Raw genomic sequence first — 283994 nt, 5'->3', positions numbered from 1 at the left:
AGTTATGTGGGGCTTCTCTGTGTGTGTGTGTGCAGGCGCATGGAAGATTTTGTGAGATTTTCTGTCTACAGTGTATGTGCCAAGGACAGTCTGAAGCTCCCTACAGAATGAAAAGCAAATTCTTGGACTGGGAATCTTCTCGCTGTATTTTCTTAATTCTTTTTAATGATTCCTGTGCTAATAGTCCTGGCTTGAGCTGCAATCATACTGATAAATAGGGCTGAACAGCATGCTGTGAGCTTATTGGGGGGTAGGGGTTGCGGCAGAGCAAAAAGATGAGTGTGATGCAGATGGAGAACAGGGTATCTAGTTAGAGCTGGCAACCATGGATTCGTACCCTCTGGGCACTGAGGAACAGCAGATGACCTGCACGAGAAGCCCGATGGTGGCTCCCAGCTCTGGGCACAACTGAAGCTTGACTTTCTGTAGCTTAAAGCTGAGGAAAATCGGGGAGGGGGGAAGGGCTTGTTTTTGGATGTGTCCTTTGCCAACTTTCATAAATACAGGAAGTTTCAGAAACGCCCTTGCAGCAGGAGAGCCAGCTGACCTCCAGCACTAAGGGATGGTCATGCACACAATTCTACAGGTAAAGGAAACAGGTCTGGGCTCTGGCCCAACCTCCTTGTAAAAAAAGCATTTAAACCACCCCACCTGTCCCCCTGCACGCAGTCTGCGAAACAACTTCTCTCCCTCTGCTGTTAGACCCTGATGGCTGTTCTCTGTGTGGACGCAGTGCATATACAACATCTATGTACAAAGCAAAGCAACTTGACCTCCAGAATAGCTTTCAGCCAGGCAAACTGGACTTGGTAAGAAATAATCAGTTACCAGCAGCTGGGCTGATTTTATTCAACAGATTCCTAATGCTGTTACAATTCTGGGAGTTAGGGGTTTGTGAAAGGGTTTGAAACATCTGTGGGAACTCTGTAGCCATGTGCTTAAATGTTGCATAGCATACACAGCGGGCTAATGAGCTCCATAAAGGATCTCCAGAGACTGTATCCATCCTCCCCATACTGCAGGTTTCAGGCTACTTTTTAGTCTTGCTTTGCTGTCAGCTCTGGTACAAATCCCCATGATATACAAAGTGTGCAGTAGCTTCAAGCGGCTGCGAGCACATGATCCTCTTCCCCACTCATTGTTTCTGTTTAGCAGCTGGACTAATAGCAGGCCATTTACCTTGGTCCTTCCCATCCCTGCTTTAGCGTGCAGCTGCGCGGCCACCACGCAGGAGGCACAGGAGGCTGTGCTTATGCCAGCCAGCAGCAGAGCGCTGGCTTCCTGGAAGGGGGAAAATAGCCATGGTCCCTTGTCTGTTTCAAGACCCAAATGTTAACACAGAGGACAAAGAGGGTTTGAGAATCTCCTGTAGCATAACATTTGAGAAAAAGCCATATTCCAGTGGTTAGGCTGAAAAAATGTTTCCCTTCAACTGTTCTTTGTTAACATTTTTCTGCTCCATCTCAAAAACGAATAACATGGGAGATGCCAGTGCTAAAGATAGGCTAGTGTTTATCTCCAAGCAGTTACAATTCAGGCAAAAGGGTGAAAAGCCAGGGTGTTTTAGTTCTGTCCTGGAGAGGCCCTCCTGAATGCAGCTGGAAAAATAAAGCTCCCTTCCAGTCTTCCTGTGCTGCTAATTTTGAAGGTTTCTCTTGCAGCGGGTTTTAGCATCATGGCCATCTATCCTGTAAGGATTGCAGGAAGACCTATTAAATTCACTTTATTGAGGGTAATGACTATATCAAAGGGTTTTAAGTCTGTCACCCACTACCTAGGCTTGAGATGTGGGTTGTGCATTTCCTTTCAGCAATTCACAGCTTAAAAGCATCCAGCAGATGCCACTTACAGTGGTGCTCCGCATGGTAGTGAGTAGGCACGAGCATTCTGCGTCTGCACAGGAAGGAGCTGAGAGCCACACGCTCATGGCGCAGAAAGACAGGTCTCAGGGCAGAGGGGAGACTGAGCACCCCAGGGTGGCCTTCAGCCCTATTTCTCCTTATCACAGGAAATCACACAGCAGAATGTGTCTTCAATGGGACCTGCAGTTTATTCTGATATCACTTCATGTGTAAATCATCCTATCCTCTGCAGCAAGAGGAGCATCTGGTGGGGTGAGTAAAAGCTTGAACTTGAAAGCAATTCTTTCATTGTCTTCCTGGTTTTGTCCAGTCCCCTTCGAGATCGTCGGCATTTTTCCCCTTTGCACGTGTTGAAATGCTGCATTAATTTAAAGCTACTCGTGCTGGTGTGGTGGGTCTGTACCTCTACTTCTTCTGTTGTTGGCCTGACAAGTGTAGAGGGTATCTGTATGGTGCAGTATCATCACTCTCCTAGCATCAGGGGGAAAAAAAAAAATCGTCTCTGTGCATCTTATGGACAAGCTTTTTCAGCTTTTTCTCCAAAACATCTTACTTAAATTCAACTTAGTAATTCCTGGGGGATTTCTGGTTGCAATTTAGTGTCTACTTCAAGGGACTGAGCACAGTCTCCTCTCCTTCTGCTGTTGGATGACCTCTCTCATCTCTGAGTTTCCAGTGACCCACCAGGGATTCTTCAGAGTGTAGCTGTTATCAGGAACAAATGGGAGAAGGTGCTTGTGATTCCTGCAGGTTTCTGTGCTGGGATCCTGAGAACCCGTTTGCTTTAGGAGCTGGTTTATGACGACATGTCTCCTGACCCTTACCAGTGCTGTGGGTCTGATTCTGCAAGAGCGTGATGGACAGACTGCGGGACACGGCCCTGGGTAAGGAACACCACATGACCGCTGTTATCTAACCTCCAGAGTAACAGCAGAACCATAGGACAAACCACAAAACCTATTTAATTGTTATGCTGACCCTGAATAAATTGCTGCGTAACAGAGGCCGACAGGCGAGCTCTATCAAATCTGGTTGCTGTGGTTTTTCAAACGTTAACGTTAGCCGTGCCAGCGGTTTGCTGGCTGCCCTCTGCGGGGTTGTAGCTCCCTGGCAGCGTGTGGCCCTCAGCCTTTGTGGCCCCTGGCCTTAGGTGTGGGCTTTTGAAGCCACCACCAGAAATTAGCATGGCTCTCCAGGCTGCTTTTAGCCATTTTTGAACCTCAGCTCCTGTCGCATGGCTCAGCCTGAGCAGTCTTTTGTACATGGGGCCTGCATTTCTGTGGGGAAAAAAAACTTTGGGGAGGTGCAGATAGCCTGAAGTCCCTGAGCAGAGCTCAGGCTGTCTGTGCAGTGATGCACCAGCGCCCTAGATTTGCAGTTTAGCTTCTCACAGCCATCTTAAACAGAGCGTGCAAGCTGTGCACAGTGCTTCAGCAAGCCTGGCTTCTAACTTTAGGGCTATTTCTTAAGCTGTCAAGGTGCAAGATTACATCCTGAGCAGAAAATAATCAGGTGTCCAGTAATAACACAAGTAAGAGGAACTCATCTTCTCCTCAAGTAGGAGGCCATTGCACAGTATGGAGAGGTTGCCAGGTCAACCCTGCAGGCTTTATCAAGAAGTAGTACATGGTCTTCCACTTGAGTAGCCACCTGAAGTCAGGTGGCTGAACTTGGGGGAATTAATTAACTGTGGGAACAAATTAATTCCCAAACAGCATCTCATCACATGTACATGCATGTGTCTCCCTGTGGCTGGTCTATCTACTCTAGAGTGAGGGCTGCTAACAGAGCAGCCCAGCTCTTGACTGTAGAGCAAAGCACCTCCAGATATTTATTGACAGTGCAATTAGTTTAACTGGTACCAGGGGAGAAGGAAATACTTCCTGCATAACCAATAACTGCGGTGTCAGAGTCGTGTAACCGTTATTTGTGCCAGAACATCAGCTTTAAGACGATTAAACATGTCAGCTTGGTAATTATGCACTTATGACTACAGTGTTAGCAAATGCCATGGCATGTTACAAATACCATGGGGTCAGATCCCGATTTTGGCTGCACTGGTGTCAAACTGGCTTTGGTCCAGCTGTGCTCTGGAATTTATCTGGATTTGCCCCTTGAGTATTCATGCTATTTGCTGATGTTGCTGAGCATGTTTCTGGACTGGCTTGAAATGTCCAAGCCATTGCTCCCCTGCTCTGTGACACCCAGGATACTCTGAGGCTTCATGCAACATTGCACAAGTTTAAGCATCCTTGTGCTTTAGAAGCAGTGTGGATGATATGCCCTTGCCTGGTTGGGTCATCTGTTCCCTGCTCCTAGATAGAGTGGGAGCTGGTGGCAGTGATGGGCAGAGGCTGGGGGAGCTGGAGCAAGAGGGGAGGAGGCTTTTCTTTTGGCTCCTCTGTGAGTCCATACCAATATGAAACTGCGGAAGACTTTCTTTGAAACCAAACTGAGGTTTGCCTGGGTCTGATTTCAAATGAAATAAGATCTACCATGATAATTTACGACTCTGTCCAGAACAGAGATTCTTTGTTTGGAAATATTTGCATTGAAAAAGTTGAAGTTTTTTATTAGGATCTGGTGAAAGGGAAGTTTTCTTCCTTGGCTTGATTTAAAACTCTGTTGTGGAAGATTTTTTATTTTTTTTCTTCGCTGTGAAGAAAATGACCTTTCTTGGGCAGGAGGGAAGAAGACTGGCAAGAAGGGAGAGAGGGAGGGAGAGAACACAGCTTGCTTGTGAAATGGCTCTTGGCTAATACAAAACCATGTGAAGGATGTTTATATGCTTGTTACTTTTAATCTTGGGTTCTGGCAAGTCAGTGTTTTCCCTTTGAGAAGTATTTGGAGGTCCTGACCGTAATCATTAAAGATCCATTTCAGTCTCTTTTCACAACAACCTCTGATGTCTGAGGGAGCCTGCACTCTGCTGACTTGAATATTTCAGGGGAAATTCAGGGAGGTAATGTGGTTTTTCCACTGTTCCTTATGTAAAAGCAAACAGAAGGAAAGCAGCATCGGAAGCATAGGTTATTGCTCGTGCTTACTGTTAAACATTTGCTGTTACGCTGTGTTGGATGCATTTCAACTGCGTGTGGTTGGCATTTATCACCTGGGAATGCATGCAGAGGGCTTTCATCAGATGTGGTACCATGGTGACCCGCACAGCTCCAGGGTACTCTGTGCTTTGAAGGCAGGCTGGATGGTCAGGTTTTGAAGGAGTGAAAAAGATGCAGAAGCATCAAAACCTGGAAGGACACAGCTCTGTCACTTCCTAGAGAGGCAGCTGAATTAGGATTGCTTGGGAATGGAGCTGCTGGAGCAGAACCAAATGGTGCAGGGAGAAGGGAGAGGCAGGAAGGAAAGAAAGAAAAAGAAAGAAGACAAAAACACTCAGCCTTAGAGTGAATTTGGATGTGGCCTGCCTGCCTAAGAAGGCAAACAAGAGAGCCTGGTTTTAATCAGCTTCCATTAGTAGCACCCTGAGTTTACACACCCTTGGGATCCAACAGAATGAGTTGAAGTTTTGCCTGCTTTTTCTAGTTCTGAAGCATATTGACATTTTTATGTGACATTTTTGTTTGTTTCCCAAAATAAAAATGAGAGTTATCGACCAACTCCTCCTTTTCCCAGAAAATCAACCCGAAATGGCCAATCCACTAGCTTTAGGAGTTTAGTTATTCATTTTATGGTTGTGTCTATGTGTGTGTGTACTCCTGGATAAAATGTTCCTATGTATTTTTACCATACGGATGAAGCAAGGAAGCAGGCAAAGCAGGGGAAGTGGCAGGATCGCTGAAATTTCTACTTCGTTTTAGATGCGAAGGTGCTCTGGGGCTCAGAGCAGGGTGCTGGCAGCTGGCGCTCCTGCTTGTTAGGGGTCAGAAAACAGTCTTGTGCTCGCAGGGAGAGGTGGAGAGTTAGGGGAATGAGTGCCGTTCCTGATGCTCTTGGTGCACTGCATGGCCCTGCACAAGCTGCTTCTCTCTGGAGCTCAGTTTCCCTGCAGGAGAGCGGACAGTTGATGAGGCTTGGTGTGTGAATCCCTGCAGGTGGAGGTCTGTCACTTTGCAGCCACGGGAGATGCGTTTGGTTGATGAATGGAGAGGACTTGGATTTATTCAGGGGACAAATGCCCAGCAGTGTAATGTCATGGTTTATAAAACTTACAGCTGTCTGGTGAGATCACCTGTGCCAAAGAAGGAGACTCTGCTTTGCCGGAGAGCCCCACGCAGAGCCTGAGCCCCGCTGGTCCAGACTGCCTGTGTCACCCATCAGAGGCTGCGTGCAGCCCCTGGCTGACCAAAGGCACCTGCGCTTCAGGGACATGGACACACACAGACTTTCTGCTGCTCAGAAGATACTTCTGGGAACTGGGGAGGAAAAAGTGTCCTGCCACTTGCTGGTGATCTGTGCTAGGGTTTCAGGACAAGAAAGCTGATGAATGGTATTTACACATTACTGGGCTTCTCTGGTGTCCCATCCTTTTGCTCAGGAACCGGAGCCTGGTGGCTCTCCTCCTCCTGCCGTGCCGGGATCCCATAGCATTTCTCCATTAGAAAAGGGCTTATTTTGTCAGCATGAATGTGAGTCTGGATTAGGGAAAAAAAGAGGGCTTCACATGAGCATCTGAGAGAAGAGGGTGGGTGGCATTGTGTCTGAGCTGAAATGTGGTTGTTTCAGGAACTGAGTGGGAAGGAGCTGAGCAGTAGGACATCAAAGTACGTGATGGCTGAGTAGGTCAGCCAGAAAAGAAGCAACACTTTATCTGGAAGAAATACCTGAGCTAAACAACATAGCTAAGTAAATAGTGCCAGCAAGTCCTTACAGGCAGAGATGTCATGCCTCTGTAGGACCAGCATATGACTAGGGTGGCAAAAGTGAGCACCCAGAGGGGATACTGAAATGGGCGAGCTGTTCTGATGGAGAGAGTGTACAAAGGTAACCAACAAAGCAATAACAAGAAATTTCACCTAACCTCATTACAGACCCAGTAAATATTACAAAAGGGCATGATGGTGATGCTATGTGTTGTTGGTACTATAAACAGTGCTTTCCTAGAGCAAAAAGTCTGAGCACCTACAAGCCTCAGGGAGCTCTTGATTTAGCTCAAGGAGTATACAGATGCAACGAGAAGGCACTTTGTAATAGAGATAATCAAGCCTTCAAATATCATGGTTCTGTAGGGTGAAACTCTTCCTCCCCCCCTCCTCTACTACAAAGCCTTAGCTTCAAGGATGAAAATTAAAAGAAGTCAAAAGAGTAAAAAAGGCTTGCAGATATCTAGGCCCTGGATATTAGGAGTCCATGATAAATTTAACTACCAGAAAGACTTTTCAAAAAGAATAAAAATAGCTAGCATAGTTAAATACTAGATTAAAGAATATTATTAGAAGTAAAAAGATATCCTGCAAAAAGCATAAGTCATGTCCAAAGGGGGAAAACAGAAAGGATCATAAATACTGGGATGTTAAATGTGAAATCATAATAAGACATGCTTAAAAAAAGATCTTGAAGAATGGCTTGTAAAAGGCTAGAAGCTTCTGCTATAAGCTTTTGCAAACACATTGAAAAAAAGAAGCTCTCTAGAAAGTCTTTGGCCCTCTGGCTGAACAGAGACTAAAGTGAATACTCAAGGAGGATAAGGCAATGTCAGAAAAGCTAAGTCCACTCTGCAACACTGTAAATGATGTATACTTGACTATATATTCAATATGAAGTGTTTGAAAGCAGCAATTATTGGTGGTGAAAGGTGCTGGAGTCACTGGGGATAGTCTCCAGTCAACTTGCTACTCAGGAACGATTAAGTGATGAGAATGATGACAATGACCAGGAAAGAAATCGAGAGCAAAACAAAAATCCTAATCTGACAGCTGTCTAAAATGACAGTGCTCTGGTATCTTGAATATTCTGTTTAGGTCTAGTTCATTTATTTTTTTTTAAAGGTATCTATATTTACTGCTGTTTAACAGAAATGTAAGAGAGTTGTTTGTCTGGGAAGAAAAATCAGAAGATAGGAGGCAGATGCAGGAATTAATGAAGAATTTGTGAAGATCAGTGAGAAGCTTCTTAATTGTTTCTGACAATACAAGAGCCGAAGCAGCATACAAGTTATTGGAAAGTAGTTTTAAGACAAACAAAAGGAAATACTTTTCTTGTGCAATGAATAACAGAATCGCACAATTCACTGTCAGAGGATGTTGTGGATGCCAAAAGGACTAGCCCACTCAAAATGGAATTAGGCAAATTCCTAGGAGACATGTTTATGCAGAGCTAGTAATGATCGCATGGGGGACAGTGGCTCCCCAAACCACAGGTGTCCAAAGCCAGGCAGGCACTCCCAGGTGATGCACTGGTGCTTCCCTGCAGCCTGTGCACATGGCCGTGGTTGCAACCAGGATGAGGGACCTTTATCTGACCAGCCACAGCCTCTGGGCACCCCTGGGCTGCTGCCCAGCTGTGCTGGCTGCCTGAGCTGCTCTGGGGCAAAGTCCAGCTCCAGTCCTGTCCCGAGTGCGACCCCACAGCTGCCTGTCTGGGCAGAGCAAGAGCAGGACAGGGGTGCTGATCCCCTGCCAATGCTCCCGAGGCAGGTCTGGGCTGGGGCAGTCCTCATGGCTGTCATTGAGCAACAGCCCCTTCCCCATGCAGCCCCAGGTCTCCAGCAGCAAGCAAGCACTGGTGTGGTCCCTCCAAGAGCATTATTGATACCTGCCACAGATAGAGGAGTTTGGGGTTGTAGTGTTTGCTGCATAGATGCTGTGTTATGCCCGAGGTTGAGGGAAGGTTTTGTTAGGAGCCAGGCAGGCCCCTCCAAGGCTTGCTGCACTGACCAGCCAGCTGGCAGGGCATCAGCGCAGGTGGGCTGAGGCGAGAGGCTTCGTGTCCCTGTGCAGTCCCTCTCTGCCCTACAGCGATACTGTGCCCAGTGCATACATTTGTGTGTGTGGTGTGTGTGCTGACTGCGTTGGTTGGTTTCAAGTGGTTGGAAATTCAGCTTTATAAGCAGAAAACAAAGATCTCTGTCCTTGTCCTCCCATGTCTGTGTCCATATGGACGTGAGCTTTATCTCCTATCCTGTGCTCAATTCCTGCGTAGGCACTTGGAGACTTATCTTAAAGTGAGCATCAGCACCACCTCCAGAACATATCTAAATAAAGCAGAAGTTGAGTGCCAACATATGGTTCCTTTCCAAATGCCATGTTGGTCCCACTAGAGAAAATGGTTATTTTCACAGGCTGTAGGGTTAACATTTCAGGGGGCATGATTAGAAAATTGGGCCAAATTTTGCAATGACTAAGTAACTCCACTCAATAAATGGAATTATACTGAGTGAGGAATAAATCACCCCAGAAATCTGGCTTAGGGTTTGTTGCTGGAGCCCAGACAACAATAACAGGTAGACTGGGACTGTATGTGAAAAGCTGGGATTGTGCTTTTCCCCTGCTGTTACCAAATGTGCAGTGTCTATTTTTATCGAGTATGTTCCTAGCTCACGTACAATGGGCTGAAAGCTCTTGTCACGGTGTGATGCCCCCACTTCCTACACAAACAAACTCATACACATGTGCAAGGTCTTGGCTGATCCTCACAGCCTGGTTTGACGTGCTTCCTGCTGCTTATCTGCTGGGCTTGACCAGGCCAGTGAAACTCTGGAGAGGGTCCCAGTGTTGCTGTGCCTAATGGACTCTCCTGCCCAGAGCTTTCCAAGTCCTCTCCTTGCTTGGCTCCCCCAGGAGACCTGTGCCTGCTGTTCCTCAGGCTTTAGCAGAGACTTGTGGTCTCAGAGGACCGGGACCATCTGAGCAGGAGGCAGGCTGAAGAGGAAGGCTGCCACTGTTGCAGTGGTCCCTGGCACACCAGGGGCAGGATTCTCTACAGAAACCACTGGGGCCAGGAGGTCTTGCTGACTTTCTTGCAAGAACTGTTTGCTCTGACAGGTCCTTCAGGCTTTTTTTTTTTTTTTTAATACTGTTCAGATAAAAAAAAACCAAACACTGTTAAAGCAAGGAAACGTCAGGGCTCCCTTGCCCATCCACTGGCTCTTGGGAGCCATCTGGATCTTGCCCATTCTTAAGGCTTCTGTGGCCTGAGGCCTGCTGCCATGTCCTCTGTGAACATCTTGAGACCATGATGGACCTGAGGGGCATAAGGAAAACTGGCCAGGCCAGACTGCAGTGAGCTTGTTCCTCTGGACTTTGCTGGGCTCACTGCAGGCCAGGAGCTATGTGCCAAGCTCCTCCCAAGCTGCTCCAGTTCAGCCCCTGCACATCAGCAGGGCTGTGTGAAGAGAAGGGCTCAGGACTCAGGACTTTTGGAGACCATTTTCTCACACCTCCTGCCATTGTGTCCTTGTGAAACACCAGATTTGGGTCATTAAAGGAGTATACGCTGTCCAGCCCACAGAAAGCGGCCTCTTTCAGCTGTGATCCTCGAAATATAAATACGGTTGACATAATGTTTAGCTCAGCCTTCTCCAAGTACATTTTGTTTTGTGCAGCTCTGGTTTGTTAGTGTTCTCAGCTGAACAAAACCTGCCCCAAGGAAGCAGTGCCGAGCCTTCCGAGCAGAGCACCTCTTCCCACCGCATCCATCACACAATGTTCTGCTCTTTCTCGCCATTGTCCCAAAGTGAACAAACTTCACAGAAAGGTGTAACTCTACCCAGTGTTTGCACTGCCTGCCTGCTTCTCCCCAATCTTCCCTGAGCTTGCAATGCTGATTTACAGCCCAGTGACTGCCTGTCTCCATAACCCCAGCGGATTCACGTTTTCCGTTTGCTATCTCTCTTGGCCTGATGCATGCTCAAGTGGGACAGCTGTCAGACTTGGCCTCCTTCTTAGCAGCTTGTAAGGACACCACAGTTCTCAAAACAAGTGTTTTTTTTACCATCTCTCTCTGCTTGTTGGTGGCACTGATCTGAAAGCAGCTCTCATTGATGTGTCCTGGCTACCTCACACTTTGGCCAACATCTTCCATCATACCTAACGCGGTGAGAGCATCACAAAGGCAGCTTGGGTGAGGGATGCCTGTGCTCTGGAGAGGGGTAAGGCTTCTCTCCCCATCTCCAGCCTCATTTCACGATTCCCCTGATGCAGCCTCAGTCAGAATCAAGCCTGCCACTTACTTAACCTTGTGCGTGCCTGTGAAAGCCTCTACATCATGCTTGATGTATTATGGAGATCTCTCCTTCTATCTCTGACTGCCACACCACATAGATGAATTAATTAAAAATATGAATAAGTAAGTATTTCCTGACAAAATGCTGTGGGTTTTTTTTTTTTTTGGTCAGGAAATTACTTGTTTATTTTTTCTGCTGTCTTGATTCTTCTTTGCCCAGCTTAAATACTTGCTTTTGATTAAAACTGGAAAAATCTGATTTTGCCTGTTCTGTGTAGCTTGGGGGCCTGACACTGCCCTTCTCTCTGCTGGGTTGGGTGAGGGTATCTCCCCCTGGCCCTGGGGATCCATGGGGATGCACAGGGCTGGTGAGGCAGTGCTCCCAGGAAGGGTGCTGGTGAGGTAGGGGGGTGGCAGAACATTTTGGGGGGGCCAGGGCAGAAAGGCAGCAGGAGATGCGCAAGTGACAGCTAAAGCCAAATTTTCAAAATGTTCTGCTTTTGTTTCTTTCACCAGAGAGAGTGACATTTTCAGGAAGGGACTGCTTTCGCCACTTTTTCTGTCTAATTGCTGCTGTTGATTTCAGGCCTGGTGAACAGAGCTGGGTGTGATGGCAGAGGGCTGGGAGAAAATGTGTGCAGCCACACCGTACAGCCACACATCAGCAGAGGCCGCGGGCTGAGGTAACTTTTTCAGTCGCTCCTGAAAGAACTGTTCAAGCACTTCTGTCAGAGTCTTCAGACTTGAAAAAACACTGTTAAGGCTTTTTATTTCATGCTGCTGTAACAGAAAAGTGTTAGGGCTCCCTTATTGGCAAAAGGCAGGGGGGCTGATGCCTTACGGGAGGCTGTGTGAGCGCAGGAGCAGCCCGTGGCACAAGCACTTGTCTGTCCTGAGGGTGCACGTTGCTTGCTCATGAACTGCTGGGCCACAGTTCCCGTTAGTGTCTTCCAGTGCAGACATCTAAGCCCAGTGTGCCTCAGCCCTACCTGCCTTTGGGGATGCTTTAACCTGATTAAAACTCAGGAAAAACTCTGACCTTTCTGTGTTGCTCATCTAGCATAGTTAATACAGTCCCAGCCCCAGCTGCTCTCAAGCGTTACAACTCCTTGGAGACTGTCCAGCCACCCGCAAACACACCCGAACACCCACCTGGACACAGACCTTGTAAAACACGGGAAACAACCTACCACAAAGCGCTCTCAGTTAGTTTATCCATGATTTACAGATGCGTGTGCTAAACACAAACCCAGCACATCACATGCACCTCCTGCTCAAGCACACCAAACACAAACCCACAGCTTTGTTTACCCTGGCACTGCAGGTGTATACTGAATGCAAAATGTGTCCTCATGGCACAGGGTTTGTCTTTCAAAGAATACAACTGTCCAAAGTGGCCAGTAAAAGATGAGCTGGACAAGCAGCTCCATGAGAGAAGTTGCAGAGGCCGAGGCTGCCTCCAGCCCAGCTTTGCTGCTGGGTGGCTGTCCTGCTGGAGCTGCTTCAGCTGGCCCCTGCTGCAGTGAGAGCTGCCAGCTGAACACAAAGACTCCTTGTAGTCTGGGGCTGCTGTGGCCAGACCGAACCGCTGAGAAAACTGTTGCGTCAATATTTACCCGAACCACACGCACAGCTCCACACGCTGTCCAGAAGTGTGTGCGCTTAGCTTATGCCCTGCACGCCGAATTGCATGTGTTTCTGTGTGTAAATCCAGAAGAGCATGTGTGCCCTATGCAGCACACATCAAGCTACATGCAAGCTGCAACCTCGCACTGCACATCTCACTGAAAACCTCTCTGTGTGGAGGAAACCACAGTCTCTGGCACTGGCTGAAAGACAGGAGTGGCAAGGCTCTTGGGGATGGCCAGTGTGTAGAAGGCAGACCTCAAACTGAAATGCCGCCAGTATTTTAGAGATGGGACTCTATGACACTTTGGTGGCTAACAGGTGTGTGGAAAATAGCCTCTGGTTTCTCAGTCTCTGAATACCGCATATGCCTCCACTAGTAAGTGACAATTAGCGTAGGATTAGCTGGCCAGCCATGGTGAAGTGACAACCAGAGGGCAAAGGTGGTTGCCATTAATGGCAGGAGCCCTGAGAGGCTCTTCTGACAAGTCAAAACCAGCCCTTGGCTTGCTGAGAAGGGGCCTATGAATAACACACAACACAAGCGCTTGTTGTCCTTAAAACGGAAAGCTGTAAAAAGAGCACAAATAGCCCTCAAATCATGACTGCTTGTTCTTGGCTTGTGCTCACTGTGTTTCAGCTGCAGTCTCACAAGGACTTACCCTAAGGCTCTGGTTTAATGTCTCTCCAGGCTGGCTGGGAGAGAAGGGAGTTTCTAGGGGTCTTCTTTTGTGCTGGGAGTTTGCAGTGACCATGTAATAAACTGAGGGATTCAAGTGGGTTTTGCTGAGACACAGCATCCCGAGTGGGCTGAGCTCCTGCTCGCTCAGCTGCTTATTACTGTTACGTCTGACAAGGCTGAGGCAGGAGGTCAGGGCTTTTCACATCACGCTTGTGAGCCAAGGTTTCACCCCAGGCTCCTCATACTTCAGCTACATGCTGCAGCAGGGGAAGGACAAGCAAGTCAAGGACAAGGCTGAGTGTGCAGGGGGCTCTTAGTAGCCTTCTCAGCCCTGGAGGAAAACTGGAGGTGTGAGTGAATGCATTTAAGGCTCTTGAGCTGGAAAATAAAGAACAGGAACCTCAAATGTATTGTTTTTAGCACAATCACCTGTGTACTGCTCTGCTTCTCTCCCATGAAACAAAGTCAGAGCAGCTTTATCTTATGGTATTTTGGGGTACTGATGGTTGGTGCTCAAATATTTGAGGTTGGAAGGGCCAGGTGAGGGAAGTGGTATTTGTTCCCCCCAAAACTGACCATTTTGAGAAGGTTTCTTGCTGGAGGCCACTTGAAGGTATCAGAGCTGTCTTTTCCTTTCTGTCTCCCATCAGGAAGGCTGAGGCAGAAAAACAAAGTATAAGATTAAAGGAAGATAGGGGTGAATGTTACAAAGACTGGGATTGTGGGAATCTTTGTTGACAATTGGTACCCAGCAATGCTGAGCCTGTGACAAGCTGTGGAAGCTGGTACTGCTCTAGATCCTAGGGAAGCCACAAGCGACACTGTGAAAAAAGGTGATGCCCGATAACATCAGGCCATGGAAGAACTAGGAAGGGCAGGCTGGGCCCTGGAAGTCTTGCTGTACAGATGGACAGCATGGTAATAGACGTGCAAGTGTCCTCTGTTACCTGCTTCACCCTTGGTCACAATGCTGAGCCTGCTTCAAGACCCACTTTGTGCTCCCCACGCTTTCTGAGGTGTATGTATCTGAGCTGAGGTCAGGCTTCCTTTGCAGTAAGCTCTCCGGGGACAAGGAATGGCAAATGAAATCCAAAAGATAAATGGTGCTTGTTAATCCTTTCTGTGTGTCCCAGCGACCTGGCTTTGTTGTTTAATGGCTGGCAGCTCTCCCTCTGTGCAATGTTCCCTGGAGACCAAACGTATAAACCCTCAGCTCCTCACATATCTGGTTCCAGCAGACGGGGATCCAAAAAGGCTTTTAGAAGAGGGATTTCTGTTCGCTTGCCGATTATCGATTGGTGCAAAGAACAAAATGCTCTCCATGCAGTGGTAGCCCACATATCTTTGTATCTTTAGCAATAAAACCAAATACTGGCTTCTGAAGCACAAAAGCGCAGCCAGGACACTGCATGGCAGACCTATGGCTGCTGCTTCTCACTGGGGCCTTGCTTCAGACTCCTAACGAGGAGGTCAGCAGAGAGGCTTTTGTGATGGGATGAGGGATGTGGTTAACGGTTTTTCTTGGTTCTGCCAGAGTCTATGCATGCGTGGGAAGCACGGCTCCCCCTCCCTGCCCGCATGCTTCCTTTCCCAGGAGACTTGAGCCTGACCGTGGCAATGGACGCACTTGATGCACCTTGGTGTCCTGCCTGCTGGGCATGAACCTGGGGGAGCAGGCTGGGGCTGGGTGCAGTTCTTCCACGAGTCTGATCCAGGGCTTTTCTCCTAAGTAGGAAGCCAATCATGTAAACAACTCCCAGGAGGTGCTGATATTTAGCAAAGAGGCAATGCAGTCTGAAGCACATCACACTCTCCATGGGGGACCAGCCTGCAGTAGAAGAGCTTTGCTCTGGACTGGTGTGACAGGAGGTCCAAGACAGGATGGATCTATCCATGGACCAGTAAAACCTTCAGGTAAGGCAGTCATCTGTTTGGACCGGTGGACCTTGCCTGTATAACCAGCAAAGGGGAATTGTACTGCACATTAGGGATGTATTCTGTATAATCTTGGCAAGCTCTCCTACACATCAGCGTGAGGTACATGAGTGGGCAGTGGTTGTGCCCACAGCTGTGCAGAGTGGCAGAAGCTTTCAGTGTGGTTCTGGGGCTCTACAGACCTCTTAGGGCTACTGTGGTCAAAGGAGAGTGGCTCTTGCTTCCCCTGGACTGACTGGCAGGGCTGTGACAGAGCCATGCTGCAGGTGTGGGACACTCCAGCTTGCTCAGCTCTGGGTGGGTTTATTACTTAGGGCATAGCCTCAGAAAACAGGATCCCAGAACCAGCTGGGTCCAGGAGCTGTTATTTAGTAATTTAATGCAATATTTAGGATAGATCTATATTAATTTTATGTATGTGTTTTTTAAAAAATACATTTTCCTTTTTATTTTATTTATGCATTTTCCATTTGGGTATCTGCTTAGTTCAGGCAGTGAAGTTAGTCATGTCAATACCAGATATTGAATCTGTTGTACTGCCAGAGCTCAGAGGGAAAAGCTAAGGCTGAACATCCACCCCAAAGCCAGCACTCCCTAGCTCTGAAGGCTTAAACCCAAAGAGGACCCACCATGTCTTTAGGATTCTGTACCCAACATTAAAGTGTTGCAATCATTCCAGCTTAAACCTATAGATGCTCAGCTAGTGATGGCAATCAAGTTTCTGGCTGCCTGCCCAACAGTGCTGGCTGAAGTCTCAGAGAGGACTGGCCTGACCCCATAACTGTCCTCAGGCCAGGTCTCCTAGAATAGACCTCAGATAAATGTCCCTAAACAATGGCATCTGTATGCCATTTTATATGCCTGTCCAGCGGACAGAGCATTAACCTTTGGAGGGACAGAAATGAACGGTTGTGCCCAGTCCTTACTCTGGGGAATAAACCTGGTCCCCCCCACATCCTGGAGGGCAGTGTAGCTGAAGGTGACTGCAGAGCCCCTGGCTCCAGCTCTGTGGCCAGATTTGTCACCCTACGCAGGGTCTCAGGCTTCACGGTCCTGAAGTGAGAGACCTGCTGCTCTCAGCCCAGAGGCTGCCACCTAAGCCCTTCTCTTGGCCACTCCTGCTAGCTACTTTAGCTGACTTCCAGCTTGCTCTGCTGCTACCCTAACAACCTCCCTGTCTTGTAAAGTAAGCCCTGGGAACCTAATTCTAGACTGTGCCTGTCTGTGGATGGGAAGACACCTTGGAGCTCGGCATTGCCATGCAACTGGGCTACTGGTGAGCGTAGCCCTGCTTGCTGCTAACTGTGCAACCGTGTCTTAGCGCAGCAGCAGCCTGTGGGGAGCTGGTGGTGAGGCAGGCAGTGCACAACTATTTAAGCCTTTCATGGCTGCTCAAAGCATCACAGAGGAGGGAGATGATTTCAAAAACAGCTCCAGATCCTGGACCTCATAAGCATATCAAGAGGTGTTTATGACACCGGGCCTGGTCTCAGCCAATGGAGGTCTATGGCATACACCTTATAGGAAATGTAGTATTGAGGAAGGGTACAGGGCTTTGAATTGTCCTTTGAGATTTATAATCGGGTTGACTTTTTAAAAGCAATTCTTCTGGTGCGTTTAATACCGTGGGCACATGGAGGGCTCAAGAGGCCTAAGGCAAAAGCGAGGATTGCTCTTTAGATGCAGGCTTAGCAGAGCAGTATCCTGATGTAACAAGATCAAGCACCTGGTTCACTTCTGCATAGAGGACTTGGAGGCAATCAGCCCTGGTTGCCCCTGCCTGCTCAACCATAACTCCAGGCTGGGAAAGACATGAATTAAGTGCAGAAAAATGTTGAGACTAAACGAAGAATGCATTTTGGTTCCTTTTTCTTGTTTCCAGATACAGCCTGCATCCTGTTGGGTGCAACTAGGTCAATAGTCTCAAGCACTTTTCTGTACACAGGAGGACTAGAAACATGTTTTCTTTTCTGAGCAGAAACTGAGTCTTATGCAAAGCCAAAGGCTGGGATTTAAAGATAGTGTCTTGACCTATCAGAATAAAATCCCAAGCAACAGGGGGTTGGATGAAGTGCCAGACAGGAGTGTTTTGGGGTCAGTGGGATGAAAGGAAAGGGTTTGCTCTTCTGCAGCACAGCTGTTGGTAATGAGCCAGAAGTCTTGCACTTGGAGTTTGCACGCCTGTTGCAAGGCCTACACCTTCCACATCTCTGCCGCACAGCACCATGCCTTCTTTCCCACTCTGCAACTGCTCCCAAGGGGTCTCTGAGGATGCCACACAAGTCCCGTGCTGGAGAAGTCCTGGCAGAAGTCATCCCTTCAGCTGCAGCCCTGCACTGGTATTGCTCCCCTATGTTGTGGATTCGTCCCCTGTTGTGCACCTAATGTGGTCCTGTCTGATGTCCTGGAGAAGGAGGTACTTGCAGGGCTGTTGAAGGAGCCACGTGTGCTGTGACTTCGCGCTTTGCACCAGGGGCTGCTGCCTCTTCCTATGGGGCACCCATGTTTGCTGTCCCTTTGCCCTTGGGAGCCAGTGTTCCAGGGCTGCCTGGCAGCTGCACCCAGAAATTTTGCTCTTTCAGCAAAATTGGGGTGTGCATTGCAGGGATGTCTTTGCCCCTAAGCTGACTTACTGCCAGCAAGTGCATGTATAGACCTCGCTATATATAAACAAGCAGGGTCAGAGATCTATTTTTAGCCTATCTCAAAATATTTCCCTTGCTGTGCATTTCTTGCCACCAATTTCTAGTCCTGTCTCCATGCTGCAAAAACCCTTGTGAGGTGAGTGAGGTCTGTCAGCCCCGGGATCAGAGTGGGGGGACTGGGGAGAAAACTTTGCTATGGAACATCACCCAGCACCAGGCCCTGCCATGACCACAAGCTGAGGTGGGCACTAGTGCTAAAATGTTCCTTTGACATTTCAGGTGAGGAAGTCTCCAGGACAATTTTTAGCATTTAGAGCCAATGGCCCTGTAAAATGAAAGCCCAGCAGCTCAACTGTACTGGAGCCAGCTGTGGGTGCAGGCAGGGAGTGTTGGGAAGAGTTGAGCACCATGGGACACTTGTCCCACCACCATAAGTCCCTCCTGCAGTACTGGGTAGAGGTAGTTTTGTCCTCTCCAGGGCTGAGCTTTGCTTTCTCTCATAGCTGGTAGGGTTGGGGAGTACAGGGGAAGAGCAGCTCACTTATCTTGTGCCAGTAAGTGATGTGTTTGGTGCTGTGTGGTGGCTTCTCTCATGCCTCAAACATTTTCTGAGAGCCGTCATGGCAGTAACAGATGAAGTGCTGCTTCTGGGCTGTGGACCAGGGTTTTTTTTGGGGAATTTGCTCTCCTCTCCATGTTGTCCTTCCATCTTCCCGAAGCCAGGCTGCCTTTGGAGGTGTTTACAGTACAGCTGGTGTGTCACTGCTGCTGTTTAACCTGGTGACAGGAGGTGGCTGACCTAAAGCTGGAGAGGGAATGTTTTTGTAGAGGGAAACAAGCATAAAAGGGAGGGTTTGTCTGCAGGTGGCATGGGAAGGGGATGCAGGGGCCTGTGAGAGGGCAGAGGGAGAGGACCCTGGGGGCTGTGACTAGCCTTGCAGTGACAGCTCTTTCCCTCAGCTGCATGCTCTGCCTGCTGCCACGGACCCTTTCCCTGGCTCCCCGGGGTGCTGGTTCAGAGGACGCACATCCAGCCTGCTCCGGGAAGGCATAGCGGTGCCTCTCAGTCATCTCTCCTGCTTCTGCCGCTTGCTTTGGCCACCACTGACAGACATCCCTAAGGGGTGGTTTGCTTGGAAGGGCTCCAGGCTGCAAAGGGTTCCCATGCCCCATTGCTTTGCCATGCCATTGTAAGTTACAGTGAAGCTGCTGAGCTGGGGCAGCTGTTGGCGTGTATGTGCTGCAGCCCAGGATGAGCTGATCATTTTACCCTCTTTCATCACGGGTGATGCTTGATTCCATTTGCCTTGCAATAGTCCTGGCTCGTCCTGTGCACGTGGCTCGTTACTCATGGAAACTCCTGTCACTGTAACTCAGCTCTGCGTCTCAGCTCTTGCAATTTGACTGTATATCTGCTATTTGAGGATCTTTTTTCTTGCTATCTTGGCTCCTGGAAGCCTCTGGTCTGCCAAAAATCTCTGCTTTTGCTTTTATAACACTTTCCACACTTCCTGTCCATGGAAAGAAAAAGCTTGAAAATGGGATTCCAGTATTCTCAGTAGGCTGGGGAAAGAGAAGGGAAATGCATCAACTATTGAAAAATAACCATGACTTTCTAGCAGCTTCATATCAGAAAAAGTCTATTTGGGAACATAGGGGCCTCACTGAAAGAGAAACACCACAGCTTTTTTCTCATGGTGGTGGCTGGTAGTCTTCAGGCTAGAGTCAATTTGTGTTAGTCAGGCGTCACAAGTTATTTGTTGTTTGGGTTTTTTTAATGTGTGATAATCTTGCCCTTGAGAAGCTTTTCCTGGAAGCTCCGTCATGAAAATGGGGTGCCACAATATAATTTTAGTTTGTCTGCCTATTACCACTGCTCTTATTTACATGACCAGCTATTTTTAGTGCCAGTCACAACGCAGTTTATTAATGGTGATGTGAAACCTCAGTGTCACATTTTTCTCAGCTAAACAGTAAGAAGCAGCAGCAGCAAGTGCTCTCCTCCAGGAGTGGAAAATACATGTGGAAATCACGCAGCCCCAGTAGATCCAATGGCCATGGCAGCAACACTTAAAGTAAGTTTGTGGACTGCTCTGAGAGCTGCTCAGGTCCATAGTTACACACCAACTTTAGGAACTGACAAAAATGTCAATGAGGGCGATGTAACATGGGTCTAATGTTAAAAATGCTATAGCTTGGTCACAACTAGAAAAATTATGGATGTTAGAGTGATACAAGAGCATAACAGCAATAATAGTGCTAAGGGAGAAATCTCTAGGTCAAGACTGAAGCAGGCTCCGTGGGTTTGAAATATCTGAGGCAGCAAATACCTTCTATCAGATGAAAAACTTTTGATCACAGCTCCTTTGGAAGACATGCCTTAGCTTACCGTCAATATTTATCACAATGGATGTCAAGCAGTTTTTGAAACAACCCTTTATATTTACCCAAGTTATGGACCATGCCTTTTTGTAAGTTTATTCCAGTTAACTGAAAAGCAATGGCAAACTAACAGCATTTTGTATTTCTTAATCTTTACACAGGGGTTAATGTGCATCTCTAAGGTGGAAGACCGGATGTTACATCTGCTTTTCATCTGGGCCATGATTTCCTGGCCTTTGAGTACATGCGTGACAATATACTATTTTACTGCTCACCTGCCTGTGTCCATTTAAAAAAAAAAATAAAAAAGATATTTCAACTCAGAAAGCCTGTTTGGAAGGAACCTAGTCGATCAGTCAATGGAGCAGAGGACTGTGAACTCCAGTGCAAAGATCCACAAGCTGCAAATCTATTTCAAAAGGAGGACTGTGCACAGGATCATTTCAGCAATATATGGAGGAGGAAGGTAAGGATTATGATGATGCATGAAGAGAACAACTAATTTATTACAAGTTCCTTACAGTTACCCATGATGCTTTCAAGGCAAAATATTGTACATTCATTTATGATTCATTATATACTCAGGTATAATTTGTAAATTCCTTCTGTGTAATATGAATCTCTTTTTGACTAATAAAAATGTAAAGCAGAAGTCTTTCAATGCAAAAATATATTTACACGGAGACAGGAGGCTGTTGCTATTAAGCAGTAGTAAGCTTGCCACCTTAGGTGCAGTATTAGTGTCAGCAATAACTAAATTTTTTGTTCATGGCTTGCTGATTACTAGAAAGAATATCAAGTAGGAGAAGAAAAGGCTGGTCATGTCGGCTTGCTACAGTTCCCTGTAGCCTAGAGTCTGGAGAGGGTGTAAAACTGGGGAAGACAGTAAAGCTCTTGATTCATGGTGTACCTTAAAGCAGGTTTGCCACGGAGTCTAGAAGAGCACATGAGAATTTCCTGCCTGCACCCTGCATCCCTCCCACCAGAGATCACGGCGCACTTCCTGCTCACAGCGCTTTTATTTCAAAACTAATTCAGACCTATAACATAGAGGACCAAAAGTTGCAACAACTTTGAGGTGCTGCAGGAGCAGGACGTGAGAGATTAAGAGCATCCCTGGTGTCCTCGGTCCCTGCTGCAGCAGGGAATTTCTGAATCCTGAGGTGATTCTAAGAAACAGGCGGTAACCCACTTCACTGTGAAGCCCAGATATTGCTCTGTGCAGTGACGCTGTGACCTGTGACAAGGTGCACTAACCTTACTCTCAGGAGGCTGGGAAGAGTTAATGAGCAGTTTATTGATGTTGTAACAGGCACCTGGGCTACAAGCTGGGGAGACCTGTGGTGCTGACAAGGTGGGGACACAGACCAACCATCTCAGCAGACGAAGGCGGGATCTCCATCTTTCTCTTTTTAGGCCTGTCTGGGATCTGGTGGGGTTGTACCATCTCAGAAGCATTAATTTGGAGAGCTGGGCTGTAACAGCTAACCCTAGTGACAGCAAAAGCTCCTGCATTTGCGGTGGTCATTGGGCCCAGAGACTCGGTCTGCTCCCAGCGCAATGCGTGGCGGAACTCCCACCACTGTTATACAGCACTGGGATGAGCTTTTGGAAATCCTGCCCTACCACTGCCACCAGGCTTATCTTCTAAGACCAAAAGCTCCATTTTTTTTTCACTTTGCACCTGGTTCCTAGCAGCCTCAGGTCACCTCTTCCTCCTGGTTCACCTATTTGATTGCATTTAGTGATTAAAAATGGTAGTGGGGAATTGGCACTTCCCTTCTGTTAACTCTGGCATCTCCCTCAATTCCAGCTAGCTGTCAAGGGAAAATATGGATTTCTAAAAGATTCGGAGCAGGATCATTTGGGCAAAAAAGATGGCCAGCACCTAGCTCCTGATGTATCAGCTTTTTGTGGTCAGCAGGGAATCCGTGCTCTCTGATGGACATGCTGGCCAAACCCCAGACTTTCTGGGTCTGTATCACAAGGTGTGTGGAGAATGGATAAAGAACCAGAGGAATGTCGAGTTTGAATTTTGACCAGGCCTTGTTTGCTGCTCCCATCGACAGTGCCCCAAGTGCTAATTATAATCTTATTTTGCTTTGGTCAGGGCAAATGAGAAAGTGGGGTGAAACCCAAAAATAAGCAGCCCTTAGAATAGCCCTCTCCACATCTTCCTGCTAATGGCATCTCTGAAGAAGACTGCTTGTTCCCCTTCAGACAAGCTTTCGGAGGCTATTTTAATCCATTTTTAGTTGCAAATAGCATTTATCAGAGTAAGAGTGGGCTGGTCGCCAGCTCCTTCAGATCTTTGACAGCCTGGAGGGGAAAGTCTCTGGAAAATAACTGAGTGCACTTCTACTGCATGTTCCCCTGCCCAGGGGATTCTGGGGACAGAACAAGGAAACGTTCATTTGATGGAGCAGAGCCCAGGAACCAGTGCTTTGCTAAAACCAGAGATTACCCTGTCATCAACAATTGTTCCCAGGAATCGGAGCTCTTGTTCCTATCGTCCATGTGGGTGTTTTCAGATTCAATTTAGCAATCACTAGAAGGCAAGAAGCAAGGTTGGCAGAAAGGTTGCAGAGCCACTCATTTCTGAGTCACTGCTTAGAACATGATCTCGGCTAATTGTGTCCAAAAATCCTTGCTGACAGTCATCTCATGGCCACGCGGTGGTCACTAGTGAGTTCACAATTGTCACCAAGTTCATAGACTGTTCAAAGTTATATTTTAGAAAATGCCACATGTAATGCTAATTGGCATTCTCAGGGAGGCAGGCGAGGAGCAGGCCATGGATATTAAATTCCCCCTTTCCCTGAAGGCAGTTTGATGACAGGCAGTATCGGGGTAGCTTGCCCTACTGCTCTGTCTCAGCGATCTTTCAGGCTCTGGGGTTGTTGTCTTTCACCAGTTCTAAATCAATTTTAAAATATCTTAGGAGTAATATGTGTGGTGGCCTACTGCATGATTTCCCTGGGCAAGGGGTGACAGGCAAGAGAGACAGAGCCGACGGAAGGATGGACAGTGGCACAAGAGATCTTGGGGCCTGCTGTAGGATAACATAGGAGAACTTTAGGAAAATATTGCTACATTCTTGATGTCTTGCTGCCTTCCAGCATTTGTCAGAGTGACTTTGAAGACCATTTGATCCGGTCTTGATCTATTTATATCTCTTGTGTTCAAAAGCACACATCTGAAACGCAAATCAGAAGGAGTTCATGAGCAAGTACTATGCAGAAGGCTTGTTGTGTGTGTGATACCTGAGGCAGTCTTGGATCCACAATCCCAGCCAAACATCAGCATAACAGTGATAAATTCTTTGCTGCACTGAGGGAAGTTGTTGCACTTCACCAAGAATACAACAGTACCCGTTCATTTTTCCCTCTTTCCTGCCTCCTGAGACCCAACTATATATTTTCTCTGATGTGCAGAATTCATGGGTTTTGCCAGTTACAATAAACATTTCAGGATGATATGGGAAATGACACAATTCTGCTAAGTTCTGGTTTCTTTATTCTTTAAAAGGGTAAAGCCTGGTAGTAATAGAACTGATTGGATATGTTAATGTATAGATAGAAACAAGCCTTTAAGAAATATTATGCAATTTTATTATCCCTATCTGATTTCACTGGCTTTGTAATAGGAAAGGAGACTCAGCAGGAGGCAAGTTGGTAGCACACATTTCTAATTATCACAAGTCTGAAGGCTGACTAGACCATCTTTGTGGCTTCTATTGACCTCCTTCAGTGCACTGTCAGGGTCCTGTGACTTGTGTATTTGTTGCCTGAAAAATGCCAATAAACGTGATTTACCAGTTGCGTGACATCCTTTCAGTGCCTGTAGGGCTGTTACACTTTTCCAACGAAATACAGCTCCTTTAGCTTGTTTGTGTAAGGGTCCCAGCAAAACCAGAATGGCAGCCCTGACCTACCAGATCCTGTCAATTCTGTTTCACTTCCTGTTTCCACAGATGCATTTGGCTGTCAAGTGAGGAAGTCTTTAAACTTTGCTGTGGGAAGAATATAGGATGATTCACTCTGCTATAGCAAGTTGGGATGCTTCTGCTCACTGCCTTCAGACTAATTCATTTATCATGAAGGTGGAAGAGTTTTGTTCTGTTGAATGTCACCACACTCGTTTTCCTTGCCTGGGCTTCCCTTGTTATTTCTAGATGGATCTTTGATGGAAAAACCAGATCTGCCTCCTCTAAATGCATGGCTGTGTGATGATGCTGCAGTCCCGGTTGGGAAACCCCAGCAGCATTTTCCCTTGCACTCCCCCAGGCACTGCACCACGGCAGCACGCCCAGGGCACAGCAGGGCCCAGGCTGCTGAGGGCAACCAGAGTAGTGGGGCCAGTACCTGCAGTCCCATGGAGGGGGCAGCTGCTCCTGGCTCACTGCCCTGTTCTCTTGGCTGCTTCCCACCTTGGTGCCTTGCATGTTGTGCCAGCTGGAGCCTTGGGAAGTTGCTGCTGATTTACTGGTTTCATAAATATCCCTGGTGCAAATGGAGAGGAAAGTGTCTCCATCTCAGGTAGGGCTGGTGCAAAGAGTTCCAGAGAGCAGTCCACACGGTTGCAAGAAAAGCTGGAAAGGCCATTTGTGGTTCTAGCAACAGGTTTGAGTCACAGAGTCCCTTCCACCCATGCACTCCTGCATTCACAGCCTGAAGTGCCAACTGCTTTGTCACAACTATTCCTCCTCAATACAGAGACGGATTTACTCTGATGTAGGTTTGCCATGGAGGTCAGTTTTGGTATGTGTGATATGTAGTAAAGCTTGGGCACCCTTGACTTGTGGTGTTGACAGCACCACAGTGCTTTCAACAGCAGAATAACCCCATCTTTTTCATCTTGGCTCAGCTGTAGTCTCTCACCTGTATTTTCAGGGATAGGTGCTGCTCCTCACCTTGATGGAGGCATTTAGGACACTGAACGTATGTAGTGTATTTAACATTTGTAGTTAAAGGAGGTTTACATCTCTGCACATCTAAAAGTGATAGCTGATGAACTAAAACTGAGTACGTGTGGGAAAACTCTTTATAGGCCAAATGAGACGGGGATGAGCTTTGCCAGAGTTCACCCTTGACCACATCATCTTCTGCAGAAGGTCACTGCCTCTGTTGTTGTGTTGAGGAAATGCTGAGGGAAGACTGTGAGAAGGAAGGACGAAGCAAACAGTGACTTAAGGAAAAAGGGGAGAGAAAACCAGAAATGAGGCTTGAAGACAGGGGACTGATGGAGAATGTCAGCTCTTTACACTCACGGGGTCACAGAAACAAAGGGGAGGTCTTACCTGAGCAACCAAAGTAGTGGTGTCTGCGTATCTGAGGGTTGAATTTGGGATTTCTTTTTGCAAATGCACTTAAGGTTTGGTTTTGGAGAAACTGACTGCTCATGGCTTGGATAGGCATACTCTTTGCTGTGTACAAAGACTGGATGGCCAAGCCCAAAGAGTGGTGGTGAATGGAGTTAAATCCAGTTGGCGGCCAGTCACAGGTGGTGTTCCCCAGTATTGGGGCCACTCCTATTTAATAACTTTATCAATGATCTGGACAAGAGGATCAAGTGCACCCTCAGTAAGTTTCTAATTCTGTGATTCTCCGACACTTGCATAAAACCAGGGGCAGAACTTGTCTTAAAAGTCTCGCATTGCAGTCTGGCAAGCAAAGATTCCTCACTGTCATTTCGCGTAATTCTCTTGGTAGAAGTCAATTCCCAAGGCATAGCCAGTACACAGTGTGTGTGTGTACTGGGGGTAGCAGTACAGAAATGAGTAAGCAAAAGACTGATCTTGCCCTGATCCCAGAGTGCTCGAACATGCTGTCCTGGCAGTCGGCATGCATCAGAGATGGGGGACAAGCTTTGCTTTTTCCCTGCCAGGTCAGAGCTGCCTTTAGCATCTACTTTCCCACCGTCTCCCCCTCTGCCCTCTTGTACAGGGCACTTGGACAGAAGACTGTTTTGGATGGGCTTCAAGGGACTTTTTAAGGCTGTGGGCTTTTCCCTTTATAGCTGCAATTTGCTGGTAAAACTTGTCTGAATTATGCAGGCTTTTTACAGTGAAACAGGTTCAAGAACCTCTATTTTTAGTCCAGCTCTAAACAAGTGCAAGAATTACTGCCTGCTCCTCCCGCATTCCTCTGTGGCCCTCTCCCTCACCAGGGTTGTCAGCTTTCTGTGCCAGGTAGTTGTTCAGTGGCAGGAACAGTCAGAGAAATGGGACCATTGAGTCTCAAAGAAATCATAACCTACTTTTCCAGCATCAGAAAAAACTAATCAATCCTCTTAATTTGCCAAAACAATCTGTTGTGCCATTAACTAGCAAGTCCAGGCTGCTCTTGGAACAGAGGCTGAAAAGCATGCAGGCTTTTAGAAGATTGTTGACCAGGAGAGAGCACGAAGTAAATGTAGCCGCATAATACAGGAGTATTGAGGGGGGTGTGTGTGTGTTTACATAGTGATGTATTTGTGCATGATATATTGCAGACATTTAAAATGTACATTCCTTGATGGGAAGAGCTGTACTTGAGAAACGGTTTGCTATCATAACAAGGACTCTAGCTGACCTGTGGCTATGTTAACTGTGGTAAAGTTCCTTACTCCAATATCTGTTTATATAAAGCATGTATGTGCTCTCCCTCTGTTTTATATACAAATTCATATGGCATCCATCCCAGCAAGCTTACGTTCTAAGGTTAGCACTAATGGATGCTGATTGTGGCGTGGGTGGGAATGAATGGAAAGCACACAAGAGCCCCCCCTCATGAGAGACAGCGATTGCCATGAGCCTGTGGTGCTAATCCCTACCCACATTGCCCCTCCTCATTTGACACCAGCTCCAGTGGGTATCAAGCAACCCTGCAGCACCCCTAGAGCCACTGCCCTAGGGAGAGTCCTGTGAAGCAGGAATGGTGGGCTAGACTTCAGAAAGGCTGAGGTTGCCTCTGTACCATGCACACCTGTGTCCCATCCCAACCTTAACCCACCTGTTGTCTCTTCAAGGGCTGAAGGAAACAAAGGCCCTGCTGCAACTGGTTGGCTGGTGCAGCTTCCTTATATAAACCCCCTCGGAGAGAGGATTTTGTAGGCTTTGTGAAAGCCATGAAAGCAGCTCCAGCCTCCCTTCTTGGCCTGGGGATGGCTGTCCTTTGATGTGCAGGAAATGTGTAGCCATCTTGCAAAGCCAGTTTGCTACTTGCTTGGCTTCCCACTGCTGGCTTCATGGTTGAAGCTGCCCAGGCTGCTGCTGCTCCACTGGGCAGACTCCCACGGGTGAGGACGGCAGCTTGAGAGTCGGTAAGTCTCAGGCAGAGGGGTGCTTGGCTTTGGCTGGCTGGACTGTGCCCAGGGCTCCTATGTGTCTGTTGTCACTTGATGTAATTTGAACCCTCGTGGTCTAACAAGTTCTGAAGTCCAGGCAGAGAGGCTCTCAAAGCAAGCATAGCAGGGCCTGTGGAGAGCTGGTCTCAGGGGGAACTCCCTCCTTTTCCGGGGATAGGGGGGTTTTAACATGTGGAGGAAGGTGACACACTTCCTGAGAAGCTACGGCATTCAGTTCTTTTCTTTGTGTGCAAATTAGGAAAAAATATGTGGAGTTGAGTAGGTAAAACCTGTAACTGGCAGACCAGCTTTGTTTTCTGTCCCCAGAAGACTGCTGAGAGTCCAGCCCAGGCCCTGTCCTCTCTTCTGCAGGGAACCTGCAAAAGGCTTGCCTCCTGTGGCCGGCTCTCTTCTTGTGCCTCCCTCTGCCTTTGCCAGGCTCACAAGCAGCTCCAAGGGTGTGAAAGGACAGGACCACCTTTTCCTCCAGCTGCCGCAGCCATGCTCTGGGATGGGAAAGCAACAGGTATTGGCAGGGTGGAGCAACCCTGCCCCAGACCAGCTTGACACAGCGCAGCCTCCTGGGCTGGAAGTCCCGGGGCTGAGTCCTGTGCGGACAGTTGCCTCTCTGCTTCCTGCAGAGCAGCACTGAGGCATCCATTGCTGCTTTTCTGCTCAAAATCTATTCATCTGCAGGCTGAAATGAGAACCAGCTGGTGGTTGTTTGGGATTTAGTTTAGAAAAAAACCATCTTCTGTAAAGTGTTATTCTGTTTTGAGTTTCTGTTTCCTTTCCCATCTGTCCACGAAGCTGGGTTTGTAAATCTCCCACCGTCTGTGTGTCTTCACTCGTGGCATGGCTGCTCTGCTCTGGGTCCCAGCGTGGCTCCAGTGAGGAGTGTTTCTCCCCGGGCTGTGTGCAGGGGGGGCTTACCCAACTAACAAACAAAGAGTTTGTGCATGTTTTCATCTGCTTGTAGTTTCCCTCCTCCTGAGTTTCCTAGATTTGAGTGAACCCAGAAATCTCAATGCAAAACACCACTGAAACACCATCTGGTTTCACATCAAAACAGCACGCTTCCCAGCCATTTCTCTGCCAGCTCACTTGACTATCCCTTGCAGCCTGTAACTGTGAGTTGTCACTGGCCCCAGCACAAAGTGGATGGTTTGGTGGTATTCTGCACCCACAAAGATGCAAAACCACAAGGCCAGCTCTCGAAAACTGGGCAGAGTGTACCCAAAGACATTTAGCAATCTCTGGACTCTAAGTTTTTCACCTTTCTTGGTTTTCTGTGTTTGTTTTTATGAGAGTACAAAACTCTACCTCATTTGTTTGAAAGGAGAGGCCAGATGCTGCTCTCAATTGCATCAAAATTAATCTGGATTTACTTCATTTTGAATTTACACTCAAGTTTTGCAGAAAAGGAATACATCTCTGTTATTTTTTGTTTTCTACAAATATCCTTTCTTTTTCCCTTCAGTTGTTGGCAGTTTCCTGAAGGATTTTCTCACTGGATTTTTCATCTTTATTAAAGAAATTGTGGCTTTTAAAAATAAGATTTCACTTTCTTTTGTAACTTCTAATAGTAATTAAAATCTCTTCTGTAACACAGCACAATCTGCTCTGTCTTTCAGCATTTTCAGAGGTTTTTGCCATTCTTCCTAGGCACTTCTCATATTTCCAAGACCAGAGAGAACTTTATGATTATCTGTTCTGACAATGAATCTCACCCAATAATTTCTGCTTCAATGTTTTATTTAGTTTTCAGTTCAAGACCTCAGATTGTGCAAGTTGTAGCCCATCCCTGGGTAAATTGTTCTAATAGTTAATGGTTTTTGTTAAACAGTGTTCCCTGTAATCCATCTGAATTTGCTTGGCTTCTCTTTTCAACCACTGCATCAAATTATATTCCTGTTTTTTTCTCTCTGCCTGATTAAAGAGCCCTAATCTTAATCATTTCTTCTTGTGCTGGTAATTATAGACAGTGCTCAAGTCATCTTTTGACCTTCTGTTGGATAAACTTGGATTGACCTTCTTAAGTTTCTTTCTAGAAGTATGTTTTCCAGATGCTGAGTTTTTCTTGAAGCTCTTTCCTGAACTCTTGACAATTTGTGTTGTTTTGAACTGTGAACACTGACATACAACCACACATCTCTCTTTCGATGTAGTGTAGTAGTTTCTGATGCTGTTTCCACGGCGCTGTATGCTGAGGTCATGCCACCTCTCTGCTATTACGTGACATTCTCCTGCTTGTATTTCCAAGAATCACATCTGTCCTAGCAACAGTATCATGTTAAGTTTCACTGACTATGTACAATGACCCTTGAGTACAGTAAGGTTTGTATCATCCTTTACAGAGACACTGCTTTGCAAGAGACTGTCTTCCACTGTACACATGCAACCGTCACCATCCTTTGCTGCCATATGAATGATCCCAATTTGGACACCTTACCAGCATATTGTGTAAATTAATTTGTCATGCTGGACAGTCTTCTAGGTGGGCCTGTACAGCTGAGGATGCTCCTTGTCTTTCTGAGCCTGCCATTTCTATATCATTCTTAACGCCGCCTGCTCCTATGAGCAATACTAACTTTGCAGATTGCTGGTTTTATCTGGGAATGACAAGGGAAGGTGTAAAATGCCTCCTGATGTAAGCATACTGATACAGTTATCTACATAAACCAGTGATCTCATGAAATATGGAACCAAGTATGTTTTAATAAGTTCCCACAAAAAGATACACACCTTTCCCAGAGAGAAAGGTGAGTCCCTGTCTCTGGAGAAATAAACACTGAACCAGACAAGTCCCTGAGCAGCCTGACCACCTAATCACACTTGTTTGGGGCAGCAGCTTGGATGAAAAGACTTCCAGAGGTCCCTTCCAACCCCATTTTTGTCTGTAATTATATAATTATGTGACTAATTAGGTTACTATTTTTGATAATTGTTACTGTTCTCTACAGTCACCTTTCTGGATTTCACCCTGCTCCAATGGCAGGTTAACTGGAATAGGCCCCACAGATATAAATATCTTTTATACCAACATCTGCTTAAATAACTCTGTATTTATGGATGAAACAGAAAACACTTCATTATCAGGCATTCCTGCTCAAGCCAAATACTTAAACAAGCATGCTGGTAAAAGACAGCTTTCTCCACAGGCTGACGGTGTTACAGAGGGTGTCTGCTGCGAGGTGTGTTTCTTGGGGACATGGCTGGCACTGGGGTGCCAGCAGAGAGTAGCCGGAGACTTCTCTCTTGCTCTCTCGCCAAATGGAGGCGACTGGAGCCTGTGGCCGGGCTCCTGCCATCCCTGGAGCCGACCTACTGGCCTGGTAGTCTCCAGGAGAGGTCACTCCTGTCTGCCAGAACTTGCCAGCACCGGACAGGGAGCTGCCTCCTCCCAGAGCATGTCCTTACCCTTGCCTCCACGGTGTGCAGCAGAACAGTAGGAAGGAAAATCATCTCTTGAAGGCGGAGGAAGGTGCTGCTCCTTTTCTCCCGTCTGCCTTTCCCATCCTGGATGCCTCCAGCAATATTAGGAATGTCAGGCACGTGACTGGCCAGTGGTTTCAATCAAACCCATTTGGTCAGGTTCATTTTAATAACGGAGTATTTCCAAATCTTCCTGCTTTTGATTTCTTCACTCTGATCACAGTTGCCTTCCCAAATACTGTAAATAGGCATTCATTCTCAAACTCCTGTTTTATTCCAATGCTTAATGGTAACTTGTAACCAAACACCGCTGTAGAATCTAATCTCTGAAGATCACCTAGTCCTTCCACCCACTCAGAGCAGGACCAGCTTCAAAGCCACCTTGGGTTGCTCAGGGCTGTATCTGGTTGATTACTGAATGTCTCCATGAACAGCAGTTTCACAGCCTGTCCAAGCGCTTGTTGCGCTGCCTGACCACCCTCCTCAGGATTTGGTTTTTTGGCTTAACACCCAAGGGAAATTCCCTTGCTCTGACCTGTGCTGACTGCATTTTATCCTCTTGTTTCAGCCTTTATTGAGATCTTCTATCCTATTCCCATTCAAACTGTCCCTTCCATTTCCCAGATCAGTCTTGCTGCCCTTCCCGAAGTGCCTAAATTAACAAGGGCCAAGTGTGTACTCGCTGGACTCGAGGGAGTCTGGGAGCACTGCAGCTCTGCAAGCATGCTTCATGTTGAGAAATGTGTTCTGGTGCTGGGGAAGCATGGTGGCAGGAGGTAGCTGGGACCCCTGGCATCTCCCAGCGGGGTCTCTGGGGCTGTGTTTGTGCAGCCCTTCACCCACCTTCGTGATACAGCCCCTGCTTTGCTGCTGCTGCCTGAGCCAAGTGGTTGTGCTCCAGCTGCCCTCCCCATTTGTTTTCCTCCTTCTGGGTTCAGTTGTTTTGCATCTGTGAGGTTGAGTGGGTGGTGTGTAGTATCGGTACGCTCTGTTCTTTTGGTGGGTTTAGTTTAGTCTGTGTGCTTAAATGCAGGTTGTGCTTTGCAAAAGGGACATAACCGTCATCGAATGGCATCATCCATCTAAATGCCTGGTTTAGCTTTTACACCGGAAAATCTGACAAGATACAAACTGACATCTTCTTTTCTTCATCTGGGTAGGGAAGTCATGATGTTTTTTCAAGGAAATCTTTATTTGAAGCTCTGAAAATGTATAAACAAGTAGATTCTTCCTCTGCTTTCCTTTGTCAGACTGTCAAAAATTTCTCAGGCCACCCTGGGTTTTGGTTTTCACTTGTTATTCCTTCTTTTGGATGACAACAGAGAAATGAGTTGACAGGCAGTGGTGTCTGAGGCAGTTGCTCTGGGGGGAGGAGTGCTCATCCTTAAAGAAAACTTTGCTGTGGTTTTGTTAAGGCTGGATCAGTGACCCTGCCGCAGAGTGATGGTGACTTTCATCCAGGGGTATTTATATTGCTAAAAGACACCAAATGCCTAAAACACCTGCACTCTGGGATTGCCTTTTGTGGCTGAAAATGTGTGCATGGGTTTTATCCAAGGGATATAGACTATGTTTAAACCTGTACACATGAGCATGTGCTGACTTATAAAGTCAGTCTCCTGCCAACAGCACAAATAGTATATAGCTTTCCAGACACCTAAGTGTAGGTCCATACCTTTATTCTGCTCTCACACTTTTATTTCAGCCCTGTAAAGTGTCGAGCTAGTAAAAGGGCAGGCTCAAGCCCAAGGTTGCTCATCAGTTTGTTTCGTTTGAAGGCTGGGGGAGCCGAGGGCTGTGTGGTCTTTGACTTTCAGGATCAGGCTTTAGCAAATCACAGCAGCTAACAAGAGGGAAGCAGGAGGATATGCCTAGGACTTGCATGGTTATATTGTGTTAATTTGAGTTTAAAATAGCCAAGGCTAAGAACCAGTGGCTGGTGGTGGTTGTACTGGTGTGTAATGTGTCTGTGCTGGCTGGAGGTGGGGCTGGAGACAATAGTCAGTGGGGAAAGGGGTTTTGCTGGTTTTTCAAGAAAGGAGCAGGGAGAGCTTAGCCATGAGATGGAGAGTGCTTGACTCAAGTGTAACTGGTCCCTATGAATCAAAAATACATGTAATGAGTTGGAAAAGATACAGGCTCTGAAAAGAGAGGAGGAGGGTGGGGAGTATCAGAATATGAGGGCAGTCAAAATGGGATGAGAAAGTAGGAGAGGAAAAGCTGGAGTGGTATGGACACCCTGCAAAGTGGGAGGTCAGGATGGTGAAAAATTTCCCGTGTTGCTTGTTGAAACTTCTGGCAACTTCCACATTCTAAATATTAGTTGTGCATTCAGACACAAGGGGACATGCAAGAAAGCTCAGGTTTGAGAGTTTTGACTTGTCTACTTCCCTCGTCCCTTCTACTTGTCCTTCCTTCATCTTTTAGCCTCACGCTATGGCTGAACAAAGCTGGAGGTTTCCAAACTGCTACGCACAAGTCCCATGTGGAGTAGAGAGCAGGGGGGAGCCGTGGTACCGGGCAGCCACTTTGCCTGCTGACTCCCATCCTTGTTCCCATGGGAGGACCCATTGTTGCCATGAGGTGCGTGAGAACGCAGGCAGGCTGGAGCATGCCAGGCATCCTCTGATCCAGGCAGCGGCCGATCAGTTATGTGCGTGAGAAACTGGTGACTGAGAAAGGGTGGGAGAGTTGTGGGGATGGATATGGGGGGAGGGGTGCACTGTGTGGCCTTGGTTGCTTGAGGTAGCCAGGGAAGTGCTCAGCAAGGTGCTGTCTACACTGCCTTGCCAATATCCACAACAGATGCCAGGGGATCAGAGACATGGCCATTCTGCTGACCTTCAGCATCCCTTATGGAACTATGTATGGGTAGGAATAAAAGCCAAAGGCACACATGTTCTCCTGCAGTGGATATGAAGTCATGGAGAAATGTTCTGTAGCCTCATATGAAGGTTACCTGGCAGCTGTTTGACTGCATTTTATCCCTGCAGAGGTGGGTGTTGGGATGAAATTCAAAAGGCAGAATAAAGCTCTATTAAGCACCTCCCCGTGGAGCTGCCTTGCCTGTCCTGGAGGTCCTGCGTATGCTACATTCTGCTGAGCCCAGGCTGCATGGGGAAGGGGAGACCAGTGTGTCGCATCTAATGTCCTCCAGAGTCTGTACAGGCAGCCTAGTCTTGCACCCTGGATGTAATGGCAGCTATATAGTAGAAGGTTCTTTAAAGGGGCACCCCTGTTCTCTTGGACCCACCATCAAACAGGACTGCCTTCCTGTAATGCTCAGGTGAATCTTTCACGGGCTTTATTCTTTCTGTGCATGAAGAGACACCTTCCTGGTGCGGACTCACAGCTGGCTGCAGTTCACAGCATGCATCAGCCTGTTATTGTTGTGACACTGCTCATGTATTTCCTCCTCTCATCCATTGCCTTTCTAAGGGGAAGCTGTGATAATGACAGAAATTCTCGTACTTTGTCACAGAAATTGGGTATAATTGCTCCATTTCAGCAGCTTTAAGAAGTGCAGCAAGGGAACAGGCTGGGTTCTTTCTTAAGGCATCAGTCATCTGAAGCATTTGGTAGATGGCACATTGGGGCTGGGAAATGACTCAACCGTCTTTGTTAAAAGCAGTCTTTGGGCTCTGGGAATAAAATTAGAGGGAGGGAGCTGGGGGAGGGGGGTGTGGGAGGGGAAAGGAGACTTGAGCAACAAACAGACACTATGTTCTGTGCCACTGTTGTAGCATGAGAGTTTCCTCTCACCAGAGCTGTATCTGAATCATGCCTCCAGTCAAGAAGCTATTATTCATCAGCCAGTCTCCCCACAGTGTAAAGACCAAGGTGTCCCAGACTGGAGAGTGGCTGGTGGGCACAGCTGGGCTCAGCGCAGCCATACTGCCGCTGTCAGCAGCACAGGGCTGCCAGGCTGCAGCTTCGTGCATGGCTGCTAATAGTGCCACTTCTGCAAGGGTGCTGGGGAGAGCCCAGGCCCCTGTCCTAGACCTCTGGGGTCCCTCAGAGAGGTGTGGGTAGGTAAGCACTCTGACACCTACCTAGGTCCCATATACTTCTTGCTTTCAGCTTAGTGTTGAGATCTCAGCAGAACCCAAACTTCTTGCCACAGCCTGAGCCAAGCTGGGCTGTTAGTAAAAGAGAGACTGAGGGGCATGAAGATTGCTATGAACATGCACAGTCTGATTAAACTAGCTCCCTGTACTCAACTGACATGGTGTACAGGAGCCAGGGTGGCCTTCAGGCAAGCCTTCTGCCCACAGCCAGGAACACCTCCCTGCTGGTGTGCTGCTGAGCTGCCTGGATGGGCTGCAGCCTTGCCCTCCTGTCACAACACTGGAAACATCCAGCTAGAGATAATCCTAGCCGGGAGCCATGTCTCTTCCTGGCTGGCTCACAGAAACGTTGTTGAGTTGGTCCTGCCTGTCTGTGAGTCTTTGCAGGTCTTGTGTGACAAACTGCTGATGGCAAAACAAGCTGCTTCTTGGTGGGCATAGCAGGGACTGGCTTTGTTTGTTTTTCCTGCTGCCAAGGCCTTGCTTATCTAACCTCCATTTCAGTCCTGTTCTGCATGGAAATATTTTTATTTGTACAGCTGGGGCAGAGGCCCTTTTTGTTTTAACTCTTCTAAGCTTGAACTTGTGGAAAAGAAAATCTCTCGTGGCAGCTGTCTGTCTTCTGCTGGATGAAACATGGTGCCTGATACAGGGATTGTACAGATGGGTGCAGGTCAATAAAGCCTGCTGTTACCTGGTCAGTAATGGGCCATGGTAATGCCTTCGGTGCAAGTAATACTTCAGTGCATCTAGTACAGCTAATCCAGGCCTTCTTGGTCCAAAAGTCACCCCCATGACAGCTTGAAGCACCCATCCAGAGGCTTCAAGCCTGATACAAGCCAACAGCAAGAAACAATCCCTGCTCCAAAGAGCACTCGAAGTTGTAAGTGCTACCGCATTGAAGCACTCTTTCGCGAGCACACTGATGTGATCTCAGAATGGGTCTGGAGCTCATCTCCTAGGGTGTCACATGCTTGGCACATGCTTGATTTTCTAGGTTAGTCTGCAGGCAGGCTGGGGGCTGTCCGTGAGTGGGCAGGTCATCGAACAGGCTGTGCTCATAGCTGTTCTCATACCACATGTGAAGATGTAGCCATGTATCTAGGAGGCCCTATCACTTTGTCCTGCTGCTTCTACCTTTACTCTGGGTACCAGCACCCCTGATTGCCAGTAATGACTATTGTGAGAGTGGGGACCTGATGTCTTCCTGCACTGATGTGATCTCTTTGATCATGAGAACCAAGGTGACTGTTTTTTCTAAGTTAATTGAGAATTCAGATGTCTGCAGAGCATCTTATGCCTCTTAAGCTGCCTGCCACAGTGTGAGAGCTCAACGGCCCTGATACTGTGGCTGTTCCAAGTACTGTGCGTTCCTAGATGGCACTGCAAAAGGAAGCAGAAATAAATTTCTAATATATTGCTTCTTCTTATAGTTTCTCAATGCACTAGCTTGTGTTTTTATTTAAATACTCCAGGCTCTAGGTTTGCTTTGTTCAGCACAGTCTGTTTGACACAAGGAAAGTCAGTCATTAGCGGTTAAGTGGAAAAAAAAGCTACGTTTTTCTTTCTTCTCTGTCCTGTGCTTTTATGGCCTGCCCAGGTGCCTGTTTCCAAAACAAAGTTATCTCTGTGGCTCCCCTCTGAAAAGCATCTACATATGCTAGGTTATGGCTCTGCAGTAATTAATGAGGAGTTGCAGAGCTGTCAATGCTGTCCGTTTAGTGTGGCCCAGTGTGTTTCTAAGTACCACAACAAACCGGTTAAGGGAGCACATGTGTATGATTTGCTGCAGCTGATGCTACCGGTGACAGAATTAAACCATCCATCTGCATGCTCAAAGGATCTGCATTGATAAGGTCCTAATGACAGCTCTCATGTAGCCTGTATGATGAGAAACTGTAATTTTTTGAGCGAGCAGAACTGAATAGAGCTTGTTAGGAATGTTTCAACAAAGATGATGCAGTTTGGAAATGTGCGTGTGCTGAAGCAGAAATGTTTCTCTGAAACATATGTGGTTTGACAAACTTTGTCAGTTGTCTGTTGGGTAACTTGCCTGTTGTATCATATGTTCAATCTTGGAGCTGCACAGAAACATAGCTTCAAAGGTTTGCCCTGTAGTCAGTCCTACCCTCCTCTGGCTGGCTGAGATGTGACTTCTTTTGCCCTGTAGAACCTGGTAACTCAGCTATTGAGCGAAACTGATGTGATGCTTCACTTTCATTGTTGCTTACTCCCAAATAGATTTGCTGTCCATATTCAGTGTTGCACAGCCATGATACTGGGGAGAAAAAACCCACCCTACTCTGGTAATCCTACTTAACAGCTACTGAAGCCCTGGGCTACATCTAATATTTTGGAAACACCATGTACCACTGTTTCTGAAATGAAATTTTACAGCATTTCTGTTTCACAGGAAACTTATAAACCCTTTTTATGCCTATCTGAAATTACATTTCAAGCTATTGAAAATTTCTACAGAAGGGGAATCCTGTTATTCATCTAAGCTAAGATTTGACTTCCACCTTACTGTTACTGAGATTTTGAGAGTAGATGTGGCTGGAGACATTGTGGCAACCACTACACTCCTAGGTAATGGTTGCTTTTAGTGCTGTATAAAATACAATGTATTCTGAGGTTTACTTGCACAGGGGCTCTGGAGGCTTGTTCAGTGGAGATTAACTGCAGAATGTGTTTGGCCATTTGAAAAACTCTTTGCAAGAAGGAGAACTGTTTTACAGACTCTGATAAGATATTGCTGTGTTCTGCCTTTACAGGATGGGTTTGAGGCTCAACAGCAGCAACAACAAAAAAAGTTAGTATTTTCTACATTCAGGAGACATTACTGTCTTGGGAATTTGGCCACAGGTATATTTAGGGCTTAAAAAAAGCCCACCCCAGAGAACCCTAACCTCTAGGGAAGTTTAACTGTTGACTAAAGAGATCCTATGACCCAAATTCTATGGAGTCTTATCCTATTGCAGACTGAAATCAAAACTGAAATATTACAACTCTAAAGCCATGGGATGCCTACCACCTTTATTTCCAAATGGCTCCACAGGATATTGAAATTATACTAGCTGTGGGATGCTCAGTTTCTCTGTGCTGCAATTTTGCTGCCCATAAGTAAACAGAGACTGAGATCTTAATGAGGTGAATTCCAGGAACTGCAATCCTGCAAGATAAATGCAAAACTCACCCACATCCATCCATATTTACCTTCTAGATCAAATCTCAGGTCACACTGGCAGGAAGGTGTTAAGGATTAAAGTCCCAACCTAGGGACAGGCCAACTGGTTTTGAGTCAGCTGCTCTGCCATCAGTTTTATGTGCAAATCTGGGCAAACAGTTTTATTTCACCTGTTAATGGCTCCTCATTTTCAAAGCAGGGGCAGTAGTACCTCGCAGGGCTGGGAGTACAGTACAGCTTTTGAGACACTTGGCCATTACTGGTTTGGAAGTACAATAAATCTACCTGTTCACCTGATTATACAGATGGCAAAGGCAACATGGCGAGCTGGCTTTGTCTGCAGCTGTGCTAGAAATGATGGACTAGTCAGTCTAGTCTGGGAATAACATGTGCTGATGCCACATCCCTGCTTTGGCCATCCTGTTGCTGTCTCTGCTATGCTTGGCTTTGCATCTGGGATACTGAGGAGTTCCACCTAGGGAAGTAACTGGAGGTAAAAAGCTCTAGTTTCTCTCTTTCACCAGCTGCAATTTTTTCTAGAAGTGTTTCAGATTAGCTCAGTCATTAGACTCTAATTCCTTCAAAAAAAAAGTTTGTATACAGACAACATGCTGATGCTTGTCACTTGACTTGGTTGCATAGCACTTCCCATGACCCCAGTAAGATATTTTGGAAAGAATATTAAAACAAGGGTAAACTGGCCCTGAAGGAGAGTGTGTTCAGTAAGTGTGTATTGCAAGCACTTACGTCAGGGAAGCTAGAAATCTGTGCAGAAGTTTTCTCTCCCCAAAAAACTTGTCATGAGGTAATCTTCTGAGGTGCTGACTGCTGACACGGAAGGACCTTGATGCTGTTTATGCAACCTCTGATTAGCCTTCCCTCTGGTATTTACAGCACCCTTGTTGATCCCATGTATCAGTGGAACAGAGGAGGCTTTGCTGTCATCTTTTTGGGAGCATTGCACAGCTACCTGGTATGCACAGGTTAGGGCTCTGACACACAGTTGTTTTGCCTATTCAAAAGTTACTGACAAAGCTGCATGTGGCCAACAAAATGTGTGTCCCTCTTGGCCACTGACCAAAGGAAAGAATAATTAATGCAGAGCTATGAGAGAAAGAAAACCCAGAAGTATGTGCATGTTCCTTTTCTGCTCCATCTTAGGAGATTTTGGTTTATTTTTTCCAAAGACTGCAGTACCTCATTGCTCAAAGTGATTGATTAGTTTAGGTAAAAAATAAGCAGATTGTTTCAGCTCTCTATGCCTGAAATTCAGACTGACCTATTTTTGGTGTGTTTCCGAAACAAGATGTTTCATGTTGTTCAGGCTGGGATCTTAAGCAGAACTGGCTACCAGTTGCTGTCAGAGTTCTACTACTCACTAGGTCAGAAGAACCTTTGGTGTGGGAGACATGTCCAAGCCTCCTTCTGCAGATAGCCAGGTGTTTCAGCTACCAGGCTGTTGTGCTATGCTGTCTCCATTACGTTTTGTTGTAGAAATGGTGGGATGGCTTCAAGAGAGAAGCCTGAAAGAGGTAGGCAGCATATCTGACAGTTTGGTTGCTGGGACCCCCTAATGGGAAGGGTAACGGGGGCAGATAGAAGTACATGAACTAGGGATTACCTCATCCATGATGAACAACCAGTACCAGAGCTACTCTGCGCTGGGTAATAAGGCCCTCTAACCATCTCCACTGAAGCTCTTCTACTTCATTTCCAATAACTGCTGAGGCCAGAGTAAGTGTGGTCCCACAGCCAGCTGTTTAGTGCAGCCCACGCAGCACCACTGTCCTTCTGCAGCCCAGGGAAGAGACTCTGCTCCTGTGGGAATACAGCCATTTTGCCTGATTCCTTTGGCTTTTGTAGAAAATGGCCCCCAAGGGAAATTATTTGTTTTCCACCTAATAAACCATTTAACTTAATCTGAAGCTTAATGTTTTCAACTTTCCAGATATTCCAAAATATGTCACTCTCAGGGGGACCTGCAACAACATTTCCTTTTTTTTTTTTCCCCTTCCCCCCACTGTTCCATGACAGAACAAAATTAATTAATTAGTGCCTCAGGCGCCCTTCTCTCTTGCTAAAGGCAAGGCAGTGGAAGTGTGGCAGCGCTCTCTCCCCTTCTCCGTGCAGCCAGCCATGCACAATGCACTCAGGCTGAGGGAAGTGCTGTGCCTGGGGGGAGCGGTACGGGGCACCCCAGGGCTAGCTCAGGGCACCCCAGGGCTAGCTCGTGTCTGGGAGGGTGAGTCACACCCACCTGTTTGCTTCTTGGTGAAAAAGTCGTCCTGGAAAATGAGAGGCGAGTAGTTCATAGGTTCAGAGCTGTCCTCAGGCAAAGGGGTGAATGTCACAACACCATCTGTCCTTGGGGCACCTTCCTCTCTACCCACTGACAGACAAACCTCTCAGTTCACATGCCCTGGGGCTGCTAAGGTGTTGCTTCTTCTGAGTTATCTGTCTTGCTTGAACAGCATTGGGGATCACAGTTCCTGCTGTCATGACAGTGACCTTCCTCCAGGAGCCAAAGGAGGTGTCCAAGGAAGGACATGGTGATGTCAGTGGCCTCAGTTACTTTCCTCCCCCTGCAGCCGCTGCCTCTGACTCTTATTTTCCCAGCAACCCTGCCTGCAGGTGTGATGCCTGTGTGTTATGGGGATACCTTCACCTCTGCCTCCAACTTCAAATCCGTGCTTTTACTCATCAGCCTTTTCTCTCCTAATCTGTTATTCGGCCTATGATAATGCCCCTGTCTTCCTCACAGAGGCTAGATGAGGGGGAGGAGGAACAAGCTGTCTTCTAGCAACGCAGGAACATAAAGCTGCAGCCGCAATTGCAGTTACCAAGTGCATAAAAGCCGTAATTTCTTTGCCAGTGCACAGTCCCCATCCAGACAAAGCCTCTGCAAAGCCCTGCTGGCAACCGCCCCAGCCAGAGAGACATCTGTGCAGCACAGCCCTACAGGGGTGTAGAGTAGAAGGGATGATACATCTCTACTCTGCAATTAAGGCTCTCATTTTGTCATTTTTATTCCCTTCTTGTGGAGTCTAGCAAAACGCTTTGCTTCTTCCCATCTCCCACCCCCGCTGCAGTGCTATACAGTGCTTGGGTGCTCCTTCCCTGCTCTGTGGAGCAGCTGCCACCACATCCCGCTGTCCTCAGCCACTCTAGCAGGGCTGGGTGACCTGCCACTCTGCCTGCCTTATGAATGATGGCACTTCTTGCTTTCCCAACCACTGTTCAGCACAGGACCCTGCTGCTGGGAAACCCATGTGTGCAGCCCCGCTCTGAGGCATGCTGCAGAGGCTTAAGTATAGTTCTTTGCCTCGTGCATTCAGACAGGCTGCCCAGACCTTTCCCCACTTTTTGTTATTTTAATTTTTTTTTTAATGAATCCTCTCTTTCTATGTCTGTGATTATAAAGTCCTGGTTTCAGCTGGGATAGTTAACTTTCTTCTTAGTAGTTACTACAGTGCTGTATTTTGGCTATGATGTGAGAGCAATGTTGATAACGTGCTGATGTTTCTAGTTGTTGCTGGGTGATGTTTATACTAAATTAAGGACTTCTTGGTTTCCTGGGTCCTGTCAGTGGAGAGGGCTGGAGGGGCACAGGAAACTGGGAGGGGACACAGCCAGGACAGGTGACCCAAGCTAGCCAAAGAGGTATTCCATACCATATGATGTCATGCTGAGTATATAAACTGGGGGAAGAAGAAGGAAGGTGGGGACATTTGGCATTATGGTATTTGTCTTCCCGAGTAACCGTTGTGTGCGACGGAGCCCTGCTGTCCTGGGGATGGCCGAACACCTGCCTGCCTGTGGGAAGTAGTGGATGAACTCCTTGCTTTGCTTTGCTGCATGCATGGCTTTTGCTTTACCTATTAAATTGTTCTTATCTCAACCCTCGAGTTTTACATTCCTTTCTGATCCTCCTTCCCATCCCTCTGGGTGGGGGGGGAGTGAGCAAGCGGCTGCGTGGTGCTTGGTTGCTGGCCGGGGTTAAACCACAACAAGTACTCTGCTGCAGACCCCACACCATAATCACTCAGCCTGGCCAGCCCCTTCTCTTCCACCTAACGCTGTGCTGCCAGGGCGCTCCAAAGTGCTAAACTCTGAGCAGATGGACCGAACTGCTCAGCTGTTTGGATACACACACAGGCTGCTTTTGAAATGTTACTGGTCTGGTGTGATTCAGAGATTTCACAGAGACTGAAATCTGGGCAGACCCTGGGAAGAAGTCAGACCTGCTGCACTTCGCTGTCCCATTACACCAATGTGTGTTGCGGGTTTTCTCTCCTCTCATCTGAGAGATGGTGGTGTACATCCTTCCTCTGGTGTACTCGCATGCAAAGATCATCCCCAAGCAAAGGTGTATTTCTCAGTGTCCTAAACAAGGAGTCACCAGGCAGAATGAGTCACTAGTGTAATTTTCCATAGTTTAATCTAAACTTTTAGGGCCTGATCTCATTATTGTTGCATACAAGTGGATTCTTCCTGCGTGCTGAAATCAGCAGGATTACTTGTGTCACTTGGGTGGAAAGTTTTTAAAAAAACACAGGTTTTTTTAGGTCAGGGTTCAGTTACTGGAGGGAAGACCAGGAAGAAGTGCTGGACAGGTAAACAGAGCTGCCTTCATGCATCAGGTGATGAAAGCTGCCCTGTGTCATGTATACTTTTATGTTACTTAAGCACTTGAGTGGTTTAGTAACTCTGGTGAGCTCCAGGCTGCAGCTGATGGCCTGGCATGGGGTGTGGTGGAGAGGTGGGATGCAGTAGGCAAATATGAATAGCTATGCCTCTTGTGGAAACATGCGGTTTTTTGTAGAGCGGGCAGTTGGATGCAGTGCTGTTCTTTACACTTTTTTCCCAATAAATCCTTGCTCAAGAAACAAAACTTCCCCAGACCATCAGAGCTAAGTACTCCAGAAAAAAGCATTTAGGGCTTTGAAACTACCCAAGGACCTGACATCCTTTCCTCATGTGCCACAAAATGGATATCTGTTATTTCCCAGAATCACAGAACATTCCTTTTCCCTCCTGTCCCTTCTGCTAAAACAAACCCAGTCCCTCTTGCAGGATTTCTTAGTATCTTGGTCAGTCTAACTTGAAAAATAATCTTGTACTGAAGCTTTCAGACCTAGTGTTACATGATTTTTCTTTAGTCACATCTTTATTTTTTTTCTTTCTAGTTAAGTCCTTTTCACATGCATAAAAAATCTTCTGCTTATTTTTTCCATGTTTGCAACTTACTATCATATCTGTTTTGTCTCTCAGCCAAGTGGCAGAGACAGCTCAGTCCTCTCTCTCCTGTCTGCTTCCCCCCTCTGAATTCCCACTTTGACAATGTCTTACTGGTAACGTGCTACTCATAACTGAGTGAGAGTGTCCCAGAGAACATTGCAGAATCACAGAACAGTTTGGTTTGGAAGTGGACCTTAAAGAGCATCTAGTTCCAACCCCCGGCCATGGGCAGGGACACCTGCCAGTAGACCAGGTTGCCCAGAGCCCCATCCAGCCTGGCCTTGAACACTGCCAGGGATGGGGCATCCACAGCTTCTCTGGGCAGCCTGTGCCAATGTCTCACCATGCTCAGAGTAAAGAATTCCTTTCCAATATCTAATCTAAATCTACCTTCTTTCAGTTTAAAGCCATTCCCCCTTGTCCTATCACTACATGCCCCTGTAAAAAGTCCCTCTCCAGCCTGTATTTGTGCTTGAGGTTGCCCTGAATCAGGTGCAGGACCTTGCCCTTGGCCTTGCGGAACTTCATGAGGTTGGCACTGCCCCACCTCTCAAGCTTGTCAAGGTCCCTCTGGACGGCATCCCTTCCCTCCAGCATGTCAGATGCACCACTCAGCTTGCTGTTGTCTGCAGACTTGCTGAGGGTGCACTCCATTCCACTGTCCATGTCACTGACAAAGATTTTAAACAGCAATGGTCCCAGTACTAACCCCTGGGAAATGCCGCTTGTTACTGGTCTCCACTCGGACATCAAGCCATTGTCCGCAACTCTTTGAGTGTTACCATCCAGCCAATTCCTTATCCACCTAGCGGTCCATCTGTCAAATCCGTGTCCCTCCAGTCTTGTGGATGTCTTGTGGGACAACATCAAAAGCTTTGCACAAGTCCAGTGTCACCCACAAGTCCAAGATCACCCACAGATCTTAACCAGAAGGATTGTCCCTTCTCTCCTTCAAGTCATGAAGCATCTTCTCATATTCTGTCAAAAAAAAATCTTTTGCAGAATAGCATCCCTCCCCCTGCAATTTGATTTTTTCAGTATTAGCTGAGGAAGGCTTTGACCCTACCAGATCTAGAGCACAAGACCCCTGGGAACAGCAAATCGGGTCCTGGACCCCTGCTGCACTTGTACCAGAGCACTGGCAAGTCAGGTTGGCTACTGTGTTCCCCAGTGAGCTCTGTCCTACTTCCTTTCATTCCTTTATCCCTTTTTCTATGTTCCTTTTCTCATGGCAAGAGCAGTTCAGCCCCTTTTTCTTGAGTCAGTAACTTCTCTTTTTTTTTTTTTTAAGTTCAGTTCAGTCTTCCCACGCTGCAGAGATTTTTTTTCCATGCCAGTTGTGATATCACACTGTATGGAGAACTTTCTTTTCCTGTAACCCCTGAAAGTGCGGTTCAAAATGATAGCTTATATTCAAATGTTTTGAGAAAGCATATAACAATAGAAAACTAACAAATGATTACCAGAGGCTTCAATGTTCTAATTTTCAAAGCAATTAATTGAGTAGGTCGAGAATATGCCTGCCCCACTTTTTCATTTTCCACTTTCCTTATGTCCTATTTCTGTAGCTTTTAATCCTCATAATAGCTAATCCTTTGGGAGTAAGGATGAATCCCTTGAAACTTGTTGTGTACTTCGAAGGCCTGCAGTAGTTTCTCCCTTTGCAAGCTCTAGCTTTACCTAACTGCGTCATCTGTGTGAATATTTTCCCTGGCAGCCTCTGTAACCCATAGGACCTCTCAGATTGTTATTTGCGGTAGAAAGTGTTTGAGTTTAGAGGCTGTGTTTCAGATCGAATGAGTGTTGTTAACTGAGGCACATGGGTGATGAATAAGAATTGCCCTTGCACATCATCCCAGCTATTTACAAGCACTGATTGGTGTTTTCTGTGAGGCAGCAGCAACACATAGGTGAAATCCAGAGGAGAGGAGAAGGCAAGGAGAGCAGAAGCTGAACAGAGGACAGGCTGGGTCATGAAGAATAGACCAGAAAAGAGAAAAATTTTCCCACCCAGTTTAGCACAGAGTGAACGAGGGATGACAAGGGGGGTGAGCAGCCGGCCAAGCTCCTCTTCCCAGGTCTACAGGTGGTGCCTGGGGCTTGGCAGGTCCCCTGGGGACAGCAGCTGACACTGCTTCCTCTTTGGCTCTCTGTAGACTCACAGCTGGAAAAATCTCATGGGCTCCTCAGGCTTCATCTGCTCTCTGTTTGTAGTGTGATATGCTCTGCAGGGCCATACGTGCAATGCACCCATTGAAACTCAGAGTCTCTACAGACCAAACGTCCCTTGAGACGCAGCGTGCTGCACTACATGGGATGGGCATAGAGCTGCCACCTCCTGCCAGAACCTCTGCTGGCTCAGACGTGCCCTGGAAATGCAAAATCTGGGGTCAGGGGTTCATTATGGCTGTAGGTTTAAAAATGTTTGGTCTTCTCAGTGTCTGGTGTCTTCAGGGATCTGACATAGAGCTGTGAAACTGTATGTGGTGCATTACCTTCTCCAATATTTACCAGGCTATAGAATGCTAAAAGTCTTAGAGGAAAGCTTGTTGACGCAGTTGTATCTGGAAGGGGCCTTTTGGGCAGATCTTCCTTGCTTCTTATCAAATCAAGACTTTCAGGTGCCTGTCCAAACCGTAACCTGAAATTCCAGGTCAAAGCCTGCCTCGCAACCCAGCCCACCCATGGAAATGGGAGCAAAATTCCCAACACCTCTGGCTGCCTCAGCTGCCTGGATATTTACTGAGTTCTCCTACTCAAAGTCCTCTGAGAAAAAAACTGGCTCCAGATCTCTCCGCTGTGCACATTTTTTCCTCTCAAAACAGCCAGGCTTGATCAAAGCATAACCCAGATTGACAAAGCACTTGCGAAGTTGAGCAGACCTGGCCTCCACCGCAGTCTGTAATGAAACCCCAAACCAGTGGTGCCTCGCCTGGTTCCAGGCTGGGTTTTGCTCAGCTGCTGGGTTCAAAGCAGCCTAAGCCGGTTGGGTTTAATTGCTACAGACACGGTATTCTGTGCAGTGGGACACAAAGCGGAAAACAGGCTTTCACCCTCTTGTACTCTCAACAAACACGAGAGGAGTCTGGTGTCTCCAAAGGGAAAAGGTTTGGATGGGAGTCTCAGGGAATTTGCAGGGGAAATTCTGGTGGAGCTGGGTTTGCACAGAGGCCAAACACATTTCTGGTGCAAGGCTGTTGACGTCAGTGCCCCATGCCTTGTTCAGCGTCAGATCCTCATTCGTATTTTCTCCTGAGCTCATACGGCCTGGCATCTGTTTTGTGCTTTTGTTATTGCAGCTGTTTGCTGCTCTGGCTGCTTTAATAATTTCCCTGGTCCCTGGAAAACCCACCCGCAAGCCCATTTCTAGAGCTCTGTGATTGCTCTGTTAAACACACGCTTCCCAGATTGGCTCCCTCTCACCAGACTAATTTATCTGACTAATTATCCCCTTTGCTGGTGCTAGTTTGTCATGAATGCAGAAATTTGGTCATTACAATTTCTTCTATTCTTGAAAATTCCAAAGTCATTGAATAATGATGAATAGAAAAAGCCTTTTGTTAATTAAAATTCAGCAGTGAATAGTGGCAGCCCCTCTGATGGACCTGGCATGTGAGGCTGTCTTTTCCCAAAATGTGAGGCTGCAGCAGCAGAAATTCGGCTGCTTCAGGGAATTCAGGTGGAAGGCTGCCCCATTGTCAAGTGCTGCAGCAGGTACCACTCACAGGTGCTTTTCTGAGCGAAATACTGGTGAATTCCTGGGAGATTTTCCAGTGGCGAAATGGAGGAAAACTACTGGGACCTAGAAAGGAAAAAATAATTGCCCTTAGTGGAAGTGATTTAAAAAAGGAAATGCCGACCAGCACCTTCTCAGTGCAGTGTCTGTCAGTCCAGCAGGGCTCAAGCACAGGAATTGCTGCAGTGGCTTAGACCAAGGGGCTCATCACTGTGCCCAGCCTTCATCGCTTCAGAGGGCAGCATAAAATGCTATTACAATGGACACTGGGTAGCACCACGTTAATAACCATGTTTAACTGTGCAGAATGCTTCTGCTGTTTGCATAAATCTCCACTGGATTTTTTGCATTCCCACAAGCACTTTGTCTCAAGCAAGTTCTCAGGACAAGGGCCATGTCTTTCAAATTCCTGTGGAGCCATCTGTGCAACTGTGCTCTGCACACCATAACTCAAAACATTTTTCTTCAGCCCTATCTGTTTCACTAGCGAGTAGCAAGCTCCGTGGTTGGGTGGACAGTTTTGTGCTTAGTGCTTCTTTAGCTGGGTGCTATCTGGATCTTACAGTTTAAATTGAGGTTGTTAGGTATGCCTAAATGATCTCTTCTACAGTTATGCTTATGTCTGCCCTCTCATGTTACCACTTACCTGCTTTCTTTGTCTTCTAAAAGAACCATTTCTTTGGATCCCTCTCTATGTATATGGATAATTTTCCGATCTTTCTAGTGCCTTCCTAATTTTCTGTTTTGTTTTGGATGTCTCTTAAAAAAAAAAAACAACAAACAAACCAAAAAAACCCCCACGACACCTGAACACAGTTATTTCAGAGGATAAACTATTATCACTCCTAGAATTCCATTATATTCTCAGTACTACCTTTGTGATCTTTTCAGCATGCCTTAAGATTGATTTGGTTTGACCACTGCTGAAACTTGAACAATATTTTTACTGAATCTTTTCTAAGTGATTTAGTACCATTTTTAGAACACCAGTGAAGACAGTTTACCTAGTCTTCCACTGCTTGGTTCTCTCTGCAAGTTAGGACCTTCTGAGACTCTTACAATTGCCTTTTCTTGATGTCAGGGGTAAACAATGCGAACCCTAGTTCAGATACTTCTATGCTGAAAATGACTGCTTATGCCAGATTTCCACTTGCTCTGTTTTTGCTGAAATGGGTGTTTTGAATTTATCTGGATAAACATTCCTATCCTAATAGCACCTAATTATGGGGAAATGGGGAAAAAAACCTACCAGCACCTATTATGCATCTCTGAGAGCAATTCAGACATTCCTCCTTTCTAGAAGTAACATGGCTACAGTAATATTTTGGTTTCATGGAAAGTAAGTTAAAGTTGTAATTCCCCAAAAGAACATAACACATTGACTCAAAGTCCATGAAAACATTGTTATCTTAGGACATGCCTGGAATGAAAGCAGATCCTTTTGCTTCTGTCACCTCCTTGACCCCTTCTTGAGGCCACAGTGATCAGGTTCTCACCTGGTGCTGTTTAGTGGCAGATCTTAATCATATTCTTAGGAACACCCAGAAACACCACGACAGCTGCTGTCTCATTGACCACATCAGAAAAAAAGTTAAATTTGAAAGAGAGATCAAGTTAATTGCCTTCTGATCTGTAAAAGAAAGGTTGCATTCTTTTCGACTTGCTTTAAACATGTCGGTTTAAAAGAGATCATTTTATTATTAAAGTCAATCCATTAGCTCTGGGGCTTCTCTTGGTAGGTCTCTGTTAGCTTTCTTCTCCAATATTGTGTGAGATACAAAATGACTTTTGCTCAAAATACTTCCTGTGGTTAACTGTACAGAGGACCTGTGAATCCAAAATCAGCCAGTGGTGTGAAAAAAGACCAGTGAGACATGGTTGTGCAGAAATGAAGAGAATTAATATGAATGGAAGATTTCCCATAAAAGGCTGCACATTCTTTCCTGCTTATTTCCATTTGTCTCCCTGGCAGGTTTGAGATTATTCTGGGACATACAGCTTTTTCACATTCTTTTCAGAGTATATCTCTGTCCTTCCTCCACCTCCTTCCCCCCACCTCTAAATATTTGTTTGAGTTAAAGCTGGACACAGCAGGAGAGAGATTTGGGTTCCCCCCTCGTCTTCCCCTCTGATCTCTCATCTCTTATTTATGTCTGTAAATGTTTTGTTTTATTTGATGCACATTTGCCAGAGAAATGTTGGGCCCAGCTCCAGACAGTCTCATTTCCCTCTTCCATCTTGAGACATTCCAGACCTGAACAGCATGAGCTTGCACAGCTTAATATTTAGGAGAAAGCAATGAAGCTGCGTCACCCAAAAGCTCTGAATATACCTTAGAATAAAAAGATTATTTAGCATGTGCAGAAAAAGATGTATCTCACCTTTTCTACAAAAGTCTTGGAGCAGAGTGGGAAAGGCCTAAACTTAAGCTATCAGTCATTGTAATCAACATACCATCTCTCATGAATCTCATATCACAGGTAAGGTACCACCATACTCAACTCATTTCTAACCCCAGATCACTGAAAGATCACAGTGTGGTGGTGACTTCTCAATCCAGTTAGGTCCCAGACCCCTCTCAGCCCAGATCATCTTCTTTCACTGAAGATCAGCATCTTTGTGTTTCTTCACCTCGTTCCTCTTTTAATCTTTCAGTACTTTCTATGAACATGGAGAGAAAGTACAGCAAAGCACACCTCACTTGGAGCACAGGCACTGTGCTGCTCATCTTTGCTGAGACAAATGTCACTTACTGCCATGAGTTCTGAATCCAGCACCAGTGACTTTGTCTGCAAAGGTTTCAGAGATTTCTAAACCTCTCAGAAGTTGGTGCAGAAGTTTGCCAGAGGTTACTGCAACCTGTAGGAGTGATGGTCTTCAACAGAGGAGTAAAGCAGATAGCTAGGAGGGACTGACTGTGTTACTGACACTGTTGCACCTAATTTTAACAAGCTGTGAACTGGAACACAAAGTCTGAAAAAAGTACCAGATGTTTGGAGTAGCTTCTGGACATTAGCACCTGCACAAATCGAGCCCCAAGCCTTCACATTGGACATGTCCATGAAAGCAGCTCTTTCTCATCTATTGCCACGTGCCCTGGATGTGATGGCAATAGAGGAAATTGAAAGCAAATGGGATTCTGGAGAAAGAGGTCCAGTTTATCTTCAGTGATGCTTCAGTAACTCCACATGAAGACTTCTTCTTGTCCACATGAGCAAGACAAGACAAAGACTAGCTGCCTCTATGTGCCTGCCCTGCCTGGTGGTGGTTACGGCATGCTACAACTTCCAGTTGCCTCCTGCCCATCATAAAGGCTTTTAGTGCTTCTCTAGCCAATTAAGGACAACACTGCCTTTAATCAGTTGCCTGTCAGCTGGCACAAGGCCTTGAAGTGGTTTGGGAAAGGGAGGACAAACACTGCACACCTGCTCCCAGCCTCTGCCCGAGACATGCTCAGCAACATCAGGTGCTCCTGTTCTGTTTGTTTCTGGGTTACAAGTGAGTATTCAAACAGGGCTACTACTTACATAGAAACACACTATCTTTGCATCAGCCCGGGCCCAACATTTGACTCGTTAGCTCATCAGTCTTACGGGAAATGTCTGAAGCCTGGTCACACATACATATTCCCAGTGGATGAGAGGGAGGGAGAGCTAAGCCAACAGTTTGAGTGTAAGTAGGAGAGAAAGTGAACCGGCTCTGCATTGCTAATGTCTGGATTCTTCCATCAACCTTATGACTGATTTTGCTTTTCTTAAAGCCCCAGCTCCATGGAAATCAGTGTTTGTTTATTTGTATTTAAACGATACATTCCTAGCTCTTGTGTTTGTAGTGTGAAGCTAGAAGTGGAGGGAATCTAAACTCACCAACATCCTGAAAAAAACACCAGATTTATTATTTCTCAAACATTGGAGCTTTAAGGCAAGTCTCCTGAAAAAGGGGAAGACAGGATGGCTGTTCTTGAATTTTTTCTAACTCAATATATTGATAATAAAATCTTTGGCAGAAAACAAATGCTGGTTATAATTTCTGGTTTTATTAATTGGAATGGGGGATACACAGACCTCAGGGAATTACATATTTTGGTGTATATTAATTCACACATTTTTCTTTTAACTGAGCAGCTGATGGAGAAAAATTATGAAAGCTGTAATAAAACTTCTTTTCTTCCTCCCATCTTGCAAATTGTTCTGTAAATAACTACAGTTGGTTTTGGACCAGAGACCAGACCTTGACTGCTTAATCAGTGGATCACCTGTGCTTTTTCCCCAGCATCACTTGGGAGCATCTGGTGCATTCTCCATGTGAGACAGGCATGTGGCTTGTGCCTGGGTTTGGATGGGAGACAGCAATGATCTCTCACTCTTCCCCCAAAGGTCTGCAGCACAAAAGAGTGCCTGGTGAGACAACACGACTAAGAGGTGACTCCTGCTTTAGTGCAGCAGGTCTTCTACACCGGTGCCTTCTGCTTCTGGAGACATGTAAGTGACAGACAAAGCTGCCTCCTGGGTACCAAGCAACCGCTGCCATTTAGCAAAGTCTGAAAGGTTGGTAATGCAGATGAGATTTTGAGTGCTTTAAAACTAGCTACTAGTAGTAAAGCAGCTTAATATTAGCTTAAACAGACTGATGTTTTCTGAAAGAGGCATCCTGTCTGGAAAGAGGTTGGAAGCATGCTAACGAAGAGAGCTGGTTTGGAGATCTGTGCTGCCTCTCTGAATGTAACTATACTCTGATTTCTCTCTTTTGCGTATTTGAATTTAGTGAAGTTTAAGGATTTTCATGGAAATAGAGTGGATGAAATCCCATCCATCAGACTGAAGCAGTCTGGGCACAGGCAGAACATACTTGCTTGTATGCTGCCTCTGCTTGCCAAAAATATTTCTTGCTTCCAGTTGGAAAGAGGCAGGTTTCCTTGTGGGACAAACAGCCTGCTTCATTTGAGACCTCTGGGCCAGCAACAGACTTCAATGGTTCTTCTGTGAGGTATTCATCATTTCTAAATAACTGGCTTGAAATTTAACTAATTTCCTTTATAAAAGTTACTGAAATTTTGGTCACTTTTGAACCAAAGCAGTTCTAGTCAAACTGAAAAAGGGGGAAGCAGAGGGAAGAAAGATGGTGATAATGCACACATTTCAAAGGAAAGGTTTCTGTGTGTCTTCCTTGACAGTTAGCCTGTTCAGTTGCAATGGATCCAAAACTGCAGAGGAGAAGGGTTAAAGGGACATGAACTACATCTGGCCAGTAAGATAAATTCTTAAGGATAGACTCAGATTTGGATTCAATTAAAGCAAAGCCTCCTAAGGGTGGGCAAGATACTCCTGGAGCGTACAGGACAGACTGAGAGGGTACGAAATTGTGAATGTGATGTGAGGGCTCTTTGTAAGTTTTGATAGTATTGCAGGAGAGATCATGTTTCCTCTCTCCCACCTGTCCTTGATTTACAAAGGATGAAGGCTGCTACTACAGCCTTAGTTATAGACACCTGACTCAAGCTCAAGCCAAGCAGCTCACATATTTAACACTAGTGATCTCCATTTCCTTTCCTGTGTCAGCGAGGGTGGTGATGGTCCTGGACACGTTCCAGTAGTCTGAATGGGAGGTTTGGGTGGAACGGGCCTCTGCTCAGCTTCTGCTTTGCAACTCCCATGGCACAAAAGCAGTTCCCTTTCTGAAGTCTTGCTAGGTGCATTGAAGACTTAGAGACCGAAAAAAAATTTCTTTCATCTCCTGCAGTCACCCACCAGTTTTCAAGCTGTGCAACAATGGCAGGGTGGCATGGGGAAAGTCCTTTGTCACCTGAGCATGACATGCCCCTTTTCTGGCTGTATTCAGGGCATGAGTACCCCGACTCAGTTCACTGGCACCACGCTTACCTACTATTTAAAAAACATTACTTAAAAAACCAGAGCTGATTCTTTTGCTCCCACCCTGTATCATATTTGCAAAATGACATCAACACATCGTCTCAGAGACTGGATTTTGGCAGTCTTGAGAGATCCTGCAAAGGGTGCTGGGCCTCAGCTTCCCAGAGACATATTAGCTTTGGAAGAAGGGGTCTCAGGCTCTGGGATGGGAATTTGCTGTGACAGTCTCAGGTCAGGGGGTGATCTCTGCAGAAACCCTCTAGTCTTTACAAATCTGAAGCTAGGGGCTGGAAAACATAGTTAGCACTGGCATTCTTCAAGGTGCTGAGATCTGATTTCTATTGACATCTGGACCAGTGAGTAAGCTACTGAACAGTCTGTCACTTGAAGATCTAGAAGTATTTTCTTAAATATTTTTAGAACCTTTTGTGAAGTTCCCTAGAATGAATCACTGTTTAGCAATAGCTCAGTAAACAAAATACAGTTAAAACGACTGAACACAGTACAATTTGAACCGAGATTGAGTTCTTAAAGAAAAGGTTTGCCAACACCTGTGAAACAAACTCTGTTCTTTTCCTTAATGCAATAAAACACCTGTCAGCCTCTGAGGAATCAGATTTTCAGAAATTTCTAGCAATAGCTGGGAATTCTGAATGTTCTCTTCCACCCAGAAGGCCTGCACACAATGATTGATAACCAGTGCACATGCTGCTCTTTAAATACCGCAAGGAAGGCACGTGACCCTAACCAAGGGCGCAAGGACATGGCCTCTGATTGGGAAAACCTTGCAAAGGTGGGGGTGTGTGATTCTCACACGTGCTTTTCTGGGAGCTCCTTGATGCAATCTCAGTCTAATGAACAAACCTGACAAAGTAAATAAACAAAAGAGAGCACTTCCTCAGCCTTTTTGCCAGTTATAACTGCAGCTGTGCCCGGGGTCATAAGGCAAAATCTGACGGACTGTCTGCCAGCCCATTTCTATTTCTGCTAGCAAAGTCCACAGGTAAGAGCAAAATATTAGTATCTCACTCCAACTATGTTTTGCTTCAGTTGTAAGGTATGGGGAAACATTTTTGTTTGATTTAGACAATGCATATAGTTCATTCCTGGGGTATCCCAGTTCTGATAGGTGATGAGGCTGCTGTCATCTTAAACTCAGAGAAGACAGACAGCATCTCTTATTGGTACTTCTCTGCACATTTTTATTGTGATGAGTGACAAATCACTGAATTGCCCTGTGCCTCTCTCAAATGTAAGGTAGGAGCAAACTGTATGACTGTGTTGTAAGGTTACAGTCATCAACACATGTGGAGGCATCTGCTTGTTCTACAGTAGAAAACAAGATTGAGATGACCAACAGCTATATTTTTTAAAGTATTTTTTTTTTCCTCTGCCAACTTTTTCGGAACTGGACCAGCACAGCGAGATGACTGTTAGTCGGCTCACCATTATTTGGCTGGCAGGGGAGAATAGCTGGATGGAGGAACTGCAGGCTGGACCCAACAATTTCAGGACCAGCAGAACTAATTAGCTTTGTGGCAGTCCTTCTGGATGGGTCTGCACCACTGTAATGCAGGGAGTGAGAAGAAACAGTGGAGTATGGCAGACATAATGATGTCAGACCCGGCATTGCGTGGATGTGGTTGTTCTGCTTTGAAGACTGGGTTGGCTCAGGACCAGTGTTGGAGGCAACGGACCCCTGACAGATTGGAGCTGGCTTTGTGTAGCATTGCTCGGCACACGGCACAATCCTAGGATTGCTCAGGCACTGCTTAGATACATGTTAAGTTTGCTTGATGAAGTCTGGCATTGAGGGAACTAGCTGAGACAGCTGCAGAAGTGTTAGGAATTATTTCTGAGATCTCATTAGAAATGGATGAAATCCAAAAATGTAGGAAATAGTCTTTGAAGAAAGGAGGGGAAGAGGTGAAAAGAACTGGGTACTAGTCACCCCAGTTCCAATTCCTGGAAAAAATGAAACAAATGAACCACACATAAGCATATAGAAGATAACAAGGCGATAAGTGGCAGCATGCAGGCCTGCCAAGAAGAAATCCTATCAGAGCAGTCTGGCCTCTCTTTTTTTCTGACAGAGCAACCAACCAGGGAAGAAAAAGAGAGACGTCCTATGTTCTGACTTGGGTAAGGTTTTCCATACTCCTTCACATGATACTTGAAAGCCAGCTATGGACATACACCCTAGGTGAAACTCGTGGCATATGGGTGCACAGCCCCATGGAAAAGCCTATCTGCTGAGCAGCGCTCACAGCTTTGCAACGAACAGGGAGGGAGCAGTGAGGAGACCGCAAGGTCTCTCCCCGGTCAGCCCTGCCATTAATGGCTGCACAGGTGCAATGGAGTCCATGCCAGATAGGCAGCAGGGACAAGAGAAATCGCTCAATGAGAAGAAAAGATGTGCCAGGCAGCCATGGTAGAAACAAAGCTAGTGGCAGCACCTGCACACCTTTTTTGACCGTTTCTGCCTTATTTTACTCTCCAAGTGCTAATGGCAGGTTGTACAACTGTGAGGAGGAGGATCATCTCCCCAGCTTCAACTTCAGTGTCTGGGGGCCACCAGCTTTAAAGGGATTTCAGGTTCTGGTTCTGAGTCCATGTGGGAAATTGGAAGGATTTTCATTCTTGGGAGAACTGACTTCCATCCCGACTACTTCCATGTTTCTTTCCCTGACCACTTCTTTTTCATCCATATACTTCTCTGAAGGGAAGATAGACTCTTAGCAGCATTGACAAATATCTACTTAAAGGTACCAGATCCTTGTGCTGTTCTAACTTGTGGTTGTCTCCTTTCCAGGCAGCAATCAATCCAATGGGGTTGTTTGAATTTAGATGTTAGTGTAAAATTGCTGCTAGCCTTACTTCAAAATTTATTTCAGGCAGCTCAAAAACCTCCCTGTCGTTTACTCCCTTGCACAGCCAGCCAGCAATGCTTTCCCCACTCTGTTCTCAGGAAGTTTGCATTAAAATAGTATTTAAAAATTGGATTTTCTTCTCTGAGCCACATTGAGTACAGATAAACATAGCATAGTTGGATGAGGCACCAAAGAGTTGTACAGCTCAGGCAGCTGGTGATACCCTGTTCAGCAGGACTGACGTTGTCCCACAGAGTCTCAGGTTATTTCCTGAGTGTCCTGGTAGTTACACAAGGACAATCAATGCTGCTGGGAGCAATTATTGACTTAAGGGCAACATCACTGAAGATCTTCACAAGATGGGGAGAATGAGGGAAGGAGAACAGAAAGGTCTCCAGCTCTCATGAACTGACTGCAAAGCAAAGCTTAAAAGAAAAAAAAAAAAAAGGAAAAGATAGACAGCACTGACAATATGGTATGTGAAGGGACTGTTCCCTTTTGGATATTATACTTGGTTCAGGAAAGCAGAAGCTGGGTGCAGCTGAGCTGGATGGGTACACAGCCAAGCAGTGATGTGAGTTTTGTGGCCTCGGCCTCAAACACAAGGCTACCAGTAAATGTTAGCATCATTTATTATTCTCAGGCCTGGCAGAGCAGAAAAGAAGGTCAGGATGAGGACGATGATCTGCTGTCAGTGCAGTGAGGCCAGAGCAGAATAGCTGCAGGGCTCCGGCATGTTAGGCTTGAGTTGCACTGGCAGAGCGCTGTAAAAATCAAGGACACCCGCAGCAGTGGGTGCTGCAGGCCAGTGTTACAGCTCTGTGGGAAAGTCTTCTTCATGTACATGATTCCCCACTGTATATAAATACTTAATTTCTTCTATAATTGCAAAAAACTACGCTGACTCTTGTTGCTGGTTACAAAAGACTCGGTGTGAATAAACAGGTCTTGCTGGGAGCGTGTTAGAAGTATCCTGCTTGGCTTTTAGTCGTGATACAGGAAACAAGATCCCAGTTTCAGATCATGTAGTTATTTCAGGCAGAAGCGGTGTGAACTCCTTATTATTATACATGAAAATACAAAAGAATTCTCACCCATGATTTTATCTAGAAATTTAATCCTGGCTGTTTTCTGTATCCAACCAAACATGGAAGGTCTGTGTGTCTATCTTTAGCATCAGATAAGGGCAGCTGGCCTGCTCTTTCCCTTGCTTTTGGCTTTTCTCTTTTAAGGCAAATGTGAGAGATCCTGAATACATCTGTCTTAAAACTAAAGGAACAAAAAACCTTATGGCAATTGAAGGGCACCATCCAGCCAGCCACAGAGAGGGAAATGGTTTGATACCTGATTTTGTTGTCATTAGTTGGGGAATTTTATCTCTTGTATTTACCTCAGTGTGTTAGCGTGTCCTGATTTTGTCGAGCAATATAGCAACACATATCTCCCTGCAGGTTATTGCTGTGTTCCTGAGCATATTAGTTACTGTCTTAATGTCTCTTTCAGGATGAAGGATAATACCATCAAAACCAATAACTTTCTGTGATTAAAAACAGTAACTTTATCTTATCAAGCTGAGATTTTTGTGATCTGCAGATGTGAGTTTGGAGGCCACAAAAGGGGCTGAGGCATTCTTGGCTTGGTGTCTGTGGGTTCTGAAATGACCTGCATGGTTTTCTGGCAGCAGAGAGGGAGAAAACATTTGCATGTCTCCTTGCAAAGAACTCGGAGCACAGACCAGAGCCAGCAATGGCCAAACAAGAAAGAAACCAGACAAAAATGCATGACTGGCTAATATAAACAGCATGTCAAGAGGGAAGCAACCCTGAGTGCTCATTTTCCAGCCAAAGCCAGTACCCCTCCTTCTCCTCTACTCTCTTCAATGTATTTTTTCCCTGCAGTCCTCTTCCAGCATCAGTGACCATGAAGAAGTTGCCACACTGTGTGTCCTTCATGGTGAAGCCTCTCAAGGATTCTTTCTCTAGGGCAATGCAACATCTCTGTGCTTAGTAAGGGAAGGTTTCAACCAGCCCTGCAAGGAAATTAAATGTACGTGTGAATCTGCAAGTGATGAGTGCCTTTGCTTGCCTTGGCCATGAGGTGCCTGGCAAACCTTAACAGAAGGACGCACAGGATGTGAAGCACTGCAAGAACTTTCTCTACACATAGTATGACAAGTGTCAGTGTCATGTGGACAGTTAAATTTATTTGCCCTAATAGACACATTGGGTTTGACTTCTTGCCTGGGGCATCAGCCACTGTTACTTCACCCTGAAGAAGCAAACACAGACCCTGTCACTCCCTAGCTAATTGTGGTGTGCTCATCAGTTTAGCAGAACTGCAATTCGTGCCTGCTCTGAAATTTGTCACCGTTTCACCTGTAGCATGGACACTTACAATTTCTGTGAGTTGTGACTGAGTATTATGGCAACTGCATCTACAGGAATTTAGGTATCTTTGGAAAAGAGAATCAGTCTCTCTTCATTTTAGTCCTGTCCAGGCATGAAATTGCAGAAGTAGGCTTGGCCATAGGAATCTGGATCCATTCCCCTTCCTGAATCCTTCTGACATACAAACTTAGACACTCAGATTCACTTTATCTCTGCTTGTTATTAGTCACAGAGTTAGCCAGTACTTAAAACACCCCCAACCCAGTCACCACTTCCTACTCCAGGGAATACCATTAACTAGTTGTATGAGGTGAGCAAGCAGGCCTGGCTCTTAGCAAAGTAATTTGCACAAAGCAGGAAAAACAATTTCTCAGTTGTTTGTGTGGATGTTACACTGACCGTGAGAGTGGAAAACACTCGACACTCCCAATAGCTCCCTCTGCCCACAATGGGCCATGCCTTGTGGGTCTGCCCAGACTTTCACAGAAAAGGCAATGTGCTGTTTAATCAGTTACAAAACTGATACTTAAAAACCCCCAAGAAGTCAGTCCCAGAAAATCTAGGTGCTTAATAACAAAACTCTTCTTGTCTTGGGCAGTTTTCTTTGTTCAGATCTGGTTTACAAAAAGCTTTCTGAAGACTGTCCTACTGTACTCTGTGGACTTTACTGTAAAGTACCTTAAATAACCCTTTGGGCATGCGTTGGGAGCATGAGTCCCTCAGACACTTTTGCTTCTCTTCTCTCATGTCCATGTGCTAAAGATGCTTGTTAAAATGATGTCCTAATTTAACAGGGCGAGCTGTATCCCCCTCTGCCTGCCAATGCTGGAAGAAACCTAAGTAAGAGCATCTGTAATGGTTGTTGGGTCTTGTGAGATGTAAACTCATCTCCAAAGAAACAGAGGTGGACGAATCAGTAGTGAGTTAGGAAGGAAGATGCTGGTGCATACGAGATCCTGCCTTAGTTTTGATTCAGGTGTTTTATTTCGGTTGTCATTTTGTGGTTTTCAGGGGCTGGGCTGAGAGTTTTTGCAGGACAATTGGGTGGATAATCAATATTACTAATAAGATTCATATATCAGTAACTCTGTGAAGCAGAAAGGGTGTTTTCCAGCCCTTCACTACAATGGTCAGGTTTTGAAGAACGTAAAAACAAATGCTGCTTGCTGGCTTCAGCTGCTCAGTGCCCCTGGGCGATCCGGGGAATGAGGTGCAGAACAGTGCCTGGGGATGGTCTTCCACACCACCTCTGGCCAGGGCATCAGCCCAGATCCAAAGAAACTAACAGAATTAAGAGAGTTTCATTTTCTTGTGGTTTATCCAGTAACATGTCAACATCTCTTATTTATACTATCTACTAAGCTAGAGAGATATAAGAGTGTCTTTGTCTCAATGGTCATTTTGGACTTTAATTTCCAAGCTGCGATTATTACAAAGAATTGTCACCCGTGTCACCTCTTGGGGACTAGATCCGAGGCCGCCCAACTCACCTCGCTCCCAGCGGTAGGAAACAGGCGGCCGGTGGCTGCGGGCTCGGTCACGGCGCTGCTGGGCCTGAAGGCAGCAGGCGCGGCCCGGGGGGCGCCGTCCTCAGCGGGGAGCCACGTACGGGCCTTCTGGAACACGGGCCTGCCGGGCAGCCCACCCCCGCTTAGATGCCTCGCCGGTGCGTTCCCGGCCCGCCCGTGCCCCTGCCCGCCCGTGGGTTTCCACACCGGAGCCGGTGGCGGCGCCGCGCAGCCTGCGCCGGCGGGACGGCGGTGGCCGGGGCTGGAGCACCCTCTGCAGGGACCTGCCTCCCATCGGCGCCGGCGGGCGGGGGGCTGCCGGGGACCCCGGTCCCGCCGCCTCTCCGCCCACACGGGCGAGGCGGGTGCCAGGCAAAAGGCCAGAGAGGTTTCCTTGGCAAAGCTTCCCTCGGGGGTGTCGGCAGCGGGGCTGCGGCGTGCCGCTCCGCTGGGGGTGCCGGTTCCTTGGGAGGGGGGCCCAGAGCAGGCTGGTTGTGGAGATGCTGACCCCTTATCAGCCACCCTCTTTGCAGCATGAAGGCCTCTCTAATTTTAAGCCCTTTAAAAAAAAATTATTATTAAAACCAAAGCTGCTGTAGTTAGAACAAAAGAATTTATTGTTACCATCTGACATTTAATTGAGTCGCAAGGCCTCCGTTTGCTTTTGTGAAAGTTCTTCCTACCAAACCCACCATGATAGTTGTCATGTTGCCCGGCTGAAGGCCTGATATTCAATGGACTCCTTCCGCTCAGCCTGCAAATGTGCTGTAGACACAAATTTCAGCTTCCAGGGCTTTCAATTCAGTGCCATCTGGGACCATGATGTTGAGCTGGACTCAAAATTTAATGAAAATTTATTCTGAATATCATTGCTTATGGGCACTGGCTGGAGAGCACAGTCCCCTGCTCTCATGGCCTGAAATGTCCAGGGCAAACACTGTTGTCTAATATTTAGCTGTCATCAACTAGTTACATCAATGACTTAGAGACCTAGATTATTATACAGTATTAATAAAATAATGAAGCTTAACACCATTTTTAAAGCAAATATTTTCAGGATCACATGTCACGGCTTGTTAGAAAGGGAATTGTGATACATGGTTTCTTCAGGGAAGGAATGCCCTGTTAACTGCAGCACTCGGCTGTCATCTGCCAAGATGAAACTAAGGCATGAAATTCTCGGAGAATAAGGAAGGTACTCTGCGACAGCATTCGGTTTGCATTCCTGAGCATGCTTCATGAAAAGGAAAGGTAGAGAGGAGCTTTTGTCAAATGAGTGTTAAAAGAACTGGCCTGTCTTAGATCCATCAGATTAGGCGGCACCTACACTTATGTCACTGAAATGGGTGTACAAACTACTTCAGAAAACAAAGTCTTCCTTTTAGGTTTTGCAGTTCTCAGCGACTTGCACTGTGCACATTTCAACACCATCACTTCTTGCACTTTGGGAACACAGCCCCTATTTTCCTTCTTTTCCATCTGAATTGGAAAAGCAGCTCAAACAATTATCTCAGCAATATTAACTGCATGTGATATGCTTGTTCTGTGCCATGCATGCCTGACATGATTGCAAGGCAAGCTCTTAATTTCATTTAAAAAATCAACTTTCCACTTGATGTGGCACAAAAAGGTAGAAACAACTGAACCATGAACAACAGTTCAAGATTTATTATTATTATTATTATTATTTTATATAATGAATCTAGGTTCCATCCCTGTTAATGCTTGTATTTTGAAAGAGTAGCTCTTCCCCAAGCCAGGGCATATGTTGAGTTACTTTTGAGAATTCTCTGCTGCTGCCTGGCTAAGTTATGGCCCCTCAGGTATAACAGGCTGCAGCCTGGCTCTCAGGCTTCTTTGAAAAGCTTTTTAAAAAGACTATGCCGTGCTGCCTTTAATCTATTTATATTTACTATTAAACTTCTGTCATCAATGGCTCTATTCATTGTTGCCTGGTCTTTGGGTACTCCACTCCCAGTCAGTCTGAATGTCCTTATATAATTAAATCTGTATTTGTAAAACAGAGCGCACCGTTCCCATGAAAAACCCTAAGAAAGTAAAAGCACAACTTTCTTATGAGGGTATGGAAGTACAAACTCTAGTTAAGCAGACCACAGAGGAAAAAATCCAACTATCTGATAAGTTATTAGGAAAGGTAGTATCATTTTTAAAGCTAAGTCTTGTCTTGTCCCTGCCCGCCCACCCCCCTCCCTTGACAGTATTCAAAGTATTTCACAAAGTATAATGAAGATCAAGATTTCTATTTCCATATCACAGACTGAGAAATGGAATCATAGAGGCCGTGAATGATTTATGAAAATCCAGAGGGAAGTTACTAAGAGTTGGATAAAAGCCCCCACAGTGCTATGATGAAGAAGAGCTTTTGATCTAAAAGGAGAATCGCAAACCTAGCGTGTGCTTCACAGCCCGTACGCTAGCTGGGAGAACCGTGATACAGGATACCGGCATGCTGTGGTTTTTTTCTGTTTTTCTCATAAATTACTGGGTTTTGTTCACACCCCCTGCCTTAGGGCTCAGTCCTTATCCTGCCAGGCTCCGGTCCAGACTGAAATTCTCAAGCGGATGGGCCACAGCACAGCACGCACTGCCCTGCAGTGCAGTTTGAGGCCACCTTCGCGGCTGATGCAGCAGGACAACTCCGAGAAGACTCGAGTTCTGCGAATAGAGATCCCTGTAGGGAATTTGACTTGGTCACGTAGAAGGAAAGTAAGAAATCCTGTATTTACTCTCTAGTCCGCCACCCCATTCAGGGATGTAGCAGAGGATGGGGTGTACTTGGAAGGATCTGAACCATGATAGGGAGTGGTAAGTAGAGGAGTGAACTGATACAATATCTGGCCCCTTCGTACCCGCTGCTTGCTAAACTCTCTGGGTGTAGGAGGGAAGACAGCCAAATTTTACTGTGAGGGTGCTGGGGCACTGGCACAGGTTGCCCAGAGCAGCTGTGGCTGCCCCATCCCTGGCGGTGTTCAAGGCCAGGCTGGATGGGGCTTTGAGCAACCTGGTCTAGTGGCAGGTGTCCCTGCCCGTGGCCGGGGGCCTGGAACTAGATGCTCTTTAAGGTCCCTGCCGACCCAGGCCGTTCTGATTCAATGAAACGGGACACACAAGCCCCTCGCTGGTGTGCAGGGACCCGCCGCCAAGCCTGCCCCAGTGACCCGGGGGGGCTGCCGGAGGCAGCCGCCGACACCGGCTGATACCGCACACCCCGCAGCTCCGGCCAGGCCGGGCCCGCGGCCCCGCCAGTGCGCCGGGCCGGGGCAGCAGCCTCGCGGGGCAGCGCGGCAGGGCTCTGCCTCTTCCCCGGCCGCCCCGGGCGCAGGGGGCGGCGCTGCCCCGCCAGCACAGCTCCCGGGGGCCCCGCCTGGCCCTGGGCCAGGCCCGGGGGGGCCGCGGGCGAGGCCGTGCCGAGCCGTGCCTGGCAGTGCCGGGCGGGCCAGCGGTGCCGGCGCGGCCGGGCGCCTCCCCCGGGCGGCGCGGGGCGGTGCCGCGCTGCCGTGTCGCCGGGGCGGGGCGGGGCGGGGCGGGGCGGGCGCCGCGCGGAGCCAGCGCGGCCCCGGCAGCGCGGGGAGCGCCTGGCACGGACTAAAGTTATCCCGGAATAAGGCTGCGCGCATGTGCGTCACCCCGGATGTGAACATGCCGGCTCGGCTCCGCGCTAGCTCGCTCCGCCCGGCTCCAGCGGATGGGCTAAGCCGCGCCGAGCCGTGCCGAGCCGCGCCGAGCCGTGCCGGCGGCCGTACAGCCCGCTAGGGGCTGGGGGGAGGCAGGGCCGCCCGGGCGCCCTCGAGGGCCAAGGTGCGAGAGCCCCCTCCCGGCGGGGGGCCCGGCCCCCCGGGCGGGGGCGGGGCGGGGGCCGGGGCAGGTGCGCCGCTCGGGCGGGGCCGGGCCGGGGCCGGCGGTAAGCGGGACCCCCGGCGCAGCGCGCCCCCGCGGTGCCGCCGCCGCCGCCTGCCCCTCCCCGGCGCCCCCGGCCCCCCTCGGCGCCCCTTCCCGCCGCTGGCCCGGCGGGGCTCGGCCCGGGGGGGGTGGGCCGCGCGGGGGCCGAGCCCCCGGCCCGCTGGCATCCCGCTCCGGCCCGCCCCGCCGCCCCGCGGCCGGGGAGCGATGGATTTTCGGGGGAAGAAGTACGAGCGCGGCAGTAACTGGTCGGACCCCGAGGTGGTGGAGCTGCTGCAGCTCTGGGCCGACGAGTCGGTGCAGGTGGAGCTGGAGAGCTGCTTGCGCAACCAGCACGTGTTCAACCGCATCGCCGAGGTGCTGCGGGAGAAGGGCATCCACCGGACGGGCGACCAGTGCCGGGAGAAGATCAAGAAGATGAAGCTGGAGTACCGGCGCATCAAGGACAACAGCAAGGCCCCGCGGGGTGGCCGGACGTGGAAGTTCTACGAGGTGATGGACCGGGTGCTGACCAGCCGGCCCGCCTTGGCCTACGGCTCCCTCAGCGGCAGCATGATGGCTCAGCAGGTGCTGCAGGGCAGCATGGTGGAGAGCTACCATCACCAGTTCGCCTCCTCGGCCCTGCCCTTTGGACACTCCCAGCACCCTGAACTGATGGAAATCAAATGTGAGGAGGTGAACTCTGATGAGCACTGCTTGACCCCAGAGCCCCCACCATCCATGTCTTACCAGCAGGGCTCCCCTGAAGAACATGAGATGGAGAGAGCCTTCTTGGAGAGGGCCCAGAACGACTCTCCCATCTCCAGGGTGGAGATTCCCATTGAAACCAGTGTTTCACCTTCAGGTAGGGATAGCCTTTTACATTCCAGCATAAGGTTTCTGCCTGGTTTCCCAGAAAGAGAGATTTATTTTTTTTCTGGTGCAGAGATAGACACCTGGTTTTCGCACTGACGTTGGGATCCTTATTTTTCCACGTCCCAAAAAGCTTTAAAGTAGAAGGCTGGTATCTGCGTTCATAGCTGCCTGGCCATTCCCGAAACGTATCTCGCTTGCAGGGAAACAAAATCTAAAATTAATGTGCTAGGCTAAATAGCATGTACGAAATCCAAAGGACTGGCATATCTGCCATAAGACGGGATAGGCATTCGTGCTAGATTTCCACATATAATGCTGACAGTACTTACCTTACCGGAAAAAAAAAAAGGAAAAATTGCATGCTTTTTGCTGTCATTTGAATATCACCAGGGCTGTCTGCGGTCCTCATGCTGAATTGTATCAGGAGACCCTCTTCTGCCATGGCTACACTATAAACCTGCAGGTGAAACTTTCCTTGCCTTCTTTTAAAAGATTAGATCTGGAAAATATTTTAGGACACTCAACATCGAAGAATACTTGGGAATAACATTGCCTGGCTTTCTAAGCTAGTTGTTAGGTCTTGGGAAGAAGATGTGTTTGAAAGTCATTTGCAGAAACAGCGTATCTGTTCACAGGAGATGAGACACCGGCACTGAAAGAAGTTGGCCATTGCTTGGCTGCTAGGAAGGGTACGGTCTCAAAATTCCAGCAGTTTCAGACCAGTCTAGGATGGGCTGATGGAAGAGCACGGCGTGATGGGGAAGAAGAGAGACGATAACTAACCATGTGAGGTTAATGTCTGAGATTAGGAAGAAATGCTATGTCCTCTTTGCTGTGGTGGTTGCATAGTCCAGTGGAGGGAACTGACAATCATTCAGGTTTATTCAGAAGCTGGGTACAGGGCTGGAGCTGGCAGCATAATAGGGTGTCCAATCTGTGAAGTTAAAAACAAACTTCAAAAAAACCTCGCAAACTTCAAGATGTACCTGACAGGTTTTGCTTCAGTTTTCCTGTAAAACCCTACAGTAGATCGAAGGATGTTTCCCAGGAAGAGCAGGGGGAGTCAGCAAAGCATGTCCATGCTGCTTTACTTTCTGCATGCTTAATTTTTCTTCCTTGCTTTTACATATTCACAGGTTTCAGTGAGCCCAGCATGGCAAACTCATCACGGATCCAGAACGCGGTTCCCCGGCCTGGCTTCTCTGCCTTGCATCGGCTGAGAAAAAAGCGGAAAGGCCAGCGTGTGAAGGACCCGCTCGATGATCTCTTGCTGAAGACCCTGACATCTCAGCGGGCCATGGAAGAGCGCTTTTTGCAGATGGAAGAACGCCGGTTTCAGCGAGATTTGGATGTGGAGGAGCGTCGGATGCAACTGGAGCAGCGCCGGTTTGAACTGGAGCGGGAGCATGAATTTCGCATGTTCAATGTCTTTGCTCAGATGCTCAGCATCCTAAAGCAGAGCCATAGCGGCTCGTCCTCCTCTGTTGTGATGCCTCGGGGCTTGGACTTCAGCCAGGCACTGTCCGAAATTGCAGGAATGGGAGGAGGAGGGGGCGACCTGCAAGAGATGAGATCTCGCTCGCTTACCGACAGGAGGGTTGACATGCATGGCTTCTGTAACGCCAGCGACTTCCAGAGAAGCCCCTACCTCTCTGCTCGTGGCAACATTGCCAACATTTTTCGTGGCTCCACTGAGGAAGGGTACAAAGCTTATCATGCTGACAAGTATGATGAAGACAAGAACCCCAATGTGAGTGTGAACCTTGGAGCGTTTTCCTGGCTTATCTTGCTGGGAAAAAACTTTCTTGGCCTATGTGTCAGCAAACCTCTAAAAGTGTGAGGTTTTTTTGATCTCACTAATACATGGCAAGTCAAGGTGTTTGAGGAAGAGAAATAAAAAGTAGCTTTTCAGATCATCTGTATAGAAAGATGAGTGCTCTGTTCAGCTCAGGTTTGCACTTCTGATTTCCCTATTAATAGAATATTAGGGGAAATAATAGCAGTAGGAGACCTTGAAAGATGTAAGAAATCTGCAGGAGCAAACAGAGCTCCTGTTCTTCCTTTCACCTAATCACCTCTGTTGCCCACTGAAGAGCATCTCGGATTATCTGATTATATCTGTTTATTGCAATGATGGGTGCAGGAGATACAACAACTAAGTAGTAGACTTTTTTTTTATTATTATTTTTAACTAACAGCCCTTTTTCTGCCTGTTTGAGCTCGGCTGCTCAGTTATAAGCAGCTCATCACACCCCCTTGTGGCACAAAGGCAGAGTGTTAATATTTCATGGCAAATCATTAGAGAGTAACAAGCATAGTAAATATAAAGAATGATTTATATGTGAATTACTTTGAAATAGATCTCACATTCAAGTACTGAATTACTTGAAACTTTTAAAATGTTTTATTATTAGCCCTGACTTCAGTCATGCTGTGTTGGGTGTGTATCTTAAAAACTAGGTTTTTAAGATAGAAAAACACAAGGAAGTTTTTGATTCAGGGTGCGTTACGAGGTGAAAACTGCCTCTTCTACCAACTTCTGTCGATATAGGCAGTGGCTTTTTAAACAAATACCTAAAATTGGACTTGTACTTTAGTAACATCGTAAACGTGAAGTTGCTTAGATTTATTTTTGCATTTTTCAAAATTTATTTACCCAGTCTTTTCCAATTATGAAAATATGTTGGTAGATTTGAACTCTTCAAGGTCTAATGTAGTGCTAAATAAACAGGGCCAAATCCTAAACCTGGAACTTTTGAGTTGTCTCTTCAGTGGGGAAAATTTAGTGTTGTAACCAATTACGACTACATGTTTATGTGGTTTCTGAGCAAATCAGTGGAGTGGAATGGTAATGACTGATAAATGCTTTTAGATAAAGAAATGTATCCAAAACATTGTTTAAAACTGCTGCAGAAGGGTAAACCTCAGTTTTCTCAGAATTGTTTTAGGGTTTCTTTTGTAGTTAGATATATACCAGTGAGTGAATTCAAGATTAAGCTGAACATATTCTGTAAAGAAGTACAAACTGTTAGTACATATTCATTTACAGGCAGTTTATTGACTAAGAAGCTGAGTGCCTGGGTTACATACGTAAACACGCACACATATATATGTGTCTTGAGTTACATATGGTGAAATTAATGTGAACTGTTTTGACTTTTCCCTGGTAAGCTTTTTGGAGGCAAGTTAGTGAAGTGATAGCTAAGGTGATGTAGGCATGTGGTTTTTTGTGTCTATAAAACAATAAATTACTTCTTTTTCTAGGGTATAATAAACTTCGGCACCAGTGAGAATAAACTCTGCTTTGACCTGATGTCTAAGCGGGTAAGTCCTATTCCAAAAAGAAATACTGAATTTGTTGTGTAGTTCCTCCCCAGTGCTTGTACTTCAGGGAGTTATTGCCATTGCTCAGGTTTCTCTGGTAAAGTTTTTCATTGTGAATTTTTTATTTGTTGCAAGTCACCTTTGAATCCAGCTGTTTGTACATTTATTTATGTTATTTTTCCAGGAGGATAGGAACAAGGGTGTTTTTCTGTTCCTCTTTGTGACGAGTTTCCCTTTGGGGATGTACTTGGCTCAGAAAACCAAACAAAAACAAGATGCATTTTATTTTTTCCTGCTGACAGTACTTGATTTAATACAGAGGTTTTGAAATTAGTTTTGAACTGTATTTAATTTCAAGGATCTTCACATCTGTCTGTTATAAAGTCAAACAATTTGGACACCCAGTTCTCAGCTTACCCAAAATGTGCCCACGTGGCAGCAGTGAACAGTGGCAGCGCTTGAAATCTTCCAAAATCAGACTGAGCCAGCTGCTACCTGCTTAGTTTGTTCAGTTGCACCAGGAGAGGCATGAAACACATGGCACAACTCCAGAAGTAGAAAAGGTCAAAAGAAAACAAAAGAACTGTGCTGTAGACTGTGCTGTAGAGGAATGTGTCTGGACTTCCATTAAAAATCACTGCCCAGGTGCAGCCTGCGAGGTGGGCAGGTGGCAGTTTCTCCTACCTGAAGTTGTCTGAGGGGAGGGAAGGTGGCTCAGGGTCGGACAGTCGGCCTCTGTGGTTTGAAGTTCATGGTTGTTCCCATTCCACCAATTCCCACCCTCAAAATGTTCCTTGTTTTATTTCTGCTTGCCACTCCACTGACTCGGGGGGATGCTACCCCACCACTCCGCCTTCCAGCTAAAAGAACAGGTAAGGCAGGGCTGCTGCCTGCACAAAAAAGGGTGCCTTCTAGTCTGTGTAGGTCGTACCTTCCTTCCTTTGCTGTCCTTTCCCCTTAAAACTAACACCAAGCCTGCAGTAAGTGGTGCAGAGAGAGATGGTAATCAGCTGCATCTTAATTAACCTTACTATGAAAATGAGTTAAGACTTTGTTGGCTACAGTGAGATGAGCCATTACGCTTGTGGCAACAAGCTGAACAGAGATACTGTTGCCAGTTATCGCAGCCTGGAGTTACAGTATGGCTTCATTGAATGCAGCACCAGCTGGGGTTGGAAGCAAATTATTTCTTGCTGTTTGGGACAATGTTGCTTGTAACAGTACTTGCTGTTTCCACTGAATAAAGTAATTTATCAGATTTCTGTCGTCAACTTTTGACCCTTAAATTAGAGAATATTTTGTGGTGTGAGCTATCTTAGATGGCCTTCATTTCAGTTGGCCCATCTGGTTTCCTTAGCCCTTAATGCATTATCCTTAAGGGTTCTTCTCTTATTGCATAGCCATTTTTGGCAAAGTCTGCTGATATGTTTTATGTTGCATTCTCTAGATAAGCTTAGGAGAGAGATCTAAGGAGGCACAATTCTGTGCTACATAGGCTTCAAGAACATCTACAGCTGAATAAAGGAACTTTAATCCTATAATATCAGGTTGTAATTCTGCATGGGATAAGGACAGTGTCTTTTAAACTCCAGAGCTTGGCACCAGTTATTAAAACACCAATACAGAATGTTGTGGTTTTATTTTTTTCAAACAAAAACTTTCACACTGCATGTTGAATTTCCCTTCTCCCTTGCACTGTCACCTACTTGTTGTGTCCCCCCACCCTCACCTTTTTTAATATTAACTCATAGATTTTGTTGCCATTAAATATGTGGAAGGTACCATGTACATAATATTTGTTTATTCCCTTTTTGTTTGTGTAAAATGTCCTCTTCTCTCTGCCTTTGTCACTGCTGTGCTTTCCTTTGCAACTTCATAGAACTGGATTATGTGAAACCCTGATATTTACAACCTTCAAAATATTCAGATAAAAGCAGTGTGCATACTTTTATCTAAATATAAACATTATAAAGGGCTCTGCGGTCCAGGTGAATCTTGTCTTTGAGATCAGAATGAACTCCTAATAAGGAACAAAGTGCCTGCCCTGGGAAAGAATTACCAAGAAGATAATTTCATTTTTCTCCTGGCTTTTGAAAGCTCCTGTAATGCTTCAGTACTTACAAAACTTATCAGAATTATAGATCTGAAGGAACTGTGGTAACTTGGAACTAAGACATAAATGAAAGCTAGAATTCATTAAAAAAATAATATACTGAAAGTTTATTAAAGAAAATATGTATCTGACTGTGATTCAAAATCTTTTCTATCTCTCTCTGACAGTCTAGTCCTGAGCTTTCACAGCTGGGACTTACTTTCCAGCTGAAAGCTGTTGTTCTCAGAGGTTGAGCAAAACATTCTTTGAAACTGTTTGGGTTGCTTCATTTGCTGAGAGAGTCTTCTGCCGATCTCTTGATTGTGGGTATTGTGCGTATTGCCCGTTCTGCATCCTTTCTGTAGATCTCTGTACAGTGAAGTTTTGGCTGCAGTAACTTAGCAGAAGCTTGTACGCTTCATATAACCTGAAGTTATCACTGATCAGTTTGCTGATCCTTTCTTCTCTAAGATGCATTAATTTTGATGGTCAGTGGCTTTCTCAATCCAGTTTTACAACTGTTGAAGTTGTGTGTGTATGTGTGTGTCTGTCTATGCAGGTATGTACCTGTACATGGATCGTGTCTACCTCCATGTTTCTGATATCAGTGATTGTGCTATTAATGGATCTTCTTGTTACTTTCAGCTGACACAGACCGATATGAATCTGATGGAGCCTCCACTTCTTCAGTATCCTGACTGGAAGGGACATATGTTGTAAGTCTTCTCTTTTCTCTAACGCTTCTCTGTTTGACTGGTTATTTGATAAGCAGAATGGATTCATACAAACAACTTCTGCTACACTCACTAGTTAAAACTTTTCTAGGTCACTTAATCATCTTTTTCTTTGCAAAACTGTAAATTAGCTGCCCAACAAGTTCATCCAGTTAAAAATCCTTTTATGTGAAAGAAGATGCAAATTTACTAAAGCAAACACAGTTTTAAAAGCACAGTGTACATTAACAAATTGGGTAACTCCAAAGAGTTCTTTGAAACATAGTGAACACTTGGGGACTTTAATCTTTCTCTTCTGTGCCTCAATGGAAGCTCATCAGAAATGTATGCACCATTATAGGCATTATCCATGATGCCTCTGCCATGTATAAAAGCCATGTCCGTGGCATGGGCCTGAGCTATTCTGTTTTCTAGCTATTTTCGCCAGACTACTGTGCCCTGGCTTTATTTTCCTAAGATGTGGACCTGGGGAAGCCCAGCCTCTTGGAGAATAAGCTGAATCAATATTTGCTTTTGTGTCTTTCTCAGTTTACGGGAGGAAGTGGCTCGATTTTTGACCTATTACTGCAAGGCCCCTGCACCTCTTAAGGCAGAAAATGTGGGTAACCCACTTTCCATTGATGTCTGTTCTAATGTATTGCCATTTGTTGTCAAACAGTTTCATCTTCTGTTTTTTAAACAAATTATTTGGTAAGATGACAGCCTTTTATCATGTAAACGAGATTGATTCATAGCCATTTCAGTAGCTTTTGATGCACACTTCAGCCAAAACACTTTGGGTCTACTGTATGTTTGTTCCATGCTTTACTTTTGTGTGCCAGCTCCTCATGCCAGTGCTCTCAGTGGGGCTTTATGTTTTCATTTCCTTATTCAGCTCTGGGACCTACTGTGCCTGTATCCCTCAGCCTTGACAAAGTATGCCCACTGTTCCAGTTGAGTTTAATTTCATCCTGTTCCACTGTCACACCTCAGGACAAAAATCTGTAACTGAGCCTAGAGTAGTTTTAGCCTGTAAAAACAGACCTTTTCAAACTTTGTGGCAGTGTTGTAAGGAAGGCATCGAGACCTGAGTCTCTGCAGGACTTGCTTCCTTGGGAGGGATGGAAGCTAGGCTGGCTCAGATGCCTGAGGAGATCAGGGACTCCTGCCTCTGCTGAGTGCTAAAGGCAGCAGGAGCTGGTGCAGCCAGTGCATTTTTGGCTACAGTAATTCAACAGAAGCCCATACTGTGTGTCAACTGAAGTTACTACTGATCAGTTTGCTGATTCCTGCTTTTCCAAGGCAGCACGTTCTGCGTGATACTGTGAGTGAAACTCATGGGACCTGTGAGCGTCTATCTTCTAGAAGCCAGGAGTCAAACCTGCTCCTGTATGAGAGTGGTTTCCGCTTTTGCACAGATTTGGCAGGAGGTTGGAGCTGCTGTTACCACAGAGAGATGATAACATGTATTAGCTGATGAAAAGTAGTTTGCTTTTCTAGCAGTTCATAACTACTCCCCAATTTTTTCCCTACTTAAAGCCTACTTTTTTTTCTAAATTGCATATTAGAATCAAGACAGCACCGGAACAAAGTGTCTCTGAAGCAAAGAACAGAATTTAAATTGTTTCTGGTAGAAGTGGAATTTCAGCAGGAAAATTCTGGGAACATCTGTGCTAGAGAACCGGGGAGAAAATACATTTCAGTGATATGGTCAGAAATTATTATATAGTGTTGTCTTTCTATGGACAGATTTATCACTAGCCTCTCTCTTTCTTCTGTAGGTGATTGTTTTAAATGGTTGTGGCTCTTTATTTTCTGCGTTAGCTACAGTCCTTTGTGATCCAGGGGGTAAGTGGATGGTTGGGATATTTTTTTAATGTTTATTTTTGCTGGGAAATAATGTGTTGCTCTGTTTAAATATTGTTTGACAGAAGTGAGGTAGTGGAATTGGCTCTGGCCTGCTGCAAAGTTCTTGTTTTCTGCAAGATTGTGCTGTGAAATTCATCATGTCTGTGGTCTGCAGACGTCATGCACTCAACACTTGGTGTCTTGTCCTGTCTGTCTTCACTGTTTTCATGGTGTCTTGTTTTAGTTTGTTAGGCTAAATGTGGGCTATGCTCATGTTTACCTAGGTTCTTGCAGAAGATTAAAGAATTAACGGAAAAATAAAGTGGAGGAAAAGGCAGTAACATTACAGTGTTTTCCTCTGAAATGAGGCAGAGCTGTAAAAAAGCTTTCATGTTTAGCTGAAGTACATTAGAAGAGCAAGGCCTGTGACCTTTTGATAACCAGTTTTGTTTTCTCGGTTCCAGAAGCTGTTCTGATTGCTACTCCCTTTTATGGTGGTATTACCCAGAGCGTCTTTCTCTATGGTAATGTCAAGCTGGTGTACGCGTATTTAGATAGTAAGGTAAGATCTGAGGGAAGGAAATACGAACCTCTGTAGTTAAAAAATAATTGACAGTGGGAAAGTGCCGAGCTTTGGGAACCTTTGAAAGCAGTCCTCAGAACATGGATAGGCTGCAGCCTGTGGACATTTTTCCAATATATATTGGAGATATATAGATATATAGATAGATAGATAATATAAATAAAATACAAAAACTGGGCATATAATTTGTAAGAAGGTTGTTCAAGACTGTAAATCTGGATTCCAGTCTTGTCCTTTTCTTGTATCTTACTCCCAGTAATGGCTCTTGAGAGGAAAAAAAATGGCCGTTTTGAGCCTTGGAGACAGAAGTATATACTGTCCTACTAAAGATGGTCCTGGGGTGGAAGAGCAGATGGAGATCTTGCATTGTTTTATTTATTCAAGGATAACCAGAGTATTCTGTGTGTGTGTGGCCAGCCTGTGATGAATATTTCTTTGATATTATTTATTTAATTATTCTCTCTGTAGTATAAAGGTTAAGATGGTTTCTTTGTTGTTATTGTGGCATTTTTATTTTCTTTTGGGGAACATTTCTCAGGCGATTGGCTCAAGGCAGACTCTATTGAAATAACTTGGCCTTTTTTATCTTTGTGGTGTCTTCCAGATTACTGGAACAAGCACTCGGCCTTTTCAGCTTACAGTGGAAAAACTGGAAAAAGCCTTACAGGATGCCCGGGCAGAGGTGAGTCTAGCTGAGCTTCACATTACCATTAAGTCTACAGTATGTTTGAGACAGCATATTCCAGAAGTGGCCTGAAGATCAAAACATTTTCAAATTCTAGCACCTGGCTTTCCAGTTGTCCTTGTAGACCACCTGAGATTAGGCTACTTGCAAACTCAGGGGCAGGCTTAGGGGGAGTCCCTGGTGTTGTGTCTGTCCAGTCCAGGTTTTTTTTTCCAGCAGAAAAGATAAACCAGGAGTACCAGACCATTCACAAAGCACTGGAACCTATTCATATCACAAGAAAAATACACCTGGGCATGCACTAAAAAGTAGAGACTACCCAGGGCTTCTCCTTCATGAAGGCCAGCTGAGTAACTCCAGAACTTACTGCTCTATGTGGTTAAATCCACTAAGAACACCGAGAATTTTTGCAGGAGGGAGAGAGGTGCAAATCTGAAGGATAAATGCAGATGAGTATCACCTTTCTGAAGAGTTAGTCTGTACATTTGGATGTTGTCCTAAGCACTATATATGTTTAGCTGCATCTTAGATCATTACTGGCTCTGACATCTCCAGTCAAGTGTGCTCTAAATGAGAACAGTTTACATCCACATAGTTCAAATTCCTATCTTTCTTGCCTCATTTATGGCCAATCTTCAGTACTTTGTTACTTCCCAATTACTGATATAGCTCAGAGAAAGTTCTTTTCTATGCTGAGAATGCATGAGAGCATCTTTCTCATTAATTGTTTGACCAGATGGCAATGTTTGTGGCAGACTCCCTCTTTTCAAAATCATAGATTATTTCTATGTTTTCTTCAGTTCACTTTGCAAGTGATATAGTTGTAAAAAAACAAAAAGAAAAAAAAAATCTTAATTTGTGGCTAGAAATTTTCTCATTCAAATGTAACCTTTGAGGTAAAAAGTCATGGTGGAAGCTTGAGGGAAATCTTGTGTCACACTCGCTGCTCAAGTAGAGGGACTGAAAATTTATCCCATGGTGGGTGCTGTTTTAATACTGCATTATTTGTGTTCTATAGGGTGTGACTGTAAGGGCCTTAATTCTTCTGAATCCCCAAAATCCCCTTGGGGACATCTACTCCTTGTCAGAGCTACGGGATTACCTGGAATTTGCTAAAAGGTATGTCAGTTTGGAAGACCGAGGCATCCTGAGTTGGGTATGGCTATCAGAATCTGGTGGACTGCTTGCTGTCCCTATATTGATCTGTGAATATCTTTGAAGTCAGGCAAACAGTCTATTCTTCACACACAGTGGTGGGCTTAAGAGAGGAAAGGGGAGGTCTGGGGACAAGCAAACATGGACCATGCAGTCATCTGGAGTGGCAAAGTAATTTGCATCAAGGGATGCAAGTTTTATTTGTTGGTAGTCTTAGCAAACACTATGGTGCTGTGCTTCTCTGGTAGGAAGCCGAGTTCCTTTCCTTTCAGTTTCTCTGTGTGTGCAAAGACAAAGAAATATATGAATATGGGTTCCCAGCTTCATCATGGATCACAGGTACTCTCTGAGATTCAGAATCTGTGAGATTATCAGTGGACGATGATACAACTTACTCTAGACAGGTAGTACATACAGCAATTAATTTTCACTAGTGCATTGGAAAATACTGAAGTTTTGTCTCATTATGTGGTTGCAGTGGGTGACAGGTGGATATATCTCAAATCACTTCAATGTACACATAATAGACCTGAATTGTGAAAAAAAATGCTTCTGTAAAATTTGGCGTCCCTCTTCTTTGTATAAAGCAAGTCTTTGCAGGCCTGAATTTATCACTGCTTCTAACCCCGAAGCAACTTTCTGTTGTAATCTCCATTTTGTCCTTTTGCAGACATGAATTGCATGTGATAGTAGATGAGATCTACATGCTGTCAGTTTTTGATGAATCAGCCACGTTTCACAGTGTCCTAGGCATGGACAGGTAAAATCAGCTCCTACTTCCCTGGTCATCTTCCAGTGACAGTTCAACAAGTGCTGTGAACTTGTGGCTGGAAGTTAAGTCATGAGCAAGCAAATTCTGAATCTGCCTTATGCCAATTTTCGGAATGGCAAATGCATTTTGTCAAGTGCAATCTAGCAAGTGAAAAATGGTAGGTAGTTTCTGTTGTGGCACACTTTTCAATGTGTGCTTCAGTTTTTGCTTGTGACAGTCCCCAAAACTGAAAACGGATGTTTCATTTGCTGAGAGTGGGCTTTTCTTCCTACCTAAACATTATTACCTCTTTCCATGTCTCTGTTGATGCCTGTAAAGACTTTCTGTTGCTGTTTGTTTTCTGTTTTTTTCATATAGTAGTCACGGATCATAGTGTTATTACAGACTGGAGAACAGGTTTTATTAGGTATCAATTTAATGAGATGAGAAAAACTTTTCAAATCTCACCTTTTAAAAATATGGTGGGCTTTATTTTTCAAATTTCTAGTTTTCACCAGTGGTGCTATCTTTATTTTTGTGCTCAATTGCAAGGAAATAAAATACACTTGGTTAAGTGTTAGCTCAGTGTTTCTGGGCTTGGATGTAAAAGAAAATTACTTTTAATTCTTGGCAAATGCATTGGCGCAGGCTTGATTTCTAGCATTATATGTACAAGCTTCATAGGTGCAGGAAATCTGTGCATGAGATATAGCATTTGCAAGTATCTGTGTATCTGAAATACTTTAAAATTGTGTCTAAAACTAGTTCCAGGGAGTTCCTAGGTTCTAAAATTAGGTTGGATTTGAATTTTCCCTACTTGACTGATGTTCCATGCTGCACTGTCTGTCATTGTGTAATGCTGCCTCTCTGTTTCTGCAATGCTGCACTGGTGATCCAAAAGCTTCAGCACCTATGACACTAACTGCCCATCTGCATCCTTCTACATACAGATTGCCTGATCCACAGCGGACCCATGTGATGTGGGGAATAAGCAAGGTGAGTGCTGGTTGCCATCGTGCTGTGCCGCCTTGGCTGGTAGGGTTGGCCTGGTGTCCTCAGGTTCCTCGTGCTGGAAAGAACAAGGCAGTAGTAATAGGATCCTGGTCTTCCTGTGTAGTAAAGTAGTTTTTCTGTGTCTTCTGCAGGATTTTGCTGTCTCTGGGATTCGCTTTGGTACTTTGTATACAGAGAACCAAGATGTTGCTAATGCAGTGGCTTCTTTGTGTTACTTCCACGGGGTTTGCGGACCTGTCCAGCACAAGGTTGCACAGCTGCTCAGAGACAGAGGTGAATCAGTAACTCCGTGTACGATCATCTGCTGTTGTGTGTGTCTTAGTACCTGGGGGATCCCCTCCCCTTACTTTCCCAAGTGGTCTCCTGTTAGTACAGCTTAATTGACAGTCTTCTGTAACCCTGAAGCTGCCCATGTAACGTAAGGCTGACAGTTCTACAGACAAGGACCATTTCTGCAGAGCTCCTAATCAGCAGAATTAGAGGAGCAGCTTTGAAGAAGTGTGATAGCTCTTTGTATAGACATAGCCAGAGTTATGTAGAACCAGCAGAGCGGAAACAAAGAATACAGGCTTGTGGGATGAGGGAAATGGAACTGGATTTCTAGGGAGTGCTAACAGTCCACAGCAACTAAGAGCTATGAACGTAGGGAAACTTTCTCAGGAAGGTCAAGAAGATATTCTTCTGCACAGACATGAAACTGCTAAATAGGTTTTGCCCCTCTTTTTGCTATTTGAAGAAACAGAAAACAAAAAAAGGAGGTGAAGGGTGAAACAAAAAGGCACTGAGTTTTTGGAAACCTGAACAGACCTGAATTCTTTCTCAGTTCGTGATTATTTTTTTTTTTATGTTCTCCTCCTGGTCAGACTGGATCAACCAGGTGTACCTGAGGGCCAATCATGCCCGCCTAAAAGCTGCTCATACGTATGTGACAGATGAACTGAAGACACTCGGGGTTCCATTTCTCAACCGCAATGCAGGCTTCTTTGTCTGGATTGATTTCCGAAAGGTTGGTAGTCTTAGGAAGGGAGGCTTCTCCTGGGATGAGGGCAGGCACGTGGTGCAGCTGCATCTAGAGGAAAGTTTAATACTGTGATAAGCATTTTGTTTTAACAAATCTGTTGTCTGATGAGCAGAGGGAAGGGCTGCCTGGTATTTCTGTCCATTCTTTTCCTTTCATCTGTCTGTGCATTTCCCTCCTTGCAGGAATCTTACTGCTCTCAAGCTACTTTCCTCCCCATTTCTTCCTTTATATCACAACTGCCTTACTTCAGAGGTAAAAGGTGTCTCCCCTGGCCTTTGCAGACCTCATGGGAATCAGAAATTCATGAGGATCTCAGTGATTTAGCCTATATGTTACTAACCTCTGGCCCTTCTGCTGACTCTCCTAGTACCTTAGGACAGGCACATTTGAGGAAGAGATGCTGCTCTGGAGGCGTTTTCTGGATAACAAGGTCCTCCTGTCCTGTGGTAAAGCTTTTGAATGCAGTGAACCTGGATGGTTCCGCATCATCTTTGCTGACAAGACCCACCGGCTGCAGTTAGGTGAGTAATGTTTTCTTCTCTTTTTCCTCCCACCAGAATTTCTGCAGCACCCTTTCCTCCTCTCCTTAATCCTAAACTAACCCTATTACTATTATCCTCGTCTTCCCTGTTTTTCTCCCCCTTTCCTTCCATCCTCCAAATTTTTCTGGATCTGATAGATTTGGGGACACTTCTGGCTTAAACTAATCCACTAGAGTTTCTCCTCCTTATACCATTGCAGGTATGCAACGGATCCGCAAGGTTTTGGAAGAGCGGGAGCAGGAGATACTGGCTGAGGAGAAGGAGCAGCCTTGTCAGTCAGATCAGGACGGTAAAGCAGATAGCACAGATGAAGTCATTTTTGTGTCCCGCCACCAGGAACCTACCTGTGCCAGTAGCTCCAACCTTGGTGACCTCATTGGCCTCCTGCAGCAACAGATGCGTTCATCTGACTGGCTACAGAAAAATACAGCCGAACAGTTTGCACAGGGAAAGCCAGAGATCTATGACGTATTCAGCAAACTGGTGGGGAAGCAGTAGGGGTCAGTGTGCCTTCAGGGGACTTCCTGAACAGTGACTGACCTGCCCCTAACAGCTCAGCAGTGACTTCCAGCAAATTATATATTTTATGTATAGGAAGAAAATCACTTTGTAAAACTCCTCCTCTCCCCCCTGTTTGAGATCTCTAATTTGTATTATATAGGTGCATTCCTTGGATTGGGGTGAGGGTAGGGAATGGGGGGAGTCTTGTTCACCTGCTGCCCCCTGTCCTGCGACATCATTGTATTTTGTATTTCATTTCTAATGAATATGCATTTAACTCTCTTATAAGGTCCTGTGGTGTCATTTTTTTATGCTGCTTATGTCACTCTTTCCAAGAAGATGGAGACTTGAGATTGCCAAAATGTGTAAAGTTTCCCTTTTCCTGAATGATAATCAGATGTAACTGATAGCAGATGACTGCTTTCACAAAGAGGTGTTTTTGGGAGATAGAACCTGGTGTCAGCCCTAACTTAGCCTTGGCTGGCTAAGGGTAAATAAGCATGTGCACAGGTTCACCTGCACGGGTGAGGCTCTTAAGATCATGGTCATCTAGTCTGAGTTCTGTAAAGCTTTTCATTTTGAGTTGGTTTCCAGTGTAACCTCAGATCAGATAGTATCTTGGTTGGTGAAATGCCCATTTTTGTTTCTATCCTTCTTTTATGTATTCATAGAAATAAGCAGCATCCATTGGCCTTTTGGCACAGCATCCACAAAAGGGTTAAGAATGGAGAGGCAACTGAAAGTATAGGTGCTTTCTGCAGCCTTCCTACCCCTGGAAGTCCATCCCTTCTAGTTAGCAGTGAGCTATATTGGTGGGACAATGCAGAGAATGCTACTTCTTCCACCGTGCTGGGTGTACCTACTTTAAGGCCACAGGTTTCCAAGGTGGCACCTTCTACCATTCCCAGGGTAATTAGGACAATTTTTTAGCTACGTTTGTCAATTTGCAGGGTAATCTTTTGACTAAATAGTGTTCTTCAGTCTCCTTTCCTTCCTCTTTTCTGTTTTAAGAGACACTTTTTCATGTATGATGGTGATAGAAGTGTTTCAGTTGGAAAGCTTCTTTCACAGATACATAGCCCTTTAATTTCTGGTACTATAAAATTCTTAAAGGAGTGTAAGCTGCTTTTTATGCATACATATTAATCCAGAGTTCAAGGAAATCGCCCATGAAAACTGCATGGAAGTGCACCTTTCTCCTCCTGTCATTTGTTCTAGTAGTCATCAAGTTTCATCCTGGTGGCGTTATGGAATCTGTTTATATAATGAGTTAGGTGCAAGACAAAATTTAGACTAAAGTCTGTGCTGTCAAAGCAGTTGGAATTTGCTGATCACAAGTGAAGAACTGTCTTCTAGTCTTCTGATCAAGCCTCCAGTATGAGATTGGAAAGGCAGGAAAACAATCCTTGGTCCCATGAAATACATGCATCTTGCTTAGATTTCTTCTCTGTAGATCATTTAGGAGAAGGGTAGTATTGAGAGTTCACAGGAAATTCAGATAATTCTTTCATACAGTCTTTAAAATGGCTTTCATTTTACGGTTACCTTATGAGGTGGGATGTCCATGATTAATGGCTCACAGTGGCTCTGTTGATCTTGTCCTTCATCATTGCAGCTTTGGGCAGATAAGCATGTCATAATGAGTGATAAAAGCATATGTCTATATCATAAACCAAATTATTAAGGCAGAGGTAGCAAATAATTAATGCAACTGCACTTTGGTGAGGTGATGGTAAAGAATTTCCTGGACAGCGAGGAGAATCTGACCAGTGGCTGAGGAGATGATGGTGCTGCATGTGGCAGCTGTTAGAAGTAACTGATCACTCTCTCAGATGCCAGCAATGAGGCAAGGTTAGTGAGGTGATTGGTGAGTACAAGAGATAGTTATAAGCATCATATTTGCTTATTAGTTTGGTATTTGTCCATGTACAATATTTTTAAGTACATTCTTTGAGTATTATAATCTATTTTCCATTTGCTCTTGGGTGTCCCCAAAGCAAGCTATAGCACAAGACAGGTATTAATGGAATGGGGCAAGATGTACAGCTAAAACATAAATGACCTTACTGGTTTGCTCCCCTCTTATTTATGTATCCCAAGGAGGGTCCAAGCAACAAAGATGTAGGGAGAAAGCTCTTTGAAATGAAGAATGAGGTAAGACTCTATAAAGCATTAGTTGAAGTGGTATTTCAGGGGATTCCTGTAACAAACTCAATCCATTAATGACCCCTAATTTTCTTTTCTTTTGGTGTTCTGGTCACTCCTATGGCTGGAGTGTGTAAATATGCAACAGTAACAATTAATATGTTGTTCACCTGTAGATGTTTACTGCTTCAAAAGCAGGTTTATTGTACTGTGTCTGTGTGGAAGCAGCTAGTAAAGCACACCTCTCCACAGGAAAGAGGGTGTAATGCACTTTCAAAACCCTCACAGCTAATATAATATGGCCCAAAGTCACTTCTATCTGAGCTTGCTGTAATTCAAAATAACAGGACAGACATACACTTTGTTGCATAGAATATTTTCCATGTTTTTTTCAGGTTAACACCTGCCTGAGCTCTCCACTTAGGACTGTTAGCTCAGTCACAGAAACAATAACTGGAAATGAGAATAGAGAGAAATGTGATGTTATGAGCCTGCTGTTGGAATAAGCAACATTTGTTCTGACTGTGCAAAACCCATAAATTTTAAAAGTGGCCTTTACTGGTTGAAAAGAATTGGTAAACATTTAGAAATTTCTGTATATATGTATATAGAAGTTAAATCAACTCTTATTTGCTGTAAGAATATCCTGACAGAAAAAACAAAGGCTCTGCCTGTACAAGTTGTTTGTTCCTTCTGCTACCTCCATGTTAGATGTTCTCTCTCCTCACTATTTCTCATCATTATTACTAATGGCTTTTTTTTTCCTGTGTGGCAAATCTCTATGGGGAAAAAAAAAAAAAATAATGATGGACTGTCCGCCCTGCATTTTTTACTTTTACCAGTTTGTCAAGCAATAGGCAAACAAAGCAGTACCTGAAATGAAGCCAGTCAGATCTACATTTTTTTAGAGTTGCTGCATTTCATCTAAAATAAGAAATACCATCAGGATGAGCATAACACTGTGCTTCATTGCTTGTGTCTGTGTCCAATGTAATTAAACAAGATGATAAAATCCACTTTGCATACAATTTTTGTGGTCAGATTATTCTTCATATGAGCACAGAGAAGACCATAGATGGTTTCATGGTCCTTGCTGTGTTCCAGTCTCTCTTGTTCCCCACCCTTCGCTCTCTACTCCAGAGAAATGTTCAGCAGTTTTAGGTTAGAGGTGGGAATTTCCTGTATAGCACTGCTCTCAGTCATAGACACTTCCCTAACATACATTTCGGGTCTACTCTTGATGTGTCCATGTTGTGGGAGGGGAGAATCTGTGAGTCTCCAAATTATTAACCTGCATAACATTGCAGTTATGTGAACAGCATAGATGGGGCCAATTCTAGATAAATATTTATGAAGGATCACGCAAGCTTAAGGAATGAATCTGTGAAGATGAGTTTTCCCTTACAGAAATGAAATAGATCCCAAGCAAAATATCTGCAAGGGAAAATACTAATAATTTAACAGTTCTCTACCTTAACTGAAGAAGGGCAGCTGCTCAAATGTACTGTATGATAGATCTTTTTTCTAAATAAATGCTAATACCTTAATTGTTGTATTTCTCTATTAGAATGCAACCATCAGAGCACACAGCTGTGCTGACTGCTCTGTGCAACCCCAATTCCCATAACCAGCCAGTCTCTTAAAACCTGCCTTGGGGTCAAATTATCACTTAATATTGACAATTTCTCTGCAGTCCTCCTCCAGTTACTTGGTTACAGAATTCCTCTGTCACTCTTGTGCTGCTGGCAGAGAGGGGATTTCATTTCGTCAGAGAGATGGTGGCACACAGGGGCTGGATATACAACCTTTTCACGGAGGAAGCTACATGAATCACACCCCCTGAAAATATCTGTGTCTTAAGTATCAGGCATGCAAAAGGGTAAAGCTACTTTTGTGCTTTTAATTACATATGCTGCTATTTTGCTAAGATAGGCTGACCTAACGGGATTGTTGTGGTTCTTTCTGAAATGATTCAGACTGCACCACGAAGAACAAGGCAAGGTAACCCACAAGGATATGTATACAAAAAGATGCAAAAATCAGAGTGGCAAGATACACTTGTTCTTTGTTCCTATTAATGCTTCATTTGTTACCAACTTACATAAAATGCTGGCAACTGACTGATGACAAGATACTAGATTATCTGCAGCCAACAAATGTACTAAAAAGTCTGAGGTGGTTATAAATACTCTACTTTTTGTCCTCAGTTTGCCGGAATTGGTTATTCTTAGCAAATTGCCAGTCGACCTTATCAAAATGAAGAATCAAAAATAGACTGGAAAAACACTGCAAGGAAAGGCTATTTTTAGCTCTCTGTCTATTCCCTGCTGCTATCCAGCAAGGTCTGATGGCACAGCTCATGCACAAGCGCTTAGATATTCTAGGCAAATGCTTGTCATGACCTGTTCTTTCCCTGAATACCTCACTGCAGAAAGCATTCAATTGATTAAAGATTAATGCATCTGCAAACCGTGACAGCTGAAAGCTTTAGCAAAGGGGAAATGTACACTAACAGGGCATTTCTACCTGCATGTTTCTGCTACATTATGGTTTCTTTGAAGGGAACCCTTGCTGAACCAAATCTCCTCACGTCTCACATCCTTCAGTGGGAGCTATGGCAGCAGACCTCCAAAGTATATTTATGTTGCTTTTTCTCTTCAATTCATGAAGGCAGTAGAGGATGTAGAGTTACAGACACCAGGCAGACCACTGTGTTGACCAGCACCATCAGTCACAAACCAGCAGCCCTGGAGGTATATGATGGACTGGCTCAAGAGACAAAACCATGCAATTGTCTGCTAGATACAGTTTATTGATCAGATTAATTATAGACTCAACTGATATAAACAAGGGTATCATTTGGTTGTAAGACATAAACAAGTCTCACAAAAAGACAAAACAGTGAAGGAAGGCAATGACCTGGCTGTTATAATATCCTGCTTTCTCTTATACTAGAAACTCTTCCATTTAGTCCAGAACCTTGTATATTGGTAGTAGCCATTAACAAATTCTTCAGAAGGAAAAATTGAGCTATGATTTTTAGTTATGCTATGCCATGGGTTGAAAATAAGGTGGAAAAGATGTCCCCAAGCCATTGCCCCTTCATGCCTGCCTTTTAAAATTATCTTCTTTTATTGTAAAGGTGTTTTCAGACTGTCCTGCTTCCAGCACCGACTGCACAAGGTGCACCATAATCTTACATGCAGCTGCTTTATGCGTGTGGGGACACCGTAGCAGAAGGCTCTCTGACCATTTTTCTCTTCTGTATACTGACCATTCTAGCTGAAAATACACGATGCTGTATGCGACAGCAGGCAAATGTATGGTGTGATGGTAAAGCCCTTAGAAACAAATTCCCAGACGACCCCCAAAGAATCATTAAAGGCAGGACATAAAAGGGCAAAGCAAAGAGAGGTGAAATATCTGATTTCTCTTGTGCATTTATAAAAAATGATAGCCCGTTATCCAGATGCTGATGAATATTTTTACAAGCTATAAATGGCAACCTGGAGTCTAAAAATAGACGCTGTGCTGCAGACTTGTCTGGCTTGGCTACATCACTAGAATATAAAAAGGCTCCCTAATGTGGTTTCAGGGAAATCTCTATCAAAACAGACTATGTCCTCCATTTTTTCTTGCTATTTTGAAATACAATAGCCGATGCTGCTTGCATTTTTTTAATTCTAGTTTTTAATAAAATCATGCTGCTTTCCAAATGTTCCTACAGGGATGAAACACTGATCAATCCTCCGTGAATATTTCAGCTACAGTTGATTTGATGCACTTTCCCTAGCAGAGAGGGGAGGCAAAGGAAGCGCCTGCGGGCACTGCATTGGGCTGATGCAGACTGCATCTGGCAGATCCTGGCCTCCCGGCTACACGTGGACCAGCCAGTGTCCCTGTCACGTTGGGTGGCTGTGGAGCCACCTCCCCAGCTCAGTCCCACCCAGACACGGCTGGGGTAACAAGTCCCAGGGCTGCAGGGATCTTGTGCTTGTTCCAGCAGCCCCAGCACATGAATGGTGCCCCTTCCAATTCACAAAATAATACACAGTCCATTCACCTTCCAGAAGGAGAGTTCCTGCCTCTGATACATGAACAGGGCAGCTCACAGCAATTTTGAGCTGATGGGTTAAAAACAGAAACATGAGCTCTAACAAACCCTAGTAACTTGTGCTGGGGAGGAGGGAAGAGCCAGTACCAGCCCTCAGAAAGGATGCTTTAAGACCTATGAGTCCTTTCTGTTGTTGGCTTTGAATGTCACAAAAAGGATGAAGGAGATAGCAGCGAGCCTGAGCAGAATGCTAGATCACCTGCTATGCTACGTGTGTGAGAAGAGGTTGAGAGAAAGAAGCGAAGGCACTGCAGTGATAGCATTTCTCCTTTCTTGTGGGAGTACTGAGCTGTCTGCGCATGCATGTGGACAGCTTTGCAGAAAGCTGTTTTCCCAAGGGCAGGTGAAATGGAAAAGAACTAACCCATTGCTGACAGTCAAGACTGCTTAAGGACACTGTACTCTGTGTGTGTATATGAGAGAGAGACTGAGACTCAGTTCAGAGATTTAAAACAGGGACAGATACAAGCCTTCTCCCATCCTTTCACAAACACGTTATAAGATAGTACATCATCACCTCACTATTGTACGTAAGATACAAATACATAAAAATGGATATAACAAAAATTGAAGAGGGGAATAATAACACATTTCAGGCCAGCAAAAGTTGACAGAGATACACATGGTAACAGTCTTTCAAACAACCCAGCATAACAGGACAGGAACAGAGGTGGCCTGCCTCGTATCCCAGACAGCAGGGAGCAGATGTTTCTGGCCCAGAAATCAGGCAACCAAAGGGGCTGCAGCAGGAAAAGATAGCGTGGCAGGATATTACTGAGCTCCGGTAGCTCAGTGGCTGCTGCAATGTTCTCTAGAGACCTGCAGCTTTGCAGAGGACTTGCTCCTCAAACAGCCCTTATCTGTCCTCAGATTAGCAGGAGAGGCGAGCCAGTAAACAGGTGAGAACTGTTTACAGGTGGGAGATGTAAAGTCGTCCTTGTTTCTACCTCAGCAGCACTCAACATAGGGTCTGCTGGCATCAGCTCAGAGATCAGAGAAAGATAAAGAACACGGGTGCCACATGCAGGGACACTACACTGCTACTGCTGAAGCAACTCCACTGTGACATTGCACTGTGCATGGTTCAGCTGCAGCATCTTACCTGCTTAGGGACATGGTTTAACAATTGACTTGGCAGTTCTGGGTTAATGGTTGGACTTGATGATCTCGAAGTTCTCTTCCAACCTAAATGACTATGATTATTATTTTTTTTTTTCCCCCGCAAGGTCTGTTTGCCCACAGACCAAGTAATCTCCCATTTTTGAGAATGAAATCAGTATTTGTGATTCCTGCACAGCTGAAGCTTTGTGCAATGAATTTGTCCTGCTCTGCCTTCTGCCAGGAGAGGGCTTGGTTCAAGCTGCTCTTGAGAAGGTATAAGAGACTGCGTTGGTGAGAACCACCATCACCACGGCAGATATTTGTCTCAACATTGCTATAGCAGGAAACTCACACCATCACCACAGCAAATATTTATCTCAACATTAAGGCAGGAAGCCAACACCACTGCCACAGCAGAGGTTTATCTCAACGTTGTCAAAAGCAGGAAACCCACCAACTGACATCACGGAGCGGCAGGGGGAGCTAACCCTGAGAAACTTAACCAAACCCCTGTGCACGCATCCAGACCTGGGGTCAGGGGGATCAAGGGGCCTGAAGACCTCTGAGAATCACCTGATGGTATTGGGCACGCACACCACCACCGGGTGGAAGGTGTGGTTAAGCAGAACAGCTCGTGACAACCCTATAAAAGAACGGAACCAACCAATATCGGACAGAACGTTCCCCCACTGGACTTGGAAATGAATTGGACTGTTGGGACGCCGCAGCTCTAGGGTGGTAGCTATTGCTGTGAACTCTTTCATTCTTTCTTTCCTTCCTTCCTTTCTCTCTTTATCTGTCACTCTCCTTCCTTCGCATTTGCAAGCCTTTTGTCAGGCAAATAAAAGTTCCTTGGCTCTTGACTCCGGTTTGAGTCTTAATTCTGTTCCCAAGAATACAAGCAGAACCTCACTCCGGTCTTGGACCGGCATGCGACAGACAGGTTTGGGTTTTTTTCCCACTTCAGTAGTACGATACAGCAGACTGGAAAGTCACACATGACCCAGAAGCCCTTGGTCAATAAGAAAGCACAAAATAGTTTTGGAGAGGCACACAGAACTGGAAGAAAGTGAGTCACAAATGCAAAGGCATGGAAAACCTGCGTGGTGGTGTCTCATCAGTACAAACTTTATACACCCAGACAAACACTAACACTGTCCCAGTGAAGTGACCGGAGAAGCATCCCTCCAGCAGGGAGAGGCCTTCCCAAACCCCACAGCCAGGCTGTACTCACCGGGCTGCGCCAAATCCAGTGCAGTGCAGGCAGGAAAGTCACCAAAGGCCAAGAAAACTCCCCAAGGTGCGAAGCCAGCCTTGGTGGGGCTGGGGCCATAGAGGTGGGGCAGAGGAAAGGGATTAGCCTTCACCGGGGAGCGCCGGCGGTTTGGAAGGACTGGCTTCCTGCCGCCAAAACCGGGCCAAACGCACCGGCAGGCTCAGCGGGGCGTCAAACTCCCGCACCTGGCGGCTGTGGGCGGGGCTCTGGCCCGCCCCGCCTCAGGCCCCCCGCCCCGCCCCGCCCCGCCCCGCCCCGGGCCGGCTCCCGCCCTGCAGCCCGCCCTCCCGCCGCGCGGGGGCGCGCTTCGCGGAGGCGCGGCAGGACACCCACGCTCTTTCGGCGCCGGCGGGCCGCGCGCGTGCGCACGCCGGCCGTTCCTGCCAGGCCGGGAGGCGGCGGTGCCCGGCGGCGGGGAGCGACGGTGGCGGCGGCCGGGCGAGCCCCGCTCCGTGGGGCCGCCAGCGAGCTGGCGGCGCGGGCGGTGGGGCCCGAGCGACTGCGGGCGGAGGTGAGTCTGGGCGGCGGCGGGGGCGCGGCCCGCCCTGGGCTGTGGCGGGCGTTGCCGGCAGCCCCGGCCGTGCCCCGCTCCGGCGGGCCGTGCCTCCCGGGCCTGGCCGCGGCTCCTAAGGTGACCGTGCCGCCGGTGGGCAGGGAAAGCGGGAGGCGGGGGTGCCGCGGCGGGCAGGGGCCCGGCTGTGTGCCGGCAGTGCCGGGCAGCGCGGCCCCGGGGGGCCTGGGTCCTCCGCAGGCGGTTGTCACCGCCCGCTGCGCTGCGGCCCTGCGCCTTTCTGCCACCGTCCTGGCTGCTGCGTCTGACTCCTGTCTAATAGTCCACACGCTAGCAGGTCTTGTCTTGTGCCAGCAGGTTGCCCAGGTGGGATGGGGGCCGTGTCAAAGCGATTAAACGTTTCCCTGGGTGGAGAGTGACGCTTCATCGAGGCTTTTTCCCCCCTGGCTTAAGTCTGGACAGCACTGATGGGTGACTCAAATGCTGGCTGTGAATGTGTAATGTTTGTCATAACGCAGGTGGCTGAGGCGCTGTATCGGAAAGGAGGAATAACGTGGTTAATGGTCAGAAGGCTGTGGAAAGTATTTAGTTATAAAGTGAATGGTAGTGCAGCATTCTGGCATCCGCCCTGATAACAGCAGCGTGCATGTATGGTCTTGTACAGGAGGCTTCTCCGTTTCCATCTCCAGAATCAGAATGTGAATGTAAATTGGTGAGAGCCACTGTTAAAAGTGGAATATTAGCATCTGAGGTTATTTTTGTGCTGCTGTGTGTAAGTGCAGTCATTTCATGCATGAGCCACTCTATCCTAACAGTCTTTTGTTAAGCCCTGCCAAATGAACGTAACCCAATTTGTTATAAAGACCATTTAATGCCTTCTTGATACTTTTGTTCATGTTTGTTGTCTGCCGTACAATTGACTGTCAGACTTTGTTTTCTCACAAAGCAAAATAACATCCCATTTGTCCAAAAGGAAAACACATAATTGTACCATCTATATTCTTTTTCAGGGAGAACATGCTTACTACATTTAAGAAGGTCCCACTGTGGAGAGTTCATGTTGATTTTATTCATTATGGAAGTTTTAGTTGAAAACATAAACAGTTTTCTGCATGCAACAAGTAGCTGGTTCTTCAGTCTGTAGTTAATATAAATTGCCTCTTGCTGGAAGTAGAATTCTGTGTGTAAAAACTTGTAAGACACATCGAAGGTGACAGTAGTTGTGTGAGTTGGTTTGTGATAGTTTTTATTACATCGTGTTTTTAACTACAAGTGTTGGTCAGACTACAGTGAGCTATTACTTAAATGCTTTTCTTAGTGTGAGTACAGTGTCAGCTCATAGAACACTTTATTTCCCTCAAAGGCATACTGACAGAGATGACATTTATTCCTTTTTCTTGCCAGAAGTAGTTTAGCATCATTCCAGTCAGATATGGTGGGGCTCCTGTAAAATTCGGTTTGAAGGCACCTTTACCTTAGGAGCATATGATGTTCCTAAGTTCTGCATGATGTCCTGCTGTAAGCCCTTTGTAGTGTATCAAGGCTGTTTCTCTTCACATGTAGATGTGTATTTTATTTTTTTCTTAGTATTCCCTATGAATACACTTAGATGTAGATGGAGTGGTACCCGTGAGGACTCGCCACTTCTGTAGTGCCTGAGATTTCTTCCTCCCCTTGCTGCCCAAGCTGTGTGCTTTTCTGACTTGTGACTGTTAACTGGCCAACATCATTCCTTTACAGCCAGGCCTAGCAGGTCAGCCTCATATTGTCCTTGCCCAGTGGCACTCCCAGTTGGCATTTTGCATTCTGGTGGGATGTATGAGCATCTGAAGAATTTTTACTGTAATCTGCCAAGGCAAAGAACCTGTCTTGAAAGGGTTAACTGGATGTTTCTCTGCATTGTGGCAATCATGTATCTCTTCCAGAGTTCATCCTAAAACTTCTCTCTTTCTGTTTTATAGAGACAAGAGGTAATTGATTCCATTATGTGTGCGTCAGCCAAATATAACACCCGGGGTCCAGCCCTCATCCCAAGGATGAAAACCAAGCATCGCGTCTACTACATCACTCTCTTTTCCATAGTTCTGCTTGGTCTAATTGCCACAGGAATGTTCCAGTTCTGGCCTCACTCTATTGAGTCGTCCAGTGACTGGACTGTTGAAAAACGCAGTGTCCATGATGTGCCTGTGGTCAGGCTTCCTGCTGATAGCCCCATTCCTGAGCGGGGAGACCTCAGCTGCAGGATGCACACCTGCTTCGATGTCTATCGATGTGGCTTCAATCCCAAAAACAAAATTAAGGTATACATCTACTCACTGAAAAAGTATGTGGATGAATTCGGGACATCGGTGAGCAACACCATTTCCAGGGAATACAATGAGCTGCTGACTGCTATTTCAGACAGTGAATTCTACACTGATGATGTCAACCGGGCCTGCCTTTTTGTGCCATCTATAGATGTCCTCAATCAAAACACACTCCGTATCAAGGAGACAGCTCAGGCTTTGGCACAGTTACCCAGGTACTTACTGAAACTATAGTGTGTGAATTTAAAGAACACAAAGTGGAAAAAGCTAAGGCTAATGCAGGAGGGGAGGCTGCTGTGAGTCAATGGCAGAGCTAGGCTTTGACAGAACTTATCATCCGTATGCAGAGAACACCTTCCTAATTGTTGTCTGTTTCTTCTTTTGCCTTAGGTGGGATCGAGGCACAAATCACTTGCTCTTCAATATGCTGCCTGGAGGGCCACCGGATTATAACACTGCCCTAGATGTTCCTAGAGATAGGTATGTGTTTTGCTATGTTTGAATGCACAGATCTGGGTTTAAATGCCATTGAAGAAGCAACAAGTTCGGAAGTGCAGCCGATAGCAAAAGATGTGCTCCTTAACCTTTACAAAGCTGGAGTATAACTTCCTCCCCTGTCAAAAAACAGGAGAGAAGTGCCTGCCTTGTATAGGACAAGTGTTTGCTCCTGAAATTTGACAGTTTAGCTTCGTCTTATATGGGATGTGGCTGACAGCATTTGCTCTTAACTGTTGGGCATGCTGTAAGGAAGGAGAATGTTGAGGTTAGAACCTGTATCTTGTGTGAACACTTTACAGAATGTCGCATTTGATGTATATCAGAAGTTCAAAGATGATTGCAGCTGCGACTTTCTGATAGAAGTCAGGTGCTTCAGGGCATTTTAAAGCAGCTGCGCTACTTGACAAAACTATGGTGTATTTCAATAGTTTTTTGTCTTAACAATTACACCATATTAGTAAACAGACAAATGCTCTTAATTATTCTCTGAAAAGTTTGTTTTGAAAGTATTTGCCAGAAATTTAAAAGGCGTGAATCCTGAGCTCAGTTTTCACTTGCAGAATAGTTTACTTCTGGAAGAGGAAAAGAGGTTGTCAGGCAAAGAAACAGGAGTAAGATGAACTTACTTAACTTAGGTACTGTAACTGGGTATGTTTCTACTAGATTAGCCTATGTGTGCTTAGTTCTGCTGAGTTACGTCCAGTATAACCAGTCCCTCTCTTGAAGGTCAAGATTAATGTTCATCTCAGGCAATAAACCTTGCCTGAGATACAGGATCTTTGCTAAGACAATTGTGTATGGAGTATATCTTTATTTCTTTGCACCAAACACGATTTAAAACATCCTTCTAATGCCAGAACAGAAGTTTTTTTCTGGACATGTTCAAAAAGTTAAGTTTACTCATTGTAATCGTATCACTAACTGTGAAGTAAGGCTTTGGGTTTTTATTTCTGTGTATGAAGTGTTATATGCACGTGGGTTAGCCTGAAGAGGGCAGTCAAGCATCATTCCTACGTGACTAAACCTGTTACCTGTTAGTAAATAATTGTATTTGTTATCTTCAAATTTATACTTCTTAAGGGGAATTTTCATTTGACAATGCTCTGTTTAATGGAATGGACTTCTTGGGGCCTGCAGATTTGTGGATGTGTGTGTCTACTGAAGATGTAGATTTATTAATTGAATGCAAGAGATTTCTTACACTGCATAATTTTTTACTTTCTTTTTTTTTTTACTTTTTTGTGTCACATGTCCATTTATATTTGGCCTTACATGTCTTGGCATAGTATGCAGGAAATGTGTTATTTTGGTATGTGTTTGTTCTACGTGTTTGTCATGTTAACATGGAAAGCAGAACAATTTGAATAAAAACAAATGGGTTTTGGCATACAGCTGTTGTTGTAGCTTGCCAAACTGACTCACCCTGCAGCTGTACGATCACTAGCTGTAACACATAAGAGAGGCAATAACAGAGAAAAGGTGGGACAGAGAAAAGGTGGAAACTCCTTTCTGTAGGTAGCCAACAGGCTGTATTCAGTGTAGTATAGAACCTGTATTACAGGTCACAGGTGAGAAGACAAGGGATCTGTGAAGAAATCAGCAGTATGGACCTAGTCCTGGAAGGGCCCGAGTACTGCAGTATGAGGTTACAGTATGATTTTGGAGACCTCTGGAGATCTTAGTTCATATTTAACAGAAGAAACGACCTGGTGTGAAGGACAGTTTGTAGTATCACAGGGTGAGAGGCTACAGGCCAAAATAAAGGTATGGTTTCGAATGACTGGTCTGAACTGTACCAGTACAACTCCAGAAAGACTGGATTTGTGGAATTTTGTGGATTGCTCCTGAAATACACAGGTAATATTTGTGAAGTTTGCACAGGGAGCATGGCCTGCCTTCTCTATTCAGCACATATCTGAGATCATACATAGTTGAGTAGTAGTGGATCATGATGTTTGATAGAATTGTGTTCTGTTGATTTGCTGCAGAATATTAATCCAGGTAAAATATGATCTTATTCACAAAGGGGAATTCAGTTATATGATATTTTTGCATTTTGAAAAGTCTTTAGCTAAGTTACCTCACTAAGGCATTGTTTGTTCATTGAATCTTTAAAGTCAGTTTCCAAAGGCAGTGTAAAAGCGCTGTCAAAGATTGAAGTCTGCCTTGTGGGCATGAAGGCTATGTTGCTGGGATTAGCTGCTATAACATGTAATCTGACATAAAACTTAAAAAATAAGCTCTTTATTATTTATTAGTAAGTGCTATTGAATTCCGTACAATAATGAGCATAAAAAGATTTCTTTTGCAAAGTTACTCTGTAGCTGTAGAATTGAACATATGAACTAAGATACTTTTTTATTCTGTTTCAGTTGATGAATTGTGTTTCAGTGACTTGTGAAGTTTGGCAGAAAGCTGATGGTGATGGCAGCTGGGCAGAAATGTTTAGAGTACAGACCAGATGGGTCACTTCCTGGAGAGAAATAAGCATCAATATCTGAAAAGTGGTGAAAAGTTGCTCAGAAACAGGCTCATTCCTCACTGATCAGTGCAATTTAAATAATATTTGTCTTGAGTACATTAGGAGTTAATATCTCTACTCCCTTAGTGCACCACACAATGAAAATCTGAATGGAGTTATTTAACTGGTGTTGGTTCCCTGTGGGTTTATTTAGGTAAAAGTCTGCATGACACACACCTGCTTTCTCAAGGCTGACGAGGTGCTGTCATGTTTTCACCGGATCCAATTAAAACAATCTGGTTGTAGTTTCCCAGTTAGGGGGGGTTAAAAAAAGAGGAGGGGAATATGAAGTGCAAGAACAGCAACGCCCAAGCCAGTTTTTTCTCCCTGCTTGTAACTGAGTTAAGACATGGATAACACATGGAAAAGACATGGAACACGTACCTTCAAGGGTAAGACCTAGTCATAGCAGCATTGTATGTGTCACCAAAAAGGGGGGCATTGGAAAGAAATCTAAAATAATCACTTAATCTGGAACATAAATTCTCACTCAGCACGTACTTGATTTGTCATCTCATTCTTGAGTTGGCTGATTTCTGCTCCTGCCATGGTTTGTGTTCTGAGTGAAGAGCAGTAAAGGGCAAGTTGTTTTGATTTTGTGATTGTCATCAAGCTGAAATGCATCTCTAACCCACATCCTCTAATTCAGAGCCTGGGATTTTCAAAGAGCTTCTTAAATGACATTTATGATCACTTGCTTGACTAATTGGGTAAAGTCACATTTATGGCAAAGTGTGATCCTGATGTTTGAAGACAGAACAATGGTGCTGCAGGTCAGAGCAGGAAGTGAAGTATCCCATGGGACATCTGATGGTGGTTGGAACAGGCAGAACATACTAGTGTTTATCTGGGGTGTCATGTTCTGATGGCAAAAAATGATGGGTCTTGGATGATAATTAAGTATAATGATAATCTGTTGTATGACATCTGTGGAAAAACTGCTTCTCCAAACACTATACTAAGGATTTCATTCAGTGATATCTGAAAACAAGAACATCAGCTAATGGATTGTCAGTGCCTCTTCCAGTCTCATCTTGACTTTTTATTCTGATGTGTCTGTTCTAATTACTGATGAGACATGTGCCTGCTCCGATCTGAACTGTGACATGTGCAGGCTTGTGATAATAAGGCTTTTGGCTGTAATCATAGCTGTTACAATAGGGACAGCTCCTCAAGATCCTTTCTGTAGTGCCTGGTGTAGTGGTCTTCTGCTTCTTTCCACAGAGAAGGAGAAGAACTGGAATTGGGGAAAATACTTTTCTCCAGACTACTTTGTCTGGTACCTTAAGCAGACCTAGTATCCCTAGGACAATTTAAAGTGTAGCACACCCTCCTGTTTGGTGACAAAGGACTGAAAGTTTGATCAGCTGTTTGAGAAGTCCCACTAAAGAAGCTGAATCTGAGCTTCTTTTGGAAATAGGATTACATGTTCATGGTACCACCTGGTCACTGGAGACGAAATGGCAACTGAAAAGCTGATGTCCTCTGCTAGCATTTTTCAAAGAAGCCTAATTTGGGACAGGAGATAGTAACAAGCCTGTGTTTTCTGGCATTGTGAATCATGCATTGCTTTCTTCTGTACACATTGTTCTCTTATGTCTCTTAAAGCTATTCTGTGTAGCAAAAGGTTGTCCCATCTAGGAAAAGTCACAGTCAATCAAGGTCATCCTGTTGGGAGGCTGAGTTACATGTTAATTTATCAGTCTTCGATGATTCCTGTGCTCTCTAGCAGGCAGTATTGCAAGCAGCCTCTACTGTTGAAATTTATTTTCATGGCATACAGGATTCTTGTCACATTTTCTGTTTATAGCATTTTTTTGTGTAATATAAAATGAAATAAATTTCGCTAGTTTGTATGACCACTTTGAAAATACAGTTGGAAATAACTCCCATTTTATTATCCAGCCTGAGAAGTCCAGAGTCACTGTAAGCTGCCAAAATGCCATGCTATTGGACCTAGACTTGTATCTGAAATATAGTTTGTCTCTAACAATTCAAGAGCTGTTTTATTGCCGACATTGAGGAATACGTTAACTACTATAAATAATTAAGAATATATTTCTTTAAATTAAAATTGACTTAGGACATGTAAGCTTGCAAACATGCAAAATTATCATAATGACTGCAAAAGATTAAATTTCCCTGTATTAATGCAAAAATGGTCCATTCCTTGGTGATCATACGCAATTGTAAGCATCCCTTTGATGAGTATATCCAATCTAGCAGTAAGCCCAGTTCACAAAAACTAAAGTGAACCAAAAAAACTGCATGAAAAACGCCACTGACAAAAGCTGAGGGAAAAACTTGCCTCAAAGCATGCATCTTTTTGATATTCTGGTAATGAAAATTGGTAAATTGTGCTCTGAGTTTGAATGGTATACTGTTTAAGTTACTTTCTTGTATTTTTCAGAGCTCTTCTGGCTGGTGGAGGCTTCTCCACATGGACTTACCGGCAAGGCTATGATGTCAGTATTCCTGTTTACAGCCCGCTATCAGGGGAAGTGGATCTGCCAGAAAGAGGACCAGGGTAAAGCAATTCCCATGAATTTGGCAAAGTACATTCAATGTCATGTTTAATATTGAAGCTGATAAAATATAAATATAGCTGTTAACTTGTTTGGCTTGGGCAGTTTTTAAAGAGTTGCTTTTAATAGCTCTTGCTATTAAAATATATGATTCCAATGCTAATGGCCTTGGCTAATCTGCCAATGTGTGGTTTACCTATGAACTGATGATATTTTTGGAGTGATTCTGTTTTTTCCCACTCTAGAAACTGAACTGTCCAATATGACAGCCTGATAGTGTTTCTGGTAGAATTAGATTCAATATTTCCAGTCAGCTGACAAGTTATTTCAGATATAAATAAGAGTAGTTGTTAGATGTTTGGTTTCTTTAAGGTATAAGTAAAACAGGGCAGTAGTTCAAAGCAATATAGATTCCCTAATAAATGAATGCTTCAGACAATTTATTTTAGGATACTTAAAAGCAAAGTGTACTAGGAAAAGATCACTATTGCAATGATAAAAGAAGTATGCTATACTTCCGTTGTGGCTTTGAAGAGAAGGAAGGGATCATGGGGATCAACATGAGTGCCTCAGTATCAGCCAGTGCAAACTTTGAATGAGTAATAGGAGAACAGGAGCAAGAATGTGATCTTTACCTCTGTATGTCTTGCGGATACATTCTTTGTAAATCAGTTTAGATGTTTTGGTGTTCTGAAGTCCTTTCAAAAAGACGTTGAGAGTTTGCAACAGGAGAAGCCTGTAAATACAGCTCTGAAGGGAAGAAGTTCTTACAGAATGTATCTTGAGGAGGTTAGTATGGTTAGCTCATGAAAAAGAAGAAAGAGAGCCGATTTGATTATGGGAATAGTTACACCCAGAGTTTAAAGTACTGATCTCTTTTTCTTTTTTAAAGTAATATAGTAAGACACAAACACATACAATGCCCCCAACCTTGGGAGTGAGACAAGTGGGAAATAAAGCACTAATTTTAACAAGGAATGTAATTAGCTATTAAAATGAGCTACGCTGGGAAGTGGTCGTTTCTCTAATCCATTCATGTCTTCAGAACAAGAATAGGTAGAAGTCTGGAAGACATGTTTTAATTGATTATGGAAGACTGCTCTTTGAATATTTCATAAGCTTCCTAATTACACAGCTGAAAACATTTCACTGTAGCATATAACAGAGGCCTTACCTTTGTTAGGGTTTAAAAGATGGTCTGACTGAGGCAATGGGGGTAAATGACATGTCCACTGTTTATGGAGATCAAGTTTAGAAATGCAGAAACTTTAGGTCCTTTTTTCTGACAACATCCTGCAAAGAATATGAATTATTAAAGTTGAAAACTGTGATTGAAAGGGTGCTGCCACTACTGGACACAAAAAGTTAGTGCACTTTGGCTTCAATTGTCTTCTCCTCTGGTATGAGCAATGCTGTTGCTCAGGGCTGCTCCAAGATATGCAGTCAATTACAGGACAAACTCATGCAGCAGTGGTTTGCTTTGCTCACACCCTTTATGTTCACACTTGTGATGCTCCTGGACTAGGTCAGTAGTGGGGCATCTGGTTGCATCCCAATTGATTCTTTATAGATCTCAAGTATTACAGTCTGACACAGAGTGAAAGCATGTCTTGTATTTCTGTGTGGAAAGCATGAACGTGATGATAGGCTTCAGCATGTATAGAACCGATTGTAAAGAGATATGCAGTCATATTGTTCGTATCCATGTAGTCAGCTAAATGTATGTCTGGTTTTAGGCTGGGTAAGAGAAACTGTTATGTGGGAGCTGATGTAATGTATGGGTCTGTGTTTGGTGAAGGTGTTGGAGCTTCCATGTTCTCAAACTTGGGTTGTTTTTTTTGTGAGGAACAGACTGTAGCCTCCGGAGTACCATCTAGTGGGCAGTGAGCATTAGTAATTGAAACACGTTCACAGGTTCAGTTGCTTTTTGCAGGATAACTGTGGCAAGGGAAAGATGCTCAGAGTTCAGGCTTGCTTGGGATAAATCATTATGTTCCACTATACTGTTATTTCCTGGGAGCTGGGGCGTACTTTCTTTTGTAGCAAGATTTGATACCTAGATTTTGAGTGTCATGATGACAGTTTCAAGGCAAAGTTTGGTTTTAAATGTATACACAAACAAACCTGCATAATTTTTAACAGGTTATAAGCATTTATTATCACTCATCTGCATCAGTATTTCCTTTTCTTTTGAAACAAATCCTTTTTTATTCCTCTTACAGAGCTGGACTAAAGGGGTTTTAGTTACTCTTCTTTTTAGTTGGATTGTTTAAAATGTTTTAAATCCATCTCTCTAGAAATATATATTCTGTAGAGATGCTGGTAACAAGTTGGTAGCAGCTGGAGACTTGGGAAAAAGAGTATTTTTAAAAAAATTCTATGCAAGTCTCATCTGTTAATTGGAGCAACTAAAGTGACCAGCATGAAAATGAGTGGAGGTGAGAAGAGCAGCAGGAGCGGTCTGACTTTATAAAGTGTGTTTTTGTATGTGTTTTCAGAGCTGTAAATTAAAGATAGCATCACGTGGAGTAGAACTGGAATTCTAAGTGCAGGCCTCATGTTTCCTGTGTTCTTTTGGCAGCATGAGGGCAGGCGCTCGCTGTGTGTTCCTTTCAGTGGGGAGCTGTAGAGCAGTCTGACTTAACTGACACGTTTAAAAAGGAAATCAAAGCAGATGAGAATGAGTATAACAATTGTATGACATGCTATTTTCCAATATCAGCATAACTTTTTAAAGCAGTGAGCACTTAATTTGAGACTGTATTCCTGTGTGTTTTACCTCCAAAGTTAATTAGCATCTTGAAACACTTCAGTATTAAGGCACATCTTAAATATTCACATTTTTGGAATATGGTAGGAGTTGAAAGTGAATGGGATAATGGACCTTCAACTTTGTCCTGGAAATGTTGCCTTTATGTTGCCCAAAAGAGAGAAAGCCAAATCACAGCTAATGAAATGAGCTTGTCCTGTTACTGCTGTCACCGTATCAAGGCTGAAAAAGAGTTGTCAGTTCAGCATCTTTTTTCAGTTAAAATTGATGAGAAAATACATGGGAGAATAAACTAGCAGCAGCTTTACGTGTGTTATCTACTTTGTTATAGTAGACAAGCATCAAACAAAACAGACAATCCTGGCATCAGTAGCAAGCTGTTTTAATATGTAGCTAAATAATGTTTATTTCAGTTTATAACAGAGCTTATAATGCAAGTGCCTATTCTAATGTAATAAGCATTCTTTCCAAGTGCAGATTTATTCAAAGTTGTAAATAATGCTGAACCACTTACTGTCCAAGATTTAATTATATTGCATCATTACGCTTCCCAGCCTTGTTTGAACATACAGTCTTGGCAGTGTGTCCACATAGTTAATCTTGCTCTGCTTTTCCAGGATGGAAGGGAGTGTGTTCTAGAGCATCTTGGAAGTAAACTCACAGTGCTGTCAGGTAACCTTGCTGTGGTTTTTCAGTCCTCGCAGGTATTTCATTCTGTCATCTCAAATGGCTCTGCACCCAGAATACCGATCTGAGTTGGAAGCTCTTCAAGCTGAAAATGGGGAATCAGTGCTGATCCTAGACAAATGTACAAACTTGTCAGATGGGGTCCCTGCTGTTCGCAAACGCTGTCACAAGAATCAAGTCTTTGATTATCCTCAAGTGCTTCAGGTAAGGCTGTCTCTCCTGCAAGCTTCTCTTCCCCTTGGTTACTGTCAGCTGTGGAGCTCTTCCTGTTTAGCCCTGCTAACGTACTTCCTTATATTTAGTTAACCTGATGGCTGTGTTTTGAAACTGCATAATTTGTTATGTTAGCTTGGATGTTATATCTTAATTTTACTCTTATTTTTAAGAGGGCAAAGAACTGTGAACTCAAACTGATATACGCACTATGCTATAGTTTTAAAACACTGCTTGTGTATAACAGCTTCATAAGATTGGTCCTGGTGGGCTTCTAGTAACACATGACAATGTTGTGTAAACTTAAAAAATGATATGAAGATACTGCCAAATACAGCAGCAATGGGAGGAGAAACTTTTGGAGGCCAGACAAAATTGCTCACGTTAAAATTGGGGAAGAATATTGGAATCTACACCCTCCAGAATAACTGGCAAAATGACCTTCAACAGGCATGAGTTTGGAATTGTTTTCTTACATATGACAATCCAGGCCTTGCTAGATGAAGCTTGGAACAGGGGATGGCTTTGTCAATTGGGAAGAAGATGAAAATGAACTTTAAAGAGCTTATGCATAGATTTATTTGGGGGCAAAAGAGAGTGCTACATTTAAGGAGAGTTGGTCAGATTATATTTTTTGTAAGCAGTTTAGTAGCTATCCATACAGATAATTCTGTAGGGTTTATAACAGACTAAGCTAGAAGACTTGTCAGCAAGCAGCTACGAAAATATCTAGGTGAAATATGGTTCATGGCCTTGGCCCAACTTCCAAAGGCCTTTTGATGTGTCACTGAAGATAAAACTAGATGGCGTTCTCAGAGCCCTGTGTCTCTTAGCAGTTCACTAACAGGGAGGTGCTTTGGCATGTAGTGTGGTGAAGTGAGTTATGCCATAGGCCACTGTGCTCTGTCTGTGGCCACCAGCACATAATCTGTCTTTGAACTTCAGCAAATGATGATAAAATAACAAACAAGCTGAGGAAAGGCAAAGTTTCCACCCCTCCTGTTATGTTTTGGAGGAAATATGTTTAAAATTCCTTCTGGAGGAGGGGGAAAGGGAGGAAGAGGTCACCCTGAGTCCTAAACTTTCAGCCAAAAGGGAAAAAAACCCACCCAAACTTATTGGCTTTATTTCTGTAAATACAGACTGGATTGCTCGAGGAGTGCAAGTCAGGGAACCTGTATCTATATCTTGCTATATATGATTTTATAACTCAGAAGAGGGCTGGCACATGCCGAGATTGTTAAAATACTTTCCTTTGCAGAGCCCTGCATCTCCCTTTGGAATGTCTGGCTGATAACAGTGGTGATGCGAGGGGATGTATTTATAGTAACCTTTGTCTAGACAGGAAAAATGGTTATCTGGGCAGATGAGCATGTGTGTCCACATCTGGAGTTTTGTTTTTTTCCTCTCCCAGACCTTACTAGAGTCTCTTACACCTGCTGCTGTGTGATCTAGTGAGTCAGTGTTAAAAGGTGTGCTCGTTCTCTCAGCTTCTTCCATTTCCGCACCCTTCTTTTCCTTCTCCTCTTCTCTGAGAGTGGGGGAAGGGGGACTGCAATGACAGTTCATCCTTTCCAGTGCTGCCTTTACAGACTTCTTACTAGACAGGCTCTTGGGCTTCTGGGTTTCTAATGCTTCCTGTTTCCAGTCCTCTCTTGGATGAGGTTTTCAAGACTTCTAGTACTCTATGGGCATGAATGCAGGTCTTACAATTGCATTAAGAAACCAGCGAAGAGCCAGAAAACCGCCTTGTATTTTCTAGTTCCATTTTGATGTTTTGCTGCCCTGCTGAGCCTCCTGGCTCCTTTTCCTCAGGCCACAGAACACAAGCTGGAAAGATGTTTTCTTATCTGTGGGAGCCTCTGTATCAACTTTATAATTTTTTTCTTAGGACTTGGGATTTTTCCTTGTTTGTGTAGTTGAACTCTACAAGCATTTATTTTGTGATCTTGAATCTGTAGCAAGATTCCTCAGTGGCAGTGAGATCTAAAGTCCCTGTTTACAGGGTGAGTGCAGCATAGTCAGGAAATCTTCTCTGTTGCAGTTTAAACTCATGGCTTTTTGCCTTGTGTGTTGTGGACATGTGAGTAGATTATGTTCTTCCCTTTTGCAAATTTTTTTATATCTTTTAAGTTCCCTTTAGCCATCTTCCTCCTGCCCTCACCCCTTCAGAATACATAATATTGATATAGTCAGTCTTTCCTTGTAGATCATACTTTCAAGGTAAGTAATCATCCTTTTTTTTTTTTTTTTTCTCCTGAAAGTGCATTGCCCAAGACTGAACACACTTCTCTGTCTGAGGTCTTTTATTACTGAGAAGAGCAATTACTTCACATGTCATAGATTGTACTTCTTTTTGCATTCTAATACAACCTGTGGGTGTAGCGTTTTGTTTTTTCAACAGAAAAACATTGCTGACATATGAATACCCTTTCTTTTCGTGTTCTTTTGTAGGAAATGTTCTTTTCTGCAAAATGCAAAACCTAGGCAATTACTTCATGCTTTATATTTGTGCAGTTGTTTATTTTTATCTAAGTGTTGAGCCCTGTATGTATTGATATATTTTTTAGTCAATTTATCCATATAATGTCAAACTCTAATTCCATTATCCATTATGCTTGCTAATCCTGTAAGATCATAGATATTGTCAGATCTAGTAGGTATGGTCTTAATTCTGCTACTCGGGTAACCAAGGGACACATTGAATACTGTTGCACCTAGGAAGGATTATTTGGCCCATCACTGTTTTACCTGTGAGCCACTGCTAACTGCTTTATACTTAGAGTTCTGTATCTATAACTTATGTAGCTATAAAGCCTATGAGGGCTTTATGAAGCCCATGTTTTCTTAATTTGCCTATGAAAATGCTATCGAAGATGGCAAATGCCTTTTAAAGTTGAGATTTGAAATCTCTTACTTCACTGCTGTCTGTAGAGCTGGATTGCTAAGAAAATTAGATTGGCTACGTACAGTTTGTACTCAATTAGTTCATGTTGGCTGTTGCTCATCTTGTTATGCCAAACTTTCAAAATGTTTAATTTAGTCTTCCCCATGAATTTTCTCAATTAGAAATCTGAAGTTCGGTCATTAAAATAAAGCATAGTCCTATTAGCTGATTTGTCATCTCTCCATTTAAGACATTTTTGAGCTTGTAGAAGATAAAGTTGGGTAATTATTTCAAACTAGCTAATAATGCAGGAAACACTGGTTGCACAGAACAAGCCTGTTTTCCTTTTGGCTTGTTTTTTTTGTGAGGGGGAGGGCAGGAAAGCATAATGCATATATACTTACACAAGTAATACAAACGTAACATTTCCTTTTTTTCCCCTCATCTGTGCCTTGGATACCATTTGTTGACAGGAGTCTACGTTTTGTGTAGTTCTACGTGGAGCCCGTCTGGGACAGGCTGTGCTAAGTGATGTTCTTCAAGCTGGTTGTGTCCCAGTCATCATTGCTGATTCCTACATTTTACCTTTCTCTGAGGTTCTGGACTGGAAGAGGTCTGTACTCTCACTGTTGTACATCAGACCACTGCATAAGAGACTTCATTGCATTCAGTGATTTGAATAAAATCTGTGTGATCAGTCAAGTGTACTGGGGGTTACAGGGAATAGAATACAGACTATGATACGTGCAGTCTTTGCCTTTGATATATTATGCATCAAAAATAAGAGAGGAAAACAAATGAAGCAGAGATGACAAAACATTTGATTATCCTGTAGCCAATTGTATTTTTTCTAAAAGGGACTTGCTTTATTATCTTGTGCTTGAATTCAGTGAGGACTGGTCTGCATTCAAGCTCTTTTAAGGAAAATATATACTAAAAATTGCATCATGTAAATGTTAAATTCTTTATATTGTATCATGATTCCTAAGTTCATCTGAGACTGAAAGGCATAATTATTTTGTAGCTGAATACACTGTATTAAGAGCTTAGATTATTTTTCCATGCATACAGTATGCCCAGTTACGTGATCTTGGGATAATATGTACAAAGATTACTCGTTTTTATACATTGCACTGTATATGCTATTAGTGCTTGGTCACTCCAAAAATCTCAGCTGACAGCAAGTCAGTGGGAATCCAGAGAAGAGAATTCAGGATTTCTGGTCTCTGTCCCTACCATATTTATTGAATTGTTTGTATGGATCAGTCCACAGACTTTTGTGGCATTATCTGTGGGCAGACAGGCTAGTGTTGTGAAAGAACTGCTGCAGAATTAATTAATTACATTGAGAGAAGACTGCTTGTTTCTGCTAATATCTGCTGAATGTGCCTTAGTAGAATAGGGTAAGATTTGGGTTGGAAAAGCAGCTCACATCTTTTAAGACATTTCTTCTTGTCTTACCACTTGTTTTGTTTCTTATAGGGCCTCTGTTGTTATCCCTGAAGAAAAGATGCCTGAAATGTACAGTATTCTGCAAAGTGTCCCCCAGCGACAAATTGAAGAGATGCAAAGACAGGTAAAATAACGCACTGTCTTTATTTTCCGTTATTTATGGTTGCAGTGTATGTTCATACACCTGCCTTACTATGAAATCTGTTGGCATGCAGAAGTACTCATGTTAATATTTTGATTATTTGACCATCTACTTTCTTTTCAATGTTGTGTGTCTACCCATCACTGGTGCAGCTAAATGTGTTGAACAGCACCTGTTGATCAGTACTACATTACCCATCAGGTCAGGAAGTTAAGAGTATTGCATATGATTGAGATTGCAGAAGAACCCTTCAGTAGACAGAGTTCAGTTACTCGGGATGGATTCTCTCCAACCTACTATGTTAATGTACCTGCTGTTGTGTAATATAGGTTCTTTAGCATCATCAGTGGTCAATGCCTCCCCATCCTGGGTTGCGGCAAATCTCCTGAAATGTGAAATTGAGGTTTTTAACTATCTGCTTTTTCATGTAAAGATTGTGTGGTATTTGCTGTGAGTGGAGATGGCCAGTTCCTATCAAACTCCTCTTTCATTAATTTCCCTTTTTCTTGTGTCCCCTGTGCTTTCTTAACGCACCCTGGGATGGAAGCTGTCCCTGAATGCAGGTGTACTGCCTACTCTTATATATTAACGTATTTCTGATGAAATCACAGTGTATATTTTTTTTCCCTTTTTTTCTACATGGTACTTACATTTTATTAAAGAAGTTCAAGAGTCTGTATCTCAAGAGAAGCTTTGGTTTGTAGATGAATTTTAATGCCTGAAAATGTGAGGGAAGCATTAAGTCCAAAATACTTTTAACTAAGTTGACAGTTCCTCTGAGAGGGAAATTTTACTTATTTGGTGACTGGAAGAGCTGAGATCACGATCTGTCCAAACTTGTGAATGAAGTCTCTGTTGGCTGGGTATATAGTCAAATGGAAACCTCTTCTAGTTTACTCCAGTTGATAGAAATTCATATTTATTAGCTTTGCCATTATGGACAATATCATCATCAGTTGCTTTAATTGTACAGCTTGCACATGAAGTGTAAGCTGAGGACTGTTAGCTGTGTGAGGATTTTCATGAAGTGTGAAGAGTTTTATTGTCAGATTCAGGGATGGGATTCAACCATGTTGTTCTTTTGGTGGCTGGAATATATAGATGAACATTTTTGGGCCTGCGAAGAAGGCGTTGTGCTATATGGGAAACTTGTACCTAGGACCTTTCATTCTTGTCACCTTGTTGTACTTGAGCATATATTGTTACGAGGTAGGGAGATAATGTTCTTATTGTTTATCCCAATGAGGAACTGAGGCATAGAGAAAGCAAAAGCTGGGTATGTAGGGAAAAACTATCTCATCTCAGCTGACTTTTAAAGATGCATGGGATTTCTGTGGTCAGATATCTGCAAGAATTGTGAAGACATGTTTCTGAAACTCCCTTACCCAACTTTAGTGACAGTCATCTTTTGTATGGTCCTTGTGAAAAATGACCCAAGGCACCGTTTTTCGGGGTGTAGCCTACAACGCTCTAGTTACTTCTACCTAGACAGTGTTAAAAGCTCCACAGTGTATTAATACTGGATATGTGTGGAGAAGAGACTCTCAAATTTAGCAGTAAATACCTTTTCATACAGGAATTCTGTTGCCAGCTTCACTTCATTCTCTGTACAGAGAATCTGCAAGTATTACAGCGGCCATCAGAGGTCTCCTTTCTCTTTAGCGCCTTCACACAAATGAACTTTTTTGCTCGGGCCCATTGGCAAAACCAGTTGCCACCGGGGATGGCAGCTGAAAAAAGTAGCTTTACTGTTACAGCTCCTAGAAACATAATTTTGCTTTATTTTCTTTTTTTCTCTGACGTGAATGAAGAGACGTTAACACTAGGGAGTTTTGGCTAATAAAGCTTTAAAACTGACATTAATAGTCTGTTAAAGTGTGCATTGATTTTCTTGTCCATTTTACTAATATTATAAAATAATCATTTCAGGATAGTGTTGTCTTTCTGTGGAGAATGCACTTGACATTGTAAACAGCTTAAACAGTGATTTTAATGTGTGAAGTCAGGAAACAACACTAGTATGTAAAAAAAAACAACACCAAACAACAACAAACCAGCCCAAAGAAACAAACTAAAAAAGCCTAAACATTCCAATGAAGCATACCGAGAACAATCCCCTCAATTCAGATTATCTATACGTTATCTCTGTTATCTGTAACTCCATAAAATTAAGTTAAAATAGAAGATATTTTAATACCCAGAATGTAATTCTAGTCTGTGTCTGAATTTTGTTGGGTTATAAATGGTTTGCGGTAGTCATTGCCACTGGGTTCAAAGCATCACTGAACGTATTGGAAACTGTGATTCTATTGACTGACGGTGGGAAGCATGTTTTTCTAAAGCTTTCTCTCACATCGTGATACTTTTTCTGAGGATATAGTCGTGTATTTTGCTATTAAGAGCATCAAAATGAAATCACGAGCCCTTTTTCTCTTGTCTTTGAGAATTTATTTCTGTCTGCATATTGAGGTTACTTAAACATCTTATCTATCCATTTCACATCCTGTCAACCTTACTTACAAGGTCAAGTCCTAATGTAAGTATCCGTGAAATTCTTCTGCTGATACATGCTTCTATGTTCTAGCTACCTGATGTGGTGAAAAAGAACTTATTGACTGATACCATGTGGACAGTCAGTAACCTGATTGCTTTTCCTCATTAATAAATATGCACTAATATTCCACCTGTGCTACAGATTTTTGTATCCTTCCTCATCATCAGTCTCACAGTAGGGAGCAGTTGCACCCTTTCCTTGCTTCTTTTGATCTAAATGGTTTGGGAAAGTATCTTAGGAGTTTTTGGCTAGACAAAATGTCTTCCCAGTTTTTTTCATTATCTTCACTGCAGCAACAATATACAGGAATTAATGAATAAATATTTACAAAATAAGGCTAAAGCGGTGATAGAAGAAAGAATTTGAAGTTGGAATTAACCTTTTGAGGAAGCTGGTGCTAAGGGCAGTTCAGAAGCAGAGTGAATTTATCATAAGTGCTCTCATTTGTTTGACAGGCAAGGAATTCCTAAAAGGAAACTGAACTAATACTTGTTTATAGAATGAATGTGCAGATGAACTGGAGTGATTTATATATGTTTTCAGATGTGATCTATAGCAGCTGATTATTCTGATTAGCCATGGAAGGACAATGAAAACTTCAAAATATTCTGGTTTTGCAAGTAACCCATATTTCTCAACAATATTTAAACTACTTTATTTTGCTGCTTCAACTTCAAGGGTTAATAATGCTTGATACACAATATTTTGATATTTATTTTTTGTCAAGTGGAAGGGGACTGACTGAAGCTAGTCTTGCAGTATGTTTGGGTTTTTCCAGTCCATTTTAATTTTTACCAAGCATTGTTTGTATCAAGGTGGAAACAAAGGTAGGTAGTTTACAATGGTCATGTTCTTTCTTGTTTTTACATTGAGAAGCACTTGGAGTTTGATATGTTACAAAAAGATTGGTCTACAACTGATGTTAAAATGAGGAAAAAGTGATTGTTCAAAGAGCTTTTATTAAAATTGATACAAAAATTGTTATACAGCATCTCATTGTTTCCTTTGCAGTTAGGATGTGTTTAGGTTTTATTGAAAAAACTGGTTTTGTTGCACGTAAAATTTCACCAGGGCAGACAATACATTTTTCATAGACTTGTAAAACATGCTTTGCCAGTGCCTGCCAACTAACTTATTTTTTTCAGTAAATTCAGAAACTAGTTGACATGTTCTGACATATAAGTGTGGTTGAGATCATAATCTTTTCAGCCAAACAGAACAAATCCTTGCTCTAAATTTCTCTTGGTTTTTAGTAGGATAAAGCATGCATTCATCATGCCTATCAGACTTTCTGGGTCTGATAACCCTTGTAGGGTGGGAGCCTTGCTGTCCAACCGCTTTGGTTTCAGTGGTTGTCTTAATTATGACATTTTTATCCTTAGTTGGAAAACCTCATAATTAAAAAACTTGTTATTGTAAATGTTAGCTTGCCAGTTTTCTTTGATTAGGTACTCTTTTTGTAGTATTTTATAGCAGTTGATTCTCTGGAGATCATGGATCAAGGTTGAAATATATACATATACACAAACATACATATAAATTTTTTTTCAAGTTGGAAGAGATTGTCTGCTTTTCATGAATAAAATTTTATTTATGCTTAGTTTTTGCTTTGTTTTTGGAAATACTTGTAGCCATATATCAGCTGGAGAAGAGAAGGCGGCTTTTAAAGGGAAATCATCCCATTAAAAATATATATGAACCCATATTTGGAAATATTTTCTTATAGTTTGTATGCTGATCGTGAGCATCACACAATACTTCATGAAGAGGATGAAATACAGGTGCTTTAGTTTTGGAGTCATCATCTCCTAGGATCTATGGCTGGTATGACCTGTGCTGTGATTTCCTGTAATACAACTTCATTTTGCTCAGTTGTTTTTTCAGACAGTACATGGTATAAACCAGGAAAGAGATTTATTGGTTTAGGCAGAGCTGGAGTGTGGGAAATCAGAATTAATTTCTAACTGTCCTGCATTATACCTGATTGTGCTGAGATCTCTAGAGATTAGCCATAGTAACTTACACTTACTGTTCAAACTTGCAGAACATTTTGCCCTACATTGTTCGTGGTTCAGTTTCCTGACTTTCCTCAAAGAAGGAAATAGTTTCTGTCCTCATAGCTTAGTCTATACTGTTGTGAAAAATTGTTAACTTATTTTCAATACTACACGTACAGCCTATGTCTGTGAGAACTGGAGAGTACCATATGATAGCTCTTACAAACTCCAACATACTGACCATCAAAAAGAGTCTCTGCTAGTTGAGCTGCTAAAATTAATAGCAGTCTGGATGAATATCTGCATCCCTGGGATTGCTGTCTTGTCCGTTTTCTACAGTAATGTTGTCATTCTCATTTTCTTTGAAGCTTCTTTGAACCATCCCCCTCTCAAAATACTTCCATATGGAGTCTGAAACACAGGCAGAAGTGCCCAGAGGCAAATCGATAAGCAGCTCAGCTGCACTGCTGCTAATCCAGCAGACTTGGTGCTGCATCCTTATGCTTTCATTTTCTCTGTACCACAAACCAGCACTCAGGTAATAGCAGAGTTCTAAAATTGGAGGGGCAAGAAACAGAAGTAAATGTAATAGACCTGTGTGACAGAGTGTGAAATGTGAAATTTGAAATTTTGGTTTGCTCTTGAGGAAGAGTGAAATAGGTAAAGGAAAAAAAAATAAAACAAAACTTTGCTGGTATCTGTTTATCCCATGCCATGCCTTGTATGGTTTCTGTCTCAAGAGTTTTTCTAACATCTACTTTGAAAGCCTGTTAATTCTAGAAAAGTGTTTCACCACTGTAGTTGATACGTAAATGTCTTTAACTTATATGAAAGTTTTCCTCAACTTATATCTGAGCCTCTGTGCCTTTTCTCCCTTCTTTTTGTGAGATGAATCTATCTAAATATATAGATATTTTGTAAATGTTTTTCCTCACTAAATATCAACATACTTGGAAATCTTTTAACAGAGATAGGCTCCTTAAGGCATAGACCCAAAATATGAAAGTACTATGCAATGGAAAGAGAAGAGTTATTCCTCTGTTTATTTAGGCATTCTTTCTCACTGAATGTATTTTAGGTAAGGAGTTTATTTTCAAATAAAGGCTTTGTGTGCCTGTTCCGTTTTTGAACTTCTAACACTTCCCACCTCACAAAAAGTAAAACTTTTGAATCAATATCTAGTCTGGAACCAGAGTAGATGACACTGCACTCTAATGGTACAAGATTGAAGAGCTAGTGTTCTTGAGTGCAGGAATTCTTTTTGTCCTGGTTTCCTATGGTAATAAGGGTATGATCAAATACAATGTGCATGCTGATTTCTAATTTCTGTTACTGCCCAATTTCAACCAAACTTACAAAGAAGTGGAAATGCTGGAGATAAGAGATTCCATAAAATTAGATGGCTGTGTAGAAAGTAAGCACCCCAGAATGGCCTGGCTTTTTAAGGGAAAATTGGCAGCTCAAGCTAACAGTGATATAAAAACACCTTATGACTGATCCTGCTTTGGGAAAAGTTTTATTTGAAACTGATGCATCTTAGGCCAAAGGAATTCAGGTACAGCATGACCAAATGAGAAAATGGCAAATGAAATTCAGTATATAAAGAAAGTGGTATATATGTGATTTAAAACAGTCTTCTCATAGGCAGTGATGGCCTCTCAGCTAGCTGCAGTCACTTGGAAAAGAGTTCTTAGAGCCGTAATAAATAATTCTGTAAAAATGTTAATTCCATTGTCAGTTGTGTTCAAAAAAATTGGTATAAAGAATTTTTTAGAAAAGAGGTAGAGAACAAAATGGAAAATACTGTGCCACTGTGTAAATCTGTTGTATGTTAGCACCCTGAATGCAGTCTGTAGTTATGGTTCTCCCATCTTGAAAAGGATATAATAGAACAAGGGTGATGAAAAGTTTCATGAGAGGAGTGATTAAATAGCCTAACACTCTTCATTTTGAAAATGAATGATTGGGTATAAGATGAGGACCAAGAATATAATACAGAACTATGAAATAAGAAGGTCATGAACAAGGTAAGCTGTACATTGTCAGATACAATTGCATTTGATGTTTCCTAGGACTTTTGTTATTGGAAATGTGGTCTAAAACAATAAAGGAGGAGATGATCTTTTCTCAGAACTAGTAGGTAGTCTGTAGGACTCGCTGCTTCAGCATTTTGTGTGAGTTGAAGGGTTTTTATTGGCATAAAGGATGACTGAAGAATTCCAGAGCAGGAAAATCTGTCATAGATAAATGCAAAGATACACCCTCTGGCTTACAAGTCCCCAAGCTGCAGACTTCTGGAAGCTGGCAAGTACTTTGGGGACATGGTGGCTTATGCTTGCTGTGTCTGTGTGTGGGAGTTCCTAAGGTACCTGTTGCAGAGCATTGTCAGAGACAGAATACAGAGCAGAGGGTCATTTGGTCAGACCTGGTGCGGTTGCAGTGGTGCAACTTCAGGACTCAAGTTTGCAGGAGACCTTGGTGTTGTAATGCCTTGTGGAATATAACCTTGTGGGATCGTCAGTGTTTTTTTAAATGGCATCTTAACTTCACTGGCTGCCAGACACTTCAGTGAGAGAATATGGACTGTGATACATAGTTTCCTCCTTTGTATGAATGGATAATTGATGCTCTGGAGGCCCCACAAGATACTTTCTCAGATAGCAACCACGCAGCATTCTTGCTTTTTATTATCTAAAGTTTTAGATAATCACAACCTCTTGTCTTTTCAGCTGTGCAGACAATTAAAAGCTAAAAAAGGCTGTAAATGCAATTTTAAAAATCTGAATAGAAAACACGTAGTTTGCAGTGTTTGTTCCCACAGTGAGAATACTTGCTATTGTAGTTTTTCTAGTGCATGTCTCATGTGCCTCAGCTCTGACCTGAAGAAATTCAGACTCCAGGTCAAACAGAGCTGAAGACACATGCATAAATCAATGACTTGTTTTAGTGCCACGTTAAAACAACATGAGTGGCTGGCTCTTCTGACCCCTCCTCCCTTTCATTTAATGTGCTTCTTTGGCTCTTCTTTAAAGAGGGCTCTGTAGAGTAATTTCAACTCTTATCAGCTTGCTGACAGCTATATGAGCCTTTCTGCTGGCTCCAGGCAATCACTGCAGGCGTGTGAAACATCCCATTCTTACAGTGAAAGGGTCCTGGATAGAGTTAAAGCAAATGGTGGGGTGGGGGGTGTTCCAGTGGGTGGTGCAGCTCACATAGGAGATGGATTTAGTTCTTATTAGCCAATTAAACAGAACTTCATTTCAATATCTGGACACTGGAAGCTCATGGAGAGTAGTTAGAATTTTACAAGTCTTTTTCATGAGAATATTCAACTTCCAGCTGCAGTTCTTACCCTGACAGGGGACAGCTTCTGTCTTGGGGTTCTTTAGACCCATCATTATCAAATTTAAATGAACTTTCATCTGTCTACCATTTGTAGCATTTTAAGGAGTGTGATTGGAGAGGCTAACCCTGCTTTAATCCTCCCAGAGTGATTCAGCGGAGCTCTGGGTCCCCCATAAATGTCAGGCCTGGACAATTTGCCATCTTATCAGATGCAGTGAAGTTAGTTCCAGCCCTCTCACCCCTCCCCCAGAGGAAAGATTTGTTGCTGCAAACAGCAAAGAAAGAGAAAACTTTTTCCTGGCTTGCTGCCAGGATCACCATGGGAGTTGTAGAATCCTTGGCATTTATATATGAGACTTTCATTGCTCCCTCCTCCCCTCTTCATTCGTTGCAGAGACTGTCCTTGTCCTAGATATTTTTTTTCCCCCTGTTGTCTGTCCTGCCATGTTGCCTTCCAGAATGAAGAAAACTGTTTTCGTGCTGCTTGTATTACGGAGTGGTCTTCATGGCATCTCTTAGAAAGAGCTCAGAAATTTGAGAACAATCAGCACCTCAATTAATAATTTTTATGGATGCAGTTGTGCTGCCTTTGTATCTAGGTTTGCAGCCTCTAAACAACAAAAGGTTAAACTTCCAGCTGTAAAAGGGAAATCGTGCTATTTTAAGACAATATTATTTTGGGGGTTTTAAGATTAGATTTTAAGAGCCTGTATTTTAGAAGTCTGTATGTTGTTGCAACGTGGACTTCTGGTACTTACCCTTTGCAGATTGGTATACATAGCTTAGATAGACTGCAGATAAACTGAGATGATCTGAAAACTGGAAAGGCATGTACTTTTTGAAAGAATATTTGGAAATGTTCTTTGTCATGCATATGAAGCAGTTAGTTGCAGATAAATGGATGATTAAGCGTTTCTCCCGGTGTGTCACTCATTCTTTGTTACTCTGTGCTCTCCCTCTGCTGCTGTTTAGTCTGTATCACATCACATTTCTTTATCAAATTCACTTGCTCCGCTTAGCCCTTCATTTTTGAAAGTTGCAACTTTAGAATTTACCTAGATAGTGTAAGTACACTGCATTACTGTAGTAATTTATATGTGAATATATTAAATACTAGCAGTAAATACACCTCAGTCTTGTATCCATTTTACTGATGAATGGATTGAGGCATAAATAACTTGTACAAGGTCAAATCATAATATCAGTAATGGATTTTAGAAGTCTTGGATACTGTTTTAATGACTAAATGTACGTTACAACATAGTACAGATGTTTGGCTGTTAAGTTACAAAGTTTTCACATGTTCTGTAGAAACATTAGATGGCTTTTCCTTTAATCTTTTGTAAATTGTGCAGATTTATCTAACAGTTTCGTAGATGCATAATTTTCCTGTATATAGGTATCTTTGTTACCAATAGTAAAGCGGGCTGGGCTAGGATACTGTAATGCCCTTTGGCTCGCAGATGGTCTAACTTGTATGTGAGGATTGGCTCCTTCCTTTTAGCTATGCCCCTCTTTTTTTTATTTTATTTTTTTCCCTTACCTTTTCCCATTAGCTGACAATTTTGAATGCTCTTTAGAAATGAAAATGTCACCTGGCATTAGTTGGTTTTGAACACATAGATTCTGTCCTGGTAGTGGCTTAAATCTGTACAGATGCTCTGGAGAGGAGGATTATAGAGAGTGTGCATATTCCAGGTTATAGTAGTGGAGTAGGGAATCACAGATAGAAGTTGTTAGATTACAGTTAAGCTTAAGAAATAGTTTCCTGCAACTGGTAATGGAATTCTGGTCCCAGGGGGTCCGCAGAATACTTCATCTTGGTTCTCCCACACAGCACAGTCTACTATAAAATGTTTCCCAACACTGTAGCAAAAAAAAAGCAAAAAAATATCAGTGGTGTCTTTTGAGGCATTGGGGAAAACGTTCCTATCCTGAATCTGGTGATTAGGTTAAGCCTGAGCGTGAATGCAACGCCCATTAATCAACTGTCTGAAACGCTTCTGTAAGCTAGCAGCACCAAGCCCAGGCTCTGTGCTCTTCCTTGCACCACTTGTTTTGTTTCTGATCTGTTGCTACCTGTGTTAGTAGCCAGTGCTTCAGAAATCTCCTGAGACGTGAGTTCCATCTATTGCAGAGGCATTATGTATGGAGGGGAAAGGGAAAACAACTCCTTGCTCACATTTCTAATCATTCAGTTGAAGCAAAAGATTAATATAGAATAAAGAGGCAAATGCTGATTGGTGGTATACTTTCCATCTTTTTTGGGGTAGCAAGGACTTCTGTAGTAAGCTTTAATGTTTATCTTGGCGATTACTTCTCTTTTTTACAGAATCCAGCTTCATCCAGCAAAGAATATTCCTCTTTAGCATGCTATTTCAGATGTTTGCCAAGAAGAAATAAGTAATTCTGATATCTATCAATTATTTTGTCCATGTAAAATTATTTTCAATCTTGTTCTATTGCAGCATGACCACCATGCAGTATTATCACAACCAACAGTTATTAATCACCTTATCTATTTCATCAGACAGTTTACAACCATGCATAATTTGAGACATGAAGAATGAGGTGTTTTTACATAGCTTGAGCTAAGATCAGTTATTTTTAAGGTGTGAAGGAAGAAAACAGCACCATGTCCTAAACTGAATTTTTGCTGTAGATATGGGGCAAAAAACCCCCATGACTGCCAGTCCTTCAGCTTTTGTCCTTGCAGAAGTCAGTAAAATATATCTGTATTCAAGCAATGATGGCAGTAATGTCTGTGGTTAAAGTTGTCCAATGTTGAGAACTGTGTGTATGGGGGTATGGGTATGTTTATGCTTATATAAAATAGAACTATACAGCTTACAGGAAATTGAGCAAAACACGTCTTCATCAAAAGGGCAAGTCCTTCCTGATACAGAGCTTAAGCTCTGAAATTGAGGTATGTACTGATTTTTGACTGCTGTAATATGGTGGTAACTCTACCTAGATTTTTTTTTTTGCTTGCTTCAAAAAGCTGTCCTTTCATGTGTGTGATTGGCACTGAGCTAGCTTTGTGTTTAGCTTCTCTAATCAAGGGAATTTAAGCTTCTATTCTCCCAGCATTAGTACAGCAGTCATGGGAAATCTCAAACAAGACAGATCTTGTTGCAGCAGTTGACACAAATAAAAGCAGTTGTGCTTTTATTTATTTATTTTTTATGCTGGATGCTGATTAAAAGTTTCCAAGCATCCTTTAGCCAATGTTATAAAGCCAACCGGCAGAAAGCAAGGCAGCTGCTGAGGAGGGGAGATACTGGTGGACATAGGACAAGATCACAGTGGGAAGCATCAGTGTGTGTAACTCAGAAAGCTGGGAAAGGTGTAAACAGATCCCCAATTTATCTGTAGAGTGGGCTCTCCAAACACTGTTTTATTGGCCAGTGGCTCCTGCTTTACTAACCTCTAACCTCTGCAATACTCAGAGGTGCTGCCCACCAGCCAGCCTTGTCTTTGAACCTCCCTTGGCTCCTGCCACCTCAAAGGCTTGCAGTCAGATTCCTGTGTTTTGCTTGGGACCTCACCTCTCAGCAGGATGCCTGCAGCAGGGAAAACTGATCTACCCTGAGAACATAGACATATTTGAAGGCAATACCCCTAGGACTAGAAACCTATTGCTTTCAGTTTCAGGAGCTGTCCATCATTTGTCAAGAAATGTGGCTAAAATATACCCCCACCCCCCAGCTTGGTCATACAGTAGTTGCATATTCCCTGCAATTGCATACATGTTATTTATTTTCTAGACTGCTGTTGAATCAATGATAGCGTAAGTCTAGCTCACCGTAGGTCTGTTTCCATGTTGTCAACAGGGACTGTGCAAAGGACAAACTTATAAAAAGGATGGTACAGATCCGAGTAGCCTTTCACAGTAACAGTCTGGTGAAGCTGGAGTAATTAGGGAGCCCTACAAACTCCTGAAACTGGAGGGAAGAGTGGGCTGTTATTTTTTGTGTATCTTTACAGCATTATCAGTGGTGATTATTTAGATATGACTATCTGGAAGGCAGAGGAGGACCTGTTTTACACCTGTGGTATTTCATGTAATTTGCCTCTAAATAGGAAGACAGAACTGAAAGCTCTTTGGGAGCAAAGGGAATTCAATAAATGGTAGCCATTTTTACATTATGTGTTTTTAAAGCACTTTGCTTTTTTTCCTCATCTTCCTGCTCTCTTCACTGGCTCTGTCTCCATGCTTTGTGACAGTATTTCCAGCCACAGCTGAGAGTGGGGAGGTTCCTTGCTGCTCGTAGGTCTGGTATCTATGTGTTGGCTCCATAACTAAAATGTATTTTGGCAGTGGATTTGTAGGGTGCCAGGGCAGTAAGTCAGATTTCCTGGCTTATGCAATGTTGCCTTCTGCAACAGAGTTGTGAAGCCAACATACTCATTAATCAAAGCAGCAAGTCTGATGTGCAGACATATATGGAGGGAGGGGAGAGCGCCAGTGCTAAGTGGTGGTTTTATCTCCTCAAGTCTTATGTTCTTGCTATTTTTAAAACAAAGTTACTATCAGGAGGACAAGGGATAGCAGAAGTCTGTATTTTAGAGGTCAAGATGATGCAGGATTTCAAAATTGTAAAATGCTACCATTTCATGAGAGAAAATGACAACTTTTCTGTTGAAAATAGCTTCTTCTTTGTCATATATTTGACCCAGATCTTTCTATTCATAACAGAAGATAAACACCTTAAAAAAAAAAAAAAAAAAGCCAAAACCCACAAAAACAAAAAACCAAACCCCCACAAATTATGTGAAAGTATGGTAACAGGACTCAAAATGTCAACTTTAACAGTTATGCCTCAAGGAACCATTCTCATATATACATAGTATGTGTTGTACATGTGAGTTACTATAACTCATACAAGCGATTCTTTTCAAAGCGCCAAGGAGGAGAGTCTGAAGAAGACTGCAGTGCAAGAAGCCTAAGATTAATATCTGTGCTTGCACTAACATTTTCCTTTACCTTTAGCTCTTAGAAGTCAGCATATATATCAATAAAACTAAGAGCCAGAAGTGAGTTGCTCCCAAGTGGCTGGTATCTGAAGGGCAAGACTAGCATTTTGAACCTCTGTGCCCTTATGGATTGGCAGCTTCAAAATGGGGGGGGGGGGGGGGGGGGGCGGGGAAGAAATTTGAATAGTGGAAAGACTAGTTTTCACTTTCTGTTGTGTCTGAAGTAGGCAATATTTCATGGCTGAAATTGCAACGGTGGAGAATATTGAGTCTGGTGATTCAGTCCATCTACTGCTTTACTTTTGAAGAGGTTTTGAGACTGAATTACAATAAAAAACAGCAACACAAAATGTCTGTCTAGAATCTCTTTCTTAAAATACAGGACTGTAATGATACAAATCATTATTTTGCTTGCTTGTCCTGCAGAACTGTCATGTAGATAACAAATATAGCTCTCTAGACCACTCATATAAATTAAATAGATGAATATTTTCAGGGCTTTATTTGGCAATCATGCATAGCCCAGAAACAAGACTTGAAAGATAAAATGAAAATTCAGAAACAAAAGAATGTTGTGTTCCATTAGAAGCAAACCTTAGCTAACTGGAAACAACTGTATGTGCTGTGCATTGTTCTACTGCCCATTCCTCTTTTTCCCTTGTAGAGAAACTTATGGTTTGAGCTTCAGGAAAACCCAATGTTGAATTATGGATTAGTCTGTCTGAAGCGATCAGACACCCCCAAAAGTACAATTCCTTGCTACCCCCATTTTATAGCTTTAAAAGTGGCATGCTGCTGTTATGAGCATTCTTTATACGATGCCTCTGCTGCTGCTTTTCTTGGGTAGGTCCGTGTTGAGAAATAGACACAACTAGCTTAGGTCAAATGTGAAAGGTGCTTTTCATTTGATCTTCTATAAAACATGAAAATAATTTGGGAAACTTCAGCTTTAGACAAGTTAGCATGATTTTACCAGTATTCCATGGATTTAGTGGATTAACTCTTAGAATTCCTACATAGTAGTCTACTTATGGAGACAAGAATCTGATCTTTACTTTGATTGCAATTTCTAAAGAGGTTACCTCCAGTTTGGGTAACTGTATTGGCACCCCAAAAGTGAGTGAACTTTTCAGGGCATGGCTCTCTTACATTTTTCCATAACCTGAAACACATGAATTATTTTTCAAAAATGTATACATTCTTGAAAAAAGCCTACATTATTGGTTGTTCTCATTTCAAATCTTCATACCTCCTGCAAAAATGAGAGGGCCCTCAGATAATTTTAGAGGTTAGGGCTTTAATGGGGAGAAGTATCGTGGCCCACGGTTAGTCACTTAGTCTGTCCTCTCATGCTCTCTTAATAGGAGAACAGGTTTTTCAGGAGGTATTTTAAGGCACCAGAGCTCTAAATTTCTCTGTGAATGACCCTATTTTTTTTCCACACATTGTACAGAGAGAAGATTGAGCCAGCCATGTTTAAGTGTGTGATATTGCTAAGGGTCCTAAACCAAGTAAGCACCTCTTTTTAAAGCCCAAATTTTTATTGCTTTCTAGAAACAAAAATACTCTCTAATTCTTAATAGTATAAAGTCTTCTGAGGGTTTCTTGTAAGCCTATGTAGAGAAACAAAGATGGCAGTGGTGTTAGGTGACCCAGCTGGTATCATCTTTGCTGCAGAATGGCATACTAGAAGTGACATGTGTGATCAGCAAAGACATGGCTGGAACAGGGAACCAGCTGTAGAAACAGTAAAGCAGTCCAAAAAACCAAAGGGCTCACAATTACAATTCATAGGCAGAAAAACATGGGAATTTGGGATTATAGAGTCCTCAGTCTACACCCAAAATTTGTCTGTGACCAAGTATAGTAGCTTGCTTGATGGGCAATAACTTGTTAGATCTCAGCAACTTAAAAAACATTTGATTATGTTACAGAATCACAGGTACCTTAAAACCTTGCAGGTCTTAGTGGATGAACTTCCATGTCCAGAGCTGTTAGATGCACAGCAGAGCTGTGGGTATTTCTTGTCGTACCTTTTATATCCCTGCTGAAGGCACAGGTTTTAGCAAAGAATTGCCAGTCAGTTACTTTGGTAGCATTGGTTAGCTAGCTACTAGCTTTATTAGGTTAAGGTCTCTTTTTACAAATGATACGAGAGAAAAGTTACGTTTTTTTCTGTTCTGTACACCCCAAATTCTGAAAGGTCTAGGATGTTGAAGTCTCACAACATCTCTGTGATGTAAATATTACTCATACTGCTGAGAGGCTGAAGTAGAAGCAAGAAATCATATGAATGTCAAGCATTTATCTGTAAATAATTAACAGAACCAGGGTTAAAAGTAAGATGGCCAAGCTTCTAGGCAAGTGCTGTGGCAGCAGCTAGGCTACGCTCTTTTCTTTGGGCAGACTTCCCTAACCCAGCTGGTCAGGGAGTGAAAACCAGAAACACCAAAAGCCATTGAGAAGGGAAAGCATTTAAGTAGAGTCAGCCCAGCCAATGTGAAAATGGTTATATTTCAAGGCCTCGTAAACCTTTTCAAGGCATTTTAGAAACACCGAACTCCTGCAGTGGGGCAAAATCATCATGGCGCCTGACCTAAAAGCTGAGAGAAGTGGTGGTTTATGGGCAGTTAACTTTTACTACTCTTCTGTGAATCTTGTTTTTTCTCCTTTTGCTAGCTTTACCAACTCCTACAAAATCATGGGCTGTGTAAAGACAGGAGGCTAGAAAGTTCGTTTCAAGGACTGTTTTCCCCTTGATCTAAATGTTACAGAAAGTATTCCTTTCCTTGCCTCATGCCCAGTGTTTTTCTTTTCACAAACTAATCAAAAGATTTACATTGATCTGTCTTGCACTCTACACTGGAGCACCATTAGTGGCATTAACACTAGAACTTACAAACATCATATGAATGGACTCTGTAACCTGATGCTATGGTAGCTTGTAAAGAGCTTATAAAGAGATGCTAGGCCCCCAAGTGTGTTTATTTCTAAGGAAAATAACACCTTACCTAAATAAATGTTACTTTCTGCGACTAGGCTACCCTGTTGCTGCATGCTGCTGCCTGTTGTCTCCTATGAAAATAACTGCAAATGCTTCCATCCCAAGCTCTTTTCTGTACTGTTATGTGCTGAATATTGTCAATTGAGTTGCATTGTAGTCCACGAGCAAAATCCTGGAACTGAAAACAAGTGGAACTGAAATTTTGGTTTGGATACTTGCTCACTTGGTTGAAGGAACACAGAATTCCCCGTACCATCTACAGTTTCAAGGAAGAAAACAAAGGTTTTAAACTTTTTCTTCTGTCTTACAGATACTGCTAGTGTTCCTCAAGGTGTGCATATGTGTTTGTGATAATTAATACCTCTATGTTGTATATTTAAGCCTGTAATTTTAGCCCTTACAGAAAGTGGTGGGTTTTCATGGCCGATCTAATGAGGACGTGGCAGTTGAAAGTGAGGTGGGGAGGAAGGAAGGGGAACAACTTAGATCTTCTTACTGGCATGCCCATGCTTGTGACCTTGGTCTGCAGAGCTCACCTCTTGGAGAGAGGGGAGGGTTTGGTCTCAATTCCTTCAGTCTTTGGCCTCCACGGTGAGGCTATGTTGGCTTTGTAAAATTTTCTGCAGAAATTGAATTCAGATGAATTAATTTCATGGGGAATCACTTCCAACCCATTGGGCAACCCAGTAATATAATGTATTTCTTATTCTCAGTCAAGTTGTTCAGCACTCTACATTTAACTCTTCCACACATTGGTAAAACTGCTATAGAAAGTAATGTTTTTCTGTCTTTCATCTTGGATCTATCCTAGATTTCCTATTTATCTAGAAATGTAGAAGGGAAAGAGAAGGTGTGTTTCTTAAATACCTGTTTGCAATTCCTGGTAAGCCATACACTGAGAACAACATCCTGTAGGTTAACATGTTCATCTGTGTTGTTTTGGCAGTTGTACAAAGTACATGTTTGATCTCTATTTACAATTTAGATTGCCTGTGACCTAAGCAATATTTAGGCATACAAGTCTGTGGTCCACATAGTGTATTTCCTTAGAAAATTCTGAAACCTCATCAGGCAGACTGCTAGGAGTTAATTTCAGTTCAGGTTGAAAGGAGGGTTAGTCTGATCATAGCATTGATTATACACAGTCTACAACTATGATATGTGGAAGACAAGATCTGTAATTATGGATCATCATTTCAAGATCCTGAAAGGCTTCCAGGTAGCTCTAATTAGTATGTTACAATTGCCATACCTTAAAAACATTACCCAGTGTATTTAAGCTACTCTGGAGTATATAACCATTAGTCTTCTGATTTCATAGATACGGAAAAGAGAAATGGGCAAGTCAGAAAAACTGTGTGAGAATACTAAGACAGTTGGCATAGGAGTCAGGAACAGAGTTTTCTCTCTTCTTTTTCTTTTTTATTTTGGTTTGGGGTTTTGGTGGTGTTTTTCTCTCCTGTATCCCAAACGTATTCTTGGGATTTTATCCCCCCTGCTAGGTATGTGTTACATTCCAATGTAAGCTTTTCAACCTCACCAAGTAGAGCAGAAAATACATTTCAAATGGAATCGACATACATCTTCCCAACAGAAAACTTTCCCAAAATGTTTAGTAACTTCACATGCTGAGCAGCAGACACTAGCAAGCCATGTTAATCAGTTCTGCTTTATAAAAGCAAACAAGGTGTGGAGGAAGTAATGAGACCCTGAAACATCTGTTTGGAGACTTTGAATCCCCTTAGAAGGTTTTGAGTTCTGCCTTAAAGAAACACAACTCCAGAAAATTATGACCAACTGTGGGAACACTTTTCTAGCTCTTTACAAAAGATTAATTACATAAATATTAGTTTAAAAAAAAGTAAGTTCCCTCTGCCATTGTCTCTAGTTTTGCTTCTGATATAAAGGTGTAATCTTGCTTGACATTGCAAGCGTTCTTTCAGGAAAGAGAAGCTAGATAACATCCATCCTAGTTTTGCTGAAGGAAGAAAGCCAACTTTGATTATTACAAAGTTAGATAATCACAGGTATTACAGTATTAATACTTAAGAGTCAGAACAGTATAGGAAAGCTGTCTTTAATAACAATGCAATACACAATCCTGTGTGTATTTCACACAATAGCTACTTAATTGCTTTATAAAGTTATATGTTAAAAAGTTACATAAAGTAATTTCTCCTTCCTGCTTAGTGCTGCTTATAGCAGTGGTTCTAAACTCTTGCCTAATGTGAAAATGAAATTAGAAATCTGTGTTCTTACTCTTGTTTATTTAGGATGCTTAAATAGAGAGATTAACTGCTTTGGTTGATTTTAGTTCTTAATCTGCTTCCTGTTTTCTTTTTAAATCAGTTGCTGCCAAGTTCCGAATAATACATTTTTCTTAAGAAATGGGCATGGCGAAAGGAATACTTTGCTTAGCATGTGATGTTTGCTTTATTTAGTGTCTTTTTGGTGTTTTAGGAAGGCAGACGTTAATTATTCTTACCTGTTTATATAATTCTTCTGCTTTTACAGTTGGATGTAATATTCATTTTGCTCTATGTTCTTGGTAATCAGCCTGTTTTCCAGCTGTTAAAGGAGAAAGGGAAAGGGAGGGAGAGAGAAAAGGAGAGGGAAGTGATTCCATTCTTGAGGGAAATTGCTTTGCCCTCTCTCTGGATGACAAGCTCCAGGGAATTGTAATTTTTGGATATACTCATCAGTTTCCTTGCAACAAAAGTAGTGCTCTGGAGAGCACTTACCTCTTTCATAGTTTGCTTTTTTTTAATTGTAGCATGCATTTTTTCATCTGAAATGTTCACAGAACTATTCTGAAGAACTTGTTCTACCAACTACACACATAATAGAGTGTTACCACTGATACTAAAGCAACAGGTCTTTAGTTCTGAGTCACATAGCTTTCACTCAGACTAAAGTGCAGGGTAGCATATGCATGAATCAAGTTGGGTTATGAATTTGCATTCCTACTTGTGATCTTTCCTGTACGCTGTTTTTTATCTTAGGAATACTCCAGCACAAAGTGTACACATAGAATCACTCTTTATCTTCTATTAAAAAGTAATGACCTGCACAGTTAGACACACTGGCAACTTTTTAACAACAGCTAATTGAGAGGGATTTTTGGTTCATCTTAAAGTCTGTACCTCCAAAACCTTCATATTCCTTCAGTAACTTAATATGCTAAATAATATTATTTAATATCCACATAGGACATGATTAAAACCAGCCTGTCTGTAGAGCCTTTTTGCTGTCTAAGGAAGCTGTAGCAAGAGTAAAATATCACTTGCCCAAATTTGTATGTTGTCTTCGGTTATTGCATTCTGGCTCTGAAAGCCTCTTAAGCTTCCAATTAATGAAAAAATGTCTTTTAATTTTTCTACTACCTAGGTGCAGACACCTACTTTTATAGTTGATATTGAACCATAGAGAGACTGGAAATTAAATTACATTCTGGACACTTGAAGGTACTGACATTTCCTGAAGAAAAATTACGTTGAAAAAATTCTTATCTCTTGGGCCAAAACTCTTGGACTACATTTATTGGCAGAGCGTGTTTCCTTCTGGGTTGGATGGGATCCTACAGGATCATTTGATGGTTCTAGGCATTTTAAAAGTATGTTTATGTCTCTAGCAGAGAATCAGATAAGTCAGCATTTTCATTTCCAAACCCCTGCTTTTCTTCCAGCATTTCTGTCTTACACAGAAACTGGGACAGAATGAAAACTCGCCAGGTAGGACCTTAGCTTGAAAACAACTCATGTGAAATGAAGTGCATCTGTGAATAAGAAAATCACATGCTTAATTTCAGCAGTTTTACACTGCCCATGTTGTAAATTAGCTTGGATTATTGATTGTAACAAATTGGCATGTGATTTTATGTAAAAATCTTAAGATTTACTTGTATAAATGATACTAGGTTTTTGGAAGACTTGGGAAGCTATTAGTTTGGTAGAATTCATGAATTCATGAATACTGAAATTCTATGGCTGATCAGGTGTCACTTTCTAGGCTGCATGCTTTCATTTGGCTGTTCAGCTGCAAGTGGAGTCCTCTGCCTTGGAAAAACTGAGAATAACAGCAATTTCTTCTGTTCTGTGGTCAAAGTGCTTTTGACATTTTTCAGGAGGAAGACATGGTAAAAATGTGAGAGTAACTGATTCCTTCAAGTATTCTTATTCTGTTTAATCACTTGGAAAGTAATGCTGCTGCTTCTTTTTATTGGCTCTTAAGTCCTGGGGTTTTTTTGGGGTGGAGTTGAGTTTGAAGCCTTCAGGCCCTATGGAAATATCCTAGCTACAATAAACATGCCTCCTAATTTAATTTCCACCTGACATGTAGACTGCATGGAAGAGATCGTGCATGGCAAGCCAAAACTTATTATTAAGCACCGGATCTGTGCAATGTGAAAGTGAACTTTATTCTCTTCACAGGCAAGGTGGTTCTGGGAAGCATATTTTCAATCAATGAAAGCAATTGCTCTTGCTACTCTTCAGATTATCAATGATAGAATTTACCCATATGCTGCCGTTTCTTATGAAGAATGGAATGATCCCCCAGCTGTGGTAAGTAAATTCTTTTGATTTACTCATAAAACAAATAGTGAGTTTGGGTTTTTTTCTCCTATAAAAGGTATGTGCTATGAAACTTGGTAATAATTCTGTGTATATGTGTTTGTGTGTGTGTATGTGTTGTGTTGGTAACTTGCACAGATGAAGCTAATATATTTTATGACAACTGGCAAAATAACTAGCAGTTCATTTTATGTCCTGGCAGTGAAATGCGAACTTTTAACTTTTGCTGTTGCACACACTAAATTGCTTGCTTGTTTATATATTTATTTATTTTTCATCCATGCATACACACACTTCTTTATTTCTGTTGAATTTAGTGTGAGTTTAGTGCTCTTAAAAGTGAATAACTGCCGTGGAAATAGTCAGTGGAAATACTGAAGATCTTAAACAATCTGCAAGGCTCTTTCATGTAATTCTGATGAAATAGCTGATTATTCCTGTGCCTAAAATTTTCTCCATTTCTATGTAATTTTTCTTATAGAGAAACGGATGATCAAAATTTTGCTGGGGTATTTTTTTCTTCCCTTAAAAAAAGTGTCACCCCTCTTTGTTAAGAAGAAAAACTGGAGTATTAATTAACCTTCTGCACCAAGCAGCTGGTTCTGATTTTTTACTGTATAAAAGCCTGCCGATCATTTTCACTTATAATCGGTTAATTTTCTCTGTGTCAAAATATAAAAAATAGTTTTGTTTTACTAATAAAACCAAACTTGTTAACTGTCTTGTTTTATGGTGGGTTAGAGGGAGTTTCTCTGAAAGCTGGGTGGGAGTGCTCAGGAGTAGAGTGTTTTACTTTAAACTCTTCAGGCAGATGGAGTGTGAACAGTTGCGGGATTTCAGAAGATGATTTTCCATTGCATAGCCAAAGCATTAATAATCTACCATTGTCATAGCCTAGAGAGAAAATGTGGCACTCGTCAGTATTTAAGGAAGAAATTAAACTTTGCAATAAATCAGTACCTACTCTGCAAAAGGGGATTAGAGCATTTTAACACCTTTAGATTATGCTAGCAAAACAAATCGCTTTCAAATGCATAGTAAAATGAAGAAAATGGCTTTAGGATTACTCACTCTTTAAAAGGGATGCAAAAACATTTCCTGCATTCTTTCCTATATGGGAAACCTATCCATTTCTGGGGAAGTTAATCTTACTCTGAGTAACAAGCAGGCTTTTTTTTTTTCTTTTTTCTCTCCCCTCCCCCCCAAGTATGTCATAAAAAAAAAAAAAAAGAAATTTATATTAGTCATTCAGCCTAGCGTTTCTTAAGCAGAAGGTTTATGACCACAGACACAGCAACATACAGAACAGAACTCTGAAACTGTGGAGGAACATGTAACAGCAGTACTGTGCTAGAGCAGTATGAGGAGCAGGCAGGAATATTGGTATCAATGTGCAACTGCAAAGAAAAGTTAGAGGGCTGACTGCAATTAGACAGGCTGGAATTTGTCCAGGATGCTGGAGTTAACACCTCATATCGTGACTCTCTCATGCCACGAATGGTCAGTTCCTTGGTGGTTTTATGTCTCAGTCGAAAATATTTGATGTTTATCCTAGTCTATGAAAATTGCTTAATATGTGCATGAATTCATTTCTTGCTTCAATATGAAACAGAAATGTCATTAAAAGTTCCTTTATGGGCTGTGTAAGCTCTATATTAGCCAGCAACACAGAATGCTTGTGACCCTTTCTCAGAGGGTCAGTTAAAGAAAATAAAATTCATATTGGGAATTGTTCAAGAGCAGTTAAATTTGTAGAACAGCAGTACACAACCCTGTGATATCTTTAACTGGGGATTCTGATAGCTACTCTGAGCATGTATGAAATTTCCTTCCATCAGGCTCTTTTTTTTTTTTCTTTTTTTTTTTTTTTCTTTTTTGGCTTAAGCCAGCTAATACTATTTGGTTTTGATGCGTGTTCTTTCATTTGAAGCAAATAACTGGAGCCTTCTACATTTTTTCTTTCTTTTTTCTTTTTTTTTTTGTCTGTGAATATATTTTGTTTCTTGAGGTGAGAACATATTACAATTGCGATCTATAGCTGAGCATATTTTTCAGGACTCGGCTAATTTCTAACTTCATACAGTTTAGAAAGTGATGATATATGCACCAGCTGCTAGTAAATTTAAGTCAATAAATTTAGTAATAGTTATTTTAATACTTTTTTTCAAAAATCATTGCACTAGTTAGAATTGCACAGTTGGTGTCTAGTTGTCAGGGGAATAATGGCCTGCTTGAGCCTGAGCATGTTTCTCATCTGAGCTCCTGCCTAATGTCCGCTCATAGCACTGTTAAAATTTCTAGTGAGGTTGACTGAAACGCTGTAGTTAGAAAGCAGCTACATAGGTACATTTGAGGTAGCAGAAGATGGCAACTGTATGCTCTAACTGGTAAGAAGACAAAGTAACTAAAGATGACTTGAGTGTGTTCCTAGTTTACTTGAAAATTGCCATGTTCTTCTCTAAATAAACTCCAAGACTGAACTTTTTAAAGGAAATTATTTCAGGTGGGCCCAAGGGCCAGGATATAGGTAACTGTTAAAATGAAGCACCTGTGAGTTAACATTAATACCACAGTGACATGTGCAAGTAACCGGGTGTCATAAATTCTTATGGTACTGGCCAGAGCTGTATCTCCAGAACTTGCCATCTGCATTCAAACTCAGCTGGCTCAGTATCTGTTCCCTCTAGATCTGATTGGTGGTCCTTGGGCTGTTGTGGTCAGCAAGGATTAAATGCAGTGCTCTTCTTGCTGTTATGCAGTATAGGTAGGAACATAGAGTTGCAGAAAGAATAGAAGGTGCAGGCAGATTAACAGAAGATGCAGAGGTGCAGTCACCATTTTCAGGCAAAGGGTTTACTGCAATTAGCCAGAGGTTTCTTTACTCCATATAAGGCTGTTAACAGACCTCAGATCCCTGTGCTCTGAATAGTGAGTTTTTGAAAATGAGAGCGTGGATTTGCCTATGGAACATTTATACAGAAAATGCCATCTTTAATGGGTTTGTGAGCTTACTTGTTAGGAGAAATACAACTTTCTAACAGAAAGAAGAGGATACTGTCTGTGCAAGATCATCATGCAGAGGAGGATCTTTGGTTAGAAAGGTCATGGTTGCTTACCTGCCTGTCTCCTTGATTTGAGGATTCTTTGTGTGCTTATAGGGGTTGTTTGCTTAGTATGTCACTAGGATCCTGAGAAGTAACAGTGAAATAGAGCTTGGTCCTGGTTGCTAATTGTATTGCTGCTCAGTTGTTAAAACTGCTTCAGGTGCTAAGTAAAGCAGTAAAAATGTTATTTCTACTTTAACAATTAGGATAGCTCATAACTCTCCAAGGTGCACATTTTACTTTGCGTTTTGCTGAGTTACTGCAGCCTCATGAGTTTGCTTTCAGTTTTAGGATTCATCATCTGATTTCAGTCTGTTTCCTATGATTTTGTGTAGTACTGCTTTTTATTATTTTGATTATAGGACAATAGAATTGCATCTATTTTCAGTTAGCAAACATTTAGCAGATCAAGCCTCTAAGTATGCCAGATAAAAGAGGTTTTTAGGGGTCTCAAATACTCAATTATGCAAGTTTGGAACAACAGCACCTTGTGAAGAGAAAGCAGTATCTTTCACAAAAGTCTGCCTCGGGTTTGATGACGCTTGCAAAGTAGGACTGATAGGCACTTAAGGCTATTCTCTGAAGATTTTCTCTTTGCTTTATTTTGAACTCTGATACTTCAAATGAGGAATTAGGACATGTCTGCAAACATAATAATGGTTACATTCTCTTTTCAGCAAAATTACAATGATTTTTGTATCTGAGGGAGTGTCTTACCTTGGACAGTCAGCATGAAAGTGATACTCATTTAAAATCAGTGAGGCATGCTCGTTGCTTAGATCTGCATATAGATAAGCTTTATTCCAGTTCCCCAAATATTTCTCAAGTGTCAACAACCAGCCCACCTTGTGTTGATTCTGGAGTTTCCCAAACACTTTAAGCCACTATACACAGGTACTGTTGCCAGTTGAAGTAGTCTTGCACTCTTCCACAGTTGGATGACAATTTTCATGCGCTACCTTCTTTTTTTTAATTTTTTCATTCACTTGTGGTGAATTAACCAAAATAATTTTCCTCACATAAAACTTACCAAGCAAAAGGAAAAAAAAAAAAAAAGGAAGGCAGGGGAGGGGGGCGAGGGAGGGACCGAGTGGCTGGAAGCCTGCATTTTTGGCACTGTTTGGCTTATATGTGCTCAAAATATTAGTGAGATTGTTGCCCGAGTATCTTCACGTTCATCACAGCGTGGATACAGCATCGGTACAGGAGGGTGTATTTCCAGCAGGAGGAAGTGTACGGTACACTGAAGATAAATGCTTATGCAGTTAATTCCATACTTAATACATTGCATTGAGGAAGTGATCCAAACAGTTTTATGTGGTTTTATGGATTGACTGAAGGCTGTTGGCCTTTTCTAAAGAAAAAAAAGTAGGCTATAAAGTGGATTATTTTCCTGCTCGTCCACTATCTTGTTGAGGAATTGGAAGACTAGTAACATATAGCAAGCAATATGTTATGGAATAGTACTTGCAATGAAAATGCGCTACAGGTTTTTTCCTCCTTTTAATAAAGAGGGGCAAATGATGGTTTTGGAGCATGAAATTCATTCCTGGATCTCTTGACTCCTTTATGTCACAGATAGTCTTTTGCTGCAAGCCTGGGTGTTTAATGCCTCTTGTATTTGTTGGCCCAGCCGTTATCCATTAGGCAGAGGCAATCAGTTACATTCAAGTAAGCCAGAAAATGATCGCTTCCATGGTGTACGTTCTGATGGTTACCAGTTTGGGCTGGATTAGAACTAATGACCTGGGTTTGAGATGTGATCTGTTATCTTCAATTAAGTACTTTGTTAAGCTCTAATAGAAGTGAATTACTTTCTCACTTGTGCTTCTTTGTAGATTAAATTCCCCTCTTTCTTTGCCTCGTACCTTGGCTAACAGGTATAGGTTTCTGAAAAATGAGTAAGATGCAGGGGGTTTCCCAGATTTCTTTAGTTGCATTTGTTGAAATTCTTTCAATCCTGTTTATAATGTAGACCTATAAAACATCAGAGGTTTTTTTTGTTAAGGGCTGCTTTTGAGCTTTGACCTTGGATGATACAGACCATAGTTTAATAATCACTTGAGAATATCACTGTGCCGAACAGTAAACATACCGGATTTCATTTGTCCCCGTGAGGCAGAAAACAGCACCATCATTTGGTTTAAACAGCCAAAGTAATGTAGTACAAAAAGTGCCATTCATTTTGCAAAGCCTAAGTAGGATGCTCATTTGCAACATATTTTGTGGCCTTCTGCTGAGTACTAGGCAGTTGACACTTGTTAAGCAGTTAAACTATTTCTAAGCTCTTTGGCTAGTATTTTACAGCCCTCAGTCTCCAGATAATGCCACTGTTATAAACTGTACTTCCATCCTAGTGTCATTTCTCAGCTTCAAAGCATTAAGCAAATATTAGCATACACCTTTTTGTTTACCAGTAAATGAGCACAAGCTAACATGTTTCTGGGCAAGGCACATCTGGTTTTTTTCCATCAAACAGTATTAGGGCTCTGTTCCTGCTGTATTTCCAGCTACCTTGTGTTTGAATCATCTGGGTGAAATTTTGCTTTCTTTACTATGTTAGAAGATAGGTATTTTTACTTAAAGAAATTTCAGTTTATCGATATTTGTTTCCATTGTTGATATTATGGGCAAGGTGGGTGTACCACATGTATTCAGCTATAAGTACTGGTATTTGTGTGTGTGTGACAAACATGATTTAACAGTTGGTTCTTTAACTTACCTGCCCAGAGATAGGATTCTTCTCTTACAAATGATAGATAACATCACAGTTCTCTTATGTTGTGTGGCTAATATCTAGTGTGTAGGTTTATTTCTGTTGTAATTTATATCCTTTGAGGCATGAACAACAAAGTTTTGGATTTGCTTAACAGAATTGGAAACTGGATTTCATATATTTCACTTGAATGATGTTTTAGTTCTTAAGACGACACCTAGCCATTTAATACTGTTAGGTTTTATTTCCTCTAAGAGCTTTTCACTTTGTCTTTAGCTTAGAAGTAGACACCTAAACATACAAGTGAGACACGTGTTTTTAATCTTAGCAAAGCTGGTTTTTGAGATGCATCCAAAGAAAAAGTTTGCTGGCCAAAGACAAGAGTCTCATCATTGCGGTTCTTACCTAGTTTGTTCCACTGCCTGATGCCTCCTGTGGCTTCATAACTGTGCAGCTTTATTGTATGTAATAGGAGTCATTAATGGGGGGGGGGGGGGGGGGGGGGCAGACAGACTTTGTTACTTTGGATTCCACAAGTCATCTTCTCAGTATTCCCTGTCTTTTCTGGTTTTGGGAGCATGAAAGGTATGTTAAGCTCCATTTTCCCAATTCAGATTATGTCATACCCTGGGGTTTTTGGGTCGGGAGATGCTACATTGACTTACACCAGGAAAAAAAAGAAAACCGAAACCCCATAGAAAAGCATGAATCCTTTTCCTGGTTCTCTTTCAAATTGTTTGAATATTCTTATTAAGGCTATAATGTTATAGTATTCTTATTATTCTTACTTTTACAAAAGAATGGCAAGAAAAATTAATGGAGGGATTCCAAAAAGCATAAGTATTATGGCAGCTGTAAACATGAACTCAGTTCTTGATAATTCTCTTCTCACTGCAAATGTATTCCTTTGACACATTATTGACATTAAGGAGTTGAAGAGATGAGCCTGAAGCAGAGTTTTTATATTAAAGAATGTGTTAGGCCAATTAATTCTGTCAGAAGGGCTCAGACGGCTGATTAGATTTAAGCGTCTAGATGCTGCATAATTTAGTGTTATAGTTATGTGATATATTTTGGCAATCAAAATTCATGATTCATGACAGCGTCAGATTTCATCACTCAAGAAGGGAGAGGTAGAAATTCCTGTGTGCCTTGTGGCTAAAATTTTTTTTGAGGAGAGTTTATAATCTTCGTCAAAACATGAAATAGTGGCCACTGCAACTTGGCTTGTGATTCTACGGAGTTTAAGCAGTGTGGTTGGCTCTGGAGAAGCAGAGAGGGTTAATTCCTTTGGGTTTGCCCTATGACCACTTGAGGACAGGAAGCATGATGAAATACTTTCTCAAAGTATTCAATAGAAACTTATCATGAATAATTGGAGCAAAATAGAATAAATCAAGGCTTTTTTGGTCTGGTAATTCATAATTGAAGCCACATTGAGGTTAGATTGATATTCAGAACAACCCAGCTGAAAAAGCCTTACCCACAGAGGCCAGGGATGTGTCTCTGTTTTACTTAGATGTATGGAAGAACTGCTTAGTTCCTGTTTAAGTTGAACACACTGTTGTCTTTGCCTCTGTGCTTTTAAAAGACAGTAAGTTGTTATTCAAACGGTGTAGTTTCACTAATATGTGGTTACAACAAGCAGTCTAGTTGTTGAAAATAAAATACACAGGGAGGAAAGCCCACTGTCTTGTTCATGGGAGCAGTGAAGTTTTATTCTTCTAAAGCGCTGTTGCTGAGATTTCCCCCTAAATGATTGCTGCGAAGTTCTTGACTCTCATACACAGCCTTGTTTTCCTAGAGACCATTCTGTGATGCAGTTTGTAATGTGTCTGCTGTGGTTGTCTTAAGTCTCTTTCAGTGGTGCTCAGTGTACACTCAAATTTGGGGTAGGACTTTCTCTTAGTTATGGCTGGTGTTTTGCTGATACCTTTGAGGCTCTGTAGCACTGACTGGATTGGCCCGTTCTCAGTCCAGCTGTGTTCACTGACATGAAGCTCTCTCACTTCTGTATCCTGCTAAGAACAGTCGGTCTAATACTACTCTGCGAACTTGAACCTGAAGACTCCACATTGAGGCCAACCTTAAGCATCCCAATAATGAGAATTCAATTCCCTTGATACCTTGTCCTTAACATGTTAACTTTTGCTACAATAGAATCAAGTTTTAATGACCAAGAGAGAGGACAGTGTTTGATGTATCTAGAGTAAAGGAAAGTGCCTTATTTCTAAGGCATTATTACACATGCACACTTGTGGAAAGCATGCACAGGACAGCTGCAACAGCCTGAATCCTTTCCTGTATACATACCCATTTCTGAATTCTCTTGTCTCCCCAGCTGTAGGTTATTCGTAAGTTTTCTTTGTCATTCAGGTCCCACTACTTTGGATTTTCATGTGAACAGCGAAGAGCTGTCAGACAACTGAGACTGCGAGACTTAAGTGACATGAGATTACTCTTAGGAAACTGGCATTTGGACTTGATCCTTCTTGCCCATAAAAATGATTCACAGCAGACAACCCCCATTAATCTTAGATTAATTATCCTGACTCTTCTAATGATATTAGCTGGGGTGGCAAAAGTGAAGGGTTCTCTTATCCATAGCTGAGTGTCAGCACCTTGTCAAAGAAAGGTGATGGATAATCAAACCACTGTTGCTGTTTGCTCTTCTGAAATTGAAAGTTCCAGTGAATTTCCATTGAGAATGTTAATAAAGAAGGGCCTGGAGTAAATGTTCCTTCACCACTTGGTTTCTTGAGCAGTGACGGGGAGAACCCATCCCTATGTCATTATCCATTTCATGCTTTGCTGCCATAATAGAGATTTAATTAGGTTGCTGTTGAATTAATTGCCTGTATGGTTTGCTTTTCCCAAGCAGAAATCTGGAAGACTTTAGCAAATTATGGAGGTCTGAATTTGCCCGATTTCCTGCAGAAAGTGGGGTCAATAGGTCTCAGACTGTAGACACACTCTTCAGGCAGGCAGCAGGGGGTTGGCTCTTAATGGCACTTGAGAGATGCTTAATTGCCTTTTTGAAATGTTTTTCTCAAATGAGAGGCATGGTTCTTCTATCCATTAGTGTGTGTCTACAGGCTTTTCCCTCCGTCCATCATCCTTTAGTAGATGCATGAGCAAAAGCACCTCAAAAGTTGTTTTATTTCTTCTAAGTTATATCCATCAGAGGAGAATTTGCATGCTTTTCTGAAAGTAGTAAAAGTTGGAATTCAAGTAACATACCTAAAACTTAGGTTTTTAAGAGAAAGCATGATAATTTTTTAGGCACATAGGCATGTGTTCACACACATGTGTGTGTATTTTTTTCCTGTAAATACCTAAAATAATCTTAGATCATAGGAAAGGAATAATTCTTTTCCAAGGATATTATAGCAAGTAATTTGTTAGGAAATGCTGTGGCCAGAGAGAAAAAGTTGCTGGAAAAACTTCAAGTGGGAGCCATTAATTTAGGTGGCAGTACTCACCTGTAAGTAGTAAATACAGCATTGTTTGTAGATTACCAGTTATTTCTTCTGTAGGGCAGAAACATGACATTTTCCTGGCACTCTACTGAGTATGATGTTAAACCTGTGCTTCAAGTATTAATGAGAAGAGGTTTCTGAAAGTTGTTTTAAGAAGCTGCTCGACATTACAACGGTCATTTGGGTAACAGCAGTCTTGGGGTGGGGGTTGTGTGGAAACGATTCTGTAAAGCTTTAATGAGATCGATTATGCTCTGGTAACATTTAGATTGTGATTTGCTGTAGGAATTATGGAAGCTGGAGGAAAATCAGAGGGCTGTCCCCATCTGCCACCAGTCATCTTGTAAAATTAGCAAAAGTATGTATAAAAGCTTTAATTTTAGAAAATGTCATAATCTGAAAGCAGATTTGTCTCTGCACATATCAGCAGCTAAAGTAACGGGAATGTAATTTCTGAATTACTGAGTGTAGTCCTCTGCTATCACAGGTAGCCATGTCCCTTTCACGAACCAAAGTTTCGTATTATACTGTTACTATTTCTGTATTATCCTATTGCTCCTGCTTGAACTTCATGCTTTTCGTTAGGAAACAAACAGTTTATGTTGAATGCTGCTTGTACCAGACCTGATAAAGGACATGGAGCTGAAGACTAGTCAGTCTTTCCAACTATTTCAGGAAGTCTGCTAAAAGGTATTACTCCCACTGACAAAATTGTTGCCTGGAACATACCCTTAGACCATCCTGGATAGAACAGGTGCCAGTCTTCCAATCTTCTGCCTCATATATTTATCCCCCCCTTCAGGGCTGATGTGTTCATAGAAGGAAATCATATTAATTGTTTTGTTGGGTGTTTTCTTCTGCTTTACCAAAACGCTCAGAATGGTATGATCTGTTTTAGTAAATAGGCTCCCTATTCTCCTCATCCCAATAGATGTTCCTCATCATAATGAGGATCTCATTATGATGCTCATCATAATAGAAGTTATTCTAGAGGTGCCTAACCACTAAACATGAGGAAGGTGATAGTTGGGTGTATAAAGTAACCCAAAGACTAATTAAGGAAACAGAAAATTGCTAAGCTTATTTCCTGCAAATATGAGCTGGTAACTGAGTCTGTAACACTTGCTTTCTTCCTGATACAAGCAGGCTTATGGTTTGAGTTTAGCAGGAGATTCTCACGGTATTTCTGTAAACTGCTGACAGTTACTACATAGTTTTTACAGGCTAGGATTCAAGATTTCCCTGCAAAACAGCATCAGTCAGTTTCTGCTTTCCCAGTTCCCCTTTCACCTCATCCCAAAAGGTCTTATTTTTTCCCTGTGCTTCTCTGTCTGACCTGTGCTTGGAACATCAGCTGGAATGGAAAAGTTGAGACTGAAATGCTGGTACTTTCATTCCTATCGAATGGCTCCTTCACTGCTTCCTCCCCCACATACGTTGTCAACTCCAAAGGAGGTTGGCACATTCAGCAAGAATTTAGTTGTCTGTCTTGTCTTTTGCCGGCTGAGCTGGCTTCCTTACATCGGCAGCATATTGAAGTAAGACCTTTAAAGTCTTAAAAGGGGTGTCCTAGTTGAAGTTCATGAGGAGTAAATAACTTTCTGAAATTCATCTTTGCATCTCATGCCTCTTTTATTTTGTATATGTGTGTGTGTGTGGTTTTTGGTGTTTGGGGTTTTTTTATGCAACAGATGTTTTTTTCACCACTGAACAAACAGTTTTGTGGAAGCTAGTACATTATTCCTCTTAGTGCCTGCTTTTGCCTTTTTTGCTTGGGTATCCACTTCGTGCTAGGCTTATGGTTTTGCTGCTTTGGCTTTTTTGTTGTTAACTTTCTTGCTTCTGAAATTGTAGTACTAACCAAATTTCTCTTTGTTTAGTGAGTCCTGACTGAAAGTATAAATGTCTTGAAATAGTGATTAGTAAATGAGGATTGAGTCATGCTGGCTGGGTTCAAAATTCACCTTGGTTTTCCTTCTCCACAAATTTATCTGCCTCTTCCACTTCATCTTTTACACCTAAAATCCCTCTTGTTTGCAACATTGCAGCTAGACAGAATTGAAAATGGAATTAAAGAGATTGGGATAAAGGTCTTGAGAAATTGCTGAAGTCCACTGTTGCCAGAATTAGAGAGTCAACTGCCTGATACAAGGAAATTCCAAATCTGATGGTTATGTCCTGGCTACTTGAATTACTCCTTACTGTAATAATTACTCCCTGCTGTGATAAGTTACTGTAATCAAATTGTTTTCCTGTTTTGTTTTCTTTCACAGAAATGGAGCAGTGTGAGCAACCCACTCTTCCTTCCACTGATCCCACCTCAGTCCCAAGGTTTCACAGCCATAGTTCTGACCTATGACCGGGTGGAGAGCCTTTTCCGAGTCATCACGGAGGTTTCTAAAGTGCCTAGTCTATCCAAATTGCTAGTTGTCTGGAACAACCAGAACAAGAATCCACCAGAAGGTAAGAGCCCATGGTAGGTGTGGTGGATGGAGGAGGGTGAAACTGTGGGGGTAGCATGCCTACTTATACTTGCTGCAGGATGACCTCTCTTCTCCTGCATTAATATGTCCTCAAAAACTATTTCATGATTACTTTCAAAATCACAAATTTGGATTTTTTTTATGGTAATATTTTTGAAAGTGAAATGAGAAAAGCCAAAGTAGATTAAAAGAAAAAAGTGTATCTGTGGTTGTGCTGCTACTTTCTGAACCAAAGGTAACAGAAGCAATACCTACAGAAACATTTCTGTCCTTAACTTTATTTTGAGGAATGGCAAAGAGAAACCCATCATCGATGTGTCAATGCTTGGTTTTATTTCTCTGTAGGCACTCTGTCATCACATTAAATCCTACTTCTGCTAGACTGTTTTCTAGGGCAAATGTGCAGAGCAGCAAAGTAGTTTGAATGCTTGGAGCTATAAAATAAGTGAATATTTTGACTGCTGAAGTGAAAACTTGGGATGTTTTGGTTGTCTGAAAGAAGTCACACACCACCAGAGTATCTTATGAAAATGCTACAGCTTGCCCAGTAAGACAAGACATGTGCCTTTGTAAAAAATATTACTGTTTCCAACACATGCTCTTTATAGTCTTCATGTCAGGTGAAGCCTGTGTGATACTTTAGATTTTTTGAATACATGGTTATTGTGAAACGAGGGCACATTCACAGATCTTTTCCCAAATGATTTAAATGTGTAGATTTTTGGAAGATTTGGTTTCAAAAGTATATTAATGACTCCCGTGTCAAGTCAGTGCTGTAAATCTCTGAATTAATTTGTTTAAAATTCAGTAGCTGAGGTGTGCTTTGCTGGCATGGTATCTGCTGGCCAGGCATGCTGGCATACTGTATCCCCTCATGCCAGGACCTGTCTCAGGCTGCCCAGTCCTCACAGCTTGCTGCCTACATTTCCAGACCCAAGATCCTAATCCCATGTTTGTCTGTCTCCTTCCATATAACGCCACTGCACGTGCCATGGCTGCTCTGTCTCCCAGCAGCTCCCTGTTTTCCCAGGCCCAGGCTGTCTGTGTCATGAGATTATGCTGCTATTACTCTTCTCCTAAGTCCTAAAGTTGGTGAATTCCTTTATGAAAGTGGGGTAAATGAGAGAGCCAAGAGGCATTGCCCCATGTAAAGGAAGGTAGCTAGACTTAGCATGTCACAGTCCTCTCCAGTGCCAGGCAGCTGCTCCAACACTGCTTACTTTATTTCAGTGCTTATTGCTTCCTAGGATGAGCTGCATCTGCGTTCCAAACACTAGTACTTAAATCCTGCGGTTTGTTCTGGGCAAGTAAAGCCTCTTCTTATCATTCCTGATTAAATACTGTAGATAGAGTAGCTGTAAATGGTGTACATACAAATCTGTCATTCTCATCTGAAAATGTGGTGATTTTGTGGGACAAGAAATGTTGCCTTTAGGAATAAGTGTTCAAAAAACCAATATGCTCTATCATGGATTCTTCTGTCTACTGTAGTGAATGACGTGTCATTAGGACTCCTTGCTTTGTAATTCTTTTTTCAGAGGCTTCAGCTGCTACAGCTTTCTACTGGTGGAAGTTAGCTATTCTGCATAGCAGCTAGATACAATGTAAAAATTAATCCCTGACCACTTGTCTCAACTTGCCATCTTCTAATAGCTTCTCAGAGCCAAGCCATTGCTACCATTCAGTTGCCTCATTTGCCATTTTGGCAGCTTGCTCCAGTTTAAAGCAGAGTAGCTTTATTGTTTGCTTTAAAAAGTGTTCTGTAATATTGCTGTGCTAAACACCTCAAGTTTAGAGGTTTATTAAATGTTTTGCAGTCCTTTAGAGTGAGAAGTGTTGTGTATAAATTGGTAACTGAATTTTTGCAGTAAGAAATTTTTTCTGAAGACAAAAATGCTTAGTGTTATATTCAGTTATGTGAGCACTGAATGCAGGTGGATTTAACCCAAATGGATTATTTCCACATTTTCCTTGAATGAGTCTGAGATACAGGCGAGTCAAAGCAAATAAATCATTAGCATTTTTTTATTTGTTTAATCTTTCTGTTAATCTTTCATTTAGACATTCTTGAAAATTAAAGTCTTTAATTTCTTTCTACCTTGATACTACTAAGTCATAAACTATAGTTGGGGAAAAAAAAAAAAAAAAGCTTAGCCTCTAGAGCTTTCAGAATTTGGATTTGAGAGCGCAGTTGAAGGTGTAAGCAATTTTGCCCTTACGTTAGCCTAAGCATTGCGTTGAAGCAAATAACTGTTTGTTTCTAGTGTGCCTTGTCCCTTTATTGCTGTTATAACCATTGCAGTCTCTTGGCCTATGGCTAGAGAGAGGTCAGTTTGATTAAATTAACTTGTTTTATTCCAGATCCATACAGGGCATTCCACTTGGCTCTTCAGCCAGTCTCTCGTCCAGTCTGTCTATTAGTGATCCTAATCCTTGGACTTCAAAGCTTCTGCTGTTTATAGCCTGTTAAAGCCAGGAAGTTTCTGATGGATTAGAGCAAGGAATGAGTTTGAAGTTTGTAATGTGCACCACTGTCACTGATAAAGTCTATTTTATTACCCTACAGTAGTATCTGCACTTTTATGGCTATTCACTTTTAATTGGTTATAGTAAAGCTGAGGTGCTTAACCTCTGAGAGCATCAAGTGCTGTATTTCCTGGCCCTTTCCATGTAAGGGACGTGTTTTGGTACAGAAGCAAATCTTGGCTTTTGTTGTTGCAACCTATTGTGTGTTTGTTTCGTTTTGCATGTGTAAGCGGAGGACTGGGTGAGAGACATCTGCGTTGTCTTCCTTAGCAATTGCATGCAGTAAATTGAGAATTGTATTTAGGTCTCCTGAGATGTAGCTGGCATAGCTACATGTGGCTGCCCCTTTCTTCCCTCTGTCAACACCAGAAAAATATTATAACTGAAAATGCCATTGTTATCAAAGGCTGTATGTATTGGAAATAGAGGGAATCTGTCTCTAGGAATGGAAAGTTTTGAAGTACCTGCAAATTCTGATATTAACAGTGAGTTTTGGATCTGTTTTCTTTTTGTGATTTTTTTTTTTTTAAATGAATGCTTATGTACTTGTAATAATGCCTTTATGTAATGAAACACTGCAAACCCAGGACTTTTAAGAGAAAAACCGAATAAAAATGAAATATTCTGTTCTAAATATTGTACAAAATTTAAAAAGCTGCACCCCTCAAAAAATGCAGCATTCCATAAGATAAAAATTCTTTTTTGCTTATCCTCAGCATTTAGTAAAATTTGAGTGAAAAGATCTGTTTGTCAGCATGACCTGAAAATGAACTAACGGTGATATTTGTCAGATGAATGACAAGACTGAATTGTGGTCACTGTGCTATCAGTCCTGCTGAGCATCCTGCAGTGCAGGTAGAGGCTGCAGCTGATCCTGGCTGCTGCACTGCAGAATGGCAAAAGGTGTGGGGAACATGCAAGATGGATAGAAACAAACTCCTGCCAAAACTAGGCCTGCTGGGGCAGATGCAGCTCTGATACAACTGAGATTTTTTTTTTGTCACATTGGCTGGTAATAAATAAGGTAAGCAGCTAAGAGGGCAACAGGTTAATTGAACACCTGACTGGAAAGTTTTCACCAAAATAACATACAAAAGTATAAAGTTGGAGAAAAAGTAGTTATGTGTATATGGGCTAGGAATCAGGAAATTGAAGATTGTTTTTCCCTTTGTCCTCTGAGTTTGCAAGGACCACTCTTGTAACTTAATGTTTGAGAGCTACCTGTGCAAGTCTGAGCTCATTAGACTGCGTGATTCCTTTAGAATCAGTGAAAAGAAACAGGCATCTCAATCTAGCCTGCATCAGGTATTTATTTTAGGGTAAACTAAATAATCCATCTAGAAAGTGCCCTTTTTCTTTCACTGAGTGCGGAGGAAACGGAAGGTGACTAGTATGAGCTTAAATGACTGATCTTTGGTCACCTGTCTGCTCTTGAGTTCCTACTTGTTTTGCCATACTGGTACCTGAACACCATGAAGGATGCACAGGCTGTCTTACAAGGTTCTTGAAAAATAAACAAAAATTGAGCACTAAAAACAGTGTTGTAATTATTTTTCTTCGGTAGATAGTTCTTGTGCTGAGACACTGACCAGACACAACCTCTGCCTGCTGAATGGGAGCAACTAATTTCTTACTGTTCCTTGGTTTCTGTGTCCATAAAATGAATACAACAGTATTGTCTTAGATAAAATGCTTTGAGACCTGTAGTCTAAAACTGCTACATAAGTAGCATTATTCATGCCATTATTATTAGGTAGATGCCAAGATTTCTAATTAGGAAGGTAACGTCTGCATTGAAATCAGAGTAAAATATAAATACATTTAAAAATAAAACTGCTTTTTGTAGGTTTAATTTAATCTAAGTACCTTCAAAACATTTACGAATGTGTATCCTGGCTATATAACCAGTAGGTTAACTGGTTATTCCCATTGTACAGCTTTAGAAACAGGTACACAGAGGTGAAGTCTTCACCATCACTTAGTAATTCAGCTTCAGGACAAGGAATTGATTTAAGAAAATTCTGTGCCTTGGCCTTTCTTTTGCTTAGTTGAACTCGCTGCCTTCCCATACTTTCTGTTTGAGAGGTATCATAGACATAGGTGTGTGTAAAGGGTGGAAGCTATACTGTGTATTTTGAGGTCATTGCTGAATCTGTGTGTAGAAGTAGGAACACCACTGTGATTTGGGTGAGACTGGAAGCCAAGGGTCTAGTCTTTTGATTTTGAACTCAAAATATGAGCTGTGTCTTAGGAAAAAAAAAAATACAACTGCAACCGATGAATCTATGAAAACACAGATATCTTGTGCAAGTTTTCAGAGTGCTTATGGTGATAAAAATATTGGATCTTATATGTAAAATAGCAGAGAGAAATTAACACAGATTATTAAGATTTTAATCTGGAACTTTAAGGCTTTATAGAATCATCTTGCTGATCTAAAGGGCTCTCTGGATTTAGGGTATATGATCTTTACTGTGTGTCATTGGCTGAGTTTTGCATATATCTTCAGCTATACAGGGTATGCAAGAAGCCTGTCAACACAGCAGTAATGTCAGCAGGCCCATGACTGCATGTATAATATTAATAAAAAGATTAAAAGCTTTGAAATATTACAGGAAAAAAGCCCATTTTTTTTCAGCACTCATTCTGCATTCATTAAAATAAACATTGCGGTCCAAGTGCCTGCTGCTGGGAATATTTGCATAGAAAGGATGTTTTTTCATTTTCTCCATCAGCCAAATACTTTTACCCTTTAATTTGTATTTGTCTAAATTGCTAGTTCTGAAATGCAAGAAAATAGTCTGTGATAGAAATTTCCACTGGTGTTTCATCACATTTGTTTCTGACATTTGAAGAAACCATTTTGTCTACCACATCACTGATATAAAAATGTATAAATGCATTACTGTTAGTAAATATACAATAAGCTACAAATTGTGTGTGGTAGCTTGATTCCTTTTTAGGTTCAGTTTTATAAAAATGTAAAGTGTATTGTAAAGAATGTGTACTTTCTGCCTAGTTGTGTTGGTAGTGGCTCCTGGAACTAAGTTGCTGATAAACTTGCAATAAGGTACAGGCTATAAGGGTTACGGGTATTACTGCAATCATCATATTTGTATTTCAGTCTGATACTATTAATGGACAACACTGATATAAAACAGTGGGGATACGGAATTTGAGTATCCTATGGCTGAATCTGAAGACAGTGTTAACTGAAAAAAACCCTTTTTTTAAAACAAACCAACTTCGTGGTGGTTTTTGTGTTTTTGCATACTGTACCTTCAGTAGTCAGCACTGGTAGGAATGTTTTTTTTTAACTTCTCTTTAGGTTTTGAATTAATTCAGCTTCTTGATGATGGACTTAATGCCATTTTCCTTGATTAGCTAGAGAACTGTCTCGCGATGGTTTTAGTCTTCTGTGAATTATCTTACAAACATTTTGCAGTGTTATTTCCCGAGGAAGTCTAGAAATTTAGCTTAACAAAATTGGCCTCTAAATGTCCTAGAAACCAATATGCTATTTTGTTATATATAAGAGGAATTCTATGCATTACTGTAAACTAATATAAGCACTCTAATGTAAGTAGAAAACACCTGTTTGAACAGATAGTTTTAAGTCGAAGCAGTTGAAATTCTTGGACAGACTTTTTCAGTGAGCCATTATTGAAAGAATTCTGTTAATAAATAGGTGTAAGATGCTTGGTAGCGATGTTTCTGACAGTTTTTTGAAACTTCAGATTCCAGCTAAGTTCTGCCAGTCAGTCTTTGAGACTGAAAAAGTACTTGTTAGGCTTCCATCATCCATGTTTAGTTAATTGAATTCATGTAGACTACTATAGATCAATTAGAATGAGCATCAAGTAAAAGATCAGGTATGAGAGTTGAGTGTGGTGTATGGGATTCAGTACATTATAGGTACATACAGAGGAGTGTGTTTGGAAATGTTTTCTGCCAGCTTTTAGTTGATCTTGGTCTACTTTGCACAACTTCTGGAAAGGCTTTTCCTTTTTATAGTTCCAAATGGGCTCCATAGAAGTTGTGGGAAGTCAGAGCTTAACGTGAGCTAATACTCTGGTGCCAGGTTATCAGTAGTCACGACATAGTCCTAACTATTGTTACTGAGGAAGTAAAACAGGAAAAGCATGTAAGTATGAGTATCTTTGTATAAGTCATTAAAATGCCGTTATTTTAGCCAGTTTGTGATAGTGTTCTTAATACTGGCAAGCATTCAGTTCTTGCCATCAAGAGTCTACATTGTATTCCCAGCTCCTCATTATCCTTAGTGCTTCCAACTGCAAATGCAGCAAACCATCTGCACTCACATATCACTTACTGTTTTTGAAATTGGTACTACTTAGAATGGATGTCCCAAAAATATTGGTTAGCTCTGTATAGCAGCTGTATTGATTCTCACTTGAAACTGGAAACGAATGATGATAATTAGAGCAAATAATTCCTGTATAAATACACTTGTCTGCTGGCTAGATAGGTATAATGCATCTGCTCCTAAAGGAGACCTTCAGATCCTATTAAACTTCCCAGTTTCTCAGAAGCAAGGATACAGAGAATGATGCTATTTAACAACATGACGGTGTCATTTCTCTTTGAAAAGAGATAATATGCTCCACAGAAATATTACTCTCTGTTATTTTTATGATCCTTCTTTTATGTATGATGTAGCAGTTCATTTAGAGCTGAGAAAGAGGGCTGGATTTCAGACTAAGAATTCATTTTTATATATAAGCATTTTGCAAGCTTATGTTACTTACATTGTTGTTACAAACATCTGATGGCAAGCCTAGATAGGAAGGTGTGTGGCAAATGAAAAGTTTGGTTTTGTGTGAGAGGGTATTCCTTTAGGTTATAATGAAATTGCCCCCCTCTCGTGATTGTCCTCCTTTCTCTTCCTTATGTCTTTCATGTAATTCACTGGGAGTTGTAGCTGACAAATGCATATTTAGAGGATGGGGGTTTTGCTGCTCTTCTGTATTTTTTAAATGGGAATGTAATTATGGTATTTTTGATCCTGCAGTTTGCAGAAATCATCTTGAAATCATGCTTGAAAAATTTGCTTTTAGGACTTAATAGTGGGATTGCGGGCTGGCCAGAAATACATCCATGTCTACGACTGTTAGGGATTGTAAGCACATTAGAAGTGGAAGCTGCATTTGGCAAAGTTGGGAAACTGCTGATTTTGTGTTTAGAAGACCACATGCTGTTTTCTGTGGGCAGCTCCTGCAATCAGTGCATCAGTGGTCCTAAACAGCACAAAGTGCCAAGAATGCCCTGAGTCTGGTTGCCAAAGAGCAAGTGTAACACTCTTCTCTCTAATTATTTCAGTATGATGTGCAACAGGAGGTGCCTGTCATTCTCTTCAGGTTCTGTATGTACATAGACTTCTATACACTCCAGAGAGCTTTATTTTCATATTTTACCTCTGTTGCATCACATGAAGTCCTCACTGGTTTTAAAATGCACGTTTGGACTGGGAATTTTTTGACTCTTGTATGCTTAAAGGTTCTCATCTTGTAAGATTTCATCTGCCTTCTTATCTTGGTTGTCTGTTATTTTTGTCATACTGTTAAATGATGCAGTGCCCACTTACTGTAAGAATAAAGCATGTGCTTTTGCCTTGGTTATAATAAAATCTACTAAGCTGAGAATTTCCCCCCTAGATGTTTTGTTAATACTGAGGTTTCTTACAACTTTCCAAGCAGTTTCCGAGAATTCAGAGCATGGTATTACAGAAGTGCCAGACCCTGTCTCTGACTACTCTGTAAGCCACATTCCTTCTATAAGTAAAAAAGTACAAATACTGTTCTTTTGTGGTCTTTTAAAATAAGTGTAGACAGTTCTAACCTTCCTGATGGAATATAAAACTTTGATTTCCAAAGTACTATTGTATTTGTTTTATTGACTGTGTATTTCTTTTGGAGTTCCTGCAGCAGGGCTGATTTTGAATACTTGTATCTCTGAGTGGAGCCTGCTGTGTGTTGTGATAGTCATTTCTGCCCAGGCTGCTGAAGTGGTTACCCAGGTGTCATTGTGTCATGATGTCTCCCTCGCTTCCATTTCTGTAGCTGCAGCAACCTTCAGTGTCAGATCAGCCTCTAGGCAGCAAGTGGTCTTGCACTTCCTTTCATTTTGCATGCTGCAGCGTAACTGGTACCCTAATATCTTATTCAGAGTTTTTTCAAAATGTTGATGTTTTCTATTCATTAATTTAAGTCCAAATTCAAAAACTTTGTATAATGTTTCTCAAAGCACTAAATATTTTACAGTAACATACCTCTTTTTGAGAATTGGTCATCTTGAGAGACTTTCAAAGACCTTAGTAAATCGTGTGGATTTAAGAGGATTTGCTGACATCTGAGATACATACTGATTATAATTAGATTACATCTTCATTTTTCATATACTTTTCATTACTTTTTCGTCTGTTACTGTATTTTTATGCAAGTGGCATGTCTGTTAGTACGCTGTCAAACAGTTGATTTTCCAAAGAGCTAGAAATTTAAAGTGTCCATGCTTGCTTGCTTTTCTGAATTACTGTTTTTCAATCCTAGTGACTTTTGAACTTCAATTTTTGTTTCAGTGCATTCCCATACTGAAATAAGATCTTTGTTGCCATTTGGTTGTCTTTTTTATGTGTAGCAGGCCTGAGAGGAAGAAAAGCCCCAATAAGAGAGTGCTTAACATGTATAAAATGTGAACTTTGTCGATACTTGTCAATACAACTTTATAAATGCATAAATACCTATGGTAATTCTGTTTGCATCTGAAACACTCGTGACAGTAGAGTATTTTGAGTATCTAGCAGGCTGCTTAAAATTTTTTAGTACCGATACTGGGTTTATAATTGGATAATTGTAGGCAATTAGCCTGAGGCCTTTAAGTAGTTTGCAGACATTAAGCAGTGTACAATCTTTATGAGGCCATAGTATGTGTCTTTGTGAGGTACCTGTAACTGTGTTATCATGTGGATACCTGCATGTTGTATGGTAAACCAGTAAGAAAGCAGTGAGCTGACTTGAGAATACTGATTTGTAATAAACAGTTCCAGTCGTTGAGTGTTACTGCCTCCTGAGGTTAGGATGACTAGTAAGATGAAAATTCATTTCAGTGATGTCCTGCTGGAATCATTGTTTCAGGTTATGGTTCAAGCAAGGCATTTCAAAGACCTTACAATACTGAGAATAAAATGAGCTCACTGCACTGTAATTGGAATCCATGGCTCTTGAACATTTTTGTTGTGGCCCCAAGGAACTTGCTTTATCTCCCCAGCTGCTGGCTGACTGTGACTTTCATTGGAGCCCATCAGTAACGTGGTTGAATCCTTCTGACTGACTACTAATCCTATCACAGGGTACTCAAGTGTGCATCATTGTATGGGCTGATGCCTCTTGCCTTCTACTAGAAAGGAGGTGAGTAAAACTGACAAGAACCTGAATACTTGTCAAATACAGGCCATATTCTGCAAGACCACCCAGATAAAGGTAGATTTTTTACAGTCAGTTTTTCAGTCTCACAGGGAAAACCTTGGGGTAGGAGACTGAATACAAATTTTGCCAGTAAATATCACTCTGTATTTCTTCTCCTTTCTTTGGCCATCCATGCATGGCAATACTTCTTTCTAAAATACAGCTCCAAGAAAAACTGACTTTTGAAGACTTTTTACTGTGGTTTGGAAATACTGCTTTGTTTTCCCAGTGAAGTAGTGTTTGGACTCTGGTGTCTTTAAACAGTGTGTAGCTCTTGTGCTTTATTTGAATGTTGTGTGAGCTGTTAAATCTGAGAGGCCCAGTGGCAGTGAGGACGTGGACGTTCGTTCCTGGGAGAAAGTTTTGCTTGTACACGTTGGAATGAAGCAGCTCCTCTTCTTCTATGGTAGTAACTATCTTCCCAGTGCAACAGACTGACAGTGGAAACAGGGCAAAGCTGTCTTGGGAGCAGACCTGATTCTGGGTTATTATGGGATTGGAAGTATGTGTGCATAATTGTATCGTGTTGTAACCTATTTATTTTTGGTGTTGTCTGTCATCCAACATTCTTCAGATCTTTCTGCTGAGAACACTTCCAGAATTTGATTGTGTTATTGTTTACAAACTAAAACCATTTTTTCAGGCTAGGTTTTCTCTTATCTTGGCCCTTACAGTGGCTTTTTTCATTGATACCCATTTTTACCTTCCTCTTTTCATCCTCAAAACACACAAACAAGGATATTACTTCCTTGTGCTATTTTCTGAATTTCTGTATTCAGTCCCCATGTCTTAGTAGTTTGCATCCAAAGTTCCTATCTCATCCTGATGACAGTCGTCAACAGTGTCACTGTTCACAGATTCAGAGTTCGAGGCAGAAGGGGTGGGAAGATCGTCTGCTTTGACCTATAAATAAATCATGAGTCACTACATTACCTTTCCTTTCAATCCAGTGGCTTCTAACTTGAGTGCATCTCCTATAATAATACCCAGTCTTGTTGAAAGACAAGATGTACAGGGTCAGCTGCTGTCCTTGTTAACTTCTTCCGGAGGTTAACCACTGTTAACTGTTTAAAATGTTTTCCTTATTTATACTTTGAATTTGCCTGGCTTCAGATTCCAGTCATTGTTTTTCGTTATGTCGTTCTCCAGTTGGTTGAAGATATGTGGCATTTTTCTTCCTGTGTAAGTACTTGTCCATGTTAATCAAATCCACTTTTTTGTTCCTTCTTTTAGTAAGCTAAACAAGATGATCTCCAAGTTCCACCATATAGCATTTTCTCCTGCCCTCAGATAACGTGGTTCTTTCCTGCACCATTTCCAGTGTTTTAATATGCTTTGCAAAATACAAACACCAAAATCAAACAGTATTTTAGCATCTATCTGCCTATGTCTGCATACAGGGAAAATTGCCTTCCACTCCCCCCCCCCCCCCCCCCCCAATTTCTTACTACTTACCCAGCTACATCTGCAAAAATTACATTAATCCGTTTTGCCCCAGCAGCATGCTGAGAACTAATGTCCACTCTGACCCCCTAATCCTTTTCAGCAACTGCTTTTAGGTAAAAAAGTTGTCTTAGTCCTAGTGTTTCACTATGTGTTGAGTTGTGTCAGTTTGGTTTTTGTTCAAATGCACCTAGTTTACTAAGCAGTCCAGAGTGCTTTGTACATCTCCAGGCTTTGCGTCACTTGCAGATTGCAATGGCATTTTATATATATTTCAGACCACTGACAAAAATTTCAGTGCCTTCAGGCCCAGTGTCAGTTCTTACAGACTTTATTTACCACAGAATCACTTCAGGTATTTGTACATATTGATGAGACTGTCCCTGAGCCTTCTTTTCCCTAGGCTAAACAGTCACAGCGCTCTCAGCCTTTCCTCATAGGAGAGATGCTCCAGCACCTTCATCACCTTTGTGGCTCTTTGCTGGGACTCTCCCTAGTATGTCCATGTGTCTCTTGTACTGAGGAGTCTAGAACTGGACACAGTACTCCAGGTGTGGTCCCACCAGTGCTGAGCAGAGGGGGAGGATCATCTCCCTCAAGATGTATCCTTATGCATATTTTCATTTGACACAGAGAACAACTTACAAATTCTCGGAGCAGTCACTTTGTAGTTGATATAATGTATTGTAGCGTATTTTTCTTATCATACACCACTGATGCCCACTCTGTTTCACCAGTGTAGGAAACTCAAGTGTTCATCTACTGTTCACAAGGTACTTAGACTCATCTTATAATGCTCTCTTTTCTCTTGAATGTTCATTAAAATTTATGTGAAAGCTGGAATAAACCAACAAATCACATTTGTACTTGTTTAGCTATTTGTTTAGCTACTAATTAAATCACTTTTTGATGAACTGGTGCTTTTGGAATCATCATACTGTAATAATGACTACTGTTAAGCTTTGTGCTAGAAAATGTATGTGGCTAAATATATGCATTTAAAATTAATATTTAATATTTGGTCCTTAGTTCTATTTCTTTTAGCTTGGTGCTCTATACCTATGCCTGCAGTTACACTTTTGAGGGAATAGAATAGGATTTTGAAAAACTTTTAATACATGCAAAAGCCTGCACGAACTGTTAATGTGACACTTCAGGTGCTACATGTTAAACACGTAACAAGAATTGGAAATCTAATCCCATTGTAAAGTGGATTGGATCCAGTTTTGTATCTACAGGGGGTTTTGTTGCTAGTTAAACATCATTGGACTTGCAAATGTTCATGATGATGTACACCAGTGCTCTATTCTGCTTGTAAGGATGCTGTCAGGCACCAGTAGAATCCTTTTGCATGTATCTAGCTTAAATTACTGCCATGATTTAGGACTTTGAAGATGAAAGAAATTTCTCATACACAGAATCTAACTGTCAATAGTGATTAACATTTTAGGTGTATATCTAGATTTTTAATTGATATAATAAAACTTACCCTTCTCAGTACTTGTTAGAACTCAGCATTCTTTTTCAAATTTTTTGTGACCCTGGACTTGCTGTCAGTGATTCTGCTTCAGATTCTTTTAAGTAGTTGCAGTTGAGTAAAATATGTGTTCTTGCTGTGTGCCCTAAACCAGTACATAGTATCACTGAAGTCTTGTTAAGTGATGATTTGCACACTGCTGTTTTGGGCAAGCTATCCCCCATACAGCTGCCTGTGAAACAATCTGTAGAGCGTAGAGGGAAATGGATCTGAAGTTCTGTCTCTTGCATTCTTATGCTTATGTGTTTGCCTAACTGAAATTCAGGTGTAAATTGGCCATTAAGCAGCTTTTCTTTTTTTCTTTTTTCTTTTTTTTATTAAGGGGTGAAGAAAAAAAAAGAGGAGAAGCTAAGACAGATGTGCAGACTTGTTCAGAAATAAAGTACAATATTGAATTATATTTCTTCTAATTTTTCTTTCTAGATTCCCTCTGGCCGAAGATTCGTGTTCCCCTGAAAGTTGTTAGGACTGCAGAAAACAAACTTAGTAACCGCTTCTTCCCCTATGATGAGATTGAAACAGAAGCAGTGTTGGCTATTGATGATGACATTATTATGCTAACCTCAGATGAGCTCCAGTTTGGCTATGAGGTAAAAGAACTGGGTTTTTCCTGTCTCTTGGGCTGTCCACTTCAATGTTATGTGCATATATAAAGTGGAAGAATCACTGCACAGTCTGCTGATTCAGTTTGTTGTATCGCTCTTTACCGTAACAATTCAATGCTGACCAAAGTATTTTTCCAGATAGTCATTACTTTATGGAAAAAACTGCTAATAGAAATTTTTCGGTAGCTGGCATAGTAATGCCAAGAGACTCCAGAAAATGTTGTGCAAGTGGTATAATGCAAGCAGTCTGGAGATTGAATTGCATTCTTCCTAATAGTTTCAAACAGTTTTCAGGCAAATCAGAAGTGCTAGCCAAGTTAATGTGTCTTGATGGACAAGACAAGTTTCAGAGATTAAGTGTTGGGAACAGAGAAGGCCTCTTGAGGACATGCCAAAGTAAGGTGGAGTGCAATGAAAAGAGGAACTGAAGAATGTCAAGGAGGGGACGCATGTATCGTATGCTTGAAATGGCAAAGCTTCAACAGCTGCTGTTGTAGTGAGGGTATCAACAAAAAGAAACTTTGTCCAAATCAGTTACCCATGGCAGTATGAAGAGGTGACAGCCTTTACAGGCATGTTTGTTAAAAAGTGCACTTAAAGCAAAACTGTTGTCTTCCTTCCAAAACTTTGCTTTGAATGAGTTAATTTTTGTCTTCCATTTGTGTTTGAGCATATGACACAGTCCATAATCTGACATTACTGTTATATGTGCGTATTTAAGACAAACATACTATATTTGTAAATAAAGCAGAAACATTAGAAAGAGTAATATATTTTAAGAAAGATTTGAATCATTCAGTCACACCTGTATCTGCAATACGTATGATGCCCAACGATGTTTTGCTCTTGATGAGAGCTAGAACAGGAAGCTATTCCATAAATTGAATGAAATAATGAAAACTTCTTTTCTAAAGGGTAGAAAGCAAACTAAATGGGGTAGTTGTCTCATTTTTAGCTATCGAAGTGTAGCTGTTAACACAAGAAGGTATTTTCAGATGTTGAAAGTATTTCTTTAATGTGAATACATATGTGGTAAAATAGGTCTCTTTCTCCCTCTCAAGTGAAAGAGGCTGTTAGCAAGTAACGAGCTTTGGAATCAAGAAACGACTTGCGGTAATGTAGGTATGCTGATGTAATAACAAAGATGTTAAGCAGTGGAGACAGAGGTTTAATCTATCATGTGTGTCTCCAGAAAGGAAATACTTCCCTTGCCAGGTTAAGAGTAACGGGTTAGTACATGAAGTGTGAAAGACAGAATGAAGAGAAGACAACTGAAAGAAGGGGGGGTTCGGCCACATACGCCTTCTCTGTACTCCGCTGTCTACACTGAATGTTTTTAAGCACTGCACTGCAACATCAGAGCTATCAGATGTTGGCAGTTCTGCAAGCTGGCTTACTTTTGTCTGTGGTGCTTATAACTACTAGTTTTGAGGGCGAATTGATGGGAAGAAAGGTAGCAAATCCATAACGTACATGTTGTGTAAATCCTGGCTCCATTTGCAGTTTGATTTTTCACTTTCATCACGCTGTCTCAAGGTAAATAAAAATAAGTTCTATAAAAACCAAAGTAACTCTGTAAGTAGTTCCAAATGAATCTCTGCTACCAGAAAAGCAGGCTTGGAGAGCTTCGAGGCAGAGATTCAAACTGTAGCTGAGTTTCAACTGTGTCAGCCAGAGGTTGTCAGGAGTAGAACTGTGGTGCTCATGTGTCTGAAGTGTTAATTTAAACATCCTCAGTGGGGAATATCCATAACTTCATGTATATCGAGCCTGGTCACTTAGGCAGGAGAGGGTTATCCTCATGAAAAAAAAAAAAATGAGGCAAAGAAAAGTTGACATGAATTCCCCTGTAGTCAGTATGATTGGGTGGTGGCTGGGACTTAGAACTCTTCATCCCCAGTCTAGCTGTTGGACTGTGCTGGCTAATTTATTGGCCTTCTGTGGACCATATGCATTGGTTGCAGGGACTATCTGAGCAACAGTTCTTATATTCAGTGTGTGAATGTAACTGTTTGGTCAAGAGATTGTTTAGTCTGGCAAACTGTTGCTTTTGCAAGTTTTTTGCATTTTATTATAAATCCTATTCCTTTTTGATTCTGGGAATTCAGCTTACACAGCCACATCGATGGAAAATTAAAATGCCTTATTGAGCAGACAGTTGAGACAAACCTGTGGGTTTGAATCCTTATATTTTGAGATTACTCTTTTTTCCCCCACTGTAAAATAAATGAATAGAGATGTCTTTGAATGCACAAAGCGGATTATTTTATAAATACACAGTTTTCCTGTATAGAGGGTGGGTGATGTAGTTCCTACTCTTGGCACAGAAATCAGGGGCTGAAGATTGATCTTTCCTGTCCCTGAGTGTCTGTGACTTGCTTGACAGGCCTGAGCTGGATCCCAGATGTTTAAATTGTCCTCGGCCTGTGATAATTTATTTATCTGTTTATGTGTGTTACCAGAACAGTATCTCTCAAGCTCTTGACTCGTTTTCAGGGGAATCCAGAGGGAACAGTAGCAGCATATAATGTTACTAGAAAGTTTTCTTTTAAGAGTATGTCTGCTTCTGCTTTGGTCATAAGAAGGGCTGGAAACGTGACATTCAGTAATTTTCTTTTCTTCTCCTGACGTCCTTGAGACTTTACATTAAAACATGTGGCAAAACCCCCTCTGTCACGGCTTGTCTGAATGTATAGAGCAAGCCTAAAAAAAACCAGAAAACTTTGATCTCTGTACACTTTCAGCCATAAAAAATTATAGTAACACTCAAAGTGTCAGACATTTTTTACTTGTTAAAAGTGAACTATTATGGTATAGTGATTTATGACATTACGTAAATCTATTGGAGCAAGCAGAAAAATAGTCCCTATGTGCTGCTGTATTAAGGTAGCAGAAGAATACTTGTGACATTCTGACTTTGAAAAAAGTATTTCTGTTAAGTTACATGGTGAAATCACAGGCATGACTTGGGGCACTAGAGAAAAAGCTGTTAGGGCTAGACGACTTCTTCCCCGCTTACTGGTCTTTGGTGTTCACGGGGGGAGTATTAGAGAGACCCAAAAAGAGGAGCAAGTATTTAGATTATCATAGTCTTAAAAAATTAAAGCAGAACCATTGCCTGCTCCTGAAGTGTTTGGTATTTGAATGAGAGACTGACAGCATGTGTTGTGTTCCCACCTCTGCGTCTCAGCTGTCCTCGGGGCAGATGGCTTAGCATTTCTGTAACCCTGAAAAGTGGGAATAACAGTTTCCGAGTACGAAGTTAATGAAGATTTCTTATTATGTACTTAGGCAGCACTTTCTCCTTACAAAGAAAAAGTATTTTTATTACAGCAAGATTAGAAATAATCTAAATTGGGATTATTGCTCTGAGTTCGTGGTTTTTGTTCATAGAAAATATTGTTTGGTGCATTGCAAAGTTGTGTTTTTTCTGTTGGAAGCTTTTTGTCTTTTGCTAGTAGATGATCTTATTCTGTCTCGGAGCTGTTTTTCAGTGCTTCATGTCTCTGGCATTCTTTTTTAAAAAAATCAGCTCTCTGATGAATAGCATGTTTCTCTAGGCTAAAATCATCATAAAGTTTGAATGCCTTCTTTAGAAGAATGCTTCCATAGCCATTTTGACTGTTAAAAGGGTATTTTTCAGCATTCCTTTGTAGGAGGAATAATGTAAGTCCGCTTACCAAAAAACCTATCCATGGGTAACTGCTGGCCACATTCAAAGCCTTTCTTCATGTTGAAGTTATTTTACAAATTGTGCGTATGTAAAGCATCACTTATCTTTTAATGGGCTTTGTGGTTACATTTTGTTTTATTTTTTAGTAATAGCACAAGCCATCCCTTTGAGGACAGGGGGAGAACTGGGGCTCTGGGAGGAGAGAAGGAATACTGATTCGTTGGGGTTTCTTTCATTTGTAGACGATAGTCAGTGTTTCATTCTTACAATGTTGCCATGGTAGCTTTGGAGACACTGATCATTTTTCAGTTTATTAAATTTTAAAATTTTCTAGTTGTAATTAGCCAGTTCCTGAAGTTGTGTGTGACTTACTATAACTTAATAAATTTAACGCATAAATGTTGGAGTACATTCTGGAAAAGGAAGTGCTTTCTGTCCTTCACGTTACATGGAAGATGAGCTGTGGCAGCTGTTCTGATGGCCAGTGAAACGGCACAGAGTAGCTGAGGCTAGGAGGCAGAAAGAACTGTGGAGAGATGAGGCTGGAGGGTGTTTTAGCTAGGCTGTTTATGTCGCTTGGGGAACTCGGAAGTTGCTATCATTTTCTCTTGGCATCTCTTACTTTTTAGTAAAACTTCCAAGTCAGAACTTTGTTTTGACTTGTCACCTGGGAGATGCATAGTCCAAAAATACTTATCTTCAGGGTTGTCTAGCAGAGTCACTGGAATAGCATCGTCTGCAAAGAAGCATACCTCGTCTTCATTTGGCAGTGTTTTTCCTTGGATGTGTCCCTTACCAGTATTAAATCAGGCTATCCCCCTTTAGTCTGAGAAAGCTAATAAGATCACTGGCTAAAATGGAATGTATTCCTAGCAGCCTAATAAATTATAGGCAACCATCAAACAAGAAAATGGATGGTAGTACAAAATAGAGAGCAGTATAAGAATCATTACCACTATTTTTATTCTGAAAGCTTCCTTATAAGCAGTAGCTGTATATATAAATTTTGGCACAAAACGTACATATAGATTTGGGCAACGAGCTGGATGCTACTATTGGGATTCTTTCCAGGAACTACCATTGAATGAGCTAGTGATGAACATTATGAAAAAGCCAAGCTTTTCCACTGACTTTGATAGCATTACATTTTAAAAGGAATCTTTGTTTAAAGCAACCAAGTTATTTTTTGGATGCATTGAAATGACAATTTTCAAAGGCCAGAATGGGGGTAGGGTTGAGCTTTACAGTGATACAAAGAAATCTGAATGAGTAACATGCATTATAGTTGGCTTTTATTTTCGTAATTTGGACTCTTGAAGATGACACTGAGGGCACAAAATGGAAGGGATATGAATCTGTGGTTCTGTGTTGTGAAGGCACTGAAGTCCCTTAGGAAGCAGTAGCTAAGTTTGATCTTTCTTTCAGCTGCCTTTAATACACATGCCATTCCCTCTACAAGAATTCTTAGTGTTCTGTCAAATCCTTATTGAGCCTCAGTAGCTTATGTGGTGATGTCTTCCACAGCTGGGAGATGGGCATTTTAATAGTCATGTTTAAAAAAAAATAAATTAAATTCAATCATTAACGTTTTGAGCCCTGGAGAGCGAGGAATAAAATTTTGGAAGAGGGAGTGGGGGTTACCTTTGGGTTTGTGTTCTTTATTGGCTTTGACATGTCTAAATAGGTATCGCAAGCCCTCACTGGCTTGCCTGCCAAAAATAGTATTTTTTTAATTAGCTGATGGCACCAACTTGTAAGAGTGTCCTATGAATTCTCTTCCTTGAGTTCCAAATCATCTCTGCTTTCAAGAGCCCTCTATGTTAGGGCGTTGTCCTATCTACATACTATTCCAGTATTTGTGCCCTAGAACTGTCTAGAAAGATTGATTTCTGGATAAAGTACAAGTCAGGGAGTCAGAAGATCTGGTTCCCATTCTTGTTTCCTGTATGATTTTTGGCAGGTTTCCTCATCTGGACGTTTGAAATAATAACTGCTCTCATCATGGGATTCTGAAGCTATATTAACTGACAGCAATAAAATGTGTTGAGAAGTACAGATGAAAAGGTATATAGTAATGCAAAATCACAGAAATGTGAATACAGAAGCAGTAACTTAAAGATGATTGCTTTATCATATTTACTTTGACAAAATTCTTGCACAGAGTCCTTCTAGTCCAGGCCTTCCAACTGAAACATACTGGCACATAAAATGTGCCCAAAGGGAACCGTTGACAAGATGAGGTTTGCAGGATGGTGGAATTCCAAATGACACTTTATTTTCTGCAAATTCAACTGTAGGGTTCCTTTGCCTTTTGTATACAGAAAAGAGGTTTGCTAGTGAAGCACTGTTGGGGGATTTATGAGATGATTTGTTGTTGATCTTGCATACACAATGAAATCTGGATATGTGTTTGTTTATACACTACCTGCCTGAAACAGAAACTCTTGTGACCTAACACTGTGTGTAAGAGTTAAGACTAATATTCTTTCAACAAACCTAGCAGTTATTTGGATTAAAGGACAATTTTTGAGTAATTTATCTGCAAATAATGCAAATAAATACTAACTTTATTATTGATCAGCAAAAGACAAACTGTGTACTTAGCAAGCAAATAGTATTCAAACCCTTCTAAATAATTATAATCCTTTCTCCCTTTTTTTCCTAATGCAAAAATTGTCCATTATTTAATGTGGCCAGCAGTGTGGAGAACTGGGGTTGCGTTAATGATGCCCTTCTCCTTGTTCTTGTCTACTGTGTTTGATCCTGTAGTCAGCTACAAAATAATGTATGGAGTGACAAGGATGGTATCTTGATTGCATCCAGCTGTCTGGAACAAGTCAAGGGCAAAGAGGCTTTCCATGTAGCAGTAGATCCATTCAAGCACCCACTAAAGAATACCAGAAATATTAAAATATAAGCCTGTTTTAAGCCTGTTCCTATCAAAGGAAACAGGTTGGTTAGATCCAAAGCCAGCTGTGAAAGTAGTTAGGCTGTAGCCATATCTACTGAAGTTAACATCAAAAGTTCCATTTTAATCATGCTTGGTTTTAGTTAGTGTTAAAATCTTTTTGAGTAGTCAGTTGTATTTCTCTATACAAGGAAGTTAGTATCGCTTTAGTGGCCTTTTGCTCTGGGGTATGGCTTCCCTGTGTTGTAGGGTCCTTCCAAAGCAAAGTTGGGTGTTTTCATACTCCTTCCAGGCAGCTTCCTGTTCCAGGAATTGGGACTTAAAAGAATTGAAGTGATCTTTGCACCACTGTAACTCTACCCTCCCAAAGCAGATGCGTTGCATCTGTGTGTTTGCATTTGCTTGCTGTGCAGGCCTGGTTGGCATTGTGTCATGTCTTTTTCTCTTCAGGTTTGGCGTGAGTTCCCTGACAGGTTGGTTGGATATCCAGGCCGCCTACATCTTTGGGACCATGAGATGAACAAATGGAAATATGAATCAGAATGGACCAATGAAGTCTCAATGGTGCTCACTGGGGCAGCGTTTTATCACAAAGTAATATACAACTTGTATACTACATGTATAGCATGAACCTTTTTTAAAGAGCTCTGTGTGTTTCTGTCGTTGTTCTGTGAGTGTTTTGTGGTACCATGATTGTTTTCTACAACAATCAGAGAACCAGCTGGAAACTTTCCCTAAGCCTCTTTCTGCTGGTGTGAAAACAACTGATTTCTCTCTGCCTTTAAAATAATAAAATAATACTGTTACCGTCATGAACTTACAGAAGAATTCTTGCCAGTTTACATGACCTGTAATTACATAGCAAATTTTGCAGTGAATGTAGCTTTGTAGCTAGCAGTTTAAGAAAACCGATTGTAAAGAAATTTGTGTGCTGGTCAGGAAAGGAGTACTTATACAATTAAGCACCCAAAAATTATTTTCTACCTGCTAAAGTTGTCCTTGGCTGAAGGCTGTATCACAGTTTGCCTGTAATCCATCCTTAGCTGCCTGCTGTTCACTGTCTGGAATATTTAGTCTTAGAGTTACTGCATCTGTATTTTAAATCATATCTCTCTCTCTCCCTCTATCCTGCAGTATTTCAACTATCTTTACACCTACAAAATGCCTGGAGACATCAAGAACTGGGTGGATGCTCATATGAATTGTGAAGATATTGCCATGAATTTTCTAGTGGCAAATGTCACTGGCAAATCAGTCATTAAGGTGGGACTTTGCTGCAGTTTAGCTTTAGGAAGTTATAAACATGATGTACATACTCATAAATTTTTAGTAGGTTTCAATATATTACTTAATGTTCCTTTTTCTCTGATTTACCCCCGTTATGGTGTCTTGTTCTCCTTCCATGGTAGAAAAGCCCTTCTAATAAAACTTCCATGCTGACTGGGAATAGAGAATCATTTTTTACCAGTTGTTTCTGGTGGTTATTTTAGCCATCTAGATGAGGTATGAAAAAGGTAATTTAAATTATAGCTCTATATGTGTGTGTGTGTGTGTGTGTATATATATATACACACACACGCCCACCTACATTTATTTTAACTATTTGAGATCACTGGAGGAAAGAAATTACCAACTGTCCGCAGCTCACTCTGTCATGGCCTGGCAACAGCTGATTTATAGGAATGTTAATTGCAAGAATGTTAATTGCAAGATCAGCTTTAAATGAACTTTTTATCCCTGAATTAATTTCCTGACATGTTTCGACACGTTTTCAGGTCTAGACATTCACTCTACATTCATTTCCAAGTGTGTCAACTTGCAATGAGATTTAGAGGCCACCAGGCGTTACTTCAATTAGTAGGGTCCATTTTCCCATCTGTCCATCATCATTTACTGGGACTGGTGGTTGTATTTCCGAGAAAAGTCTTTCGAAGATAAAGTGTGTGTTTCTGCCGAAAAATTTTTTGAGCCGTATGAGGGCACAGCAGAGTAATTTGGCACCTCTGTGCAATTCAGAGAGTCTTGCAGAGTTTGCCAGTCAGCTATTAACTGGAGCAAGCAAAAGAGCGTCTGTTGGATTAACGTTACGGTGAAGTATGGGAAGCTATATTTCATCGCTGTTATGGCTGCAAGAACAAATGGTGTTTATACAGGGACCTTGGCAGTGAGAAAACAGTCATTAAACAGGAATTAAGGAGCTTGTCATCACCACTTCTTTTCAGTTACAGAAGAAAAAAACCCTCCAAGCCGTTTTTATTGGGCCCCTGTGAATTCTGCAGTCAGCCAGGCCAGATGGAGCTGAATGGAGTGGCTTTTTTTTTTGGGGGGTGGGTTTTTTTTGTATCCCCCTCCTTTTTGAGACAGCTCAGTTTACACTGCAGGCATGTTCAGAGGTATTGCACTGCTCTCTGTGCAAGGAGATTAATGTCCCTTCTGTTGATATTTGATGATAATCTGGCGTGCCGTTCTGCAGGTGACCCCACGAAAGAAGTTCAAATGTCCAGAATGCACAGCAATTGATGGGTTATCACTGGACCAGACACACATGGTGGAAAGGTGAGTGACCACTCTTTATTTTTCTGATTGCCTTGTTCTGATCCCTAGAATCTTATCCCGTGTCTCATTAAATTAGGATCAAAAATGGTCACTGATTGTACTTTTGTAAATTACTAATTCTGAAGGAATGTTGCATGGATTTCATCATCTTAAGTCATTCCTGCAATGGATGATGTGACGCTGAAAAGTGGACTAGTACAAGAAAGGACTTCAGAAGGGCACAATTTTTAGCAGCTTTGCTGTGAAGCATATAGGACATATGAAATTGAGGTGGTTGGCAGTACTTTCAGTGATACCACGTTTCTGTTTTACCACGAAGCATCAACTGTAAGGAGTATGAGATTTATTTTTTTTAAACCAGACAGTTGCTAGCTTATCAAAGAGTAACAAGGATGTAAATTACTAATAATGTTATTTGAATTGATGTTTGTACATTCTTTCCTCCAAAGATTGTAAAGCACCTTGCTTCCACTAATGAAGGGCATTTGCCTGCACAATTGCATGTCACGTTTTTTAACAATGGCATCATTATTATATTTTTATGAGAATTTAATTCTGAAATGAAGAATGGTTTGGAAGGGCAGTGAATGTTTAAAGTGAAATACTGAAAGTTGGTAAGTGTAAGGGTTGTATTCCCTGCTTTACAGTAAAATGGCTTCCCAGCTTTGACCAAGACACTAAACTTGCCTCTGCTTTGGCTTTTGAATGTGCAAAGTAATGGAAGGTTTCTTCACTTCTACAAAGCTGTTCAACACCTGTGTTTGAAAAGGGCTATCAGGCAGTGAATTTACATACTAGTTATTAGGTGGAATTAACCTGAGATCTAGGACTGACAAAGGCATTTCACCTTAGGCTTCTTGGACTGTTGCACCTCTCTTGCAAGCTTTGTGAAAAATAATTTGAAACTGTAGAATTGATGGGGTAGGTGAGCAGAGATAGCCATAATGCTGGAAGAGACCACCAGAAGAGGTGACAAAATTAAAAAAAAAAATGTATTTAAAATAGGCTATTTCATATTTGCACTGAGACACATAACATGGTTATCTTACCAGATCTTATCTTAACAGGGAGCCTTTTTCTGTCCTCTGCAGTACTCAGCAGATTTAAAGTGTTGTATTCATTTACTGACCTTTAGCAATGTAAATTATATTTATGTATTACAATATATGCAGTGAACTAATGCAAAACTGGTTAGTAGGTTGGGGGATTATTTACAAGAAGAGTGTATGCATGTGTCTGTCTGATCTGTTAACACACGTCACGCAACACACACAAACACAGACATAGTTTGGCTGATTGATTGTTAATGAAGCATCATGCCAGGTATTGAAGAGCGTAACAACTGCTAAGGTTAGTGACAAAGTATTTATACTGTATGTATAATAAGGCTGTATAAAAAAAGGAGTATGCAAGTCAGAAGTAACATGTACCTCATTAAAATGGTAAAAATTACTCTGCAGAAAACTTCTGAAGGAAGGGTGTGGAAGCTTTGTAAATCTGAAGTGTTAGCTGAAGGGGAAGCACAAGAGGTTGTCCTGTGTCTAGCAGTTCTGCACTGGTTTACAGGATGGACTACCTGAAGCCAGTGGAGCTTTCCTATGATCACACTAGTAGCATTACAACAGCACATAGGAATTCAGGTCATGAACTAGGTTCTCATTAAGGTAAACACTATAAAACTAGAAGATGAAAAAGTGGTTTTTGCTCCAAAGTGCATTATGATGCAGGGTAAAGGTCATGTTCCCATGTCTATAGCAATGCATGTATTCTCAGCGTAAAGTATCATTGACAGTATATTGAGAACATGTTTAACCTGTTGCTTTGCTTCTCTGTAGCTTCCAACAGTGGAGATAACTGTGTTGTGGGAAATGTTACGTTGACTGCAAATCCACATACTTTTATTTGCCCAGCCAAAGGGGTACATTCTGAGGTAGAGTCTGAGTGCAGGAGAGAATCTGGGTGAATAAGCAGTTTGGGTTCATTTTGAAGATCATTAATATCATACTGAAACTGCATGCTACGCCTAACGCCTTCTTGCCCTGTGGTGATGTTCTCTACTTCAGTAAAAGGGCGTTATTTGAAAATCTGAAAGGTTTTCTTTTTTTTAATCTTCTAAGCTAGCTATTCATTATAAGTGGATAACAAACGATAGCAACTCCTAGATGAAATTTTCCTAACTTGGCAAGTAATGGCTCATGTGTGTGTGTGTATATGTATGTATGCACACACTAGCCATTTTCAGGGTCAGAAGAGAAGCTGAACGGAAAAAGTACATGCATCAGGGAGTGCTTGTCTAATTATAAAAGAATTAACTTTGTACAGATAACTTTACAGTTTTGGATACCAAGAACAATACCTGGGTTATCAGGCAAAGAGCCATTATCAGCTTCACTTGCAGCTTCCCAAATTGCCTGACTCCTTGTTTTTTAGCATTCAGAAAGTGAGCAGGTAGTCTGAGCTAATTACTTGCCTGGATATCCAGGGATCAACCTGCTGTTTATGAAACAAACAGTTTATCAGGGTTGTCATGGGCACACACAACATTTAGTGTTAAGTTTCTGGTTCAGGAGTAGCGGAGAGATGCCCAGCTACAGCCTGATCATTGTTTGATCAGTGTAAAACGTTTGAGAAGTCAGTTGTGGAGACCTGCCCAGGAGGGACATGTAACTAACCAGTTCTGTTGGGCCTTTTGACACTTTCAGCCAGAAACAAAGGAAAGATGGTACAGTTGAACTCTGTCTCTTACGAAGAGATTTTTTTGATCAACACTGAAGGATATTTACAGCAAATCATGGGAAAGCCAACACTCCTGTTCTTCCTGCTGTGTAATTTCTCTGAGATAAATAAAAGACTTCAGTCCCCAGGGTTATTGAGCTCCATCATTAAAATACATCAACTTAAGAGAGCTTTGAACCGAGAATCCCCTTCTTGCCGTAGGTTAGCCTTTACATCAGGTTGCAGAAGAAGCTGTAGGAGGATCTCATAATCCCTGTATTTACAGGTGCTGTTTAAGTAGCAACAAGTTTTATGCCTTTAGCATCTTTGCATCTGGCTCTCAAAAATGGAGAACTCTGTAAAATGCAGCCTAGGGGGCAACTGCCTGTACAGTAAATACAACAAAGGGCTGAGCTGCTTCTGCAGCAACATTAACAGTAGTGTCTTACTTAGGACGTGTAAGTATTTGTTAGAGTCAAAGTAGGAAGCCATTCCCTTAAGAGGCAAACTGACCAGGTAACAGTTGGCCAAAGTCTGCAGGTGCAGACTTATCCTGCGAAAAAGTATTTGGGTTATAAAGGAGAGGAAACTGGTTAAGAGACCTTAACAGACACGAAGTTTACCCAGTCTGCCAGGGGCAACAGGGCTCTCAGTTTCTGAGTTCACACAGTCTTGAACTCCCTGTTGAGCACAACTGCATGTTGTCAGCAGAGCAAGGGAAAAAAAAGAATAATTCTTGGAAGCAAACATGCCTCTGTTAATATGAATTTGCAAAACAATAGACGCAGCCAAGAAAAACACCTTCCTTCTATATTACGATGACACATTACATTCTCATGGCTACCTAGCTTTGAATGTCTAATGTTCTAGATATCATTTCTAGTTTATATTGTCCAAAAGTGGCAAAGGCTTTGGAATTCAAGTGATTTCAGTGCAGGAGATGAAATTTTTGGGAAGAGACAACTTTCCTTTGAACATATTTTGTGGCTTGTGTATGACATTTCTTTCATCTATTTACGCCTGTTTCTGATCTTTGAATTTGATATTTCCTGAGGACTAACTTTTCTGATTCAGCCAGAGTGATTAGAACATGCTGATTTTTCCATTTTTCATTTAATTTCTTTAACAACAAAGTGGTTTCTTGGTGGTTAAAGATATTGTACTGGTATGCTGAATGGTCTTGCCACCAGAGTAAGTTTGACTGTAGAAGGATATTTTCTCATAAGACCTCCTCCTTGGTTTGGGAGTATAACCTCTGGAAGGAAGAGGTCAATTTTGTCTCTGTCCATTTAGTTCTGTCTTTTGCTCTGAGGGTGCAGCTTAGTTCCAGTTGTGATGATGGTTGATCTGATGTGGATGCCTGCCTACCAGGCAGCAGGCTGAGGTAACTAATGCATTTCACACTGGCCACCAAGCAGCTGTTACATTACAATGTCTTTCAGTCATCACTGGCAGAGGCAGGATTTGAACCAGTAGACTAGAAGTATTCTTGTATTCCAGAAACCAGTGAGGGCCAGCAGCTGTGCAAACTTCTCACATGCACATCTCCCAGTGCATCTACCTCCTCACCTGTGAAGTCTGTGGTTTTCCTGCCATGAGACTTCTCCAGTACACTCAACTTGGATTACAGTGAGACACATTTCTCAGAAGTAACAGATGATTTAGAAGCCTGACCTTATCTGAAAATCAGATGTGTTTAAGGTATCTTGTGGAGGCAACAGAAACTGCTTAGTGTTCCTGGAGAAAACACTCAGTTCGTGCTGTCCATGTTACTGTAACCTTTCTGTGCCCAGGGCCCAAAGCTTACCTTCCTGATGGTTCGCCTCATTTGGGTCTCTTCACTTCAGCCCTGACTGATGGCTCCTGAGCTGTTTCAGATCTGTGCTACCCTGGAGCAAATGGTGCTTGTGCCAGGTCTAGAGGCTGTTTCCCACCGCACACAGTTTCCTCTTACACACTGAATTCCTTTTCATTTGTCCCCTAGCCCAAAGATTTGAATCTGGAGGTAGGAAGAAGTATGGGGAAGATGAGACGGTAGAAGAAAGTGACGTACCTGTATTTACCTATGCAAATATTTTATTCAAGCGTCACCACGTATGAAGTAGTTCTCTGACACTTCTCAGGCCAGAAAATAGCCTGAAACGCAACCATTATAGCTTAAACAGCTATGTGGAGATGCAGCACTTCAACAACCTGGGCTTTGTGTTTTCCAGTCATTTACTGTAGTTGAGGAGGGAGCCATGGGATGGCTCAGAGGCTGAGGAATTAATTTTGAAAACCAGTCTTGCTGTCCCATCTACTTCAAAAGAGTGTTAGGGGCAGTGTTGAGCAGTCCCCATCACAAAACTGTCACACTTAGTTGGTGTGATTGACCGGATCCCTTAAGGAAAATTATCCTGGAGCCATAGTGACCCCCTAACTCTTCAAAGGGGTCGGGAGAGGGTGCAGTGGTTGGAGAGCAAGAGACCTGCTCTGGGACCGCCTGCAGCACGTCAGCCTCTGTAGCAGAGTCAAAACTACTCATTTCTTTTTTGTTTTCCCTTTTGAATGGCAGAAGAAATATGACCTGTTTTCTTGTAGCTGTCTCATGTTATGTGTTGGGAACTGTTGTCACGATTCTTGGTGTCTGAAATTCTTAAAAGCTGATTCTTAAAAATAAATTATAATACCCAGCTAATGTTAGCTGGGCACTGGCTGAGGTGAGGTGAGGCGAGTTTCCCCTGCCTTGCTTCCACAGGTACTGTGCCTTTTGGTGAAAGAGTTAAAAGGAGCAATGTAAGGTTAAACATCTGCTTGTTTTTTGAAGCACATAGCTATTCCTTCTACAGCATTACTGACACCTGAGATTATTAAAACTGGAAAGAGTTATCAGTGGTCTAATCTTTTTTTGTGCTAATGTGATGCCTTACTCCTCAATATCTCTTTATTTAGACAAGGAAAATAAACTAGCTGCTTTCATTTTATAGTTTAATTCAGCTTCACTTTTAAGGTAGTCCAAACAGTGTTGCCTATACACTGAGGCATGTTTATTTTTGTGGGAAAAGATAGAGCTTCTGAAGAAGCCTGAAAAAAACCAGGTTTTTGATTGGATTTTTCGTTGCTTAGTTGGGTTGGGTTTTTTGGGGATGGTGGTTTTTTTATTATTTTTTAGAACTTCATTTTCACAAAGGCTTGTTTTTTGCAAAACCTTCGTTATGAGCCAAATTGACCCAACAGTGGCCCTTTAAGAGACATGTTGGCAGTTAATCTGTTCTGGTTTACAGCATGTACATTGCTTTAAGAATGACTGGAATTCTAGGGGGAGGGAGAAGGGAAGCTTTGACCTCCATGTGCACATGTGCTGCTGCCAGCATCCCCTTGATCGTCTCTGTGATTAAATGGATAAATCAAGGAACACCAGCTTCTTTTCAGTTCTCTCTGCAGTGGGGCTCTCTTTTTATTTATTAGTAGCCAGCATGGCTGAAATACTTCCAAGCACAAGAGGGAAGGGTTCTACCAGTTGTGTTGTTGTGGGAGCTGGTGGCCAGCCCAGATGTTGGGGTCTTAATTACATTGCTTTCCCTTTCACCAGATCTGAATGCATCAATAAGTTTGCCTCTGTCTTTGGGACCATGCCTCTAAAAGTGGTGGAGCACCGTGCTGACCCTGTCCTGTACAAAGATGACTTTCCTGAGAAACTGAAGAGCTTTCCCAATATCGGCAGCTTGTAAAGGCATCTGTGAGACAAGCCTGAATGATGAAAATGACAGCTGAAAAGGTGATATGAGGAACATATGGCCCTGAATAAAATAAATCACTAGAGAGTGGACTGTATCTGAGGGAGACAGGAATTAATGTTGTATTCTGGTATGTTGTCTTCCCTTTACATTGCACAAATATGTAATTGAAAGCTGAACGACTGCTTCTCTGTTGCTGACAGAGGATTGAATCTATTCATGGGTCCTCCCAGAAACGTCAAATGCACTCTCTTCTCCAAAGGAGGCTATGCACATGGAAGAACAGAACAGAATCTCTCTCTCTGTGGTCTGACTGGCGTGACTGACCTCTTCTATCAAGTGTGCTGCAGCAGCTCTGTGGTTTGTAAGCACCCATCCCTTCAAAGCAACTGTCTGCAACGTATAGCTGGCTCTCTTGGGAGGAGCTTATTGCCTGTGTGGTTGATGGGCCTCTGTCTTTTGAGCTTAATTGTTGGCTTAAGTAACTGCGTAACAAACATTTTCTTCTGCATAGTGAGACAAATGTTGATTTATGTTTGTTTTTTTTTTTACAATGTCAGCAACAAAAATCTGTATGTTATCACATGTTTTAAAGGGCACAGCATTTTGTGTTACTTAAATTATTTTGACGCAAATTGAGACACACAGCAGCTGGGAGGACAGTCTCCTTCAAAGCAGAGACCTGCAGGGCAGAAGTCCAATTGCTGCACCTCTTCTTCCTGCATAAATCTCAGGTTTTCTGCTGCATCCGTGCAAGAGACTGACTCTGTGTCAAAACTAGTTGTATTTTACAGAAAAAGGTGTATCTTTCAGTCTTCATTATCAAAGCAGCAGTCAGGTTAGTTTTACATCATAGCTGTACATAGGAGCAACAGCTAAGAAGTCAGTTTTTCACATCTGAATCCTGTTCAGCAAGCACTGTGTTGTAGTACTGATTTGTAAAACACATTTACAGAAATTCCCAGTTACAGCTTCAGTGTGCAGGGGTTTGTGTATGTACAAGACACTATTAACACACACTTACAAACTCCTGTGGATTACCATTGTTGGGGAAACTATTGGGTCTTTGCTTGTAATTTAAGGAACCCATTGCTACAGGCTGCCACTGAAACATACAGCTTGTAAAGCTTCTCCAAAAGCCTTCCTGTTTCATATGAGCATTGGAGTTGTTTCTCAATACTGAAATTAACCTGAATTAGAAAACTAAATGCAACAAAATTAGAAATAAAATTGCCTGGACTGTTATTCTTGCCCTTTGATATTCAAGATGATCCAAGTTGGGCTGAGAAAAGATTCTCTTTTTTCCCTGCTCCACTGATAAAATGTTTATTATCAGATAAGTGTGATTTCACTGTCTTTTGAAACCTCCATTGCTTCCAGTTACAGAGACATCCTACTTGATGAGCTGTTTTTCTGTTGCACTGCAAGCAACCTTACTCCTTGGATTTTGCCAAACCCCAAACAATAGGACAAGTGTTAGGCATCACGGTTCACCCCCTCTCCTAAGCTGGATATGCAGCAATGACAGAAACCAAATGAAAGGCAGGCTAGAAACAGGAAACATCTGCTCCTATTTGTCTCACCCCCACTAAGACTTATCTTATTGCCCAATGCGGTGGATGTGCTGTGAATGAAAATCATATTGGAACAATAGCTCTGAGGGGATGCTTCACTTCATAACACCCCTGGGATGTGCCTGTGAACTGTATCATCCAGTTCTCTGGGAACGTTTAATTACTAGTAAATGTCTTTTCCTGCAGTCTTTGTTTCATTCTGAAGTTGCTGTGGGAGGGGTATTGGGGAGCTGGGAGTATAGCTGTTGCAGTGACAACAATTGCTGCCTGCACAGTGGGTATCACAAGATAGAGGAAGGTTTGTTGCTTGCTATTTCTCTTTACAGCCTCTCAGGTTCATTCAAATGAACTTCCTCAATATTCCTGTTGATTTATGTCGTGGTGCTTGAGCGTCAGGAGATACCAGCATATTTCCCTTGAAATTTGCTTTGAAAGGTTAGCTGTGACAGTGCAGTAGTCACTTCGGTTTTGGCCATTCTTTTGAGGCTGATCTCAGCTTGGCAGGCCTTAGCAGTTTAACTGAGTTATAACATCTTCCTTACACAGAGTTATGAAGCTTCTGTGATTTCCTGGTTCTTTCTTAGTAAGCCGGTAAAAAGTGCACGTTTTGCACAGTCTTAAAAGGCACGGAGGATTTGAAATAGTTGGTGGAGTATTTTGAAGTGGGGACAGCCTAAGCAGCTTTCCTAAACTGATCTGTAGTCTCAGATGAATAAAATGGCAACAGGTCCTTGTGCTTGCATCGCAAAGGATCAGAGTGGATTCCTCTTCCACAAAATGCCCAGTGACCTTTTTTTTGTCCTTTGGCATTTTACCATTGCTTTATAGGGCCATCAAATTTAGATGATAATTTGTCTCTGTTTCATAGCATGGAGGAAATTGGCAATGGATTGCAAAAAAAAATTTGTAAAATGGCCTTCTTTCCCTCTGCGTTTGTAATTGTGATGTTCTTGATGCAAAAGTCTGTGAAGGTAGGGTGTACCTGCATGTCTGATTTTGGAATGGGTTTGTTGTCAGTCTTTAAGATAATTTTTAACTTTTCATTGTATATATGTTATCACAAAAAGGTTAATATTGGTATATTAAAAAGTAAATCCAAGGAGTGTTTGTTGTATGTCACTTCTGGAGTGGCACAAGGAAACACAGATGTATTTAGAAGGGAGAATTGCAGTGACAGGCTGTTTTGCTACACAAATCTGTGTTAAACTTGAATTTCCACAGTGTACTTCAGAAAGACCTGACGATATTTTGTCTTTCCCGTAACTGGGGTTGGATGGTTGTCTTTGAAGTAGAGGTTTGCTCTGCACCTTTCTGGGGAGAGTAGTTGTTACTTGTAATTTTCCGCCAAGATTTGACAGTAGCATTTATCCTGGAGAAACAGGGCACAGATCTTTCTCTGAAGAGACAGAAAGTGTTAAAGAACTGTGCTTTTGAGAAAAGAGCTTTGACCAAATCATTGAGATTGTGGAATCCAGTGCGGTGGCAGCTCTCTGCTTCCAGAAGCACTGCAGCACAGTCCTGGCAGAGCATGCTGCGAGAGGGCAGCATGTGTGCATGGCACCCCTTGCTGCTTGTGCATAGCAAGGGGCACGGTGTGCCACGGTGCTTGCCCTGCCAGAAGGGGTGAGTCCATCACCAACTTTCCCTACAATGTGTTGACTCTTTCCTTCCTCACAGCTCCACCATCTCGTTACAGGATGTGCCAATTCAAGCCTTAACATTCTGAATTACTCTTCCCTGCCATCTCCAGCTCCTGCTCTTGAACCTCCTGCTATCCATCATGCTTCCGGTGGTACAGTTCAAATACGCTTTACAGCAGCAACGAATTTCTCCCTGTTAATTATCAATTCAAGGGCCTTGGAGACTCAAATAGCAAAATAATTGCAAGGTGGGTTTGAAGAGCTGCCCAGTACTTCTGACTCATTTTGCTTTTAGGCTGTATTGATGAGTGTTGAGCACTCTGGAAAAATGCGGTACTGAGGCACATGAAAATGTATTTAGGTGGACAATTTTAATGTTAAAAATACCTGCAAGATTTGGCATGAATGCCCTCTATAATGAATGTCTGGTACCTTAGTTACACTTCACAGGCAGAGCGTATTTTGATCGGGAAGGCTCTCAGAATGGTTAATTGGTATGCATAAATCTTCTGTCCAGCCCTTTACATGGAAACTGCTGTCTTAACAGGGCTACAGCACCATACAGGAAAGAGAAATCAAAACTGACAGTGCTGATGAGAAAACGGATTTTAAATGCCCTAGCCAGAGACCAGACAGATGGAGTGTGAATTTTTTCACCATTCTTCTTAAACACTTGCATGTTTAAATTTTACTAGGACTGATGAAATGTAAACTACAGGGAGTTCTTGCACTCAGGGGTAGTCTCATCCATGTACTTAAAACAAGAAAAAAATCCTGCAAAGCTGTGTAGAATTAAATATATGCTAGAAAGTGAGTATCCAATTGGTCCAGTTGCTAACTTGGATCTGATCCTGAAGAGCTGGGAAGAGCAGCCCTCCTAGGTAAGTATTTCACCTATACTATCTTTTAACTTTTAGACTGGAAAAAATTTGTCAAAACTGCCAGAAAACTCTGAACACAGTATTCTTTGCAGCTTTCCATAGGATATGAAAGTTACCCTGTGAGCAGGTAGTCACTTCAAACCTCTTGCTAACATTGGTGTGTAGACAGAGATGGCATTTGCTTGGCAGAAAAATCAGCTAGAATGCTTTTGCTCTAGTGTGGAATCGTGGATCCTTCAGTTGTAGCTTATGCTGTTTGGGGGGCATGTAGGATGGTGTAAGTTCTTTTTATGATGTTTGCCACCACTGTATCTGAGCACAGTAAATTGAACTTCGCGGTCCTTGTGCTTGGGTAAGATCAGCCTCCTACCTGTAACTGCTGATAAGGAAGCAGAGAGAATCTGTCATACGCCCAAAGCCTTAGGAGTTGTGTGGGTAAAAACAGGATTGAATACCAGCATTGTGTTATATATAATAAATATATATAATAAAGAACAGCCACACTTTTGTCTGAGTTAGTGTTTGGAGTTTTGGGTGTCTCGGTACCGAGGCAGAGGACCCGTCAGCCTTGACTTTCAGTGTCAGCTTTCTTCAGCCTGTCCTGGCTTGAAGCCATTTGGTGACATTCCTGGTGCACTCCTGTGTAATTTCAGCCTGATGGAAAGGCTGTAGTGCAGTCCCACCTCTGCTGATCTTCAGGATTCCCCTGTCTGCAGCTTCTTGTGGTTGCTTTGAAAACGAGTTATGTTTCCCATTAAAGGATAACAGCGACAATTGAGGCAATTAAGTGGAGTGGCATGGAGCTAGCAGCACGCAGGGAGTTTTCCAGCTGAAAACAGTGCAGCTCAAAGGTTCTCCCTGCAAGGTTGCCTGTTTGCTGTCTTCATTTGTCTGGAAAAGGATCCAGTAATTCTCCTTCAAATTTCCTTTACTGATTCTAAATGCCTGTTTACTTGCGTAAGTAGGAAGTGCTTCTGCTCCAGACAAGCATGACAACTCTGCAGTGACTGTGGGCTGAGATCAATGCAACTTGATCATGATTTCATTAAGTCTATGAACTTGAACCAGTGCTCGGTACCAGACTGTATGCAGAGGGGAAGACAGATGGGTAAGGGGAGAACCAGGTGTCTATAAAGAGAAATAATCCATATTGTGACTATTTCTACAGAGTCGTAAGGAAAAAAAAAAAAGGCAGCTTAATTATTAAGTCACATCTGTTGGATTTTTAACCTCAGTTTTAGTTGGCAGGGAACTGGGAAAAGGTGAAAGCTGCACCGTTTGACCAACAAAGGTGTGAAGAACTTGGGATATACAGGCCTGCATGAGGTTTACAATGTGTGATGATGAGATGTGGTTCCTGTTGCACCCTGTGCTTTAAGGATGAAGCTTATTTCTTCTACCCTCCACCCCCATTTTGTGCAGCAATGGGAACCTGTAAAACTAGAAGCCGAAGCCTGGGACTGACTGAAAAGTGCCGCTCAGGGATATTCACCTGCCCAATGTGAACATCTCATATTTGTCCCGTAGATGAGATTATAGTCCCTTGGAAAAATAGCTAAAGTTTTCAGGGCAAAGGCTCCGTGTTCCCTTCTGCATGCCCGTATAGCTGTACACTCAAGAAAAACACTGTTTCTCACCTACTGGTTTGGCTGTTTGAAAACTTGGAAAGATTTTAAAGGTCCTTCTTTGCTGAAACCTTTCTTTCAAAGGGAGGGCAGGTCTCAGCTGGGTGCTAGGCACAGTTAGTGCTAGGTGCCTTCAGCTGAGGACTGATGGGAACAATAACTGCCTCTGCCATACTTCGTACAAACAGGCAGGGGAAGAGGTTTGAAGCAGAAAGGACCGTAAAATGAGATCCAGGAATTCAGCAAGGCTACAGCAAAGGGAGCAGATTGCTAACTCGGAGCATCTGTCTTTTTGTCCCGTGAGTAAGTTACGAACTGAAAAGCAAGAGAAAGTGGAAGATCCTTTCACAAATAATAAACACTTGTTTGTCTCAGATTAAATGCAACACCTTTACATGTGGGCTGCAGCTGGCTGTAAGTAGATGCACCTTGCATGGCTGTTGCCTTCCTTGCCAATGAGAAGATTATTGTACATCCATCTGCTTAAAGGTTAATAACCTGCTTTTAAAAAGAGGAAGAAAAAAGGCAAATCTGTTTAGTTTACAGGAAGAAAAAATTGTTTTTCATTAAAACTGGCTGAACTTTGCCCTGCCTCAAAGTCTTATTCTCCAGCAGAGAAGGAACGCGTTAACCTAGGTGCTGTAGCCACATCTCCCAGAGAAAACTTTTTCCATGTGTTTTAAACAACTCCTGTAATGCCAGTAGGAAAGTACAGCTTCAAGAAAAGAATGCACATTTCTAATCTGGGTCCTGCCACTATCTAGAGTTTACAGAGAGACTTTTTAGCTCTTTGGCAACATTCAGGCCAGGAGCAATTTCTGATGTAAACCCATACAGCCAGGATGTTACTGAAACTGGCTTTAGGCTCTCAACAGTCTGAACTCTGCCAACATCTGGAGAATCTGGCTTTGAGTGCTTGGGGAGGGAGGGAATTTTTCTCCTACAAGTGAGAGGAATGGATAAGCTTGCAACAGCACCTGCATTATCCGTTTCTCTACAAGATGGAAAACAGCCACGCTCCATCTGAGCTGAGCTGATGCTCCTAGCCAACTGATGGAAAGGCCAGAGGGGCTCTGTGGGTCTTGGTGGGTTGTTGACAGCTGCTGGGCACCTTCTCGGCGCTGCCTGAACGTGAAGGGCACTTTCCAGTTCACCCAGTGTCTAGGTGCAGGGGCTTGGCCTTTTTCTGGTGCCAGTGGATCTGCTGACTCTGGAGGAGACGGCTTCACAGCCGAGTTTATTCACTGAGCAAAAGCAGCAGAAAGGGCCATCCTGGAACCCAGTTTTCCCCACGCTGAGATGGGGCAAGAGACCTGCCCCGGGAACGCGTGGGGCTGAGACCAGCCCTCCCCTCGGTACAGGGAGGGGTGAAGCCCAGCTGGCTCAGCCTGCCCCGCAGCCCGGTGAGCAGTGCCCGGCTGCTGGCAGGCGCCTCTGGGCAACCTGGCAGAGCCACAGCGGAGGGCAGGGCAGGTGAGGTGACTTCCGAGTCCTCTGCCAAAGCAGAGCCGGGAGGGGAGGGAGCATTGACTGGACCTGTAGGAATGTGGGAGAAAGGAGCACTTTTCCGGGGGCAGGGTGCCCCCACTGCCAGCCCCAGGTGGGCTGGGGCTTTGGACTGTGCTGTGTAAAAGCAGTGGTGCCGTAGCACGGAGAGCCGGTGGGCTGAGGCTCCCCAGCTCCACGGCGTCTTGTGCCAAGTCACTTCTCCTTGTGTCAGCCATTATGGATTCCCTCCTGCCTCATTACGGACTGCTTGGGAAGGGCTAGGAGCCCTGCAAGGCCTAGGCTTTGCCAGAAGCAGCAGCTCCTGAGCAGTGAGCCGGGGAGACCATCCTCTCTCTCCTGCAGCCGCCATGCCCTCTGTGCCGGCTGTCGGTGATGCCAAGTGCTCCCAGAAGCGGCGAGGCCCTGGTTAGCTGGGAGCTGGTGGGCAGGGTGTTCCTGTGCCTGGCTGCTGGCTGTTAACCATCTCTTTGTACAGGGAGAAGCAGCGGCCCGTGAGCTGCCACCTGTTGTTAATCTACCCCCGGCTAATCCATTCTGCACTGCGTCAGCAGTTCAAAAGGGCACTGTTAGTATTTTTTGCCAACTTCAATTAACGTGAGATTTTGGAGGCCCCTCTGATCACATTTCATCTGTCATGAGTCAGGAACAAACCAGCCAGATTGCAGTTGAGAGGAGAGAAGAGAAGGAGTTTATTGCAAACGAAAACAACAACAACAGTGTTTGTGCCCCCTTGGCCAGGGCAGCTGGGAAGCAGAGCCCTTTGCAGTGATGCCACTGCTTTCAAAAACTGGAAAAATAAAAATCAGCACCCAGAAATTCCAGCCCCCCCACCTCCCAAAAAAAAAAAAACAAAAAAAAAACCCCAAACCTGCAAGTGCAATAACTTACTTCAGAAAAAGTTAAAAAGAACCAAGCTGCAAGACTGTTTGTTCTTTTTTAATAGTCCACTGTAATGAACTGGTAATACATGGTTGCATAGGCAATAACATTGCATGGCACAAACCTCACATGGCAACATTTTTAATGATTTTTTTTTTATTCTTTTTTTCTCCTGAACTTTTTTAAAACTTTTTTATTTTTTTAGTATGTTCTACCCCAGGCTGTTAAGCTAAAGGAAAAAAAAAAAAAAAAAAAGAGGTTGCGTTTATACAAGGTTACAATATTTTACAACAAAAAAACAATAATATTGATTGAGGTTTGTTTTCTTTCTTTCTCCCCGTCTCTCTTTCAAACACTGCACACCTAAACTGTTATATTATTATACATTGAAAACTGTCCTTCAAAATCAGTAGTATAAAAGTCCTAGATCTATCTACCTACCTAGCTATGTGGGGGGAGTGGGGAACCATGTTACCAGCAAAGAGTTAAGGGGGTGCAAGGCCACTCCATTGCCTCCTCCCAGCTCCCTTGGGAAGCTGCAAAGGGCTGAATGACTTTCCATCCAATTCTGCGCCCCCTTCCCATTTGGGTTTAATTTCTCCTTTGGTCTGTTTGCTTTTTGCTGCATCAGTCAAAGCAGCGGAGTAAAACACAGGGCTCTGCCACTGCTCAATTATTTTTCAATCCGTTTCCAGGAAACTACCTTTTTGCCTTTGTTCATTTGAAGAGTGTTTTACAACGTGCTGCCCGGTCTGGGTGTCCTTTGGGAGTCAGGGGAACGTGTCTCCCTGCCCCAAAACACTTCCACCACTGGAGAAGCCCAGCCGGCAGCTCTGCTCGGCTGGCACACTGGGTATGCCTGGCCCAGGTTGGTGCTGCAATCCCACGGTGACAGAGCAAGTAAAGCCATGTGTGCTGCAGCTCTGTAACCTCGTGTGTGTCATGCTGTCACTACGTGTGGCCTTCCCCTAACGCCCAGCCAATGCTCACGGCTCAGGCCAGGCCTGCTCCAGCAGGGATGCGCGCTCTGGCAGGGATGTGTGCTCACGCACATGCTGCTGTGGGCTCTAGGGAGGAGGGAGGCTGGCTCTCCTTCACTTTGCTGTCTTGGTCCTCTTCCCTGTGGGTTCTACCCAGGTGGGTGCTGGGCCAGCGAGACCTGAACTGAGTAGCATACTCAGGAGGCGGCAGCCGGAGCCTGGCTGCCGTCGGGAGCCTGCTAAGAGTGGGTGGGTGGCAGTGTTGGCTGTGGGCAAGGTGCTGGGGGGCTCATCTGGCCCCTGTCTTGCTCCCCACCATGAGCCTGTTGAGGCACAGCGGCCCTTAGAATTTGGACCCTGCAGGGCTCAGCAAGCCCAGGCCTGGTTCACCACTGGTTTGCAGTTGCTACCAAAGCACTAGCTACTGCTCGTAAGCAAGAGGTGTGTCCAAATACTTGGAGGCGAGTGGTACCCAACTGCTTTTAAGCTGATGCCGGGAACCCACGCTGCTCTATTTATATCCCTTAGTCTCAAAGCTCTGGGATGTCTCTGGTGTTTCTAACCACGGGCAGTGTAAGGCAGCCCCCTTCTAGGGTACCTGCTGCACAGCCAGAGCCAGGACTGCTTGCGAGAAATGTTCTGCTACCTCCACAAGGCCAGGCAGGGCAGCTGGGTGAGCCCAGCTAGCTGGGTGCTGCAGGTGCTGCACCCACAGAGGGTGCCACTACAGGCATGGCAGGTGCCAGGGTGGCTGGGGCTGGTGACATATTTTGGCAGTGGCTGGGGATGAAGCTTGCAGCTTCAAAGGCAAATCCAAGCCAGGGAATCGCAACTCAATGTATGGGCAGGAGTAAAATACTAAATAAGAAATAAATAGAGAAGAAAGTCATAAATAGAGTTGAAAGGTATTAAAATAATAATCATAATCATAATTAAAAAAGGCATCATCCTGGTAACTTGAGATTGCAAGAACAGCAATGACCCTGTGACCCTTAAGAAATGCAGTAGCCACAGGTTGGCTAGATTAAGATAGATATATATATATGTATATATATATTTATACAGTTTTTCTTGTTAATTTAACAGCTAGTTTAAAAAAGCTTTTAAATTAATTTAAAAAATATGTGTAAATACAGATGCTTAAAAACTGCCTGAATAGCTGCTTTTGGAGATTTCTGAGGGGAGTGCCTTCCAGCACGACCCACAGGTGTGGGTGCGAGGGACTGTGTGGCTGCGGCGGCAGCACCCGAGGGGTGAGGCAGAGCCCGGCCAGCAGCGGGGCCACCAGCGGCAGGAGGCAGGAGGGCTCTGAGGAGCAGCATCCCCCCTCACCTCATCGTGCTTTCAGGCAGGCTCCGGGCCAGGCACACACAGTGGCATTTAAAATAGATTGAGTGCGTCTGATATGTGCTTTGCACATGGATATTAAGGTGAGAGGAAGGAGGGAGCGAGCCTCTGTAAATGCCAAGTCTGCTACCAGGAGACTCTCCTCTCTCTCTAACAAGACTGGGGATACAGCACTTAATCCTCTGAGCTGTTAAACAGCTTGGTTGAAATCCTGGCCCCATGGAAGTCCGGGAGCAAAAACTACCCTTTAACTTCACTAGGGAATGCGGCTAAGCTCTTGAATGGCTGTGGCCCTCTGTTGGAGCTGCCTCTGGTAGCTGAAGGCCACGTGGGACCACGTCCCCATGTGCCTACCCCACCATCAGCTCCTCAGCTCTGCGGGCTGCAAATTTGCCTTGTCAGTAATGTTCCTCGGCCGTTGGGGCAGCGGCCCTTCGCGGGCTTCCCTGCTGACTGTGGGATGCATCATGCTCCCCAGTATACCTGGGGAAATGCTCTCCACAGCACACTTGGCTGCCTGCACAAAATCTGCTGGAGAAGCTGCCTCCTGCCACTAATCCCTGGGTGGGCTGGGACCCTCGGTGGCTTCTGGGGCATCTGGTGGGGGTGATGTACACCTCCAGCTGGGCAGCAGGATCCTGGCTGGTTCAGTGATCAGCATCACTTTTAGCACCTAAGCCATCAAGCCCGATGGCTCGGCTGAAAGTTTAGGCTGGGACATAAGTCCTGGCTCCTTGTGATGGGAGAGGCCCTGGTTGTACACGTGGTGTGGTATACGCGTGCTGGTTCCCTGTGAGTACCGAGGCAGGCATCTCTTAGCATTTCTGGGAAGAGAAAAGAGACTGCTACTGGTCTGTTCTTATTCCAATAAATAAATATTACATTTGATCTAGCAACGCTGTATCATTCAGGTAGTGTCTGGCAGTGCAGGCGTTATAGAAATACTTGCATATCTTGTTAACCTGAAACCTGATATTTGGCTGTAGCTTATTTGGAGCCTTTTCCAAGACCACTAAATATTCCTGGATGTAGAACTACTAGAGTCCCTAACACTGAGCATGAGGAGGGAGGGCAGGGTGACACACAACTTTTTATGGGAGCAAAATCCTGTAGCTCCCTTGAGAATCTCAGAGACGGCTGCCCCAGCTCAAGCTCAGTCTGCATAGCCATGCTGTGTGGGTCATAGTGCTGCGCTGACCTTCAGCTTCTCCTTGGTGATAATTCAGTGGGGTAAAAGGATGTTCCAAAATTATTCCTAGCACTACGAGATCATTGAAAAGCTTGTAGAAGATTTAGCCTTGCAAAGGAGATCTTACTTAACAGTTAGCACTGTGCAGGTAAGAGGGCTGGGAGGGAAAAGTGGGGATGCATATTGGCTCAGAAAAAAACAGGCAAGTTCTGGTGTCTCCTGCTTCCTCTGCAAGGTGAAGAGGATCCGAGGTGGCTGGAGATGGGGCAGCACTGCCTTGCTCAGCCTTGAGTCCCTTCCCAGCCTGCTCCCTGTGCTGTCCCTGACGTGGAGACACCCACAGCAGCTGTGTGCAGCAGGGCCCTGGGGTGGAGGGCTGCAGGGAGGGGCTGTCGTTGCATGCTTCTGACCCCAGCACAAGGTGTATGAGGAATTCCATGGCCTCACGCAACTGTGGCTGTGTGATAGCAATTGAGCTGTTTCTCAAAGCAGTCTCTTTGGGCACCTGTGGATTTACACAGCGACTGTACTCCCCTCCCATAGCTGCTGTCTCTAAATTGAGGATGGTAATTCCCAACTCAGTGAATGCCAGAGGAAACATTTTGCTGCCCCACCATGCACAAGAGCCTCAACATTGACCACAACCATGGCAAAGCAAACCCCGGGCACTCCCTGGGGCAGCCATCCATGCTGGGAAGCTATCGTCTGCTGGGGTGCATCTCCAGCTGGGTCGCCAGACGGCTGGCAAAGACTCTCAGCGTGGTAGCACCGTGCCATGCTGGGAAGAGAAACATCCCCTTCACAGGCCTCTACGGCTCTGTGCTTCATCTCAGACTGCAAGATGGAGAGGAAACAGGTTAGAAGGAGGTGGGCTACCGTTGCCTTCTTTCTACTTTCGGGTATCTTCCTATCCCTGTTCCCCACTCAGCTGTGGGAAGTCGTGGCTCCTGCTAAACAGACAGGAGCACCCTGAGAGGTGTCTCTTTGCTGGTGCCAGAGCCCCCATCCAGGGCCCAGGGCAGAAGAGATCTGAGCAACACTGTTGACAAATTAGGAGGGCAAGATGGGGGGCGGGGGCGGAGAAGCTGCTGAAATGCCAGTGGGCTCTTGCTCTTTGGAAAGGCAGATCTGGTGTCAGAAGAAGGAGCGGGGAGAAAAAATGCCCAGGTTATTGGGGAGGTGTTGGTGAGAGAGGACACATCCCAACCCAGATCTCACTGGAAGAGGTGCTGCTCTACAGCCTCCCTCTCCCCTGGAAGCCTGATCCTGGGAAGCCGGGAGCTGCTGTGTTCATGCTGGAAACACTCCACTTACGTTAACATATGTACTTTATATGCCTAGGGTAGCTAAAAGTGCTGTATTCACATCCCCGAGGAGGCAACTGCTGTCTGGAGTCCAAGCGGATGGATTTATTTGGCTGTCCCCATGTGCTCTCTCCATGTCTCATGGGTGCTGGGCTGCAACCCTGTCATGTCGCCCAGGAGATAGCGGCGCTGTGCTCCTTCGCTTTCATCCTCAGGGCAGCGATGCTGGAGGTCTTGCGGTCCGGCTCGCTGTTCAGCTCATAGCCGTTGAGGCCGGGGCTCATCCCAGCCGTGCCAAAGAGGCTGCCCATGTGAGTCTGTCCCACGTGGCTGCCAGGGCCAGAGACACCGAGGAACTCGGAGACGCCGCCAGCTGCGTGGGGATGAGCATGGGGGGACATGCAGGAGGGCACCGTCTCACAGGGGACAACGCAGGCGGGCACAGGGGAGGCAGCTCCATTGTTGCCAATCCAGGAGGGGTTCTGGATCTGGGGATGGGAAAAGAAGCGTTAGGGCTGCCCTGCGCAGAACGTGGCCAGCGGCTGGCCTGGTGGGATAGAGCATGTCTGGCCCTGGCCCTGCCGCCACCCCGCAGGGCAGCCCTGCACACGAGGGACAGCCGGTACAATGGGATGCGGTATGCTGGCCCCCTCCAGCTGCAGCATCCGCAGCCCCCCCGGAGCAAATCTGCTCCAAAATCTGTATGCCAGCCCAGACAGGGCAGGGAGTGTGGAAGACTAGCTCACAGGGAGCAGTACTGTGCCCCTCCTCTGCCATAGTCTCTCTGTTCATCTGTTCCCCGCCATTTCTCTTTTATCTTTTCGCACTGAGCACTCTTTGGAGCAAGGATGCTCCCAGCACAGAAACCCAGAAACCCTGGAGCCATCCATGGTGTTTCTGTGGGCCTACCCAATACAGAAGGAACAGGCAGAAAGGGACGCTGCAAGAATGCTGATCTACCCTCCTGCCCCAGCTTGGGGCAGCTTTGCCTAGGCAAGGGCTTTTTTCTACCGCACAGATGTGCCCGTCAGAGCTGAGCTGCCTGCAGCCCCCAGCACAGGCAGTTTCCCTGCCCCTCTCCCCAGCAATGCTCCTTGCCTGTTGAGGAAGGTCGCCTGGCTCCTGCAGTGTCACTCATAAAATGATATTGCAGAAGAAAGGAGAGGAGCTCAGTATTTGCCAGTGGGAGTAGGTGTGCTGCGGCGGCAGGGGGACAGGGGCATGAAGGATGAAAGCAGGGAGGAGGCGAGCAGCTGGCTGGAGCTAGAGAGCAAAGGGCCCTTCATCCCACCGCCCACTGCACTGCTCGCCCTTGGGCCCTCTCTGATCTCTTACCTCCTGCAAATTGCTTTTCATTTTTTTGATCTCTAGGGCTGTGAGAGGAGGGCAGTATGGAGGGAGGGAGCAGTATAAATTACAAAGGCAAGAGAATGAAGTGCTGAAAAGGCTGCTGGGAGTGTCCTCTGCTTGAAAAAGCTACTTTGGCACCTCTCAGCTGTTTCATAAGGGCTTCTTGTTCAGTTCAGGGGAGACGCCAAGCAGGAGAGAGGTTAAATGCTCTTGGCCTGGCTGTGAGGCAGCTTTGGTGTGGCATTGGCTGAGGAGGTGGCTGACAGCCGGGGTGTTGCAGGGGGAGGACTCTCAGCAGATCTGTGAGGACAAGTTGGGTTCAGAGCATCATGCCTGCAGAACTGTGCCCTCAGGCAAATTCTGGGTGGTGGGAAGGAGTTGGCAGGATGGAGGGAGTGCTTTGCGGGGGCACAGCCTAGCCCTTTAGCTAACAAATGCCTGTCTGCTCTGCCCTGGCATCATCTGAAGGCAGTGTTGTGAAATGGGGGCTAGCCCAGTGCTTAGGAGTCTACTGTGGTGACAGGTTTCCCAGGACAGGATGCAAAGGCGGGGAGGCAGCTGTGTCACCTGCCTCCTGGGTCAGGGCAGGAACAGTTTCAACAGGCCCTGGGAGCAGCCCCAGATACCCAACAAGGCTCCCTTTGGAGCACAAACCCGCAAGTCCCTCGGGAAGCATCCCCAGACGTCACCAAGTGCGCTGCGGGTACTACAGTCCATCGCTGGGAGACAGCTGTGGGAATTTCCCAGGGGATAAATGCTTTTGTCCAACTGCCTTAAGAAGGGGCATGGAAACCTAGGCAAGGCAACAGGAAGCTTTCCTGGGAACTGCTGCTCTTTAGGCATGAAATAACCTTTTGGACCTTTTCCAAACCAGCAGAAAGTTAGTGGGCAGCAGCACATGTGATGGGAGATGGACAGCGTAATAGGGTGTGCTGAGCAGGGCAACCTGTGCCCAGAGGGTGGTTGCACTATGTCACGCAGGGCTGGGCTTGATGCCTGCTTTGGAGATGGCTGCTCGGAGCCAGGGCATGAGGGAGCAGGGCAGGACACTCTGCTAAATAGCTCCTGGCCCTTCAGTCCTTGGCAGTATAGCCCTAGCCCTGGCTCTCTTGAAGACCTGCATGAGGGCAGGCGGATGAACCCAAGAAGCGAAGCATCACTTTGGGAGACAGGGAGCAGAGGTGGTGTGTCCAGCAGGCATTGGGACAGATGGGCCAGGGCAGGGGGATGCACTCACCTGGGCATAATTCTCAGCACGGGTGAGCAGGGGCAGCTCGTATGCGGTGGAGAAGTGGGTCCGGACCTGCTGCATCTGACCAAACCTCTCTCGCTTGCGCCATTTCGCTCGCCGGTTCTGAAACCACACCTGGGGAGAGGGCAAGAGGGGGCTGTGAACAAGGGGAGCTGCCAGCGGTGGCTGGGAGCCTGGCAGCCCCGAGGAGCCCACTGGCAGACAGGGCTTCACCAGGTGGATGGTTGTGAACGTCACAGGGCAGGGTGCTGCCCCCCACAAAGCCCTGAGGGGAAGCAGCGGTCCTGCCCAGCATCCCTGGGAGGGTCTGGGGCAAGCCTGCACTCCCAAACCGGGAGCAAAAGGCGCTGCCCATCTTTCGGTGTCCTGCCTGTCTGGGGACATTCACAGCTCTTGGTTCCCACAGCCTCGTTTGCCCTGGGATAGCTCACCCTCCTCACACCCCTACATCAGCATTACCCAGGCGCTGCCGGCAGCTCTCGTGCCAGTCTCAGTCAGCCAGTCTCAGACAAGAAGTGTGAATACATTCGTGTGTGCTGCTGCCAGGCTGAAACCAGCAGTGCTGGGGCTTTCCCCTGGCCTGATCCTGGCTATGACAATGCCATTGGCTCAGAGCTTGCTTTTCTCACTGAGCTCTGTCTTATTTTTCTTAACTGTGAAAAAAAAAATAAAAAGCACGACACCCTTTCCCTCCTTAGCTGCAGGAAAGGACATGTGCCTTTCTACAGCATTGCATGTCCTTTGCTTTACACTGAGTTTTCTTCGCAGGCTTTGCAGCTCTCTGCTTCACAGTGCTGCTCGGATCCCTTCAAGGCAGAGGAAAGACCAAAACTCTGATTCTGCTCTTATTTTTACTGGCTTGACATCAGTGTGGATTATTGCACTGTTGTCAGCACCATTGCTCCTGATTTGCATCAGCCTAAGAGAGATCAGAGCCTGGCCCAGTGTCTTCAAAGCCTCTTGAAGCTTGTGAGTCAGGGAAACACATCAATCAAGAGCCGCTTTGAAGGCATTGAGAGATGCAGGCGATCACCAGGGGCTGGGTTGTGCAGGTCACGCCAGTGCATGAAAGGAGCAGTCCTAGAGCTGCTGAGTTCTGCTTCGAGTTTTACATGGTGACTCACGGCGGGAGGGGGGAATCACTAACGAAAAGCTTGGCTCTACCTGCGCCTGGCCGTGGGGCAGCTCCGCTGCTTGGCAGGCAGCTCGGGAAACCAGACGCTGTGTGGGAAGCTCATGTCTCCAGAGGACAGCGTGGCAAGCTGGGCACTTGGCACAGGGTGGGGTGGCAGGCTGCCTTTCAGGGGGCATGAGAGCGGTTTTTACAGCCTTTACAGCCTACATCAGTACAGCTAGAAGCTGCTACAGGGAGAGACAGGACCGAGGGTCTGTGATTTCTGGTCTGAGCTGATCTTGCTTGTGCTGGAAGAGTCGTTTTAGGGTCTCCTGCCTCATTTTCCCCCTCCCTGCCATGCAGGCAGCCTTGTGCTGGTCTCTCACAGCTCCCCGCTGTGGCCAGCCCTGTGGTACGAGTGGGTAGCTGGGTCTGGCCACGGGCTGTGGGCTGCTTGGTGCAGGGTGTGGACAGTGCAGCACCCGGGCATGTCCTCCCCATGTGGGCTGTGGATGGTGTAGGGTTTAGTTCCCTGCTCCACAGCCATGGCAATGCCACTGGCATGGGTCACCCACAAGCCAGCCATGCTAGCCATACCCAAAGTAGCAACCTGATATTAACGCCCCATCCCAAACCAAACACCCTGTGAGGATTTTCAGCCAGTGCAAAAAGCACCAGCAGAAAGGTCCTAACTTTACCCCAGCTGAGCACATGCTGTACCCAAAGACCATCCTACTGGAGCAGGTTTGATGCCCCAGGCATCTGTCTGCTTTTCTTCTACCTCTTCCTGGCACAGCTGCTCCAGCCCAGCTGCAGGCCAGTCCCAGGGCTGGCCCAGATCATGCTGCTTTGATCTGCAGATTCAAAGTTAGTGGTGGTGACCCGGTTCCTCCTTGGGCGGAGGAGGCCCTGCTGTGCACAGAGGGGTGGAGAGCAGGTAGGGAGCAGAGCGCTGGCTGTGCGTGAGGCTGGGGCGAACATATGCCAGGCATATGCGGCCGTTCCCCGGCTTGGTGAAGGCACCAGCTCGCCTGCCCACACACCTGCACTGCAGTGCAGGGGAGCCTGCCTGAGCATCCCGCCCGGGAGCAGGGCGGCCCAGCACAGGCTCCCACGGCAGTGCCCAGCTCTGCAGCGTCACCTCCAAAGCCATCAGCGTGGGATTTGTGCGCTCGGCTTTCCTGGGGTGGTACAGCAGCTGCCCTGCCGGAGCCACAGGGAGGTTTCCTCAGGGCCAGACGAGGCAGAGCAGGGTCTCCGGCACAGGCTTGTGCTCTGCTGTTCCTCATTTATGCATTGGATTGAATGGGCACTGACAGAGCAAAATGGCTTAAACTGGCAGTTCCTGAATTGCAATCCCCACGTGACCGGTGGGCTGGGAGGCTGTGGCAAACCATCGCATTAGGCTGAAAAAGAGGAGCATCTTCAGTCAAAGTGCTGATGCCGGGGGCACTGGAGACACTCTGAGGGCTGGCAGTGATCCACTGCTCCAAAACACTCGTGACAAGGTTTGAACCACTTTTTAAAATTCTTCTTTCTTCTCTGGTCCAAGTCCTTTTAGGCTGCTTGGTGTCCTGCAGGCAGGTTTCTCCAGGCCTCCACTGTGTTCCAGGGAAAACAGGGCAGGCAAGACAATGTATAATGCGAAGATGTCAGGAAAAAAAAACAACTAATCCTAAGTATTTCCTCAATCTTAGAAACCACCTGCTTTTAAAAAGCAAATCTAAAACCCAGCAAAAGTCCATTTTTCTTTCGTTGCTTGTCACCTTTCATCAAGAGAGGCTGCTATGGGATGAAGATGTGACAGCGGAGGTTGCAAGGGTTGGTGCAGCACATCCCCTGGGGTCAGGATGGGGTTCTTCACCCAGGGATAAGCAGTCGCTGTGGGCTGCATCTCAGTGTTAACAATTAGAATGGGAGTGTAGGGTAATGTCATGTATCTGACTCCTGCAGACAATGCTTTGATAAGGCCTGACGTACCACATCAGCCCTATAAAAAACTACAGAACTGAAAATGTTTCATGTCTCCATAAACATTCAGCCATATGCTGGTACCTAAATCCATATGCATACACAGCTGATGTGCTGCAGGGGGTGGAGAGGCTGGGAACGGCCTGAGACAAAGAAAGCAGGAGGCTCCTGGTGGCTGTCTTGCTGCTGCTACCCTGGCACCCAGCTGGAGCTGCTGGCCTGCCCCTGCCATGGAGCCCCACTCGCCCTGCACAGGCTACGGGCAGCCGGGCTGAACTGGGACCTCACCCAGGCCCCTCTGGTCATGGCTGGATAGCTGGGGACTGCATTGCTGCATTTGTCCTTTCTCCAAGTTAAAAAAGTGATTTCCCCTCCCTCCTGCCCACCCCAGTGCAGTGGTGGAGGGTGAGGCTGGCCCCTGCACGCGTGGTGGTGGGCTGGTGGCAGCCACAGGGCTAGAGCCAGTGTGGTGCCCCACGCCCTGTGCTCAAGCCCCCCTCACTGCATTGCTGCCCCGATGCAGACAAGAGCTGGCTGCCACATTCAAGCCTCTCGCATGCCTGCTCTCTCCTGGCAGCCTCACAGCATCCATTCTCCCCATCCCTGCCATCCAGTCCTGCTGCCCTCCTGCTCAGCCTCCATCTGTCTGTCTGTCTGTCTGGTCTCCAGGACTCTATCCCTCTGCGAAAGGCTGGGCTGTCTCCCCTCTTCCCAGAGATGGCCACCAGCCCTTTGCTTTCCAGCCTGAAGAACAGAGCCAGAATTCATCCTTGAGCACTGAAACTGGACACCATTTTATCAGTGGCCTGGAATGGGAAATTGGAGCCTGGGATGAGAGAATTGAATAACTCGAGCTTGTTTTCATTTCATGTTTAATTTCCTGCAGGCTTAGCTCAGTCTTTCCGCTCCTTCCACCAGCCTCCCAGGGTTTTATAGGGGGAAAGGGATCAAGATATATTACTTCTTGCTTTGCTTTTTTTCTTTTCTTTTTTTTCCAAAGCAGCGATTTTGCTACGGTGGAGTTTGACACTTCCCTCTCACTTTCAAGCCTCCGACGCATCACAGGGTCACCACCAAAAACATTTCATTAATGGTCCCAGCAATCATAAGGCTGGCTCAGAGGGGGACTGGCTGAGGGTTTATATTCCCTGGCTGTGAAGCCTCCTTCCAGCTCCATCTCTTTCTCCTCTGCCACAGGGCAGGCCAGGAGGCAGAGATGCTCACAACTCAAGAGAGATGAACAGCCAGGGCCAGGCTGTCATGGGGGTGTGCATGCATGCATACAAGGGGAAAGAGCCATGTGTGAATACGTGTGTGTCTACCATGTCTCTCCAGTGCCACTGCCTCAGATACCTGCTACAGCCCTGGATGGGCTGGAAGAAGCTCAGGCAGTTGCTGCTACTGAGCAGGAGCTCTTTCTGGAGGTCTGCAGTCCCAGACACGGAAGAGGAAGAGAAAGGAACAGGATATGCACGCTGTGTAGGACCTACATGAAAGCAGTGCCCACTGTGCACCCTTGCAGGTTTGTTTCTGAGCCCCAGCAGCCTCCCCCTGGCTGTGTGGCTCTGCCTCTGTGCAGGGCTTACACATGGCTCCCACTTTGGAAAAAAGGGACGAGCAATAGCTTAATAGTACCTGGCAACAAGGGGCCAGGTTGTGGTGGGCAGGCAGGCAAAATGTTGCATTGCATCACAGGGGAAATTAGCTTTGGCATTGTTGGATACCAGCACTGATGGATGGAAACCAAGACAGGCAGAGAAATGGAGCAGGAGAGCGTCAGGCTGCAGGATGCCACCACTCCGCAGACAGCACAGCCTGCCCCACGCATGCTGCTGGCATGAGCTCTTCTCCAGGCACCGGGATCTCTGGCGGCTATTTCACTAATGAAGCGTGAGCTTGGGAAAGGGGTGGAAGAAAAACAGAGCTGCCACTTGCCTGTCTGGACTCCACATCTGCTCCTGCCTGCAGTGCGGTGGCTGGTTGCGCTCCCCAGGGAGCCAAGCCTGGCTAGAGGGGATGACCTCGAGCCAAAAGTTGGCTCCAGCTGTGGGAGGGAGCATCATACCTCAAACATGCTGGGTGCCTCACCTTCCTGCTGCTCTGCTTTGCTTAGTTCAGCATTGCAGGCAGCTGAAGCTGGCCTCCGTGAAATTATCCCAGGACTCGCCATCCCTTAGAGGACCATACCTCCCCTGGAAGAGGAGTTATGGAGAAGGCCCATGGGGCTTCAGCAGGTGTGTGTCCAGACACCCCACAGCAGCCAGAGCCCCTGCCAGCTTGGTGGAGGGTCTCTGAATACGTAGTGGCCATTTGGCTTGCAGGAGGAAAGAAGTATGGCTCTCATGGCTTATTCGTGATTTCCACCCTCTGCCTTGGCTCTGGTTGGGCCCTTGCAGTAGGCCTTTGCTTTGCCATCAGTCACCTGAGCTGTTGCCCCATGCCTGTCCACACACTTTGGCCGTGAGCTGACGGCCCTTGGTACTGCAGTGATGGCATGAGGCCCCCACAGAGCAGAGCTGCCCAGAGGGGTGGGAGGCCAAAGGCAAGCTTAAACCAGCTCTGGGTTGTGTTATAGCTTGAGACAGGCACTAGGTGATTCACTAAGGCCCCAGCCCCGAACGCCTCCCTTGTGCGAAGCATAGCCCTGTGCCATCAGCAGAAGAGTCCTGTGCCACTCCAAGCTGTGTCCCCATGCCCCCTGGGGGCTACAGCCATCGCGCCAAGGCTAAGCAGCTTGCTAGCTGGCAGCCCCAGCCCCCTGGGGACTTACATGAAATGTGGGCACTCGGGGTGCCCCTGAGCCTACCCAGCCAGCACCCACAGCACTTAGCATGAGCCTGCTGATTCTCGCTCTCCAGTGACAGGGAGTCTGCATTTCTACCGATGGCACGGCAGCCCTTCGTCACAAGGCAGTGGCTGGGTGCCAGCCTGCAGCCTGAGGGACAGGGTCCTTCCTGGCAGGGCTGGGGGAATGAGTGAAATGCAAGTGCTTACCCCTTTCACCCCAGGGTAAGTGCTCGAGTAGCCAGACCACTTAGACAAGCCCTTCAGCCGCTCCATTACATGAGCCCTGTCATCGCTGTCCCAAGCGCGAGCTGCACTGGCGGCTGCAAGAGGAGAGGGGCTGTTCTCAGCTGCCCGTGGTGGTGGGCTGCTGGGACCCTTATCTCAGGGCAGAGTGGAACTCCCAGGCTGCACCCTCCCTCTGCCACATTTCCTCCTGGCTGCCTGCGGAAGCGTTCCTGCCCTCAGCTGCAGTGTTAGCCAGCAGTAAAGTGGGGAAAAAAACCCCTGAGACTGTGGGTTCCACTTGTGAATTGTATCCGCCTTGCCTGCCCTGGCTCTGTTCGCCAGCCCTGCTTGCTAGCTGGGAAGCGCTAGCTGCACACCCTAGCTCAGAGGCGAGCGGGAGGAGATTACCACCCTCCAGCACCTCATTTTCATTCCTGAGCGAAAGGAATTTCATGCACTGGACAATCAGTAAGGCGATGCCGCTCATGGCCCCCCAGGAGACCCCGTCAGCACTTGTGATGTGTCCCTGGGAAATCCAGGGCTTCATCAGTGGCAGACGTAAAGAGCTGACGGCTGTAGCGCTGCCCTCCTCTGCCCATCCCGCAGTGCTCAGCACGCTAGGCACAGGACCAATGGGAACCACGCTGCTTTCCGCTGAAATGCAGCCGTGTCCAGCCTGAAGAGAAACAGCTGTGGGAAAGAAGAGCACACCAGCCCTACAAACCAATTTAGGCAAGCAAACAAGAAAAATCCTGCAGCTAGTTGAAAATGGAAGCAAATTTACAGACTAAAATTGACTTTTGCAAGGGTGCTGGCCCAGCTACTTCAACTGTTTGCAACAGCTACTTGTAAAGGTTAGAGAGCAAGTCGGGATGCCTGGGACCCAGGAGTCTTCCTGCTGTAAGAGGTACAGATGTCTCCACGTGCCAACTATTCCTGATGCTAATGCAGGTTCTGGGGGGTGGTAGGCTGATATATACCTGCAGACAGAAGTCACAGGATTAGCTAGGCTGGAGAATGAGAGCCTAAGCTTCAGCAGGACCTTTGATGGCCATAAAGTCATGAGCTCTGGATGTCCACTCCAAGTGATGGTGCTCCTTTTTGCACATTTCTGAGCTCTGCCAGGCCTCCAGTTTAACCCTGACTCAGAGTGAAGGGCAGCACTCAGGGAATCTTTCACTCCTTCCATGTGGGGTTTGGCTCTGCTGGACCCCCAGGTTATCTTGGGGGAGCAAGCTCATGGGAGCTGGCACGTGGGTGGGTGGAGGCAATTGAGACTGTTGGGCTCTGCCGCTCTTCTCAAGGTGGTGGGAGCACCTGTTTGCTCCAGATCACCAGGCTTCGTGCAGTCTCAGCGCCTGCTTGGCCAAGCAGGCAACAAGAGCTACCTCTCCTGTATCACCTCATGCTCTCTGGTACTGAACAGGTCACCTCCACATCCCCATCTTGCCAAAAAGAATCCGTACTGTGGGAAAGCTTGCTCCCACCCAGACTAACGAACCTGTGTCCCCTGCTGAGTCTCCCAAAGAAAGTAGTGATCATAATAGTTTTACGTTGGTGATGAGGCTTGCCAGCCTGCTGCCCCACCAGCTCATCACCATGGATGTACCTCCCTGTCCTGTCCCTGCAGCACAGGCTCTGGACAGGGCTCAGCTGCCAGCAGGTGGGCAGGGGCTGCAGGGGACCTCAGGTACAGCAAGGGACAACAAATTTGCAGGGCTCATGGTTTCACTCCCCAGAGAGCAGGGGCTTGTTTGCAGCTCGCCCAGCCCCAGGTCATCCCCCATTACCTGTACACGAGCCTCGGTGAGGTCTGTCCTCATGGCTAGCTGCTCCCTGGCATAGACATCTGGGTAGTGGGTCTTCTGGAAAACCTTCTCCAGCTCCTCCAGCTGGTAGCTAGTGAAGGTGGTGCGGTTCCTCCGCTTTTTGCCCTTGTTGCTCTCTGAGTCGGCCTTGTCCATGGGGCTGGGGAGGTCCGTGCTGGCCCTGTCCTGGGGCACTTTCACCCCACCCTCCTTCACGCTGAGGTAGCTGCTGTCCATTCCCGAAGGGTCGGAGCTTGGCTGCAAGTCAGCCTCTGCCAAACTGCTCTCCTTGCCTGTTGAGGTGGGAGGGCAAGGAGAGGAGGACAGGGAGGGGAGAGGAGGACAGGTTTGAGGAGGAAGAGAGAAAGAGGAGACAGGTGTAAATCTTTTGACTGGTTAATTGGTTCAACCAATTAAAGGTAGCCACAGCAGCTGGGCAGCAGTCCCCAAACACAGGCAAGGGAGATTGACAGCAGCCTGGGCAGGGCTGCCCCAGAGGGCTGCCCTGGGTGTAGGAGAGCTGCTGGCTTCAGCTTTGGAGGTGTTGGGAGTTCTGCTCGGGGGTGGCACAGGCAGCTGGCCAGGCTGTATTTAAGGCAGGACGTGGCTGTTATGGTAGGGGGGGTTGACAGTCTATGGGTGTCAGCATAGTTGGGGAAAGGGAGGTTGGGATGAGTTCTGCCAGCTCCTCCCAGTCCCCTGCCAGGAACTGGGTGGAAAGATGAGCCTGGCACACCCATGTGCACGCACCCCAGCAAGACCCTTCTTCACCCTCCCACTGCCCACAGTGGGACTGAACCTTGCAGAGCACTATGTTCCTTGGTCCTGGCCACAGGAGAGGTCTCTGAGGACAGAAGGGACCAAAACCCAGGCCTTGAAAGATGGTGCCTTGTCACCAGCCCATCCAAGCTCCCCTACTGAATAACACACAGTAGAAAACCAGGGATAGAGAGCAGCCACGCATCACACTCCGTGGGGTCTGTTTTCTGCTCTTGCATCCCCAGGCAAAGGTGGTGTGTCAGCAGAGGTGTTCCTGACTGATACCCCACAGTCACCCCCACAGCCTTCAGCGAAGACTTTCACTGCTTTTGGCAAAGAGGCTATGAACGGTGCTTAGTGCCACAGAAAAGGCTGGTGTGAGACACCTATGGAAACACTCCAGCCTGTGTGTGGGGCAGAGAGAATCGAGAGGAGCCTGACAGCAGCCTGGGCAGCTCTGCCTGCCCTCAACAATTCATAATTAATGGTCCATGATGTACAGGAGCAGTATGGCAAAGCAGGAGGTGGACATTTCAACCACTACAGTGAGCTAGTTCCTCTCTAAGGCTTAGCAGCTACAAGTAAAACCACCTTGAGCATCTGTAACAGAGCATACGCATCCTCAGGCACAGACACTGTGATGGGCTATCCTCTCCTGCCTCCAGTAACAGTGGTGGCCCCTTCATTAGCAAGAGTGCTGCCACGCCAGCAGGACCCTGGTAGGGACCCATGGCAAGGGGCTGTGGATCTCCCTTGCCTGCTGCTGCTGCTTTGCGCAGCAGGCTGTCCCAGACCAGAAAAAGGGGGATTTGTGTGAGTGACCGGCCCACCTCACATAAGCTGTGCAGCCCAGTGTCATGCCTGCCCACCCACATTTCTGGCTGGTATCTTTGGACAAAAAACATGGTAGCCCTACTGCAGGGTTTAACCTTGAGCCACTACACCGGGCTCCTAAAAGTCCAGGAAGGAAAGGGTGTGGTGGTACTTCCTATCCATGCTCTCCTTACCAAGCCAAGATCATGCCAACTGGCTAATCTTTTTTTTTTTTTTTTTAATTTCACATTAGCCTATTTTTAAATGTTCTCAGTCCAGGATCAGTCTTTCTGGGAGACTGATCTAGTGATGTCCCCACTGGGAGCTTTCCCCAGCTGTGTCATATCCAGGGTCATTAATGCCAGCTCAAGCATCTTAGCCCATGTCTTTGGAAATCCCCATTTTTTTCCAGCACTCATCCTCATTACAACATCCTGCCACTTAGTTCACTATATATTTATAGCTTAGCCTTCTGTGAATGACTCTGTCATGGCTTCACAGCCAAAAGCCCATGAGTGGGCTTGTGAGAAGGTATATGTATCCTTGCCCTCTTCTCACTCTCGCAGCTGAAAGACTGCATTGAGGTGATTGGGATGGAAACAGGAGGATGAAATGTAGCTGTCACCCTCTGGCAGGAGATCAAGGAATGCCCAGGTTTAAGCTTAGGAGGATGAGCTATGAAAGGGATTTGAGAAAAAAAATGTCAAGTTAGTATAGGGAAGTCGAAGGCACACTGGTGATGAAGGTGGCCCAGATGCAGGTGCTATCTGCCACTACCACCCTACTTGTTTTCAGATTTATTGCTTTCTCTAATACTGTTCCCTCAGGCTTTCAAGGGGCTCCCTGCAATGCTCAGCAAAGCCTTACATTGTCTATCTCAACTCTCTTTGCTTTGATCCTTAGGAACATTTTGCCAAGATTTATGATCCTTGGACCCTGGAACCTATGTCCAGGCCAGTGACTGCCACCCTGCCTCCTCTTTGCACCTGCACTCTCAGACCAGCTGGCCTCCTCCGCCACGTCCTGGGAGATGCAGGTTGACAGACCCATCCAAAACAGGCTGGGACAGTGCCCTGCCCCACAGACTGCATAAATCTTATGCTTTGGCCATGATATTTATAATTTTGAAAACTAATGATAATAAAACAGTTCCAGAAAATCTGCAGCAATGGGTTACCACCTATGAAAGTCAGTAGAGATGGAATAATAAATAAAGGTTTTCCAGGAATATTTTTTCTTCCTTTCTTTCTTTTTTTTTTATTTTTTATGATGTCAGGAAGCTCAGGACGTTTCCTCCCTGTGCCTTTGTGCTGGCTGCCTCCCCAACACCCGGGTCACCTGCGACTCCAGCAGCAGCAAGCACAAGATCTGAGGCTTTTCATCAGGAACTCCTCTGCTGTTTCTTATCTGCTTGAGTGGCTCAGCCAGCTGGGGAAGGGTCTGCATGAACACACACACACAGAGCAGCTCTGGGTCTCATCTAATTTTATTGACTGCATAGCTCAAACTGCAGCTGGGAGCTGGGCCCAGGGTTTTCAGCAGCGATAGTTATCTCCGCCACAAGCCATCAGCCCCAAGGAGCAAGCCACTGTCCCTGCTGCGTAGGCGCTAGGTGTCCCTGTGCCTGCCAGCTGCCAGCCCAGAGCCTCCCTTGCCAGCTCAGCCACGCTGCTCTCCTGCTGCAGCAGACATGGGCTCCTTCACCTCCAGCCCCTGTGGGCACAGGCAGGGATAAGCTGTCTCTGTGCAGCAACAGTGGGATGGAGGCAGGGAGCAGGGGCAGCAGCATAAGGAGGGGATGGCGTGCATCCACCCTCGGTTGAGCATCCCAAAAAGTAACTCTCATTCCCTAGAAACAGGCTCCCTGGCCTCAAAACAGTCATGCTAACTGCTGAAGTGAAACAAATTGCATACATCTGCATATGGATATGCCCAGACTTCCTGTAACTGGAGATGGCCTCAAAGTTTCAGTGCAAAGTTTGGGGTGTCTGTTTCTAATCAAACCTAGAGAGACCTTGAGTTACATATTGTGAAGATCTCCATGACAAGGAGGTTATGTGAGCATCATCACACCCTCACAAGCCCAACAGGTCCACTTGGTGCCTCCTTCACTGCTTATGAGTCTGTTCTTGCCCTCATAGCAGTAGAAGGACAAGTAGAAGTAGATTTGCTGGCTTCCCACACTTATACCCGGCTCTCCCAGTGCCTTGGCTGCCTGCTAGACCATCAGCACTTCTAAGACCTTCCCTGTGTTAGTTGCTGATGGGCAGGGACAGCCCAGCAGAGCTGGGCACTTGGGCCATGAGCATCACACTGCTCCTCTTTTCAGGCAGGAGAGCTGCCTGCACCCCCAGTTCACCTGGAGGGGATATGCCTTTCCAATCTCACCATGCCTGTTCTGGAAACCCCATGGAGGAGGAAAGGGGTGCAGGAGACACAGACCATTCTGCACACATGGCCACGCAGTGAACCCCCAGGATGGCCAGGCATCACCCTGCTCTGCTGACACCTTCCTGGAGGGAATGGCCATTTTAGCCATGCCATCACAACATGTGGATTCACAGCTTGTATCTTCTTTGTTCCCAAAGTGTGCTGTTTTGGAAGGATGATGAAGTAAAATATTCACTATGTACAATCTTATCCGTGAAATTTAATTTAGAGCAAAGTCAGCCTGGTGCATCCACATGTCAGGTTTGGGCCCAGCTTCACATAATGGGTCTCCTTTGCACAGTACGTGCATGAGAAGCCCAGCCACAGCTCCTTCACAAGAGATTCTTTCACATACATCCTCTGATGGCAGCCCCACAGCCTACAAGGCTGCAAGACAGCTACATGGCCAGCAAAACCCAGGGACACAGCTGGCGCAGGGCTGTTTCCCCCAACGCTCCAGGCAAAGAGGCCTGCAGGATCTTGGCATTGCTAATGTACTGCTCTGGTGGCGTTTCATCCAAGGTATTACGGTCTCAGTGAGGAGCCCCACACTATCCCAGCCCCAGGGAACTCTGAGCATAGCCCTGAACACTTGGACCCCTACCAGCACATGGCAGCTCACAGAGGCTGCCTGCTGGCAGCTGACCCAAGTCCAAAGCACATGGCATGGGTGACACGTGGCTGCACCTCTTTCCTCCCACATTAAATGATGTAGGGGCCTTCTGCCCTCCTTCCTAGCTGTGGGCACAGGGGTTTTCTCCCCTGCCCACCCCCAGATGCCTATGGCTTCCTACACTGGCCATTTCATGGTGCCTCTCCCTGCCTGCACAACTGCAGTCTGACTCTTACTTTTCATAGCAGCTATGTTTAAAAAAAAAACAAAATCCCAAGCCACTGAACCTCTAGTGCAGATGTTTAAGATGACTTTTTAAATCCAGTTCTGGCTCTTAATGTCATCCTCTCATCTCTTGCTTAAATACCAATGCTAAAATTTTGCCTAGGTAGGATTTGGGCAGTGTATTCTATACTTTTTACCAAAGAAGATTTGCCCCACAGCCCAGCCAGCACACCTCCAGGACTTGGCCAGCCGTAGTAACCTTATCCAGTCCTTGTGATCTTGCCTTAACACATGCTGAAGCCATTATGCTTGTTCCCAAGTTGCCTGTTGCAGCCTTCTGCCTCCTGTCTGTCATTGAAGCCTAGAAGTCAGCACAAGGCTATCATTTTAAAAATATACACATTTTGGGTCATATAGGATAAAATGGAGAGGCTTGATTTTAGACATATAAAGGCCCAAATCTTTAGGTTTATTTCTGTTCAGGGAGCCAGTGCTTTTGAAGCCGACAGATGTAGCAAAGAGTTTAAAGATAGAGAAAAGACCCACTATTTTTTAGCTGAATGTGGCATCCCTGATTTTCTTAGCAATGATCAGATATACACATTCACTCGGGTCCAACTGAAGGGTAAAACAGGGCAGCATCCATCTTTTAAATGCAGGTGGTAGAAGTCTGCATAAGACACAAGCCAGTGGCATCATCCTGGAAGCTGCAGTTACCCTTACTGCTAAGCAGAAACTGGTTGGAGCATCTGCATTTCAACTCTGGATAAGGATGAACACATCACTTGTGTCCAGTCTACCAGCAGTTCCCTTGCATTTGCATAAAACAGAGCTGGTTCCTGTATGAAAGCACATCTGTCCATCTGTCCCAGCCAGGGAGCTCATTTGGTTGATCCTGCAGAACCTGAAGGAAGGCTGGAACATAATCTGGGCAGCTCCTCTGCTCACAGCGTTGCATGCACTGACTTCCCATTGTGCTGGGGAGACCACTGCATGAATGTGCTCATCTGTGTGGGCACCGGCTGTCTCTGCTGAGCCTGACCAAAGCTGTTGGCACTGGTGCCCTGCTGCCTGCAGCCTCCTGAGGCTCTACAGCAAAGGGGGGATGTACTGAGATCTGTGGACTAAAAATAGCTATGAAATACCTGGCCACCTTGGAGAGCTAATTACAGACAGAGCTGCAGAAAAGCCTACTTGTAGAAAGATGAAAGGAGGAGAGGAGCATTTCTTTCTACTGTGCTCCTCCTGGCAACACCTAGGGCTCCTCTCCTCAAGAAGAGACTTACTTTTCTGAGCAGAGCATACAGCAGGAGCGGTGCTAAGGCCCGGAGCAGAAAGATCTCAAAAACTCCTGTTCCTGAAAAGCAGCCTGGGGGCAGTGCCAACAGTGTCACACAGCGCCAGTGGGTCCAGAAGCTTTCAGTGGCCCTGCCAGCAGCAGATGACTTAAGTCACTGGCTCTATCTCTACTCTGTGTGCCCCAGAGATGCTTCCCTGGGAGTCAAAACTGCCTCAGCCCTGGCTGCACTTCTCTTGTGCCTGGCTGGTTACACTCTCCCAGAGTAAACCACTGTGTGCGTCTGGGGACAGACAGCTTGATAAATATTAACTCTAGTGCTGCTAAGAAGTATATGTCACAGCAAGCCTAGGGAACGTGTCCGTGTGTGTCTGCGTGTGTGTTATTTGTTTGTGAAAGTTGCTGTTCCTTTTGCTTTTTTTCTGAACTAGTGTTTTTTTTCCAATACAAACATCTGCTTTCGAGGGCACATATTGCTTTGTTGTCTGATTAGCTGAACTCACACACCCTGTGGCTACTTGGGGAGAGCTCAGTATTGTCTGCACAAATGCAACATGCGCTGCTTGCTCCTCTTTCATGTTATTTAAAGGACACTAACAAAACTGGCTTTTACGTAAACAAAGCAGTTCTGAAAACTCTGCATAGAAGCTGTGGCTAGAGTAAAAAGGCACAGTTTATGCCCCAAGTCTTTCTTCATGTGGCACATTCATTTGAACAGCAGGAAAGAGCTGACTACGAATTTTGAAGGCACAAAAAAGTTTCTAGCAACCTGCTGTAATTGTAGCTGACTTTCTGGCTCCCAGAATACCAGCTAAGAAAAGAGAAAGAGCAAGAAAATGTACTGCCATTTTCTCCACAGGGAGAAAATGAAACTGCTCAGTTGCTTACTAGTTTCCTCACTACTGAAGGCAAAAGGAGATGATTGTTTATGCCAAATATTCTGGAGCTGGGCATCTTGGTTCTCTCTGATGAACCCATGAATCTCTTTGTGACCTAGCTTTTTCCTCACCTGAAGGTCCTCAGTGGCCACAGGGGATGACACAGTGCTTTGGGGATGTGCTCTTCCACGCTAGGACCAGACACAAGACGGCTTTTTAAGTGACAGCAGAGGGAGGTGACAGTCACCTCTGCGCAGCTCGGGAGCAGCCAGTAGATTCAGCAGATCCCACACAGGCAGCCCCAGGCACAGGGCTGAGGGTGGTGTAGGTTTTCAGCATGCCACAGAATCACAGAATCACAGAACAGTCAGGGTTGGAAGGGGCCTCTCGAGATCAACTAATCCAGCCCCCTGCTAGAGCAGGTTCTCCTAGAGCAGGTTGCACAGTCGCGTCCTGGTGGGTTTTGAAAGCCTCCAGAGATGGAGACTCCACAACCTCTCTGGGAAGCCTGTCCCAGTGCTCTGGCACCCTCAGGGTAAAATTTTTCCTCATATTCAGATGGAATTTCTTGTGTGGCAGTTTGTGCCCATTGCCCCTTGTCCGGTCACTGGGCACCACTGAACGGAGCCTGGCCCCGTCCTCTTGGCACCCGCCCTTAAGATATTTGTAGACATTGGTAGGATCCCCTCTCATTCTTCTCTTCTCCAGACCAAACAGGACCAGCTCTCCCAGCCTTTCCTCACAAGGGAGACGCTCCATCCCAAAGTCATCTTCGTAGCCCTCCGCTGGACCCTCCCCAGTAGCTCCCTGTCTCTCTGGAACTGGGGAGCCCAGAACTGGGCACAGCACTCCAGATGTGGCCTCATTAGGCTACGTGCAAAGTCTTGCTCAAAAGTTTGACAGTCAAGATGGGTCAGCTACTGCATTTTAAAATGTCTCTTTTATTTCCCACTGTAGGCATGTCACAAACGGCTGGGAAATAATTGTGGGTTTCTGCTATGTCCTACTTGTGTCTCTGCCTAAAACAGTGTATGTGAACCAAAAGCCACCTAGTACTTCTGAACTGCTACATCCACAGTGCTTGCCTGCCAAGGAAGATGAAAGAGGCAGGCAAGGATCAGATGGGGGCTTGAAAGGGCTTTCAGTTTCCTTTTGGCTCTGAATTTGATACCTTTTGGATAAGTAGTCTCCTTCTTCCAAAGCAATTCTGCATTGCCTTCCCATGGCCATGATTGCCTGAGAGTCTTGGTTTTTCCCAAGTTCCTCAGAATCAGATGTAAGCACCTAACTTCTCTGAAGACTGGGTTCAACACTGAATAAGACAAAATATGGGAGCTCATAAAGAAAAAAAAAATCAGCATCACTAATATAGAACAAAGTATTGAATAGGATCATCTCAGCTGTAGACTCGTACCTACACACAGGCCAGTAGCTGTTTATTGGCAGTGAAGTCCAAAAGGGTCCACAGACCTTTGGGTAAATGAAAGGCAGAACAGGCAGGTCCTCATCCTGTTTGCTGGACACTTTTGTTCTCCACAGACAGGCTCTATAGAGTTTTACACACTTTGATGCACTGACCCAACATGGGGCCTTTGTCCTGCTCCCATCTGAGCTGTCACTGACTGTGAGCAGCTGCCCAGTCCACCCCTCTGCCTTACTTTAGTATCACCCAGTTCTCTCAGGGTTGCGTTTCCTTTAGAAAAAACTAGATGCAGCCAGGTTGCAAGGTTGCTCCTCCCCTGTTTGGAAGTTATCTCCAGCTGAGTTACATGACGATGGTGTTTAAGGTACCCAGGATTCAGCCCCCCTCCCTTCTCCAAGACTCATACCTGCAGCAGGGAAAGGTAAGCGCTGGGGAGCTCTGGGGCTGGTGGCAGGCAGTCCCATTCAGTGCCTGTGCAAACGCTGAGGGCTGCTCCGATGTGAGTAACAAATGAGGGTGATGCAGGGCTTAGGGCTAAGCTCTCACTCTGAAAGGAAGAGCGTAAGCCTCCTCACTGGATGCAGATTTATGTATTCATCTTAACCTCACCCATGCCCTTTGGCCACTGCGGGGGTCTGAAGAGATCCCTTGCCTGAGCACTGCAAGACAAAACAGGGCTCTTCAGTGCAAGTTGTCACCTCCTCCAGAGTTTTTCCCCACAACCTGTCAGCACCTCCCTCTTCCCCACAACACACCCTGGGCATTTCCCCTACAGTTCCCGTCCAAGGCTGGGCACTGAGTGAGCTGGGCATCTGCTCTGTCGGGGCGAGAGGGCACGGGTGCAACCTTCCGTGGTCTCAATGCATGTTGCCTTCCACATTAACCACACACCAGGGGAGGTACCACCAGCTATAGCGTATGACAGCAGATATAAATCAGCCATCTAGTTAAAGGAGAGTGGCGGGATGCTCCTTCCAGCTGGTGGGGAAGACTGGTGAGGCAAAACAGCCTGAAGGGAGTTGAGCCTTGCTCTGATGTCTGGCTATGGCACAGTTTAATTCCCTGCTACCAGCCTGGAAAGTGATTCACCCCATCCTATGTGTCTGTGCCTGCCCAGACAGCATCCATGCCGTCGGTCGGTTGGTTGGTCCATCAGTCTGTCTCTCTCAGCATTCTTCTGTCTGCTTTGCAAGAGCAACCTCTTCGCAGCAGTGGCAGCAATGCATTGCTGAAGTTCAGCTGCCTCCCAGAGGTGACTTCCAGTTGCCTGTTTTGTGCTGCTGGTAACAAGGCTGGAGCTGCAACCTGAAATAACCAGCAGAGCAGAGGGGCAGGAGGAGGGATATTAGAGTCATTTTGTCATGAGCTGAGCAAGAACTCAGCTGCCTCTGCGTTATGGAATCCTGGTTCAAATTAGAGAGAGACAAACTTCAAAAGGCTTGCAGGCGTCTGAGCGGGCTCTGCCTAGCTAAAGAAGCCAGCCTGCGGCCCTAATCCAGCAAAGAGCTGCAGCATATGTGTGTCCCTGGACTACCCTTACGCTCAAAGTGAAGTCGTTATGTACTTCAGACGGGCAGTGAGACAAGCCCCAACAAATCCTCCCAGCACAGCTCCTGTGCTGCTCCTCGTGCTTCCCGATTTGGAGCCCCAGGTGCTCCCCTGAAGAAGAGCTGAAGACTCTGAGCCTGGATAAGATGCTGTGGCAGTCCCATTGCTACCCAAGTACAGCTCGTCACAGGGGGATTTGTGTGCTACCATTCTCGCTTGGAAATTGGAAAACACGAATGACAGGAAAGCTGGAGTAAAAGCAGAAAAACACCCTAAGCTGGCTGAACCCCATTGAACCACAGAAAGGGTTGAGTTTGAACATTGGGCCAAAGTTTGGGCCAGGTTATTTAACAAAGTAGTTCTGCTATTCTTCAGTTTTGTACAGCTGATTACTAAAGAAAGGCCCACACAAGGGAAGAAAAACATTCAGCCTTCCCAAACCTGCCCATTCTTGGAAGCACAGCTAAAACTTATTTCCATTCTGACTGCACATTGCAACTCAAGGCCGGCCAGGTCTGGGAATTGCTAATGTTCCTACGAGCACTAGGCTTTTAGAAGTATTCCAGAAAGAAATCAGGCTATCAAACCCACCACCTCACAGTCACGGGGGCTGGGCAGCAGACTGGCACCAGCTTTCACAGGCAGAGAGAAAGAGGGCAGCAAAATCACAAACTGAAGCAAGAAGCAGCACAACCAAACTGGGAACTTGCCAACCAAGGAGGAAAACAAAGTAACTAACAGCAAACCTGACCGTGGCAGGTTGTTTCCCCCAACCTCCACACCCCTCCTCACTCCATTACTCAGGTCACCCACTGCAAAACATCTCCCTGCTGTGGGGTCACAAGAGGGGACGGTGCTGCGGCCCTACAGGATGCTGGTGCTGAGAGAGAGCGGGGAGCCTGGGCTCCTGACTGGGTCTGAGGGCAGCAGCCACCCCTGCTAGCCAGGGGCTGTCATCCTTTGTCCCCATGAGCCACCCATACAATACAGGGGGTGCACAGTGGCCTCAAGGTCTCGCTGACCACAAAAGCTGATTGGGGGGGGGGGGGGGGGGGGGCACAGCTGTGCTGTGTGGCCTGGCTGTGAACTGCAGCGTGTCTACACTATAGCTGGGGAGAAAGGGCAAAGAAAGGAAAATCCATCTAAGACTGACTTGCCTGAAAACTCCAGTTGCCCCTTACACAGTCTAAACAAATATTTATTTAAATTACTTGGAACGTCCCAGTCTTCTTATATGTATCCCCAAAGAGTGTCATAAAACATCTACAAAAAGGATTCCGTTAACCTCTGCTGCCCTGCGTTAGAAGCACATATTTCAGCTCCAGTTAAACTGAAGTTTAATAAACTTTTGGCCTCTGTAGCCTCTGTAGAGGCCTCCTGCCTCTGTAGCAGCTGGTCCTCCCCTACCCCAGTCTGGCTCCAGGTCTATGTTCACCGCTGGCATCTGCCATGAAGAGCAGCCATCAAGGATGGGGAACCACCAACACTGTTCCAGCCTCCAGCAGGAGCCCACCATCAATTGTGGGATGCTACACTCTCACACCTTGCATTTCTTTCTGTTGGGGCCATGAGGAGCAGGGAGAAGATGTTTGCAACTCTCCCCTATTTCTCCTCAGCCCCAAAATGTAACCTCCAGCTTAGTACACTTTTATCTCTGGAGAGTTAGGTCAATGTCCCTTGTATCACAGCAGAGAAGGAGCATGTTGCCTGTAGGAGCCAGGTTAATATAAGTCTTTTGAATGATACCGATCGCTGATGCAAGCCTATGCCCTGGAAAATACTGGGAAACCCTGCTTGCTTCATGGTTGAAGTGCAATGCTTTTTTCTTCCAAAAAAATTTTCTATGTGTAGTTCAATAATTTCCTTTTAATGAAATTTTGCCAGCTTATCAAGGAGTAAAAATCATACTACATGACTTGGCCAATTATTATCATGAGACATTTGTGCCAGAGACCAACCACAGGGTTTACAAAAGAAAGGGATGAAAATTATTTACAGAAGCAGTGAGGCAAAGGTTTATTGATAATGAGACACTAAGAGTAAATTGGGATGAATGTGCCCAAGATTCCTCTGGTAAATTAATAACGAATAGTATTTGCAGCTAGCAACTTACATTTTTCATTTTGAGCTGAGAATAGCAAGAGGCAGGGCAAATGACAGTTGTTAAGAAAAAAAAAATCCATTAGGTAGTACTGAGCAAGGAAAAAATCCACAGAAGTGTGCTCTTACTTGAGAAAGGGGAGTTGTGAATTGCTCAAAGGGTAAACTGTGCTTGTCAAGTAATTCAGAGCGCTATGCACTCCAAGGTCAGAGAAGGGAAAGGGGATTTCATTTCACTTGGGGACTGCTTCACCTTGCAACACATTTAACTGTCACCGAGGAGGAGGGGGGATAAAACAACAACAGAAGTAGGTTTGCACAAGCCAAGAAAATTTCTTTTTCTTTCTCTCTACCTCTGTGGTTCACTTCCCTCCCCAGGCTGCACATGCCCGGTGAGCCGCACTCCCACAGTGTCTGCCCACCCTGCACGTGCTCTCCAGCCACTCAGCCCTGACCACTGAAGTTACTGGAGTCTGGTCACTGCACTTGGTGGTGACCAAACCAGGCCAAGACGTGCATCTCTCACCATCACTGAATTTCTTTATGAAGCCATTCTGGGACCAACTTTTTCTGGGGACAGACTGAACAGGAGAAGATGTTTGCCCCTCATTCTGTTGTGGCTGTGGATGGCACCCAGAGTGGTGTGGCTCCACTGGCACTAATGGACTGCTTCTGCCAACTGTGGGTGACCCCTGGCTGCTCAGCACCATGATTACGCCCAGCGCTGGGACCAAACATAGCTACCAGACACAGGAAGAAGAGCAGTGAGAGCGCTGTGTGAAGGGCTTTTGTGCCTTTCCTCTTATTTATTTTCTAACATACTTCTTGCTTTCTGGGTCATCAGATGATATATACTGGACCCCTACCCCCAGTGAACAGTTCTCCATTTTTTTCTCATCATCCAACATATGAAGGCAATCCTTACTTACTGCATGACATCCACGCCCTGTTCAGCAGTGTCCTCTGGGCTTCCCACAGCATTCACTGAGTCATATCAGAACGTCACAGAGATATGCCTGAGCCACAACGAGCCCAGTGAGATGAGGCACCACTATTGCTCATGTTGTACCCATGGCAAACCAAGACAGAGAGCCACCAAATGCACAACAGCCACTCTGAGATATCTAAGCCTGAGCTTTAAAGAGCACTTAACATTGTCTAATGTTCTTGCAGCTTGGAGCTGAAGGTCCTGTTGGCCTCAGCTATGCTTCTCAGATGCCCTGAATCATGCAATACCTTTGTATCATGGCCACTCAGTCCTAAGACCCCATTCACTCCAACACACTCCCCAGTCTTCAGACCAAGTTGCTGCCACACCCAGATTTCTTATCCCAGCCTTCTGCTGCTTCCCCAGATACAGCTTCTCTCGTGACTGCAGTTACATCAACCAGTGTGCTCCCCTCCTTTGCCTGGGTCCAAGAAAGGCTGGACCATCTACTGGGGTAAATGGCCACTGCAAGAAGAGTGAGTTCAGACCTGGCCAGAAACATGCCCAGAACATGGGAAATCTTGCAGTGTGTTTAGGTGTGAAAATCAAAGCTGATGCTACTGAGCAAGTGAGAGCCACAGCTTTTTAAGGCTTGTTCTTAGATAATTTTTCAGAGGAGAGGCACAAAGCACATTTCCTACCCAAAGCCCAGCTCCACTGCAAGTCTGATGATCTTGCTCCACAGCACAGTGCACCAGAACTTATGAAAAAGGACACTGTCAGATTTTTTTCTAAACTGGAGAAAACAAAAATGTGCTTAGTTTTAGCTACATTCTTGGAAACAGCTTAATTGATTCAGATGAACTTTAAAAAAAAAAGTATTATAAAAACAGCCAGAGGCAAAAAACTGCTGTGGGAGCTTTCAGGCCATATTGTTAAGTTTTGATTAAGTTAGAAGCAACTGGAGGCAGGATTTTGGTAGGAAGTGTCAGGCAGTTAACACAAACAACAGTGACTCTGGTAACGTACTTCCTAACAGAGAACAAAAAAATCATGAGCCTTGGAAACAGTGAAGCTCCCAGAGCACAACTAATTCTCAGCAGAACTGGATGATTACGTGAAAGATGATGACCATGAAAATCAGCCTAAATTAAAAACTGTATCCACATCAGCTGAGCTCATGCCCACTTTTGTGTTTGTTTCGAGTTAACATTCCTGGATGGGGTCATATTGACATGAGTGACTGCAAATGTCAAGTAAACATTAGCAAATATTTACAGAAATCATCTTTAGGAACCCGCGAAAAGGAGTATTTACCCCAGAAGCCTACTTCTGCCAACGATGATCATCCAACCAGGGAACAGAAAAAACTCTTATCTCATGTGTCTACCGTGTACCACTCACCACCACAGATCACCTTCCAGCAGCCTACTCCTTGCACCGATTGACGCACACACACAATCTGCTGACCAAAGATTACTCACCAACGTCATCCCAACAACACTCCTGGGTCCCAGACAGACCTTGAAAAATCATACCTTGCTTACAATTTGCAAATATAATGCAGGGGGAGTTCATTCCTCATGCCCCCTGTCTCTGAAAATACTCCCTTAGGGGAGCCCTTGTTTTGGGAGATTTCTAATTTACATGAGGGTGTCTGTGTCCTGACACAGCCCCCAGCTCAGGTCTCTGCCTAAAGAAGACGCCATCCCTACACCAGTGCCACAACCAGAGCTTCCGTGTTTAAAAGTTGCCTTTTCTAGCAGGGTGGGAAGCAATGGGAAGCCTCAACAGCACGTGGGAAAAAGTGACTGTAGGCAGGATGGCCTAGAAAGGAGAATAAAATACACAATCATAAAACATGGGTTGGAATCAATACATGTCAAAAGTGCCGGTCTGAAAGGTACATAGAGTTTCAGAGTTTCCCAGCTGAGAGTAAGCGAGGGCCCTTTCCACCCGCTCCGTCTTCCTCCATTCTTCAGAAATACACCTGTCTGCAAGGGTCTGGGAAGAATGAAATTTGGGAAGAACAGATAACCAGTTTCCAATGTCTGCGAACTCCCAGCATTAGTGGGGCCACGAGGCACCGGCTGGCCTCAGCCTCAGCATCGGCTTCCCAAAGCACCCCCAGCTCTCGGGCACAGAGCATCTGCAAGGAAAGCTGCTGGGGGCTGCAGCACGCTGCTGTCTCCTTCCTTCTCGTCTCAGACCAGGCTTCCTGCACACTGCCTTCCCAGATTTACTAGCTCACCATACAACTGGGTCGTGATTTTGCAAACTTCATGAGAGGCAAACGTGCCTGTACAAGAATGTGTGATTTCTGCTGCAATTCATTTTGTTCATAACGCTCTCAAGAGAAGTTATACAGTCAGATGTAACAGATGTAAATAATGGGGCTCCAAACTACAAAACTCCTTCAGGGAACACGGTTACGAGGTTGTAGCTTCCAGCAAGCCAGGGTTTTAGAGACAAGGTTTTAGTGCTAGAGGCAACTGTGGAAGTTCTCCATCCCAAAGAGGGGGTCAGAGAGCCCCTGTGCTGCACCTGCCAGTACTGAGAGGCTTGCCTGGAATTAGGGACTCTGAGTATTTGCAGCTTGTGTCCTCTGTTTTCCAAAGCAAGGATGTAGCTACCCGAATCAGCTTAAATCAAACCATTGTTCCCCATCGACACCTCCCACAGCTGATGAAGGCAAGGCTTATAAACAGGGCTAGCACAACTACTATACAGTCCAATTTGATTCAAACTAGTACATGCTAGTCTAAATAACCTTCCCATGTAACTCACTCCTTTGCAAAATAACTCCCAGCTGAGAGGGATGGGGAATATGTGTGTGTTTGTGTGTGTAACTTTGTTAAGAACATGATCTGACATAAACAGAAAGGAAAACTTGGGTGTTCCATCTCCTGTCAGTAGATGTTCAGATGCTACAGTAAGAAGCTTTACAGGTTATTGCCAGTCGGGGACAGGCTGGAAGCCAGTGTGTCATCTCTTTATTTAATGGTTCTTGACCCAAGGAGAAAGCTCTGCCAGGAGAGCTGGGGCTGTGGAAGGGGTGGCCTAGTGCAATATCCCTTCATGCAGGAGACAACAGGGCAAGGAATGGGCCCTGCTGAATTCCACCATGGTGCTACGCTGCTAACACCGCCACACTGCTGGGTTCCCTGCTCACCCCTGGCCCCTGCTCCGGGTGTTCCTAGCCTGCTCTGGATGTGCTTCAAGCAGTATTCGGTGCCTTCATCTGCCGGTTTCATTGGCTTGCCCATGCTCACACAGCTGTGTCAGTACTTCTGGCATGGAGCTGAGCAAAAGGGAGCTGCTTCACTCACCATCACCAGGCACCCCTGCAAAACCACCCCCTGCTCAGCCTCCTGCCAGCAGAACCCAGACCCATGGACCTGCTTCATCTCAGACATACAGGGAGGAAGAGTGTCAGGGCAATCCATTTAGCTACCTACATACTCATATTGCATTTTTCTGTTGGGCCATTTCCATAGAGCCAACCCAAACTGACTGTGCTCCCACTGGGATGCCACTGCAGGCTTTCAGCTGCTGCTCCCTTTCCTTTTGACCCCCTGAGAAGGAGTTCTCAGCAAAGTTTTTAGTTTTAAGGAAATCTGTAGGCTAAACCAGGCCATTCCCTATTTTTCTCCAGCAGGGAATTAATTCCTGTCAGATTTAACATCCACAGCTGTATTCTTGGCTTTTGGGACCCACTCAGTTTCCCTCATAACTCCTCCTGGAGCTCTTATGTGTTAATGCATGTATGTGGTCACTGCTACACACCACAGATTATCTGCTTTGGGCTCCTAATCTCCCCATCTCCATGGGATGTGCAATCAGCCAGGTTTCCACACGTAAGCCTACATCAGAGAACGTGCGTGCTGCCTGAGGCAATACTTGCATTTGGTTTTCTCTAGAAAAAACTGAGCCCTGCCATTTGATTTTTGCAGAGTCCAGATGAGCCGGACCAGAGCACATCAAATGGCCCAAATCTATGAACTTCTTGCAAGGAGTGTGCTATGTTTCCTGGCTAGTGTCTGAAAAGGAGAACTGGGATCAGACTGTACTTTCCCTTTCTACTCCTCTAAAAGTCATTAAAATCAACAGAATAGACAAAGGGATGGATCAGTCCTGGTCTTTTTGTCGTTCTCTTGGAAAGTATCAGGGGGATGATTCAGTTGCCCCCTCATCAGTTTCTGGTTCTGTGCAAAACACACTGTAGTCTCGCAGATGCTGACATGGGGCAGCTAGATACCAATGCCTTGAGGAGCAACACTGGGAGACCAGGAGTGTAAATGGGGGCATCTAGGCCAAGCAAGTGGTTCAATGTCTCCTCCCAGCACCAGCCAAGCTTCCCCTCTTCACCATCCATAGGATGCTGGGTATCTCCTATTGCATTTACTAACATCTGACAAACCTGCTGAAACACTTTGGCCTCAAAGCCTCTGTCCTGTTGCACACTCTTCATCTCTAGGTCCCCAAATATGGTGAAAAATTCATCCCTTAGAATCACAGCCTCTTGGTTCCTTTTTGGGTAAGCTTCAGGTCATTTTCTAAAGAAATCCATAGCTACCAACAAATATTGTCTGGCAGACTCCATCTCAGGCAAAGGCCCAACAACATCAACAGCAATGACTCGCAGTAAGGTCCCCAGGAGGCACTGCTCAGTAGGGTTTCTCCCCATCTTTGGGGACCCACTTTTGAAATACAACACATGCAAGAAATGCATCACATTTCCTGTAGTAATTTTCCATCATCTATCTGCATTTTTGTCAAAACCAGTTCTCTCTTGGCTTGACTAAGAATTTTGCAAGCTCAAGATGTCCAACGGTTTTGACATCATAATGAAACCCCAGAACCTCTTTTCTGAGTGTTTTGGGTGTAACGAGCTCTCATGAGTACTCATCACCCATTGTTTTATTTCTCCACCTCCTATACAACGGTTTGGCTTTAAATTCCAAGCCTTCCCACCATGACCAGAGAGCTTTTGAGTCGCTACTCTGAAGAAAGTCTATACTGAAAAGCTGACACGGTCGCCAAATGAGGTCGTTTTTTTCAATCACACCTTGTTTTGATATTGGGAGCCTTTCTGAGGGACAGTTCTAGCTCCTCGACCTCTGCTTTTGAGAACCTATATATACTGGATGAAGCAAGGGTGTTTTCATTCCTGCAGGTTGTGAAAGAAAGGAGAAAAAAAAGGATGCAGTCTCAATCTTTTCTCGCTGTCCAGCTGAGGGAGGTGTCTGCCCTCAAAAAGGCATTTGAACAAGGTGCTGGCAGAACTAGCCTTTGGTGACTATGGGCTCGTGTCAGTGCTATCCCCACCCCACGGGCAGCCTCAGCTGTGTTCAACAGAAACTGCGTCAGCTCCAAAAATGCCCAGCTGCCCTCCTCCGGCCACGGAGGTAGCTTTCTCTTTTCAGAAGGAGCATGTGGAGCTTTTGTAATCCTGGCAAGTCTGAAGCTGAGCCTCCAGCAGCAGAACCAGTGCCCTGCAAGGCCAGGCAGGCTGACAGTGCCATGCTCCCCTGGCACTAGGGAAGTGCTGCCTGATCACCCCGGGCTGAACGTTTGGTCAGCATTAGGCCTCTTTTCAACAGTTCACCTTGCCCTGGGTTCAATTTCAGACTAGCAGCCTCAAGCTCGTGACAGCCTGTTTATAAAACATTACTAGTTCCTATTAAAGATTCCACCATATGCCAGGATATCCTCAGCTATAATGCAGGGACAGGGTGGCTGGCTGTGCAATACCTGCTGTGTTGGTCTCTCGAGTGAGGGCTGCCTTCCACAGGTGATGGGAGACCCATGCTACAGTTCGCTATGGACTTGTGCTAACATGAACGCCATTTTCACCTCCAGATACCCACTATGGAAACCAAAATGAACCTAGTAAGGCATATCCCAGATATTATCTATTAATAGTAAGGCACAAGCACCCTTTGATTAATACATTACACAGCAAAGCTCTTTCTGGCCTTTTTTTCTAACCAGGACAACAGAGGAGGTCCAAGAACTGGCTGCAAGCTCAAAGAGACAGCTCAGGGGCCTGCCCACAGAGGCAGGCGCCGCAAACAGATTGCCCAAACCTCTCTTTCACATGAGCCATGTCTTCAAAGGAAAACACTTCAGGCTGAAAGCCCTGGTGCTCACTCCCAGGTCCCAGCCAGTGATGTACATGCTGAGTGTTCGTTCATCTCCCACCTTATACTATGTTGAGCATTTTCCTGGATCCCAGTGGTCCAGTCTCCCGTATGCATGTTTGCACATCAAGGACACTTTCCCCAGTCCCTGCCTCCCCTCATACCCATGGGGTGGCTCCATTTTGGATTATCCCATCATCTCCCTCTCTGTCTAGTTTTAATTACCAACTGCAGTACCTGAATGAGCACCTGCGATGCCTTTAAATTACACAGGCGATAAACCCCTCTCTTGCTGCTTGGGCTTAGCCCTCTCTCTGAAGTGGACCACTGCCAAATGCAGGCAAATAGGTTATTCAACCAAGAACTCCAATTTTTGCTACCAAGGCCAAGGTAAAGGGGATTTCCAGTAAAACCAGCTACAAAAGTACCCTTCCCAAAAGCAAACTAATTAAAGGCTACAAGGGAATAGCAGGGTTCTCTGAACACCAACTTAATATCCAGCCCTGGGCACCACAAAGCCTTGCTACAGCCTCAACTCTAATTTAAAACCAGCATCACCCAGCTTTGCATGTGCAGCTTCAGTTCCCCTTGCTTTCTGAGGTGAGTTTGGGCCTTTCAGTAGACTTTTATGAGGCTCTGTCCTGACTAGCCGTATATTTATAACAACCCTCTCTGTGGATATTTCCCTTCCCCATCAGAGCCGCACTTAACCGAGCTGCTGCACTCATGTTTGATGTTGTAGATAATCCCCCATTGCTTTCTATCCTGCATAAGTTCCTTTTCCTAATAGCTTGAAGTGGTATGAACTGGACGGAAATACTCTTCTCTCTAGCACAGGACCTTACACCTATATAAAGCAACAAGCTTTCCGACTTCTGTTCAAGGGCTGAAATGCAATATTTAAGCTCTGCCATAAATCCCACAGCTTCATGGAGCGTTTCTGGCCTCTTGCACAATCTGCCTAAGTGTCTAGCAATTGGTCCATCGGCTATTTATTTTGGAAGTCCTCACTGGCATCTGGAGATGTGAGGAACACAAAACGTCTGCAGGTCCTCTGCCAATTTAGGTGGGTCTCTTCTTCCTCTTGCCCTCTAGCATTTGGCTGTGTCCTGTCTAGCTCAGGCTGATATCTGGCTCCAATCTGCTTACGAGGTTCAGACCAAATCTTGATAAGCCAGGTTATGTCTATAACGCAGTGCTTCTCAGCTCTCAGGTATGGGTCCTTGCCACAGCTGTGCTCCTGACTCCACTCCAGGATGAGGTCTGGGCATGCACCATCCCAGAGAAGGCTGGAAAAGAACCACATGGTGCTCCAGAATGTCTCAGAGCCTGACCTGATAAACCAAAGACCAACACCGCGATCCAGGCTACAGAACGTACCCCTGCACCAGCGTTTGGTCTCAGGCTCTTCTCTGTGAACAAGCGCTGCAGGGCAAGGCTGTTCCCGGCTCCTCTTTCCAGCCAGTCACATGATGGGAACGGACATGTGTCAGCCTCCCATGGGGTCCTTTCTCAAGTGGCATTGCTGGGGTTGGAAAAATCCGATGCTGTGGGCCTCCCTTGTGCTTGCACTACAGAGCACAGGCACTGGAAATGGCCAGTCCTACGGGTGACCCAAGCCCCGCTTGGCAGACCCAACAGCCTGAGACCAACACCAGAGATGGTACTGGTACCCTGGTGAGCCTTTGGTTTCCTTTTTGAGATAGTTTTCTATTCTTTCCAAAACCTTGCTGTGGCTCAGGCCTCCTTTTAAATTTCAGGCTGAATAATATTTTCCCATTTCCCCTGTTTCATAAAACACCTTCTGGCCTGTGTCACATGCGTTCCCCAGCAGAGTCGGGGTCTTGCAGCTGGGCCTTTGGATCTCTCTGGGCACTGTCTGATTGCTTCTGACCCTTTCTGGGAAAATTTCCAATATTGCCCTCTCACCCTGTGCACAGTTTACAACTTTGTTTTGTTTTGATTTGATACTGGTGTGAATTCCTTTCACTTTCCACTGCTCCTGATTAGTTTAGATGTCTGCAAGCACCTTTGTTATCTGATTCCTCTTACATCAAAAGAATGAATACAGTTCCCCGTTTCCCTCTTTGGAAACTGCATCCTACCCTGACACCAGCGTTACCACTCCCAACTGAAGCAGGCAGCCAACATCTGAAGTCCTGAGGAGGCAGCTTCCACTACAGGCAGGACCTGATGAGACCTGAGGTATTTCTTTTATGCAGCAGTGCTCGCACACAAAGCCCTATCTCCCTAAACACAACAGCAATCAGATAGAAGTTATTTCGAGACGTTACACATTTCTTTCATTTCCCCCAGACAGAAGCTTGCCAAAAATATTTGTTCTGTCTCGTCCTCAGGTCCCTCATTTCCCATTGACAGTACTTCTGTGGTGGGCCTCGACTTTCTGGTGACTCCCTCCTTCTGGTTTCATAGTGTTTTCAGACTTTCACTGAATAAAGGCAGTTGCTATCTTCATAAGCCCTACAGAGTTTTCACCCAGCCTCAGCATACAGCATGTCTATCAGCAACTAAACCAGTTTACCTTCCAGGCTCCATCACCAGCTGAAAACCTACTTGCCTGGCAGCTAATGAACACAGTTCTTGCTAATAAAGAGTATATTTAGAAATAATACTGATTCAACAATCTGTTTCCAGCAAGCAGATTTAACTGCAACAGGATAAACCCTTAAACTGCATCTTCACTAGAAAAGAATGATCAGTTGTAAATAGCCGTTTAACTGTTGAGTTAGGCGATGCAATGGTCTTTGATCTGTGCAGAAAAGGAGAGGCCACAGCTCATGACATACCAGCTTGTAATGGCTAAATCCTGCTGGAACTTGAAGATAGCAGCTACTACATGTTGAATCACAGCTATTCTCAACAGAGAGAGAAAAATTTTTATGCTGGTGGATTCATAGTTACATAGTCCGTAAAATCAGTTGCAGGCCACCTTCAATATTAGTGCTGAGTCTGCCACTGCTCATCAGTCATCCAAGATATCTCCTCTTCTTCTTCCCCTGCCTCTTCTCATTCATCTCTGTTCCTTCCTACACCCACCCCTCTCCCCGATTCCTCACTGACCCGTCTGTTTCTCATCAAAAAAAGTCACCCTAGAAATATCATGGTGATCACAATTGCTCTTTCACATCATGTCTGCGTATGTGACAGTCTAAATATGAAGACGATTTGCAAACATGAATGAAAACACAGCCAAGCAGATTCACCAGTATGTGTAATAACATTGATTCATCTGAACTTACACAGAAAATAAAGTGGAGGACATTCATCTAACATATGTAAGTAGCTTTTTTCCTTTACTTATGAACTTTAATTTACAAGTTCAGGCAGCTGAGAGACATCTAACTATGGTAAATTACTCTAACACTTTATTCATATGAAATGTTCCCATCTCTCTCTTAATAAATGTTTCTTGAGTCACAGGGGTCCTGTATTAGCTACCTTACTGCTCAGGCTTCTCCTGATTCAGAATTATTTCTCTTCTCCTTTTGGAAGTATCTACATGAAGATATTAGACTTATGCTCTCCAAGCTGATTAACAATTGAGATTTTTTTTTCCAGATGTGTAGGAGGAATACCTCAGAAACATACAACTTTTAGGGCAGGCATTTCTCAGAATTTTTTTAAATGGAGTGACCAACCCATGTCTTGTGTTGCCCAGTATAAGTTGCCCACCCTGATGAGTTGATTTTTAAAGATTAGACCATTAATGTGGATTGCCAGGTTAAGCCTATTTTATGTACCGAAAGACCTGAGCATACAAGAACACACCAATTGCTACAGCTTCTTGCACCAAATGAAGACCTGGCTGTCAAAAACACTAAGTTCAGTCCCCTCCAAAATGAAACACAGGACCTCTGCTCTGTGAGTTTTCTGACTCTGGTTGTGGGCTCCTCCTCCAGCCAGCTGAGAGCCTTGGGAAGGTCACACTGATGCCACTGAGTTGTGGCAGCTTCACCTTGCACAAGCAGCTCACAGGTTCTGAGTCTCAATATTTCCAGCTGCAAAATGGGAAGAAAAGTCTCTTCCTGCCACACGATGCACCATGCTTTTTACCTGAGAATTGCTAAAGCTACCCAAATGCCCCGAATGAAGTGGCTTAAGGACTCCAGTGAGCAAAACTGGCTGAAGAGCTGGGAACTAGGGTGACCAAATGGACAGGGCTGTAGCTGGAGATGTCCTTTGGAGCAGACCTTGGCTCCGAGCCTCCCAGACATCACCTCCCTCTTACAAGGGAAATTCATCATGACTTTGAACGCAGGGCTTGGAAAAGAAATAAATCTTTAAGGTCTGAGGGATTGAAGTCCGCACATTAGCTCCCCTTAAACCCTGAGTGCATTTAACTTGGGAGGTTAGAAACCACAGCCAAAGAAATCTCTTTTGATTCACAACTTGTTTTGAGCAGTCACCCATAAAGCAGCCAGTGAATCACTCCAGCCAGTTAGTCATGCAACCACACTGAATGTACACTCAAAAGGCTGCACAAAATAAACAGCCTGCAGCCCCAGATAACACACACACAGCTCATTTGCGCTATCTGGCATCGGCATATATTGTTAATAGGACTCCTACACCAAACCCTTAGGAAAAGACGCACTCAGTAAGCATCTCCAAATCTCTCTCCCCATCAGTATTTTTCTCGTCTGCTTCGCACTGTGTTGCTTTAACAGAGACTAGTAAAAGTTTTAAGACTCTTTCTCTCTCCTTCCACACCCTCCTTGTTGCTGGTAATGTCCTGCTGGGGTTACAAGCCTGCACCGCAGAAGCGTAGGGCCAAAGTGGAGTTAATCCCCATCAGCAGCGGACAAATCGAAAATAAACAGCTCCAGTGCGAAAAGACATCTTCCTGCAAGGGGGGAGAGGCAGGAATACAGGGGAAGGGAGGCTCCTGGTCCTTTGACACATGAGCGTTATAAACAGCTCGGGTCAGGAATCCTATAAAAGCCTCCAGCCAGATGGACCGGCCAAGTCAAGAGAAGCGCAAAACATCTTCGGGAAGAGCCGCGAGTAAGTCTCGCTGCGAGCCGGGGAGAGCGGCGTGAGCCCTACCTTCGCCTCCTGCTCCCTGAGGAAAGCCCGCAGGTTCCCGCGGAGGAGATCCCGCACCTCCGAGTGCCTGTTCAAACAGAGGCTTAGCCAAACTCCTGGCGAGAGCTCCCTCCCCTCCCTGGGAGGGTGCCGGAGCCCTTGAATGGCAGATCTGGTGGCCCTATTGTGGGAAAGAGAGGGCGATTGCCAGGGCGGCGTCAGCAGCGCGCCGGGAGCGGCGGCCGAGCGCGGCCGGGCAGCGGCCCGCGGCACCCGGGAAGGGGCCGGCCCCGCCGCCCGCTCGCCTCTGCTCACCTCTCCCGCCCCGGGTGCCCGCCAGGGTCCCGGCCCCCCCTTGCCCTTCCCCGCTTCCCCCGCCCGCGCCTCTCTCCCGCACTCCTCTCCCCTTGCCGCTCTCCTGTTGCCCCCCGCGGGAGGCAGGGCAGCAGCATCGCCCCCGCCCGCCCCCCGCACCTCTCCCCGCCGGGGTGCGCGGGGGGCCGAGCACACCCCGCCGGCGCTCTTCTCCGCGGGGAAAGGAGCTCGGCCGGGAGCCCAGATCAAAGCTACAGGGAGAGGAAGGGGAGGCAGGACCGGGACGGCCGCCGGAGCCCAGGACCACTCCCAAAGCCCTCTGCATCCCGGGCCGCTGGCGGAGCCGCTCCTGCGGGGATGCACAGTGGGGCGGGGGAAACACACGATACACCGTAACGCTCCCAGACACCGGTGCGGGGTCACGGCATCGCCCCGCAAGAATCCCGGGGAGAGCGCACGGCCCCGGGTACCCCCTCTCGCCCCGGGCTGGGGCCTGCGGCCGGAGCCGGGGGAAGCAGGCAGATGCTGCCGGCGCTCCCCGGCGCACGGCGAGCTCTGCAAAGCCCCTCGACATCGGCGGGGGCTCCACGCCGCTCCCGGGGAGCCCCGAGCGCCTGGCAGCCAGCGGTCTCTCCTGGGAGGCGGAGCGGGGACCGCCAGCGAGCTCGTTCCTGCCGTGCCTGCAGTTTACATTGCACTGGGGGGAGGAGGAGGAGGAAAAATGCATTAAAACTGTCAATTTGAAAAAGCACACAGCGAGCCGCTGATTCCTACAGCAGTTGCTTTCTGCACTTCTGCTAATAACGCACTTTAGGCTGCACTTCTTATTTGCTCGCTAAATAATAGAAATGGTCGTTATTTGCATAACCGGGCACTTAAAGAATTTCCTCTATTAGAGAAAACCTGTTTCCTTTCTCCTGTTTCCTTTGAGCAAACATCCCCATCACATTCGCCTTCACTCCGCAAAGGATTTTTTTCCCAGCCCGTCCTTCTAGACAGCAATATACATATATATTTGTGTGTGTATATGGATACATATGTTTCAAGACGTATAACTTCCTTCAGCTCCACGCAGTAGAAATGGCAAGTCAGATTACTACAGCACATAAATCATTCGAAAGCTTTTTCCCCTTCTAAGCCAAGATATATATAACCTGTTCTTAGAGCTTTTATTTCAGATTTTGGCTTTAATTGCCGGTGCTGGGCTGCGGGATAACCCGTACCCCTATTTACGGCAGGGACAGCGGGGGAAGCCGTGCGAGGCCGCCGGCCTGTCGGCAGCGCACAGGCAGGGGGGGCGAGCGGCGGGGAGGCGGGGAGCCCCGCCGGGACCCCCCCGGGCCAGCCCGGCAGCCGCCGCTCCGAGAGGGCCGAGCGGAGCCCGGCGCCCGGTGCCACCAGCCCTGCCAGCAGCCAGGCTGGAAGCGCTCCGGCGACTGCCGCTCGTGTCCGCCGTGTATTTACGGCAGCAGCTCTCCCTGACCTATATTTATCCTTACAATGCAATGGAAAGGCTTAGATCTAGAAATAGAAGCCGAAAGCAATAGATGGCAGGCACGGGCTTTTTATAACTCAAAATGACTTCTTTATTAAAGAATTAAAATTAATGTTTTTTTAAAAAAAAGGAGGGGTAGACCCTCTCCCACCGGCTCGTTACGTGCCCGCCGTGCCTCCCGCCGGCCTGGGCCCCGCCGCTCCTCTCCGGGCTCTCCCGGGGGCTCTACAAGCCGAAAGACGGGGGCGAGCGGCGTCCCCCGGGCAGTGCGGGGAGCGTCCCGGGCGGGGGGGCCCGCTGCAGCTCCGGGCGCGGGGCTGGGGGAGCCGGCCGCTGAGGCACTCACTGCCCGGCGGGAGAGCCTGCCGGTTTATCGGCCTAGAGTTTTGCGTGGGTTTTCCCCTCTTTTGCGGGAGGAGGTGTTGTTTTTAAAATTGAGGGACTTAGGGGCACGGCGCCCCGCCACCCCAGCATCCTTCTCAGTCCCGGGCAAGCTGGAACGCGGGGAGCCAGCGGCCCCCGCTGCCTCCGCGCCGCTTCCCCCGGCCGCACAAGGTGCACACGGGCAGCACCGGCACCGGCGCGGCCGCGGGCTCGGCGGGAGGCAGCGGGCAGCTGCCCGCTCCCCGAGGGAGACCTTCTGCGTCCCGCCCGCTGCGCAGCAGAAGGACGGCGCTCCCGGTGCCCGCTCTCACCCACGCCGAAGGCATTTACCCGGACTCGGTGGTATCCCGGTCCCTGGAACCGGGACAAAGCCTGCGCCCAGCGCGGTGCGTTCAGCCCTTGGGGGGAAGGCGGAGAGGCGCCTACGGGTGCTGCAGTCGCTCTGCGAACCCCCGATCTGGCTATTATTAGCGAGTCTCTCTCTTCAATCATTAACCATTACTATTATTATTATTGCTACTAATTATCCCTGCGGATCCATGTGTCTTTTATTACAGCCCATCGTCCCCAGCCACATCACAAGGGGCTCGCACCGAGCGCGGGTCTGGGCCGGGCCGGGCCACCCGCCGACGACGCAGGGCTCCCGCTGGAGCCAAGCCCGGAGCCCCGCGTGGAAATAAATCGGGGGCGGGGGGAGAACGGGGCGGGAGGGGGCGACCCCTGCGGTGTTAAGGAGAGTGATAAACTCGTGTGCCTCTGCCGGGGGCTGTAATGTGTCATCACAGGCTAAGCCGGTGCCCTGGGCTTTGCAACCTACAAAGAGAAGAGAACCGGTTAGCAGGACGGGGTGGCAGGGCCGGGAAGGCACCGGGGCTCCCCTGCGCCCCCACTTCGCCCGGAGGGAGCGGAGAGCGTGCTTGTCCTCGCGGGGCTGCCCGGCCCCACCGTGCCCTTTCCTCGTGGGCCCGGCCTGGCCACAGAAGGCCTCAGCGGATGCGGAGCGGCCCTTGGCGCCGTCGCGGGACTGTCCGTCCGCGGGAAAGGGGCAGGGAACGGAGGGAGCGGGGGAGAGGGAGAGAACCCCAGCCTAAGCCCCGGCCGGAGCCCTCCTGCCCCACTCCGCGGCCCGGCGGAAAAACACCAGCGGGAGACGGGCTGTGCCACCCGGGTGAGGGCCGGGCAGAGCGCCGCCCGAGGTGGGGGGACAGGGCTGACCCCTGCCCGGCCCGGTGGAGAGCGGGCAGCGCGGCCGGGACTGAACGTCCTCTCCCCGGAAAGGGAGTCACCTGTGTGGGGAGGGACCGGGTCTGCGGACCGGGATTCGGGGACAGGGAGGGGTGCGGGGACACCTTGGCTGCAGGCAGCGGGTGACCGACGGCGCCTGAAAGCGGTCCGGCATGTCGGGGTTCGGGCGGTGGGCAGGGGAAAGGCGCTTCTGCCTCCTTTTGAGTCTAGATATGGGGGAAAGGGAAACTAAAGAGCAAAGGGCACCCAAAATGACAGCGAGAGCCTAGAGGTGGAATCGCCGGCCTGACCCGGGCCTCTCCCGGTTTCCCCCGCGCTCCCGCTCCTCAGTGACCGCCCGTCCTGGGGGCTCCCTGGAGAGCCGGCACGGCCCTGTCGTTGTCCCTGCCCGGCGGGTTCACGGTGGACCGGCGGATTGAGGACGGGGACATGGCTGCCCCCCATCAGCAGCGACCCGCTGAATCCAGGCCGGGACAGTCCCGCTTTCCCCGGGAGGGAGAGGAAGAGATTTCGTTTCCACTTCCCTTTTCTTCGGAAAAATAGGTGTGGGGGATTTAGTTGTTTGGTTGTTGGCTTTTTTACTGTGGCTTGGGGGGGGGGGTATTTTGTTTTGTTTTTTTCCTTTTCCCTAATTGCCTCGATACAGCAGAATCCTCGCGAAAAAGCCTTTTAAAACCCGCGTTCGGAAGCGACTTGGAAAGCGACCCCCATTCCAGGCTGTCCTGCCGAGCGCCAGCGCAAGGAGTGTCTTTAATTGCCGCTAATGACCCGCGGAGAGGATGCGAGTGGGTTATCTGCAGCGAGCAGAAATCAATTAGGGGAGAAAGTGAGAGCCTGGAGAGTGGGAGACCGTTACAGCGGAAAGTGAAGATTTCGGCGAACTTTTCCAGAAATTCTCCCTCTGGAAGAGGGTCCCCGAAGAGAGTATTTTGCGCAGCCCGGCGGTCCGCTCTTTCTTTCTCTTTCTGTCTCTCTCCCGCTTTACTGCGGATTTCCCTGCATTGCTCAAGAAGCCAACGCTTTGCGGGGGCGCATCGGCCCCGCTCAGAAATTACCATTACAATCACCGCAAAGCGGGACAGGGGGAAAGGCGGCTTCCCGCGGGCACGGCGGGCTCCAGCCCCGGCTGCGGGGGAAGGTACTCGGGGGGCCCGGCGGCCCCCGCCGCGGCGGGACGGGGAGCGCCGCGCTGGGCCGGCAGCACTGCTCGGCGGGCCGGTGCGGGGCAAGGTCTCCTTGACCCCCGGAGGACTTGTCCTGCGGGCAGCCACCCTCCCAACAGCCCTTTCCCTCCCCCGGGAGGCCCTTTCCAGCCCCGGGCGTCGCTGCCCGGTGTCGCAACCGGTGCTTCCCGCGCCGTACGCCAAGGACTCACCGTAACAGGAGACCTGCAGAGCTCCGTTGTGGCCGCTGCTCTCTTTGCAGCTTGAGGTTGCTCTCCGGGGGGGTTTTTGGCAGGGGCCTCGCTGCATGTAGAGGTGCGGCGGCTGCTGCTGCGGAGGGTATTTGTTAAAGGAGGCCGGAGTTCCGGCGGAGCCGGGAGCCTGCACGCTGCCATCCAGGGACTGACATTCCTGCTGGCTGTAGCGGCTCCGGCACTTAGTGCTGCTGTCACCAAAGCCTTGTCCTTTGCTGGCCAGGAAAGTAGGGCTGAACTTGTCACTTGCTTGAAATGCCCTAAAAGGCGAGGAGCCTTCTGTGCCCTGGGAGGCTGCGTTGTAGTACGAATCCATGGCAGCCGGATCACAATAAGAAACACAAGTATCAGCATTCATTCCTAAAATTAAAAGGCCCGAGTGTCCTTAATGCGCTTGGAGGGGCACCAGGAACCTCTCTTTCTCTCTCTCTCTCGCATAGACACACACTCACAGCTGGGCCAGGGAGCTCTAAGAGGATTCAGATGTTCTTGAAAGCTGACCAGATCTCCAAACCCCCTTAAGATCTCGCACAGTAAAAGGGGTCTTTTTCTTTCCCTCCCTCTCTCTCTCTCTCACACACACACGCTTGCCCTCCGTCTCTCCCTTCAAACTATCTACACTCTAAAGAGGCTCTTCTCCGCACTTCCCCCCCCAACACATTGGAGAAAGAAAAAAAAAAAAGGAGAAAAAAAAAAAAAGAGAGACCTCTCCCCCAATTACTATGTAGATGATGACAGTGGAGGGGAGGGGGCCCAGGGAAGGGGTGTGTGTGTATGTGTATGGGGGTGTGTGGAAGCAGAGGGGGGTGGAGGTCGTATCTTTTGCATTAAAGAAAAAAAAAAAAACCAAAACACAAAACCACACACACCAACCCCAAAAGTTTTTATGATTATAAAATCGAAAAATCAAGTAGATGACATGAAGGCCACGAAGGGATGGATGTGGGATCCGCGCAGGCGGAAGCACCGGGGACGTTTTTATGGTCGCGACACGCTCGGTTCGCTCCGGCCCTCTCCTGCTCACTGCTCCCAGCTGCGGGGACCCCCGCCTCCGCGGTCCCCTCCTCTGTATTAAAGACAATACGGATTTCCCCCGCAACTATATGCCTTTAAGCCTCCCCCCTTTAACCCCTTCGGGGCCGTTTGGGTCTCCTGACACTGCGGTGCCGCGGTCGCCCAGCACATCGCCAGGCAAGCTCTCCGCGGCGTCTCGCCACTCGTTTATGACCGTCTTTATTTATTTACCTCTAAAAACGTGCTCTCACCAGGTGTAAAACAACTGGATCAAAAGCAGGAGGGCAGCAGGGAGGGATTTTAACAGGGTTGCCAAGCACACAAAATTGGCCCCGGCTTCTGGGACTGCCAGAGGTGAACTTGCAAAGGGGACAGAGGCTGGCAGGAGCCCTTTCTAGTTTGAGGGGTCAATTGCAACCCAAAAAGGGCTTAAAAGTAAATCAATACTCACCTTCCGTCGTCCCCCCGCTCCCGCCATTCAACCTGATTCCCCTCCTCCCCCGGTTAACTCCTGCTACCCCTTACACTTACTCTTACCCTGCCTTCCTCCCATCCCCACATCTGGTTTCTATTGCTCGCTTACCTTGAAGTTTTCAGTAATAAAGATATTACGCAAACTGCATCCACAGTCCTTCAGTCAAAAAAAAAAAAAAAAAAAAAGAAAGGAAAAGGGAAAGAAAGAAAAGAAAAAATAAAAAGGAAAAAAGAAAGAGGAAAGGGAAGGGAAGAAAATAAGGCCTTTAACCCTTTCGAGAGCGCGGGCCGCGGCCGAGCCGGCTGCGGGTGGGGAGCGGGGGCACCGGCGGTGGCTCTTGGCTCCCAGCGGGGTCCCCCCAGGGTCCGGCCCATGCGTCCTCCCTTCTCCCCCCGGCTTCCTCCCCGCCGTGCAGAGAGCAGGGCAGCCGTGGCTTTCATCTGTGTGTGTGTATCTGGGTGCGCCGGGGGGGAGCGGGGCGGCAGGGTGGGGATGCGACCCCCGGGGCGACGGCTCGGGGGGGGGGGAGGCATGGTCGCCGCCACCCCCGAGGGCTTTGCTCCTGGAGCAAGACCAGCACCGCCGTTTTCATTAGCTCGGGTCTGACAGGAACAGTCCCCCCCGCCCCTCGCCCCCCAGATGCAGAAGGGATTTCTAGCGAGGTCGTCGTTAAAATAGACGGAGACGGATTAATTTACTAGATTTCAAACCATTTTGCGAGTCTCCCTCAGAGCAGCGCTGGGCTCGCTCAGCTTTCTGGTCCAAGAAAGCTTTCAGCGGATTTGCCTTCCTTATTCTCTTTATTACCTTGCTTAATTCTTTCCTCGTCGTTTCTCTCTCCCTTCTCGAACTCCCCCACCCCACCACAGCCCCCTCTCTCTCCCTTGTCCACGACTTAATAAAGAGCAAACCAACTCAACACATGAGTCTTTCTAAAAACTACTCAGGGGCGGCCAGGGGGGCCGGGGCGCTGCCGGTACCCGCAGACTGCCGGTACCGGCAGCGCCCCGGCTCCCGCATCCCCGGCTCCGCCGCAGCGGACTCGCAGCCGCGCTCCATGGAGGAGCAGATTTGGGTGTGGGAGCGCGATAAATACGGATTTTCCAGCCAGTTACTTCCCCAGCGATTATTTTGGCGAACGCAGAAGCAGGCTGAAAGACATCATGTGAGGGCAGTCCTCGATGCTGCAGCGTTATACTCGGCCTCGGGATTTCTGTTCGGCAAAGTTAAATAACAGCAAGAACAAAAACTAAACGGAGAAATTCCGGCATCGGGCAGGAGTTGGTTGTTTGGGTTTTTTTAATATCTATATAATATTTTTTGTAGAAGCGCTGTGGTGCAGGGGCTCACAGAGCTTGGCCGAGCCGAAGGAGGGCTGCCCGGGGTCTGCCTCGGTCGGAGGGCTCCGCCAGCCCCTCCTTGCATTAAGCTGTAACGAAAAGTCCCTTAGTTCCCAATCACGGTTAATCCGCAGACCCGCGGAAAGGACCGCAATAAACCCCTCTCCCTAATGGCCAATTTGTGTCCTTGGAAACGGGAGGTTAATTCGGGAATCGTTACCAGGGGAAAAGGGTGCTCGCAAATACCTGGCGATCTGGCGGGGGTTGGGGGGGGGTGGGGGTGGGGGGGGCGGATAGCTGGGGAATCGCTTTTCCTGACGGTTTGCGTTTGACTGGGTTGGATTTTGCATTAAGTCCTCTCAGCAAGTTTGACGGGGTTTCCCCCCAGCCCCCGTTAGCTGGGAACACAAAAACACACAAGCAGCTTTCAGCCGCCCTCCTCGCTAAGCGGGGCGATGGATCTGCGTGTCGTGGGGCTGCCGGGGTGGCCGTGCCCGCCCGCCGGGTCCGGCGGTGGGGCTCTGCCCCCCCGGTCCCGCCGCACCTCCGCCGGGAGGGCTGCCGGCTGCGCGGCGAGGGGAGCATCCCCGCTTGCGGGAGCCAGGATCGGCAGAGCAGGGGCAGAAGGGGACACGCACCACTGGAAACCCGATCTCGCCATTTTTCCTCCGACTGACCCCAAACCTGCCCTGTCTCTGCACCAAACGAGTCCAAAAGGGAAGGGCGAAAGAGCGGCCGAAAGGTCTGCGCTCAGCAGCAACCGGTTGCCAGTTCCGTATGTATATGTGCTTTATATAGAGACCGTTTTCAGGTACAGTCGCTGTTGGTTTTGGAAGGGGTCACTCCTGAGGGTCCCTTCCCGCACAGGGCTGCGGGAGCCCAGGTGAGACCCAGCCTGTCCCACGTCTAAACGGGGGCAGCTCCCACCAGGCAAATCACTGCAGCTCCCACCAGGCAAATCACTGCTGGGGGAATCACCTGAGTCTCCAGCCCCGGGAGATCCAGGTGTCCTCTCCCGGCGACACACCAGGGAGAAAGGAGCAGCCCTGGACATCCCTGCCTGGCTTGTTTTCGAGGAGCCGTTTTCTTTCCACCGGGACAGGAGCGGGCATCGCTCCCGGGTGAGGACCCTGTTCGAGGCGCAGGCGATAGCCGGCGGGATCCTGCATCTCGATCTCTGCAAGAAAAAAAATCTTTATTTCCGTACGATCTAAACACTCGAGCTCGTGTCACGTCCAGGGAAAAGGCAGGGGTGCCCGCTGGTCCCTGCACATCGGGCGCGGCAGCGCGGCGCTGCGGGAGCGGGCAGCCGGGAGGGCGGCAGGGACGAGCCCGGCTCTCGCAGGGGGCCGGGGGAGGAGGCAGGAACGCGCTTCTCCGCTTTCCCAGCCGCCGCCGAGGGAAACCCGCTGTGCCCACCCGCAAGCCTCCACCGTCCTCCCGGGGCTCCGGCCGCCCGGGCCGGCCCAGGGTTTGTGCCGGTGGCTGCAACCGACTCGGCGGCGGGGTGGCTGGGGCGAGGCACGACGGGACCCCGAGGAGCCGGGTCCAGCATCCCGGGTCCTCCCCCGCTCCCTCCGGGCGATGGGAGAGTAAACACCTCGGTTCGGGGAGTGGGGTCATTCACTAGGAGGGCGGGGGGGACAGAGAGAGAGGGGGAGATCTTTCACGCCGTTCCCTCCCGGCTCTTTGGCAGAGCTCTGCTCTTGGAAACCGCCTCCGGTTTGTTTCCCCATTGGGTTTGTTTGCGTGGTCACTTCAGAGCTGCGGGCTCCTTTTGTACCGGACCGACATCTGAAGGCGACCTATTTATAACACCACTGCTAGGGGGAAAAGCGGGGAAAAATTATTCCTGCTAATCTCCCCAGACTTTTTTTTAATTTATTTTTTATTTTTTATTTCGAGAGCAGAGCTTGCCTAGCGACAGTCCCGCCTGTACCTGCCGCCTTGTGCTCTGGCTCTGCCGCCCGCCGGGCACCGGGCTGGGCCCTGGGCTGCGCCGAGGCAGGGGCTTTGCTCTCCTGCCCTCGGGCCCTTTCCTCGGGGGTAAATATACATGCAATATATATGCAATGTCTATTGTTATTAAAAGACGTTCCTCCTCTCACGAAGAGGCTTGCGGAGCACTGGAGCTGACCCGTTCCTCTCCTTCCTGGGGAAAGTGAAGGAGGCTCTGACTGGGGCCAGGCTGGCCCCTGCCCCTCCGGGCTTGTGCGGGCAAAGCTCTTCTCCCCACGTCCTCCGAGGACCCCCGCTGCCTCTTCAGCAAGGGACCCAAGTCGTCTCCTGGGCTCCGCTTCCCGCAAGCTCTCGCCCCGCTGCCTCTCCGCTGCGGCCCCGCAGCCCGGCGCGCCCGGCCGCTCCGGGGCCGGTGCTGCCCGCCATCCGCAGGCGCACGCGTGTCTGTGTACCTACATGCTGTCACCAAAAGCGGGTACCTGCCTGGTCCCTCGGGGGCTGGCTGCGGGACAAGCCGGACCCGGGCTGCCCTCCGCTGCCGGTGCCCGCTCGGGGAGGAGGGGGCGAGGCGCGGACCCTGGGCCTGCTCCCTGCGGGGCACAGGGGCGGCGGCAGGAGGGGCCAGAGCTGCCACGGCCTGCTCCGCTCGCACGGCCCCGGGAGAGCCGTCGGGCTTGGCGGAACCGCTCCGGGCTGCAGGGGCTCCGTTCAGGATTTCCAGCCAAGTTCCACATCCCCCCTCCCCTTCCTTTTTCTTTTTTTCTTTTTTTTTTCTTTTAATTTTTCTTTTTTCTTTAACTTTTTCCTTTTTTTTTTCTTTTAATTTTTGTGTTCTGTCCCAGGAAGTGCCGCGCTCCCTCCAAGCTGCAGGCGGCGGAGGGCATTTATTCACCCGCTTCTCCACGCAGCCCCCGAGGCCGCCGCCGCCGGAGCAGGGCGGCTGGACCCGCTGCGGCGAGGCGCGGCCGGGCCGGGGGCTGCGCCCTGCGCTGGCGCTCGGGGTGGCCCGAACCCCTCGGTCCCGACCTTCCCCCGGAAAAACATGGAAAATCACGGCTTTTGGCATCGAGCTCGTGGGGCCCCGGTGACGCCACTGCATGACAGCAAATGGGAAGGCTGAGCAGGGGCGGCCCCGGTGCCCCCCGCGCCCCGCCTCGGGTCCCGCCAGGCGCGGTGGGCAGCGCCGGGCGCAACGGAGCGCACCCAGTACGGGTGCCCGGTCCGGGCCGAGCCAGGCGGAGGAGGCCCGGCCCGGCCGCCTCCCTCGGACTCCAGCCTGGGCTTAGACGGTCGCGCCGGGCTGGGTTAACGCTCTGCTGCACACTTTTCCCGCTTCCAAGTACCCCTGAGCACGATCTGGGGAGGGGGGTGCCTGCGTGTAATATGCCATCCCAGGATGGAAAATTGTAGTGGCTATCTGTAAACTCCCTCCTGCGGGGAAAAATCCACTTGCTATTAATTTCCTCGATACCTTCCGTCTGCGTGTGACCTTGCCAGACCTCGCTGTGAAGTCAGGGGCTATTTTTTGCTGGAAGCAGAAGCCCCGGCGCGGGAAGGCAGAGCGGCGCTGCCTTCAGGGACGGCGGGGCCCTTCCGGGCGGCACGGCGGGCTAGCGGCCGGGGTCGCCCCGCGGTTCCTGCCGGGCGCTCCCGGGGAGGGTGCACGGTAGAGCCCGGGGCAGGGGAGGGAAGCGTCAGGCCGGGCGGCTCGGCGGGGCAGCGGGGCCCGAGGGATGCGGCGCCGCGCCCCGGGTACTATCCCGGCTGTGCCGGGGGGCGTGCCACGGAGCCGGGGCGAGCCGCCTGACAAGCACCCCGCGCCGGGCCCCGGGCCCGGGGACAGGACAAGGGCAGCCCCCGGCGCCGCTGACCTCTCGGGGCGGGGGCCGCGATGAGCCGCGAGGGAGGCATTTCCCCGTGGGGTGCGCCGGCCTGGGAATGTCCTCTTTGCCCTGCGCACGGAACAGAGGTCGGGGAGGAGGGGGCTCCGTGCCGAAGGCATCCAGTGGCAGCTGGTGCACCTGTCAGCGCGGCGAGAGCGGCTCCCCCTGACCTTTCCGAGCAGGGCAGAGCCGGGACAGCCCGCGGCGGGGACACACACACACACACGCTGAGGCAGGGGGGAGGCCGAACGAAGGGCAGCTCGCTCCTGGGCCGTCACGCCTGGTGCTGGGAGCCAGCCCCGCTCCTGGGCCCCGGGGCCGCCCGTGTCCCAGCCCGGCGACCCACCTCCAGCATCCCTCGGTGGAAAGCAGCTGATGCCTGCTGCCGAGAGCGGATGAAAAGCGCTCCTGGGGAAGCGTGGATATTTTTAATTACAAATATGAGGCATTCAGGGCAAGGCAGCCGCAGACCTCCCGCAGGCGGCGGCAGACCCGCTCCGCGGTGCCCGGCCCGACGCCCCCGTCGGGCCGCCGCGGTGGGGGCGCCGGCTCAGCCCCGTCCCCGACACGGCCCAGCCATTGAATTTCGTTTGTTCCCCTCCTTGCCTTACACTCTGACAAATATTTCCACTCCGGGTCGTTTGTACAAAATCTACCTTTCTCATTCTAATCTCCAATCAGCTCCCCAAAACCACCCCTAAACCAAACAAGAACAGACCTCGTCAAATACAGCAACTCCCCATCCCCTGCTAAGAATAATAACCGTTAGGATTATTTTTTTTTCTGATTATAATCGCGCCTTAATTACAGAAATCACAGCAACATGTTAGGTGGTCAGTGCACCACGCATAAACCTATTTACCGCGTGCTTTGATTCAAACTCTACCGACCCGCTCCGGTTAAGGCGCTCAGGACGGCGGCGGCAGCGTGCCTCGGGGCCACGGCAGCGGCTTTGCCCCCATCCCGCTGACCGCAGCGCCGGTTTCCAGGGCAGCGGCGCCAGAGGAGACCCCCCTTTCTTCAACGGGTTCATTTGGGGAGGGGTATAGGAGGGGAACTTTTTGTCTGGGTTTTTTTTGGGTGGGAGGAAAGTGGAAAAGTCCCTTCCAGAAACGTGTCGAAAAGGGAGAGGAGCAGGACGAAGTGGATTTGCAAATAACGTGCTCGGCTTCTTCTCTCGGGACACTCGGCTCCCTGACTGCGGCCCCGCCACCCTTCCGCGCCCCGTTACCGGCGGCCCCTCCGCGGGCACAGCGCGGCCCGGCTCCGGGGCTGCCGGCCCCGCCGGAGCTGCCGGCCGGCTCGGCGTTCCGGGGCCGTTGGAGTTCACAGCCGCTGCGGCGCGATGTCTCAGGAGAAATGATTCCTAGCAGGGGCTTAATGCCGCTCTCTGAGTCTCCCGGACCATAGCTGTGACCTTTTCTGTTACCCGCTTGCTTGTTTATTTTTGTAAGCCTTCCAGGAACGCCGCTTTTCCTTATTTTGGGGTTTTTTTGGGGGGATCCCACAAAAAATCCGATCAAGGCTGATGGTGTCAGAGCCATGCCTGATTAAGGGGGAATCAGTTCACAGGGTTCACAGATATCCTCCACAGGACGAGTTGCTCTTTCTTACAGAAAGCATCCAAGAAATTTTGCAAGCAGTGGAGCAGGCTGAGGGGTTGCCTGATATACATCCCATGAGGATGCCACTTATTTATTGTAAAGTCTCACACTGAAAGAAGGACTCCTGTCTTAAGGCAGAGAAATTGATTTTCAAACAAGTGGTTGCCTGAAATCACAATAAGCCACAAAATCTGCTGTCTACCAGCAGCTGGGATAAAAGCCCAGGAGTCCTGCGTGTCTCTGCCTCTCTCTCCAGTGAGCAGCACAGCAGCACCAGCCATTCTCCCAGGTGAGCGGCTCATTTGGCCCCCAAGTTTCAGGCAGAAGTACCTTATCTACTGACAGGCACAGGGACATGAGTGGCTGGGATTTCCCCAGCTCCTGAGCTTCTTCAGCTTGCCCTGGAGCCAGTGAAAGCTGCAGAAGCTGGGACAGAAATCAGGCCATTAGGATTTAGACTGCTGAGTCAGATGTCCTGGTGATGTTCACCCAGTTTCCAAATTGCATGGCCATCAATCTTGCCCAGCTAACAGCGAGCGACCTCTGCCCAGCAGCCATCCTCAGCTTTTAGGGGTCATCCATCCATGAAACCTTCTCATCAAGACACAACCATAGCCAGGATACAAGAGAAAGACACTGAGAAAGTCTGAAAAGGAGAACTGTCTGAATGACATCATTAGGAAACCCACTATCAAGGCAAGAGCAATGACTCACCATGACTTGTTATCTTTGGTGGCTTAAAGATCAAAAGGACAAAAATAGAGCAAACCCAACAGCAACGACAGTAACAGCACGTATCATAAATTGTCACAGAATCATAGAATGGTTTGGGTTGGAAAGGACCTTAAAGATCACCTAGTTCCACCACCCCCCTGCCATGGGCAGGGACACCTTCCACTAGACCAGGCTGCTCAAAGCCCCGTCCAGCCTGGCCTTGGAATGGGGGGGCATCCACAGCTTCTCTGAGCAACCAGTTCTGGTGTCTCACCATGCTCACAGTGAAAAATTTCTTCCTAATCTAAATCCACCCTCTTTCAGTTTAAAGCCATTCCCCCTTGTCCTATCACTACATGCCCTTGTAAAACATCCCTCTCCAGCTTTCTTGTCTGCCTTTTGAGTACTGGAAGGCTGCTGTAATGAAGCAAATGCAAAGGCTCCACAGCCATTGCAGTCTGGGATGGAGACAGCCTGTTGCTGTGCTGATGCTGGGATGGGGCAGGAGGACAGTCAGACAGACCTTCCCCAAGTTAGAAATGACAGTCCAGTCAGCTGAGCCCCAAGGCCACCTGTGTCCTCCCTGCTGCTCAGATTTATAGAGTGTAACATTTTAATAAAAAACACACACACCTCTCCACTTTGGTGCATTAAGAGATTTCTAGCAAAACACAGTAATGTTGCTATAAATTTCCCTCCCAGCACCCTCACAAGTAATAACTCAAGCCCCAGCATTTTGTATTTAATGTTTATTTTGATGGCTGCATTCCAGAAAGAAAAGGGAAAAAGAGGCAAAATCTACTCAACCACTCTCCCCATTGCTATTAGCCTGATGTTTTCAATAAAATTTAGTGCAAACTGGGAAACAAACACTTGGAAAAAGAAAGGAGGAAAACAAGCACACTTGGGCAAAATTCTCCTAGACATCTGCCAAGGCCTGGGTTCAAATCCTGGCTTAAATTACAGATGTCCTGCCATGGATTCTCATTATGTCCTCCTGCCTTAACATGTTTGAACAGCACCCCAGGGAGCCATACCTGAGTTAAGCAAGGCTCAGTGGTGGGATGCTCCGAAGGATTGAGACATATGGAAGCTCGAGGTTGAAATAGCCAAGTCTGGAAGTTAAAGACCGAGGCTTCTTGGCTAAATAATGCAGGGCAGAATACTAGGAGTGCTGCCAGTCATGTTTGAAGGACGTGGCAGAGCTATTTAAAGCTTTCAGAGCACCTGCTTCTCTGTGAAGCCACCAGTCCTTCACAAGCACCAGCACTAAGCCCACAGTTGCCACTGGGAAAGAACGAAACCATGCTGACAGAAAGCACCCAGGCAAGCCATGGGCATTTCCTAACCAGCATGCATGCTCCATGAGATGACTTCTGACTCTGGTGAGAGTAGTTTAAACCCTCATACAATGATGAATATTTACCCAGATGCGTATTAAACTTCTAATTGTTTAACCAGAAGTAGCAACCCTTGAATTCGACTTGATTCAGATGTGGTTAACAAAAATGTGCTGAGAGCAGCAGCACTACGTAACCAGGACGCTAGCTAACGAGAGATGTGTCCCAGGCTTGCAGTGAACGTGTGTGTGAAGCCTGCATGGGCTAAGCCTGCAGAACTGCACACCCAGAGCACGTGAAACCCACCTTTGTGCATCGGATCAGAAATAGCCAATGGGCTTAAGAAGTAGCCAGAGTTAAATGTTGCAGAAGCTTTTGGGTTGCCCTTTCTGCAAGGCACACTTCACCTTGCATTCCCTGTCCAGTAGCCTGGGCACATGCCAGTATGGTTGTGTCTCTGCCTTTGTGTATTAATCCAGCTGTGACTAGATCTAGATTTTCCAGATTTCCTTCTCTCCCCAGATCACTTTAGACCCTGAGCAGATTCAGAGACTGAGCGTATTGCTACTATGATGTTTCACTGAACCATCAGTGCCCCCACACACTCACTTAGGACAAACTCCAGTGGTCCCAGAAGGCTCAACCAGTGCTGTCTTTTCCACTGGGTTTCTCTGGTCTCTGAATAAGTATTGTGAATCTCTGTGGATCTCTCTGAATAGCATATGTATTCACTGCTCCCCACTTTTCAGCATGGAAATCAGAAGGATTTGCTGCCCTAGCTCCAGGGCACTGAATCATTACTAAGCAGTTCTGCTCTGATGGCACAGGGGTGATTTCAATCCCTTCTTGTGGTCAGGCTAATATTGCTCTTGAGTTCATGTACAGCACTGAGGTTTCTATGGACAAAATTACTCTGTAGATTCAATCTCCACTATGATGTTTGGCTTATGGCATTAGGTTCATAAATTAGATATGGTCATGACTTCCGGAAGTGGAGGGGTCTATCATCTCACACTAATTCTTATATTTTGATGTAAATGACAGATTTGTGAGTAAGTGTTCACTGCACCTTACTGGGAATGAGTCCTGCTTCTCCTAAAACGGATTTTGTGTTGCCTGTGATTCTAAAATTTCCATGCCATTTGAGTGGACTTCTGCATTGCATCCTGTCGTATCAAGCAATCAAAGGCAAAAAAAAAAGCCCAGATCACAGAAGGCCAAAATATATTACTCATGCCTATGGCGTCTTCTAGTGGGCCTCTGTTTTTTCCAGTGGTATAAAACAAGCATCAAGATTTGGTCCTGAGTAACTCATCAGAGTGAAGGTGTCACTGCCCGTAAGGCTCAACAAGGCTTTCTGATCTCTGAGCTAATGTGATTATTTCCATTTCAAGCAGTGTGCATGAGGCGCGTGTGAACTCACGCCTGGTTTACTGGAAGCAATGGGCTTGTGGTAATGGTGAGCTGCCCACCAGTAAGCTCTCTGCTCACAGGAATGGGAACAGCTCTTAGCTCTGTGCCAGTGATTGTCAAAACCGTATTTGCAGCCAGAAGGCAGCTAGAAAGTGCCAGATTTTTCCTTACTTCAAGTTGTTCGCTCTATTGACTTCAGTGCTTATGAGTGGTTTCAATGAGGATAACGCTAGTTTTACGCCTAGTCCTTTGCTTTCTTTTCACTCTTCTTCTGAACAGAAATTTAGTTGAGCAGCCTACAGCTCTGGAGTGCAAGGTTATTAAGTACGCTGGCAAAACAGTAATTAATTGAACATGTCTTTGCTATTAACTGGAGTAAATCTGCTCAGTAAACAGGGACATTTTGACTCATTTTAAGAAACACATCAGTCTGTGACTCAGTGGGTCTGAAATACAAACCTGCTGTTTCTAGTGGGGTTTAGACATTTTTTAACCTGTTCTGTATTTTCCCATCTTCCTTCCCATCAGAATTCTCTACAGCAGGCTTAGCACATTGAATACCCAGGACAGCTTTTTACCTTGTAGAAATTGGCATGGCTCTGACGACACCATGGTGATTCACACAAGGCATTTGACTCCTTGGTATTTGTCCCGATAAAAAAAAAAGGAGAAATCTTATGGTGCTTAAAAAGGATAATGCTGTTCAGAGGGAGGGCTGTATGGATTTGGGCTGATTGCGTTCCAACAGTCAGAATCAGCAAGACTCCCAGCCAGCCTGGACAAGAGGAGAGAGTCCAGGGATGTGCCCATCTGATTTCTTTTTTTATATGCCACCGCCAAATATTGGAATGGGTATAGTAGTTCCTCTTCAAGGCCTCAAGCAGCAGGAAGGAAATATATTGACTAAAAACCTTAAATTGACCCAATGAACTGATAGCCAGTTCCAAGAAATTCAGCATTTTATCCTGTATTATTATTACTATTCATTTTTTTTTTTTTTTTTTTACTAGGTTAATATTCTTTTTATAAGGAGAATGGGAATAACAGTTCACTCTGGATGACCAGCATTATTTAGTTCAACTGCATCAGCACTCTTCCAGCTCATACTTGAGGCAGTTCTTGGGTGATATTTCCAGGAGGGCAATGGAGTTTTGTGATGCCATTTAAACAAAACAGAAAGCTGAAATATGATTTTTTAAAGATTTCTTGAGGGAAAAGAAGAGATTTGTTTTAAAAACCTTCAGTCACTTTAAATCCATAAATTTATTTTACCTCAGGACAAGCAGCAAGGATGAGATCACTGAATTGCATGGATGAACAGAGACCTCACAGATACCACGGAAACAAGAGTCTGGTTACTTCCACGGTCAAGGATGAAATGAAACTTTACCCATTGCCTCATGTCCAGCTCCCCCTCCCCAGGGACACCATTTCTGTGTTACCCTGGGTGCAGGTCTGGCAGCCTGAGTCAGTGCTGTGGCTTTGGCAGCTGCCCAGGGAGCCTGCTGCAGGAGGCAGCGGGAACGATTTGGTGGTGTCCTCTCGGACACTTGGCCCTGACCTCTGTTTCATACCTGCATATGACAGGCTGCCAGGGACTCTCTTGGTCTGTTAACAGAAGCTAGCCTGAGTTTACTAAGCTGATCCTTTTCAACCGTTCTCCCTTGAAATCCCTAAACAGCTGTAGCAGCAGCAGACAAATGGTGTGGTTTTGACCGGGGCTGCAAGACTGTGTCCCTGTCCTTTGAGTTGCAAATATGGACATGGAGAACTGAATTTATCTGGAAAATAAATTCATCCACTGGAGAAAACCTCCAGCAAAGCTCAGTGCAGTGACACTGGTCTTCAGGTCTCTGAGGATACACCTCTTTTGTTGCCTCCTTACAGAACGAGAGGCCAATTCAAGGTCTTTGTACTTTTTTTAAAGTACATTTGATTTTTAAAACTCTTGAGATTCCTCTGGTAAGAGTACAAGGGACCTCATGCAGCAGTGAGCCCTCCCTGTGGCAGTGGCTGGTCACGGTATTACTGCCACCGACCTGTAAAGGGGTAACTGAGCTGAAGGGTGCAAGAAAATGCAACTGTTCTGACAAATGCTCAAAAACCTCATTTCTCCGGTCCATCTTTCCAGAAAAATTACACATGCACATATGTGCAACTGGTACAGGCAGGTGGACTCTAAAGTTGATTTTTCTACCTGCTAAAAGAGAAAAATACGGGTTTTTTTGAGCTGTCCAGGAGGCATATGTTCAGGTCTGTGAGGGAAGTTGAGTTTTGGGAACTGTCTCCTGTCCTTAGTTGTATGAAACTCCAGTGTTTTAAATGTTTGGACGGACGTGTTTCCAAAGGGAAATCTTCTTAACCTCCTGAGAGTGCATTATGTTGGCTCATACAATCTAGATAGTGACTTGTCCTAATTTCTGTGTGACTGGGCCCTATATGGCCTGCACCGAAGTCAATAAAAGTTTTGCTGTCCAGCTCCTTGGCAGCAGGTTTAGGCTCTCTATTTTTATCTGTGTTACTTTTTTATCTGTGATTTAATTTTTCTGCCGAGACCTTTAACCACTGATGCCAACTGATGATATGGAAGGTGAGTGGAGAGGGAGAGATGGTATTTTTTTACTTGAAATACTATATATTGAGCATTTAATCATCTTACGCTTGCATACAAAACTTTATGCAAATGTCTACCTTCCCAGATTAGAATAGCTTGGCAAATTTACTTTGTACTTCACCTTTACACAATAGCTCTTAAAGATATTTGTACATCTTAAGCCCTTCAAGTATTATGCAAATCATTTAAAAGCCAAGAGCAGGAATATGCCCATGAGTTGTTCTTCAAAAACTGGGTAAACCCCTCAAACTTTAGACTTAGTTAACTTTCTTTCCTCTCTCTCTTTCTCTCTCTGTGTCTCATATGGGCCATAAACCAATATCCTCTATTCTCCAGAAGCAGCAGGAGCAGTGGCGAGTAGCATAAACACGCAGATATTAAAATTTGAGCTCATTCAAACATAATTGACCAAAAAAGAAAATGAAGTGAAAACAAAAAGCTTAGTTACTCAGCTAAGAAACAAATAACGCCTTTCCCAAACACATAAGGGTACCTTTCTCTCTCTCTGATTAGAAATCCTTAGGAGATTCGGGTTTCAAGTGGGGTTAAAAGCTTTATCATTTGTTTAGCCAATGCATGTAAACCCAAAGGCTATTTTTGACTGGGAGCGAGTGTATCCTTGGCGGAGGGAGCATTTGCAGACAGTGACACTGTCCCCTCTGTGCTGCTGCCCAGCTGGTACATGAACATACTTTCTGTGCTGCACTGGGAGGCAGTGGCTGGAAAACCAGCTTGGAATGGCAATCGTGGGAGTGGGGTTTCTGCACGGCATGGGAGAAGACCAGGATGGCCAAGGGCTCTGGTAGTCACTGCAAGGCCACTGTGCCCTGGCTGGGGCAGCTGACTTACCCTCTGCCCTGCATGGCAGAGGAAGGAAGACCAAGTACCTACAGGTTGCCTCTGGCTCCCCATCCTTCCTCCCTCTCTCCCGAGCGGGAAAACCTCACAGCCGGTACTGGGCTGGAGCTTTAACGCAGCCCAGCTCCCCAAACCTTTGGCAGACAGATGCTCTTATAAGGAACATCGAAGGACAAACCCAATTTTCTCTAACAAAGTAATAGACTTACAGGCACAGGAATTTCTTGTGGGTTGGATCATTGCTGCAAAATATTACTGCAAAAGTATCCTTGCTATGTCCCTTCTCCAGGACGTACGGCTAGAGAGAACTGCTCCCAGTTGCCCAGACTGGGCTCAGTTACACAGAGGTAAATCTAGGGCAAATCCACAAGACTCCAAGAATAAACAATATGAAGTCTGGGACTGAAAGAGAAGTTTCAGGGAGCTATAGACGGAGTAGTCTGATATTGGTCATGGATTAAATAGTACAATGGTTATGGTAAACAGCACGGACAAAAGTCTTTTGCCAATATATGGCTTCACAGGAATGGGTCTTGTAAGAGGAACTGCTTGTCTTTTTCAAACAGGAATACAGACTGCTCAGTAAAGTCAATTTACATTTAATCTGCCTACTCGTATTTCTTAACGATGCCTGTCTTAATGCTGCCAGATTAAAAACTTGTAGTATGTGGAATTAAGATGGAACTTTTTAAAGTAAAAGCAAATTAGTTTATGGATTTTAATGGAAATACTAGTGCTGTGACAGCAGTAGTAATGCTGCATATTTCTGGGAGTAGAAGTTCAACACTTGGTAAAGCTGCTACTCAAATATTGCACCCAGTTCTGCTCTCCTCTGGCTGTGCAAGTGCTGGAGGAAGTTGAAAAGATTTTTGGCAAGGCAAGCAAATCAATCTCTTAGCAGGAGGCTATGTAGAGCACGATCTAGTCATCTTATTGGAGGGAAAAGGCTGGGAGAGCATTGGCTGCGCACACTTGCAAACAGCAATGTCCACATTCATGGGGCTTTTCCATCTTGCAAGTGAAAATGCATCACAAGATGCAATGGCTGGATGCTGGAGTTGGACCAGTTCACCCTTGGAGCAAGCTATCATTTCATTGCCACCAAAGGCATCTCTGCCTGTCCCGGGGGCAAAGGCGTTCTCTGGCGCTTGGAAACTGCAAGTGTGGGCAGCTTTTGGAAAGGCGCGCTTTAACCCAGCTTCCGGGAAAAACCTATTGCCTGTGTAATACAGGAGGCAAACAAGATGATCACAGCAGTCCCCTCTGGTCTGGGAGCCGGGGAATAAAAGAGTGGAGGCACTTTGCTTTTGCAGTGGCATGTGGTGATATGAAAACTCCTTGGTCATTTAAGCATTTTGGAGTCTTTATTTTATAGGGAGGGATAATGTCTAAATACACATTATTTTTTTAACACCACCACCCCCTCTTGTGCTTTGTAGAGTCCCAAGCTACAGTTGCAGAGCTGTGGTCAGGATAAAAGCCGACAGACCAACCATAAATCAGCCAGAACCGAGTTCCTTAACCTTTCATATTAACCTCTTGCATTGACTTGAGTTAGGTGCTACGCTCTGCTGCTATAAATCATCCTGCAGTGAATTTATGAGCTTCAGCACAATAAAGGGGTTTTTCTTTATCCCCCCCCGCCCTCACCCCTTTCTCTTAGTGCATTTTAGAAATTACGCAGGAAAGGCCTAATGACTGGGATCTGTGAATATTGCTAACTCTCCTTCCCTACCAAAGGGATCTGGCAGGAAGGTGTGGGGGATGGGAGTGGAGGGAGAGAAACTTAATTTCACTTACTGGTGACATGATCAGGAAAGCCTGTTCTAAAACACCCAAGAAACCATTAGCTGTCTCTTGGAATAGGGGAAAAAAAAGTGCTAGTAATGAAACCCATTTGGGGGTTAAAATAGCACGCTGTTCTCTCGGATGCAGCCACCATGCCACTTCCCCCCTCTTCCCGGAGCTCTGCATGGTGGGTTGCTTTGTCCTGTGGACCCTGAGTGCTCTTGTCGGGCACCCCTGCACGCTCCCCAGGGACAGAAATGTTTTGCTGGGCCAAGCTCTCTCCATGTTCCTGAACCATGTGTGCAGGAGCAAGCCTGCTAGAGCACAAAGGGAAAACCACTCCTTAGAAAACCACCTTTCTCTCTGCATTTGTTCAGCAGGGCTGTGGCACCAAAACGAAAGCCAGCAAGGTCCGTGCCCCCCGGGGCAGCAGATGTGCCTTGCTGGTCCCAGGGTGGCATGCAAGGAGAGGACCCAGCAGGCTGGCACCACTGACGGAGGGCACACAGATGGGGATGGCTCTGCAGTTTCCTAGTGCTCCTAGGAGGGAGGAGATAGTTTTGCACAGACACCAAACGCCACGGATGCCTTTCCGTGTGAGTGGGAGCCTGCCAAATCCTTCCTTCCTGCTGTTACTCTGTAATGCTCCTCTTTGCTGTCTGCTGCCCTCCGCCCCAGAGCTGGCTGCATTTCTGTGTTATTCAGAGGTTTGGAAGTATTTTGAGATATTTATGCAGTGATAAAGTATGTGACTCACATCTGTGTCCTGGCATCTTTCAGCCTGTCTATCTGCAGTATTTCCATGGTGCTGGTGACTGCAACATCTGACCCAAGGGCTAAGGATGTTGGTGTCACTACCGCTGAGTTTGCTCCTACCTCTAGCCCCGACACTGCAAGGCAATTAATGCTGATGAACATCACATCACAGGGATGCCCAAGACCTGCTCAGCCTTGCAACACTAGGTGCTCTGACCCCACGGCTAAAGGCAAGACATTGTGCCATCTGAAATTTTTGGTGGCTTCTGTACCCCGATAGTTTGATGCCTTATGCAGGAGCTGCTTTCCCACTCAGGAATACTATTGGGGCTGGGGGGGCTGGAGGCATAGCCTCATTGTTTCCAAGCCAGCCTCCCTGGACCCCACACCACAAGGTGCTGGGGACTCAAGAGCAAAGTGTTGGCATCAGTATGGCTTGCTGTCTTTCTGAAGTATCCACTTTTCCATGGTCTTGTCAAAAATGAGCAGTCCTACCTGTGGGACACTCCATTTCAGTGGCTCTTTCAAAGATAAAATGGCCACTTTAGCTAAACATAACTGAAAAGGCTCCAGAAAGCCCTCTCTTTTTCTAGGGGAGGTTGTTTTATTCTGTTGTTTGTATTTGTTACTACAGCTGGTGCTCCCCAAAACCAGAGTGACTTTGCTGAGGTGCAGGGAGGCGGTTGGGCTCTCCTGCCTGGGGCATGGCAGGGAGCAGTGGCTGGTCCCCAGAGCCAGGGATGCCCTGGGGGGTGGCATGCAACTCCCTCCAGAGAGGCACAGTCCTGAGGGCTCTGTTTCCCTGCCTGGGAGAGCAGCGCAGCTGTTCCAGTGCTAACTGAGCAAGCGAGGCAGCATTAGGGAGAAAAGCAAATACCCTGCAAGAAAAAAATTAAAAAGAGCAGGTTCCCTGGCTACCTGCAAGGTGGTGCGAGGATCTGCATATTTTTGTGTTGTTTTTTTTTACAGTGTGAGAAGAAAACTGAAGAGGGTTTGGCTGAAAGTTTTTCATGTGCGTTCTGTTTCTCCTTCCCTAGCCCCTGCTCCTGTGTTTCTGGGTCTGCCCGTGAACTTGCCGCTTCTCACCTACACTAGATTTCCCTGGAGCGCTCCCAGTGTGTGCCCTCTCATCTCTCAGTGGGACATGCAGTATGGCGAAGCTGTGCCCCAGCTCCTCAGCCTTCCCTACGCCTGCGCAGGGCTCCAGTGGGCCCTTTGAAGCCAGTGGGTAGGGGAGAGACTGCAGCTGGTGAGGGTGAAGAGATGCTCCCACTCCCCTGTTATATGGCGGTCTCGGTTCATATTTTCCTCCTTGGAGTGCTAAGGAGTGCCTTGCATCTGAAAAGCTGGGGCGCACCCAGGGTGATCTGCATGTCGACCAGCCCTGGGCTTCTCCATGCTGGTGCCGTCAGCCTGCCCCGGCTGCCTTCCCGAGGCGTGAGGGAGGGGGTGTGGGCGCCCACCCTGTCCTGCCAGGGTGGGGGCTGGGCTGCCTGGGCTAGGAAGCCCCTGCAGCTGGGCAGCACCTCTTGGCTCCCCATGAACGCTGGTGTGGGGTGCACCCCCACCTCCCTGCCTGGCAATGGGTGAAATGGCACCAAAAATAAAGGGAAAACAACAAAAGGCCAGACCCCGCCAGCCAGATCATTCATGGGGATATTTCTAGTTCCCCATTTGTTTACCTTATAGAAAAGTTAATTGGCTCCTTTTGATCTTACAGTGAAAACCACAAAGGAAATTTTGTTAGAGCAGGAGCAAACTGAAGCCTGTGAGTTCCTCTGCTAGCTCTAGATATTCATTAAAACAATTCTGTTTGAGTCTTAATTTAAAGAAAACATTAATTTTCCCCCCCCTCGCTTATTATTAAGAGCCCACTACGTCCCTAGGCTAAAGTGCTCGCTCCACAAATAAGCCTCCCGACAGCTGCCAACTCAGTGCAGTTTATAACCTGCCTTCAGAATATATGTGTATATATATATATATGCATGTGTATACAGAAAGAGCTGTGTTTATAGTGATGTCGTCTTTAAAAATTTCCAAATAGGCAATTCAAGATTATTAGAAAGCTTAACGGGCTAAAGGAAAATCATGATAAGTTTAGAGAATGCTACCTTATTTTTTAAAATATGAGTTTTCCCAGTGTGCTGAAATTAAAACAATTTCAAATTCCAAGTTTGAGGCATTTAAGCTGAAGATGTGACAAGAAAGTATTTCTTTTTTGCGGTTAATTAGCAGAGTTATTTTAAGAAAGCAAGTAATGCAATCTATTTATGGACAGATGTATCTATACATAAAAATGGATAATAAAAGTAAATTAAAGAGAATCACAAGGCAAAAATAACGGATGCTTTTTCTCAAGTCTTTTCTAGTAATTTCTTGGGGGAAGGAAGCAGCAGATCTCTGCTGCCTGCATTATTTTTGTTTCAAACAAAATGATTCTCTCCTTTTTATGAAATCTCTGTCTATTTTTATGAAGGTAGTTGAGGGCAAAACCAAGTCACCTGGTAGCCAAACCCCCCACCACATACACACATCTAGAACTATATTGTAGAGCAGCAAAAAAGGTTTAGTGAAAATGTGGCTTGTGACAAATGATGACACAAACCAAACAAACAAATAAGATCTGACCCCATGCTCAGACAACCCCCACCCCCCCACCCCCCCGACCCAGCACACTTAAACCAGATAAAAATCTGAAGGGACAAAGTCACAGGAAACTTGTACACCAAATGCACAAATGCTGATGGTGAAGCAGTATGTCTTGAAGGCAGGGAATTAATGGAGTGGGTTCCTGAAGGATTTTCTTCTTCTCATTGTAAAAACTAGTTATACCTGCTGCCCGTTGGTCTTTCTATGTATACACATACATGGGGACAGAACTACATGTATTTGTAGCTCTTTGTCTGTACAGATGCTACCATACAGATGCAAACTCTTGTTAGGGGAGAAGTACTCTGAGGACAAAAAATAAATTACTGTGTAGCAAAGCCATCGCTGCGTGATTATCAGAGCAGAATAAAGCAGGGAGTCAGTCTGGAATGGGAATGAATGCGCTGCGTGTAATTACAACATCATGGTCAAGACATTTTGTTTTCATTTTAAAAGGCTACAGAATTATTAGCCAAAATGTGACAAGTAAGCACAGCATAAATACGTAATGTATTAAAAAGAGTTTTATATCTTTCTTGTTAGGTTTTTCAGTGGTAATTTTTGAATCAACAAATGGGACATATCAGCCATTCAAAAATAAATTGTAGCATTTCTCCCCCCTGTTTTAATATGCAAGTGTAAGAAAAATTACGCTGTCAAAAAATATTTTTAAGTAATTAAAAAAATAAAAGTGGAGCTAAATTTCATATTTTTTGTAGCAGAAATAGACTCTTTAGAAAACATCCTGGAAGATGTTACAATTCTTATACAAATTTTTATGCTGTGTTTGGCATTTCCAGTTGCCTTTTCCCAACCATGAATATGTCTCTTTTTCAATCAATACAAAGATATCCACAAACTATTATGTCAAGTAAAATAAAGACAATGAAATATTTTTAGCTGGCAAAATGGGATGGTATTGTTCCATCTTTTTAACAAAGAAATCATAATAAAATGCATAAACGTGAATGCTGCCTAATAAGAAGCAAAGCCTACTTGATCCTTGTTCTGTTTAAAATGAAAGGCAAATAAAACCAGTTAGAGCTCTTCAGATTTATCCCCTCCAGAATACTATGCTAAACAGCACAATTTTTCCTATCTTCCCCAGCAGAGACAAGTTTGTAGAATTATTGAGAAATAACTTTTTTTTTTTTTTTTTTTTTTTGTAACAGCAGAAGAAACAAGGAAAATAAAAATTTCTGCAGGTTGGTGACTGAAATGAGATAATTCTTAAGAGGGAGGGAGAGTGGGAACGAGAGAGTGTTGAAAAGCACAATCAGGCAGCAAAATGCAAGTGTCTCTCTTGCCAAATCCAGCTCAGTGTTAAAGCAAATAAGTTATTCAGCAAAGAAAGAAAAGTTCGGACCCTACCTTTGTCAGCTGGAAAGTAATGGGGAACGTCTTCCAAAAGTGGGAATGACCTGCACTGCCTATACGGTACGCCTTACCTTAAAATCTATACATTTCTAACCAAAACAGCTTGGAGCAATTCACATAAAACAGACCCAAATGTTGCCCATTCCATGTAAAAGATCAGGTTTCTGTCTCAGCTCAGCCTGTGATATCAGACTTGGGCTTTTTTTTTTTTTTTTTTAAATATGTATTCTTATGTTTCCAATCCTCCGACACACTTTTTTCATCTCGGTAAAGTTCTCTTTTTCGTAAAGGGTGTGTGGGAAGGATTTCCAACTTGTCAGAGCTCTCTCTTTTCAGTACAATTAAGCTTTCACTTGATCATTTTGAAGGCCGGAATGATTTGCTGTGGTCACCAGCTCTTTATTATTAATATTGTTGCAGATACATAAAGTTTACTGCGAGCTGTAAATATGTCAGGTTTTGCCATGGGGCTTACTAATAAAGAACTCTTAGAGTGGGATTATTGATGGGAAAGATAATCTTTTCAATAAGGGTTCCTGCTTTTTTTTGTTTCCCTGGGCAAGCGCGGTGCCGGGGCACTCGCCGAATCTCCACGCGCTTGGCTGCAGGCAGTGCCGGGATCCTGGGCAGGGCATTCCTGCTCCTGCCTTCCTCCCGGCCTGGCGCGGTTCTGTCTTTCAGCAGGATTTTAAATGCCCTATTAGTTTTATTAATACCTTTGGTGCTATGGTTTTTTAAATGGGTTTGTGACCATAAGGAATTGATTGATTGTCAAGTGACACTTCCAAGTTATTTCTGTAGGTGTCACCTTGGGTTAGCACTGCAGTATTAAACATAGCAAATACTTTCATTTCTTTTGAATTTTGGCCACATAATTCAGCTAATTAGTTCTTTTTTTAAAGAGAAAAAAGGAGGAAACTGTATTTGAATTTCCCCTCTGCCAGCATTTCTCTCTTTTCTTTTGAAACATTCTATTATTAAATGTGTATGTATTTGGTCAAGTCACAATAAGTGTCCGATCAATCATTTTTAATTCACTTTGGTGTTCACTGTAATAACAAGAAACAATTCTGGGCTCATCTGGTGTTAATGTGGCTGTCATATGGCTGCCCAGAAAACTTCTATACACATTTACTATTAATTAAATGCATCATTATGAATTGTGAAAAGAGAAGGGAAGGGCAGGGAAGGGCAGGGAAGGGAAGGGAAGAGAAGAGAAGAGAAGAGAAGAGAAGAGAAGAGAAGAGAAGAGAAGAGAAGAGAAGAGAGGACATGTAGAACCCTGTCCGGTCAGAAGGGCTTTCCTAGCTGGCTTACACAGTGGTGGGAAGGAAGAAAAATTAATGGTGAAATAAGGCTGTACTGCTTCAGCAGTTGCTTCAAATCCAAAGCTTAAATTCTATTGTTATCTAAATAAAATCTAGCCAGTACAAGAGCCCCTAGATTCTGCAAGTTGATGTTTGAATAACTTCCTTATACTCACATAAAATAATGCCAAAGACTATGAGACAAGGACAGGACTGCTTTTGTTTGACACGATTCCTCTGGTTGCATGCTGTTGATTAGCTGAGAGGTGGGGAAACTTTAAAGTTCACAGGGCTGGTGGAAACCAGTTGTCTTTTCCCAATAATGAGGGACAGGCTAGAAAATAGGCTGCTTTAGGGCCCTAGATGTGCGGTTATAGAGCCCTGTGCCTGGTGAGCCAGGAGAGCTGGAGGGGCGGTGGGAGCCCTAGTTCTCTGCTGGTGGGACAGGAGGGGACGAGAGGGGATGGGGTGGCATGGGGGACCCCGGTGCACCTGTACACTGCAGTGCCTTTTGCTGCATCTCTCTTGCAGTGGTCTGTGCCTTCTCCTTTGCAGGGGACCCATGGCGCTGGTGTGTGTGATGCTGTAAAGTGGAGAGGCTGCAGCTGGTCATTGGGTTGGTGGCGGGGCAGGGTGCCTGGGCAGGCTGGGGACAGGCAGGGAGCATGGGACTGCAGGTGGCTGTGGGACTCAACACCCCAGTATGCATCCAGGCAGCAGACAGGAGAGCCTCTAGGGCATTTCTGCTTATCTAAACAATTCTGTGTACAAATCTGTACATGTTCATTGTCCTGTTTTTATGGCCAAACATGCAGAGAACCCTTGCTCTTGTCTGTGGCTCCTCGCCCAGATGCTGCCTGTGGCCAGGAGATGCGGAGGAGAGGACACAGCCACAGCCACAGCCTGGTGCTCGGGGGGTTTTAGCTGCAGGTGAGAGGCTGTTTGCCACCCCCAGGCACTCCCACCGGAGCAGAGGTGGCCGAGCAGCCGGCTCTGCAGGAGGAGTGGGGTCAGCATGGCTGCAGGAGTGGGAGACATGCTGTATCTTGCTGAGCGGGTTGAATTGGCAGGGGCAGGCGTGCAGGGGGGATGGTGCGGCTGAGCTTGCTGTCATGCAGTGGGGAGAGGGGGGATTGAGCTCTGCAGGCAAAAAACCCCAAACCTCAGCTGTCATCAGTATAAAATAATGAATGGCTGAGACCCAGGCTTGGTAAAGCAAGTGTGTTTAGGAAAGCTTGTAACCTCATGCTTGCTTTTAAGCCCCTCTGGTGTCAAATCAGTGCTGTCCTGAGGAACAGTAGATTTAAGCATGTACTTAAGAGTTTCCTGGATTCGTGGCCCAGGACGGAGGTGGCTGGCCAGAGTGTTTGCAAGCTGCCGGCATGGGTTTTCTCCACATGGTCACAGCCACAAAGGAGCAGAGCTGAGCCTGCCCAGAGTCAGCTCCAAGTTTTGATGTATAATTGCAAGCAATTCCCATCTAGGCTCAGGAAAGCTGAACAGGGGCCTTGTTTACTTTACCCTTCTTATTTTTTCCCCTGAAGGCAAGCAGCCAGGGTTAGGTTTCAGCCTGGTGGCTGCTTGGGCCAATGACGCAAAGGAACAAGGGCTCGTTTGCGCCGTCCTGCTCAGCTCGTGATAGTCTCTGGGTACTACAGCCTGACTCGTAATGTTAATGAAGTCCCTTAACATAAACACTGCTTTTCTAACACACTCCTCAGGGACATGGAAAAATCCCTTGGCTTCAGCTCAGGAAAAGGCTGAGGCAAACAGAGACACATAGCGGGTATAATCCACCGGAGAAAAAAACCCCGATTATTTCCAACAGGTCTAGGTAGTTGTTTAAACATGATATCTGTCTTGCCCTCTCTCTTCCTAGCTGCCTTGAGCCCATCCTTGCAGGCAGCAATGAATTAAACTCATGCAACAGGTTGGCTTCTTTGCATCACCTGCTTACTCCTGATGGGGTTGCTGGTTGTTTTGGTGCTCTCCTGGCACAATGATCTCAAGGAGGTATCAGGTCAGACATGCCTTGCACCAGAAGGGCATCCTGCTCTCCTAAACCAGCCTCTGAAAGTCTCTGTTGCCAAACAGAAACCATTTGCACAGAGATTGTCTGTTGTCTCAGACAAAAATGGCATGCATTGTTTTTAGTGGAGTAAACCTGGACCGACTCTTCAAATGGTAAATTCTAGAGAAAAGTCTGTGTTGTGAGGACCAAAAATGTTTCAGCTGAAAAAGTTGGATGGAAAAACTCACAAAATATCAAAATAGGATTTTTTTAAAAAAACTTTTCTTTTTGCAGTGGTATGAATCATTTTAGAAATATAAAACTGTAATGCAGTTTAAGGAAAAGACAAAAGTTAAAAAATGAAAGTGGGAGAAAAATAATTAGCTCTCAATTTCTCTGAGTTGGAAGAAAGAAGAAACATTTGGAGATGGAAAAAACCAAAAGATGGACAGCTTTTTCCGTTATTCCCTCAAAACTTAATTTTTTTTTAGCTTGATGCCAAGTCATCAATTTTAACTTAGCACAAATTTCACTTTGGCATCTGAACTAAAAAAGACCCCTCACCTGTGCAGTGCTAGTACTGATGTAAATTATCTGCCCAGACCTATTCAGACCTAGGATTCACCTCTCTAAACAAAACTCTTCCTGAGGATTTACCTTACTGGACTTATGCTGGTGAGTAACAGTCCTCCCTGGTCCAGCTTTTGGCATCTGTCAAAGCAGAAGACACCTCTTCTTCTGCACATTGGCCACAGTGGGGCAAGGCTGAAAGTCCTTGTTCCATGGGTGGAAACAGGGCATGAGTGCCCTGGCATAACGGAAAGCACTAATATTTCCCAACAGAGAAGGCAAACTTTTATCTGTGAAAGTCACATTATTTCCCTGGTCCCGTACACATCCATGTGGCCTTCCTAGAGACCTGGGAGAAGTAGATAGGCTGGAGTCTTCGGTGCAATCTGATGGTCTTTTGCTGCCTTGCTGACTGCTCTAGGTGTAATCTATCTGGCAGAATTAGGAACAGCTCAGGGAAAAATAAGATTTGTTGTCTGGGGATGATAAGCAGAAAAAAATATAGGGGGGGCTACCAGTTTGAGCCCTCAGGTCTGAGAATTGTAAAATCTTTGCTTAATTGCGTCTCCATCTGCATCTCACCTCCATGTAACAGTACTCACTGCTGAGCCAGAGGCCTGACCAGAGCCAGGTGTCTTCAGTCAGTGCAGAGACCATCACGCCAGCAGCAACACACCCCCTCCTGAGCAACGTGCCCCATGGGGACAGGGGGCACGGTACTGGGTGACTCCTCTCCCTGTGGAGGTGCTGGCTTCTCTCCATTGACTGGACAGGGCACATGCAGGGAGTTCCCAAGCCTTTGACACCTTATGTCAGGTGAGGTGACTCCCTGCTGATGTGACTGAAGTGACATAAAGACATATCTAAGCAAATAAGAGGGTGAAGTCTTGAATATGAAAGGACTGCTCAACAGAGGCTAAATTCATCTGTCTGTCTGGTACTATGCCTGTTGAGGCTGCAGTTTGTGTCCTGTAAGTTTATGTGTCATTTCCAACCTGAACAAACTGCCTCTTCCGAGGGTGACTCCAGTGTAGCAGTGGTAGGGCTTTGTTTTTTATGGCTGATGGGTTTCATGCCTCTTGGGAATAAGAGCTGTGAAATTTATCTTCTTGCCAGAATCCATATGGAATTGGTGCATTTTTCCCTTGAGAAGGCCCCTGAAACTGATAGCCATTGCCCAAAGAAGCCACTAAATCCTTGGGCTTGCTGTAGCACATCAGTCCTTCCCCTTGGGTGAACGATCAGAGGGAGCACGTGGTGCATCCCCGTGTGCTTTGCAGCCTGCCCTGGCAGAGGTGGTGGGCAGGTGCCAAGGCAGGCCATCCCTGAAGCGGGCCATCCCTGCAGCGGGCCATCCTGAGCCAGGCATGGCACTGTTGGAAAGGAGCAGCGCTGCCTTGCCAGAAAAGGCACTGCCACTTCCCCATGGAGGGCACCTGTTCTCCACACCGCATGGCAGAGCATTTCTGCTGCGGCAACATTAGATCAATCCAAGATAGCCACGTATATGAAATCCACTCAATAATCTTATCTGGAAAAATGCTAATTAGATTTCCTTTTGATACTTCTTTTTTTCCTAATTTCAAAATAAGAATTTTGTAAAGAACCTGACTGAGTACCTGAAGCAGCCAGGTGATATGAAACCCCAAAGTTAAGGGAAAAATAACCATCATCAGGGTCTTGCTTTAACTTCTGATGTTCTAACAGACTCACTGATGTTTTAGGTGGTTCATTTTCCTGTCATACATTAAAGGGACACCAGAGAAATACATTATCATTGTAATTAACAATATTTTTTTTCGTGGCTGAGACATCAAACTCTATACTTTGGAACCTGGGACAATATCTTTATCTGAAGACCTGAGCATTATATCTGACATGTCACTTATCCACACCTTCTTCTGACGTAGCTGTCATTTTTGGAGCCAGGACAAGAGGGTGCCAGGACTTCAGGCTGATCTGAGACAGCAATCCTTACATTACTATGAAAACATTCAAAATATAAAATTGTGACATGTTTTAATGAAAATATACAGTTTTTCCTTGCAACAGGCAATTTTCCTCACTATACCCAAATAAAATAGACATATTCTGAGCAGCTTGAGCTGTGTGCTTCTAGTACATTTGGCAAAAGAATTGTAGATTAGCTATTTCTGAAATAATAAGATCAGGCAGACCTGAAGGAAGTTAATGGACAAAGATGCAGTGTATTACTGCAAAGCTCAACGGATCTACAATCAATCACCTTCTGTTCAAATCCCCTCCACTCAAGAAGGAATTACAGGCATCGTGGGACACAGCCAGCTGAGGGCACACCGTGTGGGGCCACCTCTGCTTTTCTGCAGCTGGTAGCCAGAGAGGGCTGCGATGTGCTGCCAGGCTTCAAAAGCCACGTCAGCATCTCCTGTGTGTGGTGCAGATGCAGGGCAATACTGTCATCTGCAGCGATGATGGCTCTGAGCTGTCTGTGGCTCAGCACAGGACATGAGAGCAGAGGCACAGGGAAGGCAACCTAGGAAGAGCCCGGGACTGAGGGGGTGGGAAGAGGGGCCGGCAGACCTTCCCCAGAGGGGATATGTTGGCTGGAAAGCAAAGTGGATAAATGTAATAAAGAAGGTGAATGGGACCAGGAAGGAAGGCGGGGGGATGAGGTATAGGGCAGAAAGGGGAAGTGTTTAACTGAAATTCAGGTGCAGTTTTGATTTCTGTGCTTTTGCTCTTATGAACATTTCTTAATAAATTCAGGGGACATTAATTGTCCTTCTTGCACTGTTCCAAAGATCTGGTCTTGAATTCCTCCTGCAGTGAAAGTCCTTGAGTTGACACTCAGTGCCTCCCCGAGACAATGATAAGCATCAGAGTGAACTGGGGTGCCAGCCTTTGCTTTTTCCCTGGGTCTTGAGGTGCTTTTACTTGTTTGCTTGGTTTCTGACTATAGAAATCCTTGTGCTAGATCTGATGAACCAGCTGGATGAACAAACTGGGTGGTGGCCAATGCCTACTGCTTCATAACAAACTGGGGAAAAATGATTTATGGACAATTTTTGGGCTAGCTTTCTAAAGGGATTTCTTTTTTCTCCAGACCTTGGGCAACTGGAATTTGGCCTGTCTTGAAGCATGCTGTCCCTTATTGTTAATTACCTTAGTGGCATCTGGATATTCTTATTATGAATATAAAATCTGTCCTTTAGAAGGGGGTAGATAATACCAGGCTTTGGAACAGGTGGGAAGGTTCCTACCAAAGTGTCCACCAAATCATAGTTACTTGCAGAGAAGACCTAATGAGAAGTGAAAATAGGAGCCAAAATTTTTAAATAAGAACTGAATAATTTATGTACAGGGTACTTGAAGTTCAACCCTTGTACACTTCTAAATGAGGGGCATTGCTTAATGTTGGCATTTTACGAATTCCCTCCTCTTGAGCTGGAGCAGCCACTTCTTTGCTCTTTGGTGGGAGAACACAGATGTACTTTTTACAGCCTTGATTGACTAAAGGGAGCCACAAAGTCAGATTGTGGCACAAGGGTTCACATGCCAAACACACTGGAACATTTTGTTCTCGAAACACTGCACCGATTTCCACGGCCATGTTTTCTGCCCTGCAGCAGGGGCTGGGATGCATTCCCGCACATGGGCAGAAGCCAGCAGTTGAAAATGTGTAACCTTGACTATTCCTCTCCGCTTGGATCATGGACATCTCTGACCTACAGCAAAACTTCTTGTTTCAGCTGTGGGTTCTGTACAAGCAGCACTGCCAGCTACTTCCCTGCAAGTACCTAGGAAATAAACAGATACGCTACTGTATCCACGTATGTGGTGTATACATAAACATGTGCACAGATAGGTAGCCTTGAACAGCAAAACACAAGCCAGCTGAGGATGAGTAAAGTGGTGCTGAAACTGCCCAATTTGGTGAACGGAAGCTCTTTGTAGCAGCACCCAACCAACGCACCGCTGGCACGTGATGACCTTCCTCTCTGTAGGTCTTTGGAGAAGATGCCAGGGAAAAAGCAGAAGCTGCTGGTATTTGAGACAGTCATGCTTTTTCCCCCCACTTTTGGGCCTCACTCCTACACTGACGTCTCCACAGACCTTAGCCCAGCATCTTTGGGCAGACCTTCTATCATCTGCTGGATTTTCAGCTGTTTGAGCTTCCTTAAGATGTGGGTGATTGTTTTTCAGATAAGACACATAGTGTAGGATGGGTATATTATTACCGTGTTATTCTACCTCTGATCATTTCATTAAAAAGATTTTACAGCTCCATCACAAGCTTTTAGGTCATGGGTTAAAACAGGAGGAAAATATGCCCTGGCTTGTGGAAGATAATTTGTTTATGGGGTAAGGGGAAAGGCAGGTGCACAATGGGGAGACAGCAGCCAGATGAAGAGGAACATCTGGAAGCAGTGCAGCTCCAGCTTGTAGACTGCATTCAAAAATAACTTTGTTGGTCTTGTAAGAACTTTTGTGTGTTTAGAGGCAGTTTGTCACCATTTTGCTTTTAGAAGAAACGTTACTGCTCTGTGTCTGGAGGTGGGTGCAGTAACATAATTTTCAGTCCTAACAGCCATCACTAGTAATAATCTTCTGTCCTGGATGGTGGAAGGTTTTGTACATTTTGAATCACACCTGTGTTTTTCTGAGGGATGAGTTGAGACTTATGTCTGGTGTTACTGTGCTGGTCTCATGCTGACTTTTGCCCTTTTCACGTGACATTGGCTATGTTACTTAAAATATCCAAATGTAAATGAACAGGACAATTTTGTGACACACCCTTAAGATGAGTTGTGACTCTTGAGATGGCAGGGGAAAGGCACAGTAGGAAGGAAAGTGCAAGACGAGACAAGTACTGAGGTATTGTTTGTAAGTCTTCTTCTCCAGCCTCCAGTATCGATCAAAGCCTACCACCTTATCTTTTTTTTATTTTTTTTTTTATTAATTTAAAACCTAACCAGCCCTTCAACTTCATCTTTTAAAACCTTGGATGCAGATTAATCACTTGCCTCTTTATTTAGGCTGTGCCATAAATGTTCTGTTTCATAGTAGGCAATTGGCCATATAAGATGAACTGGTACAAGACAGACAGCTGTGGGTGGTGTTTCAGGCAGTCTTCAAGCTACTTAAAGCTGCCTAACACACCATAGCATGAACCGTGAATTGATATGTTTGTTCTGCCACTTGACCACTAGCTCCCCCCAAACTGCTTTTGGCCCCTCCTAGGGGTTAGCCATTGGGTTAGGACATGATGGCTTAGAAAACAAGATGACGGTCAATACTCCTATGTTTGGCAGAAATAAACACAGGGAATTATTGTCTCTTCTTACAAGACACCTATCTCCTTCTTCCTGCCCTCTGCTAGCATCCATCTACAGGATCTGAAAGTGGCAACATTTTCTCCCAAATGTTGTAGGAAGACACAGTCTTTGTGTGACTGATCTTCTTCCCTTTCTTCTAAGGGCCCTGGACCTTGTAAAGATGAGATAAATGTCTGTGAATGATAGCAATCCATAGCCAAAGGGAGTAGTTTGTTTAATGGTAGTGCTCACTTCATAGCTAGTTTCTGCATTTTGTCATTTTATTCCAGTGAATTTGAGGTTTCATGATGAAATTTCATAGGCAGATTCCTTCCAGCTAACGAACCATTACGGCTAGTGTAATATTGCTTGCCTGCCTTCCTTCCTTCCTCCCTCTCTTCGTCCCTCCTTTTCCTCCCTTCCTTCCATCCCTCATTGTGCACCCGCAGGAGAAACGAGACTGAGGCCCCACAGCCAGCCCCAACAGTCCCTCCTCCTCCACCTCCTGCCTTCCTGGGGCAGAACCTTTGTTCAACCTTTGTTCTCCCTCCTCAGTGGAGAAGAGGGGTAGAAAAGAAGCTTACAGCATAGTTGAGCCACGTTGAATTTTTCTGTTAACTAATACAACATGTTCAAAGCTCTGACCTTGTATAAGCAGATTCATCCAGAGGAAAAGAGATGTTAGGAAAAAACAATTGTGAAAGATAAAGGAGTCACTTGAAAGTGATCCGGCCGCGCTGTGCCATGGCTGTCTCCGAGCAAAGGAGAGTCTTTCTGGGTCTGGAGAAAGTTAGCAAAGTGTAGCACTGCGTTGCGGGGGGCAGATGCAGAACCACATATGTTAATACCTGCTCTTGACAGAGTGTAGACCTGAACAGCAAAATTCACATGTGTATCAGAGTCATCACTAAGACATGAGCTTTAAGAAACCCCAATTTGACTTAAGAGTGCCTCTGGTAAAAGAATTCACATTTAAACTTCAGCTGCAAACCCTGAAGCTCTGTTAAATATATCTGGGGTTATGTTTTAGTGACCATCCACAAATTCAGCAAAAGTTTATCAAAAGGCTCCCAGAGAGAGGTTCATGAGCCCTTTTGTTGAAGCTGCCTGAATGAAACCTGGAGAACTGGAAAAATGTACACAATCTTTGAATGTTGTGGTTCAGCCAAATCCCTTCACCAAATGAAATGGTGAAGCCTGGAAAGTTGCGTAGCTTGGTTACATACGCAGTAAAGATGCCATCTCTGCCCTGGGGAGCTTATGGTCTAGGCTGACATTCAGAGCCCCTCATCTGTCTGCATTTCAGAGTACTTACTCATGGATAAATATGAATGACAACATTAATTTACCACCCAGGGGTTGGGAAGACAGATCTGATAGTGCTTGTGGGGGGGTGGCCCTCTATATTACAGAAAACATAATGTCAAATAAGGGAAGCCGGCTAATCACATCAACACCTACCACAGAGTCTCTATTTACTGGAACTCTAGATGTGGGGAGCTTGTTAGGGACAACTAATACTAGTGGGGCTATGATGTAGTATTGACCAACCTGTCAGATTTTGGTGGTATCTGTAGAAATGCTAAGGGGAATTAAAGAAGCTGCAAAGGGAGGATAAGAGGGAATTTTGTCCATCCTTATGTTGACGGGACAAATGCTTTAAGAGATTGTGTCATGGGGACATTACATTGTCAGACCCCATAAATGACTATTTCTCAGTGCAACAGGACCCACATGTTTAATTGTGGGCAGTTCTCATGCCAGACCCCGCTCTTATGCTGCAGAAAGTGCAGACATTTGCTCAAGTGGGACTACCAGGGGAAGAGGAGCCAAATGTGAGCAGGATGATGCAGTGGAGCTGGTATTTGCCCCACAATCTGAGATGAACTCAAATGGGGGTGCTGATCTGAGGGGTACCCCAACACTTAGATAAGTCCCTGAATGTGGCAAACGTGACACTAGCCTTTAGGAAAGGTTCCAGGAAGATTTTCATAATGTTCCATAAAAATTAATGGAAATTAACATGCATAAGAATAAGAACAATATAATGAGCCACATGGCTTTTGTAAAGGGAAAGTAAGTCCTACAAATCTAGTGGAGTTCTTTAAAAAGTCAGTACGAACACAGAGGAAGGTAATCTAGCAGACCTAAAACCACTCAAATTTCTGAAAGAGCACTTACAAAAGATAACTAATGAAAGTAAACTCTCTTGGGGCAATAGAGAAGCTCCTCTCATAGATCAATTGCAAGTTAAAGGAAACAAGGAAAAAGAATAGGCTCCAATAGTCATCTTTCACAATAGAGGGAGGTTACCCACAGTGTCCTTGGAGAATCCTCCTGGGACCATGGTTCAGGATATTCAGAAATGATGGTTCAGAAAAAGGCATGAACAGTGAGGTGACAAAATACAGATGATACAGTACTGATCTGGGTAGTCAAACCAAAAACTAAATGGAAAGGGTTGCAACATGATTACAAATGACTAGCTATAAAAAAGGAAATTAAATGTTGCAGAAGTAATACATATGGAAAAAGCCAGTCCTGACCAGACAGACCGCATGGCAGGCCTTAACGGGCTTATGACTGCACTGGACAGCCAGATGTGAGAGCTACCTGAGAACAACAGTGGCAGTCAGGAAAGAAAAGCAACTGTTGTGTGGTTCACCCTGTAGCTGATCTGCAGCCTACTGCTTTGAGGGAAACAGTCAGACAGCTCGGCTGGAGAGAGGGGATGGAGAGGGAGATGCTGTATAAAACAGGCAAATGTTGCCTTTTCAGAGGTCAACAGTCTTATTTACTGGATTTTGGGCTCCCAGCTACCACTGGATCCAATTCAGCTGAGCACATGCAGCAGGACTGTAGAAATAGTTATTACTGACCACCTATCTCCCCTTATGGAGTGAGTATTAGTATCGTTGCCTTATAGCTGGAGAACCAAGGCAAATGAAGTGATTTGACTAAGAACTTGGAGGGAGGAGGGGATGCAGTGCAGTGGGAGTGCTGCAGTCTATGTCTCCCAGTTTTGGGCCCAGAGCACTGGATTTCTTTCCCCACATTGCTCTTCAGCTCTCCTTTTGCATGGCCAGAGACTGTGGGAATTACTTGGCAGGAGAATTAACTCAGCTGCAAGATGCCAGCTGAGAAATCATCAGTGATTTCCAGTCCTGCAAACACAGGTCTGAAGGATCTGGAGCTACACACATTTTCTGCCCTGTGTGCACAAGTCCTGTGACCTATGCCCTGGCTGTATGGCTGCAGACATGAGAGAGGAGAAATTGGCACTTATATATGCAAAAAACCCCCACTGATTTCACTGATCTCTTGAAGTCTGTTTTCATCAGGTCAGAAGTGCCATCTTCTGGGACTTTCTTTTATCTAAGATAGAGTCTTCTCCCTGTCTAGTGCTAGTAATACATGGGAGAGTTATACACAGGGGGGACTCTGGGCTTAGGCAAAGCTGACAGCTGTCTGCAACACACTTTGGCTGCCACATCCTTTGCCTGTACTACAGGTTTGGAGAGCTAAAAATACCGTTGCTTTCACTTACTGAAGTAGCTACACTGTTTATTGTAGGAGTGATGCTGATCCCAGCACCAGCTGTTTGCACCGAACTCCCCATTTCCACCCTTCTTGTGGTAGCAGAATCAGTCAGATCTGCCTTCCAAAGCCTATCCACCCCAGCTTCACTCTTTTCACCAGCAGAAAATCCAGGCTTAGATTCAACCCCAGATCCATGGTGCAGGAGCATGCACTTTGATCTATACTGCCATGAAGCGTTGAGCTCCTCAGTTCCAGCTGGGAGGACCACCATTGTCAATGGGACAAGCTGTAGCATTGTGGAGCTCAGTGTGGGCTACGCAGTGACACTCACCCTCCTTCCCAGGCTTCCTTTGCATCCCAGACAAGCCCCAGACTGTTGCAGCTACACAGCCACCAGTATTTGAGCTAAGTAGTTTAACTCCACGCTGGAGAGTTATACATGAGGGGCGGTCCCAGTAGCAGTGCAGCCTAGATGGGGAACAGGGAGGTGACAGTTGGTTCATATGGAGGGACCCTTAGAACAGGTGTATGGCCATGAGCTCAGCCATGGTAGGCAGTGGCAATACCTCCTGCATACCAGGTCCCTGCCTTGCAAAGGTGTAGCTCATGTAACCACAGGTCACGTTAACAAAAGTGCTCAGCATCTAAGACCTCCCACTTACATCACCAAGTATGTAAAAATAGGTGCATTGTAGGGGAATGCTGTGAGCTGTTTGAGGTGTCTGGAAATCAGGCCACTTCTTGAAGGGCTGTAGTTGCACCTCTGGACAGCTGAGCTGCTGCTGTTGTTTCCTGAAAAATTGAGCCTACTGTGTCCAACTCGCCTACCTGAAGCAGAGCAGTGGGAAGAGGCACACCTCTCCCAGAACTTGTCTAGGCAACATGAGACAGGCATTTTTCTCATGATGTCATTGTCCTGGAAACTTTTGAAAGCACATTGCAGAGGAGGAAGCCTTGTGGGTCTGAACTCCCCATGAGCCTCCCCAAATGGGCCAAGCTTTGATGAAACCAACTCATTATCAAAAGCGGGGAAAAACATGTTGGACGTTGTTTACCACTGAGATCACCCTGGTGGTTCTTCCAGCTGCCTGAGGATATCGGTGAAGACAGAAGGAGGGAGAGATGGAAAGAGCCTGTTTTGAAGTTTCCATCCTCAAGGTGACATGTTTTCTTTCAACTTATTTGCTCTAAAAAGCCTCTTGAGAATACATCTACCCATGGTCTCTGCATCTTTCGTTCTGGGTGAGATCCATAGTCTGAAATTGCTTCTGGGGAACTTTGTTTACCTTTGAATCTTTTTTATGACTTTGCTTTCCTTGTTTGTCTTGGCATTGGATTGGATAACGCTGAATATAAGAAAATGGTTATAATGATTCCCATACAATTAGAGGCAACTCCAAGTTTCAGCCTTCTTGACAATATGGTTCAGCCCTGGGAGTCTGAGCTCTGTACTGCTAGAAGTTGCCACATTCTCATGCTGAAACTGGGAGGATTTCACAATCTATGGAACCCATCACAACAGGGAATGAGAAGTTGCTTCCTGTTATATACACTAGAAATTATAAGAAATGTGAGAAAAATCCTGCTAGAGGTCTCCAGTCATCCTATAGTTAACATCTTTTGTTGTCTCTGAGTTGGTTAAAAAACAAGAACATGATGAGGTTTTTCAAATTATTTTGTCAATGGTTCTCTGAGCTGCAAGGTGACTCAGAAAGGGCCAGGTCATGGCCCTGCACTGCAGGCAAATCCACTAACACCAGTGGATTTACTGGGCACATTCTATGTTTGAAATCATTATTTGTATCCAAAGCTCCTTTAGGGTGGGGACTTCCAGACTGACCTGTACTGCACCAGTTTGAGCTTTTTCCAACGGGGACCTGAGGGTTGAGCACTTGAAGGACAGTCAGAGGATGGAAAATCTGATAAGGACTCAAAATGTGATCCTTGACAAATTATGTAAAAAGTATAAGGTTTCTCTGGGAACGGTCATAAACCCCCCCAACCTAATAAAGAGGCAATGAAAGCCAAGGGTTGGCTTGATTTTTGATGCTCGTTTCTTTCCCCTGGTCAGCACCAAAATAAGACAAGCTTGGTTCTAGCTATTCCTTGCCAGACTGAAAAGTGTTGAGCACCAGACTTCCAGTTCCCAGAATATATCTCTACTACTTTATCAGGAGACCAAAGCAACAAGACTCACGAGTGAAATTTTAAGACTTCTGGGGACATAGGTGGGGTGAACACACTTGCTTGCATTAAGGAAGGTGCTTGCCCACATGACTAAATGGTTGCCAACCCCAGCTTCAATTGATGGGTTGACATTTGGCCAGCTGGGTTGTTAAAATGGGTAGCACCAAACTGTTACCCCTTTGCTGGGCTCCTGAGGGAGCTCACAAGAGCTCTCATAAAAGGAATCTGGTGACAGGTGGACCCTACTGCTTTGGATGTTCATTTTATACATGCTCACATGCTTTATGACTAGAGAAGACCCCTGAAGAACTTTTAGTTTAAAAATAAGCCAAGAAATGTTACAACCATAGAATCATAGACTATCTCAAGTTGGAAAGGACCAATACGGATCATCAAGTCCAACCCCCTGCTCCTCGCAGGACTACCTAATAACCATCTGACTAAGAGTGCCGTTCAGATGTTCCTTGAACTCTCACAGGCAATGGCTTAGCTATGTATCTATTTTTTGATGGATGTGCTCCTTACACTTTGGGATCCATCAATAATGCAACATAAACAACTGTTCTCCTGGTATCTAAGCAGTATGCCCCCTTTCCACCAGGGGCTGGCTAGGGAATGTACAGTGATTTTCTGCTCTCTCTCTTTCTGTATACTGATTTGTCATCTCTAAATTTCGGTACCTCTGAACTACTTCCTTTTAGAACCGTGCATAGTTTATTTTACTTCAGTTTGCATTAGTTAGTACACAATAAACAGTAGCACAGCAAGATCTGGAGTTCTTTTGTGCTCAGTTTTTATAGACACACAGGAAGAACTCATGGTCTAAGGGGGTAGCATTCAGAAAAAGTACTGGATTTGTGCTGATTAAGAAACCCAATCATTAGGAAGAGAGAAGATTTTTCAACATGCTGGTCCATGAATGGACAAACGACTACAAAGAGAGATATGGAAAATCCTGAGTGAGTTTATGCACCAAAGAAGCTGTCTGAATTATTTTACTTTGGTTTCTTAAGACAAGAAAGGGTCAAGCAAGAAATCTTTGTATCTTTTTTGCTTTACAATAACTACAGTGTGTCTGCTTATAAGGCAGAATGTGGCTTGATGGTTCTTATATGCATCAATACAACCTGAAGGGACTTTTCCTTCAATTTCCCTTTCTGCTTTTCTTTTCTTTCCCTTTTCTTTCCTCTTTCTTCCCCACCACCCCCCACCCCACCCCCACCCCGCTGCATTTTTACAAAAGGAGTTTACTTGATTTCAAGAGCTTGTGTGGTTTTCATTAGGATGGCAGTCTTTTGAAATGTCATAGGAATGCCCAGCAGAAACTGAAATTGATATAAAAGGGGCTGACTCAGATCACCCTCTGCACCCTGCTATCTTGCTTCAGCTTGATTGGTTTCAGGTTGGAAAGTGGGGAAGTCACATTTCGGGGAAAAAAGTGATGAAAGGAGAGAAAAGAAAGTGAATGAAAGGGAGATGTAAACCAGTTTTCTCCAGTCTTCATTCACTTTCTGACCCAGCATGATTAGTATTGAATGTTGTGAAGAGTATATTAGCACTTTGCTGATCTTTAGGAAGAATGTTCTGAATAAGGACTCTCCAGGTAATACGGACACAGCATGCAGCAGTAGAAATGTAGTTATGCAGCTTACGGCATGCAGCTAGGACATAATCTGATAGTATGAATCTTGCCAGAATGAGACTTACCTGAGCAAAGCCTTTCACCAAGTCATCTAAGCTAACTAGAACTCGCTTCCCCGGTTTGGCTGGGAATTACGTACACAGTGTGATGAGTATGACTAGTCTGGCACAGGTGTTTATGTGAGCATATATGCGTACACACACACATGTACATGGACATCTCTTCAACTGTTGTTTGAGCTGTCACAGAGCTGTTTCTTTTGGAAAAGAAGGGGCTTGTTCTTGAGGATGACATTTTTCCTGCTTTTCCCAGTCACCTAATGGCAGGCACATCCCCTCTTTGGCTGGGCAAATGGGGGTCTCTCCCCAAGGGACTGCACATGCTTCCTGAAACACAGAGTATATGGTGCACCAGGCATGTGAATGGGGGTGGATGGGTTTCAAGCTTATTTCTTTCTCTTTTCCACCCCAGAAAACTGCAGAGGTCCTTCCCAAAGACTAGTGAGGGTGAGGTGCCATTCTGGTGATACTCTTCAACACCCTTCTTTTCTTGCTTGCATTTGTATCCCAGAGACCACTCAGAAAACCACCCTTGTCTTGGTTGCAAAAGCTGCTAAGAATTTGCTTTCAAAGAGTGTCCTTTTACAAAAAAATATCCAGCAGGAGATTCAGCAGCCTCCCTAACAGCACTTAAAGAAAGATTTCTGAGCATGAAGACAGAATCGTTTTGCTACCTCCCATGTTCACTCTTAAGGCCTCATTTGCACCTTTTTCTGTGTCCTTAATCTGTACGGTACACTTACTAGTGCTCAACCATCAGCTCAAACAGCAATACTGGACATGGAGTAAGATCACCTCATGCAATATGGGTCCTGTATTGCTGGCTGGTCAATGCTGTCAGCTGGAAATGAAGGATGCTCAACTCCTTTGAAACTGGGCATGAGCTGAGTTCAATCCACCTCTGGTGAAAGACACTAATTTGCCTTCAGCCTCCCTCCCCACACATGAACATGTAACTTTGGCCTGATGGCAGCTGAGAAATCTCTTTGCTCAAGGGTGGAGAAAAACAAGACTGATGGTTGGCAATCAGAATCTTAGAAGAAAGCTTCCTGCCCTTCCCCACTCACTACATTTTTGGAATATCTTGGAAGTCAACATGTAAGAAAAATCCTCATCTTGGTAAATATTGGCAGTTCTGCCCATGGCTGTCTTATCTAACTCAGTCTTATGGGTCTCCCCAACACCATCACCTAAGGCAGAGCTGACAGAGTTAACACAGAAGTACAAAAGCCAAGAAAGGTCTAGCAACAAAGAAGCTTACTGCTACTGCCCAGTGCCGCAGTACATATCTTGGAAAATGTGCCCTTCACCTTCTTTTTTCCCCCTTTTCTTTATTTACCTTCATGGTGTTGCCTTCCCCCTTGCTTTTTAAAATCTGCAATTTCAATCTTGCAGAATTTGAGCAGGTATCTGATTTGCTCACTCTTTAACTAAGTGTTGGTCAAAGGTTCCCCTCTGATGTCCCCAGAAGTCAAATTCCCATCTACAGAACAAAACCAACAGGGTAAGATCACACTCACCTTCATATTGTGCCCTCACCTCTGGGCCCATTCTCCAAGACCTCTTTGGAGTTGATGGTTTGAGACTGATGGTTACGATGACAGTCTCTGTGAAATTGAGACCTAGTGCCCAGGTACTAAGACAGATCTACAATCAGAAGACAATGCCTTGCTATTTCCATTTCTGTCTTGGGACCTAGTTTTGATATATAAATTCTCTTCTTAACCCCAGAGGCACCTCACCCCAATTGCAAGGAGCAAGAGGGGGCAGTGTTCCTTCACAAGCAGGAGAAATTAGAAAGACCACTCCCAGGAAGAGGTGGCATCTTAGAGGCAACTCTTGCCTCCGCTGAAATCAGTGAGAAGCTTTGATGGTCCCAGGTTTCCACACATGTGACCAAGAAGGATCAGTCTTCAGCTAGGCAGGTGGGCTGGAAATGAGTTAGAGAAATACAGGGTTTGTTTGCTTTTATTCCCAAAGCTGATGGTCACTGGCATGATTTTATCACTCTTGTGAATGGCATTTGGGTAACAGGGCCAGGAGCATGTGTGTTCACACGGGGAGCCAGAAGCTGCCTCTGCACAAGTAAGTGCTGAGAATGGAAGTAGCGTGGCCATGTTGGCCTGGGGGCAACACTGCAGAGACACTGCTTTGCTTCTCTGTCCTGGCCCCATGCCGCACTGTGCATGTGTGCACACTGCCAGGGATGGGGGCAGGTTGGAGGTCCCTCTGTCATGCTCCGTTGCACATGAAAGCCACAGCCTTGGATGACTATTCTCTCAACTGGCTGAATTTCAGAGAGAAATCTGCACCCTTAATAAAAACTTGCTTCACTTAACACTGGGCCTGGCCTCAGAAGGATACTGAAGCTGCCTGTTTTTGTGCTCAAGGATTACAGATCCAGTCATTTCCACTGTGGAAAAAGTCATCTGAGATGGTGTGTTGCTCCTTCCAAACTATGTTAGTCATGGGGAGCAGACGGCTTGCTACCCGGAGATCCCAGGGCCTGTTAAGGCAGAGAAAGAACAAAGTAGTCCTTCTCTCCAGAATATACAAAGAAACATTTACTCAACATTTGCCTCTAATGCAGCAAAAGCACTAAAAAAATGAGAGGAGAAGGAAGGACATAAAACATAGGGAATAAGCCAAATGAGAAGACGAGGGAGGGGAAATGCGATTCCTAAAACCAACCACCATCTTCTGTCCAAAGCTCTTAGGCCTAAGGCCTCTCTGACAGGGGATTCTCCTCTTCTTGTGTGATCACGGTCCCTTCGCTCTTCAGGCCTCCAAATAACAATCCAGATGGCCTTTCGAATTATAGCTTGCTGTAATTATAGCTCAACCTATGATGAGTTGCCACGCACCTTTTCTTTGCAGTCTCCTGATGGACCCATGCTTTGTAAATCCTCAGGTCGAGTGAACAATAAGCACTTCAGGGGAGAGGATTTAGGAATCTGAGGTAGAGGTCAAGACACAGCTGAAGAAAGAGTCTTTCTTTTAGTAGAGAGTGGAGAAGCCCATGCTCACAATGAGATGCTGTGATACAGGGACCTGCAGTGTGGTTGTGCGGGTCTATGCGAAAGAGATGCAGGAAAGAGTCATTGCAGAGCAAGTTAACACTAGGGGCCTGCATCTAGTCAGCAGAGGAGGGTGGATGGACCATAACAGTCCTAAGAAGGCTGCTATCTGGCAAGACAGAGCTTAGACAGAGGCATCACATGGCATTTATTCATTTGTCCATACACATTCCTGCAAACCAAAGTGGGGCTAATAACCTCTCCACTGGCTGCAGGCATCTTGGGGCCACCACAAAGGGGACCCTGGTCAGTGCCGTGACACCAGCCACGTTCATGCCTGTGAGGCCAGGAGCAACCCCAGCCAGCCAGCTGCTGTGGCCTGAGGAGTTCGGGATGCACCAGTGGTTTTGATTATGTTTGAACTTCCTGTTCTACAATTGACAATTGCCATAGTCTGGAAATGTTTCTTCTTACCAGTGCACTAGGCAAAAAAGGATAAATAAACTATTTTTGTGGTTTGTTTTAGTTGCTGCTGGCATCTTAGAGGTCCTGAAGTAGAGGGCACAGGACACAATAGGGAAGAGAACAGACCATCTTTCAGGGACCAGCTGACCTTTCAGACCTCTTGAGCCTTCACAAAAACTTTGCCAGTTACAAACCAGCTGTGGAATCAGGAACTCCTTTTGACGTCACTGCTGGAAAGTCATAATTAGATAATTTCCCAAACCATGCGGGTCTCAAGTGCCTCAGCTTCACCTTTAGCCCTGGACCAACTCACCCAATTTAGTGGTTAAAGGTTCAGTGCTGTGTCAGGTCAAAATTATTTTTGAGAAGATACCTATTGTTTCAAAATGGATTTTGCTGTCTGATACTATTTCAGGATACCTCCTTCCCTGTGTGCTTCCAATGCCTCAGCATTCAGCCCAGCTGCTCTAAGGAGAATGGCAGCAGTCCTGAACTGTCTCTCACCGTAACCATCCAAGCAGCCTTCACCTCCTAAGCAGCCATGAATACAATCCAGCTCCCAAAAGGCATTTGGAAATGCTACAGTATATTTATATTATATACCATTGCAAGGAAGCTGATAACAGCAAATAGTAAAAGTAATAAGCCTGTCTGTTGGCATAAAGTCTAGCACTGTGCTTTAGAAACAGTAGCTGTTTAACTATAAACTTCTGGATTAACTTAACACATTGCTAGCAGCACAGCGAGCCTCCCACATGCCTCTGACATGGATGGAAAATGTAGCTATGCCTCTTGAGACACAGAAGGTTACAGCACAAAGGAAAGAAGGATACCAGTATTAATGAAAGCACAAAGATGATATTTCTTGTGAAACAAACATGTAATAGCATAAAAAGAAATGAGGATTTTCCCTTCCTTCCACTCTGTTTTCAATATTTCCATTTTTTTCACCTGGTAGGTTAAGTCCAACCTTAGCAATTTAATTTTAATTAGTTACTTCACTCTAATTTAATATGAATTCCATGAAATCACTGATTTTACTTTCCCCAAAAAACAATACAGAATAAGGCCCCTGATTTTAATACACTGCCTTGGTCAGAGTAGTGGTGTGAGGCGGGTAGTGTATGCCTGCTGTTAGGCTAAATGCACTTTAACTCAGCCGCAGTAAGCCACAGGACAAAGAGGAAAGGTAAGACCATTGTGATCACAAAGAAAGCACTGGGCCTTCATGGGGCACAGGAGTTAAAAGGGAGCTACGTGATAGCACCATCATTGTGTTTATTTGGGGATTTTCTTTTCAGTGAAAATGAGAGGGGCCTGCCAGACCTCTGTGTGTCAGGTTAAGCATATTTCTGATGTTTATTCCTGTCTGCATTCCATTCATTTTTTTCTGTATGCCCTAAAATATCATTTGAAGTTTATTACAGTCACTCTGAGAAAGAACACGTGGTAGGTTTGGCCTGATGTCTGATTTTTCCTGTTCCCTCAAAGTACAGTATTTTGTGGTTGACCTGCCTCCTGCGAACCTTTGCTTCATGTTGCCTGGCTGAGTTCTTGCAATAGGCAATTTTCTTTTTTTAATAAGACACTCATCCCCCTTGTCCAGGAATGGATAAAGGGCATGAGGCTCTGTTATATTGCTCTAAAATAACAACTCTCTGCTTGATGATTTTCCTCTGGATACTAATAATAAAAAATCCGACACAGAACATGTATTTTAGATGATTCTGAAATTTTATCTATGGAATCAGAAATGTTGCTTTTGAAATGAAGCCTCTACAGCGGTCCCTGGGTCACACAGGCAGGTCTCCTAATTTTAAAGGGCGTAAAAAGAAAGCCTCAAAATCACTGGGTGGAGAGATACCTGAATTTGTGCTCCACAGCATGGTACTTCAGAACAGACTTGCTCTGCCACCTGGGGCTCTGCAAATGTGCTGAAAAGCGGGAAAGTTCCCAGGCCCTAGCAGATGCACTGTGAATCTGCTTGGGCTCACTGGTTTGATGCAAGACCTCCAGACTCACCTCAGCACAGGCAAACCTGAGTTTTGCTGGCCAGGAGTGATGGGCTGAGTCTCTCCTGCCACAGGAAAGGGAAGAGAGGAAAGAGAGTACTGTGGAGAGCCTGCAATGGTTATTTCTACAGGTTCCTGGGAAGCAGCAGCCACACTGCATAAGCGAGCCCTCACCCGGCCTCTGCACTAGCCTGACCCAGATGTGAAAGGCAGCTTCCCCCTTTGCCTGGACTTACAGCCCAGCTCTGGCCTGGTGGTTCAATTTATACCTCAAAGAGCTCTTAAAATACAGCGCTCTCTTTTTTTTTTTTTTAAGGGGTAGTGGAGAGGATCATGCACCAGCCTAATCCTAAATGAGTGAGATGGTGGGTAGGACCAAAGGGGAGCTAAGAGCCACAGGTGTGCAGAAACCTCTGTGAGAAGAGTGCAACGCTGTTGCTGTGTTGTCTGAGGGGTGTCTGCTTATCCAAAAACAGAGGAAGCTGCACTGCAGCTCTTTCCCAGGAGCCCTCAAGGCAAGCAATTTCCAAGAAAGTCTGAGTAAGCACGTGGATTTTTGAAGCACTTAGAAAAACTGTCTGTAAGACAGTGAATCTCTATCTTTAATTATGGTGGTGCTGTTCCCTTATTGTACCTAGCAGGGTGTGTGTGGGAGGAAAACTCTTCAATTGCCTTTGTCTACTTGAAACTTAAAATAAAGAAATACAGGAATAAACGGACACAGACATAACTACACAGAAATGCAAAAACCAGTGTGTGTGTGTCTATATATATACACACAGGTATACGTATTCTGATTTGCATTACTGTCACTTTTCTTTTTTCTCCCAAGCAGACAATCTTCTCTTCCAGGCCCCAACTGTAAATTTCCTAAGGCACTGACTTAATCTCCCCTCGATCTGTCCTCATCGCTGGGATCACTGGGATGGAGGCCTGGAAGCGAAGCATCCAGGACCTCACAGCCAAAGCAAAACAATGGCTCCTTTCCCCAGCCTCCTAATAAGTTCAAGAAGTTATGTGAAAACAAACAAAGCAGTGACCTGGTCACATAGCTGAGCTCTCCAGCTCACGTGCTGTGCCATACCGTGCCATGCCACCAGGGCCGGTGAGCCCTTGCCAACCTGCGGGATGTGATGGCTATGGTGGTGAAACCCACGCTCCCGCAGGTGGGCATGCTGCCCAGTGTGCTTTCTGTGAGAGACCCTGGGAACGTCAGCCCCTGTGTCACCCCTGCTCAGTGCCGCTCCTGGGGTCAAGGCTGGGGGTGGCATCATTGCCCACCTGTGTGATAGCACGTGTGGTGTGAAGAAGCGGTGGTACAGCCTGCATGCCCTGCGCTTCTGGGCCCCCAAGGTCTCCAGAAGTGCAGAACCACTTCCTTGTGGAAAGCTGGTGTTGTCTGGTGGCATAATGAGCTTTCTGGAACAATTCTTTGCTTTTTTTCCCATAAAGTTTGCCTGATTTACAGCGCTCTGACGTTATTTAGTCATAAGGACTCAAATGAGTTGCTTGTACATGGCAAACCAGAAGAGTAGTGTTACTGCACTGGATGGTTTTTGGAGCATGCAGATGTTTTCTTACAATTGTGTAAGCCATCACAACACAGTTAAGTTACGAGTTACTTCAGCTGCTGTTCCCATCAGTATTATATGCCTTGGTTTGCTCTGTGTGTGGTTTGGAGGAGAAGTTGTATCTGTGTGAAGAAAATCCTTTCAAGCAGACTTTGTGTGGTGCTTCCAGATCCTAAAGAACACAAATCTCAGAAGAGGAATTTGTTGCACTCTGCTGTGTCACCCGCATGAGCAACACACCCGAGGAGACAGGGGGACAGAGTCATCGCCTCAAACTTGAACATCTCCGCAGGGTTACAAATGCAGCTCCCAAGGCAAGTTAACACATCGAGGACATGGCACTGCTGATGGCAGTGGGAATTTTGCTCTTTTTAGCAGAATTATGATTGAAACTCTTTGCTATTTATTTTTTTTAACATTCACTTTGAAAAAAACCCACATTTTTTATGAAGCTGTCTTTCCCTGAAAAAATATTGCTGATGTTCAAGGCTTTGCCCTGGCTGCTCTGACCTGCTGGTAAGTCAAAGCTTCAGTTTTAGCATAGTGCAGCTGCCCCGAGTAGTCATACAAGTGACAAAACAGGGAAGGACCATGCCTAGTGGCCGCAGAGCGGATGCTGTCGTGTGGTATGGGCTGTGAGGCAGCCCCCAGCATGCTGGGCTGCCCTGGGAACACCTGGGCTCAGTGTCTGCATGGAAATAAAGGGCCTTTCAAAAATATACCTTTATTTTGTAGTGCCAAGCATGCTTTAAAAAAGCATGTCCTAATACAGCTGACGGGTCAGCCTGTGTTCAGATGAGGAATCCACTGGGTGGCCAGGCTTCCAGCTGTGCCATGCCGTGGCTCTGCGAACAGCAGTAGCCCCTTGCCCTCCTCCAGGGTGGCTGTACTGGCAGGACCTGTGGTAATGGCAGTGTCACCATCACCGCATGAACTCCACCCCTGACCCATCCTCCCTGAGCATCTCTGTGCTCAGCCAGGCACATCCTTATGCAGGGCTCCACTCCCGCCTGCGTGAGAGGCTTTGCTGCAGCAAATGCTGACTTCTGAGGCCAAGTTTACATTAAAAGAAGTCATTTGTGCCTGAAGGAACGAATGCGACATTGTTTTTTCACTTTTCTGCTGTGCTTCTATTTTTTTCATCTTGTCCCTCGTTAAGCATCTCCCTGTTGCAGCGCAGGCAGCCCTTTACTCCCCAGTTCCAGCTATGCAGTGTGCTTTACAGTTTTTCTCAACTACTGCATTAGAACTTCCAGATGAATTCTCAGAGTGAGTGTTGCCTTCAAAAGTGCCTGCGAGACCATTTAATCTTTTCAGTAACCTCAGTAGGTGGGTCAACACCACTGCTCCTATTGTGCGGAGGGCAAGAGCAAGTAGTTGGGGGTCTGAGCAGCTTGTCCAAAGCCATGGAAGGAGTCACAAAGCTTGGATAATTAGGCCCGATGTCTCACTTTCTCGTTTGGTCTTGAAGACACGGTTTTCTCTGACCTGGTTTTCCTTCAGCATGTCTTCTGAAGTGCCTCCAGACTGGCCCGAGGGGTGTCTGAAATGAGGAGGTACATTTTCCTGGGGTCTTCATACTCAAGCCCTATTTCTTCTTGATACTTGCCTATCACGCAACCTCAGCTTGCTGGGAACAATAGAGGTTTTGTTATTCATTAAGGGGCTTAAATTAACTGAAAGAAAAATTCAGGCTCTTCCTTAAGAAGCTTATAATTTAATAGGTGAAATGTCAGGGAAAAATCAATGCAAGTCTGTTTCCTCTCTGCTTCATTATGCACTCCATTAAACAGCTTTTATGTTCTGTTTATAGGTTGGTTGTGTATTTCTTCTTTTTTATTTTTTTTTTTTATTTTTATAAAAGAAACATTTTTACATTTATGATGTAAAGCAAGCTGGGCTGAGAACCAGAACGACAAGAAATGTGTTTGGCTCCAGCAAGTAATCTCTGAGACCACAAACACCAAGATGTCCCTTGCAAGAGGCTCAGTGGTGGGACACTGTGGAGGGGAGGTGGGTGGGGAAATCAAACACATTCCAGGCAATTCGCTGATTGCAAATCTTCAGAGGTATAAAATGTTCCTAAATTGCTACGTTCCCCCCTGTGGTGTTAAGAGAGATCGGATCGCCCAACCTGGAAAGAGAAAACCACAAGCGACTTGTTAACGGTTCTGCCTCACCCCTACCGTGAGGAGCAAAAGGATGCCTTTCCCAGTTTGTAAACACTGCCTCGTTGACTGAAGGGATGTTCTCGCCCGGATGTGGCAAATTTTATAGCTGTGTGAATAAGAAACAGAGCATGCAAAGGAAAGTATTACAGTTTAGGGGGTGATAAAACTTAATGCCACCCTGCTCCATTCCCCTCCCACCTCGTGCTTTCTCAAAATGTCCGTTGGGAATCTTTGGCTTTGGTGAGGCTTAGGAGGCAAAGCGGACATTAAAACAAAGTTTGGAGACCAGTAGAGATGCCATCCAGGATAATGCCTTTATTTTCCTTGAGCAATAGAAGATAATAGCTCATGGTTGGATCATGAGGTTGAGAATGAAGTTTTAAAAAATCTTTTTTTCCTTTAATTTGCCACAGGATTGCTCAGAAAAGTTATTTTGTTGCTGGATATCTCAGTTTTTTCCAAATCTACTGTGGGGAAAAATCTTGCCCAGCTTGGACCAAGGCTATGAAGGTTAATTTACCATTATTTGTAAAGTATCACCGAGGGCAAAGCCCTACTGAAGTGTCCAAGGGGAGAACTGTCAGCGATAACGGTGCTGTGGTTACACTGCTAAGCCACCTCCCACACGGCAGGGCCAGCCTCTGCATTCTCACTGCTTTTCCCTTCATTTTCAGACATTACCAAGGGTATCTTAAAGTAGTGGCAAAGCCTCTGAAGATTTCTACCATGGGAAGACAAGCAAAAGGAAAACACTGTTCATGCAGCTCTAGCTGGGGGAAGTGGGTCAGCACTCCCCAAGAGATTTCTAAGCAGAAGAAAAGGCACGGAAATTACTGAATGCCATGGTACTTCTTGCAAAGACAGTCCTTCGTTTGGATAAGTTCTCTATTTATACTTGGAGAATTCACCAGCAGGAGCAAAGGTCTCTATTCAGGATTTGCAAAGAGAAGCCTCATGTCAAAGTACAGGGGACTTCTTCCATGAATCAGGTTAGACTCCCAACTGCAGATCCCAGCAGGAAGGTGCTGTGATCTGTGATAGGGAGTGAAAACTAAGGACAGCATTGCTGAAGTAACCGAGTAAAGGGGCAAGTTAGAGAGAGAGAGAGAGAAGGGTGAAAAATGGTGATTGATGGTGATGGTTATGACTTTATGAGAAAAGTTCCAGTAGCAATAACTGGGATCATTATGGTGTGACGTGCCTTAAGGAATGAGTCAACAATGTACCAGGGAAAGATTCAGCAGAGGTGCTGCTAGGGAAAGAGGGTGAAGGAAGCTACAGGGAGGGTTGAGAAGACCTCTGCTAATGTAGAGAGGTTTGGGAAGACCACATTGCTGCACCGATTGCTGTCATGTCACACCATCAGGATGTTTTGTGTTGTGACAAGTAGCACTACTGGGGAATGCACTGTTCATAGCCTTCCCCACCCCAGATCTGTGCTTGTTAATGGAGGGTAGAAATGTTTGGGCCCAACTTGTAAATTACATCTAAACCCAGCTCATCTCACAGACATCCAGCCAGATCTCTAAGAGATCTCCAGAAATGGAGTGAAAGGCAATCTCTTGTTTCCCAAGAGCATTTACAGCCTGAAAAGCAAAAACAAAGAATGGGGAAAAAGAATTTACAGTTTTAAAGTCCAAAAGTAGAAATACACAATGTAAGTCTCTTCTGCATGACTGAGTCACACCAAATGTTTTTTGTGAATTTTTATTGGTTTTGTTGAATTGATAACCCACAGAAAATCTGAAAGAAAGAACCAAGAAAAAAGATGTTGTTTGAGAAGAACCTCATTTTGCTGCTTACTGACAGAGAGGTTCTGGGAAGGTACACCTGGTCTCCTTGCCGCTAGGAAGTGGTACTGGAAAGAGCCATGGTTTTGAAATTGCCAGTAGTCAAACAACTATGCTTTTTTTCAAGGAATGAAGTTTGGATCATCAAGGAGCACTGAACATCTTTTTGAAAGATAGGAAGGTAGATATACAAAACCCACAAATATAGTATACCATAATAGGGAGTTAAATTTTCTAGGGAGCCACCAAAATATTGAGGTGGGTTGCATTAGTGTGATTTATTTGTTTGGCTTTCATCACATTTTTGGTTTTGATTTTCTGTTAGGAAAAAGATTCAGACATGCTGATAAATGGAAAACACATCAGAAAACTGCTCAGGATTAATTAAGGAAATGCAATGGAACAGGTCATTCTCTGACTCCTGTCTCCTGGACCATACCCAGAGAAGTTAGTTTTTGCCAAGGAAGAGTCAGTTAAATTGGTGATCACGTAAAATATTCACGCCCTTGGTCAGCTAGGTAATTGGATGCAAATTAATGTTATTCTTCAAGAACATTTACCAAAACCATTTAGTTAATTTTTTTGTTTCTTAGGAAAAAAAAAAGACTGCAAATTTAATAATTATTTTGTTCAAATTGCAACTAGAACTTTGATTCAAATCAGAATATAATAGCTTTTTTTCAAAATTACTTTATTTGACCTGATTTTTTTAAAACTAAAAGACCTTTCAAATGAAACAAAAGGAATGAAACTATATGTTTTTATTTTAAAGCATTCTTTTGTTCTTACTGACTCTTCCTCTTCTTTTCCCTTGAACAAGGAGATTAAGAGTAGCTATTATTTCTGATACAAAACCCAAAAAGTCCCTACCCCAAACCCACTGAAGGACAACCTTGCCCTGGAGCCTAAGGGAGAAAACCCCGTTTTCCATAAGATCCATTCATTTTCCACAGTTCTTTTCTATTTTTAAGCTGCAAAATCTAAGTCCATACCTCTTTGTTTCTGTGTTTTCTTAAATGCCTACTAACAACATCAAGTTGTAACACCTTCCCATGCATGTTAGTCGTGGCAATGCTACAAAACTGTCTCTGCAGTCGGGGGCTCCCGTGGGCATTGCTCAAGACTGGTGGAGTGCAGAAACCATCCTTCTTACTGGCTAAGGTCCAAAAATCCAAAAGCATGGTTACATGATCTGACAGGCAAGGTACAGTCCAAATTTAAACAACTTCTCTAATGCCTGAAGTGGCTTTGCTCATACACCCAAGAAATATGGAAACACTGGAAGGAAAGTTAATTGAATTTTCCCTCCTCATTCCTTTGTCCTCAAACCCCACTGCATTTTTTTTAAAAAAATCCCTTTTTAAAAATAACTATCAGAGCTGGAAATTAAGTTCACATGAAGTGAGTTAGGGATGAGAGCAAACTCCTGATTAAATTTACTTGGAAAAAAAAAAGAAAGTATAGCTGAAGATGGGAGGCCAGACTTGTTGTAAGGCAGTTTGGGGAGGGCACGGGCTGAGCAGCCAGTGGGTGCTGAACCTCAGGGCAGCTGAGCATCATGCTGCCGTCACCCATAGCTCTCCCTCAATACCAGGTTGAGTCCTTATCACCTCTTGCAGTATCTGAGCCTAAATGAAAGCTTGGCTTTCTGTGGGAAACAGGTTTCCCCCTGTACACAGGCTGCCTGCTTTAGCTGGCGTGAGAACCGGCTTCCTGCCTTTTGATAACCAACACTAGCTAAGGCAAAATTTCTGCCTAGTGAGCATTTTTTAGTGCCTTGTCGTTATGATTGAAGCAATATTATTTCCACTGCTTCTCCTGAGAGACTTTCCAGTGCTTGATACATCTGTTGACGTGTTGCCTTCAGCATCCTCTAATTATAGCTTGAAATTAAGATACTTTTTTTTCCACCCTGGCCCTGGCTTCTGCTGGTCTGCCACTGGGATAATGTTTTCTGGAGTAATTCACAGCAAATGAGTTTCAGAAGGCAATGACTAGATAGAGGAGTGTGACAGACCCAGCTTCTGCTCTGAACAGACTCTTTCCAGTTTGTGACTTTTCTGTGTTCCCTTCGAAATGCAAGCAGTGCCTCTGCTACAGAGTCTCATGGGCATCATACTCTTCCCTGGGTTATGAACAAGTATAAGTATGTGGACTGGAGCTCTGTGTCTACATGTGCCTTGGACCACAACCAGATCTTTCTGACAGCCCTGAAGTGCCCGTGTTTTCCGGTTGCCCTATTCCTCCCCCTGTACACACACTGCCCAGACGTAACCTTGGCCTCATGCAGAGCTTAGTCTCAACCTCCTGAAATCACCAAATCTGCTTTCCCCACAGTGTTTGAGAAGGGGCCCAAGACCAATCAATAAGTGTTTATTTAAGACTGAAGACAAGCACCCATGTTTGGGTCATATATCACCTAACTGCACCGCACAGCTTGTCTCCAGTTTCCCCAGGGTGACTGGTGCATGCAGTTTTGCACAGGGATACCCAGGGACTGAATACCTGCCTGGGACAATCTCCCTAAGGTGCTGTTGGGGAGAACTAGACAGGAAACCCTTGCCTACCTTTTCCCTTTTGCTCTCCTACTCAGGAACAGAGAAAACCAGCCAAACATTTTCAGTAAGCCTGGTGGTGAAGTACTCACCCACTGTGGATTTAAATCCTTGTTTAACCATGGGGCTGTGGCTCCATTTTGTTTCCAATTACTATTTCTTTGACATCTAACACCTTTGGCAGAAGACAATTCCAGCAGGCTGGAAGCAGGGGCAGTAGCCACATGCCCCAGATGTATGGAAAGGGGCCACATCCCACTGTACAAAACAGGCCAAAGAGGGTCTGAAGGTCTGCCACAGTTGGGGTTATGGGGCTGTCCTCCCTTGAACTTCACTCTGCCTCTTCCTGACTGCCACCAAAACTGCCGTCTCATGTGAGAAAAGCTCTTTGTAAATCAGCCACTTCTGATGGAAACCTATTTTGCACCCCAAATTTCCAGGCAACCCTCCCGTGGCCATGTATAGTACCACATCGCCAACCCTGGTATTGGCTTCTCATTCTCTCTGCAACCAGACAAAAAGGTTTTATTTGAGTAACAATCTGAATGGCTTAAAAAAAGAACAAAAATCTAATTTTAAAGGGATTATGGTGAACGTCTTGTAAACTGTGTTCAATAAGAAGAGGACTTAGGACAGGGCCTGTAATGGGTCTGAGTGACTGTGCTGGGGAAACAGGTCATTTCCTGATGGTTAACAGCTAATTTTTCTAACAATTGAAATGCACAGATCTTGCATATAGGTTTCTAATGGACACTTGTGAAATGGCAAGAGGACTGATGAATACCAGGTGGCCAAACTTCACTTTCCTATTATTGAAGGCTCCATTTAACTCAGCAGGCAGCGGGATCTCTGACCACCTGAATCTGTACGGCAGTCTATGGGCAGTTTGTAGCCATATACAGTTTATACACCCCCCTCCTGGGAAATAAAACCCATTGATAAATGGCGTCATTGCAATATCTCCATTAGAAACAGCACCATCAAAACTATTCAGTCCTGGAACTGATTCCCTTAAGCATCCTGGAGTCACCAGGGACGCTACTGTCTTTTAACTCTGTAATTGCTGGCCAGCTGTGTCTTGCTGTGATGGTCCCCACTGGAAGCAATGAGCCAGGAATGCACGCTCCATGGGAACACCAGTGCTTGGAGGGGTGGCTGGCAAAACTCACCACTGCAGAACCAATAAGGAAAATAAATTTATTAGCACAGCTTTTTGTCAAACTATCTTATCATTCTTCATGCTGTCAATAGTCCTGTTTTACAGGAGAAATGTTCATGAGTTCTATGCACTGCTGTTATGGCATAGTTTACTATAACTAGTATTACTTGTAATGAAACCAAGTGGGTTTTTTTTCTCTGACAAAATCTGGTTGTTTCGTGTAAAGAGAAACTTTTTTCCAATTACTTTGAAAAGTCCCATTGTGTAAGTTTTCCTAATGCTTTATATCAGAATTTTGTTGAAAAAAAGATTGGTAGATTCAATGTAGTATTTTTCACTCATACTCCATACAGGCCCATTCTGAGCTTTCTGCTTACTTGCCCTGGCAGTAGTGCCTAGCTCAGAAAGGATTTTGATTCTGAAGTTCAGAGTTCATTCAAGGCTGTAGAGGTCTGGTCATTCAGATTTACAGTTTGCAACCATTTTTCACTTTTACTGGCTACCTCTCTAGCATTCAAATTTCATTTGCTTAGTGGCAGTCTGGCTTTGAGTCTTGGAAATGGATCTAGGAGACTTCTTTTGAAAAGCCTGTAAAATGTGTCCTTCTCCTGGTGCCAAATAGTACAGGTTTCTCCCCTTTGCCATATGGCTTCTTATGAATTTCCAGAAGCTTGTAAATAGACAGTGATATATAGCTTCTGAAAATTATCCTGAGATTTATGCAGGGTGGAAACACTGATGACACTGCCTAGATTTCTTTGGACTAGGAATCTAAAGAGAAATGAGCTTCTGATGCAAATTCTCTGTACAAAGCACCTGACAAAGGTACAAGATACTGTACAGTTTTATTATACTGTACTACATGATAAATTCATGTTTATATGATAAATACATGATAAACTCACGCTGGGATTTAAATCCACAATGGTTAAGACCTTGGCTTTCTGGAGGCCGTGACATTTCCAGATGAGTTGTGTTGCCCTAAAGAGCTGGAGAGCCACAGGCATTTTAGGGGTCTTCCACAAAACTCTGAGCTACAAGAAGTAATGGGGTAAAGGACAAGTTTCCCTTTTTAAAGATGTGAAAAGACAAACATCTGGGGAAGTTGTGGGAAGACAATGGGAGACAGGAAGGCAGGGAAGGAGAGAGAAGGTCAGTGAGATTCAGGGCAGATGTAGGAACAGAAGATACACTCTGCTGCCCATGAACAGTAAGCAGCAATCATGGCAGAGCCTGTGCTGACTTTGCTTCTCTGCCTCTGCCTCTCCCATATGCCTCCAGCAGAATTAATTCCTCATGTTATGTAGCTGCCTTTTGGTCCTTCCTGCTCTTTCTGATACTGTACAGATCATAGTCTAGCAGTTAACACTTAAGATTGGGAGCTGGGCTTCCTGGACTCTCTTTGTGGCTCTGTGACTGATATATTGTGTGGCTGTGGGCAAGTTACTTCATGTTTCTGCACCTTGGGTCCCTCATCTTCAGAGGATAAGAGTACCAACCAGCCTGCTGGAGAGATTATGGGGCTTAACTAAAGTGTCTTTGAAAAGCTATGTCTGACATCTTGGATGAAGAGCAAATTGGTACTAATGCATATTGCTCCTCATGATGTAATGCAATTATTAAGAAAAGATGTTTGCAGGCTCTCAAAAGTGTTGTGGAAGTCCCAAGGAAAATTATGTAAAGAAGGGTCACTCACAGGTGTACCAAAGGGTGAATTAAGCTTTTTTTCAGTTTGCCAGATCTTATGAAAGGAGGATCATCTGGACAGCTGATTCCAAACAGAGCCAGGGTCCAAGCCAAATAATTCATTTTAGTGTCTCCGGGAATGTAGCGGGCATTTCTCATCTCACACAAAGGGAGCTCAACCAAGAAACACTTTTTGTGCTTTTATGCAGGAAGACATAAATTCAATCCCAGAACAGCTGTCAAGACCTTCATGTGCTTCAACTAAGGATACATGTCCTCGTCCTCATATGCCACCAGGGCTGGCACTCTCTTTCTCAAAGCTGGAAGCTGGGGTTCAGGGAAATAGAACTGGACTTTGATGGAGTCTAATAACAATTTTTTTTTCATGTGAAGTGATGAAAGGAGCCTAGTACAGCTGTCTTACACCAGCCCTGTAAGAAGAGCCTCAGTTCCTCTAAACTGTCAGCAATAAAACTGTATATGCTTTGAGCAACACCTTGGAGAATGGAGTGAACTGATTTTTTAAGGAAATAAACCCTATTCTGTAATATGTATTTATTGTACATGCTACGTTCTACTAAGCAGTATGGAGCAATATTAGTATCAGACTGCTTTGCACTCTTACAGTGCTTTCCACTGGAGGATCTCTGTGTGCCTTGGTAAGCTTACCTCCGTAACCCTGCAGCCTCTACCCCTGCCCTCACTTTGCCTATGGGAGATCACACTCATGGCTTGGCCAGGGGGGTTTTCACCCTTCCTTAATGCAGGTCAATCCACAAGCACATACAAACCATGCAGAACACCTGTGACAACTGCTGATTTACCATTCAAAGACTAGGAAGGAAATATTCTTTCCCTGTCTTGCAGGGATGTGCCCAAACCTGCAGTCCCTGAGTGTGCCCAGACCCTGGGATTGCTGCCTCCATGGGTAGCAATTGCAAGTCCGGGCTCATCTCTATCACTGCTCTCTTTCCAGAGGTGCCTAACCTTAACACAAGGGAGATGATAATGCAAAGAGTGCATGCTGATGCTGATTTCTGTTGTGTGACTAACACCTTCCTCAGTACCCCATTACAGAGGTATGAAAAAGGTGGAAAACAAGCTGGTAAATGGCAACATTTACATTAATGTCGTAACTGCCTCCCTCACCCTTTGTTCTGTGCATAAATACAGATGGCATGGTAAGCTTCACTGATTTGGGATCTTGCAAACCTCCTGTACCATGTGGTAGATCCACTAAACCCAACAGGGCTCAGAAACACTTTTTTTAACAGAAAACTGCAGGGATGTATGTCTATGTGCGTGTCTGTACATGTAGGAGATTGTGGATATCACAGGGGGCACAGAGCATTCCCTGGGTATGATTGTGCTTATGTGCTTTGCAAATGTTACGAAGATAAATGTGGTTTTAAAGTACAGTCAGAAATGCAAAGAGGACATATAGGCAGATCTTGGCAGTGAAATGATTTAAGGTTCTAGCCCAGCAAGCTTGGATTTATAGAGGTATATGTGCTTTGCTGGACAGAGGTAGCGGCCCCACCACCTAGCAGGCTGGCTACACTGGAATATAAAGTAGTACATCACATTACTAGTTGGCTGTTTCCTGCACAGATGTGTACTTCATGAGCTGTGGCAGTTTGCTTTATATCTCCTTCACAGAACAGGAATTTCAGGACACAGATCTCCCTATGAACATATTTTTGATAATTAGGGACCCATACTACATGATATATTGGTTTGAGCTGTTAAGTCCTAATTTTGTACAAGGGGTTTCAGAGAAAGAAACCTCAAATAGAATTCTCTCTTGAATATGGTAAATGGTCTGATGGGTACAGATAAAACCTGTGTCTGTGGTATAGCCTGGCTTCAAGAAAGCTTTCAAATATCCTCCCATGTGAACAAAAAAGCATGACCAGTTTGAAGACAGCAGACAACTGGTTAAAAAAAATCCCAGGATCATGAGTCAACAACATGATGCAGTTGCACAACAAAAACCCCCCACCAAATAAATTTTGCAATGTAGCAAAATGAATGTTTTATGCAAGGTAATTACCCTGTTGTACTCTGCTTTTGTGACCAGAGTACTAGAAAAGTCTTGGTAAGGCTTATAGGCATAAGGTCTCATCTTATTATGGGTCTTCCTAAATGCTGGGCTACATTAACTTGGCTATAAATTGTGTTCCTGGCACTCTTTGAATTGGAGTTCCTCAAGAGAAGTCATCAAGTTTCTTTATGCAGCATTAGCTGAGAGACACTGATGGGCTGTAAGCAGATGGACTGTTTAGGTACGGTTTTTGATTTACACCCCTTTGGAAGACTCTCTTGTTTTAGGTATTGCAATTCAGGAAAGGTATAGTGAAGAGACCCCAGAATAATAACAGTTAGAAAACACAACCACTGGGAAAGAGTAAAGGAATTCCAAGTCTATCCTCCAGAAGAGAGAGAAAAATGGGGGCGATGTGAAAGTCCTCTGATATGTACGGCTTCTTCTGAAAAGGGCAATGATTTTTTATACTCCCTCATACTCTGGGCAGAGGTAGAAATAATGTGTTCAATTTGCAGCAAATAAGCTGTTCAAAATCGAGTGAAACAATCTAAGCACTTCCAGTTAAGCACTGGAGGAGGCTGGGAGGACTGGGGATCCTGTTCTTGCAGCGTTATAAGGAAAAGTTAGATGGTGATTGGCCAGGAATAGGTCAGTTTAATCCTGGCTTAGATATGAGGGTTGGGCTAGATGAACTCCTTGCTTTCAGCACTGCATTTCCATGTTCTGCTTGACCGCTGGAGGAGACCTAAGGAGCTGGAGAGCCTCGGAGGCAGGGTTGGCAGAGGAGAGCCCCTCCAGCCTATATAGACTGTGCTGATTGATTTGTTGCCACTACAGTGTATTTTGCCTCCTCGCCCTGTCCCTTTTCCAATACTCTTTTGTAAGTGGCACAGTAAGCAGCCACTGTGGGTCTGTTTCCCAGGGCAGGACTCCCGTAGCAGCTTTCAAAGTCAGATTGATGCATCAACCCATATGTGAAAATGCACACATCCAGCAACACACAGAGCTGGGCAACCGCTTATTAGTAAGTTTGACTAACATTTTCTGTTACAGGGTCCTTCTTTCACTTGTTTATAACTTTGACAGCTTCAACTGTTTGGGTTTTAATTTTACATACAGACTGTTTGCCTCAAACAGAATTATTTACGGAAATTTCAGCCAAAATGACATAGTGTTTCTGAGGAGAAGCCTGGAAAAATACATTGTTTTCCTTGTTGCTTTTTTCTTTTTTTTCCAACCTTTTATTTGGAAAGCCCTAGAACCCCTGTGCTTTGGAAGTGCAATCGGACACTTGGCAGAAGAGGTGCCTTTTGTGTTGGGGATGGGCCTTGCCTGTCCCTGTGAAAAACTATCCACATTTGGCCAAATTATAAGACATAGAAAAAACACGTGTAGAGGATCTGTGACTTCTGTTGGCTTAAGTCCTGGCACAGAGACATGCAGCAGGAAGTTGCCATCTTGATGGCAAACCCTGTAGATGTCCAAGGTACAACTACATTGACACGCCTATGCTACCACCTAGCTTACTTCAAAACATAGGAAATCAGGCATCCCCTGTGTTAAGTGAACATTACCACGGTTTTCAATTTGATCTCTCAAAAGTCAGGAAATATCTGGATTAGGTCTTCACACACAATACTAATTCCACCCTTTTGTTCAGAACATGCATTACATGCTTGAATACTCTTTCCCACAGGTCTCCCGCTGTGCTCCACAACAGGGGAGCCTACCAGCCCCTGGACTCCTGCTGCATTTGTTGCAGGTGATGGCAAGTGGGAGGTGGGTGAAGCACAATGAGCAGTAGGAGGGCTGGAGCTGTACCTGACCGAGCTAAGCAGTGTTGTGAGAAGCAGTGGTTTTGCCCTTCCAGATGCTAAGCCATGCTGTCTACAGCGAACTTTTCACATAGGGCTCCTAACTGTAGGCTCTCATTTTCTGGGGACCCAGCCTGCGACCCTGGGGTCTCAGCTGGGACTCAGTTTGTCAGGAACTCTGCTCCAAACATCTGCAGTGCTGGCTAATGACAAGCAAAATGAAAAATCAAGACCTAGGCATCTCAATGACAGGATTCAAAATAAATGCCTACCACAGATCTTGTAGACACACTGTTGACCATATGGCTATGTCTATACTGTCAAAGGCGCCGAGGCCGCCTTCAAGACTAGATTGAATTTTGTAAGTTTTCAAGCATGGCTAGGGGGTCAGGCAGTGCACACGCTGAAGCCAGATGTAGCCTGACGGACCATGCAGGCATTGCTTGAAGCAGCCATGGGGCTGCAGAGGACACCACAGCTTTAGCTGCTCCGTAAACTGCATCCGTGAGTGTATAGACAGAGCTTACGCTTTTCAGTTCAACATTGGGAGAATGAATAAAATACCAACTTGCCTCCTGGGGCTGTAGCAAAAATAGATGAATTAATCTTTATGAGACACTTTGATACTATTGTCATGAGTGCTATAGAAAAGCCCGTGAGAAAACAAAACGATGTTGTTTTCAGAGCAGGGTTTGAATAGTGCACAGTCAGTAAGGCTTGAGGTCACAAACTGAACAATGAAGAAAAAACAAAATCTTGAATAGCTATTCCTGTAGTGAACAGTATCCGTCCTGAGCACAGAGGGAGGCAGCCACCCCATGGAAAAAAGCCATGTCCTCATGCCACGAACGGCTGTGTCATGAATAATGCAAACACATGAGGGAGCCCTCCTAAAGGTGCACAGGTAACTGAAGTGGAGTATGTAGCTTCCACCTACGTGGTTTTGCAATCTTGATTTCACAGGTTTTCGCACATATGCAGCCCCCCAGACTTGTGCATGTATACATTCCTCACGCATCAAAGGTCAACGGCAATGTGGTTACTAGGCAAATTTTCCCCATTAAATTGTTACCAAAGGCAGATGTTTAGGGGCCTACAGGATTTACAGATTTGCTCTCCAAAGAGCGTATTAGGGAAGATGACTGTTCTCCTGTTGGGTCGTATACTGTGTTTTTGAAAGCCTCAGTGCCCACCCCAGATTAAAGCAGCATGTTGCTGGAATACTGGGCCTCCAATGAAGATGCCTTTCAACAACACAAAACCACTAATGAGAAAACATAGACAGAAGGAAAGCCAGCCCCCGATGGCCATGTTTCTCAGCTTTGAGTAGCTTCCAGGGCCATCGGTGGCACTGGCCTGATGGAAGAACAGGTCGAAGGAAGATGAAGCCTTTGCTCTCAGCAGCTCTGAGGTTTGTCTTTAGTTGGGACACAAAAGGAAAGAGGGAAAGACTGCAAGAGTGAGAGAGGGAGAGATCCTGCTTGGCCACATACCATACATGCAGATAGTGTATTGCATTTTTCCAGACCAGGGAGACCTCCTCTTCCAAGTGTTCCAGTAATTAACCTCACTTTCTTGGCTGGTGTTAATTTGTTCCAAGTATTTGGGCTTTAGATCTAACCATGGGAATCTCATTCCCTGCAGAAGTCTTGCCAACTGTTACTAGACATTTTACCACACACATGCAGGCCAAAAAAAGCAAGGCTAATTACACTGCTTTTTTGCAAAGTGAAGTGTATTTGTTGTATGTTCAACGTCTCCTAATAAAGGAGAGGAGGGGGAGAAGGCAAGGCAGCATCTTTTTATGTCTGCCTATGGGAGGAGGGGGCAGAAAGGAACAGGGAGCTGCCTTTTGCTGTGTAGTACCCACAACGTAAATCCTCTGTGAGGTTTTAGGAGCCTAGGTGTGATGATCCACCACATGAAACCAGAGAGGAATGGTGCTACCAAGATTTTTAGTTGTGAATAACTGAGTTCAATTATTCAGTACCAATGGGAGTTCTCTAAGTAAAAAATTAAATAGGAGGAATTATTCAAACCAGATGTCGTTTTCCCAATACTTTCTTTTTTCTCCCCCTTTTGTGCTGTATGTGCTACCTGTTAAGAAAAGAGTGTGTATGGGAGGAAAAGCATGTGTGTGAGAGTGTGTGTAGGGGCTCTCTCTGACAGCGTGACAAGCAACAAAGTCATACGTGACAACACCTACAGCAGAGGAAATAGGTTATGAAAATCCCTATGAATTTTCAAGTCCAAGTGCCTGCAGTTTTTGGACCCATTCCACACTGAAGAGGTTTAAAAAGGGCCAGCAAGGTAAGAAGGGCTGGAGACGCAGTCATAATGCCAGAGTGTTGACATTTGGGATCTTTTATCAGGTTAAGTCTGTAATTTTACTGAAAGATATTTTTTTTTCTGCTTGTTATTCATTTTCTAGCTTTTGAAATTAACAATAAAATGTAATAATACCTAGTACTAACATAAACCCTTTTATCCCTAGACCTCAAAGCAGTTCATAATGGTGAGTCAGTATTATTATCCACAGTTTAAGCCCATCTGCAAATAAGTTTCTTCAGGGTCTATCTCTAAATCTGATTTTGTAATCCTTTGCTTAGTGCATTTGAATTTATTTATTTTTTAAGTGGGTAAGTGTAAGTTGCTCAGACAAGTTTCTTTGTAACTTCTCTGGGACTGAGGTCATCAAGTCTCAAACAAAAAACAAAGCAGACATCTTTAGTGTTTGGGAAGGCTAGAAAGCAGTAAGCAAGGAGCAGGCGGCATTCACCTTTTTCCTACAAGAAATCCAAGCTTTCTGACTAATAGGTCAGTGGAGGGAATGAAATGCTTTCTTCATGAAAGGGCTCAAAATTTGGGAATTTGGTTTTGCTCATAATCTGAGCAACCCTCCCCAGGTTAAGCTCTCTATGAAAGAAAATTCTGCAGCAAAACATATTTGAGTTTAATTGAAATACTGAGTATTGGTTTTGGATTTCTAATTTTTTAACTGTTTTCTAGTACAAACTATATAATGAATTAGAACAAATCTCAGCAAAACTTTGTTTCAAAAAGGAAAGTGGGGGTTTTCTGTTCCAAAATGTTAAAATATCTTGTGTTTTTCACTGGCATTTTTGAAATTCTTTCCCTTCCTCCAGGTTTCTTCTTCATATAACAGCAGGACCGGCTTTATCTTGATGGAAGTGCATATTCTCACAGGGTGCAATTCCATCAGCTTTTGCTGACCAGTGTCCGTTGCCAGCTTTGCTCTTCTGTGATTTATATTAAAGGAAAGGCTGAGGCTACTCCCCTATGATTCCTCATTCTCTTCACATTGAATTGCTCCCCAGAAGAAAGTCAGACACAAGACTACTGTAAATTAGCACAGCTCCATTGAAAACACAGTTTCACACCAGCTGAGGGTCTGGCTCAATAGCTGCAGTTAGAGGAGCGTATTTTTGCCTCCATTAAGGCTGAGACTGACCCAGCCAATCTGGTGAAGCAAGGCATAAGGAGGGATCAGAAAGATCTTTTTTCTTCTTGGTAATTTTTAAAAATTGTGTTCTGAGCTTTCCAGCTTATGTGGAGCCAATGGTGAATCGATGAGCTAACAGTGATGGAGGTGGTGGGCCAGTGTTCACATCAACCTCCATGTGAGAGTCTGGTGAATGTTCCAGATCTCAGCGGAAGAGCAACCACAGCTGCAGCCACCCCAGCTCTCACACATGGCCCCAGTATGCCCTGACCAGTCTCTGTGCTGTTGAGGATGAGACATTTTTGAGCAGACACGGGATAACCTCTGCCTTCCCTTGGTACTCTCCTATTTATTGATAGCAAAAGGTATATTTAAGTGCTGAAGTATATTAATAAGTGGGAATCAGTCATGTCTACTGCTTCCACGTATCTGATTGTGTAGTCAGATGTCCTCACCCACAAGCGTTTTGCCTGAGGAGTTTCCAGTCTCTCAGTTGATGCCTGGCCACACAAACAGCTGATTCAGTGTTGTCTCACTGGAAAGGGCAAAAGATACTTCAATAAAGGCTAGGGGGAAAGTGGCAAACCTCTTCGATCATATATGTTGCCTGGAGAATTTCTTCATCAACAGAACATCCACAGCATGACATCTTTGACCCCAGTCCTTCCTCTTTGCCTCTTACCTCCATCCCAAAATTTTCATCCCTTCACTAAGGATGAATCTAACTGCTTATCTGGATGAACTTTAACAAAGAGGTAGACATGTTAAATGTTTTTCCCCGGATCACAAACTGGCTGTGAATGCCAGGCCAAACAAGCCTTCTCCTAAAGCAAGGAGCTAGACAACGTTCCTGTAATGCACTCACATTAGGTAGTATATCTTGAGTAATTCTGCTATCTCTGAAAATATCCAGCCTCTTTTGAATCTTGTCATATGTGGAAGCCAACAGAGACACATGTTGGTTGCTAAGATGTCCCTTTTTGTACAAAGCATTGCAAGGGAACGTCTCCTGTAAAGCATGTGCCTCCAAACGCCAGTATCTGGGAAAGGCAAAGCCCCAGAGCCTGGAGGGAAGCTCAGGTGAGCAGCTGCTCACAACTGTGGCCAGGGGAGTATACTGGGGAGAAACAGAAATCCTGTGCACAGACGGCAGAGGAATGGTTTGAATGAGACAGCCCTGGGACGACTGCACAAGTTTTTGGCTTCCCTCAGGGCCATCAAATGGTGAGTGCAAGCCTCTGGAGCCTTGTACGGCTGAGCTGAGATGAGAGGAATTTTTCAACACCCAAAGCTGGATCAAACCCTCCTTCCTGCCTCTAGTTCATAAAGCTTTTTAACTTCTGAAGGGGAGAAAAAGTGATCCCAGATGTACAGCCCTAATTACATACTTAGATGAAATTGGATTAAGGTGGCTGCTGCCTGTCCTTTTCCTCTGAAGACGGCTGGGACTGGTGAGGGACTGTAGGTTGCTGATGCTGGGACACAGACAAGGGGGATCAGACCCAGCACTGCACTCAATGAAAGCTCCAGTAAAAGCTCCCCTCTGACTCAGGACCTGGCTTCTAATTGTTAGGGTCATTATCTTGACCATGGAGTAGATTTGTACTAGTTTTCTAAAATCTGCCCTTCTTCCCCATGAAGCTACATGTACACATTGATCTTCCTAGTGACACAGACATCCTCCTAAAAAAAAAAAAAAAAAAAAAAAGATAATTACCCAGTAATCAGGGGCACAATACGCATCAGTACTTTTAATGTGTGTAACATATGTCTAGTTATTTTCATTTCCAGTAAATCAGTCCAATGTTATATATCTCTATCCTGCCTGCCTCACGCCCATGTGCAACACATTTCAGTCGGCATACGTGAAACGCATGGGAACTGTGTTTCCTTGCTGTAAGCTGAATGGCAAGTCACCGTTGAACTGCTCAGTGCAAGCCCACAGCTCCTCAGGGGACTGCAAGATTGCTGACAGCAGGAGGACATCAAGCCAGCCACATGGATCTGATATGGGTCTGACGAACATGCAGGACTGGGGTCCCCTTGCCCACTTGCAGCCGGCTGGTATTAGCAGGATACAAATCAGTCTGCTCTATACTCCCTGTCTGAGCAGGATTTTCTCAAAATGAATATTTATGGTGTTTTCATATTTCAGATAAACCCCTCGAGTCTCATAATGTTGTTTGAATCCAAATGAGGCTGATGGCTGCGGCACAGTGCCCTACCACAAAAACCAACTCTTGCAAATCTGACCCAGTTCATAGAGGTTTAAAGCTAAACCAGTGCAGAGACTTGAATGATTCTGTGGTCACTGCCAGACCAGTGTGTTGATGGGCCCCCTGTGGAAGCAAGGGCTGGGGTCCACAGCTTCAGGTAGGTGACCTCAAGGCTATGGTTGTCAGTTCCTTGAACACAGAAATAACTCCTCCTCTCACCTCCTAGTCATTTGTTCTGATACATATTTATATATGACACGCCAAAGGTGTGACTTTGGCTCATAGAAGCTGTTAGTAGAAGCGCGTGTGTTGTGACGGCTTCTTAATATTCCTTCAGTGTCTGTTTTGATGCTGTTTGAAGCACACAGCTCTCAAAAATGTTGCACTGGAGAAAACTGTTAAAGTAGATATAAAGACAGAGTGGTAAGTAGCTTTATTGAAACATGAATTAAAGTTCATAGGAACAGAATTTGAGGTGGTTTTTTTTGAGCAGGGGGAGAACTGGTCTTGCATCCTGCACAAGTTCCTGGAACTTGTAACCTGGAAACAGCTTTGAGTGAGAAGAATCTGTCTGTCTTTGAAAGCTGCAGTGCCATGACACTCATCCTTGTGGCAGGTGTGGCTTCAAATAACCTCTTGTGGCAGGAACAGTAATTCTCTTCCGGACAAATATTCTGTTTTACTGCAACTATCTGGCTACCACAATAGGGGAAAAAAAGATTCCTGAGAGCCTCAAGACATGTAGCTGGTGGCAGTGGAATAGTGACAGAAATTCAAGAGGTTCTGAGTTTCTAGAATTAAAGACAATAGTGCTGGAAGAGGCCTTTGGAGATCATTTTGGACAGTTTTTCTCAGTTTAGGGTCAGGGGAACAAATGCTGATCTGAAAAGGCATTAAAAGGTGTTCCCCAAACCACTGGGGGAAATAAACCTTGGTGTTCCCCAAACCACTGGGGGAAATAAACCTTCCTCCCTCCTGATATTCTCTAGCATCTGAGAAAGCAAGCAAATGCAATGGGCAGCATTACAATTCACTAAGCAAACTCTTAAAGGTCAGCCTAATTTGTGTTTGGTTGGAAACAGGAACTACTATGCCTCATGAACATTTTTCTGGAAGTTTCTTTGAGCTGAAAACCACCAATATAGCCCAATCTCCTGTCAGGCTGTAACCCCAGCTTGGCCAGTCATTTCCTTTTGACCTTCCCAAGTAACTGCTGTAGCTGCCTTCTCTAAACCCCCTCCAGGTCGAGCTGCCTGTACACCAAGGAGCAAAGCCCTACTCTGATACAACACAGCTGCATAACCTTGACTCAGACTGCTGAGGAAGAACTATGAGAAAGTCTGTAGAGAGAAAAGTAAAATCACTGTTGGGATCGATGCATACATAGCTCAAAGGTTCAATAGGAAAAGCATCACCATGAAACATAAAACCCTAAAGCGAAAACCACCAGCAAACAAAAAGAAAAAAACCCATGGAGGCTTGTGAGGAATTGTAGGGTCCCTGTGTGGAGAAGTCAGCATTGTCAGTGCCAATGGAGCCAGCGGTAGATGGCAACCAAGCAATGCAAAGGAGGTAGTTCCCAGGAACTGCAGAGGCCAGCCCAGCCCTTCCTGGCTGCTGCTTGCCTGGTAGCCAGGACTCAGGGTGGCAAGCACACTGATGCCTAGCCTAACAGCTTATTAAATCCCAGCTGTCTTCTCTGATCCAATAAATTGTATTAT

The 283994-nt window shown here is 45.1% G+C and overlaps 3 protein-coding genes across 5 annotated transcripts; 2 read left to right on the top strand and 1 right to left on the bottom strand.

Annotated features, from left to right (window-relative positions):
- The first annotated feature begins 54048 nt into the window (after nt 1-54048).
- On the top strand, nt 54049-79166 carry ACCS (1-aminocyclopropane-1-carboxylate synthase homolog (inactive)). Of its 3 annotated transcripts, none has more exons than XM_055716397.1 (15): nt 54049-54114; nt 65789-66402; nt 67917-67976; nt 70714-70784; nt 71331-71400; nt 72563-72629; nt 73094-73191; nt 73817-73894; nt 74916-75016; nt 75723-75812; nt 76754-76799; nt 76949-77090; nt 77681-77823; nt 78206-78359; nt 78580-79166. In XM_055716397.1, exons 2-15 carry the CDS (start codon nt 65806-65808, stop codon nt 78876-78878), a joined length of 2016 nt encoding a protein of 671 aa, XP_055572372.1. In that variant the 5' UTR covers nt 54049-54114; nt 65789-65805; the 3' UTR covers nt 78879-79166. The 3 variants fall into 3 exon arrangements, with proteins under 3 accessions (XP_055572372.1, XP_055572371.1, XP_005447011.2); XM_055716396.1 differs by lacking the exon at nt 54049-54114 and adding an exon at nt 63465-64464; XM_005446954.3 differs by lacking the exon at nt 54049-54114 and adding an exon at nt 63466-64641.
- Nucleotides 79167-87869: 8703 nt separating this feature from the next.
- Nucleotides 87870-170011, top strand: EXT2 (exostosin glycosyltransferase 2). Its single transcript, XM_055715929.1, has 14 exons — nt 87870-88028; nt 89990-90549; nt 90725-90814; nt 95764-95880; nt 99344-99539; nt 102909-103048; nt 103918-104011; nt 124337-124468; nt 136050-136239; nt 149670-149836; nt 156883-157026; nt 157567-157695; nt 158906-158988; nt 165275-170011. Exons 2-14 carry the CDS (start codon nt 90014-90016, stop codon nt 165411-165413), a joined length of 2157 nt encoding a protein of 718 aa, XP_055571904.1. The 5' UTR covers nt 87870-88028; nt 89990-90013; the 3' UTR covers nt 165414-170011.
- Nucleotides 170012-173456: 3445 nt separating this feature from the next.
- ALX4 (ALX homeobox 4) lies at nt 173457-218271 on the bottom strand. Its single transcript, XM_027816299.2, has 4 exons — nt 217872-218271; nt 188837-189147; nt 180935-181063; nt 173457-178835 (listed from the first exon to the last, which is right to left on the bottom strand). The coding sequence occupies exons 1-4, from the start codon at nt 218269-218271 to the stop codon at nt 178512-178514; spliced, it is 1164 nt and encodes a 387-aa protein (XP_027672100.2). The 3' UTR covers nt 173457-178511.
- Between the last annotated feature and the right edge of the window lie 65723 nt (nt 218272-283994).

Source organism: Falco cherrug, chromosome 7, assembly GCF_023634085.1.
Source record: "Falco cherrug isolate bFalChe1 chromosome 7, bFalChe1.pri, whole genome shotgun sequence".
Classification (NCBI taxonomy): domain Eukaryota; kingdom Metazoa; phylum Chordata; class Aves; order Falconiformes; family Falconidae; genus Falco; species Falco cherrug.
Note: the sequence above shows the minus strand (reverse complement) of the source record. Positions and strands in the feature narration are given on the sequence as shown.

Bases quoted from the DNA above. Each gene is read 5' to 3' on its own strand.
- ACCS (XM_005446954.3), top strand. From the start codon at position 64,005: ATGGATTTTCGGGGGAAGAAGTACGAGCGCGGCAGTAACTGGTCGGAC. The intron at 66,403-67,916 runs GTGAGTGTGAAC...TTCTTTTTCTAG, and splicing joins ATGAAGACAAGAACCCCAAT to GGTATAATAAACTTCGGCAC. The intron at 78,360-78,579 runs GTGAGTAATGTT...ATACCATTGCAG, and splicing joins GACCCACCGGCTGCAGTTAG to GTATGCAACGGATCCGCAAG.
- ALX4 (XM_027816299.2), bottom strand. From the start codon at position 218,271: ATGAATGCTGATACTTGTGTTTCTTATTGTGATCCGGCTGCCATGGAT. The intron at 189,148-217,871 runs GTGAGTCCTTGG...CCACCTCAACAG, and splicing joins TCTGCAGGTCTCCTGTTACG to GCAAGGAGAGCAGTTTGGCA. The intron at 178,836-180,934 runs GTGAGTGCATCC...TCCCATCCCCAG, and splicing joins GTGCTGAGAATTATGCCCAG to ATCCAGAACCCCTCCTGGAT.
- EXT2 (XM_055715929.1), top strand. From the start codon at position 90,014: ATGTGTGCGTCAGCCAAATATAACACCCGGGGTCCAGCCCTCATCCCA. The intron at 157,027-157,566 runs GTAATATACAAC...TCTATCCTGCAG, and splicing joins GGGCAGCGTTTTATCACAAA to TATTTCAACTATCTTTACAC. The intron at 157,696-158,905 runs GTGGGACTTTGC...GCCGTTCTGCAG, and splicing joins CTGGCAAATCAGTCATTAAG to GTGACCCCACGAAAGAAGTT.